Below are 283,386 nucleotides of genomic sequence, written 5' to 3' on the forward strand. Positions count from 1 at the left end.
TAAATGGGGCCAATGCAGTGGTGTAATGGGTTAAGCCCCTGACTGTGGTGCTGGTATCACATATGGGCGCTGGTTTGAGTCCCAGCTGCTCCACTTCCGATCTAGCTCCCTGCTAATGGCCTGGGAAAGCAGTAAAAGATGGCCCAAGTGCTTGGGTCTTTGCCCACAAGTGGGAGACTCAGAAGAAGCTCCTGGCTCCCGGCTTCAGATCGGCCAGCTTCAGCTATTGCAGCCATTTGGGGAGTGAACCTGCCAATGGAAGACCTCTCTAAAACTTTGCTTTTCAAATAAATAAATAAGTCTTTAAAAAAAAAAAGCAATAAAACAAGCCAAAAATGAGAAAGAGAACTTTAAATTTTCTCTATTCTGTCCTTGTCCCTGTCTCTTCTGTATCAGTAGTTTTACCCCTAAAATAATTTAACTGATAGAAGACTTCAGGGAATGTTTTTATTGAGAGTAGAGAAATTCTTAAAGTCTGTGATTTAGAACACAAAGCAGCAGCAGAGGAAAGTGAAGAATGAAGGCGAAAGAGGGACCGGTGGGAGAATCTAGAACAGTCTAGAAAGACAGACTAGTCTTGGAGTTTAGCCTCAGCTCAATTACATGCATGCAAATTTGCAAATTGGAAAAAAATTGCAAATTGGAAAAAAAACAAAAACCACATCCCTCCAACATAAACCAACCAAACAATTAATCATTAAAATTTATCAAGAATCAAGTTACAAACAGTCGCTGTTATGTGGTAATCTCCTGTGTCCACAGATGCAGATGAATGAGCTGTCTTTGGGCTTGAATTTCATCCAGCTACTCAGCAAGAGGAGGACAGACGTGAGAGCCCCGCGGCCTTGCAGCTGCTCAGATGCGCTGGGCTGGCGTGCAAAATGTGCTGCTGCTACCCGCTGCTCCTGCTCCAGTCCAGGGACACACAGATCCTTAGGCTGTCCTGTCTCTTACTCATCAGTAATTCTGTACTCAGGGTGGCTCACAAGGAGTTACCGACTGCTGCAGATTCTGCCTTGGATTGCAACCTTCTGCTTTCCCAAAGAGACGCCATGCCTGGGCCATTTTGCGAAGTTTAGCAAGATTGGGTTTCTTCTATGGGAAGAAAGAGAACCACTCCAGTTAGCAATAGGAAAATCCAGGCAGCATAAGTGCGTTTCAGAGCACGGCTATTTACATCTACGTAGATTTCTAATTTCTGGATTAAGGAAAGACGACAGACTTCCTTGGGATTAGCAGGACTGCAACCTAGATCCTCATCTCTGCAGCAACGGGGGCAAAGCTTTTGCCCATTTCTTTTCCTTATCATGGGAATCCAGAGTTTTTAATAGAGTAAGATCACCTGGGTGAGTCAGAAAGCTTTAGAAGCTGAAAACTCAAAGCAAGAAAAGATGTTGTAGCCCTTAGCAAGAAAGATAAGCACAGAACATTTTGGAAGTCAGCAGCATGGACATTACTATTGTGCTTTCATGTTCTGTTTCATTTAAAATTGTAACAAGGACAGAGAAGGTCCTTAATCGAAACCACTCCGCGCCTTTATTGCATTATCCACATCACTGGGCTGCTGCGTAATCAGGGCCAAAGTGCAACCCGGAGGTCTCCAAAGCTTGGTTTCCTGCCTGCTGGTCCTCAAACCACAACCCTAGGCTCCTTGGAGATGGCTGGCTGCAGCCAAGGGTCACCATTTGTGCTCGCAAGAATATATTTTGCCAGCAGCCAATCTGCTGTGTTTCTATGAGCTAGCTCCAGGAAAAACCTCTGCATCTTACGAAACCTAGAGCCAGCAGGCAACACATGTTCAGGATGCACACGTCTGTACGTGTGTTCAGCTGGAACCCACAAAACCATCATGTGCAGTCTAAGCTCCATGTGGAATCTGAGCTGGAAGATGAAGTGGGGGGGCTTTAAATGAAACTTCTGATGCATACATTTAAAGACTCAGAGTTTGGAAAGGATTAAGACAGATCACACGGGGACCGCGGGGGCTGCAAAAGTAAAGAGCAGACAAACCTTGCCGCCCTTGGTCTTGGCAGTTAGGAGTGTACCTGCTTTTCTTGCTCCAAGTGGTCCATGTCGGCTAATGGCAGCATAGAAGGTCTCCCATGAGCACACTGGAATGGCAGCTGGCAGCAGGACAAGGCTTCAATCAGGCGACGACTCTCCTCTAGGCTCAGTCCATCATTAAACTTAATGGCCCCTGAGTCAGAGAGAGAAACAGGCTATGGTGCATGTGGTGGGAGCCCGGTGCTGACCCTGGGGCAGAGCCAAGCATCTGGAGAAGGGAACGTTTCCTAAGCTCCTGTAATGCTGCTTTAACTCTGCCCGAAGTCGGTGCTTGTGGCCACGCGTGTAACAAAGGCTTTGGAACTGACCTTCAGTCTCTCAGCTTTTCCTTTTGGGCTTTTTTTTTTTTTCTTAAAGATTTATTTATTTATTTGAAAGGCAGAGTTACAGAGAAGCAGAGAGAGGGAGAGGAAGAGGGAGAGGGAGAGAGAGAGAACCACTGGTTCACTCTTCAAATGGCTGCAATGGCCAGAGCTGGGGGGATCTGAAGCCAGGAGCCAGGAGCTTTTTCGGGTCTCCCACGTAGGTGCAGGGGCCTGAGCACTTGGGTCATCCTCCACTGCTTTCCCAGGCTGTAGCAGAGAGCTGGATTGGAAGTAGAGCAGCTGGGACTTGAACTGGAGCCCACGTGGGATGCCGGCACTGCGGCGGTGGCTTTATTTGCTATGCCACAGCGCCGCCCCTGGGGCTCTCTCTTTCTAATCTCTGTAGGAGACATTCCTTAACTTGTTAGGATCTTGCTTTCAGATTTTTTCTAAAAAAGGTAAGAGCAGTATTTTGCCAATTCCTGATGGGTTTGTGAAGTTGAGGTTATGGTCTGTGGATTATCTAATAGCAATCTCTGACTGTGTCCTTACAACAGTCATTTTTTAAAAAGATTTATTTTATTTATTTGAAAAGCAGAGTTATAGAGCAAAAGAGAAGGAGGAAGAGAAAGAGATCTTCCATCTGCTGGTTCACTTCCCAATGACCACAACAGCCAGAGTTGATCCAGGCTGAAGCCAGGAACCAAGAACTCCACCCTGTCTCCCACGTGGGTGACGGAGCCCAATAACTTGGGCCATCTTCCACTGTTTTCCCAGGTGCATTAACAGGGAGCTGGATGGGACCAGAGCAGCCAGGAATTGGACTGGCACTCCGAGATGGGATGCTGGCACGCACCATGACACTGGTCCCTACAACATTAATTTTATTTACTTCTTTTTTCTAATTTCCAAAATACTCTTCCTAATCTATACTCTCACATTGCTTGAACCTGCCTTTACGCATACATGATTTTGCTCTAACAGCAAATACTTATTAAACACTAACTCTGCATTAGGAGCTTTGCAGGCAGTGAAGAAGACAGAGAATTTCCATTCTCATGGAGCATTCAGTCTAACAGGTGACAAACATTAAATAATTACATGATGGTTTCAATAACACATGTAAGTATTATAAATTATAGGACCAAACTCAATTTACAAGGTCAGGGAAGGCTTTCTTGGTAAAACGGCATTTAATCTAAGTCCTTAGGCTAAGAAAGATGCAGCTAATTCAAGAAGGAGAAGAAAGGCTCTTCAAGGCAGAAGGAAAGCAAGTGAAGAGGCCCTGAGACTTGCAGGGTTTAACACACAGCAAGAATAAGACCAAAGGAGGGGCAGACACGTGGCCTGGACACAGTTAAAGGCCCGGTCTGCAGTGCTGGCATCCCATATGGGCGCCGCTTTGAGTCCCGGCTACTCCACTTCCGATCCGGCTCTCTGCTGTGGCCTGGCGAGCAGCGGAAGATGGCCCAGGTCCTTGGGCTCCTGCAGCCACGTGGGAGACCTGGAGGAGGCTCCTGGCTTCAGATCAGCACAGCTCCGGCCGTTGTGGCCGGTTGCAGAGTGAGCCATCGGATGGAAGGCTTCTCTCTCTCTCTGCCTTTCCTTCTCTCTCTGTGTAACCATGACTTTCAAATAAATAAATATTAAAAAAAAAAAAAAGACCAAAGGACTATGTCGAGTGCAAGCTGGAGCATGGTGTGAGGTGACACTGGAGAGGCAGGAAGGGGCCCTGGAGGCCATGACGAACCAACGGGTGGTGGTTGACACATTTAAATTAGAACAACAGACTCAGAGGGATGCTTCAAAAAGATTCCTCTGGGTGCGGAAGGAAGCCAGATTGGAAATAGGGAACTGAATAAGAGGCCATCAGTGGCAAGGGTGAGGGAGGTGCCGGTGGAGACAGACAAAGGTGGAATAAAAGGGATTTTAGGATGTTTGTAGGAGACAGACTTAGGATGGACCGTGGTTACCACGCAGGGGAAGACTGAGAACGAGGAGAGAACAGTGGAGGGGCTAAGAGGCAGGACTGTCACGGACTGGAGACCCCACCGTGGCCCTGTGACAGATGCGACAGGTTCTGTAGCTGTCATGATCCCTAAAGTGAATTCCTCCAGATCTGCTTTCTATGTTTTATCACAGCACCCTGCTCTGGAGCCCTCTGCTTCCAAAGCCTTCTGTATCACATCTAAATGTTCCACTGCGGCCTTCCAGGCTCCTGCTCTTTCTTACCAGCCAAACTTCCTGACTCTTTGCTGCTCCCCAATAACTAGTTTGTCTCTGTCTCTGGGTGCGTGCACAGGCTTCTGCAGGTGAACCCCGATCCAAGCTATAAATCCATTTACAGTCTAATGTGTGTGCTGGTATTTTGCTTTGTAGAAGTGATTTTTTCAGGCTTCATGTACATGTGTATTCGGTTTCTTGGTCTAAACTGTACTTTCCATGAGGTAAGCCGTCGACGTCCCTTCTGCTCCTCCCACACCCACTGCTCCCGCCTGTGCTCATGGCGCAGAGCAGTCCATGGCCAGCGTGTTGAGGGTCTCACCATGGCAGGCCTGGGAGGCCAGCACCTTCTGTACCGTCAGCGGCAGCGTCCCCTGGATGCTTCCAGTGGTCTGGAGCAGCTGATGCAGAAAGACATTAACAGGAAAAGGAACAATGGAGCCTGTTACGTGTGTCCCTCTGCACGAAGCCCCAAGTAGGAGGAAAGCTTACCTCTACTTGTTCTCGAAGGAATTCCTACAAGCAAAAAGGAAAACAGGCATTTATATTCTATTTGTCCTTTGGTAATTTGTAACATATTCTACTCTTCTTTAAAGCTTTGTTTGTTTATTTATTTATCTGAAAGGCAGAGTGACAGAGAAAGAGAAGGGAGAGAGAGAGAGAGAGAGAGAGAGAATCTCTGCTGTTCACTTCCCAGATGACCACAGCCAGGAGCCAGGAACTCCCCCTGGGTCTCCCACATGGGTGGCAAGTCCCTGACCCCAGGCACTTGGGCCATATTCTGCTGCCTTCCCAGGCACTTGGGCCATATTCTGCTGCCTTCCCAGGCACATCAGTAGGAAGCTGGACCAGAAGTGGAGCAGCTGGGACTTGGAACTGGTATTCCGATATGGCATGTTGGCACTGCAGCTGCAGGCTTAACCCACAATGCTGGCCCCCCCGTTTTCATCTTTAAAATATGCTTCCCGAAGGAGAGGGTTCCAGCAATACAGCACTGAGGTGGAAATGCATGTGGTGTTAGGTACTTTGGATAGGGACTACCAGGTGGACTGAGTAGACCGCTCCCTGGATGCAGAATACAGTTAGTTACTGGGACTCCCCCCTGAGACAGTGAAGCAGCTCAGGAGGCTACATAACCAGGACAGGGGCCTTCATGATTCCGCTGACTCAACACATGAGGAACGTTTCTCACCAAGAGGCTGTCTATCTGTGTTTATAATCTAAGCCAAACCAGTGTAATATTACACATAAACTGGGAATAAATACACAAAAGTCATAACACAACTGTGTACTCCCAAACATACTTGTGTAATTATCATAAACATAAGCCCACCAGCTTTTGGGGACAATTTCCTTTGAGTCAAAAACTTATTTTCGGAGACATTTTGTTGAGAAGTTTCTCCTCCCCTGTAGATCTGTCCCTGGGGTAGCCCTTTCAATATTATAGCCCTTGGGGCCGGCACTGCGACTTAGCAGGTAAAGCTGCTGCCTGCGGTGCCTACATCCCATGTAAGCACCGGTTCGAGACCCGGCTGCTCCACTTTGAATCCAGCTCTCTGCTATGGCCTGGGAAAGCAGTAGAAGATGGCCCAAGTGCTTGGGCCCCTGCACCCACGTGGGAGACCCAGAAGAAGCTCCTGGCTCCTGGCTTTGGATCAGTGTAGCTCTGGCCATTGTGGCCATTTGGAGAGTGAACCAGTGGATGGAAGACCTCTCTCTCTCTATCTCTGCCTCTCTGTAACTCTGCACTTCAAATAAAAATCTTTAGAAAAAAATAGTTATAGCACTATCGGTAGTATCTTTTTTAAAGATTTATTTATTAATCTGAAAGTCAGAGTTACACAGAAGAGGGGCAGAGAGAGAAAGTCTTCCATCCGCTGGTTTACTCCCCAGATGGCCGCAACAGCTGGAGCTGCACTGATCTGAAGCCAGGAGCCAGGAGCTTCTTCCAGGTCTCCCACTTGGGTACAGCGACCCAAGGACTTGGACCATCTTCTACTGCTTTCCCAGGCCACAGCAGAGAGCTGGATGGGAAGTGGAGCAGCCAGACTCGAACCAGCACCCATATGGGATGCTGGCACTTCAGACCAGGGCGTTAACCTGCTGCGCCACAGTACCAGCCCCTGGGTAGTAATATTTGTAAAAGAACTCTGAAGAAGTTTACAGCAGATACTATTTCATACTACTAATTTGTTTAACTTCTGGAAGCAAAAAAAAAAAAAAAAGGTGTTTTGAGATATGGTACATTTAATGATTTCTTCATAAGAAAAAAATTCACAGGATTTCCTCACTCCTGGGAATGACCACAAATAAAATAGCTTCCCAAGATGACAGCAGTGTACATTTTCTTTTTAAACCAGACTTGGAGCAGTCCCTCCCCCCTCATACACACTCGGGTCTGCCAGGCTTGTTACCGAGAGTGAGGTGGTAGACACTGCATCACACACACTTTCGAGGCTGGATAACATGTGAGAAGTGAACGTGAGCAGAGCGGCTCATAGCGCCTGGCCCTCTGACAAACGCTCACAGCGCAGGGACGGCACACCTAGCTTCTTTGCTCTTATCCCATGCTTGTATATTTGCACCCATGAAGTCCAGTGTGGGGAAGGAGATGGGTCTCCTTCTCGGTTCACTTCATATTTCAGTGGTTTAATCAACACTGGATAGTTTAAGCAATATTTAAAAGGCCCATGAGGCAGGCTAGAAAACAGAATTTTATGGAACCATGTATTAACCATCTTTCAACTGCCAGGCTTCAAGTAGCTACCTTAAAACACCAAAACTGTTCCAACTTTTTTTTATAGAAAACTTTTATTTTATAAATATAAATTTCGAGAGTACAACTTTGGGGCTGGTGCTGCGGCTTAGTGGGTAAAGCCGCCGCCTGCAGTGCCGGCATCCCATATGGGTGCCAGTTTGAGTCCTGGATGCTCCACTTACAATCCGGCCCTCTCCTATGGCCTGGGAAAGCAGCAGAAGATGGCTCAAGTCCTTTGGCCCCTGCACCCACGTGGGAGACCCAGAGGAAGCTCCTGGCTTCGGATCAGCACAGGTCTGGCTGTTGCAGCCAACTGGGGAGTGAACCAGCAGATGGAAGACCCTTCTCTCTCTCTCTCATTCTCTCTCTCTCTCTCTCTGCCTCTCCCTCTCTCTCTGTGTAACTCTGACTTTCAAGTAAATAAATAAATCTTAAAAAAAGGAGAAAGAAAGTACAATTTTTGGATTATAGTGGGGTTTTTTCTTTTTTATAGAAAACTTTTATTTAATAAATACAAATTTCGAAAGTACAACTTTTGGATTTTAGCAGTCCAACTTCTTTAGAATCAACAAAATCTCTCCTGATCAGCCTGACTTAACATAATCAAGATTTTCTGAGAACATAAGCTTTGTTTCAATTTGAAGTAAACTGCTTAACAGTAGTCTTTGAAGTCACTTCAGGAGAAGTTTTCATTATAATTTTCTGGTTAAATATTTAGGGATTGAATTGCAATAGAAGATCCTAACAGATTCTATCTTTTGGACTTAAGACAATTTGGAGCAGGAGACATAGAGAACAGAGCTCTGCTGAAAGCAACCCAAAGGCTTCTGATCAAAAGGCGCTTTCTGGAAGGGGCAGGCCCAGGGTAACTGAAAAGCTGGCACTGCTGACCGCCCTCGGCCTACAGACATGCTCGTGTCTCTGCCGTCCTAAACAAGAGTCCTCCCTCCGCCTGGTGTCCTGCCGCACACTCCCCAGCCACCCTGACCTCCGGTTCGCACCCTCTCTTCATGGAGCCACATTCCTGAGCGGCTGATTCAGCCTCCTTCCCTCTCTCTGCACTCGCTTCCCACCCACTGCTGCTTCACCTCATCCCCAGGCAGTGACTTCTCCAGGGCGCCAGTGTCCTCAGTGCCACTACCCACCTCTCAGCTTTACTTTAGGCCACTGTTGACCACTCCCTTCTTGATTAAAACCCCCGTTGGTTTTGCCAACGCGGCTTCTCCTGACCAAATGTTTCCAATCTTGCTTGCAGTTTCTTCTTTTTAGCAGTCGCTTTCCAGACCTCTTCCAAAACACACACAGCCCGACGCTGGCATCCTGAGGGCTCTATGCCTTGCACTCTTGCTTCTTCACTCTTCGTAGTCTCCCTGAACAATCACTTCCTCTAGGCCCTTCTGCGCCTTGTGATACATGAAAACACACATCCTAACTGTCCAACAGAGGCATATAGCCCGGATCTTTCTCCACATCTACTGACCCACCGGACATCCCCACCTGCAGGCATGCAACGCTCCTGAGGCCGGACTCCTGACCCCACTCCCAAGCTGGACGTGCGCCTCCTCCTGCTTCCTTTCTCTGTCAATGGCACCACCATTCTTCTAAGCTGCCTAGGCTAGAGCCCCTAGAATCAGAGTAACATCGTTCTTCCCTCATTTTCTTTACTTTTTAAATTAAAAAATATTTTTTTAAAATATTTTATTTATTTATTTATTTGAGAGGCAGAGTTACAGACAGAAGGAGAGACAGAGAGAAAGTCTTCCATCTGCTGGAATGATCATTCACTCCCCAAATGGCTGGAATAGCTGGAGCTGGGCCCATCTGAAGCCAGGAGCTTCTTCCTGGTCTCCCACGCAATGCAGGGGTCCAAGGACTTGGGTCATCTTCCACTGCTTTCCCAGGCCACAGCAGAGAGCTGGATCAGAAGAGGGGCATCTGGGACATGAACTGGTGCCCACATGGGATGGGCACTATACAGACCACTACAGCACCGGGCCCAGGTCCTTCAGACCTGACCTCCTACACTGTGTCTCAAAGCTGCCCCTCTTCTCCAGCCCCACTACTGTCGACTGAGTCACACCCTCATCCTCCGTTATCTCAACCAGGGCAACAGCCTCTCAACGGTTCTCCCTGCCACAAATTTTTCCCATATCAGTTTATCCCCCAATTTATCTACTAAATCTATCGTCTAGTTTTTCTTTTAGATATTACTAAGATAATTCAGATTCCTAGAGAAATGGCAGACAAAATGGATGTGCGTTTGCCTGTGCTTCAAATAGAGAACTACAGATAAAGGAACAGGAAGCATAATAAACAAAGGTCACCAGTGAGAAAAGAACAGGCAGATTTGAAAAAGAACCAAATAAGACTTCCAGAAATAAAAAATGTGGTCACTGAAATAAAAGATTCAGTGGATAAGTTAAATATATTTTTAAACAGCAGAGGAAGACAGCCCTTTAATTCACTGGAAGATAAGCAAGGAAATTTCCCAGAATGTATCACAGAATGATAGAATAATGGAAAATAGGAAAAAAGTTTGAGACAGGGAGAACAGAAAGAAAATCCAATAAACATCTTACAGGATTCCAGGAGACAAGAGAGAGAATGGGCAAGCAGCACTGTTTGAAGTGATAATGATTATACACTTTCCAAGTGGAAGAGTGAGGACTCTAAAGAAGGAAATAAAAATAAATCCCCACAAAGACACATCATGAGGAAATTGCATAACATCAAGGTCAAAGAGAAAATCTTAAGACTAAAAGTACCCAGAGGGCAAAAACAATCGGATTACCCACAAAGTAACAATAATTAGGTTGACAAAGAACCAAAGTTCATTGTGAGAAGTAGATGAATATTTTCAAAATGTTGGGCGTAATTGGCAATGTGGAATTCTATTTTTAGCTAGACAATGCAGCAAATGTGAAGGCGCAATAAAGGTATTTTTAAAGGCAGCTTATCATTCGTGGGCTTTAAAAAGATTTACTTTTGTAAAAAAAGAAAACAGCACACAAGGAATAAGCAGGACGCAACAGGCAGCCATGAACAAAGACTCTGGTAAACATTTTAGTTAATCTAAATAAACACTGATTATACTATTAATGACTACTGAAGGATTAAAAAACATAGTGGGATTAAAATACGAGAGGCATGGCAGAGCAGGTTAAGCCACTGCCTGCAATGCCAGCATTCCATCTGGGCATCAGTTCAAGTCTGACTTGCTCCACTTCCAATTCAGCGCCTTGCTAATGCCCCTAGGAAGGCCCAAGCACTTGGGTCCCTGCCACCCACGTGGGAGACCCGATAGAGTTCCAGGCTTCTGCCTTCAGCCTGGACCAGCCCCAGCCATTGTGGCCATTTGGGGAGTGAATTAGCAGATGGAAGCTCCCTCTCTTTCTCTGTAACTCTGCCTTGCAAATAAATCTTTAAAAATAAATAAATAAAATACTAGACAACAACAAGAGAAATGGGAGAGTGATGGGAGATTAAAATTTTTTTTTTATAGTTTAGGAAAAGGACAGTGAAACTAGTTACCTTTAAACTTTACTAACTACGCATGCTAAAACTCAAGGTTAATATTTTAAAAGACAGAAGAAAGATTATATAGCTTCTAAACCATTATCGGAAAAAAAGAGTAAATAAGAAAGACTATTATAAGAATCAGGAAAGGGGGGAAGGCAATAAGGAAAATAAATTGTATTTGTTGTAAAAAAAAAATAAAAGAGGGCTGGCTCTGTGGTGGCATCCCATCTGGGCACCGGTTCAAGTCCCAGCTGCTTCACTTCCGATCCAGCTCTCTGCTATGGCCTGGGAAAACAGAAGAGGATGACCCACGTGCTTGGGCCCCTGCACCCACGTGGGAAACCCAGAAGAAGCTCCTGGCTCCTGATCAGCGCAGCTCTGGCCATTGCAGCCAGTTCGTAAGTGAGCCAGTGAAGGGAAGACCTGTTTCTCTGCCTCTCCTCTCTCTGTGTAACTCTGACTTTCAAATAAATAAATTAATCTTAAAAAAAAAAAAAAAAAAGTCAAGAATTAAAGACATTGGTCCTTCAAACACCTCAATGCTGCCTCCCAGTTTTTGAAACCTTTACCAAAATATCATATACAGCCTGTAGTCTAGGAGCTGGTACTGAGTGCCGTGGGCTACGCACTGGCTGATACACCTACATCCCACCCTGCAGGGCCTGGTACAGTCCCGAGCACTCTGCGATAATGGTCCACCTCCCTGTCAATGTGCACCCTGGGAGGCGTCAGGTGATGGCTCAAGGACTCGGACCTGTGCCATCATGTGGGAGAGCCAGCTGGAGTTCCAGCTCCTGGCTCTGGTCTGGGCCAGCCCTAGCTGTTGTGGCCATTTGGGGAATGAACCAGAGGACAGACTCATTCTCTCATCATTCTACCTTTCAAGTAAATCAAAATCGTAAACATGCAGTTTAACAGGGCCAGCACTATGGCATAGTGGGTTAACCTGCTGCCTGTGCCGGTACGAGTACCGCTGTTCCACTTCCGATCCAGCTTCCTCCTAATGTGCCTGGGAAAGCAGAGGAAGATGGCCCAAGTCTTTGGGCCCCTGCACCCATGTGGGAGACCCAGAAGAAGCTCCTGGCTCCTGGCTTCAGCCTGGCCCAGCCCAGCTCAGCCCTGGTCACTGTGGCCATTTGGGAAATGAATCAGTGGATGGAAGATCTCTCTGTTTCTCCCTCTCTCTGTAACTCTTTCAAATAAATAAATAAACTGTTTTTAAAAACACAGTTTAAAATATATCTTGCTCTCCTGTTTGAAATTCTCCATGAGTTTCCTGTAGGAAGAAATGCAAACTGCTTAGCAGACTGTGCTGAATTCCCTTATGATTTGGCCTTGCCAACTTCACTCGCCTCAGCCAGTCCCACCACTGCCCTGTAAACAAAGGGCCTGCTCCAAGTCTGCTCTGTCTGTTCCTCTGCCTACAGTGCCCTCCTCCCTGCTCTGTACTTGGCAGTTTCCCACCATCCGGTGAGACTTTTCTTAAGAAAAGCTTTTCTGTGACACTTTTCCTTGATCTACACCTCCCTGGGCACAGTAATCAGTCTGCGATTCTTTTTTTTTTTTTTAAAGATTTATTTTACTTATTTGAAAGAGTTACAGAGAGAGGTAGAGACAGAGAGAGAGGCCTTCCATCTGCTGGTTCACTCCCCAGTGGCTGCAACAGTTGGAGCTGAACTGATCCGAAGCCAGGAGCTTCTTCCGGGTCTCCCACATGGGTGCAGAGGCCCAAGGACTTGGGCCATCTTCTACTGCTTTCCCAGGCCATAGCAGAGAGCTGGATCGGAAAAGGAGCAGCCGGGACTAGAACTGGTGCCCATATGGAATGTTGGTGCTTCAGGCCAGGGCGTTAACCGCTGTGCCACAGTGCCGGTCCCTATACTGTAATTATTTAAATGGTCTCTTCCTCACCTGGAGCTGATGCCTAACACTCAGCAAGTAAACACCATGAATGCTTGTTGAATACAGGAGGAAGACAAAGAGTATCTAAACAAAGTATAAAGTTCCTATCACTCAGCAGTTCCCCCTGACATCTTGAGCTACGTGTTACCTCCACGATACTCTTGGTCACAGTAGATCTTCCTCTGCGAAGTTCATTGGCTTCTCTTTCCACAAAGCACAGTGGTACTTTTCCCACCAGGATCAGAGAATCGCTAGTGTCTGGAAATATAAATTCAAGGCCCAGATCTTCCAGCCTCTTGTGGTAACACCTAGAGAGAGAAGCTGAAATGTGACAGCTTACTTCATTCACGCTAGAGACTGATTCCAAGAACCTCTTTCTCAACAGCTAACATGAGCTTTAAAGGCTGATTTCCTCACTTACACGTGTGTGTCCAGGGTTCTATGATAAAACCTTTCTGAATAACAGTGGTCCCTCCTGACCTGCAGCTGTGCTTTCCTCAGTTCCGGTTACCTGTGGTTCAACAGCAGTGCAAACATATTAAATGGAAAGTTGCACAACTAGCCAATTCCTAAGTGTTAAGTTGTGTGCCGTGCTGCTGTGCGTGCTGCAACGTCGCAGTCTTGCTCTGTCCTGCCCGGGACATGAGCCGCCCCATTGTTCAGGGCGCCCACACTGCTCAGTTGCTTCACACCCATCTCTGTTGTCACATCAACTGCCTACTGCAGTGCTGTGTTCAAGGAAAACTTATTTTATTTAATAACGGCCCGCCCCAAAGGGCATGAGTGGTGAGGGAAAGGAGACACTACAGCATAAAATGCTGGACAGATTCACTCCTGTACCATGTGCAGTGGGGCCCTGAACGTATCTGCTGCAGGTAAGGGGGTATTACCTTGTATTGACCTTCATTTTTTTTCTGTTTTCCATAGAGAGAAACAATCTGTTTCTAAGTCTTGTTCCCAGGTTTTTATTTGTCACTGAGGAACGGCTAACTTCTTGCAGCACTTGAGTGGAGTTGGCACAAGGAAAAGGACTGAGAATGTTTTGAATCAGCATTAGAGCGGGGAAGTAATTAACAGCCCCAGGAACTGAGGGGTCCTAATTAACAGGATGTAAATAAATGGATCTGTCTCTAATATAAATTATGCCCCAGAGAAGAAGATTTATTGGCAGTAGTGTATTCCCAAACTGAAATAAACTGGGAGATGAGTCTTTTTCATTTTCAGTAACGAGTGCTGCCCAGAAGTGGGAAAACATCCCATCTTGTGACCCAATACACGATTCGCCCCCTCTGGCATCGCAGCGCTCACCTTCTTCCCAAAAGGAGTATGGTAATGAAAACTAAGAATCTAGAACACACCGAGACAACGGAGAACGGAAGCAATTACTGCAGTAACTTTGCTTTCAGAAAGAGCACAGCATAAATACTGACTGTTCCAAGAAATGGGAAGAGTTCTATGCCAGCTGCTGGAAAACATTATCAGGGAAAGCTATGCCATACTCAACAGCTGGGACACAGTGCAAAGAACAGCTTCTGCAGTCCAAAGACCTGCCTTTGAGTGCCTGCCCCAGCACTCACTGTGATGACCCTGGACCAGTCAGGTCACCTGTCGTGGTCTCTTTCCTCACTGAAATAGTGGAACAACAGCTGTGCTAACACCTCAAGGAAGCACTGTGGGCACTTTCTACTTTAAACGTCACACCCCCATGGTGGAACTAACCGTAGGAGTCTCCTTTGCTCCTCCGTCACCGTTATCTCCAGTGGAGGAATTATGGTGGAAGACAGCAATTTTTTCCGACCAGACCCTTGTGGTTGTTGCTTCTCATACGATTCTGCCGGAAGGAAGACGAATGGGTTAGGAGTAGGCAGGGAAGTCTAGACTCAAACAAAAATGGAATACGGTGAGGCGCAGGCATGACACAATTATTCTAGCGTTTGCTAGAGTGTTCAATGTTCAGTTTTAGATTTTGAATTTCCATTATTAAAGTCAGACTGGTAAATGTCCAGCCTGTCAACTCAGTTTATCAGTATTTTCCAAATAAGCCTTAAACCTTACATGGAAATGAGCAATGCGATGTTCCTGCGGTTCAGTAACAGAGGCGAATAATGCAGATTAATGGGGAAATGACACGGGCTCACCACACACTGCTACGGCTCAAGGAGGCTTCCCCGTTCCTTCAGGAAAGGCTCCCGGGTTTTGAAGAGTTAGTACCATCTGCAAGCGGCACAGGGCCTGTATCGAGCCAGTGTTTCTATCATTGCTTCCATTCCATCCTTCCCAATTCTTGGGCTTTCACTTTATAAGGAGAAGTGAAAATGGCAGCAGCAGCACTGCCCGTGAAGTAGCTCCCTGGGGCCTCACCTAACTCTGACATCCAAGGTTTTCATTATTTGACCTCAGGAGGTTTCCTGGAATTTTGTATCACTTGAACAAACTGCTTCAGGATGAAAAGACTGAACAGCAACACTTAAAAATCATGTATTAAATCTGGAAAGTTACACAGACAAGCAGTGACACTGTTGCTCCTGGAGAGAGAAGCCAAGCGGGCTGGGGACCCGGCAGACTTCAACACACTCCCTTCTATGCCATTCAGAGGCGCAGCAATTTGATTACACCGCCTGACCCGGAGCAAATTAAATCCGAAAGTCAAAACGGTGGATGTACAGAGTTGCTGGGGGTCTCATGTACCCGAGGGTGCGGCGCTACCTCTGTGCCGATGTCATATGAAGTAGCCCCGTCCTTAGGAAGCAAATAAGGCTTTGATGTGTAAAAGAGGCTTCACGTGTTTGAAGTAGGAACGTGAACTCTATATCCTTTCAGTTATAAGAGGCCAGACCAAGGACCTCGCCTCAAAATTTTTAAACATACAATGCATCATTCTTCAAAACAGTCGCAGTTGGAGAAACTCTTCCTGGTGCACTAAATCTGCGGGGGAGGCTCAAATCTTTCCTGGTCACAAGCGGGTCCTCACCAGTAAGAAGCTGCTCCAGACGGATGCGCTCGTGCGCGGCGTGCTGGTCCACCAGGACGAGCAGGTTTCCACCTGGAGGGTCGGCAAGCATTACCTGGGGCTCAGGCGCACAGGAGGCAGGCAGGAGGGGCCTCATTCAGACTACTCAAGGACATGAGCATACGCAGCAAGATACTAAGAAATACAACTGTAGCTTTTATTTCCTGAGAAACTCAAACTATGGGAGAAACACTAACAAACATATATCCCTGACGAAAAGCTTTTTAGTTTATCAGTATTTCATTTATAAAATTAGGTTAAAATCCTTCATTCCTAATGTTTAAATACTAGTTTTATTAATGAAATTTCAATACAGTGAAGGATCATTAAACACATTATTATGACCAGCTGACCCTCAACTATAAGCTACTCTGAAACCCATGAAGAATGCATATACTTTAGATCAGAGGCCAGTAAATTTTTTCTGTCAAGAGCCAGATGGTGACCGTACAGTTTTAGACCATACAGTTTCTGTCATCACTACTAACCTATTCATTTTGAGCCAAAGCAGCCACAGACAAGACGTGTCCAATAAAACTTTATTTACAAACACTGAAATAAGAATCTCATATTATTCTAAACGATTTATTTGAAAGATAAAGAGTTACAGAGAGAGAGAGGGAGAGAGAAATCTTCCATCCACCAGTTCACTCACCAAATGGCCACAACGGCCAGGGCTGGACCAGACTGAAGCCAAGATCCAGGAATTCCATCTGGGTCTCCCACAAGGCTGGCAGGAGCCCAAGCACTTGGATCATCAACCACTGGCTTCCTGGGCACAAAAGCAAGAAGCTGGATCAGGAGCAGAGTGGTTGGGACTTGATCCAGCACTTTGATACAGGATGCTGGTGATGTAAGCAGTAGCTTAACCCACTCGCTCTGAAATGGATGTTCAAAAATAAATTTAAAAGGGGCTGGCCGGCGCTGCGGCTCACTAAGCTAATCCTCTGCCTGCGGCGCCAGCACTCTGGGTTCTAGTCCTGGTTGGGGCGCCGGTTCTGTCCTGGTTGCTCCTCTTCAAGTCCAGCTCTGCTGTGGCCCGGGAAGGCAGTGCAGGGTGGCCCAGGTGATTGGGCGCCTGCACCCGCATGGGAGACCAGGAGGAAGCACCTGGCTCCTGGCTTCGGACAGGTGCAGTGCACCAGCCGTAGCGGCCATTTTGGGGGTGAACCAATAGAAGGAAGACCTTTCTCTCTGTCTCTCTCTCTCTCACTAACTCTGTCAAAAAAATAAAAAAATAAAAATAAAAAAAAATAAAAAAGGGGCTGGCATTGTGGCACAGTGGGTTAGGTAACCGCCTGCAACTCTAGCATCTCATACTGGAGTGCCAGTTTGAGCCCCGGCTGCTCCACTTCTGATCCAGCTCTCTGGTAAATGCACCTGGGAAAGCGCGGAAGATGGCCCAGGTTTCTCAGGCCACCCATGTAGAAGAGCAAGACAAAGTTCCTGGATCCTTGCTTCGGCCTGTTGTGCCTTTTTGAGGAGTGAACCAGCAGTTGGAAGATACCTCTCTGTCATTCTGCCTTTCAAATAAGTAAAACAATCTTTAATTAAACCATTAAAAAAATTTAAAACATGTTTTTCAAAAACAAAAATAAACAAAAAATACTACCTGTAGCTGGGTTTCCCACTGGTCAAAGTCTGCCCTGCTTTAGACTGAGTTGCTCAGATTTTGATATGCAAACACATCACCTAGGTGTCTTATTAAAATGCAGATTGATTCAGAAAGCCAGCACTGGGACACAAGCTTAAGCAATTCCAACTGACTCCCAGGCACGTCCACGTGCAGCAAGGCCTGGGACTCTCAAGAACAAGGCAGCATGTCCTGACCCCAAAAAGCCAATCCTAGAGGAAGTCCCTTCCGCATGGGTAGAACCGCGTCTCAGTGACAGGGCTCAGACATTTTCCCAACTTACATTTGGTTACTCTTGGCCGAAAGGTTAAGATTTATTGCTACTGATTATATTGAAATAAGAGTCTTCCTCTTAAATCTGATAAAAATAGACACTTTTAAAATTTCTATTAAAAGATTAAAAGATTGTTCCTGTGACACCACCAAATTCATAGTGTAAAAACTCAGAACTTAAAGAATAAAAAGGAAATGCATGCCAGCGTGTTCAACCACAGAAAGGCTCCCCACATGCTGAATTTTAAACTCCTTTGAGGATAGGCGGAGCTGCAGCTGCCTGTGATGAATACGGAACATCCTGTATTGGGCAAAACAATGGAATAAATAGAAAACTGTAAGGGAGTGACCTCAACCTTGAAACCAGAACTGATGTTAATTACTGAGATTCAGGACACTATGAAATCCACCCTGCAACCTGGCTGGAGGAATGATTCACCTTTTTATTGTTTACATAGTGTTCATGATATTTTTCCTTCCTTAAATGAAGCAGAGTACATCAAAGTAATTTACTCATCCAGATGTTGCATTTCAAAACAATTTTTTTTTTTTTGTATTTTAACACAGCAGCATAGAAGCTTCATGAAGGCAGGAATTTCTGCCTGCCGTACTCCCAGTAAGTGTAGCAGTACCTGACATATGACAGGCACTCAATAAATACAGAATGAAACTGGAGGACATTATGTTCTGTGAAATAAGCCAGGTACAGAAAAACAAATGATGTTCCCACTCATACATGGAAGCTAAAAGTGCTGAGTTAGTAGATGTAAACAGTGGTCACCAGAGGTTCAGCGGGATAGAGGGGAGGGGGACAGAAAAGGTGAGGGGCAGGTGCTATGCCAAGGTGGTTAACCTACTGCCTGTGTTGCGACATCCTGTATGGGCCCTGCTTCTTGTCCCGGCTGCTCCACTGCCAATCTAGCTCCCTGCAAACGGCCTAGGAAAGCAACGGAAGATGGCCAAAGTGCATGGGCCCCTGCCACCCACACGGGAAATAGGAAAGAAGCTCCTGGATCCTAGCTTCGGGCTGGCCCAGCCCTGGCCAATGCAGCCACTTGGGGAGTGAACCAGCGAATGGAAGATTGATCTTTCTCTCTCTCTCAACCCATTCCCATCTCTCCCCCTTTCTCCCTGTAACTGCCTTTCAAATAAATGAATAAATCTTAAAAAAAAAAAAAAAAAAAAAAGGAGGTCAGGTAACAAATACCAAAGTGCAGTTGGATAGCAGGAACAAGTTCTGATGTCTAACATCATAGAAGGGTGACTATGGTTTACAACCATCTTTTACACGCTTTCTAAAGAACTAGAAGAGAAGAATTTGAAGGCTCCGAACTCAAAGAACTGATCAATGCTTAAGGAGATGGAAGTGTTATCACCCTGACTGTTCACTACACACTGTATGCATCACCACACTGTATTCCATGAGTCATTTTCATATGTCGATACAAAATTTCTTGACAAAAAGAAATATACTATGGTTTTAACAGGCAGAGCGATACAAAAAGATTCAGAGGTATTGTTATCTTTTAAAACTTAGTGCTTAATATAGAGCTTGGTAATTCAATTAATATTTATTAAAGAATGGACTGCTTACCTGGCATTTACTAAGACTATAGATCCTAAGTGTCCTCAACCCCCAACACACACAAAACAGTAACTGTGCAGTGCTGGGGAACATCTGGCCTGTGACATCACTGAGTCTGGCCCTGCCAAGGCAACTAAAGGCAGCAAGCACTCACATTTCAATAAATCTATAGCAGGCTAATTTTTAAGTTGGTAATCTTGTATAGCATGTGCATAATGTTATAAATATCCAAATAGCCCTTGCCAGAAAAAAGGCTCCCCACCCCTATTAATGGATGTGTTGATTAATTTTAGTCATCATTACACAATACACCCATATATCAAATCATCACTCTACAACTTAACTTTATAAAATTTCCTTTGTCAACTATACCACAATGAAACTGGAAAAAATAAAACTAGTGCTACCATAAATAAATAAGTAAACAAATATAAACATGAATGAGTGAATCTTTATTCTTTACGGTCATACTGTACTACTGTATTTTATAGTAAATAGACACATACAACATAAAATGCTAATATATGGTATTAGCATCACTGTAATTTAAAATAATAATACTAATATTTTTATCCACTAAAATAGGCAAATACCAAAATTAGGATAAGTCAATTAAAGGAAGAAGTTGCAGTTGGTATTTATGAATGACAGTTAAAATACTTGTACTGTGATTTAGGAAAATGTATTTATCTAAGAGTATTCTTTGGTAGTATCAAACTAATGCAATGATAAGGGGCAGGCGCTGTGGCACAGCGGGTTAAAGCCCTGGCCTGAAGTGCCAGTATCCCATACGGATGCCGGTTCTAGTACCGGCTGCTCCACTTCCGATCCAGCTCTCTGCTATGGCATGGGATAGCAGTACAAGATGGCCCAAGTCCTTGGGCCCCTGTACTTGCGTGGGAGACTGGGAAGAAGCTCCTGGATCCTGGCTTCAGATTGGTGCAGCTCTGGCCGTTGTGGCCATCTGGGGAGTGAACCATCAGATGGAAGACCTCTCTCTCTGTCTCTACGTCTCTCTGTAACTCTGTCTTTCAAATAAATAAAACAAATCTTCCAAAAAATGCAATGATAACATAAAATACTGAGGGGGGAAAAATGCAAAGAGATGAGGGGAGGGCACCTGGCCTAGCAGGTAAGATGCTGGGTAAGACACCCACATCCCCTGCTGGAGTGCCTAAGCGCAATACCAGGTCCAGCTCCTGACTCCAGCATCCTGCCAGTGCAGACCCTGGGAGGCAGCAGCAACAGTTCAAGTAACTGGGTTCCTCTTTTTTTTTTTTTTTTTTTTTTTTTTAATTTGACAGATAGAGTTAGACAGTGAGAGAGAGACAGAGAGAAAGGTCTTCCCTCCATTGGTTCACCCCACAAACGGCCGCTACGGCCGGAGCTGTGCCAATCTGAAGTCAGGAGCCAGGTGCTTCCTCCTGGTCTCCCATGGGAGTGCAGGAGCCCAAGCACTTGGGCCATCCTACACTGCCCTCTGGGCCACAGCAGAGAGCTGGACTGGAAGAAGAGCAACCTGGACTAGAACCCGGCGCCCATATGGGATACCGGTGCCGCAGGATTAACCAAGAGAATCATGGCGCTGGCCCCCAGGTAACTGGGTTCCTGCCACTCACGTGGGAGACCTGGATTGCATTCCTGACTTCTGGTGGCATTTGGGGAGTAAACCAGCACCAGCAGCTGAATACACACACACACTCTCTCTCTCTCTCTCTCTCCAAAAAACAAACAGAAAACACTCAAGAGAAATTTAAGTCCCTTTTGCTTTCTTGGACATCTGCAGATTTTGTGGATATAGCCATTATGAGTGCCAATAGTAGAGATTTCAGTATTTCAAAAACAAGAAAAAAAATTCCAAGCAATCAAATTTCAAAACAAACAAACAAAAAAAACTATGAATTTTCTAGAAACAGTAAAATTATAGGAATTTGATCTAATTCCATATTCCTGATCATTCTGAGAGAATTTTAGGTTAATGTGCCCTTGATCTATCCTTCACTAAACAAGGTAAAAAGGAACATTTTGGCTACAAAGAGAATGAACTGCTCTTAGACCTCAGCAGCACTTTCCTGCAGTCGATCCATCTGCAGCCAACCCTGCCTGGTGCCCCGGCTCTCAGCGACTCCTGCCTTTTTCAGGAGGCTTCCCTATCAGACAGGCTGTGTCAGTGCCCCCCTTATCTGTGGGTATATGTCCCATGATCCCCAGCAGAGGTGGTACTGAACCCTAAATATATTGTTTTTGTTTAATTTTTAAATTGGACACATGAAGAGATCAGCAATAACTATCAATAAACAATATATTATAATATACTAGATTATATATATAATATAATAATAGTGGCAGCACCACTACTCTTGTGCTTTGGGGGCACCGAGTGAAATAAGGGTTACTTGAACACAAGCACTGTGATACCTTCGGAGCTGATCCAATAGCCTCACAGCGTGCACACACTGGACCTACATCACTGGCAGGACAAAGGATGGCTTGGGGCCGGCACTGTGGCGTAGCAGGTAAAGCTGCTGCCTGCAGTGCTGGCATCCCACACTGTCTGGGTCCCGTACTGTTTGCACCAGTTTGGATCCCAGCTGCTCCACTTCCTGTCCAGCTCTCTGCTGCGGCCTAGGAAAGCAGTGGAAGATGGCCCAAGTGCTGGGCTCATGCACCCACGTGGGAGACCCAGAAAAAGTTCCTGGCTCCTGGCTTTGGATTGGCCCAGCTCTGGCCATTGCAGCCATCTGGGAAGTGAACCAGAGGATGAAAGATTCTCTCTCTCTCTCTCTCTCTCTCTCTCTCTCTCTCTGCCTCTCTGTAACTCAGTCTTTCAAACAAATAAATAAATCTTAAAAAAAAAAAAAAAAAGGATGGCTTGAGATTTTATCATGTTGCCCAATTTAAAATGTATGGTTTTATTTCTAAAATTTTCCATTTAACATATTCAGACCACAGTTGACTATGGATAACTAAAACTGCAGAAATCAAACCAAAGATACGGAGAGGCTCCTGCAAATATCCTCAAGATTCTTCTCCCATTAAAAACATCTCCTCTGCCCTCCCTCCCCCTCCTCCAGCCCCTCCCTTCCGCATCACATTTTTCTGAGTCTTCTCTGGTGGCCTCCAAGAGCACCGTCTGCATTCTGTCTCCTCTCTCCCTCAAACAGCTCTCTTCTGCTACCGTCCCGGATCTCTGTCTGAAAACCACAGGCCTCACCTCGCTTACTGTCTCAGCAGCATGGAGCACGAAGTCTTGGCTTTGCAACACAACATTCTTCTGTTTTCCTCCTGTTTCTCTAGCAATTCCTTCACAACCTCTTTTGCTGGCTCACCCTTTTCTACCCAGCCATCACATGTTGAATTACTCTAGATTCAGGGCCTCTCCTCACTACTCATTCTTTTTTCTAGATGATAAAAGTTTATGCTAGGCGTTCAATGACAAATTTTATGCTGAAAACTTAAACTTGTATCCCTAGATCAGAACAGCACTTTTCCAGTCCAGAGCTGCAGGATCCGCTCCGTTCCTGGCATCTCTTATCTCACGATGTTCCCCTTCCCAGTCTGCTCTACCTCCAACGTCACCCTGCAACATCATCCACTGAGCTATGGAAGGAAGAAAACCAGGGTCACCTTTGAGACACCCTCCCCATATCCAGTGCATCACCAAGCCCTGCTGAGTCTATTCCCTAAATATGTTTTCATTTATTTCTCACTAGTCTGTCCTGGTCTCAGCTAACCATTGTTTCTTAAAGACTGTGATATCTTTCCACATCACTTGCTCTGCAGTTACTGGAATTCCACTCCCACTGCCAACCCATTCTCCATACTACAATCAGAACATTCTTTCCAAACAGCAAATGTGATGTGGTACATACCACCCCCAAAATGACACCAAATAAATAAATAAATAAATAGCTTTTGATTGTTTCCCCTCGGTGTTGGGACAAAGAAAAGTTTATAACTGTTATTCAAGGTCTGGCTCCTCTGACTGCTCTCCAGCCTCATGTCCAGCTACACTTGCTCTGCTTCTGCATATGTCACTCCCTCCCTTCTGCACCCAGTTAACTCATGCTCATGCTTCAGATCTTCAGATCTCACTTTACCAAGAAACTTTTTCTTGGCCCCTCCGACAAAATCAAATCTCCCAATACAGGTTCATATAGCATCTTGCATTTTTTACAACATAAGCTAGCGTTACAATTTTACGTTTGTTATTTATCTGTTTCTCATGAGTATAGCTTTTCCCATCATCGTATCCTTAGGCCTGGTATATTCCCCAGTATACAACAGGAATTCAATCAATATTCGTTCAATGAGGGGCAGGCATTGTAGCACAGGGAGTTAAGGCAATGCTTGGGATGTCCACATTCCATTTCAAAGTGCTGGTTCAAGTCCCAGCTGCTGCTTCCAATCAAGCACCTTGCTAATGTACCTAGGAAGCAGCAGGTGATGGCTCAAGAGCTTGAGTCTGCCACCCAAGTTAAAGACCCAAATAGAGTTCTTGGCCCTGGCTTTGGCCTGGCTCAGCCTTGGCTATTGTGGCCATTTGAAGAGTAAACCAGTGGGTAAAAGATCTCTCTCTCTCTCTCTCTCTTTCTCTCTCTCTGTCTCTCCCCATTACTCTGCTTTTCAGATAAATAATATTTAAAAAAATATTTGTTGAATCAGTCAATGTAACATACTATTAGTGTTTCACTAGGGCAGGTCACCAGGCAGTTCTAAGTAACTCTCGATAAACCTAACAGAGTTCATCACATAGATTTTCTATCATTATGAAGAGAAAACATGAAAATATTTACAAGTCAAATAATATAAAATATTTTGCAGAATAAAAGATGAAATTCCCCCTTTGCACACCATTTTTACTCACATGGGAACTGCTGCTAATATTTTACTATGTATTTTATGCATATGTAAGTATATCTACATACAGAAATTAAATTGTAATTTAAAATTGTTGATTCATGATATTATTAATTTAGACTAGTTTTCCTTCATCTATAAAAATCACTGAAACTGTATGGTATATCAAAAATAACCTTAAAAAGGTTATCAGAAGACTTGCTGGTTATTAAATTGAGGCTAAAACCCCATTCTTACCTGCTTTGCCATTCTCTTCAGTTTTAGTGCTCATTAAACAGGCAATAAACTTGTTATCCACTTGCTGGAGAACCTGCAATACATTCAAATATGTGACACAACACTACACAAAAATGAACAAAGGCTTATTTACACAGAAAACGATAAAACCGTACTGTGAGTTGTCTTCATTATAACACTCATAATCTAGGGCTGATGGAGCTGAGGGAGTCATTAGGAAGACAAAGAACGGGCAGGGAGAGAGATCAGACACAGAATGAGAGACCACAAAGGAAGACTGACAGACACCTGAGAGGGACACTCTAACAAAGCTTCCGAGTAGATATGAAATGCTCCCAAGAGAGTGACTCTTAATGGGTAATATGACCACAGGACCGTCTATGTAAGTACAGCCTGCTAGTAAATAGGCTGAAACAAATTTTAAAACTTCATGCAGAAACAAGACAAACCATTGTGGAGGAGCCAGTCCATTACAGCAACAAAGGCCACTGGCGGGGCAGGTGTTTGGCACTGTGCTAAGGATACCACTTGGGAAGTCACCCCCACATCAGGCTGCCTGGGTTCAAGTCCTGGCTCCACTTCTAATCCAGCTTCCTGATAATGCACACCTGGTGGCAGCAGGCGCTGGCTCAAGTACCTGGATCCCTGCCTCCCATGCAGGAGACATGGACTGAGTTCCTGCCTCCTGACTCTAGCCTGGCCCAGCCCTGGCTGTTGCAGGCATCTGGGGCGTGAACCAGTGAACGGAAGTGCTTTCTTGACTTATCTATGTGTCTCTGCCTTTGAAATAAACAAACATATAAAGTTTTGTTTTTTTTCTTTTAAAGCCACCAGGGCTTTAGACCTTGTGGATTAACACCCACTTTTTCTGGTAAACTCAATGCCAGGTTAGGAGGTTAACTACATCTGTCTACCCTTCTAATTTGCTTCCAAAATGAAAACAAGGTAGGTACTGGTACCGTGGCACAGAAGGTTAGGCCGTGGCTTGCAGCGCCAGCATACCAATTCCCAGCTGCTCCACTTCTGAGCCAGCTCCCTGCTAGCACAGCTGGGAAAGCAGCAAAGGAATGGCCCGAGTGCTTGGGCCCCTGCACCCACGTGGGAGACCTGGAAGAAGCTCCTGACTTTGGTCTGGCCCAGCCCTGGCTGTTGCAGCCATTTGGGGAGTGAACCAGCAGATGGAAGTAACTCTCTCTCTCTCTCTCTCACTGTAGCTCTGCCTTTCAAATAAAATAAAGAAATCGTTAAAAAATTCATTAAAAAACCTAAAAACAAGGTGAGTACAACAGCCACAGTGATGAACAGAGGGCAAAGTAGAAAAGCAAATGAGCCCAGGAATCCCTTTGCTCACGGAGCGCCTCAACCTGGGGCTTCTGAAGCTTTTGTAGTCTCACGGCAAATACAGTCATTTTCTTTTTCTTTTTTAAGGTTTATTTATCTATTTAAAAGGCAAAGTTACAGAGAGTAAGGGAGAGATAGAAAGAGTGAGGGCTGGCCAGCGCCGCGGCTCACTAGGCTAATCCTCCACCTAGCAGCGCTGGCACACCGGGTTCTAGTCCCGGTCGGGGCGCCGGATTCTGTCCCGGTTGCCCCTCTTCCAGGCCAGCTCTCTGCTGTGGCCAGGGAGTGCAGTGGAGGATGGCCCAAGTGCTTGGGCCCTGCACCCCATGGGAGACCAGGAGAAGCACCTGGCTCCTGGCTTTGGATCAGCGCAGCGCGCCGGTGTAGCAGCCATTTGCGGGGTGAACCAACGGAAGGAAGACCTTTCTCTCTGTCTCTCTCTCTCTGTCTAACTCTGCTTGTAAGAAAGAGAAAAGGAAAAGGAAAGAAAGAGTGAGGGCTTCCATTCACTGTTCACTCCTCAAATGGCCGCAACAGCCAGCACTGGGCCAGGCCATCAGTAGGGAGACGGATCAGAAGTGGAGCAGCCAGGACACAAACCGGTTAGGGTTAGGGGTTAGGGGCTAGGGTTAGGGATTCCAGCGTCACAGGAGGTGGCATTACTCACCAGGCCACAACACCAGGCCCTGTGGTCATTTTCTAAAGGGCACTGCTGTACATTTAAGGACAAAGTCTCCAATGCTATTTTGCTGATTTAAAAATTACTGTCAAATACAAATACATATAATCTGCAGAAATACGTTAACAATCACTGAAACTGAGAGTCTAATTCATAACTGAGTCTCCCCAAACCTGCTCTCACCACTGAGGACATTTCTTTCTTTGCAATTATAATTAATCCTATGCTTTTCTTCCAACAGTCAAGTTCCGGTGAGATAAAAACAAAAACAAAAACAAGCATGTGCCAAGACCAAGGTGGTCTATATCACTAAATAAATTCAATGTCGTGAGAGTTAATCCAGCTTAGGCCTTATATATATTTTCATGAGATTTCAAAGTCAATCTTTTACCTGCATTGAATGAATCATTTCTTTGGTGAAACGATACGGATACAAAATGTTGTGAATTTTAACCGCTAAGCTCTCAGCCTGGCCACTGCTTACATCAACAGCAACCTAGAAAGACCCAGCACAAATGTCATTTAAATGTTAATTGTTGTGTCTGCAGAAATGTTTTACCAAAGATTTCAAAGTGCTTTAAAAATATTCACTCTCATATAATCTATTAAAGATGGCTTGAATTCAGGGAACTTACAGAAATTCAAAAAGCTCTATGAATAATCATCTTAAGTAAGTTTGTTTAAACAAAATGACAAAAACCAATACTGCTTCAGATCAACAATCTGTCTACGCTCCAAAGACCTTAAAGATCCTGACTAAACAAATCAGTGATGGAGAGCTCACTTGTTATGCACACCCTGCAGTGTAGGAGGTACGTTCTGTGCATTCACACTGCGGACAGACGCCCACGTTCTGTGCATTCACACTGCGGACAGACGCCCACGTCTACGGACAAGCCGGTCCTCCAGAAGAGGCTTCACCGCTTTATCTAATGATGGCAGTTTTCTCATCACCAGCCTGAACACTGCACCACCGCTATGTCAGGGTTTCCAACAGCGATAAACACATTCACTATTCACACTCTGAGTATACAGGTTTAATCCTTCCAAAATGCTATGAATTCTCATTTTTCCTCTCCACATTAAGCATTAATTTCCAAATAAATTACCTGGAAACATACTCAGTTTCTATTCACAATTATACATTTGTGTCCGTACTCAGCTTAAATGAAGTTCAAATTTTAACATAACAGGCAAATAAAAACTGCTGCACGCCCACCTCTGGGTAGCGGGTAAATACTGGGTTGTCCCATTCTGAGAGCAAAGACTTCAGGGATTCACTGCCAACAGCATCCTCCACAGTATCTAGGGCAAATGGGAAAGATTCAGCTGGCACCCAGAGCCCAGGAAAAAGGGTGAACCCCACTTCCCTTGGCTGTAGCCTCAAGACCCAAGATCAGATACACTGCCCCACATTCTACAGATGTTCAGTGTTTGCTTTAACTCCAAGCTGTTCTGCTCTGCTACTTTTTAAACTAGAGTTGATGGCTGTATCTTCTATTATAGCTTTTCTCCCAACTGTTTACAAAAGGTACTTCAAAATACAAGTCCCGAAAAAGCAATGGCTCAAATTAAATTTGTTGCCTCACTGCCTATAGGTTAAAAAAAAAACACAAAAACATGTATTTTTAGTAAAAATTTAAAAAATAGATGTCTAGGTCAGCGCCGCGGTTCAACAGGCTAATCCTCCACCTTGTAGCGCTGGCACACCGGGTTCTAGTCCCGGTCGGGGCGCCAGATTCTGTCCCGGTTGCCCCTCTTCGAGGCCAGCTCTCTGCTGTGGCCAGGGAGTGCAGTGGAGGATGGCCCAAGTACTTGGGCCCTGCACCCCATGGGAGACCAGGAGAAGCACCTGGCTCCTGCCATCGGATCAGCGCGGTGCGCCAGCCGCAGCGCGCTAGCAGCGGCGGCCATTGGAGGGTGAACCAACAGCAAAGGAAGACCTTTCTCTCTGTCTCTCTCTCTCACTGTCCACTCTGCCTGTCAAAAAAAAAAAAAAAAAAAAAAAAAGATGTCTGTCGCTTTTTTCAGTTTTACTTAGATAAAGCTCTTGCAGCATGCAATGTGACCCCCATCGTTAAAAATCAGAAACATCTCCCTGATCACAAAGCACCACAGACTGCATAATCACCCAGTATTAACCTCAAGTCTGGAAAAGTAATTTCTGATCTAAATGCATACACTGAGTTACTTAGTTCTGCTGTGAAATAGGGCCATGGGGAATTCCTGGTTCCAATAAGGCACAGCTGGCACTGATCAAGCTTACTAATGCAGCCCTGTTTTGTTCTGTGCGTGAGGTGGCACGGCGTGTACAAGGTGTCCAGGCAATGTTATTGCCCCTACCTCTGTCACTCTGTCTCGCCACAGTCCTCTCCTGAACTCTTGGAAGGAAAGGAAGAACAAGGTCACTTCTAAAAGGATGACATCTGTACTGAGACCCTAAACATAAAAAGGAAAAACCTAGAAACTTAAGCTCAAAATATAAAGTAGTAAAAAGTTAAATTACATAAAATCTCTTTCTGCACCAAATGAATTAAGACACAAGGCAATCTGCCAAACACTGGACTGAGAATCCTAAATTCTTTAATGAAATTATTCTAATTTAGAAATTTACATTTTTAAAAGAGATTTATTTATTTGAAAGGCCAGTTGACAAGGAGGGAGAAAGACAGATATGGATGAGAGAGAGGGAGAGAGAACAGAATATCAATCTTCCATCCAAAATAAGTCCCACAGTTGGGGCTGGATCAGGCCATAGTCAGAGCCACGAACTCAATTCCAGTCTCCCACATGGATGGCAGGGGCCCAAGAACACTGGCCATCTTCAGCTGACTTCTCAGGTGCATTAGCAGAGAGCTGGATTGCAAGTGGAGCAGATGGGACCCTAACCAGCGCTCTGACACGCGGTGCTGGTGCCACGACGCCAGCCCTCAGGAGTCCACATGAATGCTAGTTCCATTGTCCATCTGTATGGAAGCTCTGACATGCAATGCTGGTGCCACAATGCCAGCCCTTAGGAGTCTAATGAATGCTAGTCCCATTGTCCATCTCTATGGAACAGAATGACAACCTGCGTCACAGGGTTCTCAATAGGGGCAACTTATCATAGGGAGACATCTGGCAACGTCTTGGGATATTGTTCATTGAAAACAACTCGGGTGAAGAATGCTACTGGTACCTAGCAGATAAACGCCAGGGTTGCTGTTAAACACCCTACAATAAAGAGAACAACCTCTTCAAAAAAGGATTATCTAGAAAAACCCAGTGTAAGACAGAGTGTACTGTCACCAACAACTTGGAACAACATTTATATATTTCACTATGAGAACATTTACATCATTCTAATTATGTTTAGACAGCTGTCTTCCCTAACAGACTGTGAACTCCTGAAAGTCAATTAATTTTCAATGTCAATATAACCTAAATCAGTTTCAGAAATTCAAAAACTCTACGAATTTAGGAGCCTGTTGTAATAGGACTCTCGATTTTATTATAAGAAAACAAACGTTGGAATTCAGACATTTCTTTCGGTACTTTACTCCTCAGTAACTGTTATTGTGTGATCATGACACTTCCTACAAGGACTCTACAGGTGGATATATTGTCTATATATGTTCATGTGAACATGCAAGATACAGGCAGTAGAAATAAGTAATCCAAAAGAGGACTCCATTAATTCATTAAAATATCTTCCTTTTGAAATTTGGATTTATAAGATTATAGTGCAGTAACTCTAAGTGGAGATAGTGCAAACATTCTTAGCACCTCAATCTAGTCTGTTTAATTAAAATTTGTCCAAGTGTAAATTAGTGTAAGAGAATACAGTAATATCTAATCAAGTTATTTTTCAAAAGATTGCAATAAGTTTTTGGTCTAAACCTAAACTTTGTTCATTTTGTACATACTCTATGTTAATTCTAATTGCCCTGTTGTGATGTGTATTTATATACAGTGTGCAGAAAGTGTTCGTGGAGTATCAATTCCAGTTGTAGATTGCATTGCTTGAGAATGTTTTGCTTATAAAAATTTGAAGGAGCGGCCGGCGCCGCGGCTCACTAGGCTAATCCTCCACCTTGTAGCGCCCGCACACTGGGTTCTAGTCCCAGTCGGGGCGCCAGATTCTGTCCCGGTTGCCCCTCTTCCAGGCCAGCTCTCTGCTGTGGCCAGGGAGTGCAGTGGAGGATGGCCCAAGTGCTTGGGCCCTGCACCCCATGGGAGACCAGGAAAAGTACCTGGCTCCTGGCTCCTGCCATCGGATCAGCGTGGTGCGCCGGCCGCAGCGCGCCGGCCGTGGCGGCCATTGGAGGGTGAACCAACGGCAAAGGAAGACCTTTCTCTCTGTCTCTCTCTCTCTCTCTCTCTCACTGTCCACTCTGCCTGTCAAAAAAATAAATAAATAAATAAATAAAAATTTGAAGGTGCAATCAAATGCTACTAGTTTTTCTGATTTTTAAGAAGCTATCTTAAGTATTAAGCCTTCCTGGGTAGTACTTACTAAATGACTTTTTGTATTTAGGCATTTGCATCAAATTGCTGAACAAGATTAATAGTCATATTAACTCAACAATTTTAAAAGATTTTTTGGGGCGGGATGGGTATATAATTTTTTAGCTCTATTTATACCCCAAAGTAGAAAAATTTATACCCCAAAGTGGAAAAATTAAATTTATATTTACTAGAGCTATTCAAAGAACAGAGTTTTCTATATTGTAAAAACAGGACAGTGAAAAAAAATCATACAGAAAAATAAACATTCATACTATTCCATACAAAAAAAACTTCAATGTGACAACTCCTTGCACAGTGTGAATGATCAACAAATGTTGAAAGAACAGAGGTGAGCATTTGGCACAGCCGTTGTCACTTGGGACACATCCCATATTGGAGTGCCTGATTTGAGTCCCAGTTTCTATGCTTCTGGTCCCGTTTGCTGCTAATGTGCACCCTGGGTGGCAGCAGATGATGGTTCAAGTACTTGGGTTCCTGCCACTCATGTGGGAGACAAGAATCGAGTCCCTGGCACCTGCCTTCAGCCCATCTCAGCCACAGACGTTGTAAGCATCTGGAGACTGAGCAAGCAGAGATCTTCCTCTTGTCTCCGCCTTTCAAATAAAATGAAAATAAATGAAACAAAAAAAAACCCCAAATGTTGAATGAATACATAAATAAATAGATGAATGAATGATAAGTTATCAAGTCAAACTCCAAAGTCTGGTAAGATATGATCCAAATTCTACTTATCTCTCAGGAGGACAATTAGATTTGAGTTTCAGAAATAATGCAGATGACAATTTTTAAAAAGGAGAAAAACATGATGAAATGATTGCTTCAAAAAATAAATCTGCAGGACTAGAACTGGAAAGAGAGATAGTAACTAAGAATGATAAAACTAAAGTACAAGGAGAAACAAAGTATTCTATAACTGGTATTGGAAAGAATGGAGTTAGGGGCCAGCATTATGCCATGCTGGCATCTCATATGGGTGCCAGTTTGAGTTCTGGCTCCTTTATTTCCAATCCAGCCCACTGCTAATCCACCTGGGAAAGCAGCGGAAGACAGCCTAAGCACTTGGGCCCCTAAACCCACATGGGAGACCTGGATGGAGTTCCAGGCTCCTGGCTTTGGCCTGGCCCAGCGCCAGCCATTGTGGTTATTTGGGAAGTGAACCAGCAGATGAAAGATCTCAATCTCTCTTCTCTCCCTCCCTGTCACTCTGCCTTTCAAATACATATAAAAACCATTAAAAAATTGTAATGCAAAAAATGGAGTTAAAGATTTTTTTAAATCACTATGGCTTAGAGTTTTGACACTACTATTTTTTTTTAATTACTTATTTATTTGAAAGTCAAAATCACAGAGAGGGAGAGACAGAGAGATCTCCATCCATGGTTCACTCCCCAGATGGGTGCAACAGCCAAAGCCAGGAGCCAGGAGTTTCTTCCAGGTCGCCCATGTGGCTACTATCGGCCCAAGCACCTGTGCCATCTTCCATTGCTTTTGCCAGGCCATTAGCAGGGAGCTGGATGGGAAGTGGAGCAGCTGAGACACAAACCAGCACCCATATGGGATGCTGGCATTGCAGGAAGCAGCTTTCTCTGGCAGGCCACAACACCAGCCCTGACACTACTTCCTAAAATTACCTTTACAGATCCTCTTACATACAATAAAATATATCCCTTCACAATGCATCTCACGTAACATTTCTGTTGTACAACAGCCTTTTCCAGAAAGGCAGCATTCCACCTGAGAGAATGGGGCCGAGAGGCTACCTTTTCACGCAACTTGCTTCCATACCAAATATAGTTTTCAAGGCCGGCACCGCGGCTCACTAGGCTAATCCTCCACCTTGAGGCACCGGCACACCGGGTTCTAGTCCCCGTCGGGGTGCCGGATTCTGTCCCGGTTGCCCCTCTTCCAGGCCAGCTCTCTGCTGTGGCCAGGGGGTGCAGTGGAGGATGGCCCAAGTCCTTGGGCCCTGCCCCCGCATGGGAGACCAGGAGAAGTACCTGGCTCCTGCCTTCGGATCAGCGCGGTGTGCCAGCCGCAGTGTGGGCCACAGCGCGCCGGCCACAGCGGCCATTGGAGGGTGAACCAACGGCAAAGGAAGACCTTTCTCTCTGTCTCTCTCTCTCACTGTCCACTCTGCCTGTCAAAAAAAAAAAATAAAGATAAATAAAAATTTAAGAAAAAAAAATAGTTTTCAGTAGGAAATGAGGAGTTCACCTGCCCTCAAACATTCACGCCGCACGCTGGTCCAGACAGTGAAGGCTGACATGCTTCATGCACCTAGGTTCATTTAACAGCACATGTTTGAGTTTGGCAGTGAAGATTCCTCCCTTTGTTCTAGCAAGAGCCACCTCACAATTTAAGGTAACCCAGTTATTTTCTGGCACTGCATCAGAAGCAGTCACATATAGGGAAGATGAGGTGCAGGTGTTTAAGAGTTCTCTCTGATAAACATTCAGTCTAAACCAGGACATGAAACTACACGCTTCACAAGCAACTTGGTAGTCTCTGCAGCAATACTGACAGAAAAGGGTTTTCTCCTCCCGCTTAATACTCTCAAGTCACTAGAGTGATTATGTTTTGTCCCCACAAGGGGGGAAGACGTGGAGAACACTGAAAAGCAAAGCTCTTATTCATCCTTAAAGAAATCAAAGCCTCTTGCTAGAGCTATTCATCCTAAGGAGAAACTGAGTTGATCTGCAATTACATTCACACAATTTACATTCTTTTGCAGCATTTAAGACTTTTAATGTGGATGCAGATTTAATGTTTACCCTCCTAGTGCAAAGCCAAGATTACAGCCAGATGGAAATCAGCTTTACCATCTCCCAACATCTGGTTCTCAACATACTGCCAGAACAATGTCACTTCTAATGTTGACTGAGAGCTAAGCCCAGAGTCCTAGGCTAGCCTACAATGTATCCTTGTAGGATCCAAGGTCACGTGGTTCTCTTCCTGAATAACAGTTACTTATACCAGGAATAGATCAAGTGGATTACCATACGCATTGTTAACAAAGCACATCTGGAAAGTACAGTTACATAAATATATACTTAACCTATCTTTTGAGAATTTTATGGTGAAGTCCTACTTTCTGGGAAAAAGTCCATAAATATAGTACTGTACTGAACAATGAATTTTACTGAGAACTCTACGATGAATTACAGAATTGTCCAGGCCCTCAACTTAGGAGCCAGAGAAACTTCCAGAAGGATATTACACTGGCACTGCAAATTTCTAGGAGGGGAAAGCGAGGTCAGGAAGCACTGTGGATCTTCCCAGACTCCATTAAAATGTGGCTGTCTTGCCCCTTTCTTAGACATGTTCTACATACACTTATATCCTCAATCAGTTTTTCACTGAGTTTTTATAGCTAACAGTGTTGGACCTAAAATCTTCATATATGACAAAACACAAACACAGGTTTCACAAATAGCCTTCAAATGTTCTATCGGCTGTCACCGTCTCCTTGAACACGGGTTTCCTTACTCTTTGGCCACTATTCCACAGCTTCAAAAGCATTTCAAGCTACACTTACCATTCCCAAGCACGACATCCACAGGCACGGTTGTCAGGTCCTTCGTACAAGGGGTCTGAATGTCCTGAGCAGGAGCAATGAACGTGCTGAGCCCTGTCATTTTGTTGATGTAAACCATCCTTCCCAGGGCGACATCAAAGTGCTGCTGCCAATCCAAGGAGGATGTGGTTGACTCTTCTTTTCCAGAACAAGCCCTTGCTTTAGATCCGCTACTCTGAAAACCAATTTCATTTTGTTTGGCTGGGGAATCTTCTACCTGACTCATTAACGTTTTACTGGGAGAGGCGGGACTTCCTGTCTGTCGTTCTGAAGCTCCGATAAGAATGTCTGAACTTTTATTGATAACTTCAGAATTACTGTAAGGTAAAACCAAAAGAGTTTCCGGTATCACAGAATTCTCTGTCGTATTGCTGTCAGAATGTGTTTCGTTACCTTTATTGAAGGAATTACCCTGTGTAACAGAATTTGATCTTGAGCTGGTGTCAGTCTCTGTTTTTTTATGCTCACTTTCAAGTAACTTACAAAAACCTAGGGTTAGGCCACTGCACAAATTACTGTCTTCTGTATTGGAATTTGAATCTGGAAGTTCATTAAAATGACTCACTTCCATTGCTTCTGTCTCTTTTTCAGAACCCTTCAGTTTGGATAATTTAGAGGCTAGTGATTCAGGCGACTTCTCAACATCCAAAGGCCTTCTGTTAAAGTCCGACAACTCCTTGAAAGGTATAGGACTTTCTCTCAAATGAGCCATCTGTTGTTCCAAACCACCTTCTTCCTCAGACAACGGAAACTTCTCTGAGTACAGGATGCGACTCAGCGGCTGACAACCACCGCTGGACGCATTATACTTCATGGCCGCACTTTCACAAATATCAGAGTTGTCTGAGCAATTCTGATCTTTCAGTGGAATGTCAGATTCAGACACAACTTGAGGACTGAGACCGTTAGTGACGTCAGCATTACTTTCCTTCACTTCTGTAGCCAGAGAACTAACCTTCCCATACTGCCTCTTAAACTTCTCTAAAGACCCCAGCGGTGAACGCAAGCATAGCTTCTTACGGGCTATGGGTTTGGATGAACTAATCAACGTATTTGTTTTCTTACAACCACTTGAAATATGTCCTTGCAAAGGGAAAGATGTATCAGGTAATAAACAGTCTGTGTGTGCTTTTCGACCACTTTCCTCAAAAATGGCAAAATCTCTGTAAATTGCTATGGGTCTTTTCTCGAGCCCATTACCTACATTTGTTCTGCAAAATTTTTTGTTGGGCAGTTGAGCAGGTTCTTTACTTAAAATGCTGGTTAAATCTCTGACATCTGGAGTCTCAACTGAATGACGTGTTCCACTTCCAAACATCTCTTGGGCACTTGCAGGACCAGGTCGAACGTAATTTTTAAAGGTAGGTTCTGCTCCAGTGGGCTGAGTCACCTCACTTTGTACCACATGAGTGATAAAGCCAGTGGAACATAATTTAACTTGTCCATAACTAAAGTTGCTTCTTCCTCCACAATCCCCAGGCTCTGCTTTTCTTTTCTCTTTCTCTCCCTGAGCACTATGTACGTTCAATAATGTTGTCTCAAAAGACAGAGGCTGGCATCCCATTGCAGTAGCATCTCCCAGTCTCTCTAGTTGATTCTGCATGGTATTATTTTTCAGAATGTTGGCAGCCACGCCATTGACAGTCATACTCTCTTTCTGTACTTCTAGATCTTCCTCATTCTTCTCTAAATGATATGTTTGAAAAGCATTTGAAAACTCTTCTGAAGTGGCTCTATGTGGATCTTCTAAAGAGTTAGGTTCAAGGCAAGTTTTATGTTCTATGTTTTCTCTTGTGTCTGATGCTTCAACTGTCTCTTGTTCTAACATCCTTGAATCTGGGCAAGAGTTATCATTGAGTAAAGATGACTCTGCCATTTTATTACGCAATGGGCCATCTGATTCATGAATGGACAAAAATGAATCATGTGTCTTTTTTCTGATAGCTTCTGAACCCTTAGAATTCTCTGTGTTTATGTTTTCTATAGTAACTTTTCTTTTCACAGCTTTTGATTGTAAGTTAAACATTTCATAGGAATCCAAAATATTATTGCATGCTTCCTGGAAACTGCCCTGGCCACACTTCTCATCAGAGGTTACGTGCTTCTGAAGAGTAGTACCAAATAAATTAAAATCATTATCTTCATTAAATTCCTTAATGTCTTCACCTGATAATTCCACAAATAATTTTTCTTGCTTTAAAAACAGTTTCACTCCTTCCTGAATGCAAACCAAGGGAGTATCCCAGTTCTGAAACTCAATCAGTGTTTTTGCTGGCTCCATGCACACATCATACTCACAGAACGGGCACTGCACATTCATCACGTATATCCCATAGAGCTCCGGGGTTGATCGATGCCGAGGACTTGAATTCATTTGTCTACTGGCAGAACCACTTTTTGGCTTACATATAATACTTTCTTTCCTTAATAAAAAGTCAATGAGTTTATGCAACTTTGTCCTTAAAACTAATCTTTTGTTCACAAACAAAAACTGCATATTCTTATTGTAGTGTGCTTCAGAGCTGATATAGCCATTAAGCTCAAACTCCTTATATTTAAAATGTATTTCTCTTAACTTCTGGGACTTCCTCAATCCATAAATTTGACAAAATCGGGAACACATGTCTTTGGTTTTAGGGAGCTGAAGAACCATGGAACCAGAAACATCATTTCTTAAAGAGAAAGAAATGGAAGGGTGCATGAGTGAGAGAGCTTCTATCCTCTGCCTAACTTTCTCAAACTCCAGTCTAGGATCCATACATTTCCTCCTTACAGGCAACTGGTAGAATAAGTTATAGACTGTTACTGTTGTCCCAGCACTTGGTCTAGTCAAATCAGCTTCATAAGCTTTCAGAGCTTTTCCATTCTGAAACAGTTTCACAAACGTTTTCATTGTTCTGTTTTTCTTAGATGAAATTTCCATGGTACTGGCCATGTCAGCTATACTTGCCAAGGCCTCCCCTCGGAAACCATAAAACCTTGGGTTCTCCAGGTCCTGTACCGAGGTGCATTTACTGGTGAAATAACGATTCCCCACCTTGTCTACATCAACACTGCCCATTCCACATCCATTGTCTATCACTTGAACTTGGTAGGTTTCCATGTTCACCCTGACCGCCACACATGTTGCTTCGGCATCGATGCTGTTGAGGACAAGTTCTTCAACACATTGGCCTAAGGAGCTTATGGCCAAACCAGAACGCAATTTGGCTTGCACTTCAACCGACAAGCACTTGATCATGGCAGGCAGACAGCTGGTGGGAATGCCAGGCACTGGTTTCCTCCTCTGGCCTATGGGAGGGAAAGAACAGAACAAAACCACACACACTATCAAAGCTTCAGAGTTACAGAGCGTTACCCATTTCTCCCAGGCATTATGAAGAAATATCACTTGGTAAATGAAAACTTTTATTAAACCAAATTGTGAAACCAAAAAAATTATACCTCTGATTTCTAGGCAGATCACAAAACTCACGCTTGGTGCAACAGATTTAACATCCAAAGAAACATTCATAATTTCATAATTTTCATTGCTCCTTTCTAAAGTCCACATGCCCTAAAGTGAAATCATAATTACACTTAAAGTTGACCCATAAAGACAGTACTCGAAATTCTAACCACTTCACGAAAAACAGATGCCTAAATTAAATTCAGCTAAGAAACATTAACTAGAAATTATTCATGAAAAAAAGCCTGTTAGTTTCATAACATTTATACATTACACAATAACCATGACTTTTAGAGAGAAAAAAAAAAAAAGCTTAGAATGAAGTGCTAAGATCTTGTAACAGGAAAGGCGAAGCAACAATTGTAAATAAAAACATCAAACTGTATCACGCAGAGCGCGACATCCAGAGATCATTATTATTATTGGATAAATGTTGTCCCCTCGGGGGAAAGAGGTTTGGAACTGGAACAGACCGGTCGCCAAGTAAGCCTTCCTTTACCATCTGAATTTTAAAACTTGTTCGTGTATTTGCTCTGATAGGAAGCTTTTAGAAGGTCCTGTCTTTACACACGGCACGCACGACCCTGGCCACACTCATGATGGGATGGGGCTAAGGCGACGTTAAGTTTGCTTGCAGGTATAGAACCGTATGAGGACTGTGCGGCCATTACGTCTGCGGTCGTCTTCGCACCGGAGAGGACGGCGCGGCGGGCCCCCTCACAGGTGCTAGGGCTGGATCTCCAAACCAGGAGCTTCGGAAGCTTTCCGAGATACCCAGGCTCGCAGCCGGCGGCAACCGAGGAGTAAACGTTTCGTAAATATTCCGATGAAAGCAAACCCAGCGCCACGACTTCCTGATTCCACCCCGGGCTCAGGCCCGCCCCGCCCCGCGCCCCGCGCCGCAACCAACCGGAGCCTGGCGCGCCCGGCTCGGCACGGCGCCCACGGCGCTCGCCAGGCCCTGCGGCCGTTAGCACAACTCCCGAACCATCCTTTGGTCGCGCGCTCTCCCCCAAGTCACCTCGAATCGCGCTTCACCCACTCTCGGTAACCAACCGCCTCGGACGCCGCGCGCTCGGCTCGCCGGGCTCGTGCACGCGCCAGCCCGCGGGCATGCGCTTCCGAAGGGACGCGCCAACCTCACGCTTCCTGCGCGACACCGCGGTGCGCGTGCGCACCAGGTGTGCCCCGCCGCCACCGCCACCACCCCCAGCCTGGAACCTCTTTAGGTTCTCTTCCGAGGGGCACCCCCAATTCTCATTCTTGGCCACTTTGGCCCGGCGTGAAAGGCTGTTTGTGCATTTTTCCTGTTTTCCAACACCTAGTAAATTGCCATTCAATTCAACATGTAGATTACCCAGGGTCTTCTCTCCAGAATGTAAGCTCTATGAGGGTAGGATTTGGTTTACTGCGGTACCCCCAAGGATGACAACAGTGCCTGGCCTAATGGTGGGCGCTCCATGAATAAATCCAGGGCCTTCCATCATAGAATCATAACATTTCGGAGCTGGAAAAGCCAGAAAAATTGGCTTAACTCTGTTAACTTGCAAAGGGCGCCAAGCCCCCTGCTTTGACTTTTGGTCTCTTTCCAACTGAAGGAGCAGAACTCTAACACTACGAGAATACATGTGTTGGGAATGGTTACGCAATCCTGCCCTTGCTTTGCCTCGCTTCCATTGAAACGTTTAACAAAATGGAATTGATGATAAATGTGTCGGAACCAGTGTTTAATATGTGCTTGTTTAATGATTAAACAAACCACTTCTAGGGCTTATGAAGCACAATTCTGATCATTGCTTATGTAAATTTACTAGGACCGCCGTAACAAAATACCGCAAGACTTAAACAGTGGACCTTTATTTTCTCCCGGTTCTGCAGGCTAGAATTCAGATCGCGCTGGCGGCAGGGACGCTGTCGTCTGTGGCCTCTCCTGGGCATGCGCACGGCCATCTGCATCAGTGGTCTTTCACTTGTGCACACAGATGTCCATATCCGAATTTCTTCTTACAGGGCACCAGTCACATTGGATTAGGACCCACCTTAACAGCCTCATTTAATCCTAATTGCTTCCTTAAAAGCCCTATTTCCAAATACAGTCACTTTCTGAGGCCGTAGGAATTAGGAATTCAACCTATGAATTTCCGGGGTTGAGGGGTGGGGTACAATTCAGCCCATAACTTGTGAATTTCTGACCCAGAGGAAAGGAATGATAGCAGAAGTTTCAGAAAACCAAAAGTTCAAAGACATAATTTGAACAGCTAACAAACTGAACTGTGGTATTTGTTCTTATTAGGCATGCAATTTCAAGAAGAAAATTTCAGGGATGCCACTTAAAGAAATGATTCCCAAGTGACTGCTTTTTCTCTCAGACCTGTTTAAATACCTCAACATTTTCCCACAAATGTTTTCTGAACACATACTTCTTACTTTGCCCAAAATGAAGTTCACCAAAGATGAAAAAAAGTACCCCAAGCATAAGGTTCTAATGTGTTTTTATTGATTACAATTGTGTACAGCTGGAATCCTTCTGTCACATGTAATACACAGTAACATTCAAATACCTGATACTAAAATAACTTACTGACAACTTCTAATATTGAATACAGAATAGTAGTTCTATCTCTATTAACAATAACAACCCAAACCACTGAGTTTATCTTAGAAAATTTAGATTCAGGATATTATTTCACAATTTGGAAATCTGAATAATCCAACTTTGAGATGACTTTCTCATTGTCGAAGTTTGCTCTGTCAATGTGCGATTTGGGACTTCCTCTTGTCTCAAGCCATTGCTGCATAAGATGCACCTTGGAGATGGGACCTTGCAATTGTCCTTGCACTGTGCCCCGGTCAGTGTTCTGGACCCAGCCTACCAATCCTAGCTTTTTACCCTCAGCCTAAGGGGGGAAAAAGAGAGAGAAGAGAGATCCATTGAGATTGAGCAAAACAAAGTGAGACTACACTCTGCTGCCAGAACCCTGGCCTAGAATCAAGCCACTGAAACTAATTTGACATTGTCCAGAACAGTCAAAACAGAAAGACAGCAAGGAGGATCTCACTGCTGATCTTAACATCAAATGCTGGCCACTTGACTCCATACCCTTCTTCTACCCTATAAAATCCAGGCACTAGAAGTTTTCACTACATTGGCAGCATGGTTAAGTATAAAAGACTAAGTCCAAAACAGATGCTTTCAAAATGATTCCCTAAGGCTGGTTGTTGTTAGGATACTGGGCTGTATCTTGCTTATTTTCCCTTCTCTTAGTCAAGAATCTATTGGGTATATTAAATGGAAAAAGCATGAAGTTATCTGATCCTTCCCCTTTGCCTTTAACCAGGACCACACCTAAACAAATCCAGATGAATTAGTGTTCATTATATCTTTAGAGATCATTAGAGAGTCTTTCACAATTTCCTTAGCAACTCACCCCATTGTTCTCACTCTAGAGAAACTGTCTAATGAACATGTTTATATTGCATCCAAAGCCCACTTTCTGTCAGCTTCTTAGAGAAGGAAAGCAGCTGGTGACCGGCCTCTGAACACGAAACATTTATGAGACTCCACGGCCATTAGGTTTTCACTTGACTTTCTTCTATTCTGTCTAAATAATCACAGTGCCTTTAAAGTTGAATACGCTTATGAAGACCATCTGATCACTGTACTGACTCTTACCGTAGTCTTTCCTCTAAGGCATTACGCTATGGCAAGACTGACCATTTAGGAGATGTAATACTGTTTTAGAGGTAATTTTATTTTTGTATAAACATATCATTGGAGTATTATAAAAGTCACTGATTATTAATCTATCTAAATAGAAGGGGTTGCATTACAAAAGAAAATGGGAGTTAACATGATTGCATGTCCAAATGCCAGAGTACTGACCTAGTAAATGTGGGAAATTGCTAGAGTTTGCCAAAGAAAATGTTATGTACAGCAAAAAAAATGTTTGATGAGGAACTGAAGTATCCATCAAATCAGTTATGTTTAAAGCAAAGACATGTTTGCATAATGAACAAAAAAGACTCCAGTCAAATAAATAACAGTTTAAGTGACAGGGAAATTAAGGAATGAAAAAAAATAGGAGATACCTACAGCATGCACTTCTTAGTGCCAAGTTAGAAAACATAAAAGAATGCTAAGCATGGATTTTGAGGAATATTCCAGATCCAAATGACTTTGTATAACAACTGTATTCTTCTGCTTTGAATTAACCTAGGGGAGTTGACTTTCTCACCATATACGGAAAACAGCCGCAAGAGTGACTGTGCAGCTTTCAGCAAGAGGTTACAGCAGTCAAATACATCTTTAGGTTGCAGTGTGATTTATCTGAACAAAACACTAAAATTTTGACTAGTGTCACGAATGGGAATTTTTCACCAGTTTTGTGTACTTGATTCTGTTCTCATTTCTAAGTTATGTTTTAATGTTACTGATTCATGTTCAGTTTTTGAATAGCAACCTGAACAAGTAAACAGTGTTTTTTTTCCCAAGAAAGTTCCGAAAAGCTCATTCTACCTCATAACCATCTAAATAACAGTCATCTGAAAGCATTTTAAGGAATATAATCATCACCTCTAGTTACACTCTAAACATAAATTTCTTTCAAATCAATAAACTTAGAATTCTACCTAGGACACTAGAAATAGAACAGCAAAGTAAACCCAAAACAAGCAGAAAGAAGGAAATACTAAAGACTATACAAAATGTAATAAATAGAAAAATTTTAAAAAAGACAATAAAACTTAAATTTAGTTCTTTGGAAGCAGGTGTTTGGCCTGGTAGTCAAACATGGGTTAGGATACTCACATCTCATATCCAATAGAGGGCCTGGGTTTGATAACTGCTTCTGGCTCCTGATTCCAGTTTCCTGCTAATACAGCATTGGGAGGGCAGAGGGGATGGCTCAAGGGATTGGGTTCCAGCCACTCAAGTGGGAGACCTGGATTGAGTTCCTGGCTACCAGCTGCAGCCTGGCTCAGCTTTGGCCCAGCTCAATGCCAGCCATTGTGGAAATCTGGGAAGTGAACCAGTGAGTGGGAGCTCTCTCTCTCTCGCACACTAGCTCTCTCAAATAAATAAAGAAATAAATTTTTAAAAGTTAGCTCTTGGGCATGCATTGCAGTACAGTGGGTAAAGGTTTACTTGGGATGCCCACAGTCTGTATCAGGCTGCTGGTTCAAGTCCTGGCTACTCCACTTCTAATCCAGCTTCTTGCTAATGCATGTGGGAGGCAGCAGATGATGCTCCAAGTCCTTGGGTTCCTGCCACACATATAGGAGACCTCAGCGGAATTCCTGGCTCCTGGCTTCAGTCTGGCCCAGCCCTACCTTTTTGTGAGCATTTGGGGAGTGAATCAGTACACAGAAGTTCTCTCTCTGACTCTCCTCTCTCTCTAACTCTGCCATTCAAATAAGTAAATAAATCTTTTTTTAAAAAAGGAAACTGGGGCCTGCGCCATTGCTCACTTGGCTAATCCTCCGCCTGCGGCGCCGGCACCCTGGGGTGTCCCAGTTGGGGCGCCGGGTACTAGTCCTGGTTGTTCCTCTTCCAGTCCAGCTCTCTGCTGTGGCCCGGGAGGGCAGCGGAGGATGGCCAAGTGCTTGGGCCCTGCACCCACATGGGAGACCGGGAGGAAGTACCCGGCTCCTGGCTTCAGATCGGCGCAGCGCTGGCCGTAGCGGCCATTAGCAGAGTGAACCAACGGAAAGAAGACCTTTCTCTCTGTCTCTCTCTCACTGTCTATAACTCTCTCTCTATCTCTCACTGTCTAACTCTGCCTGGCAAAAAATTAAAAAAAAAAAAAAAAAAAAAAAAAGGAAACTGGGGCCAGCACTGTGGCATAGAAAGTTAAGCCTCTGCCTGCAGTGTCGGCATCCTATATGGGCACCAATTCAAGTCCCGATTGTTCCACATCTGATCCAGCTCCCTGCTGGTGCATCTGGAAGAGCAGTGGAAGATGGCCCAAGAACTTGGGGCCCTGTATCCACAGGGAAGACCTGGTGGAAGCTCCTGGCTTCAGCTTGGCCCAGCCCTGGCTGTTGTAGCCATTTGGGGAGTGAACCAGTGGATGAAAGATCTCTCTCTGTCTCCCCTTCTCTCTCTGTATCTCTGCCTTTCAAATAAATAAATAAATCTTTAAAAAAAAAAAAAAAGGAAATCATGGAGGCCAGTGTTGTGGCACAGCAGGTTAAGCCTCTGCCTCTCTGCTGGCATCCTATGTGGATACAAGCTGGAGACCCAGCTGCTCTACTTTCAATCCAGCTCCTTGCTGATGGGCCTGGGAAAGCAGTGGAAGGTGGCCCAAGTGCTTGGGCTCCTGCATCCACATGGGAGACCCAGAAGAAGCTCTGGGCTCCTGGCTTTGGCCTGGCCCAGCCCTGGCTATTGTAGTCAACCAGAGGATAGAAGATCTCTCTCTCTCTCCCTCCCTCTCTCTCCTCTTGCTGTAATTCTTTCAAATAAAAAATAATCTTTAAAAAAAAGGAAATCATAAAATGTTTAAGACTTATATAACATTGTTGAAAATAATTGATGACCTAAATAATGGAAAGATATCTCATGTTCATGGATTGGAAGAACAAATATTGTTAAGATAACAATACTCTAGGCCGGCGCCGCGGCTCACTAGGCTAATCCTCCGCCTTGCGGCGCCAGCACACCGGGTTCTAGTCCCAGTCGGGGCGCCAGATTCTGTCCCGGTTGCCCCTCTTCCAGGCCAGCTCTCTGCTGTGGCCAGGGAGTGCAGTGGAGGATGGCCCAAGTGCTTGGGCCCTGCACCCCATGGGAGACCAGGAGAAGCACCTGGCTCCTGCCATCGGATCAGCACGGTGCGCCAGCCACAGCGCACCGGCCATGGCGGCCATTGAAGGGTGAACCAACGGCAATGGAAGACCTTTCTCTCTGTCTGTCTTTCTCACTGTCCACTCTGCCTGTCAAAAAAAAATAAAAAAATAAATTAAAAAAAAAAAAGATAACAATACTCTTCACATTGATCTACATATTCAATGCAATCTCTATCAAAATCCCAGCTCCCTTTTTTCAGAAATTGATAAACTGACCTTAAACTCATATGAAAACATAAGGGACTCATAATAGCTAAAAATAATTTGGAAAAGAAAGAACACTATTGGATGACTCACAGTTTGATTTCAAAATCTCTACACAAAACTAAAGAAACTGAAGGCAGGGTAGTATTGGCATAAGGATAGACATATAGGTCAATGGAATAGAACTGAGAGTCCAGAAATAAACCTTACATTGATGGTCAACTGATTTTTGACAAGATTGCCATGACAAATCTACAGAGGAAATATTTTTGACAAATGCTGCCTGGACAACTGGATATGCACATGCAAAAGAATAAAGCTGGATTTCTTACCAAATACCATATAAAAATTAACTCAAACTGAATCAAAGACCTAAATTTAAGAGGTGAAACTATGAAACTCTTAGAAGAAACTTTATGAGAAAACATAGCTTGCCCTTAGATTAAGCAAGGTTTTTAGATAAAACATTAAAAGCACAAGCAAAAAAAAAAAAAAAAAAGCTAAATCAGATTTCGTCAAAATTAAAAAATTAAAATTAAATTCAATTTATTAAATTTTAAATTAAATTTAAATTTTAAATTAAATTTAAAAATTAAAACCTTTTGTACTTCAAAGGACATTATTACAAAAGTGAAAAGACAACACACAGGATGGGAGAAATATCTGCCAATCATATATCAGATAATGGACTAGTATCCAGAATATATAAAAAAGTTCTTACAACAATAAAAAGTTAAAAACTGAGAAGTGGGTGTTTGTGTAGTGGTTAAGTTGCTTCTTATACATCCCATATCAGAGAGCCTGTTTCAAGAATAGCTTGTCCACTTCTGATCTCGCTTCCTGCTAATGCATACCCCGGGAGGCTGCAGATGATGGCCCAAGTACTTGAGTCCCTGCTACCCACGTGGGAGACTCAGATTGAGTTCTAGGTTCCTGGCTTCAACCTGGCCCAGTCCTGGCCGTTGCAGGCAGTTAGGGAGTGAACCAGGGATGGTGGGTATTTAGCCTAGCACTAAGCTGTAAACTGAGATGCCTAATCCCACATCAGAGTGCCTGGATTTGAGTCCAAGCTCCACTCTTGATTCCAGCTTCCTGCTAATGGGAACCCTGGGAGGGAGCAGATGATGGCTCAAATGCTTGGGTCACTGCCAACCTTGCAGAAGACCTGAATTGAGTTCCTAGCTCCTGGTTGTGGCATAATCCAGTCCTGACTTCTGCCAGCATTTAGGGAGTGGACCAGCTGACGGGAGCTCTATCGCCTCTGTCTCTCTCTCTCTCTCTCTCTCTCTCTCTCGCAAATAAATTACTTTGTTAAAAATGAGCTCTGAGTTTGAATGGAACTTTCGCCAAAGAAGGTATACAGTATCTTCTCTCATGTGCCAATAAGCACATGAAAAGATGCTGAGCTTCATTAGTCATTAGAAGGTAAATGGAAACCATTCTGAGAGTACACAGAGTATTATTTAGGAAGGAGATTCTGACACATGATACAACATGGATGGACCTTGAGGACATTTTGCTAAGAAAAATAAGCAAGTCATATCAGGACAAACACTGTGTGATTCCACTTATGAATTTCCTGGAAGAGCTGAATTCATAAGGACAGCAAAGTCAAGACTGCCAGGAGCTGGGGGGAGGAGAGAATGGGGAGTTAGTGTTTAATGGGTATGGAGTTTTGGTGTCACAAGATAAAGCATTCCGTGGATGGGTGGTGAAGATGGCTGTGCAACAATGTGTGAATGTACTTAACATCACTGACTTGTGTACTTAAAAATAGTCAAAAGAGTACACTTTAACTTTGTGTTTTCTACCACAATTTTAGAAAAATGTATGTTACAAAATTTCCAAATATCTTGGGATTTTCCAGTTATCTTTTTGTTACTGATTTGTATTTTAGTTTCACTATCATTGCAGAATATTCCTTGTCTGACTTAAATCTTTTAAATTCATTGATACTTGAAAATAAAATAAACACACAACAAAAAAATCTAACTGCGATATTATTTCATAGCCACTAAGAAGGCTATAATAAAAAAGACACTAATAACTCTTGGCAAAGATTAGGAAATTAACTGGAATTCTCATACACTACTGGTGGGAATATAAAATGGTATAACTGCTTTGGAAAAGTCAGGCAGCTCCTCAAAAAGGTTAAGCATACAGTAATGAAATCACCCAGCAACCTACTCCTAGGTATCTACAGCCAAGGGAATAGAAAACATCATCTACATGTACATGGGGGCTGGTGCTGTGGCATAATGAGTTAAGCTGCTGCCTGCAGTGCCAGCATCCCATTTGAGTCCTGGCTGCTCCACTTCTGATCCAGCTCCCTGCTAATGTGCCTGAGAAAGCAGTAAAGGATGGTGATGGCCCAACTCCTGGGGCCCCTGCACCTATGTGGGAGACCCAGAAGAAGCTCCTGGCTGGCTCCTAGCTTCAGCCTGGCCCAGCCCTGGCTGTTGCAGCCATTTGGAGAGTGAACCACAGGATGGAAGACTTCTCTCTGTCTCTCCCTCTGTAACTCCGCCTTTCAAATAAATAAATCTTTAAAAAAGTGTACATGAATGATCACAGCATCATTATTCATAAAAGTCAAAAGTTGGAAACAACCCAAAAGTCCATCAATTGGATGAATGGATAAATAAAACACAATATATCCATACAATGGAATTTTATTCAGCCATAAAAAGGAATAAAGTGCTGATATGTGCCACAATCCTGATTAACCTTGAAAACATTTTCTGAAAGGAGTCAGTCACAAAAGGTCACATTTGTATGATTCCATTTATATTAAATGACTAGAAATGGAAAAATCACAGACAGAAAATAGGCCAGTAGTTGCCAGGGGCTGCAGGGATGAGGATTGAATGTTAACAGGTAGGAGGTTTCTTTTGGGGGATGAAAATGTCCTGGAAGGAGTGCACAACTGTATGAGTATACTAAAAACCACTGACTACACGCTTTACAAGGGCGAGTTTTATAGAATGTGGTTTATTCCAACTCACAAAGTCCTCTCGTATTCTCACTCACTACTTTAGGAGTGAAAGAATTTAAGTAATAGGCTACTTGATATGGACACGTAAACAGATTGTAATAAAACAAAACACTTGTTAAGATGAACATATACATGTAAATGATCACAAATAATAAAGGATACAAGTATGATTAACAAAAAACAGATGGTATATTCTTTGCGGTTTTGAAAATCAGTTTTCTCCCTTGCATTCCTTTATTCTCTCTCTAAACTGGAGTGGGGGACAGGTGGGTAGAGAAAGACAGGCTATACCACCATCTGGGCCTTGTCCCTGAACTCTGACTCATCTCTGAAGCTCTCATCAGTGCTCAATCACAGGAACTTACCCTGCATAACTGACAGCAAAACTGACTGGCACATACCTCCAGCAACGACCTTCACGATTCTTTTCTCAGTAAGTGCTTCCCAGGTGAGTATACGAAGCAGGAAGAAATGATTTGTAAATTGGAGAAAAAGGGGGTTGACTAATTCACATTCATACTTCAAAGGTTCAGGTTTGAAATCTAAGTACCACAGACCCAGGAATGTGACACCTGGAAAGTCCTACAGTCCTCCCTCAAGCTGCTGAGGCTGGCGGTACAAGCACACCCCTCCAGAAGGCAGAAGGGGAAATGAGAGTGCATTTGCCGTGTGCATGGTAAAGGAAGATGGGTGAGGACACTGGGAGCAGAGGCAGAGACTGCCATATGTTTATTCACTCCTTCAAATACCCCCTATTACTATAGTAGGAATGCCAAACTCCACACTCAGTGTCACCATTACCTATTCTGGAATGGATCAAGTATTTTTTTTAAAGATTTATTTACTTATTTGAAAGTCAGAGTTACACAGAGAAAGGAGGAGAGGCAGAGAGAGGGGTCTTCCATTTGATGGTTCACTCCCCAGATGGCCTCAATAGCCGGAGCTGCACCAAACCGAAGCCAGGAGCCAGGAGCTTCTTCCGGGTCTCCCACGTGGGTGCAGGGGCCCAAGGACTTGGGCCATCTTGTACTGCTTCCCAGGCCATAGCAGAAAGTTGGATTGGAAGAGGAGCAGCTGGGTCTCGAACCAGCGCCCATATGGGATGCTGGCACTGCAGGCAGCGGCTTTACCCACTACAGCACAGCACCGGCCCCAGGATCAAGTATTTTTAACTAGAAAATCTTAAGCTACAAAAGGGAAATGTTCTTTCAAAGCCAAAAATAATAAAAAGGAATTAAGTGGGAGGTTGAGAGAAGGTTCAAGCCTAGGGGTTCAAGACAGCACTGTTGTATAGCCACCGCTTGCACTGCTGGCATCCCATATGGGCGCTGGTTCGAGTCCTGGCTGCTCCACTTCCAATCCAGCTCTCTGTTTATGTCCTGGGAAAGCAGTGGAAGATGGCCCAAGTGCTTGGGGCCCTGTACCCATGTGGGAGACCTGGAAGAAGCTCCTGGCTCCTGGTTTCAATTGGCCCAGCTCTGGCCGTTGAGGACAACTGGGGAGGGAACCAGGGGATGGAAGACTTTTCGCTCTCTCTGCCTCTTTGTAACTCTGTTTTTCAAATAAATAAATCCTTTTAAAAAATAAAGAAATGAGATATGAAGAAAATGAAGCAATTATGAGAGGAAGCCATTATATAACTTACACTGATGCCATCACTTCATCTCAATGTCATATCTCAGATCGCTGTTAGCTTTCCTGCAAGTGTGACTTGGTTTGATGTCATGACAGTTAGCCCTGGGGAAGCCCTCTATTTCCCTTTAGAAGAAGAAAGATCATTAACACGTGTGTCTCGATGCCCAAGTACCCGTTAGAAAAGCTCATTAACAGAATGTTCTGTTTACATCTTTTTTTTTTTTTTTACCAACTGCAAGCCATTTTCACACTCGTTGCTCTACAAACTACCTCTGCCATGCAGTTACCAGATCTCCAGCTTCTTCCAATTCCCATTTGCCAGCTACATGTCTCATAACCTAGGTATCTCCCCAAAGCCTGAAGACCACATACCTGGGTGTACTTGCGGAAAAACACCCCTTGCACCTTCCCAAAAATTTCATAATCCACCGATACCAAGGTGTCCCCTTCCGCCATGCTCAAACCTGTCAGAGATCGGGAAAGCAGAAACATGATTTATTCCAGCACCCCAGCCCCAAGGCAGAAAGGGCCACAGTCACCCTTCTCCATCCACAACCACTGCGACTTCTCCCCGATCTCAAGGTCTCTGACCCCGGAAGCGTTAAGGGAGCGGCCGAGTGTGTGGAGTAACAGGAAGTCACCTGGGTGTGGGATCTTCGGGTCCGGACGATCCACCCAGGCCTCTTTTGGGTCAATTTCCTGCTTACCTAATTAGCTCCTTACACCCATGCCGGTCCCTCTCCCTCCCCACGTGGCTGCCAGAATCCCCTTCCATGAACATTTCAGGGCGAATCAAATTGACGGGAACCGCTCCTGGGCTCACCCTCCTGACCGTCCCCTCAGGGCGCAGACCACACGCGCGACCACCTCGCCCAACGGCTCCCCTTGCAAGCGCTAACTGTCGCGCCCGGAAGTGTAAAGGTGGGCTCCGCCTTCGCAGTCTCTCTTGCCCATCACCTAGGCTAAGTCGGCCAATCATAAATGGCGATCCGGCCCCGAGCCCGCCCAGAAGGCGGGACTTCATGACGCAGTTATCCGGCAGCCCAATGAGCCTCGCGTTGGGGATCTGTCCAGGGTCCGGGCTCGGCCCCTGCGCACCGAGCCCTCATCACACCTCTGTCGCTAAGTGCACCCTTTTCCTCCTGGGGAGAAAAGCAGATGGGAAGAAGTACATGGGACACATGCATTCCATCAATCCATCCGTCCGTCCAGACGGACGGCCTACTGTGTGCCCGGCACTGTTCTAGGTGGTTGGTATACATTAGTTTATTGCCCTGGAATTTAAACTGTGTAGGTGCCAGACAACAAACATTAAATATCACTCAGAAAATTAATTGATGAGGACACAGTCTTTCTGTCCTTTTTCTTCCAATTCTCCTCACATTTTGGGTCATGCCTAATCTGGAATTTCTAGCCAGGAGTTACTAGTGGAAGTTATTTCTCCTAGGCTTCTGGAAGTTGCCAACAGAGTCTAACTTACTAAGAAAACACCAGACAATGCTTGAATAACTAAACCAAAGCGAAAGCACTAGCAGGCATGGATCCTTAGTCGTAGCAGAATCAGCCAAGCTAAGCCAAATAACCAAATTTGCATGAATTTAATTTTGGGAGAAGAGAATTCTCAAGGGAGAAGGGTTGTGGCACGAGAATGATTAAAATTAGAGTTGACCTGGAAACATTTGAATCCAACTCCTCTAACGACTGAGAATGTCTGCAGGGCAGGCAGGTTAAGTCCAGGCTTATGGTGCAGGCATCTGGTATTGGAGTGCAGGTTCCAGTCCCAGGTGCTCTGCTTCTGCTCCAGCTCCCTGCTAATGAGCCTGGGAAGACAGCGGAGGAGAGTCCAAGTGCTTGGGCCCCTGCTACTTGTGCGGGAGACTAGGATGGAGATCCTGGCTCCTGGCTTTGGCCATTTGAGGAGTGAACTGGCAGATGGAAAATTTCTGTGTCTCCTTCCCTCTGTGTTGCTCTTCCATTCAAATAAATAAATCTTTTTTTTTTTTAAAAGACTGTGTGTGAAAAAAAAAAGTGGTATTTAGGTTCCTCTTTGGTTTGTCTGTATACATTATATCCCATCATAACCTAAGACTCCATACGTGACTATTCCAGGTTGGCAGACTTGGCATAGTGGGATGTGTTTGCTATGGTAGTCATAGAAACTCATCATTCCCCTAGTTCCTCAATACAGAGAGGATCCAGATCCCAGAGAATAATAAACCCTTAGTGCTGGGTGTAGAGGGGGATAGATTGAATGTTTTTCTTGGCAATATTTAGAAATAACACTAAACAGTGTGCCTGGCTGATGTTATTTCTTTCTATAGACTTTGTTCTTTAAAATATTTATTTATATGAAAGGCAGACTGACAGAGAGAGACAGATGTCTTCCATCCCTTGGTTCACAACCCAGATGGCTGCCATGGTCAGGGTGGACCAAGCCGAAGTCAGGAGCTAGGAACTCCATCTGTACTTGTGCCACCTTCCGCTGCCTTTCCAGGCACATTAGCAGGGAGCTGGATGGAAAGTGGAGCAGCTGGGATGTGAACAACTCGATATGGGAATCCAGCACTGCAGGCTGTGGTTTAACCCACCGTGCCACAATGCTAGTCTCTATACAATTCATTTTAAAAAGGCTTCTTTATAGAATCCAAAACCTATTGATACCATTAGATAGTATGTAGGCATTAAAACGATGAGTAATAATCTTTGCACACTGTAGGCATTACAACGATGAATAACTTTGCATGAATAATTTACTATGAGACATGTGAATGCAAATACTGACAATACAATTACAATATGGTAATTCAGTTCCATGAATATCCATGGAGAGTTCATCAGGAAACAGCCCTGTGTTTTCACAAGGACAGAAAAGGATACAGAGCAGAGATTAATCCTGGCTGAGAAGGTTGGGAAAGGGCTCTTGGAGGAAACAGTGTTTTATCCAAAGTTACAAACCATAGTCAGTAAGCCAGGGAGTCGGGATTTAGTTCCAAGCAGTCAGTCAAAAATCCACGCCTATAAATGTCATTTTCCACCACCTCCCAATACAGGGAGCCGGGGGTAAGATGGTATCATGGAGGTGAGAAAGGAATGAATAGTCAGTTGTGGCCAGACCAGGAGTTCTCAACTCTGGCTGTACCCTCGGAGAAGCGTTAAAAATATTGATGCCCAGGCCACATCCAGATGCTGCTTTCCAGATAGCCTTAATGCATAGCCAGCCTCTGGGGCTGAACTGAAGGCAGGTGGAATGGTAGGCTGGATCTAATCTAGGAGGTTGAAATCCCATGATAAGTGGTGCATTGCGACTTTACTCTGTAGGAAAGAAGGTACTGGGGAAGAAAATAGTAAGATCAGATGTGTTTACTAATCACTTTGATTCCAACCATTTCATACTGTATACACAAACCAAAACATCACTTTGTACACTGTATTTATACCATTTTTATTTATCAGTTATACCTTTCTGTTTTTAGTAATTATTTATTTGAAAGGCAAAGAAATAGAGAGAGAGGGAGAAAGATGTTCCATCTATTGGTTCACTCCCCAAATGGCCACCACAGCCAAGACCAGGAGCCTGGAACTCCACCTAGGTCTCCCATGTGGGTGGCAAGGACTCAAGCATTTGGGCCATTTTCCACTGCTTTCCCAAGAGCATTCGAAGGCTCAGAAGTGAAGCAGCTGGGTCTCAAACCTGTGCCCATGTGCGATGCTGACTTCACAGGCAGCTGCTTAACCCATCACAACACCACCAGGGGAGGTAAGAGATTTAAGTCTGTAACTAAGGGGAGCGTCTATGCTGAGCTGGGTATCATCTATACAGGTGAAATCTGCAATTTCAGAATTTGGTTGAGATCGTTTAAAGATGAGAATATCTGGAAGTGCATATATATGACAAATAAGAGGGGGTAGGAGAACACATAAATGCAAGGAGCAGTTGGGGAGATGTAAGTGCCAAAGATCAAGAAGAAGACAGAGCAAGGACGTGGAAGAAGAAACCAAGAGGGGGCAGGAGAAAATAAAAAGAAAGTCCTTAAAGGGTGACTAATCAGTACTGTCAAACAAGTAGCCTGAAGAGATAGCTTAAAAAAAAAAAAAAAGGATTTTAATAATTTATTTGAGAGGCAGAGTTACAGAGAGAGAGAGGGAGAGACAGAGAAAGATCTTCATCTGCTGGTTCACTCCCCAAATGGCTGCAATGGCCAGAGCTGGGCCGATCTGAAGCCAGGAGCCCCTTCTGGGCCTCCGTGCTGGTGCAGGGGCCCAAGCACTTGGGTCATCTTCCACTGCCCTCCCAGGCCATCAGTCAGGAGCTGGGTCGGGAGAGGGGCAGCCAGTTCTCAAATGGGTGCCTGTATGAGATGCTGGTGCTGCAGCCTACCACGCCACAGAGCGGCCCTGATAGCTTTTTGCCTTTGGTCACTAGAGGGTCACTGCTAGCTTTGCAGTTAAAGTGTAGGTGGTCAAAGCCATACCACGATGGATTAGACACAGACAGGGAGATGAGCAAATGAGCAGCAAATGTAGAGTTTTTTTTTTTTTTTTTTTTTTTTTAGTCTTGGAGAAAAGAAGAGAAATGAATGAGGGGCGGATACCAGAGGCAGCAGATCAGGAGAAATGAGGTTTGTTTTGCAGGGGAAGGTCAGGCGTTTTTCAGAGTAGGGAGATGCACAAGTTGAAGTTATGAAGACAGAAGTGGGAACAATGACCGAGTCAGCTCCTGGAGGGTACTGAAAGGCACCAATTCAAGAAAGAGAGAGACCCTTCTTCCTGCGGAACAAAAGGAAGGAAGTCAGGAGAGAGGGAGGCGCCCTGGGAAAGTCAGCCAGGCTGGAGAGAAACTGTGGGAGTTGATTAAGGCGAGGTCAGAGGCTGACCTAACTGCGAAATGTCTGGAGCTGCGGAACTTTAACAAGTTTGTGGAAAAACGGAATTAAAAAAGATTGTTTGTTTTGGTCCAAAATATACATGCATAGTTTTTTCATAATACACCTTTCCTAGAACTTTTTGAAGGCCTCTGGTATGCACAGATCTCAGTTATTTTTTGCAGTGGAATAAACTTCTCTTTTAAATCTATTTCCCATAAACTTTTGGAAGTCCCCTTGTATACTAAGGCAGTCTAGTCCACTAGGAATGAAAACAAGGAATAAAAGACTGCCCTGGAGGGGCCCACCAAAGAGTTTCTTTGTGCCGTGTACAAGCTGTAATAGGATCTGTGGAAGCGTTAACGCTGACTACTGCTGTCTACATTATTTTCCATGTGCATGAATCCTTTGAGTAGTTACAGGGAAAAAAACGAGCTGCCTGTTCCAAACAGCTTACACAAATGAACTGAAGCACGAAGAAGACAAATAAACTGTCTTCTGATGTCAACAAGTCACAGACCATCATTCAGTGTTGAAACTAGGTTATACTGATTATTTTCAATCTGTTATGCTAACTTTATTATCATCACATTTGGCTGAGTCATTCCCAGGTCCTAAGCAGAGATGGTCCGGGTCACCACGTGACAGCAAAACATCACAATATCAAAATAATTAGGTTGGCCACGAAATCTACCCCGGAAAGATACTGCGTAGCAAAAAAAAAAAAAAAAAAAAAAAAAAGGCAAGCTCCAGTTTGGCAAGGCAAAGCACGGAAAGATAGCAGCCATACCTGGGGCCCGTACAGAGCTGCCGAGCGTGCTAACAAGGGCTATCAGCAGGCCCACTCCCGCTAACCGGGCGGACGCCGGGATCTTGCGGTGGGATGACTCCGGGGCACATGGCGGGGCTCCACCCTTTGCCAGGGACGGGCACACCCCGGGGCCTGGGAGCATGCTTCTCAGAAAAATACAAGTTCTCCTTTGATGGCGCCCCAGAAAAGCCTCTCCCACCTCCTCCCCCGTTCCCCAAGGGCAGGGCTGAACTGAGCTGCAGAGTTGGCTGGACACTGGGTCAAGTGACAACAACTCGGGCTGACCGCACCCCGCCTCCCACTCTCAACACCCTCCCCCCGCCATCCGCCCGCCCAGGAAGACGCGCGGACTGCGCCTGCGCGTGCCTCTGCGGCGGCGATCTGCGAGAGGCGGGGCTCGGCGCGCGAGGCGCTTTCGTCTCCAGGCAACGGGAATCGCCGAGGCCCGCGGAGAGCGCCTGCGCTGACGTCGGTTGGGGGCGGCCGGGTCTGGAAAGCCAGGTCCTGGGGTTTCCCCTGAGCCGCCGCGGTGCCCCCAGAGCCGGAGGTACGCAGAAGGGCGGGGAGACGTGGGGTGAACACCTCGACCTCCCGAGGGCCCGAGGAGCAGGAGAGCGAGGGCTTGTCCCCAGAAACCCCCGCCTTAGTGGGGGCGCCCGGGTTGACTGGCACCGGACGGAACTTCCGGGTTCCAGATCTGAAAGGGGCTCAGGTAGCCCCTTTCTTCGCAGGTTAGCGGCCTCCGGCGTCTGCGCCACGGTGACTCTTTGAACGGGGTTGGCTTGGTTTTGTCACCTGTAAGATGGTGGGCCTGGAGTGAACCCTTCAGTTCACAGGTGGAGAGACTGTGTTCCCCAAGCCTAACACCTCTCCCTCCATCCAGCGCTGGCTTCGCCTGCTGGCGGGCGAGTAGAGTGCAGATGGCGGGGGCTGGTACCGGGTCACTGTGTCTTTCCACCCTCGGGACCTAACAGAGCGGGTGGTCACCACTCACTGCGAATGCGCATTGGAGAGCTCTGGCACACCCAGCGCCATGTCCCTAGCGAAGCTGGAGGGAAATGTGAGTAGGGCAGATGTAGCAACAGTTTACTTTAGCAGCCGGGGGTGAGCCTCAGACAAACTCAGCACATGGATCTGGTTTGACTCTCCCCGTAGGCTTCCATCCAGGCCCTGAATGGCTGACCTCCAGTTGGCTCCATATCTGCCTGTGGGCGTTATGTTCCCACATAATAAAACAGAGGCTGCGGGGCTCCACTCCGCCCGGCGAGACCCTTATGAACAAGGTGACACCGCGCAGCCGTCCTCTGTGGGGCATCGGAGGAACAATGTCCGGGAGAGGCTTTTGAGCAGCAGAGAGCTGACGCGGGAGAACGTCTACACCCCGCCCAACCAGAACACGCGCTCCAAAGCCGGGGGCAGCTCCCCTAGCTGTGCTGATGCTGAGTCAGGCAGCGGGCCCCAGGGCCAAGGACAAGGTTGGTTCGCTGCATCGGGCCCTCCGTCCTGGCATCCCAAAGCAAATAACCCATACTTAGGTCCCTTCACAAAGAAGGGAGTTGGGGTGGATCGGGCGTACCCGCTGAAACCCATGGTCCACCGGAAGTCTCGCAGTACAGGGCAGGCTGGCCCCGCTGGGAACCAGAGTGTCTACGTGAGCGCCTCTGAGCCGAGAGAGCTTCCACACAGCAACTTCACGCCAAGGAGCACGGTGAACCCCTCTGTGGTTGGTGCCGTCCTTGCCGCCATGCAGGGCGAGAGGGCCGTGGCAAACCTCACCAGGTCTGAGTGGGTGCAGATCCAGAGACTGGAAGCCCTGGGGGAGAGCTTAGAGGAGGAAATCCGGAGAAAGGAGATCGTCCTGCGGAACAAGCTGAAGAGGACGGAGGAGGAGCTCAGGAGGATCCAGAGGGGCAAGGAGGAGGCCGAGGGGAACGCACACAGAGCGCTCCGGAGAATGGCTCTCTCCCGGGGGAGAGCGGACGGTGGTGCCAGCCACCCCGCGTGCAAGCCCGTCTTCCCCCCAGGATTTAGGTCCAAGGAGGCGCCCAGGAGTGACAGAAGAGAGGATGGAACTTGGAGGCGGTCTCGAGAAAATGCTGGTCTATGCCAGTTCTCTGATCATGGAGTCCAGGAGCTGGAAAGGGAGAGGCTGGCGGCAAACAGTAACAAAATCAAAGATGGGGTCTCGGGGCCATCCACGGAGAAGGTCTCTCAGTCTTCGGAAGCGCCGGACGGTGCTTTCCAGGGGCTCGGTACGGATTCCGGCCTGTGCAGGGCACCGGGCTCTTCGGGTTCCAGCTGTTCTGAAGAGCCGGAACTGGGCCAGTGCAGCCACTGTGGACGCACGTTTCTCCTGCTGAGGCTGGAGCGACACTCCAACGTCTGCAGCAGGGTGCAGGGCTCCAGGAGGAAGGTGTTTGACTCCTCCAGGGCCCGGGCCAAGGGCACAGAACTGGAGCAGTACTTGAACTGGAAGGGGCCAGCCTCGGTCAAGGTAACAAGGGCCGTGTGGATTTGACTTTGTGTGGAGAATGTTGTAAGGGCCTCTGGTGTCCTCACCAGCTTTCTTTAGGGAACATGGGTTATGTAAAAAAAAAAAAAAAAAAAAAGATGAAAAAGAACATTGGTTTTTATAAAGATTTGATTTCTTATTTACTTGAAGGTCAGAGTTACACAGAGAGGAGGAGAGGCAGAGAGAGAGAGAGAGGTCTTCCATCCGCTGGTTCACTCCCCAGTTGGCTGCAACGGCCGGAGCTGTGCCAATCCGAAGCTCGGAGCCAGGAGCTTCTTCCCGGTTTCCCACATGGGTGCAGGTGCCCAAGGACTTGGGCCATCTTCTACTGCTTTCCCAGGCCATAGCAGAGAGTTGGATCGGAAGTGGAGCAGCCGGGACTTGAACCAGCGCCCATATGGGATGCCAGCACTGCAGGTGGTGGCTTTACCTGCTACGCCACGGTGCCAGGCCCATGAACATTTTTTTTTTAAAGATTTATTTATTTATTCAAAAGAGTTACACAGAGAGAGAGAGAGGTCTTCCATCTGATGGTTCACTCCCCAATTGGCCCCAATGGCCGGAGCTGTGCTGATCCAAAGCCAGGAGCCAGGAGCTTCTTCCAGGTCTGCCACATGGTTGCAGGGGCCCAAGCACTTGTGCCGTCTTCTGCTTTCCTAGGCATAATAGCAGGGAGCTGGATCAGAAGTAGAGCAGCCGGGACACGAACCAGTGCCTACATGGAATTGTGGTGTTATAGGTGGCAGCTTCACCCACTGTGCCGCAACACCAGCCCCAAGAATGAGCATTTCTTGACTCCAGCTGTGCGCCAGTCACTATGACCAGAGCTGCTTAGGTGACCCTCAGAATTCCGTGAGAATTTCATTCTCTCCCATTTTTTCCATCCAAAAATGAAGGCTTGGACAGGTTAAGTAACTTTCTTGAAGTCAGTCTTCAGTAGCAGGGCCAGCCAATAAATCTTGGTTGGAATGATTCCAAAATCTAGACTTGAAAAACACTTTTTTTCCCAATTATAGAAATAATAAATGTTTACTGTAAAAAATGGAAGATAAGAAAAACCTAGACAAACTATGCTGAATTTATCACCCAGAGAGGACTCCTTGCTCTTTGCAGTAGACCCTGCTCTGGGCTGGTGCCGCGGCTCAGCGGCTCACTTGGTTAATCCTCTGCCTGCGGCACTGGCACACCAGGTTCTAGTCCTGGTTGGAGCGCCGGATTCTGTCCCGGTTGCCCCTCTTCCAGTCCAGCTCTCTGCTGTGGCCAGGGAGTGCAGTGGAGGATGGCCCAAGTGCTTGGGCCCTGCACCCGCATGGGAGACCAGGAGGAAGCACCTGGCTCCTGGCTTCGGATCGGCGCAGTGCTGGCCGCAGCGGCCATTTGCCATTTTGGGGCTGAACTAACGGCAAAGGAAGACTTTTCTCTCTGTCTGTCTCTCTCACTGTCTAACTCTGCCTGTAAAAAAAAAAAAAAAAGACCCTGTTCCCTCGTGTCAGGGATCCGTTACCATCCTGTAACCATTCCTGTTTTCTTAAGAGGAGCTCAGTTTTGATATAATTTCTTGGTAAATGCTTGAAACACAGTACATTTGGAATTATTCTTCTCATTTAGAGTGTAAACACCTTGAAGGTAAGGGATTTTTGGGTTATCTTTCAATAATTTTCTCAGTTTAGAAAAACCAAGTGGTAAAAAGGAAGCCCTGGGGCTGGTGCTGTGGCACAGGGGTTAAAGCCCTGGCCTGCAGTGCCGGCATCCCACATGGGTGCCAGTTCTAGTCCCGGCTGCTCCACTCCTGGCCCAGCTCTCTGCTATGGCCTGGGAAAGCAGTAGAAGATGGCCCAAGTGCTTGGGACCCTGCACCCACGTGGGAGACCGGAAGAAGCTCCTGGCTCCTGGCTTCGGATCGGCTCAGCTCTGGCTGAGTGAACCAGAGGATGGAAGACCTCTCTCTCTCTCTCTCTACCTCTCTCTGTAACTGTCTTTCAAATAAAATTGAAAATAAATAAATAAAAAAGAAATAAAAGTAAGCCCTTAAGGACATTGACATGGTAAGTTTAGGAAAACGTCATAGGCCATCTGTTTAGACAGATCTAGAGATGGTATCCTAAATAACCTGCCCGTCAAGGCCATGCTACTTAGTTTGTAAAGTGAGTGTTTCTCAAAGTGTGGCACACTGACAAATACTTTTCTTCATTTTAGTAGTTTTAATGCATATTTTAAAAATATAACAACTTATTAAGCTCTTGATTTCCAGGATCATGAATTTAAAGGAAAATAATGAAGTAATTAACAGTAAGGAGAATAAAGTAAACGAAGTATGCAAATGACCAAAGCTGGGGAAAGCCTAGGCTGTGTGATGTCAAAGGCTCAATCTAGCTCTGTTATTCTAGAAAAATGAGAGCGATGCTCTTCTTGCATTTCTTCCTTATCCTCTCTCTGCTATACCAGCGCCTCTTGTCCATTGGGACTTGACAGTTTATGTATTTGCTGAGGTCTTTTAAAACTCCCATTTATGTGATTTTAGGATGAGTGATTTGTAATTAGAGTTCTTTCTTTGGGTACAGTTTGGGAGATCACAAGAAAGTCCCTTCTGTGCTCATGGGTGATCTCCCTGGAATCTAGTTTCCAACGAGAAGTCAACATTTTGCTCTTACAGATAATGATACGGTGGGCAGTTACTGTTCTTTCCTGTTTTCTTTCTGGTCAACCCAGTAATCCATTGGGGATTCCCTCTGTCCCACCACAGTGATTTATATTTGGCCAGAATCTAAAAGAAGCAGTGGAGAAGAAAAACCAGTTGAGTGTCTGGGCTCAGACGCTCTGTGGAACGAGTGAGGGGGACGGTGCTGCACAGAGGTGCGGGAGGGGCGTGACTGCGGCGCAGACACTCCCGCCCCGGACCGTCCCACGCTTTATTGCAGAGATCTGAGCTCTGGAAGCGGAGTGGTGCTGTCTCCCCGTCGTTCCTCCAGTGTAGTCAGCGAGAACACAGCTGACCTTCCAGGTGTCCTTTAATCTTCTGTGACTCCCAGCAGTCTTGGACCTCATGTCTCCCCAAATGACTGCAACAGCTAGGGTAGGCCAGGCTGAGGTCAAGAGCCAGGAATTCCATCCTGGTCTCCCACACGGGAGACAGGGACCCGAGCACTTGAACTGTCTTCTGCTGCCTTCCTGGGACTCCAACCAGTAGTCTGATGTGGGATGCAGGAATCCCAAGTTGTGGCTGACCCGCTGCGCCACAATGCTGACCCCGCCCATGTTTTTGTGAATGCTCAAACAACTCTTACGTTGTATCAGTTGGGTTTTTTTTTTTTTTAATTCTGGAAAATTTACTTGCACCCCTCTTTTTCCTCCAGATTGGGGTCTGGGTTTTTATTCTTTTGATCTGGTGCAGACCTGTTGTCTGGGGACTTCTTGCTTCTGTGTCGGGTTCCGTTTCCAGCATCCTGTTTCTTCCTTTTTCTTGTTTTACTTCTTGCTTTGCTGAAGTTTACTAAGGTGCACAGGAGGCATATTTTTGGTTTTGGAGTGAATGGAAATATCTGTATAATAGCCTCTTACTGGACGACTGTATGAGTGTAGAATTCTAGGTGGGAAATTATTTTTAAGAACTTTTAAGGCATTTCCTGCTGGCTTCTAGCTCCTAGTGTTCCTGTTAAGAAATCTGATGCCATTTTGATTCCTTCCGTTACATGAGACCTATTTTGCTGCTTTTTCTGAAAAGTGCAGCATGCTCTTTATTCTGAATTCTGAAACGTCACAGTGACTGTGCTGGCTGGACACCTGGTATGTCATTTCAGACTCAAGACTTGCGACCTTTGGTTCTAGGAATGTCAATTATATATATATATATATATATTTTTAAACATATCTAGGGGCAGGATTGGCGCTGTGGCGTAGTGGGTAATGCTGCTGCCTGCAGTGCCAGCATCCCATATGAGCGCTGGTTCGAGTCCTGGCTGCTCCACTTCCAATCCAGCTTCCTGCTAATGGCCTGGGAAAGCAGCAGAAGATGGCCCAAGGGCTTGGGCCCTTGCACCCTGGTGGGAGACCTGTAAAAAGCTCCAGGCTCTTGGCTTTGGATCAGCCCAGCTCCAGTGTGCAGCCATTTGGGGAGTGAATCAGAGGATGGAAGACCTCTCTCTCTCTCACTCTCTCTGTCCCTGCTTCTGCTTCTGTAACTCTGCCTTTCAAGTAAATAAATAAATCTTTAAAGAAAAAAATTAGGGGCGAGCATGTGGCACAGGTTTAGTCTCTGTTTGTGATATCTGCATCCCATATAGGAGCACTGGTTTCAGTCCCAGCTGCTCTGCTTCCAATCCAGCTTCCAGCTAGTGTGCCTGGGAAAACAGCTGATGGGTCCCTGCCACCCCCATGGGAGACCAGGATGGAGTTCCTGGCTCCTGGCCCAGCTCTGGCTGTTGCAGGCATCTGGGGAGTAAACCAGTAGATGGAAGACCTCTCTGTGTCTCTCCCCCCGCCCCTCTCTCTCTGCCTATTCAAATAAATAACACTTTAGAAGATGAATAGGAAAGTAAAATTTTATTTATTTGAGAGGAAGCGAGCGAGCGAGCATGCCGGCTTTCCCATCTGCACCTGCTGGCTCACAACCTAAAAATGCCTGCAATGGTTGGGGCTGGGCCAGGTTGAAGCCAGGACTGGGAACTCAACCCGTGGCTGCTCCGGGGCCGACAGGGCCCAACGACTTGGGCCGCCCCTGCTGCCTTCCAGAGCGCACGCTGGCAGGACGCCGGAATCTGGGGCAGAGCTGGGCCGTGCCCTCGGCCCTTCGTTCCGGATGCAGGTGTTCCAGGCAGCATCCTCACTGCTAAGGCAGATGCCTGCCCTGTTCCTTCAGCGATTTCCTCCTCATTTTTCTCCATTCTCCTGGAACTCCTGCTAGTCACTTGTTGGACTTCTTAAGTTTCCATTTTTTTTATTCCATTATTTTCCCCCATTCTAAGAAATTTACTTCATTTTTTTTTTTTTGACAGGCAGAGTTAGACAGTGAGAGAGAGACAGAGAGAAAGGTCTTCCTTCTGTTGGTTCACCCCCTTAATGGCCGCTAGCCGGCACTCTGCGCTGATCCGAACCAGGAGCCAGGTGCTTCCTCCTGGTCTCCCATGGGGTGCAGGGCCCAAGCACTTGGGCCATCCTCCACTGCCTTCCCAGGCCACAGCTGGCCTGGAAGAGGAGCAACCGGGACAGAATCCAGCGCCCCAACCGGGACTAGAACCCAGGGTGCTGGCGCTGCAGGCGGAGGATTAGCCTGTTGAGCAGTGGTGTCGGCCAGAAATTTACTTCATTTTATAGCATTTCTATTTTTCTTTTTATCTATCAAAGTTTTAATTTATAATAAGTCTTTCTGGTTCTCTGGTCTTTTTTCACAGAAACTCATTTCATGGAAAATGTTTTTTAAAATATAGTATGTTCTTTTCGATTTTTTTTTTTAAGATTTATTTATTTATTTGAAAGGCAGAGTTACAGAGAGGCAGAGAGAGAGAGTGGTCTTCCATCCGTTGTTCACTCCCTAAATGGCCACAACACCCGAAGCTGGGCTGATCTGAAACCAGGAGCCTGGAGCTTCCTCCAGGTCTCCCACGTGGGTGCAGGGGCCCAAGCACTTGGGCCATTCTCCACTGCTTTCCCAGGCCATAGCAGAGAGCTGGATTGGAATTGGAGCAGCTGGGACTCAAACCAGCACCTATATGGGATGCCTGCACTGCAGGTGGCAGCTTTACCTGCTACACCACAGCACCGGCCCCAAGGAAAATCTAATAGTTATTTTGTTGATATGCTGGTCTTTTCTGTGTTACTTGCCTATTGCATTCTGAGTTGTTATTTGTGGCTCTTTTCTTTTGAGAGCTTTTGTCAAATAGCTGCTAGTCCTTGGCTGTCCACTGACATTTAAGCTTAAATGGGGCTTGCTGACTCAGAGCCTTCTCCACCTTGGTGTCTGAAGGCTGATGTCTGGGATGGTTGCCCCCTTCCCTTTCCTAAGAGGCTTCCTGTGTACTTGGGGCTGAGTGGGGGAAGGAGTCCAGCAATCTGGGATGTGCACTTGTATTTAATCCCCACTTTCAGCCCAAGATGAGCCCTGTCCACTTAGGATTTCCTGAGTCTGCAAGCCGTGCAGTTGTCTCTCCAGAGGATAAGCCCCGGTTCTCCTGTGTGCGTGCGGCTGTAGGACACCTGGACACGACAGGGAGGCTACTTTGCAGCCCTGCCCCTCCCCCCTTCCCACGAGCTGGTACTCCCCAGCACCGACTCTCCCAGCAGCTCTGCGGGCCTCTCACTACCTCGCTGGCAGGCAGGTGTCACCACTGCTGCTTTCTTGTTGGGGCCTTGGGAGCAGCACCCTTCCTTCCTCCCTTCCTGTCACTCTGAGGGAGACTCGGGGAGACACGGCCAGTCGAGTGATGCGTCTCCCCTTTCCCTTGCAGCCTGAGCCTCCGCGGAAGAGCAACTGGAGACAGAAGCACGAGTCTTTCATCCGTACCCTCCGCCAGGCTCGGGAGGTCCAGCAGGCCATTGCCAAAGGCGGAAACCCCTCCGACTTGCCTCCCATCCTGCCTGCCGAAAACCCGGACTACATTCAGTGTCCTCACTGTAGCCGCCACTTTGCTCCCAAGGTGGCTGAGCGACACGTTCCCAAGTGTAAGACCATCAAGAACCGCCCCCCGCCGCCAAGGAAGCATTACGGGTGAGCAGCCAACACCGCACCGGTGCCGCCTCCGTGGTGGTGCAGGAGGCTCTGCTGTGAACGGGAGTGGACTAATCTGATGCGAAGCAAAAAGAAACAAAACCTTTGCATCTCCCAGATCTGCCTGCAGAGAGAAAGTCGGTGAGGAGAGATCCACTGTGGAGCAGGGGCGGCAGGGGATGCGCTAGCTTCCCACCGAATCACCGCCGTGGACTGCTGTGCCTTCTGGCGTCGCCCTGAGAACGGCGGGCTGAAGACAGAAGACGGGGGAGCAGGGTATAGTAAAGCTGTCTTCCTGCAAGGCTGACTTGTGGTTTGTGCCAGCAAAGTGCCTGCATCTGGTGGTGCCTTGTGGCCACTGCGTGTGTGTGGCTCCTGTTAACTCTTCTTACTCTTACAAGTTGGAGTGCTAGGCTGAGTTGGTGTTAGAGGATCACGGTCCCCCAGATGGTACCTCTTACAAGACAGTAAGATTTTGCCGTAAGGCATTAAGTCTGTCCCTGGCCTCCCTGGTGCGTGGTCCTGGCCAAAAGCCAATGAAAGTCTGTAAGGCTAGGGCACTCGCACATCCTCAGCCTTCCCCTTGGCGTCTCGTATAATAAAGGAAACACACTCATGTAACTTAGAAGGTAGGCATCGGGGGAAACACGTTAAACTTTTCTCTACCTGTTCTTTTCTAATGGGTTTCATGTCGGAGGAAAGAACGGGAGGGAGACCTGTTTTCAGCCGTTACAGGCAGTCTGCTTCAAATCAGGTTGGCTGAACGACTTCTTAAATGAGGCAAAACCTTCCATGAAAGCAAGCTGGACACTGCATAGTGTTACACGTCCCTGCTGATCGCTCAGCTTCTATGTTAGAGTAAACTCGGAAGGAGAAAGGGCCAGATCCTTCTACACAGAAGAGTGCCTGTGCGTTAGGCCTTCCATTCATGGGTTCTGAGTAAATGAAAAGGGGAGGGGGAGGGGAGGTTCCAAGATGGCAGAATAGGGGGGGCGCTTACTGATAGTCCAGGAGAAGGTAGTTTAATAAAAGTGGAGGTAGTGTAGTCTCAGGGAAGAGTTAGGGAAAAAATGGCAGAGGAAACTCTTCTTAATTAGAGGGACATGGTGGACCTACGTGGAGGGCACGGGCGCCTACGGCTCGGGACTCCAGCTGCCGAGAGCCTCCGTACCAGCGCTGGAACGTGAGCTCTCTGCTGTGGCCTGGGACAGCAGTGGAGGATGGCCCAAGTCCTTGGGCCCCTGCACCCGCATGGGAGACCCTGGAAGAAATTCCTGGTTCCTGGCTTCGGATTGGTGCAGCTCTGGCTGTTGCGCCAATTGGGGAGTGAACCACGAATGGAAGACCGCTCTCTCTCTCTGTAATTCTTTCAAGTAAAATAAATAAATCTTAAAAAACAAAAAACATAAAAACAAAACCACAAGTGAGGGGGCCAGTGTTGTAGCATGGTACGTTAAGCCACTGCCAGCAACGCCAGCATCTCACATGGGTGCTGGTTCCTGTCCCAGCTGTTCCACTTCTGATCCAGCTCCCTGCTAATGCCACCTGGGAAAGGAGCGGAAGATGGCCCAAGTGCTTTGGCTCCTGCCACCCACATGGGAAACTGGGACAGAATTCTTGGCTCTGGGCTTTGGCCTGGCCTGGCCCTGTCTGTTGCAGCCATTTAGGGAATGAATCAGTGGATGGAAGATCTGTCCCTCTCTCACTGTAATTCTGCCTTCCAAATAAATAAATACATAATTTTTAAAAAAGATTTATTCATTTGAAAGGCAGTTACAGAGACGCAGAAGCAGAAGGAGTTCTTCCATCCGCTGGTTCACTCCCCAAATGGCCACAACGGCTAGCTGGTCCGATATGAAGGTAGGAGCCAGGAGCTTCTTCCATGTCTCTCACGCAGATGCAGGGGCCCCAGCACTTGGGCCATCTTCTACTGCTTTCTCAGATCATAGCAGAGAGCTGGATCAGAAGTGGAGTAGCTGGGACACGAACCGGTGCCCATATGGGATGCCGGCGGCTTTACCGATTAAGCCACAGTGCTGGCCCCAATACATAAATCTTAAAAAACCATAAATACTCAGTCCTAGGTTTATGCAGTGGGAGAACTGGCAAGTTAATGTGAGGTGGGATTACCAGTTCAGAGAGGAGAAGCTGGCACTGCAGATCTGAGGTACTAGTGGGATTACTGTGCCAGGGGCATCACCAAAATCGTTAAATACTGGAGAAAAGCTGCCCAGTTTGAACTGAGCACGTAGCAAAAGGGCACTCACGCTTGTCCCATCCCCCTCTAGCTTGTGCCGAGGGCTGGGCTTCCACTGAACTGGAAGCGCGAATGCATGGCTCTAGCAGCAAAGCCGCAGGACACCAGGCTCAAGAGCGTGCATTGAGTGCTTTGTGCTTCCTCCTCTCGGGAAAAGCATCAAACCCTGGGTGTGTAACCCACCGTGCACGTGCTCAGTCAGTCTGGTGAGGTACCCTCGAGCGTCACTCTGGTTAAAACCTGCGGAAGAGAAGCAGCAGTGGCCAAGGTCGCACAGAGGCAGCCAGGGGACTGCTCGGCCCCGCAGATGTGTCTTATTTGGCTAGCACTGCGTTCCGACTGTGATCTGACATCTGAAAAATTGAGATAAGAATTTCTTGGGAAACTTGGAGTTCTGGAAACACTGGGTCAGGGACCTGCATAGGACACATTGGGTGGGGTCAGAATTAGTTGCTCCCTCAGAGGAGGGCAGCGCGGCGTCACCGCAGCCCCACCTGCCTGCTTCACGTCCCTCATCTACTTGGGACCCTAGATGATGCCAGAGGGTCGCAGGCCTCGTAGGCCTCGTAGACCTCGGCCCCTAGAGAGCAGGTCTGTATGTGCTGGGGGGAGTGCTTTTTTTGGAAGCAGTGGTCTATCCTTATCTCGCTAAGGAAATAAAACAATAGTCGGTATCTTAGTGTTTGCTTTGATCTCTCTCTGTTTGGGCCATGATTATATTAGGAGGATCTGTTAGTTTTTACAATGGAGCTTGATCTGATACTTGGGAAGAGAGAAGAACCTTATCCTATCTAAGTCTCTTCCTGGAAAGCTCAGAGGATGACAGTGGACAAATAATACTGCTTATTAACATGCATATTTTATATTTCTTTATCCAAGAAACTTTAGTGCAAGTAAACATTATAAATTTTAAAGTTCAAAAGGTTAAGCCATGGGAAAAGTCTTATGGCGAAACTCACATGGAAACTCATTTCACTTCGAAGTGTCTGCAGCCTTGTTGAGATCCTGTTACTTAAGGGCAGTGTAGCCAGCACAGCACCTTCTGGCCAGCGTGTGCCTTCAGTCATCAATGGCATGCTCCATAACCACACAGGAGGCAGCGGAGATGTGGCATGGAGACATTTCTTCCTAATGTCTGTGATTCTGGAGGTTTAGTGATCGGCATGTTTATTTCCAGTTAATCACTGAAACAGTAACTGGTGTCTGGCTTTGCAGCAGGAAGGAACAGGTTGTATAGTCCTGACTGCGCTCTCTCCAGCCTGCCCTGTACTGTGATGAACACTTCTTTGGAGGCCCAGGGATCTCATTTGGAAAAACTTCTGTTTTAGGCTGCTTTTTCTGTAAATTTTAGTGACATGCTCAGCCTCTCTGTGCCACGCCAAGGAGACCACATACAGTTGAACCTTTGAGGGGAATGCTTCAGAGACATAAACTGAGTCTGGGGAGGGCGGTGTGGGGGCGACCCTCCTGGTAATGGTGCACCTTCTCCTCCCTGACACTGACACTGTCTTCTGTAAACTTGTAGCAGCAGTAATGATTCTGCTGGCAAGAATAGGAAACTGGAGAAACAACGATGAGTTCTGTGCACTTGACCCTCGTGGTGTTTGTGTTACAAGAACATTTATTTATTTATACAAAGATTTGCTAAATCAAGATTCACGCAGGCCGAGAGGTCGGGAATTTTATCTCCGAGGACCTAGGCCCAGGGCAGGCTTACTGAGGCACAGCACTGACTGAAGAGTTTAAATGTTTATTTAACACAGAAATGCCAAACCACTGCACCTCAACCTTTCAAGCATCTGGCTAGGTAAGCTAGGTCTTCGACAAGCGTCAGAGCCGAGGAGTCTCAGGTTATACGAGAACTCAGAAGCAACACTACTAGAAAACTTCAAACACCTAGTGCTGCGTACGGAAAAGCAAGACACAGTTCGAGGAGAATTAGCCACAGAAAACCATTCCAAGGCACTTCCGCTGCCTCGCCTTCCCTCCATGACGCGTGTGCTGCTACCTTTGAACTGGTTTCTGTTTGCATAGTTGTTAGGTGGGCAAAGTCATGTGGCTGTCCCAGGCACAATTCAGGAAAGTGCAAACTGTCTCTAAGGCACAGAACTTGGATTCTCAGCCAGATGAATAGCACACCACGACTTGCGAAGGGAACATGCTAGAGAAAATAACCCCCACACCCGCCTGGAACAAGAGCAGGGCTGGCTCTTACCCCCTTCAGTGCTCACTGTCCCCCCAGTCTGAGCAACGTGCCCACGTCGCTCCGCTCCAGAGCAGAAAATCCTCATGACAAACACCCAAGCCGGCGCTGCCTCTCAGGCCTGCTGAGACGGTGAGCATGAGGATACGGGGGCGTGAGAGGCCAGGCAGCCCTTAAGATAATCAAAGCTGCATGTGCACGATGAACTAAACCCACTGTAAGGTTTTACAGCAAACCCCAGACCCCCAGAACTTGTATCTGTAATTCAGGGTTGGCCCTTCCTCATTCAAGAAAAGGCTTCAGTGATTACGTTAGTACTACTGTACCAGGCTTCCCAGAATCGAGAAAACAACGGGAACAGCAACCCAGACGATCCCATTGAACAGAGTTGCCCATCCCCAGCCATTGGGGTTTTCCCCGACCATCAGCCTTGACACCATTTTAAGGAAAATGGCAAAATTTCCATCACCCAGGTCCTCCTACAATAATGAACAGATTACCAAATATTTTTTGGTTTAGGGAAAATGAGACAAAATTTCATTGTTTGTAGGAAGAAAGGATGTGAAACTCATCTAGACAGCCACTGTGACCCAGCATGCTGAAGGCACATTTCCCAAGGCTGGGGAGGAAGACAAAGTTCACATCCTTCAGTGAGGCCATGAGAGCGCTCCCAGAACTGTCTGAAGTGTGTTCCAGGGCATTCGTTCTCTTTGGGAAAGCCAGCTTGCTCCTGTCTGCGCAGACACAAGGAGGACGGGATCAGAAGTGAGCTCTCAGCCAGATCCCTGTCTCTGGGCAGGGCTGACCTGTTCTCTCAGGCTTCAGGGAGTCCCAGCGTTTGGTGCTGGCTTTGGGCCACTCAAGTAGGCACGATGATGCTCATTTGCCAGTTAAATATGGCTTCAAAAGACACCAAAAGGGGGAAAAATACTGACTAGACATAGCGAGGGAATGACGGGCTGATGGCATGATCAGGACCCTAAAAGCCATGAAGACAGGCTCAAAAAGCCTTCCCCTGGCTGGAAGACAGTCCCTCTAAGACCCTAAGCAGCCAAGCAGGGAGCCAAAGGCAGGCCGCCTCTCCCTCAGGACTTTCTCCTGAGGCCGCTCCTCCCGCCCCACTGACTCAGTTCTCTGAGAGCGTCATTTCAGAGGTATCTTCCGAAGTGAGGACATCCGCCCTGCACTGGCCACAGCTGGAACGTGCACTGTGTGACGAGGAGGGCCCTGCCCTTTCTCTACTCCTCACTGAAGGAATTTCAATCAACCCTCAGAGGAAAAGCAATCGAAGCCCCTTTTCCTCCTAAAGCATTTAGCTGCACGAAGTAACTGAACTTTCTGAAAACAAGCCCGAGCCGGACTCCACCAGACGTACTTTCCTGGGCTCAGAAGACCGCTCCATGCTCCAGGGGAACCCGGGCGCCTCGCCTGGCTCCAGCCCACTTCGGCGTCACACGTTCCCTCCCCCACCCAGAGGGCAATGCCTGGTGCTGAATTCCCAAGGTGGCTTCCACTTAATGGTGAAAACGGTAAATGAGATATAAGCTGCTACCAGCGCAATGAAGGTGAGCATTGTGTCTCCTCTTCAAAGGTGGGATCAACGGATGAGCTATGAGCTGCTGTTGCTGTGGCAGGCACTGATGACAAAGCCAGGGCCACGGGGCCCTTCCATTCTCCAAAACAGTGAAGTCACTCCTAGATCCTATCTACAAGGCAACGCCACTCTCCCAATGTACAAGGAAAGTGCTTCAGAGCCCCGCCTTGCGCTCCTTGTCTGCACGTGAACGAAGCCAGGGAAGCTGCTCTCTGCATTCAGTAAGTGTGCGGTGAAGTTCTTTGCATCCCAGTTTCCCGGGACGACACAGGCTCAGGAGACTAGAGGCTGGGTCGACAGGAGTCTGTTCCCAGAAGGCACCAGGAATCTGAATCTAAGTCAGGCTTTGGATCCATTTCCATCTCTTCTTTTGCTGTCTGAGTCCCTTTGGAATGCATCCCCACCTGTCCAGGTAAAACACAGTTCCACATGAGCACCACTGCTGCCTGGTTACTGCAGTTCAATGTCTACCCCCAAGGAACTGTAGCCACAGTCTTGTGAGAAGCTCACAGAACCACCAGAGCAAAGTCCACACCTCCCCATGTGCTGCGAGGGGAATCAACCGTCCTGGGTTGTCCAGGCTGCAAGGTTTTCTGGGATGCAGAATTCTTACTTTAAAAAAATTATTTATTTAATTTAATGTGAAAGGGAGAAGGAGATAGAGATCTTCTATCTGCTGGTTCACTCCCCAAATGCCTGCAATAGCCAGGGTTTGGCCAGGTCGAAGCCAGTAGCCCAGAATTCAGTCCAAGCCTCCTATGTGAGTGGCAGAGACCCAAGTAGTTGTGCCGTCATTTTCTGCTTCCCCAGGGCACATTAGCAGGAAGCTGGATGGGGAGTGGAAGAGCCAGGACTAGCACCTAACCCTGCGAGGATGCAGGTGTCACCTGTGGCACCTTAATCACTGTGTGATGCTCACCCTTCACCCTTCACTTAAACTGTCCTGGGTGGAACAGTCCTCCTGCCTGCTACAGCACCAACCTAAGTAACCTCACCCCACAGTACTTTCATTGACATCACTTCACCTCATCCTTAAAGCAATCACATGACGTGGGCAGGACTTTCTCCTGTAGGTGAGAAACCAAGGCTCAGAGAAACAAAGTTAATTGGTTCAAAATGGCAAAGCCAAGGCTTGAATGTCCCTATTCCTAGTATACTCTGTAGGGCAACACTGTGGCTCTTTGCAAACAATGCAACTTGTGAAGTATTTTCCCCCAAAATGTTTACCCTGAGTCTAATCAAGCCTGAAGTCTATAACTTTCAGTTTTCAGAAAAGACAGGGTGGGGGCCGGCGCTGTGGTGCAGTAGGTTAATCCTCCACCTGCAGTGCTGGCATCCCATATGGGCGCTGGGTTCTAGTCCCGGCTGCTCCTCTTCCTGTCCATCCAGCTCTCTGCTGTGGCCTGGCAAAGCAGTGGAGGATGGCTCAAGTCCTTGGGCCCCTGCACCTGCGTGGGAGACCTGGAAGAAGCTCCTGGCTCCTGCCTTTGGATTGGCACAGTTCCGGCTGTTGCGGCCATTTGGGGAATGAACCAAGGACGGGAAACCTTTCTGTTTCTCCCTCTCACTGTCTATAACTCTACCTCTCAAATAAATAAATAAATAAATAAAATCTTAAAAAAAGACAGGGTGACAGAACAAGTTAAACAATACCCCAAGGAAACATAACAAATTCAGAATGCAAGTCATTCTTGTTAAACAACTAGCCTGCTCTCTTCAACAAGTCAATGTCATTGACACACACACAGAGGTAATGGTGGTAGAGGCAATTTTTCTAGATTAAAATGAGACATAGCCAGAATGCAATGTGAAGTTCTTGATCAAAATCTGGCTTGATAAAAAATAGTAGTAAAGAACATTATTGTGGGAAAACTGCACAAATTCTAATATTACTGGGTACTAGATGAGAACTGAGAGTATCAGTGCTAATTTTGTAAGGTGTGATAAAAAGCATTCTTGTCCAGCAGAATGAATGCCTATTTTTGGAAATGTAGAATCAAGTATTTAGGGGGGCTATGTTACAATTTTTATGATTTACTTTAAAATGTACAATTGATATTTGAGCAACATAGGTTTGGAATCTCTAGGTCTACTTATATGTAGACTGAAAAAAATTTGTTTATTTGAAAGGCAGGAGAGAGAGAGGGGAAGAGAAAGATATCTTCCACCTGCAATTGAAAACACTGAAAAAATAAGAAAAAAGTTTGTCATGAATATATAAACTATTTGTAGTTAATGTTCTATTTTATCAACTACTACTATAAAACATACACCAATCTGTTATAAAAATTCCAAATTTAGAGGCCGGTGTTGTGGTGTAGTGGCTAACGCTGCTGTCTGCAGTATCAGCATCCCATACAGGTGCCGGTTTGTGTCCCAGCTGCTCCACTTCTGATCCAGCTCTCTGCTAATGCACTGGGAAAAGCAGCAGAAGATGGCCCAAGTCCCTGCCACCCACATGGGACACTGTAATGAAGCTCCTGGCTCCTAGCTTTGGCCTGGCCTAGCCGTGGCCATTCTGGCCTTCTGGGGAGTAGACCAGTGAATGGAAGATCTCTCTCTCTCTCTCTTTGAAATAAATAAATCAGTAAATCTTAAAGAAAAAAATTTTAAATTTATCAAAACTCAATGCCAACAAAAGTTATAGACCATACGTGGTGCCATTTGTAGAGAGAAATATGAACATGTGCAGAGACGCAGTAGCACACAGCTGCATAAACTTAACTGCAGCACCTACTCTTCTACTGTACAGATTCTGTAGTCACCTCCTGTAGGTGCTGGGGGGCTCAAGTACTGCATCTGCTTAGCTGCTGATGACAGCCTCTGCGTTAGTCCTTAGTCTCTAAAGGGAAATGCCTATTGCAGTAAAAAGTAATCTCTCTCAGTTCTAGAGTACATAGCATGGTAACAACTGTTGAATCTAGATGGTGGGCATGTGGGTATTCACTGCACTGTCATGTTTACATTTTTTCATAATAAAAGGTACAGGAAAAGACAAACAGGAACCACATATGGTCAAAAAAACAGTGGGAGGTACGTGATGAAAATGATCCAGTCCGGGTGCTTGCACAAGGCCCAGGGCTTCTGGGATTAACTTCATTAAAAGGTAAGGACTTGGGGCAGGTGCTGTGGTGTAGTGGGTACGGCTGTCACCTGCAGTGTCGGCGTCCCATATGGGTGCCAATTCCAGTCCTGGCTGTTCCATTTCTGATCCAGCTCTCTGCATGGCCTGGGAAGGCCGCAGAGGATGGCCCAAGTCCTTGGGTTCCTGCACCTGTGTCAGAGACCCAGAAGAAGCTTCGGGCTCCTGACTTCAGATCAACCCAGCTCCAGCCATTACGGCCATTTGGAGAGTGAACTAGTGTATGGAAGACCTCTGCCTTTCAAATAAATAAATAAATCTTTAAAAAAAAAAAAACAGGTAAGGACTTGCGAAGAATAGCCCATTTCAGTACTTGGTGGTGTGGTTCTTCCAAACAGATTAAGAAACTGAATTATTCTAAAAAAAAAAAAAAAAAAAAAAAAAAAAAAAAAGAAAGAAACTGAATTATTCTTTTAATATTCTTACCTGCTGCCCTCCTTCTAATTTCTTATTCAGCTTCTGTAGTTGGGTAAAAATCTGGAGGTTTTCTTGCTGTAGTTTCTGTTGTTCAGCCAGACACTTCAACACCAGACCCTGTAATCGCTCAACCTCCCCCTGCAGAGTGCTGCACACACAGGCAGGGGTCAGTGGTGCGCCCATCCCGGCATGCTGTGCGGCAGGATTCAGCCGCGGTGGCTAGAGAGAGAGAGAAGGAGAGAGTGCAGAGGTCTCAGGTGCCACGGTCCCCCAACCCAGACTTCCTTCAGATTTTACTTTTAAATGAACAAGATACATACATCAACACATGCAAGAGAAACCACAATGTCAAGATTCTAACAGTACCGTGGCACTAACACAAAAGGGGCAAGGCAGCTCTCGGTGTCTTGGTCCCCACTGGGCTAAGAACAAGAACAGCCGTGTGTGTGTGAGGACTTGGTGAAGTGTCCAAGTGCACTGGTGTCCTCCCAGGAGAAACACGGAAGTGGGGACAAGCACATCTTGTTTGGAACAGGTCGTGACAGCAGTGAGCACACCGTGATCCAGTCAGTGTCAGGAAATACAGTGGCTCACACTCCGGAAGAGCCCGAGGTGTTAGGGGAGAGGACAGCCAGCATGATTCAAGAAGGCTGATTAACAGAGCGATGGTAGTGTTCACCTTCAGATTTCAAAGGTTCTATTACCTCTTCTGGGAAGCTTTAGAATTATTCTACCCTGGCCTTTTCTCCCTTCTACTGTGCTTTGTTTATGGCTAGAGTCAGCAAATGACAGCTCATGGGCCCACTCCAGCCTACTACCCGTTTTTGTAAATCAAGCTTTACTGGAACATAGGCATGCTCACTCATTATGTGCTATCTGTGGCTGTTTTTATGTTATGGTGTCAGAGCTGAGTAGCTGCAAAACAGACTATTTAGCCTGCAAAGTCTAAAATTATTACTCTGTGGCCCTTCACTGAAACAGTTTGATGACTCCTGGTTTATAGTTTTATCGAGGTGCTTCCCATAATTACATGTGCTGCTCCCTCACCGGGCTCTCAGTGTTACTTGTACTTACAGCCCCCAACCCACACCAGCAGTGTCATGGAAAACTGCACATGCATTTTATATTTTTCAATTTCAGAATTTCTGAGGCAGAGAGAAAAGAAAGAATCCTCTGGTGCAGAAAGGTGTTCGCCTTTCACACAGAAATGTGAAAGGGTAAACACCTTTCCAAGGTAACTCCGGTGAGCCTTGGGTGGTGCTCAGTGTACTGAGCACACAGAACAATGAATGAATGCGGGAGCCTGAAGACCAGCGGAGCCAGAGACGGAGACTGCAAGACCGGAGAACCGGGCAGGGCGCACACTCACTGTCCACCTGGCTGTGACTCAAAGGCAAAAGCTCAGTTACCCAGGCTCCCACTGGGGGCTTGTGTCCTGAGGGGGTTTCCGAGGCCACTTTGAGACCTTGCAGCTCCTCATACGGCAGGGTATCTTTCTCAGATTCTGAAAATGCTGCACTCAGAGGAGATGGGCTGTCGGGCATGGGGATGAATTCTGCATTTTCCAGCTCCTGTGGGTATCAGAAGAACCTCGTTAGTCTGTTTCCAGCAATCTTCCTCCCAAAATTCTTACAGCCTTCACTCTATCTTGACATTTAGCACCCTCTAGTGGGGCAGCTGTGGTTGCATCTCAGCCTACCTGGGAACAAACTGCCATCCCTTCCTCAGAGTGGCAGCAGCAGTACAATTCAAATTCAAGACCAGTCTGGAGTGCCTGGTGTGTCTCCCCAACACGCTTACACTCCACAGACTTTTCCATCAGCTGGGACGCCCTGAGGCGATGGCTGCTAAAGGCCCAGGCCGTAGGTGTAGAACAATGTGCTGCCTTCCTCCCCTGCTCATACTACTCAAATAACGACCAAGTCTGATTGGATAAGGAGCTTTATAGCTTTATTTCCTACCCGCACGCCCCCCTCTTTGGGTAAATTTAAGATTTCACCAACTATAATGTTCACTGTAGAAAGTAAGAAAATACAGATGGGCAAAGAAGTTAATAAAGGCCACCAGTGACTTCATCACTCAGATAAGCACTGTTAAAATGATAAGTAGGTATGTAAACTTGCTTTTCAAGTAAATAAAAAATAAATCACTAAATCATCAGTAGGTACACTTGTATACATTATTCAGTACATTATGTATTTTAAAAAAAAAGATTTATTTATTTACTTGAGAGGCAGAGTTAGAGAAAGAGAGAGAGAGAATGGTCTTCCATCTGTTGGTTCACTCCTGAGATGGCTGCAACGGCCACAGCTAGGCTGATCTGAAGCCAGGAGCCTCTTTTGGGTCTCCCACATGGGTGCAGGGGCCCAAGCACTTGGGCCATCTTCTACTGCTTTCCTGGGCCATCAGCAGGGAGCTGGATTGGAAGAGGAGCAGCTGGCACTGCAGGCATATGCTTAACCTACTGCACCACAGTGCCTGCCCCATATTATGTATTTCCTAAAAGGATGAAGTCATACTGACAGATTCATCAGCTTCTGTGCAGCCATATTTTGTAACCAACTTTCCATGTAAATAAATAGAATACAACATTTTTACTGCTTGCACCTCAACTTTCATAAATTATTTTCTAGTAAGTAAACCATTAAAACTGCCCCAATACTCCACTTATATAACAACAGTACCAAATCTGTAAGCTTAATCTTTGCACACATGTACTGCAAAAGCTGCCTTCAAGATAGGTTATATGAATTTATATTCATTTAAGTAATACAGGTATGAAAACATTTTCTCTCTCTTGTTGCAAAGAAAAAAAGGATTAGTGAGTTGGTAGCATCATTTCAGACAGAGATAAGAAACCTAGATTCTTGTGGCAAGAGTTTAACAGTGGGACTAGCACTGTGGCATAACTGGTAGGGCTGTCACCTGCAGTGCCAGCAACACATTTGGTGCCAGTTTGAGTCCTGGCTGCTCCACTTTCCATCCAGCTCCCTGCTAATGTGTCTAGCAGGGGAGCAGAGGATGACTCAAGTGCTTGGGCCCCAGCACCCATGTGGGAGATCCAGAGGGAGCTCTTGGCTCCTAGCTTTGGACTGCACTGTGCTGTTGAACTTTTTTTTTTATTGATTGTTTATTTGAAAGGCAAAGTTACAGACAGAGGCAGAGAGAGAGAGAGAGAGGTCTGGCTGTTGTGGCCATTTTGGGAGTCAACCAATGGATGGAAGATCTCTCTCTCTCTCCTGTCAGTGTCACTCTGCCTTTCAAATAGATAAAATAAATAATAATAAAAAAAAGAGACTGGCGTTGTGGTGTAGTGGGTAAAGCCACCACCAGCATTGCCAGCATCCCATATGGGTGCCAGTTGAGTTCCAGCTGTTTCACTTCCAATCCAGCTGCCTGCAAATGTGCTTGGGAAAGCAGCAGCAGATGGCCCAAGTCTACATGGGAGACCAGAAAAGAAGCACCTGGCTCCTGGCTTCGGACTGGCCCAGCTCTAGCTGTTGCAGTCATTTGGGGAGTGAACCAGTGGATGTTAGACCTCTCTCTCTCTGCCTCTGTCTGTAACTTTGCCTTTCAAATAAACAATCAATAAAAAAAAAGTTAAACAGCACAGTGCAAACTACAAGATCCTGATAGTTCTTTTCTGGTTCTCGCAGAGGACCTCATATTTTATCAGAGGTCTCTCTTCCAATGGAATTACCTTTCGAAGCCACCCAGGACAGGAGCTGCTGGCCCCACTATTGTTGCCCATGGCCTCCGTGGGACTGATTAAACCTTCCATTCCTCGGTCTGCTTCCATGGTTCCTCGGAAGCCTCCACTTGGGTCAGGAGTTTCAGATTCTTGCTGACTGTCCTCCTCTTCGCCACTGCCGCCGCCACCACCAACCCCTGGGCTTGAGCTCTGAACCACTGAGACACACAGCATACAAGTAGAGAGTTCTGCCATACAGCACGCAAGATTTACCATCTGACAGCCCCACGTATGCCTGGAAAGGTTCTTGAGTTGCATGAAGTGGGATGGTAACAGTAGTCAGATATTTGGGACTGTAGTTTTAATTTTCACACAAGGCATTTGTAGATCAGGACCCTTGTCATGATAATCTATTTCCATTTTCCAAACTTGCTATTTCTGTACCTGCAAATTATCAATATTCTGAAGCACTGAACGATCCCCTAGCCAGCCCTCTACTTCTCGAACAAGTGTGTTCAGACTCCAGCATCCTTCCCGCACGTGCACTGTACAGAAAACCTCTGACCTCTGAGTCAGTACCCTTAAAGTAGCCACATAAACTTCCCAGTGACTCCCTGGCTCGGAAAACACGTTACTGGTGGATTCTTCAACACTCAGGTGAGCATTAAATTCCTTATGACTGTATGAATTTTAAAAATAGGACGGCCGCTTCTTCTGTATTGTGCAGCACATTCCAAGTTGCTTCAATTTAGACCAGCTGATGTGTATGGTCAGGAGATGAAAGTGAATTTTAATATGGGCCAAAGAAACTTGCCAAAGTTTAAAAAACAAACTGCATGATATATTCTAAGGTTAAATCTGAGGGCTGTTTATCATGCCTTGCTGTGCTGGCTTAACGCCTGTGCCACCTTGTGACCCTACTGAAGCAGCCTAATGGCAGACACGAGAACCAGCCCTGAAGCTTTTTTGTTTTAAATGGCTTTTAAGAATTCTGTTACATTCGAGGTACACATAAGACCATTTTTTAGTATATGTGCTGCCTAAGTGAGCAGACCCAAGACCATTTTTAAGAAATGTGTGTGCAAGTTTTGATGCCTAACAATAAAATGCACACGTGTTCGTCTACCACCATAAGAAAAAGAATTGTACTAGGCCATATGGCAGCCACCAGCTAAATGTGGCCATTTAAAACTGAAATAAAACTAGAAGTTCAGTCCTCAATCACACTAACCACTTTTTGAATGCTCAACAGCACACACTGCTAGCGGCTGCTCTTCTGGGCAGCACAGGCACAGAGCATCCCCCGTCACAGAAACCCCCCTGCACACTGCGGACCGGGAGCACTGCCCACAACGAGGCGTCTGCCCCGGGAGTCCCTTCCTGCTCTGGCCTCCTACCCAGATGAAACCACTCTATGTTTATCATTTCTTCTTAAAAACCACTTTACCACATATTTCTGTATCCTTAAACAATGCATCACTTATTTTGATTGTTTTTAAACTTTGGAAGAAGGCATGGAATCTGCTGCAACTTGCTTGTTTACATTTCACGTTGTGGGAATATTCAGAGAAACTCATTTTCACTCCTATGTATTAAGAGTCTAATGGATGGGCGTGACACAATCAGTTATTTAGGGAGCATTTACCATCTGCTGGACACCATTCTGAGCAATGTGGATAAAAATTAATGAATAAAATAGACAAAAATTCCTGTCTTACTGGAATTTATATTTTCTGGATAATGAACATTTGCTTTCAATCTTACGTTTTTGCTTTAAATACTTTTCCAGTATTTATTTCCACTGTTTGCAAAGCTGTACTTAGCAAAAAGCTATTTATTTATTTGTGACAGATAATAATATGCAGAGATAGCTGTGCTGAGCAGTGGATTACTTAAGGAAACTAATAAGAGATATAACAGGGTGTGTGTGTGTAAATTAAAGCAAAAAACAAGTCTAGACTATTTTCAGTGGCTTCTTTTGGGGGGAATTAATCTGCTTTTATTATGGGTGTTTATCTGTTTTGATTCCACAAAACGTCAGAATTCAAGTTCTGAGACATCAAAATCTATAGGGACTGTAGCAGGTGGAAAACCAAAAAGGAACAACTTCCCAGCATGGTCCCATTACTAACAGAACCATGAAGAAAGCCATTACAAGAAAGCTATCAGGTGTTCCTAACCGTCCTGAAAGTTTAGCTGGCTTTTACTTCTGAGGGTCTGACTGGAAGGACTCTTCTATAGACTGGGAAACCAAGGAAGCCAAGGGCAGAGAAAGCCCGTGGCTCCTGGGATGGTGAGGGCGGGAATAATACATGGCTACAGTCACTTCATTACTTCCACAGGCAGTAGCAGAAAATCTCTCCCTCTAAACACAATATGAAAATCCTACCTTCTGTGAAACCCATGAGAACACAATTGTCACTCTGAATCACTGCATTCCTCTTTCCCCAAAGAAATTTCCGTTTGAGAAGACCCGCCCTCCACAAAACCACAAGTCCCTGAGGCATTGCTACTTACCAGTTCCAATGGATAAGCCACTGCTATTGGAACGGATGGTCTTAGAATTCAACACCTTCTCTGAGGAAAAATATTCAGTAAATAAGCACTGTGTACAGATACAGACAGGAAAAGTGAGAGAAGACTAGAATAGGAAGGTAATTGCTATCTTTGATTCCAGATAATTTTGTAGTTATTATTATCTTAGAAGTTAGTATCCTAAACCAAACCCCACTAGTTACTCAAATCGGATTCACTAAAGTAGCAATTCTCCCGCTTCACTGTTCATTGGAATCACTTGGGTAGCTTTAGAAAGTAACGATGCCTACGTCCCACCCAGAGTCTGCTTTAATTGGTCAGGGGTAGAATCAGCACCAGGATTAACAGAAGCTCCTCAAGGGATACTGGTGTGCAGCCACGGTGGCAAACCACTGATCCAAAAGAACGCATCTGTAAACCCTTACACAGACTTTTATAGTTTAGTTCATAACAAAGTAATCTTTATGGAAAAAGCATGATGATTTTGTTTCTTCTAAAAGATATACTGAATGTTTCTCAAGAAAGCACAAACAGAAGATGGGTGGAGTACTAGAGATAACTTGTAAGATGAGGGCAATGCTCAAAATTGTATTAAAAAATGGTCAAGATATTAACAGATGGCAGATGAAAAAGCTCAGGAAATGAGAATATTTGGTTCCTGTTAGGCAGGGTCTCCCTAGCCAGTACAAGAATGTGACCATCAGTCCCTTAGATATGGGTCTGTCCTCTGTCAAAGCCATCCCAACCGCCAACAGATACAGCTCTTACCAACAATGAGAATGGTGTGCCAGCCACGGCAAGACAGGTCCGGGACATGATGCAGAGATCCAAAAATAGGCCGAGGCCATGAGGTACAGATATCAGAACCGTGTGGTCTCTCTGTGGGGGTCATTGCCAGGCGGCCATTACCACCATTGCCCCAGGCAAAAATGTGATTATCTAGAAAACAAAATGTAATGGTGCAATCTTTCACAAAACAGGGCTTCTCAACTCTGAGTGCCCCAGCTTTATGCCCTGCAGCTGGGGAGGCGTCCCAGTAGGTACCACATGAGGGAAAGCTGCCTGTTCCTAACATAAAGCATAAAATGTTCCTGATCCTAGATAAAAATGACCACTGCTCCAATGTCCTGCCATTCTTGCTCATTTGCATAGTCAATGACTTTATTTTGTTATTCACTCAAACACTTATTGAGCATCTCCTGCATGACAGGCACTGCTGTAGGTGACAGAGCAGTGCACCAGACAAAGTTCCTGCCCTCCTGGAACTGACACTCTAGTGGGGGGTTGGGGGAGAATGGAAACATGTAAGTGAGTATTGAATATTTCAGGCAGTGGTAAGTACTAGGAAAGAAGAGTAATAGTGATAAAAATAAGCAGAAATAAAGAATCACAGTGGGACAGAGTTTTGGCATTTTAGGTAGGGTAGTCCAGAGAAGTCTTTCTTTTTTCTTTTCTTTTTCTTTCTTTTTTTTTTTTTTTTTTTGACAGGCAGAGTTAGTGAGAGAGAGAGACAGAGACAAAGGTCTTCCAGAGTTAGTGAGAGAGAGAGACAGAGACAAAGGTCTTCCTTCCGTTGGTTCACCCCTCAAATGGCCGCTACGGCGCCGGCCAGCGCACTGCACCGATCTGAAGCCAGGAGCCAGGTGCTTCTCCTGGTCTCCCATGGGGTGCAGGGCCCAAGCACTTTTGCCATCCTTCACTGCCTTCCTGGGCCACAGCAGAGAGCTGGCCTGGAAGAGGAGCAACTGGGACAGAATCCGGCGCCCCAACCGGGACTAGAACCCAAAGTGCCGGCGCCGCAGGCGGAGGACCAGCCAAGTGAGCCGTGGCGCTGGCCAAGAGAAGTATTTTCTGACACTTGAGCAGAGATCTGGGTGAAGCGAGGGAGATGCAGGCAGAGAGGGAACAGCCAAGTGCCAGGTCCTGCACGGGCAATGTCAGTATTGGGAACAAGGAACACAGCGGCCCCTGCAGCAGGAGAAACAGCATGTCGGGAGTGGCTGCGGTCCTGGGCACGCAGCACCACACAGCCATCGTGATGATCTAGGTTCTGACTGATACAGGAGCCCGTCAGAGGTTCTGAGCAGTAGGTATTTAAAAGGATCCCTCCAGCTACCTTGAGGAAAACCTACTTCAGGGATTCGAGGGTGAAAGCAGAGACGAGCTATGGTAGTGAAGACTGGTGAGAGCGCTTGGACACACGATGCATTCTGAGGAGCAGTGAGGGCTGGGCTGGGGTGTGGGTGTAGGAGGAGCTGCCAGTTACTGAGGCAAAAAAGCCATGGGAGGGACAGGTCTGGGCTGAACAACCAGAAGAAACTGAGATACCCGTAACTTCTTATCCAAACGAGGCCCTCCTTTTAAATGAAAAAGGGTGATAGTAATGATTATGTCGGGACAACACTCATGAATCAGGGCTCACCTCTGTCAATTGTTTTATACAGTCACTCTTTTTTAAAATTTTTATTTATTTATGTATTTATATTTATTTGACAGGCAGAGCTATAGCAAAGAGACAAATCTTGTACCTGCTGGTTCACTCCCCAAATGCCTGCATGTACTGGGGTTGGGCACACTGAAGCTAGGAGCCCAGAACTCCCAGGAGGGTAGCAGGGAGCCAGTATGTGAATAATCATCCGCCACTTCCCATGGCGAGCAGCTGGAATGGGAAGCAGAGCAGCAGGGACTCAAACCCAAACCCAGTTACTCTAAATAGCCAAGTTGAAGGACTGTTGAATAAATGGATCCAGGATGTTAGGGGCAGTGACAGAGCTGGCAGTATTTAGGGGTGACTGAAAGGAATGAGCAGGGCCGGCGCTATGGCATGGCAAGTGAGGCCGCCACCTGCAGCGCCGGCATCCCATCTGGACGCCGGTTTGTGTCCCGGCTGCTCCACTTCCCATCCAGCTCTCTGCTATGGCCTGGGAAAGCAGTAGAAGATGGCCCAAGGCCTTGGCCCCTGCACCCATGTGGGAGACCCGGAGGAAGCTCCTGGCTTCGGATTGGCATAGCTGTGGCCGTTGTGGCCGACTGGGGAGTGAACCAGTGGATGGAAGACCTCTTTTTCTCTCTCTCCTTCTCTTTGTAACTCTTTCAAATAAATAAATAAATATTAAAAAAAAAAAAAAAGAAAGAAAGAAAGAAATGAATGCGCTCACTTTGGAGAAAGGATCAAGCCTGGGCACTCCAGGGCCTAGGGAAACTGTGCGCTCCTAGCACAGCACTTGACAGCTGGCCGCCCAGTCCCTGTCCTCCCAGACTCTAGCTCCTTGAGGGCAGGCACCTTCTGAGACTCACTCCTGAGACTTCCCAGGCCTACATGAGAACGTGGACACAACTGAGGCTGTCAAACACAGTGCAGAGGAATATGGGAACATTTATCAAGAGGTGACCAGGCCCAGCCACGGAACCCAACTCTTTATTCCTCCTTCTGAAGTTAACTCATGAAATACTCAGGTGTGTTTCAGAAACATCACCTCTCCGAAGTCCTGTGAGAAACAGCTACTGGGGTGGGCACCTGGCGCACAGCTGTCAAGCTCAGGCGTCGAGCGACATTTGATGCTGGAACACCTGAGTTTGTGTCCCGGCTTTGCTCCTGATTCCAGCTTCCTGCTAATGTGCACCCTGGGAGGCAGCAGGTGATGGCTCAAGTGCTTGAACCCCTGCCACCCTCCCACTTGGGAGAGCCAAAAGAGGTTTCCTGGCTTCTGACTCAGCCCTGGCTGTTGTGGTCATTTGGGGAATGAACCAGTCATGGGGCCAGGGTGGGGTGAGGTGGGTGATCTTTTTGTCTGCCTTTCAAATAAAATTTAGTTAATTAAACAATTTTTAAATTGAAAAAGAAAAAGAAGCTACTAGTGAACCTGTGGCGCCACATTTACCTGCAGTAAACCCCGCCTCTGCCCTTTCAGGCACTGCCTCATTCACCCAAGTCTGACCCAAACTGTTCCCTGAGACAAGCAGAGGCTCAGCGTGCTGCTCTGAGACTCAACATGTTAACCGACTACTTAGCTGACACCACCCCGGGACCATTCACAAGGACACAACAAGCACAGACCACAGAAAACAAGGCTATCTCAAAATACAAGCAGCAACGAAGCCCATGAGTCCAAAGATAAGAAGATGAAATGTGATATATTGTTTCCCAGTCACAAGAAATGGCTACAAAAACTTAAAAAGCAATAAAAACCGGGGGGGTGGGGGTGGGGTGGGGGTTGGGGGAATGGAGCAGACAGGCACTGCGGCATGGCTGCTGCTTGGGACGCTTGCGTCCCCTATGGGAGTGCCTGGGATGGAGTCCCACCTCAGCCTCTGATCCAGCTTCCTGCTAAGGTGGCTCAGAGGCAGCAGGTGATGGCTCAAGTCCTTAGGCTCCTCCCACCCTTGTGGGAAATCCAGATTTAGTCCCAAGTTCCTGACTTTGGCCCAGTCCAGCCCTGGCTGTTGTGGGAATTAGGGGAGTGAACCAGTGCATGAAAAATTCCTCTCTCCCACCTCCACCCCATCACTTTGCCTTTCAAATAAATCAAATAAATAAATCTTTTAAAAAATTGTTAAATAAATGGCAAATTTCAGAAGAAGGAAAAGAAAAAAGGGGAAAAAGCAGAAACAAAGAGGAAGGGGATGAGGAGTAGCAAAAGTGGCAGTAAAGAAGGGAAGCAGTGACAGGAGTAAGAAGATGCTGCAAACAGCTGGAAGAGAAGAGGAAAACCCGTTAGACCAACACAGAAACCCGACAGACACACAGTACAGGGAACAAACAGCCCAGCCAAGCCCCAGCCGTCCCGAAGGACATGGCTGCAGCACAGCTGACCCCAGGTAAGCAGCCGCCCAAGTTCTGCTGTTTTCTCTAGCTGCCCAGCCTGCGTTTACAGAAACCAGCATGGGGCTGGGTAAGGTTCCCACGAAAGTGCTTAACTCCGGATACAGTTGACCAAAAAGCTGAATTTAAAAGAAGAGGATCTTAGACTATTAGCTTGCCATTATCTACAAATCTAACCTTTAAAAGAAAAAAGTTACTAGGTTGGTCATACAAAAAGTTCATGAAGGGGAAGGCACTGTGTGATATATCGGGTGAAGCTGCCACCTGCAGTGCTGGTATCCCACATGGGCGCCAGCTCAAGACCTGGCTGCTCCTCTTCCGATCCAGCTCTCTGCTATGGCCTGGGAAAGCAGCAGAAGATGGCCCAAGTCCTTGGGCCCCTGCACCCACGTGGGAGACCCAGAAGAAGCTCCTGGCTCCTGGCTTTGGACAGGCGCAGCTCCGGCCGTTGTGGCCATTTGGGGAGTGAACCAGCAGATGGAAGACCTTTCTCTCTGTCTCTAACTCTGCCTCTCAAATAAATAAATAAATCTTTTTTTTTTAAGTTAATGAAACCCAATCTGTGTAACACCAATTTAACACTAGAGAGCAAATGCATTATCAAGCTGTATAAATAACCAACAGCCATCGCAGCAGAAAACTTGCGATGACACACGCGGACTCACCGTCAGTGGCAGCAATGGTGAACTCATCACCGCAGGAGACCCTGATCACCTGCTTCCCACCTAAGGGTCCTCCCAGCAAGTTGATTCCCAGACGCTTCTTATAATTCCCAACGCCCAACTGACCACACTTGTTGCAGCCGAAGGTCAGCAGCCGGCCTCGTTCTGAGAAAGAAGCAAAAACAACCAACCAGGAACAAATGGGCACAGAACAGAGGGAGGCAGCAGCCAACACACAATCCCGTGGTCCAGCTCCTGGTCACATAATGCTAGCCATGGGAGTCTAGACCTATGGCAACTAACATATCCAGGTCCATGGCCAATCAGAGCAGTAAGTGACTTAATATGATATTTTCTCTCTGATGATATTGTACTTTTATTGTGGAAAATGAGTACTACCTAACTTAGCATACTTATAGAAGGTGGTAATTAGAAACAACAGATGTCTGGATTCACAGGTGCAGTGTTCTCCTTAAGAGAGGTATTTATCATACATTTAAAATGGTTATCAACAAAAATGGGTACCTGAATGCCTAATTTGTTAAAGACATAATACTGGATGCTAGAGGGGAACTCAGGCGGATGTATCCACTCTTCAGAAAAGCTAATACTTGGAACAGTAGAAGGGCCTGCTCTGCTGAGGCACGAGACATGGCTAAGTCAACTCACCATCAATAGCAGCTGTGTGCGTCTTGCCTGGGGCAATGGTACGGATTTTGTAAAAGGACAACTGTTTGGCCAAGGTAAAGGAGGTTGTGTAGGGAACTTCATGGTATGCCTGAAACAAGCCAGAACACAAAGCAGAGCTTCATGAGTGAAAAATGGAGAAACCAGCAGGCTGAGGAGAGAAAAAGGCCACGCTAACCAAAAGGTCTTTTCAACCAATCTCATCACTAGCTGGGTGCCAGGTAGCTCTCCCTCTACACAGAGTACAAGCAGCAGCTCAATACGCAATCAGAAAATTTAGCATGTGAGGTAGGACTTTCTGACCACAAAAGTTATAGATTCTGAATGAAGGGATACAAAATACAAACTCTCCACCCCCAAAGGTATAGATACAAGGACAGAATAATTGCTATGTGTCTTGCTATATACTCCGCATACCAACAAGCCAGGGGCAAAGAATTACAATCCTGAAGAACTTTGCCAGCCCATAAAACAGTCAGTTTACTGTGACCGAATTCTATCTGTACTGTTCCCCAACTAGTTAAACTCACGTTCCCTTGGAATTAGTTAAAAAAAAACACACACAAAAACCTTATGTAAATTTAAATTTTCACAACAAATCTAAAGTTACAACAAAACACAAATCAGGTAACGGTAATTCTTTTTTTAAGGTTTATTTATTTATTTGTTTGAAAGGCAGAATTACAGAGCGAGAGGAGGATACAGATAGAGAGAGAGGTCTTCCATCTGCTGGTTCACTTCCCAGATGGCTGCAACAACCAGATCTGGGATGATCTGAAGCCAAGAGCCAGGAGCTTCTTCTGGGTCTCCCACATGGGTTTAGGGGTCCAAGGACTTGAGCCATCCTCTGCTGCTTTCCCAGGCGCATTAGCAGGAGCTGCGTCGGAAGAGTAGCAGCCGGGACAGGAACCTCCGGTGCCCAGAGGGGATGCCAGCACCACAGGCGTAGGCTTAACCTACTAATCCCACAGCACTGGCCCAAGGTAATAGTAATTCTGAAAATGCCTTTTCAGATAATTTCGCTTGCTTTATCTGTACAGATAATCTCTCTAGCCTTTCCCTGAACTTGCACTCTCCCGAGACTCTCTACTTCAGCAACTGCTTAAAAATCACCTCTAAGACCAGTGTCGTGCCACAGTGGGTTAAGTACCTATCCGTGCCACTGACATCCTGTATGAGTGCTCGTTCAAGTCCTGGCTGCTCCACCTCTAATCCAATAACCTGCTAATGTGCCTGGGAAAGCAACAGAAAATGACCCAAGTACTTGGGTCCCTGTCACCCACATGGGAGACCAGGATGGAGTTCCAGGCTCCTGACTTAGGCCTGGCCCAGCCCTGGCTGTTGCAGCTACTGGGGAGTGAACTAGTGGATGGAAGATCTCTCCCTAATTCTGCATTTCAAATAGATAAATAAATCTTTTAAAAAAAAATCAGCTCTTACCCTTTTTGTCACTGAGCCAGGATACTTCTGTCTCTTAACTTCATTCTTTAGAAAACGAAAAAACTCATCCTACTACTATAAAGAGGAAACTAAAACTTGATATCAGTGGTGAATTTCAGGATACCCTTGAAAGGGACAATGTGATTACACTTCATAAGCCTACACACATTTGGTGATTTGGGAGCAATAACTCTGAAAATCTCTGAGGGGAAAGATTCATGAAAATGTTTCTGTTCAAAATGTTAAATTTCTTGTTCCTATGCCAATGATAAGAACCTGATTCTATCATTGTTTTCTTTGTAACTGATTTATTTATTGAGGTATAACTAACATATTGCAAAATACTGCAGTCTAATTTCTGTATGCGCATACCTGTGAAACCAGACTGTCAGTACCATCCTAGGATCCCTCCCTCTCCCACCTCTTCTGCTAATACCCACACCCCTCCTCTTCGAGTAGCCACTCTTTTGACTTCTGTTATCATAAGGTAATTTTGCTCGTTCTTGAACTTCACATCACTGGAATCACATAGTATATACTGTGGTTGGCTTCTGTTGCAGAACACAATGTCTATGAAATCACCACATTATTCTAAAGTTAATTCCATGGTCACTAACCTGTACACATCACAAAGAACTTCCAACCTAGAGAAGTTCGACAGTATGGTTAGGACACCAAAGCGGGCACTCACTTCATGGTTGATGATGCCAGACATGCACTGATTCAGACCCAGCTTGTTGAACTCATTAAGTCCACAGGCTAGCACCTTGCCTGACTGGGTCAGCAGAAATGTCCCATCACAGCCACACTGAACTGCGACAATGATCAAGGCCTTGGGAACATCCACCTGCAAGAAAACAATTAAGTCAGAGGGAAAAAAAAAAAAAAAAAAAAAAAACACAACACAATTTGTATTAGGAAAAGACCCTCCTGTTCTTTCAAAATGCTGATTTAGTGGGATGCTGGCATGGAAGCAAGGGTTGCTCCGGTCTGTCCAGACTGGCCTAGCAGGAACTTAGAGCTCCAGTTTTATAACAGAAAGGAAAAGGTGGCAATGCCAGGTCATGAAACAGATAACCCCGGTGGGTTTGCTTTAGCACCAGGTCCTCCCTGGGGAAGGGAGAAGCTTCAAGCCATTGCTGATTTTGTCCTCTAAGAAGGAGGCTCCCTGACAGTAACAGCTGTGTGGGGGCCCAGTCTGGTCACTTTATGAGAGGTGACAGAGTACTGAAGTAGCAGCCAGGGCTTCCAAATGCTCCCACCAGTCAACAGCTACCTAGAAATGGCTGGACAGAGGGGCAACAATGGCTGTGTGTAAAACCCGAAACCTTGAACCTCCGTTTCTGCTGCAGCCTTTTCAAGGATGGCCCTACAAACACAATGCATAAAATGTAAGTAAAAATGGTAACCGTACATGGAAGAGGTGGCCTCCCAGCAGGAAACCCTGAGCCTAGGGAGGCTGGGAGCTAGGTGTGATGGTGCTTTTCTCTTAGTGGGCTGCAGCCCTGAGGAGCTTCTCACAGGGCCAGCCCTGGCAGTGCTGAGTAATTAGATATGTCTCATACCACATGGCCCCTAGACAAAACCAACATTTCATCTGGTGTTCAACTGTAGGAGGAGAAACTGGCTGTGCTAAGGGAACAGCAGACTGCTTTCCAGTATCTTCGGCAGGAGTTTTTTAGGATATATTTAGCTCTATGTGACTTTTCGGCTGAACCTGCTGATGGTAGCACTTATCTCTGAGTAAGATGTGGTAGCTGTATCTGCTTTCTCAACTTCCTAAGATTGAGTCGGATGACAAGAACACATAGTGCTAAACCAGGAATCCTAGGCCGGCAGTCTCCCGGATAGGAAATATTTCAGAAATAAACACCTTGATATGAGCAGTCAGGGATGGAGAACATATCATTGGAGTCTGTGTGACTTAGGGCATTGCTTTAGGAAGACAGTGCTGCTGGTGTACCTTTTGAGGTGTATAATAATCCTCTTCTGAATCCAAACCAAGTCGTCCTGAAACACACAAAGAAAGAACATCATTATAACAAGGGCCTTTTCCTAACGCAGACCTTGTATGAGATTTCCTTATGAATGAACACTTCTCCGTGTTCACTGTGTGATGCCCATGGGCCTGACGCGAGGCTGGGCACTGGGGAGCAAGCACAGAGACAAGGCCACACCTACCGTACTCCCCACAGCCCCAGGAATAGACTTCCTTGTTTCGAGTCAGAACCACCACATGGTTATCGCCACAGGAGACCTGCTCCACTGGATTGCCGAGGAAGAAGTTCAGCTGCATAGGCTCCAGCACTTCAGGGCCAGCAATCTTGTCCATTCCCATGCAGCCGTAATAGTCTGAGCCAAAGGCATAGAGCTGCCCTTCATCTGCAAAAGGAAGAAAAGCGATCCATCACAGGACTGACTGACTGCCAGAGAGCTAGGCAGGGCTGGAGTGAGGTCTGCCCAGGCCGATAATCTCACACGGGAAGATTCCACCACAGAAATCCAAAGGCTAGACTGCGCAAAGTCTAGAGCTGTATATAGGGGAGCATGCATAGTATTACCATCATAAATAACTTTAAAAGTGGTAGTATTATCATGTTAAAAGGGCTTAAAATTTTACAGGGGTCATCTCTACCATGTAGATAAAAAAGAGAAGTACCAAGGAATCATACAGAGTAATGACAAGACCAAAACTAAACTTAGCTGTCACTCCTGATTTCATGTTACCCACAGCCTGATGATGTGGTCAAGATTACTTCCTCCCTCTCCTCCCACTCCCTGACCCCAAATGGGATACATGTGACATTTCTCCTAATCCCACCCCTTTGTCACCCCCTACATTCTTGCTCATCATTCCCTCACACACAGCAAATGGGACATGTTGTTATTAATGATGAGTATACTTGCTCCAGGTCCTTGGTTCTTTGAATACTGTCTTTTGCTGCGAAGTCCCGCCCAGAACATGTAAATCCCCAGATCAGCTGCACTTACATGGTCTTGCTGACGGCTTACCTGTCACACAGATGGTGAAATCGTCGCCACATGACACCTGACGGATGGCTTTGCCTTGCAACTTTTCCACATGCTTTGGCTGTCGATAGGAGGCTTTGTCTCCATGGCCTAGCTGACCGTGAAGTTTAGTACCCCCTTGCATGTTCTGTGAAATAAAGAGGTCTGATGGAGTTTTAATTTTTCACTCTAAAAGCTAATCTTCCACATAACTTTTTTTTTAGTTTAATTTTATTTTTTTTTGACAGACAGAGTTAGACAGTGAGAGAGAGAGACAGAGAGAAAGGTTTTCCTTTTCCGTTAGTTCAGCCCCGAAATGGCTGCTACAGCCGGTGCACTGCACTGATCTGAAGCCAGGAGCCAGGTGCTTCCTCCTGGTCTCCCATGCAGGTGCAGGGCCCAAGCACTTGGGCCATCCTCCACTGCCTTCCTGGGCCACAGCATAGAGCTAGACTGGAAGAGGAGCAACCGGGACAGAATCTGGCACCCCAACCAGGACTAGAACCCGGGGTGCCGGCGCCACAGGTGGAGGATTAGCCTAGTGAGCCGCGGCGCCAGCGCGGCATAACTTTTTATGAGGAAAAACAACAGGGAAACAGCCAGAAATTTAGAAATTAGGAAAAAATGGGTAAAGGAATTAAACCCTTTAACTTCTGCCAATAAGCAAAGACTTTAAAAGTATCCAGATTAATACCCACCAGGTCAAAAAGACACATCCTTCAAGGCTAAGGTGAACTATATATTTAATCATGAGTAAGAGTGAAGGTGGAAAGCCTTTAAAGTCTAACTTGATTGCTTTCTACAGGAATAAACAGCCTCTCAGAAATCATATCTAGCAGGTTTTTTTTTTTTTTAATGTTTGTTTATTTGTTTGAGAAGCAGAGAGAAAGACAGAGAGAGAGACAGAGAATTCCTGTTCCCCACTCACTGCACAAATGCCTGCAAAGCTGAGGCCACGCTGAATCTGGGAGCAAAGAATTCAGTCCAGATCTCATGTGGGTGGCAGGGACCCAATTACTTGAGCCATCACAGCTGCCTCCCAGGTCCACAGGAGCAGGTGGTTAGGCAGAAGCCAGAGCCAAGATTCAAACCTGGATGTGGGTTATGAGCACCTTAACCAGAATCTTAAGCCCCTGGGCTGAACACTTACCTCATATTAGAGGTTTTATAAATTTTTTTGTTTCCCTGAAACATGGAACAGCTATAAAGAATCTGGCTATGTCAAAGAAGCTGCTATACAGCACAGAGAATAGTCCTCTATGACTTTTCAACAGTTTTATAAAGGTAAGTAATTATTTCCATTCAATGACACAACCCCCAATCCTTATTTAAATGTTTTTTAAGGCACTAATTTCACTCCGCTTCTGGTAGCCCCTAGTTCTTTATGGCATAAGGGCTTCAGGAAGTAACAGCAAGTCGAGAACACTGTAGTGAAGCCAAACCATTCCTTCTTTCTTTCAATCAGTGAAAGTGAGTGTCTACTCTCAGACACAGGGGATAAAGCAGTGAATAAGGCAAATGCAGTCTCTGTCCTCATGGATAACGTATCTGAAAACCCTGGAAAAAATGAACTCCCCTAGTAAAGGTTAGGTAAAGGAAGAGCAGCCCAAATGAGCCTGAGAAGTCCGAGAGACAGGCTAAAGAACGTGCTGTCATGGAAGCCGAGTGAGGACAAAGCCTCAAGGAGGAGTGGCCAACCAGGGCCCATGCTGCTGAGAGCTCAGGCCGGGGAGGACTAAAGAGCATGTCTTATTTTAGCAACTTAGAGGTCATTTTGTCAAGACCAGTTTCAACTGCATGGCAGGGTGGCAGCGGCACTGCTGGTGAATGGGGCGGGTGGAGATCAGCAAACAGGAGATACAGTTTGCTACGGCGTGGAGAGAGGGTGGAACCCAGAGGGCAGCAAAAGAAATTCGGCACAAGCTACATCTCGCTCCTTCAATCCCTGGTCTCCGAGATTTCCCGACACCTTCAAGTACTTCCCTTGTTTACAAAGCTCCCTAGACGCTAGGTGCTCTGAACCTCCCGGGAACACAACAGAGTATTTAAGTGACCTGTCTGACATCATCCAGTTTCCTGAGTCCAAATTTAGGGCTCTTTTAATTGTCCTACCTCCTCTCATCCATCCATTCAAAAAACATTTACAGGTGACTGGTATGTACCAGGCACTGGGGATACATTAGTCAACAAAACCGACAAAGTCACCAGGCTCCCAAGAGCTTCCGTCCAAATCACCCATGATGCTACTCGTACAGCTCATGTTCAACACCATGATGCTTAGAGGGCCTAGGCCCAGTAACAGGGAGAACTGTTCCAAGGTTCTTCCCTTTCACTTACCACCCAGGTGTACAGTTCCTTCTCCACTGTGACCACAGCAAAGTGAGTGTTCCCTGCGCACACCTGTCGGGCACTACAGCCACTCTTGATGACATCAAGCTTCTGGGGGGTAGATTTCCCACCCCCCCAAACGTAGACTTCACTGGTTCGTGATGTTACCACAGCTATGGGTGCTTCGGTCACAGTGCTTGACCTGCCAACAACCCCAGGACAAACATAAAAACAGTATCAAAGAAAAATGCTTCCAGTCTGTTCCCTGAGAAGAACTGCCAATTGTGGTATGAGAAAGTATGTTCTTTCTCGACAACTTATTTCAACCCTCTATCATAGCAGGCTTCGCCAGTCCTCCCTCAGGGCTTCGTCACAGCTCTGCCAGACCAGATTCCAGTCTGATCCCTAACACCTACACTTTACAACATTCACCATGGGAATGATGTCCACTTGAGGGTCAAATTATAGCTTTCTTCTTCTCAGAAATGACTCTCCAACATTTAGGCAGATGTGGGTTCCTGCAAGGATGCCATGGCTACTGGGATCAAACAGTGCACAGACCCAAGAAGACTCCCCTGTTAGGGGACACACAGTATGAATTTTCAAGAGTCTCTTGAGCATTACCTTGGTCTCTTCGTAGGTGCATTAAGCAGAGTGACTTTTTCCTCCATCTCCCTGCCAAAAGAAAAGGTACATGAGCAACATAATAGGTTCTTGCATTGCGATGGTGTTTCTTTAGTCCATGTCACAGATTTAATACTTCTTAACTGTTTGCATCCTACAACATAACATGACTCTCAGGAAAAGTACCTTGATATAACTCAGCTATACGGGGATGGCATTAGACAATTCATTACATCCAAGAGGGCCAGCAGTTTGGGGCCGTCTGTTCTTTTTTTCTAAGAAGTGATCCAGGCTGGAACAGGGGGCCTTGAGGACCTCTGATGCACATGTTTAAGCACCTGTGGACACCTCCATGTAGTCTGCCCGCAACACTGCCAAATCTGAACTTGCTGCCTTTCTCCTGAATCAGCTTTTCTTCCTGACTCTATTTCTGTCACTGGCAATACTCTGCCCCTATTCTCCTAATCAACTAGGCTTAAGCTCTGACTTCTCTCTCCCTTTCTTCAATATTCAAATTGAACAGATTCTATTTGTATAGTACCTGTTACACTCCACACCCCCCGGCGCCTTTCACTTTAGTCACGGGCATCTTTAGGTGGGAACTTCAAAAAGTTTGCATAAAAATATTGATTATGAAAAAACCATGCATGGATTGATTTCAAGGTTTTTGGTTTTGGGCACCAAAATAGACTTACCTTTCAATGCCATTTCTCCACGAGCTCTTTGAAATACCCTCATAGTGGGGCCAGTGCAGAGGCACAGGAGGTTGAAGTCCCAGCCTACAGCACCAGCATCCCATTTGGGTGCTGGTTCCTATCTCAGCTGTTCCGCTTCCAATCCACCTCCCTGCTAATGCACCTGGAAAGGCAGCGGAAGGCCCCTGAACCCGCATGGGAGACCTGGAGGAAGCTCCTGGCTCCTTGCTTCCGATCAGCCCAGTTCCAACCACTGCAGTCATTTGGGGAGTGCGACTTTGCATTGAGAGTTCAGGTCTAGAACCATGAATCCAGCTGAATAAGACTTTTTGTTTGCTCTATATTTGCCATAATTTCCTGTTTCTGCTTATACTATTTTCTCTGGAAAACTCTTATACTTTTCATCAAGATACGAAATTTCAACAAAACACTATGTAAAACCTACAATTATCCCAATAAAAATGTCAATTAAAAATTATCAGATTATTTCAATAAAAAATTGAAACAGTGATAATATTGTTGAGAAATAAGCCAGATAAAAATGCTAAACATGTCTCAGTCCCAAAGGCTGATATTACCTGGATATGCACAGAACATAAATAGAAGGTCACAGTGCTGTATCTGAAACATTATACATAATTCTAGGCCCCAAAACCCAGCTAGAAACAAACTACAGAAAACCAGAAAGGAATAATGAAATGACACAACAGAACAAACTAACACTGACCAAACAGCAGAGGTTATGTAACCAGGTATGCCCTTCATATATTTAAGGACGAGACTTGAAAAGAGCATGGATGTTTGAGTATTTGGAGGATCTAGAAACAAAGTACTGGTATCAGAAAAAAAGGGTAATAAAGCAAAAATAACATAAAAGGATGAAATGCAGACTACAAAATTTAAGAAAGAGAACTTCTGCCTTTCAGTTGAGGTTTGCAGCCTCCTGCAGGAAGTGAAGAGGAAGCACATCCTGCCTACCTCCAGAGAGCTCTGACCCAAAATCAACTTCAGGAACAAACTGCCAGAAGTCAACAAAACTCAACCTCAAGAAACGGGCAAAAGGTATCTGAAGAAGGCTCTTCCAACTCCAAGCCACTGTAAACCAACGCACTAAAAGCAAGGCCCAGTTCAAGTTCACCCTACTTTCTAGTAATTGTTGAGCACCACCTATAGGCCCTGGGCCGAGCATTTCACATGCATTACCTGCTGTAACCATCACCTTATCTCTCTCCACAGAGGAGAAAGCTAAGAAATGACATGTTAAATAACTTGACAAAGATAATGACAGAACTCAGACACAAACCTAAAGAACTGTAGAAACCAAAACCCCACAACTGGAGGAGCAGAGGGCTCTTGGGCCTCATTTACAAATGTTTAACAAAATAGCACAGCTAAGGAAATGAAAATCAAGCAGAAAATACACTAGAGTGGCCGAGTCAGGAAACACCGCCCTTTCTTGCGGTCCTCTGCTCAGGCTCTAACCGGGCACCACCGTGGGGAGAACAATGAGGGACTTCTGGGTACTTCACCTCCTGCGTTTCCTGAGAAGGGGACGATCGAGCAGCTCATCTGCAGTGGGTCTCTGCTCAGGATCCTGAGAAATAAAAACAGGGCTCACTTTCACTTAAAAGAAATGGACAACAGGGGATCCAAAGAGGCATTTATTTACTTTTAGAAAGCTACAGGTGAATTAGTCAAAGAGCACTGCACTCCGAAAGTCAGGACTTCTCAGGTCACACTCCGTGTGCCATGCTCATCACCCCACTATCACCAACACCTGGACACGAATGAGGCCTTTACAGCGCACCTTCCCCATATGCTTACATAGGGCAGTGGCTTTCACAGGAGAAACCTGGGGTGCCAGTTACAAATAAAGATTTCTAGGCTGTACTCACAGAGACTCCAATCCAGTTGGTCTGGGGTGAGGCCCAGGAATTTCCTTTTTTACTTATAAAGCTCCCCCACTCTCTCTGATTCTGATGCCAGTGGTTCAGGGGCCATACTTTGGAAAATACTAGAACTACACAGTAAGGGCACTGTGAGATATCAGGACTACATGATCTTTGACTACAATTTTATAAAATTATTTTATAGAAATGAATCTTGATTTACAAAGTGGAGCATAATTTAACTGAAAAAATAATTTCACAAGTTAATACTTACAAAGCAGAATACAGAAAGTACCATGAATTGCCAACACCTTTTCTCGGTATAGCCACAAATACATCCTGCGCTGGAAGAGGTAGATGTGGTTTTGTGCGGCTTCTACCTATGCCCAAACCCTAAACACTGGGGCTGGAAGGGAAAACATGACTGAATCAACACGGAAATCACATTTACCTGGTCAAGGCACGCATGGACCATCTGAATCAATTCCAAAGAGTACTGGCTAGAATCAACTTCCATTGCCCGAATTCCTTGTACAATCTTCACACATAAGTTGAGCGGATTCTATGAGAAAATGATGACTGCATTGTTCCTGGTTATATAAAGATGATGTTAAAATCTACCAGTAGGGGCTCAGAGATGTCTGTGACCACTATTTAAACTGCCAACAGTTCTGGAACAGGTAGGACTTATTGTTGCAACTATTAGTACACATCAGCAAAAAATGGACAGGATGAGCTGCTGCTACTGGATGGAGTGCAGCCAGCTGGTCTCCACGGAGACTGAACTACGACTATCTGGCCAACAGAGTAAAAGGGTATACGATAATCTGACCCTTCAATGAATCTCAAAAAAACGGAAAGTAGGATTAGCTACACTTCTTGGCTTTCAAGTCCCCCTCTTGCCAACTAGTCTGCTTCTTGGTTTATCCCAGGCCATAGCAGAGAGCTGCATTGGAAGTGGAGCAGCCGGGACTAGAACTGGCGCCATATGGGATGCTGACACTGCAGGCCAGGGCATTAACCCACTGCGCCACAGTGCCGGCCCCCTGCTCCACTTCTGATCCAGCTCTCTGCTATGGCCTGGGAAAGCAGTAGAAGATGGCCCAAGTCCTTGGGCCCCTGCACACATGTGGGAGACCCGGAAGAAGCTCCAGGCTCCTGGCTTCAGATTGGTGCAGCTCCGGTCATTGAAGCCATCTAGGGAGTAAACCAGCAGATGGAAGACTTCTCTTTCTCTCTCTCTCTTCCTCTGCCTCTCTAACTCTACATTTCAAATAAAGAAAGAAATTAAAAAAAAAAAAAAAAAAAAAAAAAGGGAATGAGAGGGGCCAGCACTGTGGCGCAGCGGGTTAAAGCCCTGGCCTGCAGCGCCGGCATCCCATATGGGCACCAGTTTGAATCCTGGTTGCTACACTTCTGATGCAGCTCTCTGCTGTGGCATGGGAAAGCAGTGGAAGATGGCCCAAATCCTTGGGCCTCTGTACCCATATGGGAGACCCAGATGAAACTCGTGGCTCCTGGTTTTGTATTGGCTCAGCTCTGGCCATTGCGGTCAGTGAACGAGTGGATGGAAGACCTCTCTATCTCTCTGGCTCTGCCACTCTATGTAACTCTTTCAAATAAATAAAATAAATATTTAAAAAAATAATAACTAAAGACTGAGAAGTACTGCTTTATACCAGGCTTTACTGGAAAAAGAAAAGACTTAAAGGGCTTTGTCCATAAAACAACAATGATCTTTAATGTGAGTTAGTGTGTAAACTTTCATAAAAAAAAGACCAGAACACTTTAAAAGGTATCATAATTTTCCTTAGCTTTCAAGACATGATGCAGCAGAAGCATAAGAAATGAAGTAAGTGTGGCGCAGCAGGTTAATGCCCTGGTCTGAAGTGCCGGCACCCCATATGGGCACCAGTTCTAGTCCTGGCTGCTCCACTTCTGATCCGGGTCTCTGCTATGGCCTGGGAAAGCAGAAGATGGCCCAAGTCCTTGTGCCCCTGCACCCGCGTGGGAGACCCAGAAGAAACTCCTGGCTCCTGGTTTTGGACCGGCGCAGCTCCGGCTGTTGCGGCCAATTGGGGAGTGAAACATCGGATGGAAGACCCCCCCCGCCCCCCCTCCCCCCGTGTAACTCTGACTTTCAAATAAATAAATAAATCTTTAAAAAAAATGTTTTTTTTTTAAAGAAATGAAATCACCTTTCCAAACTGAAGCATCATGTAGTTGACCTTAGAGACAGTCTTAAAGTCACATTCAAAAAATATATATATATGTACAAGGGACAGTGCAGACACCAGCATCCCATGAGTGCTGGTTCAAGTCCTGATTGCTCTGCTTCCGATCCAGCTTCCTGCTAATGTGCCTGGGAAAGTAGCCATGATAGCCCAGGTACCTGGGTCCCACACACTCATATGGGGGACCAGGATGGAGTCCTAGGCACCTGGCTTCAGCCTGGCCCCGCCCTGGCTGTTGCAGCCATTTGGGCATTAAATCAGTAGATCGAAGATCTTTCTGTCTCTGACTCTCCCTCTCAAATAAATAAATAAATCTTTAAAAAGAAATCCATGTACAGTGCTGGAACTACTTGGTTATGATCATTTCTATGCAAAATTCAATTGGAGATAAATCTGGTCTATGGGACTTTAATAATACACTACTAATCCAGTGCCTGAATATAGGGTATTTTTGCTTACAGTTGATGTCTGTTCAACAAACGAGTGGCTCAGGGATAAGTGGAGTGGACTCGCTTAACCAGGCTGCACTGTTTGCAAAGGCAACGTGAAGATAATACACAACTTACTGTAGCATCAAATGTTCTCTTCAACGTGAGTAGTTCAAAAATGACACAGCCTACTGCCCAGATATCAGACTTGAAGTTGTACTTGACTCCTTGGCAGAGCTCGGGAGACATGTAATACGGAGTTCCCACAAGCTGAATGAACAACAAAGAAAATACAGAATAACTTCTCTTCTGAGGTAACTACATTAACATTTCAACAGCTAAATTAAATTTCCTAGAAACCAGTCCTAACAACAATAAAACATTCATTTAGCAGATCCCCAAATGGCTTTTATGAGATGAAGCCACCGTGGGGAGAAATCTTACTCGTATTCCTACGAAATCTCCTGTGCCGCCTGCGCCAGGGACGACTGTGTGGTACAGGCATCAGACTGTGGGAAGCTCAAGCTTGTGGTTCCTAGGCAGCAGAGGTTTTAGGCACTCAAGGCCTAATAAAGACTTCACACAGACATACTTAGTCAAAGTTCATCATTGAGGAAAAAAACCTAATACTAAATGAAGGAGTTAAGGGTTCAAACTGAAATGCACAGTAGTGAAACTTTTAAAATGGCTCAATTTGGCATTTATTATACTAATTCAACTAATGACTTATGTTTGGCTTTAAAAAAGATTTCTGGCTTCAAGAATAGGTTAATGAGGCTGGCACTGTGGCACAGAGGGTAAGGCCGCTGCCTGCAGTGCCAGCATCCCATATGGGCGCCAATTCAAGTCCCAGCTGCTCCACTTCCAATCCAGCTCTCTGCTATGGCCTGGGAAAGCACTAGAAGATGGCCCAAGTCCTTGGGCTCCTGTACCCATGTAGGAAACGTGGAGGAAGCTCCTGGCTCCAGACTGGCATAGCTGCAGCCAGTGCCGCAATTTGGGGAGTGAACCAGCAGATGGAAGACCTCTTTCTCTCTCTTTGCCTCTGCCTCTGTGTAACTCTGCCTTTCAAATAAATAAATAAATCTTAAAAAAAGAAAGAAAGAAAAAGAATGGGTTAAGAAATGAAAACAACCTGAACAGAAGTCATGCCTCTCAGGGTGGGGCTGTGGTACAGAGGGTTAAGTTCCTGCCTGGAATGCCAGCAGCCCATATGAGAGGCAGTTTGTGTCTTGGCTGCTCCACTTCTGATCCAGTTCCCTGCTGAAGTGCCCGGGGAAAGCATCTGAGGATGGCCCAAGTATTTGGGCCACTGCCAAGCACATAAGAGACTCAAATGAAGCTCCTAGCTCCAGGCTTCAGCCTGGCCCAACCCAGGCAGTTGCAGTCATTTGGGGAGTGAACCAGTGGATGGAAGAGTGCTCTCTGTCACACTGCCTTTTAAATAAATAAATAAAAAAAAAATTTTTTTTTTTTTGACAGGCAGAGTTAGTGAGAGAGAGAGACAGAGAGAAAGGTCTTCCTTCCGTTGGTTCAGCACCCAAATGGCTGCTACGGCCGGCACACTGCACCGCTCCAAAGCCAGAAGCCAGGTGCTTATCCTGGTTTCCCATGGGGTGCAGGGCCCAAGCACTCGGGCCATCCTCCACTGCCTTCCTGGGCCACAGCAGAGAGCTGGACTGGAAGAGCAGTAACTGGGACAGAACCGGCACTCCAACCAGGACTAGAACCCGGGGTGCTGGCACCACAGGTGGAGGATTAGCCAAGTGAGCCGCGGCGCCAGCCAATAAATAAATAAATCTTAAAAAGAAAAAAAGTCATGCCTTTCCCAAAAGTAGATAATGAACTACCCAGTTGTTCTAATAAAACTGATATCCCTCTTTAAACAACGAAACAAAGAAATTTCAGATGGCTTATATGGCAATTCCAATTTTCTTATTATTCCTTATTTGCATTAATTGGTTAAAAACAAAACTCAAGTCTTGATTTTATCAGATTGGTCTTGATATGGAAAATCCACATAAAGATATGATTCCTTTCTTAGAAGCTCAACTTGGCTACCATCACACATACAACTGAGTCCCTGAAGCTGACTCCCAAACATAGAGGTCTAAATCACTTGCAGGTGTATCTGGACATTATCCAAGATTAACATCAGGACAAACTTAATTGTAGTAACTGCCATTTTTAAGTTCTAATAAAGACAGAGTATGAGAAATTTATGAGGTCACTACCCTACAGGTCAAATCCATCCGCTCTTTGCCAATGGTAAATTAGGGGAGCAGGGAGCCCGGGGTTCAGACTGTGTATGATAAAGAACCAAATGTTCTCAGGTCACTGGCCTTCATCTGTAATACAGGACTTCTCTTTGAACCAGAGGCAGCATTCAAAGGAAACACAAGAAGACATGTCCAATACCTTGAGCACAAACATTAAAAAGAAGATAAACTGAAATCTACCCAAGACGCTAGGCTGGAAAAAACAGCAAAGTATCTCGTCAGCTTTTAGAGAAGCCTCTATTAGTCGGTGTTAGAAAGGGCTGTGGGGGGCCGGCGCCGCGGCTCACTAGGCTAATCCTCCGCCTAGCGGCGCCGGCACACCGGGTTCTAGTCCCGGTCGGGGCGCCGGATTCTGTCCCGGTTGCCCCTCTTCCAGGCCAGCCCTCTGCTGTGGCCAGGGAGTGCAGTGGAGGATGGCCCAGGTGCTTGGGCCCTGCACCCCATGGGAGACCAGGAAAAGCACCTGGCTCCTGGCTCCTGCCATCGGATCAGCGCGGTGCGCCGGCCGCAGCGCGCCGACCGCGGCGGCCATTGGAGGGTGAACCAACGGCAAAGGAAGACCCTTCTCTCTGTCTCTCTCTCTCACTGTCCACTCTGCCTGTCAAAAAAAAAAAAAAAAAAAGAAAGGGCTGTGGGGGTGCTAGCCTGTGGCATGGCGAGTAGAGCCGCCACCTGCAGTGCCGGCATCCCATATGGGCGCGGTTCAACTTTCTGCGCTCCACTTCCGATCCTGCTCTATGTTATGGCCTGGGAAAGCAGTGGAAGATGGCCCAAATCTTTGGGCCCTTGCACCCATGTGGGAAGACCTGGAGGAAGCTCCTGGCTTCAGATCAGTGCAGGTCCGGCCGTTGTGGCCATTTGGGGAATGAACCAGCGGATGGAAGACCTCTCTCTCTCTGCCTCTGTGTAACTCTGATTTTCAAATAAATAAATAAATCTTCAAAAAAAAAAAAATAAAGAAAAAAAGAAAGGGTTATGGGGTCAAAGCTGTGATGTGGACAATGACCCTGGAAAGAACATCTGACCCTGCTAATGAACCCCAGAAAGACTTCTGCAGATTTGCATTAAAAATGTGGAGAACTTGCAGGAATATTGGGAAGAGCATGCAAGATTTAAAGGGTACAGTTAAATCTCATGGTGCTAGAAAAGAAAAGCAAAACAAACAAAAACCAAAAAACAAGGGCAACACATACCGTTTCAGCCATGGAATACTCAGAATTAAGTTTCTTTGCTAGGCCATAATCTCCAAGTTTGATCAGGTTTGCCTTGGTCAGAAAAATATTTAATGTCTTTATATCTCTGCAAAAAAGATGCTGCCAATGAAGCCCACATAGACCATTGCTTTCTCTCATCCCCCACCCACCCACCCACCCGGAATCAGTGCAGAACACAAACGAGTGTGCTACCACTGCGCAGGTTCTGCTGTAGAATCCCAAACGGCCCAGGCCGTGATGATCACTTTCAGACACACGTTACAGTGGGGATTCAGGGAGTCGGGGCAGAGAATTAACTTCATCCTCCAGAGCTCCCCAGCACAGCACTGTCTCCCACACCACTGATTCCAGCAGGAAAAGCTGGCGGCGTCAGATGACAAGATGGTGCTCCACGCAACAGTTCCTGTGCAGGGCACTACCTTGTCAACTGCCACGTGGGCTTGAATTAGGTGATATTAAAGCAACTTAATACTTGGGTGGTGTCAGCTTCAAATAATTTGTTGAGGCAGGAGAGGCTGTGTGTCTCCGCAACAACACAACTAGGCTGCTTAGAACACCTAAATACAGCCCCTGTCTTTCTCTACAGATGAACTGATGGCATGTAAAATAACAGAGTCGGCCTGCTCATGCTCTGGCTTCCTCACTGATTGATATGAATCATAACAATATACTTTACTTTTAAAAAGAAAGCAACAACATACGACAGTAACCATTCAGTAAGTATCAAGAAGTAACAGTATGAACAACTCAAAAAGAAAAACCAAACACCTTAGTGTATTAGAATTAATCCTTGGCAATGGTCAATGACTCACTTAAGAAGGGTACAAAATGGGGTGTTTGGCCTAACAGTTAAGCCACTGGATGTCACAGTCCCACCTGGGAGTGCCTGGGTTTGATACCCAGCTTCAGCTCCCAATTCCAGTTTCCTGCTAACCTACACCCTGGGAAGCAGCAGTGACGGCTCAGGTAGCTGGGATCCTGCCACCCATGTGAGAGACCTAGACCGAGCTTTTGGTTCCAAGTTTTGGCTCCTGTGGCCGTTGTAAGCATTCAAGGAGCGAACTATGGGATAGGACCTTGCTCTTTCTCTCGCAAAAAATAGGGGAGGGGGGCAATAGTGTGGAAGTAATCTTATAATGGTTCTCTTCTATACTTAGAAATGAATGGCAACCTGTTTTTTTTTCCTTCAAAGAGCTGGTGAAATCGTACAATTGTACAACATGAATAGGCTTTTATTTAAATTAAAAGAACTCGATTGTAGAATTAAAAACAATTGCCAATGTTTATTGTTCAGAGAAAAACATTTTCTATGAATCCCAATCAAACTAATACAATTTCTCAGGGCACCTTCTAAAAGTCTCAAAGCAGCATTACTTGGCAATCAAGGAAAGACTCTTCCTGGATCAAATACAGCTTAAACTCAGTAAGTGAAGATAGTCTCCTTCATTACTCACTCTTTCCTCTCCTAAGTATATCAATGGAAAAACCTCAGCTGCTTCATCAAGAAAATAAATGTGCCACTAGGAGGGACCTGGGATAGGACTGGCGGCAGGGAACCCATTTCATCAATATTTTCACTCATTACCTATGAAGGATTCCAGCTTTATGGATACAGCTCACTGCCGAAACAATCTGAAATAGGTACCACACTACCATCTGCAGAGACAAATCAATTGCATCTGATCAGAAATAAAAAGCGCCATTTACACACACACACACACACACACACACACACACACAGGACACCACAGCCAGAGGTTATGATCCAACATGACTTGACATTTCTTGCTTGTAGGTTTTGAGTAGGCAAATGAAAGTGGTAGGGGTAGAAAAAGGCACATCACCATAAAATAGTTCCAATGTCATTATAAAATATAGGATGGTGAAGCAGACTTGTGGAAAGAAACCCAGGAAGAACGCAAAGGTATAGAAAACTGGGCATACCAGTATGCAGAAATAGAATCAGGAAAGAAAGCCCACAGAGAATCATGATGTGGAGGTAAAACGCTTAGGAAGCAGCTATAGACAGCTTCCTTGTTAGAGGTTTCCTCTCTCATGAATACCAATCAGAGCCTGCAAGGAGTCTGAACAAAAGGAAAAAAACACTCTTCATTGTTGGAAGAGTAAATACAGAAACAGAATGCAAGAATTGCAACACGACGATTCTAGCTTCCTGCCACAGAAACATGAATTACCTCCTCTTCAAACAGCTTGTCCTTCTGACGAAGGATTTTGTCATACAGGTTCCCTCCTGCAATGAAACGAGACAGGTTGGAACAGCGTACGGAGATGAGAGTGTGCCTCCTCATCTAAGAGGGTTTTAAAGGTGACACAGCCAAGGAGGGACTCTGCTTCCTCTCCAAAGGAAACTACTCCTCTTGGCTTTTCAGGTGGGGACAAAACTTCCTGTCTCTCAAGGACTAGAACAGAAATACTCTTCCAAGATTCTCCCCTCACACAGCAGGCTCAATACAAAGATGGGAAGAATGACATTTTTAAAAGATGAGAATAAGGACTATTCCTGTAGTACCCCAATCAGCGAAGTATCTTCCAAATCAGATGATTTTCTTTCCTAGAACTCTCTCTAGAAGAATCTGCACCGTTTTTGTACAATTTCCCCACTGTGACTGCTACAGTGTCTGGGTTACACCTGTGAGTCAATGTTCTGAACTCACAGGGTGCCTATCAACCATTTTTTTTTCTACTTCACAGTGAAGTTTTCCCCAAATCCAGGGTTCACCCACAGATTATTTCCAATGATTTCTACCTTTGCTAATCTTTCCTCTGGAGGAAAGATTATCAAGTAATATGGGTTGCAAATGATGATGGTTCATCTTACTTTATATCAGCAACTAAATTTACACTTTAGCCCTGGCTCAGTTTTTACAGCTTCTCTTCCCTTGCAATTTAGAAACTCAAGAGTTCTAATAAATGTATCATTTGTTCTAGTTCCTTCTACACATAAAGGAAGTTAACTGTGTAAAGCGTCTGCTATTTCAAAATTTTCTTATATAATTCACATAGTTAGGGCTCACGGGTACCCAAAGCAATCACGATACACAGCTGTCTAGGTAAGCAGTTCAAGTGCAGACTACGCTGGGACCTGTTTAGCATGCAGCTCATGAAAGGGCTCTGTGCATTCTCTTGTGTAACAAAGACAACAGCAAGTACAGCATTGATTGAACACTTGCTACGAACCAAGCACTAGGCTATGAGCTTCACATATTCGTTTAATACAACAGCCCTAGAAGGTAGGTAGTGTCTTCAACACTCATTTTAAGATGGGGCACATAGAAGGTTTTTGCCCAAGGTTATAGCACTAGAAAGTAGCGAAACTTGGGATGCGGGTTCAGTGTCTATTTTCTTAACTAGGCTTCCGTACAAAATGGCCAAAAGAAATCAGAGGCCACAGAAATAAGGCCAAGCTTTACTTTCATTCAGTTATGATCTTTAGACTACTTTTTGGTTGGTTTTAGCTGAAGTCACTATAAATACATGTACATTTAATGAGCTCTGAGAGTTCACTAAATAATGTATCAAATGGTGCCAAGCCACACCATATTCTAATGGCTAACTAATGTCATTTCATGAGGAAGAAACCCTGAAAAATAAATGTAACATCCAACAGCAGAAATAATTTGAAGATGGTGCTGTAATCACAAAGGCCAAGGTAGGTATGAGGGGAAAACCCCTGCCCTCGTTCTGCTATCACTCCTGAGGCCTAGATTACTTCTTTAAAGTGGAGAACTCCACATAAAGGTTGAAATCTTCGTGTGTGCCTTTTCTTCTGCTCTCCCCCTTCAAGGTCAAGTATGAGCCTAACAGTCCTGCCGGAGGAAGTCCCACTGCGTTCTACTTTACCATTACAGTATTCCAGCTCAATCAGCAGGGTGGTGTTGTCCATAAAGTGATTGTAGTAGGCAATAATGTTGTCGTGCTGCAGCAGCGCCAGGATGACAATCTCATTCAAGGCGTCACGACGCTCCTTCTCAGACAGTCGTGTCAAATCCACTTCCTTCCACACAACCAGTGAGTCATCCTACAACACAGGAACAGAGGTGTTGGGCTTTCCTCTTGCCCAACAGTGAATGGCTCCACACCTGGATCTCTCAGCCTAGAAAGAAAACTTCTGAGAGGGGCAGAAACGGATTCCTTCTGTTTTTTCCTTTAAATGCACCTGAAAGATTCTGCATACAATCGAGTCCTGTAATGTACTGCAGGCCCAGGAAAAGTAAAGCATTAAGACATAGTCATGTTGCTGCCACACTTAATTTCATGATGTCACTTTCAGGTAGAATATGGGATGAAGGCAGAACAAAAATCCTATTGAGGAACACAGTGACAGATTGCTAGTCATGACAAGGCACGTGGCAGGGCAGAGGCAGAGACTGGAAAGTGGTTAGCTACAGTTGACCACCACTTCTTGAAAAAATGTTCACTATCTTGCCTCCAGGGCCAGCACTGTGGTGGAACGGGTACAGCTGTGTTGACCGACTCCCGGGGTCTGTGTGGTAACTCTGTGCCTCTTGCCCCCACCACGTTCCTCCTCCCAGAAACAAATCCACAGCAACACAGCTGCTGCCTGCAGTGCCGGCATCCCAAATGGGTGCCGGTTCAAGTCCTGGCTGCTCCACTTCTGATCCAGCTCTCCGCTATGGCATGGGAAAGCAGAATATGGCCCAAGACCTTGGGCCTCTGCACCCATGTGGGAGACCCAGAAGAAGCTCCTGACTTCAGATTGGTTAAGCTCCAGCCATTGTGGCCATTTGGCATTTGGGGAATAAACCAGTGAATGGAAGACCTCTCTCTGCTTCTGCCTCTCAAATAAATAAATTTTAAAACAAACAAACAAACAAAAAACCTTGCCTCTAATTTTGTATTTAGACTTCTTTAGTGATTTTCATTTACCCTACATAGGTAAGAAAGTTATATACCACTTTGCAACTTTCTAATTTATCACATGGGTAATAAGTATCCCACTGTCCTCAACTCTTGCAAACCCACCTGCAGCTCTCAAAGTCTACTTGCTTTTAGAACATCTCCAATTCTTCACTTGACACAGCTCCACAGCCCAGGAGCAAACACCTACACATCTCTCCTCATTCTTCTGAATGCCCCAGCAGGCCTTTAAAACTTTCTTGGCACTGTTCATCGACTCAATGCAACCATTACCTTAATTTTTACCCTTCAGCCTCCACAATGATATCTGTCCATTTTTTTTGCACTTACATACATATGCAACTTAAATGCTATTTGTTTACTAAAACGGCTAACTGGTCTTCTAGAGAGAAATATATGCAACTATATCAAAAAGTTTATGGGAAATGGAATTAAAAGGTAGATTTATTTTGATGCAAAAAAAATTAAAATCCAGGGGCCATCACTGTGGCATTAGTAGGGTAAACTTCTGCTTGTGGTGCTGGCATCCCACAGCTTCTCCACTTCCAATCCAGCTCCTTGCAATGGCCTGGGAAAGCAGTAGGGGATGGCTCAAGTGCTTGGGCTCCTGCACCCACGTGGGAGACCTGGAAGAAGCTCCTGGTTCTTGGCTTCAGCGTGGCCCAGCCCTGGCCATTGTGGCCAACTGGGGAGTGAACCAGCAGACCAAAGATCTGGCTCTCCCTAACTCTGCCTTTCTAATAAAAGAAATAAATCTTAAAAAAATTTGAAATCCACGCATATGAAGTAGCTGCAAAAAGTTAATGCAAATGTGTATTATTAAGACCTATCTTTAGGGGCCAGCGTTGTAATGCAGTGGGTTAAGCCAGTGCTGGCGACACCAGCCTCCCACATCAGAGCACCAGTTTGAGTCCCAGTAATTCTGTTTCAGATCCAGCTTCCTGCTAAGGCATCCAGGAAGGCAGCAGATGATGGGCCAAGCACTTGTGGGAGGCCAGGATGGAGTTCTGGGCTTCTGGCTTTGGTTTAGCCCAGCTCTGGCTGTAGCGGCCATTTGGGGAGTGAAGCCGCACATGGAAGATCTCTCTTTCTGCCACTCTTTCAAATAAACAAATCTTAAAAAAAAAAAAATCTGAAAAAGTCAATCTTTTTGGTACCAAAATAAACTTATTTTTAAATTCTATTTTCCACAAACATTTTGAAGGACCTTCATTTAAGTGTCTTCATATTAACTTGATAAATTCAGATCTAATAAAATATTGGGGATAGGGTAATACTATGCAATTTGGGGGAATAAACAAATTTAAATCAAAGCAAACTTAATCAAGTTTGACAGCATGAAGACTCTAGTTCTAGTCCACGATTCACTTCTGATCAAAGTGGGCAAGTCACTTAAAAATTCTGAGTTTCTCCAGTGAAAAAACAGGAATACCAACACTCATCCCCTCTCTCGAGTGACAAAAAGAAAAGCAATTACTAAGAATAACAATACTAGTAACGCCAACATCATCTATCAATGTGGCATTAGGATAAAAGAACATGTGAGGTGTGGGTGCTTGGCCTTGGCGGTTGAGAAGCTCATATCCCTTATCAGAGCGCCAGGGTTCAACACCTGCCTCTGGCAGGATTCTGGCTTCCTGCTGATGCAGGCCCTGGGAGGCAACAGTCGGCGATGGCAGGGGCCCCTGCCTCTCACAAGGGAGGCTGGGCTGAGCTCCAGGCTCTGGGTTTCCACAGGGCCCAACCCCAGCAATTGCAGGCATTTGGGGAGCTTTCTCTATTTGTCTCTGAAAACTCCCACCCTCTCCCCCCCCCCCCAAAAAAAAAAACACACCACCACACACCCAAAATATTCTCTTAAATCATCTCTCCTCCACCTTTCAGTGTCTGCTGGCGTGGCACACACACCAGAACCGCGGGTGGCTCACCAGCTGATGAATCACCTTCAGCAATCCCAACAAGTCTTCGTTAAATACTTATCCCAAAGCTAGACTTTGAGGACTTGGCAAACTCAATTCGGTTTAGCTTTTGGAGGCAGCATCAGCAATGCAGGGGTGTAGAGAAGTGTACCTTCTCTACTTGGGAGTCAGTGACCCCTGCATTTCTCCCCAGGATCTGCAAGTGTGAAAATGTGGACGGGGAGAGGGGAGAGGGGAGATTATCCAGGTTCTCAAGAGTCCTTGTCTCCCGCAAGAGTAAAGGCCAGCAGCTTAGAATACACCATAAAGTATTTGCCGGGTAGAAGTGTTGCAAAATAAACACTGAAGAAACCAACATATGACCATCTAACCAACGATCAAGAAAAAGCCCAACAGCGTGCACACTTCTGTACTGAAGAATGGCAAAGCCAGTGGAGTGGCTACTGGGGTGGGTGTTTTGAAGCTACGCCCCTCCTCCCCACCTCGGCCTTGGAGAGCTCTACGGAGTGACAGGAAGGAAGTTTTTGCAAAAGCTCACAATCGGAGGTCACTCTGCAAAGCACTTTCGTCTGACTCTCAAAATAATCTTTGGGGGGTGGCGGAAAGAAAGGATTTTTAAAGCAGTTATCGCTGGGTCCATTTTACAGATGGGGAAAAGAAGGTTCAAGGATGATTCACGGACTTGGTCAGCGCCCCGCGTTAAACTAAAAACGCCCAGGCAGGAACAGCAGTGAGCTCGCTAATTCCTAGTGCAGCTGAGTGGAAAGCGGTGGAGACCGAGACGCATGCCCTGCGGGCGCCTGCACACTGAGCGAGGGCGAGGCGCGACGCGGGGGAAGCCGGGGCGGGGAAGCAGGGGCTGGGCGGCCCGGCGGCGGCCGGAGCGCAGGCCGCTACCTCGGTGCGGCGGTACAGCGTGGCCTCCCCGAAGGCGCCGCGGCCCAGGATGCGGATGGGGATGTAGTGCAGCTCCTCCTGCTCCGCCGCGCCGCCGCCGGCTCGCGGCCCCGCACTGGCGCTGGGCCCCGCGCTCGGCTCCCCGCCACCCCCGGACTCGCTCCCAAAGTCCGAGTTGATGGAATCGCAGTGTCGCTCGTACTCGCCCAGAACCGACATGGCGGCGGCCGCGGGCCTCCGGCACCAGCCTGCGTGTCCCCGGCGGCGCTGCCCGCGGTCGCTTCAGACGCCGGCCCGCGGCTCCGTCAGCCTCGCAGCCCCGCAAGGCTCCATGGTGGCTCCTGCCCCCTGACCCGGAAGCAGTTCTCGGTGCTTCCGGCCCCGGCCGGCGGTTTCTCCGCCTTCGTTTGCCCACTCGATGAATCCGGCGGCCGAGGCTTCCCGCCCTCGGGAACAGCGGGAGAAGTGAGGCGCCGCGCGGGGGGCCGCAGGGCAGCGAAGGGCCCACGCGCGGGCAAAGGCGTCAGCGGTGGGACGCCGTGCTGAGCGTGTGGGCCGTTCCCACGGCACCCTGCCACTGGCCAGCCCCCACAGAGGTCGTTGGGGTCCATCTTGGCGGCAGCCCTGTCCCCGGAGTGGTGACTGGGGAGCCGGTTCCTGCAGGGTTGGCAAGGATTAGAAAGCTTGCAGTGAGTACCGAGAGGCGTTATAACAAGCTCAAATATTGGCCCGGTAGCCAGTTTGTGCGCCCGGTTCTTTCTCCCAGAGCTCCCTCTTCCGTTCCAGCTCTCAAACTATTTTAAGTGGAGTCTCCCGACCCTCTTCTTCCCCTCCTCTTTGGCCAGATTCGGCATTCGCCGGTGCGTTTTTGCCCGGCTGCGCACCTGGCCGTCCTGCCCCCGTGGGAAGCTTCCCTCCTGCAAGCCTGGTTTCCACAGTCAGGCTGTGGCCCTGGGACCCACCGCGCAGGGACAGCGGGCAGCATCTGCTGGGTGTTCTGCTCTGGGCATCGTGCCGAGGGTGCTTCTGTGTATGACGCCACCTAATCCTCACTTCTGTTCCCATTTTACAGAAACATGAGGTTACGCGGGGTGACTTCAGTCTGGCTTCGGAGCCGTGGAAGGGAAAGATGTGGGGCCAGGAGAAAGCCACGTGGCGGGAGCAGGGCCTCAGGTTTGAGGTTTTGAGGATCAGGGGAGTGTATGGGGGAAGTTCTAGATGATGTTCACAAAGCTTTTTTTTTTTTTACAGGCAGAGTGGACAGTGAGAGAGAGAGACAGAGAGAAAGGTCTTCCTTTGCCGTTGGTTCACCCTCCAATGGCCGCCACGGCCGGCGCGCTGCGGCCGGCGCATCGCGCTGATCCGAAGCCAGGAGCCAGGTGCTTCTCCTGGTCTCCCATGGGGTGCAGGGCCCAAGCACTTGGGCCATCCTCCACTGCACTCCCGGGCCACAGCAGAGAGCTGGCCTGGAAGAGGGGCAACCGGGACAGAATCCGGCACCCCGACCGGGACTAGAACCTGGTGTGCCGGCCGCAAGGCGGAGGATTAGCCTAGTGAGCCGCGGCGCCGCCCAAAATTCAATGTTACAAAGAACTCTGATGGCCCTGTGGAGGACAAATCCTGGGGGCAATTTATACCCTGAGAAGAGGTGCATGTGTAAGGAACGCACCTGGAGTGAGCTTTGTGGTAGAGCAGGTGAAGCCGCTGCCGGGGACACCCGCATTCTGTATCTGAGTTCTGGTTCAAGTCCCAGCACCTCTGCTTGTGATCCAGATCCCTGCTAATGCATCCTGGGAGGCAGAAGTTCATGGCCCAGGTAGTTGGTTCCCTGCTACCCACACGGGAGACCTGGATGGAGTTCTGCGTTCCCTCCTGCCTCTGGTCTGGCCCTGCCCTGTCTGTTATAAGCATTTAGGGAGTGAACCAGCATATGGGAGATCCCCCCCCACCTTCAGGTAAATGAAAGTGGGGGTTGGGGGGAGCCAACTCAGAAGTATTTAGAACTCCGACCAGTTGCGATTTGGTTGTTGGGGTATGTATAAAACAAGACATGGACAGCAAAATATAGGAAGAAGACAGATTTGGTAGAATGGGGTAAAACACTAAAGGTAAGACTGGGCCGGCGCCGCTGCTCACTAGGCTAATCCTCCGCCTTGCGGCACCGGCACACCGGATTCTAGTCCCGGTTGTTACTCTGTTAACTTTTGATTCTGTTCACCATATAGGTGCACAATAAATGGTGTTTTGGGTTGAAAGAATGGAAAAAAAATCAAAATCAGAAGTGTTGTTTTTTTTTAAAAGATTTTATTTATTTGAAAGACAGAGTTACAGAAAGAGGTAGAGACAGAGAGAGAGGTCTTCCATCCGCTGGTTCACTCACCAGATGGCTGCAATGGCCGGAGCTGTGCTGATCCAAAGCCAGGAGCCAGGAGCTTCCTCCGGGTCTCCCATGTGGGTGCAGGGGCCCAAGGACTTGGGCCATCCTCCACTGCCCTCCCAGGCCATAGCAGAGAGCTGGATCAGAAGAGGAGCAGCTGGGACTAGAACTGGCGCCCATATGGGATGCCGGCGCCTCAGGCCAGGGCATTAACCCGCTGCGCCCCAGTGTTGGCCCCAGAAGTGTTGATTTTCATTCAGAGAAGCTGGATGGGTTTAAGTGAGGCTCAAAAATTCATTTTTCTGGCATCTTTGCAATGAAAAACTGGATATAGATTTAGTTCTACTGTATAGCTCCCATAAACTCAACAGATAAATGTCCATGTGTATCTTGAGAATACAAACCAGAAACACTCATGTCAAATTCTTCTTTATATTAGATATAACTGAAATTAAATTATTGACCTTTGAATATTTATAAGCCCAGAAATATCAAGACATTTATTCTAAAAGATATAACCTATTTTCACAGTACTGTTGTTCAAAAATGGACTATTGGGCTAGCATTGTGTCTTAGTGGGTTAAGCTGCCGCATGTGACACCAGCATCCCTTATGGACGCCGATTCAAGTCCTGGCTGTTCCACTTATGATCCCTGCTAATGTACCTGGGAAAGCAGCAAAGAATAGTTCAAGTACTTGGGCCCCTAACACCCACGTGGGAGACCTGGATGGTTCCAGGCTTCTGGCTTGGGCCTGGCCCAGCCCTGGCGGATGCAGCCATTTGGGGAAGATGGATGGAAGATCTTTCTCTCAGTAATTCTGCCTTTGAAGTCAATGAGTAAACCTTTAACAACAACAAAAAGACTATTATCTCCACATTTCATTTTTAACAAGTGACTATTAGAATGCTGTATTACAGGCATTCCCAATTGGTGAATGCAGACTCCCAGGAACCAGAGTTACCGTGAAGATTAAAGAATACCAAAGATCAGGCCAAGCTACCTTCCCCATCTGCTACAGTAGCCACTGACTAGATGTAGCCCCTGAACACTTGAACTGTAGCTGGTCTGAATGTCCCCGGGCTGTCCTGTAACATGCGCTGGATTCTTACATGACAAAAAGGGGCCAACTCTGTGGCTCAGTGGGCTGAGCTAATGCCTACAATCCTAGCATCCCATATGAGCCCTGGTTCGAGTCCCAACTATTCCACTTCTGTTTCAACTCCCAGCCAGTGTACCACAAAAGGCATAACAAGTTGGCCCAAATAACTGAGCTGCTTCCACCCACAGGGGAGATCAGGATGGAGCTCCTGGCTCCTGGCTCCTGGCTCCTGCTTGGCCAAGCCCCAGCTGTTGCGGTCATATAGGGAGTAAACCAATGGATGGGGGAAAAAAAAACTCTCTCCCCTCTCTAACTTAGCCTTTCAAATAAATAACATTTTTTTTTAAAGTAAAGGATCTTGTTAATCATTTTACATTGATTATGTTGAAACAATAAATTGATGTATTAAATATATTAAAATTAATTTCATATGGCTTGCCTTATCTGGGACACTACTGTACAGACTGAAAAACTTACAAAACATGTTACCATTTTCACAAGTTTTTCAGGATACCAGTGAGGCTATTCCATTCACCTGTTTTGCTGAATTGATTGTTTTCTAAAAGGAAAACATCAATGAGAAAATGTTTTTGGTGTCAAAACATTTATATTCCGTTCTTGGGAACTGCTACTTTACAGGTGATGGGTTCACTGGCAAGTGGGACTGAAGGTGGAGCACGCACTGCAGGCCAGCCAGTGAACGTGCAGGGCACTTCATGCTGCCTCTTGCAAAGAGGTTTTGCGAAAAATGTTCAACTGTAGGTTAAAGGAAAGGAGAAAATGGTCTCCAAAAAAGCAAGTCTCCAGGGGTTCTAAACTGAGAGGGGGGCTTTAGGAATGGAGAGTAAGACAAGTCTCTTTGGAAAAAAAAACTCTAATAGCAGTTTCCAGTAGAGAGTGCCTAGCTTATGGAGCCCTGTTAGGTTCTCTATAATTAAGGATTCTTAGTTCAAGGACATGTAATTAAGGGCTGGGCAGTGGTTAAGACTGCCACTTGGGATGTCCGCATTCCACATCAAGTGCCAGTCCTAGCTCTGCTTGTGATCCAGGCTCCTCCTACTGCACCCTAGGAAGGGAGCAGATGATGGCTTGAGTACTTGCGTCCCTGCTGACCACATGGCAGACTTGGCTTTGGCTTGGCCAAAACTTGGCTGTTGGGGGTATTTAGGGAGTGAAGCAACAGAGGGAAGATCTTTCTATGTCTGTCTCTGTCCTTGTCTCTCTCTGCTTTTCAAATAAAATAACAAAATTTCAACAAGGTTATAATATAACAAATTCTGTCTCACATAATCATCCATCTGGAGTAAATTAAGGACACATTTTTCCTCTAATTCATCAGGGGTTGTCATACTTTTAATCTAAGGAACGTGGTAGGACTTACTGCCAATCCAGACAAAGGTACTCAAGAGTAACTGAAAAATACACATTAAATGGTTTCTGCTAGCCTTTATTTGAGAAAATTTACACAAAAATCCCCGATCCAACACTTATAAGTCAAGCTGTATAAATCCCACATGCCTCTTTCCATTAAACAAATAGAAAAATGGCTTTATGACAGGGGTTCATGACAATGGTATAACAAAATTGAACTACATCATTCTCATTTATGTTTCACAGACCATTTTGAAAATTATGCTGAGTGATGGAGGAAAGCAGGTAACATCCCTGTCTTTGAAGCCGATTTGCTCTTGGACTAGCCTTTTGCCAAAAGCAAATACTTTTTACTTTCAAGATAACGTCAAGCTATAATATCAACTTTTAAATAAAAAGCACTATGTCTGAGTTGGTAGTTTTGGCATGAGTAAAAGGAAGGGATGTGAAAGGATTTCCACAAAACTTAAAAGAGTCACACTTAGGGACAAAAACATCACACTCTTCTCCTACCTTCTCGGACATTCTGTCAGAGCAGAAGACCATAACCAACAGTGGCTTTCACTACTCATTAAAAAAGGGAAAGGCACCTATCAGAAATAAGTGAGACTGTCTTGTTAAGCTAATGGAACAGAATGGAATTTCACATTTAAAAGTCGAAGGATGGATCTTAACCCATACATGTGTTTTTCTTTTCCCTACTGGGATGCAGGCTCTGTCGTGTAGTATATGTAGTAAGATAGACTTTCTCAGTATCTGCTGCCTCTATGGCAAGGCATCCACTGCCAAGCTCTGCAGCAGTACTGAATCATTCTTAACAGCAGATGGCAATGTTGCACAAGCTGCAGAGAACCACTTTTATGCCGCATAAGAGGAACATACGAAGGAAGAAAAAAAGGCTTCTGGGTTTGTACTAGCTGGAACATTAACAGGATAAATAGCCTGAGATTTTTAACAGCTCACTCCCTGTTCTACCTTTGTACTTTATCCTGATCAACACAACATGTTCTCTGATAACTCCAATTTTCTTCATCTCCGCAGCAAACTACATGGCCTAAATCCTTTCATTCTTGCCCCTGTAATTAGACAAGGCCTGTAACAGCAGTGTTAAAAAGTGATTGTGGGGCGGGCATTTGGTGCAGTGGTTAGGTTGTCCCTTGGGAAGCCCGCATCCCATATCAGAGTGCTTGGTTTGAGTCCAGGCTACTCTGTTACCCATCCAGCTTTCTGCTGGTGTGAACCCCGGGGAGGCAGCAAATGATGGCTCAAGAAGTTGGGTTCCTAACACCCACATGGGAGACCTGGGGTGAGTTCTGGGATCCTGCCCAGCCCTGGTTGTTGCAGGAATTTGGGCAGTGAACCCATGAATGGAAGGGCTCTCTCCATCTGTCTCATCAAATAAGATGAAAATAAACAAAAAATTAAAATGAAAAAAGAAATTACAGAAAGAACAGACTCCTACCTACCTTGCTGGGAGCTATAGGAAAGATTCCAAGTGGCATTTTTCTGAGCTGTTTATGAACATGCTCATTTGTTTTCCTTTATTTACATCACCATTGGCCTTTGGGCACCTCATACCCCCACAATGACTCTTGGCTTTCCTAACATGTATTTTCAAGTGTTTACTCTCTTCATGACCTTCCTAGATGTCTAGTCTACACCTCATATGTCTTAACTCTTTAGGAAGAACACACAGGACAGGAATTGGTGACTGGCCATGTAAAGAGTTAATAAATTTTACTTCTTTTTCCATGGTAGAAATTATACTAAAAACCAAAACAACTACATACCTGATACAGGACATATATATATATATATATATATATCCAGGATATATGAGGAACTCTCAAAACTCAATGATGTAAAAAGAACAAATGATCTAATTAGAAATGGGACAAATATTTTTCAATGAAGAGGATATATGGGTTGCAAAAAAGCACTTGAAAAGATGTTCAGCATCATTAGCCAGTAGGAAAATGCAAGTCAAAACCATGAGAAGACATGAAGACATCGTTTACACAAGCCTATCCAAAAGTTAAAAAAAAAAAAAAAAAAAAGGAAGACTACTAAATGCTAGTGATGATGGTGGACAAAGTGGATCAGTCACTCATTGCATAAAATGATGTTACAACCACTCTGGAAAAAGAGCAGGACAGTTTTCTTATCAAAATAAATGTGTGCTTATCATACAACCTAGCCATTGCCCTTATGGGCATTTTTCCCAGAGAAATGAAAATTATAAAAGGCTGTGCATCAGTGTTCACAGGAACTTTATTAATAAGGGCCAAAACCTGAAAACAATCCATGTCTACAGTGGGTTAAAGTTAAACAAACCACGGTCCATTCACACCAGGGAACATTACTCAGCAAAAAAAGGGAACAAGTTACTGAGACATGGAACAACTCAGATGGATTTTTAGAGAATGTGCTGGGTCAAAGAAAAATCAATCTCAAAAGGATACATTCTGTATGATTTCATTTGTCTGAGAGATGGAGAACAGATGGTAGCCAGAGGCTGGGTCAGGGAGGGAGGTGGCTGCGGCTACAAAGGGGAGGCACAAGGGAACCGTGTGATGGAACTGTTTATCGCAATGTTGGTCACATGAACCGACATGTGTGATAAAGCTGCATAGGACTAAACACACACACACACACGAAAAAAGCTCAAGCAGCTGAACACAAATATTTTAATTGTCTGAAATGAAATTTCCTTTCAGAGTTATCTACAGGTCAAAGCTCTCTTTTATGAGGTGTCACATCCATGTCCCTTTGGAGAGACATAAAATTACGAACGGATATCATGAGAAGCCACGTAAACATTTCAGCTAAGGGCCATAAGAAAGGGAAGGGTATTTTTGCAAAGAAACCTGAGGGGACAATGAGAATGAAACAGGTTTCATGTGGTCATACAAATCTTCATAAAAGAACTGGTGTGGGAGCCCAAGCTGGTGAGTGAGTGGGAAAGGGAAAGAAAATGGTTCGAACAGATCACACGAGGAAACCCAGTGCAAATGCTGGCTTTGGCATCATCTAGGTAACCCCTATTTTTTGTCTTAGGTGACTCTAAGAATAGTCCTATTGTTGCAAAATGAGTCCAAATCCTACCAAGTTAAAAAGAAGTCCCTCATTGACTTGTAGGTTGTAGGTGGTACTCCGACGTGCCTTGGTGGTGCTGGCGGTAGGATGCCTTAGGCCAGGCACGTCCCAGCGATGTTCTGCTGGCTGAGATCCAAGGTGGGAGGAGACTGCACCTCATTATTCAATCAACTTCTTGGCCTTGAAGAAGCGACGCAGATAGAAGACCTGCCAGGTGGCTAGTCCGATGAGGCAGAACATCGAAAAGATGCTGAAGTACAAGACCCGAGTGTTTGTTGACTCTACAGAAAACAAAAGCATTGTGAATGTGAAGGGCTAGTTGCCTGGGCTGCTTCAGCAATTAGGGGAAGAGACAATGAACTTCACCCAGTTCCCAGGCCTAACAGTAGGAGTTCAGAGAATTTAAAAACAAAACAAAAAAAAAACAAAGAACAAACAAAAAACTTCAGGGGTACCCATTTTGGTGCTTGGGAATAGAGTGCCTGGCGAGTCCTGGCTACTCCACTTCCTGCTTATGTGTGTGCAAGCCAGGATTCAGTAGGTGATGGCTCAAGTACGTGTGTCCCTCCTGCCCATGCAGGAGCCTTGGGCTGAGTTCCAGGTTCGGGCTTTGTATTGGCCCAGCCCTGGCTGCTGCGGGTATTTGGGGAATGAGCCAGCGGACAGAAGATCTCTATCTGTGTGTCTCTGCCTTTCAAATACAATGAAAATAAAGTATAAAAATTTAAAAACATTTATTAAAAACGAAGTTAAGGGGACAGCACTGTGGCACAGCAGGTTAAGCTGCCACTTGCAATGCGTCCACTATCAGAGTATTGGTTTGGGTCCCAGATGCTCTGCTTTTTTTTTTCTTTTTTCTTTTTTAAAGATTTATTCATTTATTTGAAAGGCAGAGTTACAGAGAGGCAGAGGCAGAGAGAGAGAGAGAGAGAGACAGACAGACAGACAGACAGAAAAGTCTTCCATCCACTGGTTCACTCCCCAGATGGCCACAATGGCCAAAGCTGGGTGAATCTGAAGTCAGGAGCCAGGAGCTTCTTCTGGGTCTCTCTCATGGGTGCAGGGGCCCAGCACTTGGGCCATTTTCCACTGCTTTCCCAGGCCATAGCACAGAGCTGGATCAGAAGTGGAGCAGTCAGGACTCGACCCAGTGCCCATATAGGATGCCAGCACTGCAGGTGGCAGTTTTACCCGCTATGCCACAGTGCTGGCCCCAGTATATTAATCTTTTGAAAAATGAAAAGTTCACTATCCCATATATGTTAGAGATTGCAAAGATTAGTGCTATCAATTTGAAATGCTCTAAACTGAAGATAAGGTCAAGTGTGTATCATGGTAGAAATTTCTATTCTGAAAATCTACCAAGGCTCCTTTCCCTTTAGCAGCTATATCATCAAAGCAAAAACACTTTTCTTTCCACACATCTCACTTTTGTGAAATGGGCAAAGGGTGCACTGGAATTTGAAGTCTGGGGAAGCCCGGGCCTGTGTGGCTTATTGGCAAACAAGACCTGCCCCTCCTCACCGTTGGTGTCCCGCATCTCCTCCTCTCGCTTCTTCATGTAAGCGAAGTCATTAACGATGGATTCGGAAAGGTCTTCTAGCCGCCGCAGCTCCACCTCCAGCGGCTTCAGCTTCTCAACTTTTGCAATCTGGAAAACAAAGAAATGAGAAACTCAATCCCTGGAAAAACCCTCTGGCCAGCACAGGCAGCACAGGAGTCTTTTTAAAGCTTTGCCAGATTTAACTTGTCTGTGTCGCTAATTCCAACATACACTAAAATTTGGTTGTCCTTTTTGCCCTACAAACTATTTCCATGTGAGCTTTTTTCCACTGTAATTTTCATTAAAGCCTCTTGAGAAGTACTGTAGCAGGCTGGAAAGTAAGCTGCACTACGTTCTGAAGATTTTCTTTCTTTTTCTTTTTTTTTTTTTTTGACAGGCAGAGTGGACAGTGGGAGAGAGAGAGAGACAGAGAGAAAGGTCTTCCTTTTGCCGTTGGTTCACTCTCCAATGGCCGCTGTGGCCGGCGCGCTGCGGCCAGCGCACCACACTGATCTGTAGCCAGGAGCCAGGTGCTTCTCCCGGTCTCCCATGTGGGTGCAGGGCCCAAGCACTTGGGCCATCCTCCACTGAACTCCCGGGCCACAGCAGAGAGCTGGACAGGAAGAGGAGCAACCGGGACAGAATCCGGCGCCCCGACTGGGACTAGAACCTGGAGTGCCGGCGCCGCAGGCGGAGGATTAGCCTAGTGAGCTGTGGCACAGGCCTACACTTAAAATTTTGTCCTTTGTTTTTACTTCTCCAAATGACGCAGTCAGCTATCAAAAGAAGACTCCACGGATTTCCTTATATGCTAAAGAATGACAGGTGCAAGAGAAATCAACTGTCTTCCTTTCGTTGATCTTGACCAACAGTTTCTATTAACTAGAGACGCACATCACACTTGCGAGGATTTCATTATTCTGGTGTTCAGTATCACTCTTAGACCATGACTGCTTTAAGATGGGCTAAACCACCAGAGCCTTCCAAATCTCCAAACATCTACATATTCATGCTCTTTTTCACACATAAGGAATTCTTAAATAATTCTCTTTCTGCAACTGCCCCGTCTCCCTATGTACACTACTATGTCTTCACAACTCTACACTTCTCTTCAATTCACCATTCCTTTTCTTCCTCTCTGGTGAATAGCAACAGTAACAAAGGATAAACAGGAAGACTGGAAGGGGGATTTTCATGTTCTCTTTGCTTATGCATACTCTTGGCTAAATGTGTGAAAGCAAGATAAGTTATTCAAAATAAAACTAGGGGCCAGCGCTGTGGCGCAGCAGGTAAAGCCACTGCCTGCAGTGCTGGCATCCCATTTGGGCGCCAGTTTGAGTCTTGGCTGCTTCACTTCTGATCCAGCTCTCTTCTGTGGCCTGGAAAAGCAGTAGAAGGTGGCCCAAGTCCTTGGGCCCCTGCATCCATGTGGGAGACCCGGAGGAAGCTCCTGGCTTTGGATCATCACAGCTCTGGCCACTGCAGCCAACTGGGGAGTGAACCTGCAGATGGAAGACCTCTCTCCCTCTCTCTCTTTCTGCCTCTGCCTCTCTAAATAAATAAATAAAAACTAGAGACTGCTATTAAAATAGGGATATAAAAATTAAGTGTATATTTAAAGTACATAAAAATTGGTGATAGATTTGTGACGGTACTCCTGGATTTTCGTTCACCATGTGTATATTTTCTTACATTTCTAAAATGTTGGCAGGAGCTAATGGTGTGACTGGCAGTTACAAAACAGTTTATCTGGGGCTGGCACTGTGTGTAGCAGGTAAAGCCTCTACCTGCGGTGCTGGTATCCATATGGGCACCAGTTCCGGTCCTGGCTGCTCCACTTCTGATCCAGCTCCTGCTAATGTGCCTGGGAAGGCAGCAGAAGATGGCCCAAGTGCTTGGACTCCTGCACCCATGTGGGAGACCCGGAAGAAGCTCCTGGCTCCTGGCTTTGGATTGGCCCAGCTCTGGCCATTGCAGCCATTTAGGTAGTAAACCAGTGGATGGAAGACCTTGCTCTCTCTCTGTCTCTTTCCTCTCTCTCTATAACTCTGCCTTTCAAATAAATAAGTAAACCTTAAAAAAAATTTTATTTGGATATAAGATTTAATCAGGGGCTAACACATCCAGCTGACTTTCCCCGCTGAGTGCCCTGCACTTTGCTGTTAACTCGGACTGTATCTGTTAACTGATTTCAGAGCTGCAGAACAAATAGATTCCCCAGGGAAAAAGAATACCAGAGACACATAACAAGCTGAACTGTGGTCTCTTTAACGTCTTCCCTCCTGCTCTCAACTTCCCCTCCTAAGCTTCCTGAATGAGAGAGTATACAGGCAACGGCAGGAAACTTCTAAGAGGCAAATGACTTAAGACTCCCTACACAGAGGCTTGCAAAAGGCACTGGAAGTGAAACTCTGGCTGAGCCTCTGTCAGCTCAAAGTAATATTAAAAAAAAAAATTACTTTGAAGACTCTAACTGCCCCTGCCCTGCCATGGCAGGGGTGTTACACAACAGCCCAAGGGTCTAAAGTGCCAAAAGATGGTGGGATCTAACCCATCCCCAATCCTTTTTCAGTATTCTTTTAATTGCACAAGCAACACATAAGTATGTTCTGCTCAAAAGTTGTACTACTCAGATAAAAACCCAAAGCCCAGGGGCTGGCACTGTGTAGTGGGGTAAACCATGGCCTACAAATACGAGAGTCGAGTTCCAAGATCAGGTTGCCTTTATGGTCAGGATCTGGTGAGGGCTTCTTCTGGATCCCTGGAGCTGCTGTGAGCGTATCCGAGCTCCAGGTCAAGTCCTTGCTGCTCTGCTTCTGATCCAGCTCCCTGCTAATGCACCTGGGAGAGCAGTGGGTGATGGCTCAAGTTCTTGGCCCCCCCACCCACCCATTTGGGAGATCTGGATGGGGTTCCAGACTCCTGATTTCGGCCTGGTCTAGCCCCAGCCATTTGGGGAGTGAACCAGCAGATGGAGGATATCTCATTCACTCTCTCTCCCTCCATTTCTGTACTCTGCCTTTCAAATAAGTGGCGCTCACATGGGATGCTGGTATGGGAGGCGGCAGCTTAACCTGCTGTGCCTCAATACCGGGTCCTTTTTCATTTAATGAGCTCTTTCCACAAAGACCAGTGCCTGGGATTCATTTCATTCTTCCTAACAACACTGCACAAGGCTAGGATTCCAGATCATTTACTTCCGTAATCACTAACTCCTCAGTCCCCCTCCCCCCTTAAAAAAAAAATCACACTTTTTCTCCTGTCTGCTGGTTCACTCCCCAGACTGAAGCCAGGAGACAGGAGTTTCTTCCAGGTCTCCCACATGGGTGCAGGGGCCCAAGGACTTGGACCATTTTCCGCTGCTTTCCCAGGCCATTAGGGAGCTGAATCAAAAGTGGAACAGCCGGGACTCGAACTGGCACCCATATGGGATGCAGACACTGCAGGCAGCAGCTTAAGCAGCTATGCTACAGTTCCGACCCCTAATCCTTTTTCTTATGCAGATGCTAGTCTAGGCTCTATACACAACCATCGTTCCAATTCTTATCTTTCAAGTAGATTTTATCTCAATAAAATCTGCTGAATTCAAGTTGATTTTATCTCAATAAAATCTGCTGAATTCAAGTCGATTTTATCTCAATAAAATCTGCTGAATTCAAGTCGATTTTATCTCAATAAAATCTGCTGAATTCAAGTCGATTTTATCTCAATAAAATCTGCTGAATTCCACCCTTCATTCAGGAAATTATTAGTGGGATAAAAAAATCTCTTGAGATACCTTTCAGACTTTCACTAGTGAGATGTAGATCTCATTTCCAAAAAAAAAAAAAAAACCTTTGCCTAATAACTACCTTTAATTCTGATATTAATAACTACCTTTAATTCTGATATTAATTTAAAATCTATAAGACTTAAAAAAATAGTCCCAAGAGATGAAAACAATATTGAAAATCAGCTTGCCATTCAACCACGCAATATACCACGATACTCAATGGGGAATAACAATCGTGACTACTACATTTCATCTAAACCTAGGAATTAAAATAATACTTGAAGGGACTCAAGGAACACCACCCGCTGAGCAGGCTCTGAGTGACTGAGGAATGAACTGGTATGGAGAAAGAGAATTCTCTGTTCTCACAGCAGCTCCTACAATCCAGAAGAGGCCGTCACCAGAACCCGGCTGTGATGGCGACGCGAGCTTGGAACTGGACCCCCTATCTGAGAGAAATTAATTCCTGTTATCTAATTAAAAAAGAAAAGTTGTGTTAGGTGTTGCGGGGGGTGGGGGAGGAGGTAATTTTGTGCAGAAAACAAATGGTCGAGGGGAGGCAGAGGAGGGACCCATAACTGCAGAACCGCTTGGTTATAAAAGGAAACTGCCACAACGAGTCCAAAACTGACAATGCATCAAGAAGACACAGAGGACAGTGACTGACACGTGAGGATGGAGGGGGAGAAGGGCACGTGGGCACCATGCATATGGAGAACTCGGGGCCAAGCAGCGTCCAGGAAGAACTCAGAGTTGGTCAGACTGCACGACCGTATCGTTCCCAACAAATGTGGACGGCTTTTGTTTCATTAAAAAAAAAAAAATTAAGACTCTAAGTTTTTTTTTTGTTGTTTTTTTGTTTTTTTGAGCATTTATATCTGCAAGGCACCAGAATAGGTCAGGCTAAGTTCGTCTGGTGGAGAGGCTCCCGTATAAAGCGATGACCATAAGGTAAGGCACATGTATTACCCTTCACCACAAAGATACACATTAAAGGCAGGAATGCAGGCAAGGAGTGAGAGACTAAGCCTCGCTGGAGGGTAACAGAAAGCGTCACAAGAAGTGGGCAAGGTGTCTCCTAGGGCAGCAGGACTGCAGGAGGTGGTGGAGAAGGACATGCAAGGCTGACTGGTTCCAACCCAAAACAAGGAGGGAGGAAGGGGCAGGCCGTGCGCAGTACGGACAGCAGTGGGCAGGGATGCCAGCAGCTAGTGCAGAGGGTGTGTATGCTTACGCACACAGAGGGAGATGGAAGATAAACAAATGAACACATAAAAGGGTCCAAATCAGGCTGAAGGGAAACTGGGGAGAGGACAGAAAAGGTAGTAGAATACGACCCAGACCTATTAGCCTCTGCTCAGAATATGGTGCTTTGCATCATAATCCCATTTAATCCTTATAACCAAATAGCGTGTATGTTATTAACACGAAGTTTTCTGGATGAGAAAATAAGGCTTGGAGATAATTTAACAACTTGCCCAAAGTCTCATAGCTTGCTGGAACTAGAACTGGAATCCAGTCTGAGTGTACACTTCTGTGGCTACGACAAAAAGATGAAGAAAACCAGATAACTACAGCAAGATTTTCCTTAATCAGAGGTAAGCGAACAAGCTATGTTAGGCCACGAGGAACTGGCTAAGTTGTCTAGTTTGTCAGACCAATAAACTTCGTAGACTTTCCATTGCTATTACTACAACTTTTGGAGGCAACAGAGTAAAATCTTAAAATAAAGTGAAGATCCGGCCGGCACTGCAGCTCACTGGGCTAATCCTCTGCCTGTGGCGCCAGCACCCTGGGTTCTAGTCCTGGTTGCTCCTCTTCCAGTCCAGCTCTCTGCTGTGGCCCGGGAGGGCAGTGGAGGATGGCCCAAGTGCTTGGGCCCTGCACCAGCACGGGAGACCAGAAGGAAGCACCTGGCTCCTGGCTTTGGATTGGCGCAGTGCACCACTATGTCATTTGGGGGGTGAACCAACAGAAGGAAGACCTTTCTCTCACTGTCAGGGGCCCAAGGACTTGGGCCATCTTCCGCTGCTTTCCCAGGCCATAGCAGAGAGCTGTCCAAAAAAAAAAAAAAAAAAAAGCAAAGATCCTTGGGGCTGGCGCTGTGGCACAGTGGGTTAACACCCTGGCTTGAGGAGCTGGCATCCCATATGAGTGCTGGTTCAAGACCCGGCTGCTCCATTTCCAATCCAGCTCTCTGCAGCGGTCTGGGAAAGCAGTAGAAGATGGCCCAAGTCCTTGGGCCCCTGCACTCATGTGGGAGACCCAGAAGATGCTCCTGGCTCCTGGCTTTGGATTGGTGCAGCGCCGGCTGTTGTGACCAGCACCTTTCTCTCTCTGCCTCTCTGTAACTCTGCCTTTCAAATAAATAAATCTTTTTTTTTTTTTTTTTGGACAGGCAGAGTGGACAGTCAGAGAGAGAGACAGAGAGAAAGGTCTTCCTTTTGCCGTTGGTTCAGCCTCCAATAGCTGCCGCGGCCAGCACGCTGCGGCCGGTGCATCGCGCTGATCTGAAGGCAGGAGCCAGGTGCTTCTCCTGGTCTCCCATGCGGGGGCAGGGCCCAAGCACTTGGGCCATCCTCCACTGCACTCCCTGGCCACAGCAGAGAGCTGGCCTGGAAGAGGGGCAACCGGGACAGAATCCGGCGCCCCGACCGGGACTAGAACCTGGTGTGCCGGCGCTGCAAGGCGGAGGATTAGCCTATTGAGCCACAGCGCCAGCCTCAAATAAATAAATCTTTAAAAATAAAAAAAAAAAAAAAGGATCCTTTCCACTGGCTATCCTTTCCACAAGCATCCAATGGCTATCAGAATCAAGACTTCCTACCACAAAACAAAAAGCTAACAAGAACACTTTGGTATCAAAATTCCTACAGGCCATCCCTGTCCTCTAAACAACTGATTTAGTGCTCAAAGTATCTGTTAAAAGAGGTAAATTACACACAGATTATGAAGAATGACCAGAATTTGTCTAGCTTATTACTGCATAGCATGAGGTGTGCTTTGCCAACAGTTTGAGGAATGAGTACCACAGGCTCTCCACTAGGGGGCGCCATGCCCCCAATATGTTACAGGCAGCTGTTAAATAACAAAGGATGTTTGAGCTACAAGGCCTTCATTTTACAATGAGCCCCTCCTTTTACAAATGAGGAAACTAAAGATTTCATAAGGTGACTCAGCCCTTAGGGTGGCAGATCAATATTAGCAGCTTTCTACATTAGGGTCATCAAAGTATGTACTCAACATTGAAACTAGTAGCTACCGCCTGCCACAGCTCAGTCCCGGCTGCTCCTCTTCCGATCCTGCTCCCTGCTAATGCACCTGGGAAAGCAGAAGAGGATGGCCCAAGTGCTTGGGCCCTGCACCCACGTGGGAGACCTAGATGGACTTCTTGGTTCTTGGCTTCAGCCTGGGCAAGCGTTGACTGTTGTGGCCATTTGAGGAGTGAGTGACCCAGCAGATGGAGGATCTCTGCTTTTCAAATAAATAAATAAATAAATCATTAAAAACAAAACAAAACTAGAAAGCCCAGCTCTAAAATCAGTGTGGATGGAACCTCTGACTTCCAAAGCACACATGCCCTGTCCCACAATCCTACCTTAACGACGAGGCCTCCTCTCCACCACTGGTGTCTACACCGACCCCTTCTTCCCTAAAGATCTGTAGGAGGCACCCCCTCCCCCTGACAGCACAGCTCTCAATCATACACTGTCACATTCACAAACTGTTTGGACTTCTATCCTTTTTCTGCACATTAACTTGGCCGCTGAGGAAATTCAAACTATATTTTGTATAGTTCTAACTCCTGATGCATAGTGAACACTTGTAACATTCTATGCCTTGTTCAAAAGAGCCAAATTTCTGAGTCTTCAAAAAGTTCATGGAAAACACTTACTATGAAAAAATTAAACACAGATGTCAATTTTTTTGGTACCAAAATAAATTTAGTTTTTAATTCCATTTTTCCATGAACTTTCTGAAATCCCCTGGTATGTAACCACACCAGGGAAAGGTGTCAACTAAAATACCGTTTCTTAAGCCACAGGTGAGGATCCAGCCTCTGGAGAATCTCTAGATGCTTTTCTGAGTGGCGTATCAAGCCCCCGGTGAGAAGCTTCTACAGCGAAGCCAAACTCACGCAGGTTAGTGTGCCGTTCTGTGCCCTCCTCCACTGCCCTGCAAACACCAGGAGCGCAGCGGTCAGTGCGAAGACCATCTAGACTAACACAGGCAAGGTAGACACAGACCTGCATCCAGGACAAAGCCACGTGCCCCGGGGGTGGGAGATGTCTGAGTCACAGGCCTCTTCCCAAAGGTGCAAAAGGATGAACCGGGTGCCAAAACAAGTGCAGATGCCACTGGTACTCTAAGGGCTAAGTGCAGTTTAGGATGATCCACAGCCATCTGGCGCTTCCAGAACAGAGGGAGAAAGGAGCTGAAACCTACTGAACTCCCCAACTTTGTGTCAGGTGCTCTACCTGTCATGTCACTCAGTCGGTGTTAAGAAAGGGACTTGGGGGGTCTGGCGCTGTGGTATAGGGGGTAAAGCAGCTGCCTGCAGTGCCGGCATCCCATATGAGTACCGGTTCTAGTGCTGGCTGCTCCACTTCCCATCTAGCTCTCTGCTATGGCCTGGGAAAGCAGCGGAAGATGGCCCAAGTCCTTGGGCCCCTGCACCCGCGTGGAGGGGAGGAAGCTCCTGGCTTCAGATCGGCACAGCTCTGGCCATTGTGGCCATCTGTGGAGTGAACCAGCGGGTGGAAGATCTCTCTCTCTCTCTCTCTTTCTCTGTCTCTGCCTCTTTAACTCTGTCTTTCAAATAAATAAATAAATCTTAAAAAAAAAAAAAAAAAGGGGCTGTAGGATCCAGTATATGGAACCAAGAGTTTCTCCTTCCTGATGGCATTCTGAGAAAGAGATCTTTTAGAAAGTGTTTCGTTGGCTGGCGCCGCGGCTCAATAGGCTAATCCTCCACCTAGTGGCACCGGCACACCGGGTTCTAGTCCCGGTCGGGGCGCCAGATTCTGTCCCGGTTGCCCCTCTTCCAGGCCAGCTCTCTGCTGTGGCCAGGGAGTGCAGTGGAGGATGGCCCAAGTACTTGGGCCCTGCACCCCATGGGAGACCAGGAAAAGCACCTGGCTCCTGGCTCCTGGCTCCTGGCTCCTGCCATCGGATCAGCGCGGTGCGCCGGCCACGGCGGCCATTGGAGGGTGAACCAAAGGCAAAGGAAGACCTTTCTCTCTGTCTCTCTCTCTCACTGTCCACTCTGCCTGTAAAAAAAAAAAAAGTGTTTTGTTGTTGCTTCAACCAGGACAACCGTGTTTTTAGTGTATGTCTAACGACCAACTAAGAAACTCTAGCCTAAACAGGGTTGCACCCATGTTGAAAATGCTGACATCCACAGCAAGAACGGACACACACAGGTCAGGTGTCAGAGGACGCGTCAGACGGCTCCTCCTCTGTGGCACAGCACCTGCCTTCACTCCCCCAACTGCAATCAGCCGCTCTAGTTCACAGAGCAGAGCCTGAGAAGGGCGGGCTCACTTCCCGTGGGGAATCTAGAAACGCGACTCGCTCTGAAAAGCCAAAGAAAGACAGGGGTCGCGGGTCTCTCAAATACAACACAGGAAATCCGCAGTGCTTTATTTCTAAAGCAACAAGCGTTCTTTAAGGAATTCAAGCTGTAAGACTTTACGCTGCTGTGCGATCTGGCAGGTGTTCTGTCTACACAGCAATGCCCCAGTGCATGAATTAAGTCAAGCCTCCATAACAGCTCAGGTGGGTGGAGTGGTACTCTGCCTGGCTACGATGACCCTGACTGCCTTTGAATTTTGTAAGGCCATATGGGATTTCAGAAATAAAAAGTCCACATAATCGGGGGAGCAATGTACTGGAAGAGAAGGGAATTGAAGGAACGCACTACTTCTTGAATTGTAATACTGACGCCAGAGGGTCCAGACCCCCTGGAGATAGAGGTTCTCTGTCATTGTCAGGGCCAGAGAGCCAAATGCTTCAAAAGCTCGACACAGGCTCTGGTCATTAACTAGGGAACAAAGTGCTTCTGGTATCCGTGTTCTTGTCACAGATATGAGTCCAGGGACACCAACAGCCATTCTAAGCAAGGTTCCAGGGAGACACAGACTGCTCTTCTACTTGTGTCATGACCACTCCTCCTCTGCCTCTGTCTGGCCTGCTGTCTGGGGCCCGGAGGAAAGTGGCGGGGGAGTTTCTCAGGGAAGGAACAGAAGCTCAGAGCTGTGTGGTAACCATGTGCGTAAAGAAAGGCTCAGGACGTGCCAGACGCGGAAGCAGGAAGCAGGCAGAGGAAGCCCTGTGGTTTCCTTTCTGCTAGGGATTCCCTTCTTGGGTTAAGGAAGAGGTCAAGAAGATAAAGCCCCTTTCCCAAGGCCGACGCAGTCCAAGAATGGTGGCAATTCCAGGAAGCGCAGCAGCTCCAAAACGTCACAGCACAGTGGTGTCCAGGTGGTTCTTTGTGTAAACCCCTGGAATGGCACATTTTCAAAGGTAGCAAGCTCGGCCTGATGGCTCGTAAGGCAGCAGGTGTCCTGTTATTCAACATAAACCCCTTAGTGCTAGCCATTGCGTTAGAGAAAAGGTTCCAACAGGTAGAATTCCGTAGAGCAGGAATTTAGAGATTGGACTGTGGCGGGGAATGGCAGCAGGAAACACAAACTAGAAACCCTGCTACTCATTCTTCCACCTCTGACTGTAACGACCCTCCTCTTACTGTTCTATACGTTAGAATAGCCTTCACATACATTATACTATATCAATACAATTTCATTCTTCTGAATCAGAAAAGTTTCAAAAGATTGCTTAGGCGCAGGCTAGTAGCATGGTGGTTATGATGCTGTCTGGGACTCCTGCATCCCCTGTCGGAGGGCCTGGGTTCAAGTCTCGCTCTGCTCCCAATTCCAGCTTCCTGCTAAAGCGCATGGTCAGAGGCAGCAGGTGATGGCTCAGGTAACTGGGTCCCACCACTGCCACCCACATGGGAGACTTAGACTGAGTTCTGGGCTCCTGGTCTTGGCCTGGTCCAGTCCTGTGTTATTGCAGGCATTTAGAGAGTGAACCAGCAAATGAGAGAGCTATCTCTCTCGAAGTGAAAAATAAACAAATGAAAATGTTAAAAAATTTTCAATTTACTCTTCAGTTGATCAAATAAAGAGGCTCTCTTGCTTTATTTCTTGTAATTAAACGACCCTAAAGACAGAAACAAGCAATTCACACAGTTCCTACCCGGAACTCTCTTTTGATCATTACTGTCTCACTTGCTCATACTTACTGCTTCCAAATAACTCTATCCAGTTTCACTCAATTGAACACTTGAACAAGGGAGAAAAAGAAAAGACCCAAAGAACTGCCATTGTTGGACTCTTTCCCGTTGGGAATGAACCGGTCACTTCCAGCCTTCTTCCATTTCAAGATCCTTCCCTTCCGAAGCCCTGACCAGAGCGACTGCTCCTGTTTCACTATTCCTGGAAAATTCTCCCAGATCACCGATGCAACTTTCATTTATTTCACTGATATTCTTCAAAAGTCATACATTTCCTGCACCCACTTCTCCCTGCCCTCAGGTACCGTTCTGCTGGGTAAAAAATATTCTTATCTTGTGTAAAGATCAATTCTCTGGGCTTAAACAGTGCTGTGGTTTTTCAAACGTGCTCTTCATTTGAAGAACCAACATTCTGTGCTGCCCCCAGGGTCCCTCCAACAGCTATGACAAAGGCGGCTCCTCATTTGAACCACACCCCCCTCCAGCCGCCAGGACCGAAATGCCAGCTCTCCTTACTCTACAGACCCCCCTGCTGTGGGCGCCAGGCGCGTGCTGTGGCGTCACTCACTCTCACTACCCCTGGTCTCCTGAAGCTTCTTCCTCCTCCTTGCCCTCTGAAATTTAACTGAAAGCTGTTTTTGACTATTATTTCTTTTTTTTTTTTTTTTTTTTTTTGACAGGCAGAGTGGACAGTGAGAGAGAGAGACAGAGAGAAAGGTCTTCCTTTGCCGTTGGTTCACCCTCCAATGGCCGCCGCGGCCGGCGCGCTGCGGCCGGCGCACCGTGCTGATCCGATGGCAGGAGCCAGGAGCCAGGTGCTTTTCCTGGTCTCCCATGGGGTGCAGGGCCCAAGCACCTGGGCCATCCTCCACTGCACTCCCTGGCCACAGCAGAGGGCTGGCCTGGAAGAGGGGCAACCAGGACAGAATCCGGCGCCCCGACCGGGACTAGAACCCGGTGTGCCGGCGCCGCTAGGCGGAGGATTAGCCTAGTGAGCCGCGGCGCCGGCCTTTGACTATTATTTCTTACAGACAGCACAGTTGTTCAAGATAAAAATGCTCTGACCTGCCCCCCCCCCCCCGCCCCGCCCTCTTATACGTATCTGTCCTTCCTGGAGAATGTCTTAGGAATGACAAAACAATCCCTTTTCTTGGCCTCGGATGTTGCCACACAAGTGAGCTCCAGCTTTTACAAAGTCTAATGCTACAGATCCGGCGTCTGCCTCGAGAGCTGGCGCGTGTGCGTGAGTGTTTTATCACACTAATATTTCTACGGGACAGTTGGCTCAATCCTCCGGCCGACAGACCAGCCAGGACTGCTCAGGCTGGCTGTCACGTGCCTGCCGAGAAACCGCTGCGTTCTGGGCAGCCCGTGGCCGGGCTGGGTCACAGGCACCCCGCGGCGCTGCCGCCCCGCCCCCGCACCGGGGCCAGCTGCACATACCTCTTCGTAATTTTTTGCCTCCACTCCGTGCTTCATGTCTAGGATCACGAGTTGGTCAGGTATCCGCCCTGTTCCTGAGAAAGAAATCAAAGGATTCATTGTGCGGAATATTTTAAATTCCGGGAAATCACCCGCCCACCCTCCTTCTCCCTAACCCCCACCCTCTCAATAGAGGGAAAACAGCCGCAACCCCTCCCCCTACTCAGCGGCAGAAAATTCCTGGCTCTGGCTAAGATCACAAACATTCCAGACAAAGCCTGGATCTGTGTGTGGGGCCGGGAAGCCGCGAGAACGTGCTGCTGGCAGAACACAGGGACTTGCCACCGGTGCTCCAGGGCAGTCGGAGAGGAGAGAGGAGAGGACACACAGGCATCTGGGGTGGAAAGAAAAGTCACAAGCCAGGCCAGCGTAAGACCACGAGGTGCGGAGACGGAGAACCACAGGCTGGGGGGACCAGCTTAGGCAAAAATGCCCATTTCTACATCTGACAAGATTGCTCTGTCAGATTCTGAGGGAGGTCAGGCTCAATTAGGAGCATATGCCAAGCTTGCATTTCCTTAATGCAAGCCTGAGTATTGAAAGGAGCAGAGCTTCTATCGAATATTCCACTTTACTACAAAAGCATAAGGTCCATTTCAACAGGAGAAGAAAACCTTATGGAGCTATTCCCACTAAACCTTTAGACAGAGAGCAAGGTGTTCCTTCTGCTGGTTCACTCCCCAAATGGCCGCAACAGCCAGAGCTGCGACGATCCAAAGCCAGGAGCCAGGAGCTTCTTCTGGGTCTCCCACGCGAGTGTAGAACCCAAGCACCTGCTTTCCCAGGCCACAGCAGAGAGCTGGATTGGAAGAGGAGCAGCCGGGACTTGAACCAGCGCCCACTGGGATGCTGGCGCTGCAGGTGGAGGATTAACCTACTACACCACAGCGCAGGTCCCTCCTTCCTCATTTAAAAAGTTGTGAAACTCAAGTAGCTCATGTCCCACTTGGCCCAACTGATCAAGATAAATCACTTCCCAGCAGAGTCTTCCACTATCTCCCTGCTTGTCACGTCACACTGCTAGCATCATTCACACCCGACTGAAACCACAGAAGAACCGTAAGCCTATCCCTCTAGCTGACATGGTCCTAAAGGGTCTCCTTTGTGGAAAAAAGACCCTTTAGGAGTTCTGCTCTCTGAATTTGCCTGGTAAATAATTTTTTTCTTTTTAAAAAAGATTTAATTTGTCGGAGGAAAACTCCAAGGAAGATGCAGAGGTCCGCACGTCCCTCCCCACTCGTGCACTCTGTCTCCCCACTGCCCTCTCTCCCTAGAATGATGCATCTGTTACAAACAGTGAACCTGCAGCGCCCGGTCACTATCTCACTAAGCCCAGAGTTCACAGTCAGGTTCCCTCCTGCCAGAGACTCCAGCTGAAACGTCAGGACACAGGTACAGTAACAACATATCCACCAATATTTACTCCACCTAGAAAATCTCTTAAAACTACAAGGTGGCCGGCGCCGCGGCTCACCAGGCTAATCCTCCGCCTTGCGGCGCTGGCACACGGGGTTCTAGTCCTGGTCAGGGCGCCAGATTCTGTCCTGGTTGCCCCTCTTCCAGGCCAGCTCTTTGCTGTGGCCCGGGAGTGCAGTGGAGGATGGCTCTAGTACTTGGGCCCTGCACCCCATGGCAGACCAGGAGAAGCACCTGGCTCCTGCCATCAGATCAGTGTGCTGCGCCAGCTGCAGCGCACCGGCCGCGGCAGCCGTTGGAGGGTGAACCAACGGCAAAGGAAGACCTTTCTCTCTGTCTCTCTCTCTCACTATCCACTGCCTGTCAAAAAATAAAAAAATAAATAAAAAAAAAATTAAAAAAAAAAAAAAAAAAACGAAACACAAGGTATCAGGTTTCCACCTGACAATAAACACCGCAAGGGCAACTAGGAATCAAGTGTTGGCCACAGCAGGGGGTGATTCGAGTTGGAGGCCATGCCTAGTCCAGGCAAACACGCTGATTACTTACCCTTGCTCTCAAAACACACTTCAAACATGTCATAGTCTTCCGTGGTAAAGGCAAATTTCCCCTTGGATGCATCCTCCTTGGAGTACAGGATGTGGCCAGCAGAGTCTGTGATCTAAAATGGAAAAGAACAGGCAGCAGGTAACTCTCAGGCAGGGCTCTCAGAGAACTGGGGAGGGCCGGCGCTGGAGATGCCTGCAGCCCATATCTGAGTGTTGGCTGGAGTCCCGGCTCCTCTGCTTCTGACCCAGTTTCCTGCTAACACGCCTGGGAAGGCAGCAAATGATGGCCCAAGTACTTGGATTCCTGCCACCCATGTGGGAGACCAAATGGAATTTCTGGTTGGTGGCTTCAGCCTAGCCCAGCCCTGGTTGTTGCAGGCATTTGGGGAGTGAATGAGTGCATGGATGATCTTTCTCTGTGTGTCACTCTGCCTTTCAAGTAAATCTTTAAACCCAACCATACCACAGGCTAACATCTGTTCTCACCAGGGGATGTCCTACCACACCAAAACGTGGACCCAGCCAGTGTTCCAAATTACATAAATAGGGTTTATTGGCAAAAAGTTACTTTATATAGACATAACCTATACATATCACAAAAGTGAAGGTGGACAATTACCAGAAGAATCTACAAGAAGGAAAACTCTAAAAACACATTTCTTTAAAAAAAAAAAGGTTTATTTATGTATTTGAAAGGCAGAGTTACAGAGAGGCAGAGGCAGAGAGAAAGGGGTGCGGGGAGAGGTCTTCCCTCTGCTTGTTCACTCCCCAGTTGACCGCAACTGCCGGAGCTACACAGATCCGAAGCCAGGAGCTTCCTCCGAGTCTCCCACGTGGGTGCAGGGGCCCAAGGACTTGGGCCATCTTCTACTGCTTTCCCAGGCCACAGCAGAGAGCTGGATCAGAAGTGGAGCAGCTGAGGCTCGAACCGGTGCCCATATGGGATGCCAGCAATTGCAGGCCGCAGCTTCACCCACTACGCCACAGTGCCGGTCCCCCAAAACACATTTCTTTTACAATGAATCCTGCTGACACAGGGGTGGGGATGGAGAATGGAATTCAGGTACGTGATCTGAGAACAGAAGGACAAGGAGGCACGCACACAGAGGAAAATCCGGGCAAGCTGGTCCTGCAAACTGCATGTTAGTTGTGTCACTGGCTACAAAGGGCGGGAGCAGGACCTGGGGGATAAACAAGAAGTTTCTCCTAGAAAGGGCAGCACTGCCTTCCACAAATGATTACTCCTTTCTTGTAGGTTCTTATCTTTAATTTTCCATATTTAACTGCTCCCTAGAGAATGCGGATAAGCATATGCTGTTAAGTGAAGGGCCACGTATGAAGCAAGGGAAAGACTTGCTAATACAACAGTTTAGATCCCAGGCTTCTTTTATAAAGCACATGGCAAAAGGCACATTTCATCACCTAAGAGAGGAAGCTACTTTGCAACGTGAAATCCAAAAGAAGTGGCTTCATTACATTAAACAAGATGTCCTACTATTATCTGCTAAAATGGAGCTCCCGGAGCTGCTGGCGCTGTGTGGGATGCCCGCATCCCATGTTGGAGGGCCTGGGTTTGACTACACTTCCCATTACAGCTCCCAGAGAATGCAGAAAGGCAGTAGGTGATGGCCCAAGTACTTGAGTCTCTGCCACCCATGAGGGAGACCTGGATTGAGTTCCCAACTGTGACTTTGTCCTGGCCCAGCCCTGGCTATGGGGGACATCTGGAGTGAGCCAGTGAATGGGAGATATCTCTCTTTCCATTTCCGTCTTCCAAATAAAAATGAATGTAAATAAATAACAGAATTATGGGGCCGGCGCTGTGGCGCAGGGGGTAAAGCCACTGCCTGCAGCGGCAGCATCCCATATGGGCGCTGGTTCGAGTCCCGGCTGCTCCACTTCCAATCCAGCTCTCTGCTATGGCCTGGGAAAAGCAGCAGAAGATGGCCCAAGTCCTTGGGCCCCTGCAACCCACATGGGAGACCCGGAAGAAGGTCCAGGCTCCGGGTTTTGGCCTGGCTCGGCCCTGGCCATTGTGGACATCTGGAGAGTAAACCAGCAGATGGAAGCTCTCTTTCTCCCTCTCTCTCTGTAACTCTTTCAAATAAATAAATAAATAAATAAATAAATAAATAAAAATAAATAACAGAATTATAGGTGAAATTTTAAATAGGAAAACTGAACAGCACATATTTAGCTTATATATTTAAAAGCATTTAATAACAGTAGTTATTTTGAGATTTCTTTATATTTTTCCCCCTTATTTTTTAAAAAATTTACTTATTTATTTGAGAAGGAGAGCTACAGACAGTGAGAAGGGGAGACAGAGAGAAAGGTCTTCCTTCCGTTGGTTCACTCCCCAAATGGCTGCAACGGCCGGAGCTGCGCCAATCTGAAGTCAGGAGCCAGGAGCTTCTTCCTGGTCTCCCACGCAGGTGCAGGGGCCAAAGGACTTGGGCCACCTTCCACCGCTTTCCCAGGCCATAGCAGAGAGGTGGATTGGAAGAGGAGCAGCCGGGACTAGAACCTGCGCCCATATGGGATGCTGGCACGACAGGCGGCAGATTAACCTACTGCGCCATGGCGCTGGCACCTCCCCCATATTTTTACATAGGCATATATCACTTTGGGTCAAAAATAATAACAAAGCTAATCCATTTTAGGAAAAAATAATAAGTAGAGAAAAATGATCGCTAGATACAAAACATTTGAAACAATAAGTCAATAAAAAGGGTTATGGCATGTTTTCTAAATTCCCTAGTAATAACAGTATTTGGTATTAATGAAGTGTTTTCTGCCACCTAACAGCATCCATTAACTCATCAAGCATTTAAGATACTTAAATCTGTCTGGTCACTAGGGAAACAAAGATAAGTAAGAGTTTCTGTCGTCAAAAAGCTAAAGGGTCTAAATGAGGAGAGGGATAAGAAGCAAGACTGCTGGGGCTGGGGCTCTGGTGTAGTGGGCTGAGCCTCCGCCTGCAGTGCTGGCATCCGACATGGGCGCCAGTTCACGTCCCGGCTGCTGCTCTTCTGATCCCGCTCTCTGCTGTGGCCTGGGAAAACAGTCGAAGATGGCCCAAGTGCTTGGGCCCCTGCACCTGCGTGGGAGACCTAGAAACTCCTGGCTCCTGATCGGCCCAGCCCCTACTGTTGCAGTCATTTATGGAATGAACCAGTGGAGAGAAGACCTCTTTCTCTGTAACACTACCTCAAAAATAAATAAATAAAAATCTTAAAAAAAGACAGCTTCATTGTGGTTCTGATTTGCATTTCTCTGATTAATGATGTTGAGCACCTTTTCATGTATCTATTGGCCATTTGTGTGAGGTGACAGAATGTACAATCAAGTTAAGATTTATTTACTTATTTGAAAGTCAGAGTTACAGGGAGGGTGAGGCAGAGGGAGAGGTCTTCCATCTACTGCAACAGCCAGGGCTGGGCCAGGCTGAAGCCAGGAGCCAGGAGCTTCTTCAGGATCCTCCACTGTTTTTCCAGGAGCATTAGCAGGAAGCTGGATGAGAAGTGGAACAACCTAGCTGGGACTTGAACTGGTACTCACAGGATGCCGGCACTACAGACGGCAGCTTTACCTGCTTTGCCACAGCGCCAGCCCTTTGCTGGTTCGAGTCCTGACTGCTCTACTTCTGGTAAAGCTCTCTGCTGTGGCCTGGGAAAACAGTAGAGGATGACCCGGCAGAAGCTCCTGGTTCCTGGCTTCAGATGGGCACAGCTCCAGCAATTGCGGCCATCTGGGGAGTGAACCAGCGGATGGAAGACCTCTCTCTGTAACTCTGCCTTTCAAATAAATAAGGAAGGAAGGGAGGGAGGAAAGGGGAATAGCTTTAATTGCGATGTGAGAAGTACAGGGCTGGAAGTACGCACGGGTGCCAGAGAGGGCGTTCTGCAGGCTCACAGAGCAGAGTCCTGAAGGATGACTTTCAGCGAGGAAGAATGGGTAGACGAGATGGCAGATATGCAAGCACGGGGTGGGAACGTGCAAAAGCCAAGAAACACGAACGGCAGCTTTGGATTTCCTGGATGAGTGCAAACCACAGCTCAGAGTCCTTCCACGCAGGGCCCAGCACTCCCCACCTCAGACATCAACAGGCCTCCACAGGTGACTCCCCACCTCAGACATCAGCAGGCCTCCACAGGTGAAGACCTGGAAGGCAGTAACTCCTAAACAATCTGCAGGGCAAAATTCGGGCCTGAAGATTCCCAGTGGATTCTTGTTTATGTGATATGTTTCCTGAACCAGCTGGTAGAAAAAGCGCAAAAAAGACCCCTTTCGGATCTTGCATTCACAACTATTATAGGACAAGGGTCGGGGAGCAAATCCCAGAGTCACGAGTGGGCCCCAGTGCGCCCGCCACTGCTTTCTCCGCCCGCCCAGACCCCAAAAGCACAGTGACGATTCTATTTATTTTTTATTTGACAGATAGTTAGGGAGGGAGAGAGACAGACAGAAAGGTCTTTCTTCCGTTGGTTCAGCCCCCAAATGGCCGCTACGGCCGGCGTGCTGCGCTGATCCGAAGCCAGGAGCTTCTTCCTGGTCTCCCATGTGGGTGCAGGTGCCCAAGCACTTGGGCCATCCTCCACTGCCTTCCCAGGCCAAGCAGAGAGCTAGACTAGAAGAGGAGCAACCAGGACTAGAACCCGGCGCCCACATGGGATGCCTGCGCCATAGGCAGAGGATTAATCAAGTGAGCCACGGCTCCGGCCCAACAATGACAATTCTCAAGGGCAAAGAGGAGGCCGGCGCAGCGGCTCACTAGGCCAATCCTCCGCCTTGCGGCGCTGGCACACCGGGTTCTAGTCCCGCTCGGGGCGCCGGATTCTGTCCCAGTTGCTCCTCTTCCAGGCCAGCTCTATGCTGTGGCCTGGGAGTGCAGTAGAGGATGGCCCAAGTGCTTGGGCCCTGCACCCCATGGGAGACCAGGAGAAGCACCTGGCTCCTGCCTTGGGATCAGCGCGGTGCGCTGGCCACGGCGGCCATTTGAGGATGAACCAATGGCAAAGGAAGACCTTTCTCTCTGTCTCTCTCTCACTGTCCACTCTGCCTGTCAAAAAGGGGGGGGGGGCAAAGAAGAAGCTCAAAAAATTAAAAAGCAGCAGGAATACAGACTTACACTCCAACCTGATCTACAAACTCTGATTTGGGTTTGGTTTCTTCGAATAAAGTTGTAGACTATACAGAACTTCTCCAAGATGAATCTGTGTAAAGTAAGTCCAAGATTTGCTCACTGTGCTGCTATAATTCTTAAGAGAGAAGGTAAGATTTATAGGTTGTTAGAAATGTTTATAAGTGAAACTGGCAGAAGACAACAGTAAGTGAGTACCAAGGTTGTAGCAGGGGACAAATCATCAGATTTTCTGTCATGTACACACTCAGGCAAAGAAAGAGATCAGTCACTAGCCTAGGACAAACCACCAATGAAACTGGGCTTATCAGATTTAGCACACATTTGCCCAACTGCCTTATTTCCTGGAAGAATAGATTATAATCTTTTTGTTTTCTCCTAAGATGTTAAAAGTGTCCTTAAAAATTTTTTTAATTTAAGGAGAGGAGTCTCTCTAGATCATAGAGACTTAAATGTAGGTTGTAAAACTTCTATTAAGTCATTGGTAAAAAAAATAAAAATTCTTCATGGAGTACCTTGCAAAATGAATTAAAAAGTCTGCCATAGGGCCGACGCCACGGCTCACTAGGCTAATCCTCCGCCTTGCGGCGCCGGCACACCAGGTTCTAGTCCCGGTCGGGGCGCTGGATTCTGTCCCAGTTGCCCCTCTTCCAGGCCAGCTCTCTGCTGTGGCCTGGGAGTGCAGTGGAGGATGGCCCAAGTGCTTGGGCCCTGCACCCCATGGGAGACCAGGAGAAGTACCTGGCTCCCGCCTTTGGATCAGTGCGGTGTGCCGGCCGCAGCGCGCCGGCTGCGGCGGCCACTGGAGGGTGAACCAATGGCAAAGGAAGACCTTTCTCTCTGTCTCTCTCTCTCTCTCACTGTCCACTCTTTCAAAAAAAAAATTAAAAAGTCTGCCATGTTTCTCTGAAAGAGTCCACAACAATCCACACTTCCAATTCACACTCAAAAGGGGCAAAAACTGTTTAAATTGCCCATTTCCATGTAATACTGAGAAATGCAATCATGAAGAAGCATTTGCTTTGTTCTCTACAATATCTGAAACATTTTGAGAGATTTCTTCTATGGCAGACTCAAATGCACACAAGAGGCTGAACGGAAAAGACCCAGCACTCCAGTCTGGTGACCTTTCATCAGCATGACACTTACCTCCAGAACTGTGTGTGACGATGTGCACACGGTCCCTTGGGGCCTCCACCTTTCTGAACTCTCCTAAACCTTCCGCAGACACAGCCACAGGAGGGTGTTTATCTGGATATTTGGAAATCCAGGCAGATAACGTGACAACTGAACTTTCAAGTTGGGCTAACTCATATGGGCTCTTTTAACAGATCCTATGGTTTCTCTAAACCATTAGGTTTCCTATCTAGTTTATGTAACTGCAGTTATTTAGAAACCGATCCACTATTATGAAACAAACAAACAAACAGAAAATCAAGTCCCCTAACACCAACATCATTACATAAACCAGCAAGTAGGGGCTGGCACTGTGGCATAGAAGGTTAAGCTTGGCCTGCGGTTTGAGTTCTAGTTGCTCCACTGTTAATGCGCCTGGGAAAGCAGCAGAGGATGGCCCAAGTGCTTGGGCCCCTGCACCCACATGGGAGACTCAGAAGCTCCTGGCTCTTTGCTTTGGCCTGTCCCAGCCCTGGCTGCCATTGCAGCCATTTGGGGAGTGAACCAGTGGATGGAAGATCTCTGTCTCTCTCCTTCTCTCTGTATTTCTGCCTTTCAAATAAATAAATAAACCTTTAAAATGCATACACACACACATACACACACCCCAGCAGGTAGCTAAAATTAGGGAATAGGAAATTGGGCCAAGCTCAGTGACTAACCAGAGCTGGCAAAGTCTAACACGGTGAAATGATGGTTTTTAATTTCTTTTAATTAAAATGTTCTGATTACAGATCACCTTAAAAGATGATCTGGTTTCTCAAGAATTGAGAGGTTTTATTTTTCAACTTGGTTATATGTGAAACATTGCTCCTTTTACCTCCTATAACAGCAAGCCAGTATTCTTTTCTTCCCTTTTAAAAATAAAATATTTATCATAAATTTCTCTAATTAAACAAAGGCAATAACAAGCTTTACAACTTGCCTACATGATATCAAGGAATAGGAAGTAATAAAGATTTGTTTCTAGATAACACCTTCTGAAGAAAAGCAAACCAAAGTTCACAACTCCAAAAGTAGAGAAAAAAAGTGTTAACTGCACGCGGAGTAGCTGGTCTCGAGAATATGGAGTGCTCACACTGAGACTGTTAGGCGAGTGAGAAGACAGGGCGCCGGAAAAGGGACTCATTTGGAACTGGATTTTCTTGGCAGAAAAGGGTTCTTGATCAGGTGCTGCTCCGGAAGCCTGCCCCCATGCCTTTACCAAACCTTCCAGATAATACCCTGCCTACTTCAGAGGGATCTGCATGTAGCTTAGGCCAATAAAGCAATCATGAACAAACCAGAACAGAGTTCACCTGGAGGAAGAAACATTTAGGCATTATCAACGGCCTGAATTGAGCAAACAATATCTGGACAATAAATTTGGCTCCAAGTTTTCTGGGAACCAAGATTAAAAGACTAGAAGAGAAACAAGTTGGGTCGCATATCATTTGTTTTCTCATGAAAGCTCACAGATTTGTCTCAGGGACAATTTTCCGGGAACTAAACACAAACAACAATTTGTCAGGAATATCCTTGTAGAAGAGCTGTGACCCACATTACACTCCTCCTTTTCAACCATGGCCTTGCTGAAGACCCAAGTACAGTTCAAATACACTCATCCGTAAGGGTGAACGGCCTGATGGAGCGCTGAGGTGGGACCTGTCAGGACCAGAAGAATGTCCCCGTGCCCTGCTTCTCTGCCGGGCTCCTTGGCGCCACCACGGTTCCCCCTACCCTAACCCACCCCTGCAACTCACAGCATTCCTGCCTTAGCCTAAAGCTGCAAAAAGGAAGGGACCACCCCTGGCTCCTTGCCACCACCACAATTCTTTTTTTTTTTTTTTTTTTTTTTTTTTTTTGACAGGCAGAGTGGACAGTGAGAGAGAGAGACAGAGAGAAAGGTCTTCCTTTGCCGTTGGTTCACCCTCCAATGGCCGCCGCGGCCGGCGCGCTGCGGCCGGCGCACCGCACCGATCCGATGGCAGGAGCCAGGAGCCAGGTACTTCTCCTGGTCTCCCATGGGGTGCAGGGCCCAAGCACCTGGGCCATCCTCCACTGCACTCCCTGGCCACAGCAGAGGGCTGGCCTGGAAGAGGGGCAACTGGGACAGAATCCGGCGCCCCGACCGGGACTAGAACCCGGTGTGCCGGCGCCGCTAGGCGGAGGATTAGCCTAGTGAGCCGCGGCGCCGGCCTTGCCACCACCACAATTCTACTAAAAAGAAAGGGGGGGTGGCACCATACAAAAAGATGTCTTAAAAATAGTCCCTTCCACTCTGGTCTCAGTTACTCGTCTGTTCTTCAAAACGAGGCCAAGGACTCCTGGGAGAAATGGCCGATCCTAGGGCTGGGGCAGGCCAGAGAGTCTTGCGGTGCTGGGAAGAAAGCAAGTGCTCAAAAACAAAGGGACAAGAATGAGGGCAAAGGAACAGAGAAGCCAACTGAAAGAGCTCCCAAATTGGAGCAATGAAACAGTCACGGGGGTGGACATTTGTCCTGGTGGTTGAGAAGTCCACATCCCACTCCAGAGTGCCGGGTTCCACACCTGGTTCAAGCTCCTGATCCCAGCTTCCTGCTAATACAGATCCTGCGAGGCAGCAGCAATGCGCGGGAGTTGGGGTCCTGCTACCACAAGGGCGACCTGGATCGAGTTCCCAGCTCCGAGCTCCGGCTGGGGCTGCTGAGGGCTTTTGGGAAGTGAACCAGCGGATGAGAGTGCTCTCCCCCTCTTCCTCTTTCTCTGCCTCTCAAATAAATAAAGTAGTAGTACTGGATTAAGATCCAAAGTACATAATATCCATGGATTGATACTGATATAAATGATGGATGAACAGAGAGAAGAGACTAATCTCCCGTGCGAAGCTGTGCCCAGGAGGAGACACGGCCTAACCCTGCACTCCTTCAGGGCAGGCTCCTTCCAAACAACACAGCAGAGAGAGAAAGCGGGAAAAGGAGTAACTTTCCAGTGGAGTATCCTGACAAACAGTAACTCAGCCTGACGCCCTAGGTCAATTGTTTTTATTTATTTATTTATTTATTTATTTGAAAGGGAGGGAGGGGGGTGAGAGAGACAGAGAGACAGAAATCTTTCATCTGCTGGTTTGCTCACCAAATGGCAGCAAAGGCCAGGCAGCAGCAGACTGAAGGCAGGAGCCGGGAACTCCTATCCCAGTCTCTACATGGGTGGCAGGGCCCAAGCACTTGAGCTCTCTTTTGCTGCCTTCCCAGGAGCATTAGTGGGGAGCTGGATTGGAAGAGCAACTGGGACTTGAACTGGTGCTCTGATAAGGGACACCAGCATCGTAAATGGTGGCTTAATCCACAGTGCTGGCCCCACGCCTAGGGCAATATTAACAGTGATAAACCATGCTGATATGGGATGTGGTCTTCCTCCCCAAAGCCCTAACCCAAGTCTTATCATTAAGAAAAACGTCAGCTAGTGCAGGGCAGCTTACCAAACCCTTGACTAGTAAGTACTCTCACAACTGAGAGCCATCCAGAACAAAGGGAGTGCGAGCAGCTGTCACCAAGTGGAGGAGCCCAAGGATGAAATAAAACACCACACATCCAGAAAAAGGACATTAGTGAAAAGCGATGGAGCTCCGAATTAGGTGTGGACTTGGGTCAGTTAACTACAATAGCAACACTGGTTCCTTCACTGGGACAACATGAATAAAGATGCTAGCAAGAGGGGGACGTGGGTGTGAGGTGTATGGGAACTATCTTCACTACTTTTCCCACAAGTCTCAAACTGTCCTAAAAGTGCGTGTCTGTGTGTATGTGTGTAAATTATCCTGAAGGAGGAAGCCAAACATAGAGACAGGTACCCACCTCTAGATTCTCGAAGAATGTAGTCTACTCAGAGCCAGGCAAACAACTATTTTCATACACTTTTTATGAGGTACATGCACACAGTTCACCTGGACAAGTCTACACTTACTCATGTGAGATGACTTACGGCTCATGGGGGAAGTGACAAGAACACTGACACAGGTCACACACAGCTTTCATTTGCTGAGTCAGCTCCATACCCCACCATCCAAGAATATCTTCCCCTTGATTCTATTAAACAAAATGGGGCGGGGGGACGAGGTTGCACTAGTGTTGTGCTCCGCTCTCGATCCAGATCCTGCTGATGGCCTGGGAAGAGCAAAGGAAGCTGGCCCAAGTATTTGGGCCCCTGCCACCCACACGGGAGACCTGGGTAAGGCTCCTGTATTCGGCCTGGCCCAGCCCCAGTTGTTACAGCCATCTGAGGAGAGAACCAATGGATGGCAAATCTGTCTCTCCCTCACTCTCTCTCTCTCTGTAACTCTGCCTTTCAAAACAAATAAATCTTTAAAACATAAACATAGGCGCACACACACACACACACACAAAACCTCTTTGCTGGAAACAGCAAAAAGTTAATCAACTTGGGAGTCTGGTGTAGCTGGTGAAAATCTTTTTTTTTTTTTAATAATTATTTTATTTATTTGAAATTCAGACTTCAGAGAGAAAGGTAGAGCCAGAGAGAGGTCTTCCATTCGCTGGTTTACTCCCCAAATGACCGCAATGGCCAGAGCTGAGCTGATCCGAAGCCAGGAACCAGAAGCCTACTCAAGGTCTCCCATGCAGGTGTAGAGGCCCAAGGAGTTGGGCCATCCTCCACTGCCCTCCCAGGCCACAGCAGAGAGCTGGATCACAAGTGGAACAGCCAGGACTCAAACCAGCACCCATATGGGACACCAGCACTGCAGGAGGCGGCTCCAACCCACCGCACCACAGCGGCTCCTACTGGTATTCTGTCTTCTTCAGGTTTATGATCATCCGTTCTGGTATGATACTGAGTATATAATTATCTCACGGATAACCACTAGCCTCTCAGTTCCTGACTAACTAGAATATCTATATATTGATTAAGAATAATCTGGCATAGAACTGCCTAGCCTTTTCTCTCTGCAAAACAGGATAGCATAAGAGTTACTAGAGAAGGTTTCTAGAGTCTGACAAGTCACAGTTGCGATACTTACTACAAAGCCTAGGGCATGCCCCTTAACCTCTCTGTGTCTCATTTGTAGAATAAGGACAGCTTCAGCTTGCTGTGAGGTCTACATGTAGTACAGGTGAAATGCCTAGATCAGTGTCACATTGCAAGCACTCAAAAAAGTTACTATTATTGTTGTCATTGTTTTTATTATTATATTAAAACGTTTAGTTAGTGGTACACAGGATTCCCCGGACATTTAAGTCATTAGCTATAGTTCTAACCTACCAATACCCATGTCTGGCAAACTAAATAAACTACGTTGACCAAACCTAGGAATGATTAGGGCCTAGGTGGTTATGGCATGGAAACAAACAGAAAAGGACAGACAAGGTCTATCTGGGTCTCTCATGTGAGTAGCAGGAGCCTAAGCAACTGAGTCATCACCTGCTGCCTCCCAGGACGCATTAGCAGGAAGCCGGACTGGAAGCAGAGTGGCCGGGACTCACACCAGGTGCTCCAGTACGGCATCCCAAGCAGCAGCCTAACCTGCCGTGCCACGTCTGCCCCACAAGCGAATCTTGAGCCAACGGCTCTACTGGCACCGGTTCTAGTTCTGCCCACTCCACTTCCAATGCAGCTCCCTGCTAATGCCTCTGGAAAAACAGCAGAAGATGGCCCAGCCCTGGCCACTGCAGCCATTCGGGGAGTGAACCAGTGGATAAAAACTCGCTCCCGCTCTCTCTCTGTAACTCTGCCTTTCAAATGAACAAACAAATCTTTAAGAAAAAAAATTGCAGTTTTAGCCCAGAAAAAACAGTATCGGAAACATTTAAGAGACTACTACAAGTTACCACCATGTCTAAAAAATGAAGGGCAATGGGCAACTGATAACCTAGAAGCCATATTTAATGAGCATAAAATGAATTTACCCTATCTTTCAAACAAGAATAAGTACCCAGTCAATCAATTCTATTCCTATAATCAAGGGATCACATCTAGGTTTTACCCAGAGCAAAGAAAGGCCACCACAAGCTACTTTTGAAATTCTTTCAAATTTCCAACACAATTCAGTGATAATAAAGCACAGTACAGAACTACTGTTTAAGCTAAAATATGACCATCGAGGCCAGGAGGCTTTTTGTGAAAGTGTTGAAACCAGAAATGGAAAATTTCCAGGCACTGGTGTGATAATGGATAGCTGCTCTCTTCCTGCTTCTCTCAGCATTCGCTACATTAACTTAACACAAGCAATACGTCATGCTTGACTGGGGCACGGTGGGTGGGGGCAGAAAAAGGGAGGGGGGAGGGAAGGGAGGGGAGGGGGAACGGGAGGCCAGTGGCTGCCCTAGCAAGCCTGCTGCGGGGGTGAAGCCAGAGCCAGTGTTTTTTTTCATACTGTTTCAAAGTTATTTATGGTAAAAACCTCCAGCATGACCCTTTGAAGCACAAACAAAGCCTTGTTCTTTCTTAACAACTAGTCCCTTGATTTCCCACACGTTATGCTGAACAATGAGGTTGGGGGCACAGGATAAAGCAGATGACATCAACCTCCCTCAAGTCAGAGGCTTGTTTGGGAGCCCAAATTCTGGTCTGCGGCCAGCTGACGGATTTCACAGAGGGCTCCACTGTCCAGGGTGCCAGCCTGCGTATGCACATGGGGGAAGTGGCGCAGGATCAACCGCCAGTCAGCAATTCATACAAGAAAAAGCACTGAGGCCACTGTGTCCGACTAGGTTACCTTCTAAAGTTGCTCCACTTTCCTAGAAACGAGATTCAGTCTTCAGAAGCCACCCGAGAGAGATGGTGCAGCAATTTCAGACTCTATACAGACAGCCCCTCCTCTGTATCAGCTCCAAACGGGGAAGGCTGTGCACAAGTGTTTACTAAATACACATCTAAATGAAGAAACACACTCTTTACCTTATAAGGAGAAGGAAACACTAGACAAGGTTTTAATTAAAAGCTAGAAATCTTGTATATTATACAAAAAGAAACTAGATTTTAACATTACTGGCTGTTAATATACCAATTAGCCTTCTGTACTGAGCCATCCAGTTATTAGTTTGCTTATAACGCACTGGACATAAAATTATAAATTTGACTGGTTGCTCCTCTTCCAGGCCAGCTCTCTGCTGTGGCCCGAGAGTGCAGTGGAGGATGGCCCAAGTCCTTCGGTCCTGCACCCGCATGGGAGACCAGGAGAAGCACCTGGCTCCTGGCTTCGGATCAGCGCGGTGTGCCGGCTGCAGCAGCCATTGGAGGGTGAACCAATGGTAAAGGAAGACCTTTCTCTCTGTCTCTCTCTCTCTCACTGTTCACTCTGCCTGTCAATAAATAAATTATAAATTTGAAAAGATCTTATTTTCCCCAGTAGAAAAAGATCAGCCTGAGGAAGGGTCCACAGAGTTGTGTGTGTGTGTGTATTCGAAACACAGAGATACACGTACCTGCACTAGCCAGCGCTGGGAGGCAGGAACTCAATCCTTGTCTCCCATGTGGGTGAAAGGGACCCAAGTACTTGAGCGTTCATCTGCTGTCTCCCAGGGTCTGCATTAGCAGGAAGCTGGAATTGGGAATGGAGCCAGCCACTCCCATACAGGATGAGTGTCCCAACCAGCAGCTGAACCGCAGGTCTAAATGCCTGTGGAGGGCAGTTAGTCACAAAACAGGGGCTGCTTTCAGGGAATGAGCACCGAGCATCCACCTCATTTCTTTCCTCTCTAACTCAGAGCAGCTCTCAGTACAGAAGCCTGTAATAATAAGCTGAAATATTATCATTCCAAATAACATAATCTGAAAACTATCACATATATACTACCTTTTCATACAACTGTTGGTGAGGGAGGAAAAAAGGTATAAGCCAATGGTTTCCCAACTGCCAAGTTGCTTCTTCAAAAATTTCAGGCTTAAATAGATGGTAGACCTACGACTTGAGGTGAACTCTTCAAATGCTATCTGGCTTTCTAATCTATAAGCTAGTTGGGAAGGGTTAAGACTGTACCATCCAAACTTTAAAATTTCATTTCGCAACACGAGTTGTTAATTAGCATTAGCACTCTTGAAAAGCGACCATGAAAAAAGGTTAGACCAATTATACTCTTTGGAGAAGCTGAAAATGTTTAAGAATAACTGAAATGATTACCACTAGGCTTTTCCTTCCCTTCTGGTTATAATTATGACAACTCCTCACAATTTAGGCAACAACCTGCCATTCTCCTAAAAAAAAAAATCCATCCTCTAATTTTCACTATTAACAAACACTCTAATAAATGGCACTGGAGCCTATTAAATCACGTGGTATCATCTAGTCTTAATGAAATGTGGGTTTCAATTCAAAAATCAATAGAACTAAGATTTTAAGTCCCTACAATAGAATTTTATTATGGTTTTGAAGTAATGGGAAAACATCTATATTCACAACAGTAAGTTGATACTTCCTGCTTCAATTCTGTACAGCAGTCTTGGTATCTAATAATACATAGCCTAATGTAGCCTCATTTTGTGAAATGATTGGGAAAGGGGCTTGAAGGATACTCAAGTAGAATTCTCAACAAGGTGCATCTCAGTATAGCCCTGAAGCCACAATCTTTGCAGCGGAGTCCCACACACGCTTTCAACCCATTTCTCTCTCTGCTCAGAGACCTCCCTTGACCACTCAAACACTCTACCCCATCAATCCCTACCGTCTCCTATGCTTGACTTTTTGTCACAGTACTTCTCACTACCAGAAAAAATTTTTAACTTTATTATTTATTTATCTGAGAGGTAGCGAAAAAAAAAAGGGGGGTGGTTCTCATCCAGTGGTTCACTCCCCTAATGCCTGTAACAGCTGAACCTGGGTTGGAGCCAAAGCTGGAAGCTGGGAATGGATGGCAGGAGCTCAATTACTTGAGCCAGCACTGCTGCCTCCCAGGGTCTGCACTGGCAGGAATCTCGAGTCAGGAAGCAGAGCTGGGAGTCAAACCCAGGCATTCTGAGGTGGGACACAGATGCCAAGAATTTTTTTTTTAATTTACCTGAAAGTCAGAGTTACACAGAGAGAAGAAAGGCAGAGAGAGAGAGAGAGAGAGAGGGAGAGAGATAGGTCTTCCATCCAATGGTTCACTCCCCAATTGGCCTCAATGGCCGGAGCTGTGACGATCTGAAGCCAGGAGCCAGGAGCTTCCTCTGGGTCTCCCACGCAGGTGCAGGGGCCGAAGGACTTGGGCCACCTTCCACTGCTTTCCAGGCCACAGCAGAGAGCTGGACAAGAAGTGGAGCAGAGCCGGCGCCGCGGCTCACTAGGCTAATCCTCCACCTAGCGGCGCCGGCACACCGGGTTCTAGTCCCGGTTGGGGTGCCGGATTCTGTCCCAGTTGCCCCTCTTCCAGGCCAGCTCTCTGCTGTGGCCAGGGAGTGCAGTGGAGGATGGCCCAGGTGCTTGGGCCCTGCACCCCATGGGAGACCAGGAAAAGCACCTGGCTCCTGGCTCCTGCCATCGGATCAGCGCGGTGCGCCGGCCGCAGCGCGCCAGCCGCGGCGGCCATTGGAGGGTGAACCAACGGCAAAGGAAGACCTTTCTCTCTGTCTCTCTCTCTCACTGTCCACTCTGCCTGTCAAAAAATAAATTAATTAATTAAAAAAAAAAAAAAAAAGAAGTGGAGCAGCCGGGTCTTGAACTGGCGCGCATATGGGATGCGCCGGCGCATCAGGCTAGGGCGCTAACCCACTGTGCCAAAGCGCCAGCCCCAAGGAATTTAACTTGCTTTTTGTTCTGTTCCCCCAGAGAACTCAAGGACTTTGTTCTCTGTTCATCCTCATGTTCACAGCCACGTCTGGCACATACCAAATATTTAAAAAATACTCACTGAATGACCGACCGGACAATCACAAATACTCAAGAACTCCTCTCATTAAAATATTCTGTATCTGGTCACTTCAGTGACATAGAGGACGGGGGAATCAGATGAGCAATTCAGTTTTCACTCAGCAGAGAGGAAAGAAGAGAGTGCTAAAACCCATGCAGGATGAAGACCCCACCCATCTCAATTAGTTCTCCAACAATTCTATGAGAGCCAGCATCGCCACCACACAGATGCGGGCCAGGAGAAGGGCTAAGTGATTCCTCAGCACCACTCGTCCTCTGAGTGGCGGAGCTGCTGGGATTCCCACTCAACTGACTCCAGATCAGGCTCCTCCCACCAGACCTTCTTTCCACAGCTTCTCAAGAGCGTCTCCAGAAGGCTAAGGTACTTAGCTCAGTTGTACAACACTGTGTACATGAAACTGGAGACAGAAGATGAGTGAGATTAAGGAGTTCACAAATTAAGCACCACTGTACACGAAAAATGCCATGTCAAACAGGAAGCATTGGAAGGCACAGACTGATCCAGGTAAGAGAACACAGTATTCAGAAGCAAAAACTGTAAGGCGTTCACTATGGTAGAGTCAGGAAGTAAAGAGGAAGGAAGGGCGAGAGATCACAGTTTAGGCAAGGACAGCGCCTGCTCCTTAGGTGGGCGGAAGTCCTGCAGGCCAGGCACGATACAAACATTAGACACAGGCACTGCAATGGTGAAGGAGACAGTCTGCTCAAGTCTATCAGAGAAGCTGGGCGCAGAATTGCGATGATTTAACTCAGGTGTGCTCACTGGACATGAAGATGACAGTATGACAGGAAGACATGAACCAGGTTAATCCAGGCACTACATTTAGGAGATCCTTTGGAGAGACTGCCTTACCCAGAGCAGCCACCAAAGGCCAAGCCCCGCTGGCCATGCTGTGCAGTACAGAAGGTCTCTGGTTCCCCTCCTATCTCAACTCAAACTGTAGCCACTCGGAGCCCCGGAATGCAGCTTGGTGTGTAAAAAGGAGCCCTTGCACTTCAGAAGCTGAAATGAGGCACAGTCTGAGCCACAAGCGGTCAAAATGTAACAAAAAGAGGAATTAAGAGAACAGACACCCGAAAAAGATTACGAACTGTACTAAGGGGTTGGATCTGGCCCACAGATGCTTCTGCGGCCTGCGCGTACATTACCTTTTGTAACGTGATACCCAGCTTGTGCTCTCTAAAAACCATTCCCCACAAAAAGGAACTAGAAGCTCTTGGAGGAATAGATGCTGAGGTCAGGGAATGGCCATATACAAGATAAGCCAAGGATACCTTGTTGTGCCACAAGACAAGGAAATGACAAAAGCCTAATGAAATCCTGTCAGAAAGAACAGGAGCCAACGTGGCTCCCAAAAGGGATAATTTGATCATAAGGAGTGGACGCAACCAACTAAAACACAATGACTCTAAAAACCAAGCAACCTTTAAATAAACTTAGTATAACATTAAAAAAAAAAAAAACCACACACCTCTCATTGGATCAATTCCTTATTCTGAAGAAGGAATAAATCCTGCATTTACTTGCTTACATTAATTTATGTCAATTTTAGGGTAATCAAATGGTCTTAACTTATCAATTCCTTACGAAGAATTCCAGTTAATAAAGAATGAACGAATTAGAAAATCATCAGGACAAAACCTTAATGAAACAATAAAATCACACAACAGTCACCAGTGGTTTCATAAGTGACAGATTATGGGAAGCTGTTACCATCTGGGAAACCAAGGTGCCCACATCCTAATCCCTAGAACCAGTCAGTGAACGTTGCGTGGCAAAAGGAGTGGGCAGTGTGATTAAATTAAGGGTCTTGCGATGGGGGGATCTCTTTCCTTCTCTGTAACTCTTTTAAATGAAAATAAATAAATAAAAAAGAGGCTTGAAAGACAACTAGTTTATTTATTTATTTGAAGGTCAGAGTTACAGAGACAGAGTGAGAGAAGAGAGAGAGATCTTCCATCTGTTAGTTCATTCCCCTGATGGCCACAATGCCAGAGGTAGGCCAGGCCAAAGGCAGGTGCTAAGAACTTCTTCTGGGTCTCTCACGTGGGTGCAGAAGCCCAAGCACTTGGGTCATCTTCCCCTGCTTTCCCGGGCACATTAACAGGGAGCTGGATTTGAAGTGGAGCAGCCAGCTCATGAACTGGTGCCCATGTAAGACGCCGGCATTGCAGGTGGCGGCTTAACCTATTATGCCACAGCGCCAAACCCTAAATAGATATTTTGAGACAAGATATTTTGGACTATGAACTGGGTGTTAGATGGTCTTAAAGAATCACTGTTAATTTTATGAGGCATAATTAAGCTATGCTAAAACACTGTGGTTATATTCATATTTTTAAAGAGATTCACGCTGAAGTATGCTGCACTCAAACATGACATCTGGGGTTTACTTAAGACAATTTAGTGGGGCTGGCATTGTGGTAAAGCCTCCACCTACTAAGCCAGCATTCCATATGGGTACCGGTTAAGTCCCAACTGCTCCACTTCTGATCTAGCTCCCTGCTAATGGCCTGGAAAAAGATGGCCTAAGTGCTTGGGCCCCTGCCACCTGTGTGGGAGACCCAAATGAAGTTCCTGGCTACTGGCTTTGGCCTGGCTCAGCCCTGGCTGTTATGGGAGTGAACCAACAGATGGAAGACCTCTCTCTGTCTCTCTCTGTGCCTTTCAAATAAATAAATCTTTACAGAATAAAAATAAATAAATAAAACAATTTAGCAGGGCAGGCACTACAGTACAGCAGGTTATGGCCCCACTTGGGATGCCCAAATCCTATCCTGGACTGTCAGCTCAAGTCCCAGCTTACTGGATTTCTGATCTGGTTTCCTGCTAATGGGGCTGGAAAGGCAGCACATTATGGCCCAAGAATGTGAGCCCCTGCCACCCACGTGGGAAACCCAGATGGAGTTCCTGGCTCCTAGTTTCAGCCTGGCCCAGGATGCATTTGGGGAATGAACCAGTGGATGAAAAGATATTTCTTTTTGTCGCTCTGCCTTTCAAACAAATAAATCTTAAGCAACAACAACGGACAATTTAGCATACAATGTAAGGAGGAACAGTTAGGATGAAACAAGTTTGGCAGGACCCTGATTAATTACTGCACCTGGATAATGGGCATGAAGAGACTCACTATACTATTCTCTGTAACACTGAAAATAAACCAATGCCCAAAGTAATTTGAATTGCCTGGTGACATCTAAAAATCAGAACCTTTCACATAAAAATTCTGGATTTCTTATTTCACTTGAAAAATCAGGTCCCACAGGCCTGCACAGCAGGTATCATCAAGAGGTAAAGTAATGTTCACTCCAAATGAAGTCTCCATTACTCCCGATTAGAATTCATTTATCATCACTGTTGCTTTTTTCTTCTTCTTCTTTTTTTTTTTTTTTTGGTGGCCAGGCAGAGTTAGAGAGAGAGGTCTTCCATCTGTTGGTTCACTCCCCAAACAGCTACAACAGCTGGGGCAGGGCCAGGCCCAAACAAGGAGCCTAGAACTCCATCTGGGTCTCTCCCATGTGGGTGCAGGGGCCAAATTACTTGGGCCATCATCCACTGCTTTCCCAGGTGTATTAGCAGGGAGCTAGATCAGATGTGGAGCAGCCAGGATTCCAACAGTCTGCTCTCATGGGATGCAGTGTCATGGTGGCTGCATAAAATGCTGGCCCCTGCTTTTGTCTTTGTAATACTCGGCCCATTTTATTCATTTATGTCACTCACTTGGCATCTGGGTTTAGGAGCCTAAGAGTCCGATTCCGTTGGTTAGCAGCAAGAGGACAGATCAAATGCAGAACTGGGTGACAATGAAATGCTAGCTCCTGGATGCACAAGTCCCAGCTGCTGTTGAGAAGCCTTCAGCAGCCTTGGATCCAGATGTCCTTCCCACAAAGACATGCTACGCTATGGTCTCTATTTATTGTTTACTAAAAGCAAAGCTGTATGCTTGACACTCTGACAAATACAAACATGAGAATTACCCCTGCCTTCAGGATACAAACAATCTAATAAGCAAGATGAGGTATAAACAGAAGTAGATCCAAGATGAGAGAAAATAAGTAAGTTAGGGCACTATTCAGGGTAGCTCTATGGAAGTGACAACATACATAGCTTCAAGAACAGATCATTAAGAGCACTACAGGGGGCCGGTGCTGTGGCATAGTGGGTAAAGCCACTGCCTGCAATGCTGGCATCCCATATGGGTGCTGGTTCAAGTCCCAGCTGCTCCACTTTTGATCTTGCTCTGTGATGGCCTGGGAAAGCAGTAGAAGATGGCCCAAGTCCTTGAGCCCCTGCACCTGCATGGAAGATTTGGAAGAAGCTGCTGGCTCCTGGCTTCGGATCAGCATAGCTCTGGCTGTTGTGGCCATCTGGGGAGTGAACCAGCGGATGGAAGACCTCTCTCTCTCTCTCTCTGCGTAACTCTGACTTTCAAATAAATAAATAAATCTTAAAAAAAAAAAAAAAAAAAGGAGCACTACAGAGGCCTGCCGCACTGGCATCCCATATGTCCCGGCTGCTCCACTTCCGATCCAGCTCCCTGCTAACGCGCCTGGGAAAGCAGTGGAGGATGGCCCACATGCTTGGGCCCTTGCACCCATGTGGGAGACTAGGAAGAAGCTCCTGACTCCTGGTTCTCTGATGTCTCACTCACATCAGAGAGCCCAGTTTTGACACCTTGCTCCAGCTCCTGACCCCAGCTTCCTGCTAATGCAGACCCTGGGTGGCAGCAGTGATGGCTGGGTGACCTAGACTGAGTTTGTGGCTCCAGCCCTGTGCAAGCCAAAACCCCACACTGTCTCCATCGTGGGTATTTGGGGGAGTGAACCACTGCACAGGAGTTGTCTAATAAAAGATTAAAATATAAAAAGAACAAATCAGAGATGGCAACATTGGAGATGGAAGTCTCTTTCGTTGCTCAGATCCTCTGATTCCAAACACTTACACGGTAGATCCAGAAACAAGACCCTCCCAAAGCCTTCTATCCAAGTCTGCAAAATGATGACATCACTGGTTTCTTGAGTAGATAAAAGTTTGGTACCCAAAGAGAATAGTAAAAGGATGGGTCCCAGAAAATAGTTCCTGTCTCCCAAACACAGTGGAAATAAATTACATTCCTACTGCTGTGTGCCAATACCCTAAACATAAATTACGGCTTTACTATATGTGAAGCTCTTTTAAGAAGAAAAAGGTTTCTTTGTACTTAGCCTAAGGAAAGTCCCATTCCGTTAAAAAAAATAAAAATAAAAAAACTCTGAAACCAAAGCGCCCCTGTGCTTGTTCTGAATGAATAAAACTGCCTAAAAATCAAATCTTAACTGATACCAATTATATTAATGAGTCAAACAGCAAGCTAGGCCACTCAGCTGCAAAATGGGAGCAATCATGGAAGCAGCTGTTAACATCCAAGAGTGCAGCTGAGACTTAGCCAAGTCCTGCCTCTGACTGCCGAGACCACTTTGCGTCCAAAAATCGATTTTAATCAATTCCAGGAACTACAAATTAAAAGCAAGGCGAGAATAAGATGGCAGCATTTCCCCCTCCACATAGCCACGGGACTAAAGAACCTCAGTTTTCTCGTCCGTAACCTGGAGCCAGCGGCACCTAACCTACTTCACAGCGTGGAATACAAACGGAACAATGATGAGCATACAGCAGCAGGGGAACTGACACGCAAGACGCTCCATCCACAGCAAGCTTTATTCTCTCCGTTCCGTCCCTGCGAGTACCCGGCTTTTAGGATGCCAATCCACGCACATCCTCCATCTCCAGACTTGTTTAGAAAACCCAGTCCCCGTTCAAGGGCTCTGAGACCCAGAACAAGAAAAGGAGGCTGACAGCGACCCAAAGCCCAGGCCGCCCCAGTTCCGATGTCACCACATCCTCCCAGGCCCCGGGGCCCCGCTCAGGGTTCCCGGGCGCGGCGTCCAGCCCCGCCCCGCGGCCGCCGACCTGCGCGGGGAGGGGGCGGGGAGGTCGGCCTGCCCGCCGCTCCCGAAACTCGGCCTCCCGCGCCGCCGCCTCCCGCCCAGCCCGCTGCGCCCGGTGCCGCACCTTGAGGTGGGTGCGCAGGCCGCCCGCGCCCCCGGACTGGTCGGTGATCTCGTACGCGCCCGTCACTAGCAGGTCCTTGTGGATCTCCTCGCGCAGACACTTGCGAGAGTTAACGGGCAGATGGAAGGAGATGGCGAGGACTGAGCTGGGGCCGAGCAGGAACAGAAACAGCAATGCCAGCGGGCCAGGGCCACGCCGGGCCAGTGGGCCAGACCAACCAGACATGGTGCCGGAGACTCTCGCTACTCCGGGCCTCTACAGCGCCGGAACCGGGAGGGCCCACGTGACTCACCTCTGACCTGCTGTTGCCGCCAGCGCCATTTTGAGGAATGGCAAATACAAAATGCACATATAGAGAACCTTTTGGAAAGGAAGAAATTTTGTGGTATATTTTACAACTGCAGGTCAAGTTGTTAAATATTTCCTAGGCGCTTATAGAAGAAGCCTTCTTTTTTGTTAATTTAGCGACAACTGAGTCGGCCATTGCAAGTGTGGGCAGCCCTGGAAGTAATTCTCCTTTAACCACCGGAAGCTGTACCCTTGAGTAGTAAGGTCAGTGACACTACAGCAACCAAACCCCAATAGGGAACAGCCACAAGGCCCTTTGTTGGGCCCGCCCACCCGTTGCCAAGGCGCGCGGGGCGGAGTCCGAGGATGTGGCTCCGACTCCAAGCACCGTGACTCCTCGGTGACAGCTGAGACATGGGGCACTGGAGAGAATTTCGAATCAAGAGTTTAATTCGACTGTTAAGGTGTGTCGGCCAGCACTTCAGAGAAGACTGCGAGGAGAGCGCCCGGGGACTGGGAGCCGGCGGGCGGCCAGTCCACGCCCCTGAGCTGGGTGTCTGGGCTGGACTGTTTGCAATTTATTTAGCAAACAGCCAGCGTTTACTATGCTGGGTTATGTTCAAAATACGCTTTTTAAAAATATTTTTATTTTATTTTATTTATTTGAAAGGCAGAGTTACAGAGAGAACGAGAGAGAGAGAGATTTCCACCTACTGGTTCACTCCCCAAATAGCCGCAATAGCCAGGGCTGGGCCAGGCCGAAGCCAGGAGCCAGGAGCTTCTTCCGGGTCTCCACGTGGGTGCAGGGACCCAAGTTTGGGCCATCTTCTGCTGCTTTCCCAGGCGCCTTAGCAGGGAACTGAATTGGAAGTGGAGCAGCCTGGGCTCCACCCTGCACCCATGTGGGATGCCAGCGCTGTGGCAGGCAGAGGTTTAACTCACTATGCTACAGCGCCGGGCCCAATAGGCTTTTTTTTTTTTTTTTTTTTTTTTTAAGATTTATTTATTTATTTGAAAGAGTTACACAGAGAGAGGAGAGGCAGAGAGAGAGAGAGGTCTTCCATGCGATGGTTCATTCCCCAGATGGCCGCAACGGCCGGAGCTATGCTGATCTGAAGCCAGGAGCTTCCTCCAGGTCTCCCAAGCGGGTGCAGGGGCCCAAGGACCTGGGCCATCCTCCACTGCCCTCCCAGGCCATAGCAGAGAGCTGGATCAGAAGAGGAGCAGCTGGGACCAGAACCAGCGCCTATATGGGATGCCGGCATCTCAGGCCAGGGCGTTAACCCGCTGAGCCACAGTGCCGGCCCCCCCAATAGACTATTTCTGCCTTTCAATTTAATAAAACAGCACTGGGTAGGGCATTTGGCACAGTACTTCCCACCTCCACTTCTGATTGCAGCTTCCTGCTAACTTGCACTCTGGTAGACAGCAGGTGGTGGCCCAAGTAGTTGGGCTCCTGCTGCCAGAGACCTGGATTGAGCCAGGGCCTGACTGTTGCCAGCATTTGAGGAGAGAACCCATGGATGGAAGATCTCTGTCTGCCTTTCAAATAAAATGTAAACAAAAAAATTAACACAAATCACCAGTTTTGGTCCAGTCTGAGACATGCTCATGATACAGGTTTACCAGGTGAGTGTTTTCAGGAAAGGCGAGCATTTATGTGTTTTAAATACACAAATACCATTCAGTAGTCAATTGTAAGCAGATTCACAGGGTAATCATTCACGTATTCATTCACAAATACTGAGTTCCCTACTGTGTGCCAGATATCATACTATGTATATATATTTATCAAGATTATTGATTTAACAAATTACCATTGGAATGGTATAAAAATGTGCAGAGCTGAAAAATATATGAGGTTAACCAAGGAATAACATACGTTTGGAATTCCTGTCTACTCTGATGAATGCTTATTGAACGTCTAAGAAATACCTAGGAGATGGGCTGTTTGCCCTTGTAACTTAAGGACTACTGTTGGGGTTTTTTTTTTATAACACTTTTTAGTCCATCTAATTCTTTTCCTGGAACTGAAGTCCCACAAACAAAACAAGAAACAACATTTAAACATTTAAAATTGTGACAGAGGCCATACAATAATTATTTTATGAGATGTCCACTTAGGAACATTTAGTTTGCTTTTTTACCCCTGACCTGTGATAAGAGCGCTGGTCTACTCAGGACATCCCAAGCATTTGCACTGGCCTTTCTCCTGCCAGTGCAGGGCATCAGTTCAAACAGTTACCCCCTTCACAGTGTACTTGGAGTTCTGATGCTCTGCCCACCATTACCAACCAAGACATTTGTAACCCATAAAATACCCGCGTTTGTGTTTTCTTTAAATTCCCACCTTACCTTTATCTACAGATTTGTGTGCTTTGACCCAGTAGTTAAGGTGCCACTGGGGACTCCTGCATCCTGTGTCAGTGCTTTCTCCTGCTCCCGAGTCCAGCCTCCTGCCGCTGTGCACCTGGGAGGCACCCGGTGATGACTCAAGTGTTTGGGTCCAGACACCTGACTGAGTTCCTGGCTTTGGCCTGGCCCGGTCCCAGCTCCATCTATTACCTTCATTTGAGGAGTGAACCAGCAGATTGGAAACCTTTTTCTGTCCTTCTGTCTCTCTTAACTTTCCACCTCTGCCATTCAGATTTAAAAAAGTATATTTTCACATACTTTAACGATCTCATTTGACATTTTCACAAAGCCCATGAAATCATCTGGACAAATCTGCTCATTTTACAGATGAGCAAACTGAAGAGCCGGAGGGCCTTCTGTACTGAGGAAGAAGAACAATATCCGTAATACTCGTTAGAAATCAATAAAACAGGGCCGGCGCCGCGGCTCACTAGGCTAATCCTCCGCCTAGCGGCGCCGACACACCGGGTTCTAGTCCCGGTTGGGGCGCCGGATTCTGTCCTGGTTGCCCCTCTTCCAGGCCAGCTCTCTGCTGTGGCCCGGGAGTGCAGTGGAGGATGGCCCAGGTGCTTGGGCCCTGCACCCCATGGGAGACCAGGAAAAAGCACCTGGCTCCTGGCTCCTGCCATCGGATCAGCGCGGTGCACCGGCTGCAGCGCGCTGGCCGCGGCGGCCATTGGAGGGTGAACCAACGGCAAAGGAAGACTTTTCTCTCTGTCTCTCTCTCTCACTGTCCACTCTGCCTGTCAAAAAAAAAAAAAAAAAAAAATCAATAAAACAGGCCGGCACCACGGCTCACTTGGCTAATCCTCCGCCTGCGGCGGCAGCACCCTGGGTTCTAGTCCCGGTTAGGGCACCGGATTCTGTCTCGGTTGCTCCTCTTCCAGTTCAGCTCTCTGCTGTGGCCCGGGAAGGCAGTGGAGGATGGCCCAGGTCCTTGGGCCCTGCACCCGCATGGGAGACCAGAGGAAGCACCTGGCTCCTGGCTTCGGATCGGCGTAGCTCCGGCCGTAGCAGCCATTTGGGGGGTGAGCCAATGGAAGGAAGATCTTTCTCTCTGTCTCTCTCTTACTGTCTAACTCTGCCTGTCAAAAAAAAAAAAAATCAATGAAACATATTTTCTCTATTCAAAAGAGACTGTGGAGATAGGTCTCCTGGGACTGCCACAACCCAGAGAGAATAGGGGAGAGAGATCAGGCTCAGCTCCACATTCATGGAAAAGTAGGAAACTATAGCAAGGATCAGGGTGTGGTCAGTGGATGGAAAATTACTAAGAAGAAATATCGGGTGGGGCTTACATTGTGGGAGTAGCAGGTTAAGCTGTTGCTGACACAGAATCCTGTATCTGGGTGCTGGTTCAAGGCCCAACTGTTCTGCTCCCTACTAATGACCTGAGAGAGCAGTGGAAGATGGCTCAAGTACTTGGGCCCCTGCCACCCACATGGAAGACCTGGTTGAAGTTCCAGGCTTCTGGCTTCAGCTTGGCCCAGTGCCAGCTGTTGTCATTTGAGGAGAGAACCAGTGGATGGAAATATTTCTCTGTGACTTCCTGAGTTCATACTAAAATGGGACAATGCCAAGACACAGAAATTCCAAAGTCGGGATCTGGAGCCGGCATTTGGTGCGGTGGTTATGGTTATTTGGTGCAAGTGCATATGTGAGTCCCTGGCTGGAGTCTCGGCTCTGCTTCTCATCTGCCTTCCTGCTAATGTGCACCCTGGAAAGGCTCGGGTACTTGTGTCCCTCCTACCCAGTGGGAAACCTGGCTTGAGTTCTTGGCTCCTGGCTTCAGTCTAGCCTGGCCTTGGCTGTTGCAGGCATTTGCAGAGTGAACCAGTAGATGGAAGATCTTTATCTCTGCCTTTCATATAAAATGAAAATAAATAAAAACTTGAAAGTTTGGAGCTGGCCTTGTGGCGCAGTGGGTTGAAGCCCTGGCCTGAAGCACTAGCATCCCAAATAGGTGCCGGTTCTAGTCCCAGCTGCTCCTCTTCCCATCCAGCTCTCTGCTATGGCCTGGGAAAGCAGTGGAAGATGGCCCAAGTCCTTGGGCCCTTGCACCTGCGTGGGAGACCCAGAAGTAGCTCCTGGCTCCTGGCTCCTGGCTCCTGGCTTCGGCTCAGCGCAGCTCTGGCCATTGTAACCATCAGGAGTGAACCAGCAGATGGAAGATCTCTCTCTCTCTCTCTCTCTCTCTCTGTGTGTGTGTGTGTGTAACTCTGTCTTTCAAATAAATAAAATAAATCTTTAAAAAAAAACTTAAAAAGTCAAGGTTGAGTTGACAAGTGCTCCATTCAGCCTGAGTAGAGTTTGGTCAATCAGAGAATCTTTTTCTTTTCTTTTTTTTTTTTATTTTTTTTAATTTTTTTTTATTTTTTATTTTTTTTTTTATTTTTTGACAGGCAGAGTGGATAGTGAGAGAGAGAGACAGAGAGAAAGGTCTTCCTTTGCCGTTGGTTCACCCTCCAATGGCCGCCGCGGCCGGCGCGCTGCGGCCGGTGCACCGCGCTGATCCGATGGCAGGAGCCAGGAGCCAGGTGCTTTTCCTGGTCTCCCATGGGGTGCAGGGCCCAAGCACCTGGGCCATCCTCCACTGCACTCCCTGGCCACAGCAGAGGGCTGGCCTGGAAGAGGGGCAACCGGGACAGAATCCGGCGCCCCGACCGGGACTAGAACCCGGTGTGCCGGCGCCGCTAGGCGGAGGATTAGCCTATTGAGCCGCGGCGCCGGCCCCAGAGAATCTTTTTCAATACCTAAAAATCCTATAGCTTGAGACTGGCACTGTGGAGTCAAAGGTTAAGCCTCTGCCAGCAGTACTGGCATCCCATATGGGCGCTGGTTCCAGTCCCAGCTGCTCCACTTCTGATGCAGCTCTCTGCTGTGGCCTGGGAAATCAGTAGAAGATCGTCCAAGTGCTTGGGCCCCTGCACCCACGTGGGAGACCCAGAAGGAAGTTCCTGGCTCCTGGCTTCTGATAGGCACAGTTCACATTGGGAGTGAACTAGCAGATGAAAGATCTCTCTCCCCTTCTCTCTCTATATCTCTGTCTTTCAAATAAATATTTACAAAAAAAAAAAAAAAAAAAAAAAAAAAAAAAACAAAACCCGGTGGCTTACAGTGGATGGTCAGAGGGCCTGAGCCTTCCCGGAGAAGGTACTGTGCTTTCTGATTTTAGATGAAGAGGCCGAGACTCAGAGAAGTTGAGTAACTTGCCTGAGCCACAACTTCCTTGTTCTTACATTCTTACCCTCACCTGCGAAACCTCCCGTCTTCCTCCCCGCCTTCCGTAGTTCCCCTGTTAGCACTCACCACTACCTCACGTAGTGTACGCCTGACTTGCTAGTCTACCTCTGAGGAGTGTCTGCTTTGTGAGAATGGAGATTTTTGTCTGTTTTGTTCACTGCTTTATCTTCTGACCCTAGATAGTGCCTGGCACTGAGGTTCCATAAATAACAGCTCAGTGAATGCAAGACTGGTTTCTTGGCTCCTAGCAGCAGGCTCAGCAGCAAATCCCTTCCATTGTTGCTTAGCTGTTTCGCACAAACGTACTTCATCCAAATGTGTGTAGAGCTTAGGTACAGTTTCAGCAACAATGCATATATTTTTATTTCTTTATTTTTACCTATTTATTTTATTTACTTGAAAGAGAACTGAGAGAGAGAGAGAGAGAGAGAGAGAGAGACTCTTTCATTCACTGGTTCATTCCCCAAATGGCTACAACAACTAGTGCTGGGCCAAGCTGAAGCCAGGAGCCTGGAACTCCATCCAGGTCTCCCACGTGGGTGGCAGCGGACCCAAGCATTTGAGCCTTCTGCTGCTGCTTTCCCAGGCGCATTAGCAGGGAGCTGGATCAGAAGCAGAGCAGCCAGAACTACAATCAGTGTTCCAATATGGGACACAGGCATCACAGGTCGCAGCTTGACCCACTGTGCCGCAATGCCAATCTCATTTTTCTTTTTTTAAAGATTAATAAATTTATGGCCGGCGCTGCGGCTCAATAGGCTAATCCTCCACCTAGCGGCGCCGGCACACCGGGTTCTAGTCCTGGTCGGGGTGCCGGATTCTGTCCCGGTTGCCCCTCTTCCAGGCCAGCTCTCTGCTGTGGCCCAGGAAGGCAGTGGAGGATGGCCCAAGTGCTTGGGCCCTGCACCCCATGGGAGACCAGGAGAAGCACCTGGCTCCTGCCTTCGGATCAGCGCGGTGCACCGGCCACAGCACGCCAGCTGTAGCGGCCATTCGAGGGTGAACCAACGGCGAAAGGAAGACCTTTCTCTGTCTCTCTCTCTCACTATCCACTCTGCCTGTCAAAAAATAAATAAATAAATTTAAAAATTCAAAAAAAAGATTAATTAATTTATTTGAAAGTCAGAGTAACAGAGAGAAGGAGAGACGATGAGATCTTCCATCTGCTGGTTCACTCCCCAGATGGCCACAATGACTGGGGCAGGGCCGATCCAAAGCTTGGAGCCAGGGGCCTGTTCCAGGACTTCCTGGAAGCACTTAGGCCATCCTTTGCTGCTTTCCCAGGCCATTAGTAAGGAGCTGGATTGGAAGTGGAGCAAATGGGACTCAAACCCGTGTTCATATATGGGATGCTGGTGTCGTAGGTGGTGGCTTTAGCTCTTATGCCACAATGCCAGCCCCAGTCTCACTTTTTATTAATTGAAAAATGCATTCTTGTTTCCACTGGAGGACACAGTAAAGCAACAAACAGTTCCTCCCTGTCTGCTGGGGAATTGGAGAGCAGGATGGAAACCTCGTCCACTCGTGTGAGCATTTACATGGCTCAGACAAGACGGGGTCTGGGAAGATGCAGAGACCCCTTTGGAAAGCAGTTTCACAGTTGTCATGTGTCCCACTCTGACCCAGAGTGTGGGTCCAAGGGTCTCTTCAGTGGGACCCTAAATGTTGCAGTCTCCCAGGATCAGGGACCTATGTGCTGCCCATCAGCTCATGTCATCCAATCTCAGGACTTGAAATGCAGCCGTAGGCAAAAACTCCCAGAGATGATCCCAGCCCTGACCTGTCCTCGAGCTCTGGAGTCTATGATGAGCCCCCTAGTACACATCTCCACTTTTTTATTATTTATTTATTTGAAAGTTAGAGTTTCACAGAGAGAGAAGGAGAGGCAGAAAAAGAGAAAGAGGTCTCCATCTGCTGCTTCACTCCCCAGCTGGCTGCAACAGCCAGAGCTGCACCCATCCAAAGCCAGGAGCCAGGAGCTTCTTCCAGGTCTCCCACGTGGGTGCAGGGACCCAAGGACTTGGGCCATCTTCTGCTGCTTTCCCAGGTCATAGCAAAGAGCTGGATCAGAAGTGGAGCAGCCAGGACTTGAACTGGCACCCATATGGGATGGCGGCGCCACAGGCGGCGGCTTTACCCACTACGCCACAGCACCGGCCCCAACGTCTCCACTTTTAAGATTTCTTTTATTTATTTGAAAGGCAGAGCTTCAGAGAGACAGGGAGAGACAGAGATCTGTCCACTGGTTTACTCCCCAATAGCCACAACAGCCAGGTCTGGGTCAGGCCAAAGCCAGGAGCCCAGAACTCCATCTGGGTCTCCCAAATGGGTGGCAGGATGTGGGCCAACTTCTGCTGCTTTCCAAGGCACTTTAGCAGGGAGCTGGATCAGAAGTGTAACAGCTGAGACTCGAACCAGCTTGTATGGAATGCCAATGTCACAGGCGATGGCTTAATGTACTGTGCCACAATGCAGGCCCCTCTCCACTTTGATGACTAATCGGCAACTCATACTTAACTCTTGATTTCCCTTCTCCCCATTCCCAAATCTGCTTTTTCCCCTTCTCAGCGAATGGTGCCACCTTCCACCCAGTCACCGAGACCATCCTTGTTCCCTCTTTCTCTTCCCCCTCTCTGCTCAGAGCCAGTTCATCAGCCAGTCCTGTCTGTTCTGTGTCCTGAATATATGCTGACCCATTCTACTTCTCTCTATTTTAAAGGCTTTTTTTAAAGAAAGATTTATTTATTTATTTGAAAGTCAGAGTTATGCAGAGAGAGAGAGAGAGAGAGGTCTTCCATTCACTGGTTGACTCCCTAATTGGCCACAACAGCCGGAGCTGCACTGATCCAAAGCCAGGAGCCAGGATCTTCCAGGTCTCCCATGTAGGTGCAGGGGCCCAAGGACTTGGGCCATCTTCCACTGCTTTCCTAGGCCATAGCATAGAGCTGGAATGGAAGTGGAGCAGTCAGGACTCGAACCAGTGCCCATATGGGAGGCTGGCACTGTAGGCAGCGACTTTACCCACTATGCCACAACACTGGCCCCAAAATTGTTTTTTATTTTTGTTTTTTTGGAAGGTAGAGTTACAGAGAGGCAGAGGCAGATACAGAGAGGTCTTCATTCTGCTGGTTCACTCCCCAAATGCCCTCAACAGCCAGCCAGGGCTGAACCAGGCTGAAGCTAGGAGACCAGAACTTGATGTGGGTCTCCCACAAGTTGGCAGGAACCCGGGTTCTTGAGCTATTGCCACTGCCTCCCAGGGTACGCATTAGCAGGATCTTGGAATCTGAAGCAGGGCCAGGCCTTGAACCCAGGGGCATCCCAAGTGGTGTCTTAACTGCTGTACCAAAATGCCTGCCCCAGTTTCTACTTCTCTCCAAACCTGGGGTCCATAGATAGTCTCCAGCCAGGCAGGTCAAATCCACCATGCAGCCTCTTGTTTTTGTATTGCCCAGGAGCGAAGAATGTCTTTACAGAGTTGTCTGCAAAGGAGGAAGGGGTGGAGGAGCAGGAGTAAGAGAATTCGTGACAGCCTACGTGACCCAAGAAGCCTGAACTATTTCCTACCAGACCCTTCTCAGATAAGCTTGCTTCTCTCACCCAACAAGCCAACAGCCTCTTACTGTTATCTCTGTTTTCACTGTTGAGTATTAATCATACTTATTAAAATGCTCAGATTATTTTTTTATAAACTGTAAATCAGAGCAGTTAGAATAAAATCCAGACTCCTTGCCTCAGCCCAGAGGGCCCTGTGGCCGGGCTCCTGCCTAGTCTCCAGCGACGTACACTCTGATGACTTCCTGCAGCTCCCCACTCCTGCCGTCCTTTGCAGCCTCCTGACCTTCCAAACAGTTCCGACCTGCCTCAGGGCCTTTGCACTAATGATAAGCCTTCCTCATCTTGTCTGGGGGACTCTGGACTCTGCAGTGTGCTCCCCGTCATCCACGTTCTGACTCCAGTGTCGCCTCCTAGAGAGCCCGCCCTTCATAAGTAACCCGTCCTCAGCTTGCTTTCTGTCACATCGCCATCGCCTGGTTTTGTGGTCCACATAGCACTTGTCACTGTCTGAGAATGGCTCAGATATTTCTTTCCTTGTTTGTTATCACCTTGCCTCTCTGGAATTTAAGCTCCGGGAGAACAAGGCTTTTTTTTTTTTTTTTTTTTTTTTTTTGCCTGAGACCAGGTAGAACATCCTGTACATAATGGGTACTCCACAAATATTTGTTGAATGATTGAATGAAATCCAACAATGTAATACAAAGTGCCTAGCATGGGACGAACACATAGTAGTGGCTCACATGCTAGTTCCTCAATCCCACAAGTATTTTAATTGCCATTTTTTGTATGGAGAAGCTGAGGTCCAAGTGTTAAGTGACTTGCCTCAAGCCACACAGTGACTCAGTATTAGAGCTGAAAATAGACACGGGAGCTCCTGACTGCAGACCGGTTTTCAGATATAATTGTCATTGCATTTGATAAAGCGTGGTGTGTATTTTTTAGTTCCTACTCTAAAAAAGCACCCTCTCTTATAGTCATAACACAGCACTTGTGGTTAATACATGAATTTACTTATTCCTACTTTAAAGGTTTATTTATTGGGGCCAGTGCTGTGGTACAGCAGGTTAAGCCACTGCCTACAACACTGGCATCCCAAACGGGCCCTTGTTCAAGTCCAGGCTACTCCACTTCTGATCCAAATCCCTGCTAATGTGTTTGGGAAAGCAGTGGAAGGGCCTGAGTATTTGAGCCCCTGCACCCATATGGGGGACCAAGATGAAGCTCCGGGCTATGGCCTGGCCCAGCCCTGGTCATTGCGGCCACTTAGGGAACAAACCAGTGGATGGATGGTATCTCTCTCTCTCTGTTGTTCTGCTTTTCAAATAATAAATAATTTTTTAAGTTTTCTCCTTTTTTGAAAGATTTTATTTATTTATTTGAGAGGTAGAATTACAGACAGTGAGAGGGAAAGACAGAGAGAAAGGTCTTCCATCTGCTGGTTCACTCCCCAAATGGCCACAACGGTCGCAGCTGCACCGATCTGAAGCCAGGAGCCAGGAGCTTCCTCCGGGTCTCCCACGTGGGTGCAGGGGCCCAATCACCTGTGCCATCTTCTACTGCTTTCCCCAGGCCATACATAGCAGAGAGCTGAATTGGAAGAGGAGCAGCCAAGACTAGAACCTGCGTGCATATGTGATGCCAGCGCCTCAGGTGCAGGATTAGCTTACTGTGCCACAGCGCCGGCCCCAGTAAATAAATATTTTTAAGAAGTACTATGAGACCCTAACTCCTGCTTGCCTAGAGGGCACAACAACACAATGATAAGCATTCCTGCACTCCTGAGGGTGTCGGATTTCCTGTTCAACGTGTTTTCCTTGCCTGGCCATCCAGTGGTCAGTAACTGGTGGCCACCATTACTGGCCCTCTCTGAAATCCATCAAGGTTCATTCTCCTGCGACAGAAGCTTCCTCGTGTGAGAGATGGACCATACAGTAGGAACAGAGCCCCAGCTGCAGGCACCTTGACGTTGCCTGCAGGGCTGTTTTCCCATCACCTACTGGGACAGCGCCTGCGTGCTGGAGTCCCCTGAGCAGCTTTTTAAAATCTCCCATGCCTACGGCCCAGCCCAGAAGAATGAAAGCAGAATACCTGATCGTGGTGGTATCTAGGAATAGCAGGTTTCTGTGGGTCCCTAATTTTGCTGCACATTGAAAATCATCAGAGGATCATTAAAAAAAAAAAAAAACAAACCACAAGGGCAACATTATGGCCTCGCAGGTTAAGTTGCAGATTAGGATGCCCACATTGTGTATCAGAGCGCTACTCTGCTTTGGCCCAGTCCTGGCTGTGGTGGGCGCTGGGGGAGTGAATGAACAGAATGGAAGGTCTCTGTCTGTCTCCCTCTCACTCTGCCTTTCAAATAAATAAATGAATGAATAAATGTTTGAAAGATTTTTAAGAAAATGACATCTGACTTGTATTACCAGCCATTCTGATGTAACTGGCATGGGATACAACCTGGGCATTGGGGACTATTTTATCATTCAATGTATTTATTTGAGAGGTAGAGAGAGAGAGAGCTCTCATCCCCAAATTCCTGCCGCAGCAGGGTTAGGCCAGAGCCAAGGACAGAAGCTGGGAATTCAATCCAGGTCTCCCATGTGGTCAGTAGGAATTCAGTTACTTGTGTCACCACCACTGCCTCCTGGGGTTGGCATTGGCAGGAAGCTGGAGGCACAACCAGAGCTGGTTGTCAAACTCCGGTACTGTGATATGGGAAGTAGATGTCATATCTGAAAGTCAGAGTTACACAGAGAGAGGAGAGGCAAAGAGAAAGAGAGGTCGTCCATGCGATGGTTCACTCCCCAGTTGGCCACAACGGCTGGAGCTGCACTGATCTGAAGTCAGCGGTGGCTTTACCCACTATGCCGCAGCGCTGGCCCCAGTAGATGTCTTTTTTTTTTTTTTACAGGCAGAGTGGACAGTGAGAGAGACAGACAGAGAGAAAGGTCTTCCTTTTGCCGTTGATTCACCCTCCAATGGTCGCCACGGCTGGTGCGCTGCGGCCGGCGCACCGCGCTGATCCGAAGGCAGGAGCCAGGTGCTTCTCCTGGTCTCCCATGGGGTGTAGGGCCCAAGCACTTGGGCCATCCTCCACTGCACTCCCTGGCCACAGCAGAGAGCTGGCCTGGAAGAGGGGCAACCGGGACTAGAACCCGGTGTGCCGGCGCCACAAGGCAGAGGATTAGCCTATTGAGCCGTGGCGCCGGCCAGCAGATGTCTTAAATGCTAGGCTAAACACCCACCCTCATTGGGACTTTTTTTTTAACTCCCTGTGATCAGTCTGCATCCAGGGTTGGAACACAATGCTCCAGCCTAACGCTTCCTCATTCCTGTTTCAGATTCTAACCTTTCCCTGCCTTTCAAGCGGCATGCTCTTGATAAGCCTCTCAGTTTGACTTCCATCCCATTTCTCCTGCTGCAGCCCTGCCACGCGTGCACCTAGAACACAACCCAAAATCTGTCATCTGGCAGTGCAGTCCCTGCGGTAAGGCTCAGTCCTGCCCTGGCCACATGCTGCCAACTCAAGTGTTAGCAAAGAGGAAGGAATGGGAAGCCAGGGCTTAGCGGAGGAGGAAGCCCTCTCCACAGGCACACGGGGGAGCCTTTTCCTTCTCCCTTGCAGAAAATCATGGTGGCACGTGGATGAAGGAAGTATTAATAACCTTCCTAAAGACACACTTCTCCAACATGTGGTGTTTCACAAACCACAACCAGTGCTGTCACTTCTACAGATGGCCAACTTCTGCATTTTGGATGACAGCTTCCGAAGATAGCTCATCTTGCATCCCTAAAGCAGAAGGTAGAGCCATGGGGAAGGAAACTCTCCGAGCACTAAGCCAGAGGTCAAAGGCTTCTCACTTCTCCCACATGCTGATCAGGGACAAGAAGACCAACACCAGGCAAAGCCATCAGAGTCAACCAACTCCAAGTTAAAATAAAGCCACATTGCAGCAGCATCACAACCAGGGCTTTAGTGGCACAGAGCAGGTAAGGACAGGAGCTTGTGCCCTAGATGGGAGTCCTGGCTCTGTCCTGCCGCCACTCCTTGGATGGCCTTGGGCTGATATTTAAGCTGTCTAGGTGTTGACTTCCGTCTATGTACAATGTGAAGGCAGAGACCGAGGACAGAGACTCTGACTCAAGCCTGCCTTACAAGAGTCACAGTGGAGGGGCAAGTTCCCAAGAGGGACGACACTCTCTCAGCAACAGTTGCGCCTCCCCATCTTCCTCCGAGGCTCTGCGTCCTGGATGTCTGCAGGCTGTGACCTCCACAGCTCGGAGTCAAGTTGCAAAGTCCTCCCCAGGGCGGCCTAGGTGGTGAGGATGAAAGCCTCTGTATTAATTCCCTAAGGCTCCCATAACAAATAACCACCAACCAGGCACTCCGTGGCTTATGGCTGCATCACTTGGATCCCTGCCTCTGCTTTCACCTGGTCTTCTCTCTTCTCATCGCTCTTGCCTCCATGTCCTTTATAAGCACATAATCTACTGGACCTGGGACCCACCCAGATCATCCAGGATGATCTCAAGATCCTCAAGTGAGTTACATCTGCAAAGATTTTTTCTCAAATGTCACCTTCACAGCCTCCAGGAATTTGAACTCAATGTGTCTTTCTGGGAAGACATAATTCAACCCAATACAGCCTCCAAATGGAGAAGTGTCCAGGGCTGTACAAAATCCTACCCCTCCTTAAGGCCCAGGATGAGGGCTTCCTGGTCCCAAAGGCCTTGTCCCTTCACAGCATCCAGACATGACCCCCCACCTCCACCTCAGGCCATCTGGTTACTCCTGTCCTGTGTCTCCTCCCTCTCCCTCTAGACCACCTCTAGAGTCACCCAAGGCATTAAAAATACCAGTTTCTGTGCTTCCTGCCCCTGCCTCCGCCATCACTGCTGCCAGAGCATCAGGCTTTCTGGGGACAGGGCCCAGGAGCATGCATTTTAAGTCATCGCCCTGGGAGATTCTCATGCGCCTGCAACGTGAAGGACCAGGGGCATGCTGTGAGCATTACAACTGTTCTCTATCTCCAGCTGTCACACGTGTATGTGAGCTGACGGGAAGTAGGATTTAAGTGTGTGGTTCTGAAGCTAGGATGCCTGAGTTCTGTTACCAATCAAATCCAAGCTCTGCCATCCACTAACTGTGACTTCAGGCTACTACCTGAACCCTCTGAGCTGCTGCTTCCTTGTGTTAGGATCATTGGAGGCCGGCGCTGCGGCTCACTAGGCTAATCCTTCACCTGCGGCACCAGCACATTGGGTTCTAGTCCCGGTCGGGGCGCTGGATTTTGTCCCGGTTGCCTCTTCCAGGCCAGCTCTCTGCTGTGGCCCGGGGGTGCAGTGGAGGATGGCCCAAGTACTTGGGCCCTGCACCCCATGGGAGACCAGGAGGAAACACCTGGCTCCTGCCTTCAGATCAGCGCGGTGTGCCGGCCACAGCGCGCCGGCCATTGGAGGGTGAACCAACGGCAAAAGGAAGACCTTTCTCTCTGTCTCTCTCTCTCATTGCCCACTCTGCCTGTCCAAAAAAAAAAAAAAAAAAAAAGGATCATTGGAGCACTTCTTTCCTAAGGTTGTGTGAGGATCAAATGCAGTAATGACTGTAAAATGCTTAGAACAGTACCTGGTACATGGTATGCACCCAGTAAATTTAGGCTGCCATGAAACAGAGCAGTTGGGCAGTGGCTTATCTTTTCACTATATGAGAGTACTTCAAAACGTTTGTGGAAAATGAACTCAAAGGTAAGCTTAGGGCTGGCTGCTTTGCCCAGCGGTTAAAATACTTGCAGCCCACACTCTACTGCCTGGGTTCAATCCCCGCTTCACCTTCCAATTCCAGCTTCCTGTCAATGCATCCTGGGAGGCAGCAGTTTGGCTCTTGTAAATGGGTCACTGCCACCCGCATGGGAGGCCTGGACTGAGTTCCCAGCTCCCAGTATCTGGAGCCTTTTCTCTCCCTATTTCGCAGTGTCTCTGTCTTCTGTCCTCTCAAATTAAAAAAAACAGAAAAAAAGATTACAAGATAAGTTTATTTGGGTACAAGGAAAATGAAAACCTATGCATTTTTTTTTTTTTATAACACACATCTTCCTTGACCTTTTGGAAGGCTCCTTGTACTCTTCGATCTTTCCTTCCCGGGAGCATGCCCTGAGCTTCACACCATCATCAATTATTACCGACAGTGGTTGGGTCTTCTTCTCCTCCAGGCTCCCTGTGCTAAGCTCAGTACACACTTCGTCTCATTTTCTCTCTACCTCCATGGATTCAGGCATCTGGTATTGTTGGCTCTCATTTTATGCATAGGGAAGCTGAGAGTCAGACAGGTTAAGTACCTTGTCCAAAGTCCTACTGCCAGGGAATGGCAAGCAGGATGTGGAGTGTCACTTGTGTCACCTTGTGCCCTGCCTCCATTGCTACCCTGCCCCTCTGCATCACCCCAGAAGCATTCCTGAACCCCTCATCAGCCCTAGCAGTCTCTCCAAAGCAATCCCTGAACCTCGTCTCTCAGCTTCCTCACCTCCATCCATCTTTTCCAATGCCTTCCGACTGTGTTCTTCCATTGCCATCTTGGTTTGAGTCCTCCAAGAAAATTTCCTTTTCTCAGAGGAGCTGAATCAGACCAGGTTTCCCTCCATCTGCTTGAGTGCCTTTAAGTCCTACACCTGTCCGAGGGTCTCTCAAACCCAGTCCTCCCGGTCAGCTTCTCCCACTGCCTCTAGTGACCCCTGTATCCATTAGGAGCCTCTGCCCCTCTTCCTTGCCTGTCTCTGTAGCTCCTTCTGGTGGGGGAAACGTGTAGGCCAAGCCAGGGCATCAACCACGATCAGCCCTTGGGATGCCACCCCCACCCTCCAGGAGAGCACAGGTCTCCTGCCACTCTTAATCCTTTCCTTGGCCCCTGGCAGGGCAGGGCATCTCATGCTGCTCCACTCCTGGTCACTGCCCAGGACATGGGGCACCCCATCAGGCACCCAGGCCTTATCACTGTGCAAACACCTCCCCTTTCCCCAGCACTGGTTCTCACCCAATTGGTAATCAGGGTAAACTTCCTCTGACAATTTAGTGAGCAAACATTTACTATGCAACTGCCCTATACGAGGTTCTGTGCTAAGGACTGTGGGGAACGCAAACCCGATCTCCACCTTGAGGAGCCTCAAGACTGGTTGAGGTGAAGCACATGAATAAATGCCACCATGTGCCAGGACGCCTGGTGGCCAGGCACGCCTGTGTCTAATCCCAATCACATTCTTTACTCACTGTCTTACTTGGAGCAACTTACTGGCCCTTTCTGACCTTGAACTTCCAGGGCTATGAGATGAGAATAAGGCTGTCTAGGTTTTCTGTGGGAATTAACTGAGGAAAGAGCACCTGAGACAGAGACGTCAGCGCCAAGCGTAGACGTGGGGATGTTATAGATGAGCAGGGGTTGACTCCCCAGACTCGTGCAGATGTTTAAACCCCAAAGTCTTATGTTAACTGTTAATGGATTAATGCTAGTGTTTGATGGTTTAGGGTGGAGGCTTGATCCAATTATGGAGTCTGAAAGTGGGGACTTTGGGAAGGAATTGGATTGGATGAAAGTACCAGGGCGGAACCCCATGGTCAGATCATGATGGCATTATAAGGAGAGACCACACGAGTGTAGAAGAGCTTGCTTCCTGTCTCTGTCTCCACCATCTTCCCATCTCGCCAGATGCATGAACCAATGTCTGAGCGTGGACTGTGAACCTCCACACTGTAGCCAAATAAACCACCTTCCCTCCTAAGTTGCTCCTCTCAGCCATTTGAGATGTAGAAACAAAGAACTGAGCAATATGGAGCCAATTTTCAGGGATAAATTTGGTGGTCCTTGCATACCGCAGGGTCAGCCAATCAGTAAACAAGGATGCATGAACAACCATGTTTTGTGTTCTGTATTGGATAGTGAAGAACACTAATGAAGTATGAAACATAGACCCTTAGTTTAATTGGGGTGAGTTGGTAGCGGTGGTGGTTAGTCAGACAATATCCTTGTATCTCTCAACAGCAAGAGAATATTACAGGATAGGTTTGTTTCCCAAGTCCCCACTAATTCTGTGCTTGTAAAGGGGGGATCACCGTGGGCCTGGGGTGCTTGGGAAATTTCTCACTGTTAAGAAATCAGCATGCAAAGTCACAGCAACCTGGATAAAGACATCATCAGCCTTTCGAGACCAGCAACCCTAATGGACAACCTGTCAGCCTATGAGTGTGACCTTAGAGTTGCTCTGGGCTATGGCCTGAGTTTGTGGGGAACATGGGAAGGAAGAGGAGAGAAGGAGCTGGGCCATGGTAGAAGGCACTTGGGGGTGTCTGTGGGTGGGGGGAGGCATCATAAGGTGATGGGCAAGGGGTGGCAGGGATCAGCCAGGACAGAAACCTCCTGGTCTCACATGGGCGTCGGGGGAGAGAGGTGATGCTGATGTTCCCTCTGCTCAAACATTCCAGAGAAGGACACTGAGAGGGAATGCAGCGCCATGACGGCCGCGTGTGAACTCCGTCTCATGCGAGGCCCATGGACCTTGGTGCATCAGGCCCTCAGCACTGACTGGCTGTGACCTTGGTCAAGTTCTTTGACCTCTTGGAGCCTCAGTTCCCCAGTCTTTAAATGAGAACAAGACATCTGTTTTACGGCGCTTTTAGGAGGATTGTAAATTATGTAACACAGAGCCTGTGGAATGTAGGTGATTGGGCTCCCTGGCCCCCTCTTGAGCTTCTAAGAATGCTCCAGAAATACAGGGATGACTATACTTAGTGTCTGGCTCCCTCCTCCGCCAACCCATGGCTAAATTAGAATGAGACTATTTATGCTCAAGTCCCTAAAGTTCTGAAATTCCCTGGTCATGCAGAGAGTATAGGCTGTCATCATTTACCTCCCTGACCTCTGCTAGTCACTGTCCCTGCACACTGAGTGCCACGTGCCAGTGCCTCTGGATACTGGAACCTGAGAGACAGGCCCTGCATGAGGGTGGAGGGATGCCCAGAGCCTGGCAACTCCTCCCTTCCCCACCCAGGGTTCCTTCACCAGGATTTGCCTTGGGTGCTGGTGGGTGAGGGAGAGGTGACATCAGCAGAATGGGGGAGCTGGTGGGACCCACAAGGGTGGGTGTGCAGGGGAACTCCCTGAATGCTGTTTGGAACAGGATGGCACAGTGATAGGATGGCCCACATGGGCAAAGTGTGGCAGCAGAGAGAGGGATCACCCAGACACTAGGGTTTCCCACTCTGGATACACATAAAATACCCAAGCTGTTTTGTAAGGACACCAGTAGCCTGGTCCCTGCCTGTGAGATTCTGATTCTGTTGTCCCTGGTGGCTGCGGGTCCTGGGCCCCAGATGACCACACGATGCAGGTGTTCCCGAGGCTGGTGACTCTCGGACATTCACGTGCCTCTGGGCCAGAGCTCCTTTACTGCTCCAGAGTGCCATGGTCTGAGTGTGTCCCCAAAAATCACGCGTTGGAAACTTAATCCCCAGGGCATCCTGGAGAAGCGATCCCTGTAAGAGGGACTAATGCCGTTATCTGGGGAGTGCATTCCTGGCACAATGAGAGGCCCTCACTGGACATGGACACTCGGCCTTGGACTCCTTGATATTCAGAACCATAAGAAATTATCCAGTGTCAGGTAGCAGCACAAACTGGACTAAGACGACATGTGCAGACATGTGTCTGGTGCTACGTGTGCATTGTGATCACATGGACTTGTTTCCATCCTGGCCTCTGGCAATCCAAAGTGCTGCTCTCTCTCTCTCTCTCTCTTTTTTTTTTTTTTTTTTTTTTAGGATTTACTTATTTATTTGAAAGTCATATTTACACAGAGAGAGGAGAGCCAGAGAGAGAGAGAGAGAGAGGGAGGTCTTCAAACCAATGGTTCACTCCCCAGCTGGCTGCAACGGCTGGAGCTGTGCCGATCCAAAGCCAGGAGCCAGGAGCTTCTTCCAGGTCTCCCACGTGGGTGCAAGAGCCCAAGGACTTGCACCATTTTCCGCTGCTTTCCCAGGCCATAGCAGAGAGCTGGATGGGAAGCGGAGCAGCCAGGTCTCAAACTGGCACCCATATGGGATGCCGGTGCTTCAGGCCAGGGCATTAACTCGCTGCGCCACAGCATCGGCCCCTAAAGTGCTGCTCTTAAACTGAAGTTGGACTCCATACCTTCCCTGCTTCCACATCTCTGGCTCAACTTCTCACCACAGGCAGCAGGGCTGCCGTGTGATCTGGCTTTACCCCTCCCACCCTCTCGCTCTCACTCTTGGCCACCAGACTCTTCTGCTCCTCGAATGCACTCTGTTCTTGCTCTAGGGCTTTGGACCGTGCTGTGCCCTCTCAGAGGCCCCTTTACAGAGATGCTTCCTCTCACCTGCTGGTCCCGGGCACCTGTCCCTCCCTCTCACATCTCCCCTGCTAGAAAGGAAGTTCCAGGAGAACAGAGAACTGGTCTGACTGGTTTGTCGCTGTGCCTGGCACAAATGGATTCTCAGTAAGTATCCATTGATCGAAGGAGTGACTAGGCACACGGAACACGCTTATGTATTAACACTGTGTGTCTGATGTACACAGACATCCACATAAGCCTGTATACAATGTGATTGGAGGCCTGGAGTGGAGAATGGACACGTGGTGCTAGGGAAGAGGTGAAGAGAAGGGAAAGAAATGTTTATGGGACACCTGCCAGCACCAAGCACTACTCTAAAGCTTTTCCATAGGCTTGGCCCTCACAACAACCCACTGGGTGCTGTTAGCACCATGGCAAGGGTCCAAGCCACCAACGGCCAACAGATTCAACACCCAGGGGCTGGGGGCCAGCATCGCTGTCCTTGTTCTACAGGTGAAGAAACCAAGTCTGAGAGAGAGATAGCTTGCCCGAAGTGAGCTGCTAGCAGGTACCAGAGCAGGACGGAAACCCAGGATCAGGGCCAGTACTGGGACCCAGCAGGTTAAATCACACTGCTTGCAATGCCAGATCCCACATCAGCGCGCGGGTTTCAGTCCTGACTGCTCCACTTCCAATCCAGCTCCGTGCTCCTGCACCCAGGGAAGGCAGCAGAAGATGACCCAAGTGCATGGGCCCCTGTTTCTCCTGTGGGACACTTGGATGGAGTTCCAGGCTCCTGGCTTTGTCCTGGCCCAGGCCTGGTCCAGCCCCGGCTGTTGCAATCATTTGGGGGAGTGAACCAGTGGATGGAAGATCACTTTCTCTCTCTTTTCTCTCCCCTCTTGTCCCCCCTCCATCACTCTGCCTTTCAAATAAATAAATCTTACAAAAAGAAACAAAGAAACCAGAGTTCATTGGACTCCAAGGCAGACTGGTTCATTGTATCATTCTTGAAGGAAAAATTATATTAATCATTACCTTTCTCCACTATCAGGGAATAAAAAACCTGGTGAATGCAGCCCCAGATAGCAATGGCTCAGTAACTAATAACAGTGGCAGAAGGAGAAGTGCAGATAAGAAAGGGGAAGCAGGGGAAGCAAATTCAATACTAATAGTTTTCCCATAGATACACACACACACGCACACACACACAGAGTCACACACACACAGTCACACACACACACAGACCCCACCTGATTTAAGTTCCCAGACCATGGGGCTGGTGTTATGGCCTCATGAGTAAGCTGTCACCTGCAGCCCTGGCATCCCATATGGGCACTGGTTCATGTCCCAGTTGCTCATCTTCAGATCCAGCTCCCTGCTAATACACCTGAGAAAGCAGCAGAGATGGCCCAAGTGCTTGGGATCCCACACCCACATGGGATAAAAAGTTCCCAGACCATAACACTTATGAGTGAGGTTTCCTAGTCATCAGGATGTCCTAAGAGTACAAACAACCTATTGACCACCCTGACATAACCCAGAGGGGTTGAGCTGCCTGAGAGGCAGTGGGTCCTTTATCTTTTTTTTTTTTTTTTTTTTTTTGACAGGCAGAGTTAGACAGTGAGAGAGAGGAGACAGAGAGAAAGGTCTTCCTTCCGTTGGTTCACCCCCAAATGGCTACCATGGCCGGCACTGCGCCGATCCGAAGCCAGGAGCCAGATGCTTCCTCTTGATCCTGATCTCCCATGTGGGTGCAGGGGCCCAAGCACTTGGGCCATCCTCCACTGCACTCCCGGGCCACAGCAGAGAGCTGGACTGGAAGAGGAGCAATAGGACTAGAACCCGGCGCCCATATGGGATGCCGGTGCTTCAGGCAGAGGATTAACCTAGTGAGCCACAGCGCCAGCCCCAGGTAGAGTTATTTATTTGAAAGGTAGAGTGACAGAGAGACAGAAAGATCTTAACACCTGCTGGTTTACTCCCCAGGTGACTGCAACATCCAGGTCTGGGGCCAAGGGCTCCATCGGGCCTCCCATAGGATTCAGCAGTCTGAATACTTGGGTCATCTTCCGCTTCTTTCCCAGGGAGCCGGATCGGAAGTGGAGCAGCCAGGACTCCACCCGGTGCCCATATGGGATGCTGGTGTCTCAGGTGGTAACTTCACCTACTGCACCGCAGTGCCAGCCTCTCCCAGAACCATTTCTAAATGGCTAAGTAAGAAATGTCATCTTAAAAACAAAAGCAAAGAAACAAAAAAGAAATCATTTTTAAACATCAGAGCCAGTTGTCAATTAAATCCAGTTAAAATGTATTAAATCCAGTCTACACTAGATTTTGAGGGCTTACAGAGATGACAACAAAGACAGCCCGCTTGCTCAACAAATGCGAAAAGTCTGATCACCCACATGTAGGAGACTCTTACCAAAGAGCATTAAACTGCTGGGGCCACTGAGATGCAAACAGGGTGTGGGGGATCTGTAAGGCTGAGAACGCCACGTTTAATTCTGCGGGCAGTGGGCTTACAGCTTCTTGGCCTCAGGAGTCGAGAACCAACTCTAGGTTTACTGAAACAAGAGCAATCAGTTGGAGGGATGCCGGGGAGTTTCTAGGAGTGAAGGGGAAACGGACCAGTGAGCAGGGGTCTGCAGGGGATGAACTTGGGACTTGACTTCAAACCTCTCATCCCCAAATCCCCGCTCAGAATTCAAACTCCCAAAAGAGGGTCTGACTGGCTTAATCTAAGGCAGAGGCCACCCACCCTGACCCTGTGCAACCTGGGACTCATTATCGTCCAGCCTTCTGCAGAACAGCGAAAGAGAAAATTTCCAAAGAGTAGATACAAACATGTCTCTGGTAGCTCCTCGACATCTCTGTGCATGGGAATAATGGGCTCAACTTGAGCATAAGTATAGGCGCCTGAATCAATACTCCTGTCTGATCTTTACCACAGTCCCATGATCTAGGCATACTCATTGACCCTTCTTGTTTTTTTAAGTTAGCTAATTGGTGTGATGAGTAGTTTTATAATTTTTTTTATTTATTTGAAAGGCATGAAGACAGAGAGACAGAGAGAGAAATAGAACAAGAGGAATCTCCCGTCCGTTGACTCATTCCACAAATGTCTGCAACAGCCAAGGCTGGGCCAGGCTGACATCAGGAATCAGGAACTCCATCTGGGTCTCCCATGTGGGTGGCAGGAACCCAAGTGTTTGAGCCATTAGCTGCTGCCTCCCAGGGTGTGTATTCATGAGAAGCTGGAATGAAGAGTGGAGCCAGGGCTTAAACCCATGCACCCCAAATGGGATGTGGGCATCCCAAACAGCATTTTAACTGCTGTGCCAAATGCCTGATCCTAGCCCTTCATTTGGAAGATGAAAAAGAAAGCCTGAGAGGTTAAATGACTTTTCTTAAGAGGTGAAGCTCTTTTTTAACACTAATTCCCATGTCTTTTTACTTGCTGTATGATTTTCCTGTGCATTACAATCACTGACGTGGCTGCAGTATTGAGAGAGAGAGAGAGAGAGAGAGAGAGAGAGAGAGAGAGAGAGAGAGGAGAGAGAGGGAGAGAGATGAGTTTGAGAGTTGTTGGAGGAAACCATTGTGAAGGAACGGGCCAGGCTGGGCTGGTAGGAAAAAGGGAGGAAGCAACTAGATATGAGGCACAGGAGCTCAAAAAATACTTTGCAAACTCAACTGAGCATTGGAACCACATGGGATGTGGGGGCAGTCTGTTAAGACCGCCAATCCCAGGAGTCCGTCTCCAGCCTGAATCAGAATCCTCTCTAGATGGTAACAGGGAATATATAATTTTGCTATTTTTTAAAGGTTTATTTATTTGAGAGAGAGAGAGAGAGAGAGAGAATTGTCAATCTGCTGGTTCACTCCCCAAGTGGCCATAAAGGCCAGAGCTGGGCCATGCCAAAGCCAGGAGCCAGGAGCTTCATCCTGGTCTCCGATGTGGGTACAGGGACTCAAGCACTTGGGCCACCCTCTGCTGCTTTCCCAGGCCACAGCAGAGAGCTGGATCAGAGGTCGAGAGCAGGGACTTTACCCACTGTGCCTCAACGCTGGCCCTGGAGTACATGATTTTAAACCACACACCCCTTCTCCGTGGAAATGATGATTCTGCAGTGAGCCAGACACTGGTCAGTAGACAGGCTCTTGGAGACCACTGACCTGTTAGGTCCTTGTTTTCTAAATGTCCTTTAGTCCGGTTTCTCATCTTATCTCTGCTGTTGCAGTCAAGTGTTATCAAGGCACAGCCTTTGAGTGCTTGCCATTTGTACTCATTCGATTTGGAGTCATCTATCTGCAGATCTCTTCTGAGGTCTCGGGAATGAAAACGGGGACAGAGAGGTGCGGTGGCTCCTAGCCGGCCCCTTATTTTGTTAGTATGTCTGGGGCTGGTGGCTTTTGGCGGGGACTCTTGGGAGATGCCTTTATCAGCTTTTCCTCCGTGGACAATACTCCTGGCTTCTCACCCTCCCTTTCACTCTAGTTAAGTCTCTGGAACAAACACACCCACGTCTGGCATCTCTGAACTTGCGCTGAAGACGTGCTGTTCCAGGAGCCTGGCTCAGCGTGCAGCGTCTCCTGCTCACCCCACCCTCCGGTCCTGTTCACGGGCTCATTGGTCTGGACACGTGAGAGCCCACGGGTGCGGGGCGTTTTCTCCAGGATGTGGCAGGACTGACTTCTCAGTAATTGCTGGAGCTTAAAAGAACAGTGGTCTCTGGGGGCGGGGACCCAGTACGGGCTGGAGAATGGATTTATGATCCCAGCTGCCTCCTCCCCTTCCTGACCGGGAGGGGCCACCTTAGGTTGAGTAAGAGAGGGTTTCCCAAACTTCAGTTGTTTGAATACCTTTCTCATGACTTTTGCCAAATCTGCATATGACCTGTCCGTTATTTAGTTTCTAGTTTTCAGTACACTAATTAACATGTTTTGTCACAGTACTGACTAGCCCCACTCTAGCCTGACCCTAAAACACAATGTTTATGAAGCCCCTGATTCATGAAATGAAGTCTGATATGCCACTTACTTATTTTTATTTTTAAAAAAATATTTTATTTATCTGAAAGAGTGGTAGAGAGAGAAGGAGAGGGAGAGAGAGAGAGAGATGCGTCTTCCATCTGCTGGTTCACTCCCCAAATGTCTGTAATACCCAGGGCTGGGCCAGGTTGAGGCCAGGAGCCAGGAGCCAGGAGCTCCATGCTGGTCTTCCATGTGGGTTGACAGGCACCAAAGCACTTGAGCTGTTATCTGTTGCCTCCCAGGGTGTGCATTAGCATGAAGATGGATCGGAAGCAGAGAGTCGGGGACTTGAACCGGCACTCCAGTAGGCTCAGGGCATCCCAAATGAGGACTTAACTCGCTGCACCACAGCGCATGCTCTTCCCTATGTGTTTTTTCAGGCATGCACGAAAGTCAACACACCCCTCCTGAAACTGTGTGAGCGTCTGCTCACGGACTGTCTAATCCTCCCCTCTGCTACTAAGGGTGGATGTAGCACTCTCTGGAAGCATCCTAGGGACGCCCCTGAGCTAAGAGGCGGCTGACTCTGGGCCCCTCCATTCACCACAGCTTCGTGCCAAGCAGAAGCACATTTTTTGAGAGTCTATTTACCAAAAAGCTCTCCTTGCATATCCTCCTGCTGCAGAAGTCAAGGTTCAGAGCGGGACACAGAAGCTACCCAGGGGCTGGTGGTGTGGCCCAGCGATTACACTATGGCCATGGGAGCACTGGTTCCTGTCCTGGCTGCTGCACTTCAAATCAATAAACGCGTTTTTTAGAAATATATTTTTTATTTGAGAGAGTTACAAAGAGAGAGACACAGAGAGAGAAAGAGATCTTCTATCCACTGGTTCATACCCCAAATGGCCATAACGACCAGGACTGGGCCAGGTAGACACCAGGAGCCAGGAGCTTCTTCCAGGTCTCCCACATGGGTACAGGGCCCCCAGGCACTTGGGCCATCTTCTGCTGCTTTCCCAGGCGCATTAGCAGGGAGCTGAATCAGAAGTGAAACAGCTGGGACTTGAACTAGCACCCATATAGGATGCTGGCATTGTAGGTGTGGCTTTATCTGCTATGCCACAATGCCAGCCCCCAAAATCAATATTTTTTTAAAAAAAGCTACCCATAATATTTCAATAAATAAATAATTATGTAATTGTTAGAAGGGCTGGGAATGGAACACTCTCTTGGCACCCAGAACTGAGCTTCAATTCCTCCCTAATTGGGAGGCTCCTAATGAGATGGCTCAGTTTCAGAATTCACCCCAAGCTTGTCATCTGGGGATCCGGTAGCACCTCTACCTCCTTGGCCACAAGACCCACTGGGTCCTGGTGGATCTGGAGGCAGCACACCTGCCTGCTGCTGCAGGTCCCCGCCCCTCGCTGACCCTGCCTCCCAGCACAGTCCCAACAGCAGCACGGGGCGGGGCGGGGCGGGGGGGGGGGGCTGCCCTGGCTCTCTTCTATCTTTCAAATCTCTCATCAGCGAATCTAATTTGATAGGACGTGTTTACATCTTCCGGAGTCCTAACTGCAGGGGGTGCTGCAAAAGATAGGTTACAGCTCTCGCAAGCCTTTGCAGTAAAGGAAGGCCCAGTCATGGGTGGGAATGGAAGCTGGGAGCCATCAATCACATGCAACACGCTGCCTCCCCGTGACAGTTCTACTGCTGGGAACCGGAAATCACCAAGCCAAGGGGAGCGGAATGCAATCAGTTGCTCTTTTGTGAATTGGAGGTGTGTGTGTATGTGTGTGTGTGTGTGTGGTGTGTGTGTGTAGGTGTGCATGGGTGTAAGACCAGCTTTTGGGTAATCGCAAGACAGACTTACAAACATACAAGTTAAGTTAATAAAAATGACCTTGGAAGCACAAACTGACACACCAAGGTGCTGCCTGTGGAAGCGATAGCCTTGCATTCCATACCTTTTACAAGTTGGCCCTTAGGTCCCTCTGATAGTTAACACCCTCCACCTGGACAGCCCTCCCCTCCAGCCAAAAAGCTCTAGTGATTGGGCAAGAAACAACCAAATAACGCCCACCCTTGCACCTCACTGCATTTCCTGTCAACAGAGTGCAGGAGGCTGGCTCCTCTTCCTTTCCACTAACATAAGTCTTCTGCTCACTTCCTACACTGGCCTTGCTGTCTTCTCCCTTTATTAATAAAACCCTTCCTCTCAACTGGGATCTGGTTCCCACCCTCCTCATCCCTGCCTGGGGAGGTGTCTTTATCCTGTGTCCCCCTTGGACTTGGTACTTCTGCCCATGGCACATGAAGCTACAAGAGGAAAACACCCCCAACCACCACTCCCACCACAAGACAGAGGCTTGGGAAGAGGGATGTTTTGATTTCAGGATTCAATATGGTAAATCCTTGCAGGTGATGACACCAAAGCTTTAGGCAAGGTGTCAGTTGTACAAAAGAAGGTCTGGAAAATGGAATTACCCCACACAAGAAAGGGGAGAGGTGGGCACCAACCATAGCAGCAGTAAAGGCTGGGATGCCCGCAATCCATATTGGAGTGTCTGGTTCCAGTTTCAGCTTGGCTGCTGATTCCAACCTCCTGCTAATGTGCACCTGAGAGGCAGCAGGTGATGGCTCAAGTACCTGGGTCCCTGCCACCCACTTGGGAGACCTACATTGAGTTCTAGGCTCCTGGGTTTGTCCTGGCCCAGCTCTGGCTGTTACATTTGGGATATGTCAATTGTAGAATAGGACTGAGCTCCAGATCATGAGACACAACAGGGACACTTCATGGGGACAGTGAGAAGATTCACAGGTTGATCCAAATCAGGAAAGCAGCTAGCCCTGAAGGAACCGTGGGCCCTGGAATCCCCTAGGAGTTGGCAGAAGTCGAGTGTGGGAAGGAGATCCTCTCTGAATGTGTGCAATCAAAGGGTGCAAAGCCACTCCTTCCAGGAGGCTGTCAGAATGTGTTCTTCCACTCACTGCCCTCTTCAGATGCCGGCCTGATGTAGCTGCCCCATCTTGCACTGTGAACCTCCAAAACTGTGTGCCTAACTAAAACCGTCTTCTTTCCAAAGAAGTATTTTAGTTAAAGCTGACTAACAGAGAAAGTCCCCCAGTGACACCCTAATCCCTGGAACCTCTGAATGTGATGAGAATTCACTCCTGTGATTGTGTTCTGCTTCATGGCACAGTGAACCTTTAGAGTGGGGGACTGTCTAGGTGGACCTGGTCTAACGGGCCTTTGAGAACAGAGAAGCTAGATTCAAAGCTCTAGGGGGCTCCATGCACAGTTGCTGGCTCTGAGGATGGGAGGGATCCCTTGAGAGGGAACTTGGGTGGCATCCAGGTACAGAGCAGGGGCACTGGCTGACAGCAAGGAAACACGCAGCTCAGCCCTTTGGTCACAAGGGGTTAGGTTTTGCCAACACCCTGAATGGGTTGAGAAGTGGGTTCTTCCCAGGACTTCTAGATAAGAGCACAGCCTGGTTGATACACTGACGTTAGCCTTGTGGAAACCCCACGGGGTCTGCTGGACCCTGATCTGCAGGACTATGAGCTAATAGGTAGGTGTTGTTTTCAGCCACTGAGTTTGTCCTGACTTGTTACGCAGCAATAGAAGACTGACATACCTCCATGCTGTGCCAAGTGTTGACCTCAGTAGCACCTCCTGGCTCTAGGGACTTATGTACTAGGCTTGGTTTAGCCAGGATCCCTTTGCTTGGCTCCTCAATATTTGGTGTTCTCTACTGACTCTATCAAAGGCTCAGCCTCCCTAGGAGTGTTGCATGCCAGGAGTCCCTGAACCGCACCTGCGAGGCCTCTTGCACATCTATCACACACTTCTTCCCTCCAGAAGTTTGGATAGTAAAAATGTCTAACACACCTGGAACGTGCCATCTATTGCCCATATCCCAAACACTTATCATGGTTCCTAGCATATAGTTGGTGCTCAATAATATGTGTTGATGAAGGTGATGAATGCAGAGAGAAGAAAATCTCTAGATCCTCCCCCTCAAACAATCCTAACGTTGGCCTTTGATGCTTTGAATACGTTGAACTATGTGCAATTCCCAGGCAACACCACTGTCTCCATTGTCTCTGAGTTCCTCCATACCTAACTTATTTTCCTCCACCTTCACTTCCTGTACCTCCCCATCTCTTTTAAGCAGTTAAATCTTGGTATTCTTCATGACTTGGGTCCAATGTGACATCTTGGAAAAGCCTTCTTGGGTCCCCAAGTTCAAGGTTAGACTCTCCTTTACTCTCCGGCAGTACCCATCATTAACCGCAATGGTCTTCATCATGACCATAATTGTTATTCCAAACCAGAATGTATGTTCTGTGATGGCAAAGATGTTTCTCACTTCTGACACTCCAGCATCTTATGAAGAGAAGTTTCTCAATAAAAACCCAAAACATTATAGCTGAGAATCTTGTTAAGTGTAGATTCTAATTCTTACATCTGGATCCAGCCATTCTGCATTTCTAACATGTTCCAGGTATTAGTCAACTTTTCATTACTACAATGAAATACCTGAAGCAGGCTACATCATAAAGAAAGGAGGTTTACTTAGGCTCAGGTTTTTGGAGGTACAAGGTCCAAATGGCATGGCAGAACTCTGGTGAGGGCCCCCTTGGACTGGCATCACATCACAGCAGGAAGGCATGTTTCTCTGTCTCTGTGGTTTCTCTCTCCTACCTTATAAAGCCACTAGGATTGAATCATGGGGGCTCCGCCCTAATGACTTAATCTAGTCACTTGCCAAAGCTGCCCCCTCTAAATACCATAGGTGGATTCAGTTTCTACTCTGTTAATAATGTTAACCTAAGACCTCGAGGATTAAGCTCCTGCATACGTTCAGTGAGATGGGGGACAAATATTTAAGCCATAGCAATGCAGTTGGTCCATGGGCAACGCTTTAATTAGTGAAGTAAGGGGGGGGGGGTGTCACTTCCACCATTATCTCATTGTGGCAAAAGTTTGCATTTAAGAGAACCTAGACAGGGATTGGAATGCAAATAATGGCCACAGGACAAAATTTCCCCTGTCATTGGTAAGCCAGCTGACTCACTTACAGAGATGAAGCCAATAACCTTGGCCTTATTAGCAACTGAGCTAACTGCCACAAACGAATAAATAACAACATTTGGCTAATTTGCATTTCAAAACTGCTTCCTTCCCTTGCTCACACTCTAGTGGAGGTGCTAATGAACCATGAAATGTCTAGAACATTGGCAGCAAAGAGGAAAAGAAGCAGAATTGACCCATGGCTGAAGAATAACAATCTTCAAAAATCAAGAGCTGTTAAATGCAACATGGCATCCTAGATTGGATCCGGGCATCAAAAAAAAAAAAAAAAAAAGGACATTAGCAGAATAAAACAGGAAGCTACTGATATTGGTTTGGTTTTTTGTCAGGTACCAATATTGGCTTTTTGGTCTTGACAAATGCACCATGTAATGTAAGATGTCAACATTAGGCAACATTAGGGCAGGGGGTGTTCAGGAACTCGCTGTATTATCTTTGCAACTTTTCTATAAATCTAGCATTATTCCAAAATAAAAATTTACTAAACAAAACCAAGAGCCAGACTTCATAGATTTTCTTCACATTGCATAATAGTATTCTGTAAATATAAAACAACTTTCTGTAAGTATTAAACAATTGCCACATACATAAAATTAGAGATGTGTATTCACTGAAGAACTTCGCTAATCAAACCTAAATGGTGATCAAAGAAGGGATTAGAGGGTAGCTGGTCCTGACAGCACACCTGGCAAGGTAACGCATTTCAAGAGTGGCTACCCTCCAGAGGTGCTGGGCCAGGCATCATGCCAGCCAAGGCCTTTGGACTGCCTTTGGCTTCTGATTCCTTTCTTCCTTTTTTGAGCATATAGAAATTTCCTCCATGGGTGGTGTCACAGTCCATCTCCTGCTGTTATAACTGAATACCACACTCTGTTCACAGTTCTGGAGGTCCAAGGTCAAGGGACCACCTCTAACGAGTGTCTTCTTGCTGGTGGGGACTCTCTGCAGAGTTCCCAAGGCAGCACAGAGCATCACACAGCCAGACAGAGCATCCTGGCTCAGGTCTCTCCTCTTCTTATAAAGACAGTCCCATTGGAGCAGGGCCCTGCCCTTGGGGCCGCACTTAATTAACTCCCCAAAGTCCCGCCTCCAAATTTCATAGTCAGATTAAGTTTCCATTCTCTCAATGTCTTACAATGGGAATTACATTTCTTTTGTAAAAATATTTTTGAAATTTATCTGAAGGCCGGTGCTGCAGCTCAATAGGCTAATCCTCCACCTGCCGCGCCGGCACATTGGGTTCTAGCCCCGGTCAGGCCGCCGGATTCTGTCCCAGTTGCTCCTTTTCCAGTCCAGCTCTCTGCTGTGGCCCGGGAGTGCAGTGGAGGATAGCCCAAGTCCTTGGGCCCTGCACCCGTGTGGGAGACCAGGAGAAACACCTGGCTCCTTGCTTTGGATCAGTGTGGTGTGCCAGCCACAGCTGCCATTGAGGGGTGAACCAACAGAAAAGGAAGACCTTTCTCTCTCTCTCTCTTTCTCACTGTCTAACTCTGCCTGTCAAAAAAACAAAAATAAAAAAAGAAATTCATCTGAAAGGCGGGGGTGGGGGGAGAAAGAAGAGAGAGAGAGACAGACAGAGAAAGAGAGAGAGAGCGCTTCACTCCCCAAATGCCTGCAACAGTAGGGACTGAGTCAGACTAAAGCTGGTAGCCAAGAACTCCCTCCAGTCTCCCATGTGGGCGGCAGGAATCCAATTACTTGAGCCATTACCATTGCCTCCCAGGGTCTGCATTGGCGGGAAATGACAGCCTTAGCTGGGAATTGAACTCTGGTACTAGAATGTGGGATGCAGATGCCTTAACCAGTAGGATGAGTGCTCAGTCCGGTTATTCCATTTCAACATGAGCTTTAGTAGGGACATTCAAATCACAGGCCTTGGGAATCCCTGGATTCTATACTTAGGATGCCTTTGTTTGTATAACAACATTATCTCAAACACTTGGTTCTGCTATCCCATTTTGCCTCAGCCAAGTTTCCTTACTAGAAATTCTAAATGTGGTGAGGTTATGGACTTGAACTTACCCATCCTTGTCAGCACTTGACTCCAAACTGGGCCCATTGCCAAAGTTGAAGGATTATTTGTTGGATGCAGGAATGAATAAGATACTTCACTATTTGAAAAAGAACTTTTCAGTGCTATTTCTTTTTATTATTATTATTATTATTATTATTTTTAACAGGCAGAGTGGACAGTGAGAGAGAGAGAGACAGAGAGAAATGTCTTCCTTTGCCATTGGTTCACCCTCAAATGGCCGCCATGGCCGGTGCATCGCACTGATCCAAAGCCAGGAGCCAGATGCTTCTCCTGGTCTCCCATGCGGGTACAGGGCCCAAGGACCTGGGTCATCCTCCACTGCACTCCCAGGCCACAGCAGAGAGCTGGCCTGGAAGAGGGGCAAATGGGACAGAATCCGGTGCCCCAACCAGGACTAGAACCCGGTGTGCCTGCGCCACAGGGGGAGGATTAGCCTATTGAGCCACAGCGCCGGCCCAGTGCTATTTCTTATGTAAATACATCCCTTTAATGGAACTTCTTTAGGCCTTGCATAAAAGCCTTACCTGAAGGCCATTTATGCTTCTAGTAAATTCTTAGACAGTCATGAGAGTCCCATTAATACTTGTAGAAACCACAACTTTAACTCAAGTAGCACCAGTGGGTGTACTCTGATCTCAGGCGGCTTCGGCCCAGGACCTGCGCTGACCCAGTGTCTGGGCTAGCAGGATGGTCTGAGGCTGTGTGGCCAAGGACAGTGCTGTGTCTGGCCTGCAGCACCTACTTCCCCATGGAAGCTGCTCCTCCCCCTTCAATGTGGTGGGAAAGGAACTCATTGTTTTCCACCTCCCTGGTAGACCTGTGACACCTGCCAGGCCAATCAGAACCTTCTCTGATTTTAAAAGCTGAGAGCTGAAGGAAAGAGATTGTTTTATTTTTAATTTTCATTAATTAATTTGATTTCTCTGAAGAAGAGAGAGGAGAGATCTTCCATCTTCTGGTCCACTCCTCAAATGCCTGTAATGGGCTGGTCCAGGCTGAAGTCAGGAGCCAGGAACTCAATCTGGGTCTCCCTAATAGGCGTCAAGGACCCAACTGCTTGAGCCATCACCTGCTGCCTCGCAGGGTGTGCGGTAGCAGGAAAGCTGGAATCACAAGCAGTGCTGGGACTCAAACCCAGGCGCTCTGAGAAAGGATGACAACCACTGCACCTAACACCTGTCTCTGGCAAAGGGGCTTCTTCCTTCCAGAGCATGGAATTAAGAGGATATGACTGCAGGGCAGCTGTCAGCCACTTTCCCTGTCACACGGGGAAAATCTAAACAGGGAAGGGGGAGGACTCAGCCAAGACTGTGAATGGAGAGAGAGGTAAGATCCGGGTTTGAGAACTGGATCCACATGGCTCTCTCTCTTCCTGTCTCCTGACCTCTGTTTCTGTCTCTCTCTCTGATATGCTCTCCTTCTCTCTCTTTTCCTTCTTCGCCTCCTCCCTCCAGTCTGTCGTGTTTCCCCTAATAAACTCTTTCCCTTACTCCAGCGTTTGGTGTGTTTTGTGGTGGCCTTACAACTTGTACTTCAGGCTGCCCCCACCACTTGCATGTCCCAGCTAGGAGAGCCAACATGGGCCCTTTTTCCTTAGCTATTTTGGGTTTCTGTCAGTTGCTGTGGGGCGTTCTGACTAGTTCAGCAATCCTGGAGGAAAATGTTCAATTTCCTATCACACCTATAGGAACCAGTAGCAGCAGCTCAGCCAGAGAAAGAAGCAGGTATGTGGGGCTCTGCTTGTACTGGGTGCCTTGGCAGAGGTAGTCAGCTGTCCACCCAAATCCAGACCCTCCCTTCCATTGCATGGCACTGTCACCGCAGGGCAGCCCTGTACTGCACACTGTTTTGCCTGCCCGCATGCATGTGGGTGGGGGTGCGTGAGAGGCCGTCACTGATAGGATGAGAGTGGAAGTAATGTGTGTCTTGGCCAGGCTGGGAGGCAGCTCAGCAGCAGGAGCCTGTCTGCCTCCTTTCTGCTTCTCTCCAGCTGGGTGAAGAGGGTTCTGCAGAGGCACAGCTAGAAGAGAGAGAGAGAGAGAGAGAGAGAGAGAGAGAGAGAGAGAGAGAAAGGTCTTCTACCTGTTCTATTTGTTGGTTCACTCCCCAGATGCCTACAACAGCTCAGGCTGGGCCAGGCTAAAGCCAGGAGCTGGGAACTCAATCCAGGTCTCACACATAGGTGTCATCACCTGCTCCTCCCAGGGTGTGAATTAGCAGGAAGCTGGAAGTGGGAGCAGAGCTGGGACTGGAATGCAGGCACTTCACTGTGGGATGTGGGCATCGCAAGAGGTTCTGAACTGCTGGGTCAAACACTCACTCTCCTCTTGTTGAAAGTTGACTACCATTGTGGTAGAGCTGGGAGGAGGGCCTTTTTATTATTATTATTTTTGACAGGCAGAGTGGACAGTGAGAGAGAGAGAGAGAGAGAGAAAGAGAGAAAGGTCTTCCTTTTGCCATTGGTTCACCCTCCAATGGCCGGTGCATCGCGCTGATCCGAAGCCAGGAGCCAGGTGCTTCTCCTGGTCTCCCATGCGGGTGCAGGGCCCAAGCGGAGGAGGGCCTTTAAGAGGAGGTTAGGGGCCTGCGCTGTGGTGCACTAGGTTAATCCATGGCCAGTGCCGTGGCTCAATAGGCTAATCCTCCGCCTTGCAGCACCGGCACACCGGGTTCTAGTCCCGGTCGGGGCGCCGGATTCTGTCCCAGTTGCCCCTCTTCCAGGCCAGCTCTCTGCTGTGGCCCGGGAGTGCAGTGGAGGATGGCCCAGGTCCTTGGGCCCTGCACCCGCATGAGAGACCAGGAGAAGCACCTGGCTCCTGGCTTCAGATCAGCGCGATGCGCCGGCCGCGGTGGCCATTAGAGGGTGAACCAACGGCAAAAGGAAGACCTTTCTCTCTCTCTTTCTCTCTCTCTCTCTCTCTCTCTCACTACCCACTCTGCCTGTCAAAAAAAAAAAAAGAAAAAAAAGAAAGAAACATCTAGGTTAATCCACCTGCGGCACTGGCATCCCACATGGGCACCACGTCTAGTCCTGGCTGCTCCTCTTTCGATGCAGCTCTCTGCTATGGCCTGGGAAAGCAGTGGAGGAAGCCTCATGCACTTGGGCCCCTGCAACCTCATGGGAGACCTGGAAAATTCTCCTGGCTTCAGATCTAGCTCTGGCCATTGGGGCCATCTGGGGCGTGAGCCAGTGGATGGAAGACCTTTCTTTCTGTCTCTCCCTCTCTTTGTAACTCTGCCTCTGAAAGAAATAAATGCAATCTTAAAAAAAAAAAAGAGAGAGAGAGAGAGAGAGAGAGAGGCGGTTAGGTTGTGAAAGGTAGCTGAATGCCTTTGTCTGGAGGGCTGGTCCCTGGCTTGGCTCTCCCACTGGCACATGTGTGCCACTGGGCTCTTACTCCATGAGGTCAAACAGCGGGAGTAGCTTGCCAGGAGCTGCCGCCATGCCCTTGGACTTGCCAGCCTCCAGAACCAAGAGCCAAACACACAGCTTTTCTTTATAAATGACCCAGTCTCAGGTATTCTGGTGCAGCCACAGAAAGGGGACTCAGATATCTCTGAAGCAGGACAACTCACACTGGGCTGTTAGGTGAATGAGGAAGACACTTTCACTGTTGACCCTGAAATGTAGGGGGTTTGCTTGTTGCAGTGGCCAGCCTTACTCTGACTGGTGTTATTCCCAAAGGCTGCAGCCAGGCTGAACTGAAGACGCTCTAAGTGGGAAGAGGCACAGGCCAAGTTTCCACAACATCTGAGGGAGGCCAAGAGTCGAGGAGCTGAGATCTCTGGCCAAGTCATCAAGGGATGACTTCAAGAAGGAACTGGGTGTGCCTTGACAGGAGGAGGGGGTGGGACATCAGTTCAGGGAAAGACCCGAAGTGAGAAAACCAAGTGGGGGTGCCTGTGGCCTGGCTTTTGTGGTTGTCAGCCTCATGGAACATGGGTGGGTCTTCCTGCTTCAGAGGGGCCAGGGCAGGGTGGGCAGGAAGCACAGGTAGCCTGGGGGATGCTGCCAGGTGTCCAGCCAAGAGGATGAGTCGAATCCACAAACAGGAAACCAGTCATGGTGTCAGAACCTCCAAGGCTTGGGGACATGTTGGGATGTAGGACAGGAAACGGGTTAAGGCAAGCGGCTCGGGATGAATGACCGAGGTATTCTGGAGACCTCCTTCTCTGTGGAGTCTGTGCAGTGGGCCTGATAGGCAAAGAAAAGGAAAGTCGGGAGCTCGGGGGAGGGGCAGGAAGAGGATGGCGCTGGGGCAGGACACGTGCCCCATCCCAGGGGGCAGCGGCTGCCCAGACCCTGCTCTCCTCTGCCGTGCGGCTGTGTGGCTACGCGGCCCCAGTGCCTCTGGAGCTTCCCATTTTGCGAGAAAAGCAGGAAATCCAGATTTTTATGTTCACTCTCCTGAATTCTAAATGCTGGCAACTAACTCAAAATTTTCGCAAACACCCTGCAGGCCAAACACAACACATTTGCAGGCTGAGCGGGCCCACAAGCTGCCAACTCTTGGCTTCCTGCTTAAAGGAAACCGGCAGAACCCGGAGTGTGTGAAAAACAAAAACAAAGCCCGTGAACGTCGTCCACGGTCCCCCCTGCTTTCCAGCACACACAAGATATTCCTGGAAAAGGCATTTTGCAACTACTGCTAACAAAGACACGTTGGATTTGACCTTCAGAGAAGCTAAGGGCTCTGGGTGCTGGAGCTGCCCCTGGTGGTCCCCCAAACCCACGGCCGTCTCCTCAAAGCGGGGCCTCCAGCTTCATCGACAGGATCTCATTTTCTTGCCTCTCTCCATCAGGTGCGTCCGTTTTGAAATTTCCCTTCTTTTCTTTTCTGAAAGGCCATCAACTATCTCGACAGCTGGGTTTCCAGTAAAAGCCATCGCTTGGTGAAAGCAATTTAGAGAAACTGTGCTCGAGCCAAATGAGAGTTTGCCTAACTAAATTTTATGATAGGAAATGCTCCCAGGCCAAAACCCTCAAAAGCGATCAAAGATGTTCACAGACTGGATCCAACTAGTTCCGTTAATTAACCTTGGCCTGCATCTGGGCCAGGGGCATGGTCAGAGGATGTGGCCAACGTGGAATCTGGGTTTTTAAAAGGCGGTCTCTAACTGGGAATGTACTGACACTACTTGCTCACTTTTGGTGCCCCAACTTAGAACCTCACCTAAGGCTCTGCCCCGCCCCACCCTCCTGGCGGCCCAGGACTGAGATGTTCCAGGGATGTGGGACTGTGGGTGCTGGAACAGAGTTGGTCACTCTATGTCTCAGGTTCTTTTCTCAGTGTTCATGCTATGAGGCTTTGACACTCCTTGACTGTTCATTTAAAAAAAATAATAATAAAATGTGAAACAAAATAAGACAAAAAGCCCTCCAACCTGGATTAGGCCTTGTGGTACAGTGGGTTAACTCCTAGCCTGAGATGCCCATACCCTACATCAGAACGTCAGTTCAAGTCCCTGTTACTCTGCATTCCCACTCCAGTTTCCTGCTAACGCACCTGTCTGGCCCATATATTTGGGAGGGAGACTTCTATAGGGCTCCCGGCTCCTGGCTTCAGCCTGGCCCATCCCTGGTTTTTGCAGGCATTTGGAAGTGAAACAGAAGATGGAAGATACTCTCTCTCTCTCTCTCTCTCTCTCTCTCTCCCGGTCACTCTGCCTTTCAAATAAATTTTAAAAAAATTTTAAGGCTCCCCATCTGAACTGCAATAGTGCTGAGCTCTCCTGGGTTTCTCTCCAGTTATCTAATTGTTCTTTCTCATCTTTGCTACTTTCTGTTCCTCCTCCTCCTCCTCTCTGAATTGTACCTCAAGGTCCAGCCCTTGGAGGACTACTTTCTACCCATCTCAGTGGACTCACCTTGACGTGAAAGGCTTCCACATTTAGTTCTTGAGCTTGCCGTCCCGTCTAAGTTCCAGCCCTCCTGCTCCTACAGCTCTGTGAACATTTTCTACTGGGATATCCTGATCATCTCATGCCCTGAGCCGTTGTCTTCCAAACCAGCCCGGCTCTCACTCACTCTGTGTCCTTGCCCATGAGAGGCAGATCATCTTTTCAAGCCTTTCTCAAAATCCTAGACTAGGTCCGGCGCCACGGCTCACTAGGCTAATCCTCTGCCTTGCGGCGCCGGCACACCGGGTTCTAGTCCTGCTCGGGGCGCCGGATTCTGTCCCGGTTGCCCCTCTTCCAGGCCAGCTCTCTGCTGTGGCCAGGGAGTGCAGTGGAGGATGGCCCAAGTGCTTGGGCCCTGCACCCCATGGGAGACCAGGATAAACACCTGGCTCCTGCCTTCGGATCAACGCGGTGTGCCAGCTGCGCCGGCCATTGGAGGGTGAACCAACGGCAAAGGAAGACCTTTCTCTCTGTCTCTCTCTTACTGTCCACTCTGCCTGTCAAAAAAAAAAAAAAAACAAAACCTAGACTAATCCCAAAATCCCAAATTAGTCTCCACACACTACGTGCATATTCACAGCGGCTACCAAATAGCTGTCACATGGGTCAGGCTCAGCAAATGCTTGTGGAATCAACTCAGATCTCTGGGAAGGATCCAGAGGACAAGGATATCCAAGCGGGAAGTAGGTGTTGTGACTTAACGGTTGGGACGCCTACATCCCATATCTGGAGCACCTGGGTTTGAATCCCAGCTCCACCTCCAACTCCAGCTTCCTGCTGATGTGCTTTGTGAGAGGCAGCTGGGGATGTCTAGGTGGCTGAGTGTCTGACACTCACGTGGGAGAGCTAGATTGAGTTCTGGGCGCCTGGCTTCGGTCTGGTCCAGACCTGGCCGTTGTGGGTCTTTGCGGAGTCAGCCAATGGATGGAAGATCTCCCTCTCTGGCTTTGCATTTCTGTCTGACTTTCAAATAAAGAAAAGTAATAAATTTTAAAAAGATGTCTCAAGGTTTTCAGGGAGAAGCAAAGCAAAAATCTGGCAAATGTTACTACTGCAGGCATAGTTAATTAAAATCTTCACTGATGCAACTTCAACCATAGACATATAACCTTTTGTTAATTAAGTGAACCAGAGCATTGGTGAATTCTTGGTTCACTTGGTATTGTCTCTCTAGTGTGGTCAAAGCTGCTTGCAAGACTCCACACAATTATAAACCTTAACCTGACAAATATAGATTTCCACTCTTTTGCTTTATTTTGCTGGATTCCTGCCAAGAGTCTGTCTCTAGTCACCCAGTGCTCAGAATCGGAATAAAGCTGGTAGCCAGAATCTAGATTTTTCTCCTTCTACCCTCTTGACCTTTATTTATTTATTTATTCAAAAGTCATAGTTACACAGAGAGAGGAGAAGCAGAGAGAGAGAGAGAGAGAGAGAGAGAAAGGTCTTCCATTCACTCCCCAACTGGCCACGATGGATGGAACTGCACTGATCCGAAGCCAGGAGCCAGGAGCTTCTGCTGGGTCTCCCACACAGGTGCAGGGGCCCAAGGACTTGGGCCATCTTCTACTGCATTCCCAGGCCACAGCAGAGAGCTGGATTGGAAGTGGAGCAGCCGGGTCTCAAACCGGTGCCCGTATGGGATGCGAGTGTTTCAGGTCAGGGTGTTAACCCGCTGCGCCACAGCACTGGCCCCACACTTCTCCATATTCCTTTTTATTTTATTTTATTTTTTTCTTAAAAAAAAGAAAGTGGAGCCAGCTCTATGGTGCAGTGTTAAGCAGCTGCTTGTGATGCCAGCATCCCATATTGGAGGGTCAGTTCAGGTCCCAGCTGCTCCACTTCCAGTCTAGCTCCCCGCTCATGCACCTGGGAAGGTAGTGGAAAATGGCTCCAGGCTTGAGCTCCTGCCATCTATGTGGGAGACCCATATGAATTCCTGGCTTCAACCTGGTCCAGTCCTGGCTATTGTGGGCATTTGGGAAGTGAACCAGTAGATGAAGGATCTCTTTCTCTCTGTGTCTCCTCTCTCTCTGTCACTGTGCCTTTCAAATCAATACATAAATCTTTTTTTTCCAGAAAGTACTTATTAGCTGGACCAGCACTGTGGCATAGCAAGGTAAAGCTGTCACTTGCAGTGCCAACATCCCACATGGGCACTGGTTTGAGTCCCAGCTGCTCCAGTTCCAATCTAGCTCCCTGCTAACGGCCTGGAAAAGCCGTGAAGTTTGGCCCAAGTGCTTGGGCCCCTGCCACCCACGTGGGAGAACTGGAAGAAGCTCTTGGCTCCTGGCTTCAGCCTGGCCCAGTGATCGCTGTTGCAGCCATGTGGGGGGTGAACCAAGTGACTGAAATCTCTCTCCCTCTCTGTTTCTCCCTCTCTGTAACTCTGCTTTTCAAGCAAAATAATAATAATAATCTTTTTAAAAATGAGAAATACTTATTAGAGCTTGCTTTAACAGTATTTTTCTAAATAGAGCTAATACCATGTTTTTGGTGGAGCCATCAGTTTGGAGACATTACTCTTGCTCTTTAGGAAAATCCTTCTCCCAGAGGGATCTCCCTTTGCTGAGATCCCCAGGACCCCTCTTATTTGCATCTATAAAGCACAGGGCACACCTTTCACCAGATCTTTTCCAACCTGGGCAGCGCTGGCATTTGGGATTGATGAGAGGCATGGATAGTTCTTTGTCAGGGTGGGGTGAGGTGGGGGGGCTGTGTGCTGTCCTGTGCAGTGCAGTATTTCCACCGCACCCCAGGCCTCCACCCACCGGGCCCCAGTAAGCACACACACACCCCTGGCTGTGACAACCAGCAGGTCAGTAGAGGTTGTCAAACAGATCCTGGGGGATGAACTGCCTGTGGCTGGCTGTCACTGTGTACTTGCTCGTTTACTCAGAAACAAACACGGACCTGGGCGAGTAGATTGCACGTGTTCTTAGAGTCTCCCCAGCCATCACCCCAGAGTATCTCCAGGCACGGCTCAAGGTTACCCCGGACAGGCCTATCAGTCACGGAGGTTCTGATTGGACCCATTATCTTAGCTGAGCAAGCTCTCTTGGGAAGATCACCCTGCACCCAGGAGGGACTGTGTGGAGGGGGTGCTGGAGAGGTCAGGTCTGCTGCGAGCCCAGGAGCCCCTCGCATGGGTGGCCTGAGTCAGCAGGACTGTGCTGAGCCTCGGGGGATTTCCACGGGGAACTGTGTGGACAAAATTCCCCCTGGATGGTGGTCTAGACAGGGCTCACCCTTCCCTCTGCTCACCAGGAGCTTCTGCTTCCCCTTTAGGAAGAGGAAACAGCCTGCCTGTTTATTTTGGGGCTGAGGATCTGTCGTGGACAAGCCCCGGGACGGGCGGCAGGATGCGAGTGTGTGGACTTTGTGGGAAACACACAGCGCTGTGACAGCCTTTCTCCCACCAGCAGCCTGGGGCACAGGTGTGCCCTGAGAGCAATGAGGCCAAGAAAGGAGGGAAGACGCCTGGGATTAGGTCCAGGGAATCAGAAGTTGTGATTTAAAAGCAGATTCGAATTCTTGTTCCTTTTCCCTATCTTAAAAACAACCTGTTTGTTAAAAATATATAATTCAGAAAAACTGCAAAATACAATGAAGCAAAAATAAAGGGGACAGGCACAGACCCCTTGCAGCTGCTGGTAGCTGTCATTGAAGAGCCTTGCCTGCTCAAACCTGCGAAGAGCTGGGCTCTGGGCTCCTTCTAGACGTTCTATCATATCATCTTTTCTACTTAAAAACATTCTTCCTGGGGCAGGTGGTGGGCCGAGCAGTGAGATGACTGTATCCCATAATGGATGGCCTTGGTTTGAGTCTGGGCTCATCCTCAGATACAGAGCTTCCTGTTAACGAAGACCCTGGGAGGCAGAAGGGAACGGCTCAAGTGGTTGGGCTCCAGCTACCCACGTGGGAGACCTGGATGGAGATCTGGGCTCCTGGCTTTGCTCTGGCCCAGCCCTGGCTGTTGCAGGCATCTGGGGAGTGAACCAGCAGATGGAAGATCTCTCTGTCTCTGGATTTGTCTGTCTCTTTGCCTTTCAAATAAAAAAAAAATGCTTTCCCAACCACCATTGCATGTTAATAATTAATATATGGCCTTCGTCATTTTAAGGGCTAAAAAGCTTTTTGATAGTATGAATATGCCAAAATTATTTTAACAAAATCTGTGCTGAAGCACTTTAGTTGCTAACACTCTTGTCACTGTGAATGTTGCCTGCCACAAATCTACACGCATCTTTATGCTCTCGCCGACTGCGCCCCTGGAAACGGCTCATCCATCTTCCTTCTTCTGTCCACCTTCCTGCTCTCGTCCACCCAAACAGATGTGGACCACGTGACATGTGCTTCTCAACTCTGTTGCTCCTCCACAACGCGGTGCAGCCTGCGCGCACACACGGCTCTTCCTTGCTCCGTCCTGGGTTAGCGAGTCACGGGACACTGCTCTGCACTCTCAGGGACTTGGTATTCCCTCTTGAGAAACTATTTATAGCCACAGGTTCTTCCCTAGGTATGCACTCCCACGGACTTAGGAAAGCTGAAACTATTCTCTTTCCATAACTTCCACTTCTACTCAGAGGCCTTGGATAGGAGGCACCATCTCCTCAGACTTGGGTTTCTCCACTTATTAAATAGGAGTACAAGGGGGCCGGCGCTGTGGCATAGCAAGTAAAGCCTCCACCCGTGGCATCGGCATCCCCTATAGGTGTTGGTTTGTGTCCCTGCTGCTCCACTTCCAGTCCAGCTCTCTGCTATGGCCTGGGAAAGTAGTGGAAGATGGCCCAAGTGCTTGGGCCCCTGCACCCATGTGGGAGACCTGGAAGGAGCTCCTGGCTTCTGGCTTTGGATCTGCACAGCTCTGGCCATTGTGGCAATTTGGGGAGTGAACCACAGATAGAAGACCTTTCTCTCTGTCTGTAACTCTGTGTTTCAAATAAATAAATTGAATCTTTAAAAAAAAAATGGGAGTACAGGGCACAGCAGGTTAAGCTGCCACCTGTGTTGTCAGCATCCATATCAGAGTGCCATTTTGAGCCCCAACCACTCTGCTTCTGACTCATTTCCCTGTTAATGCACCTGGGAAGTAGCAGATGATGGCCCAAGTGCTTGAGTTCCTGTGACAAATGTAGGAGACCCTGATCTTCCAATTCTCTGGTTCACTCCCCAAATGCCTGCAACAGCTAGGGCTGGGTCAGGCCAAGGCCAGGGGCCCAGGACTCCATCTGGGTCTGCAGAAAATCACAAATATTAAAAATAAATAAATCAATCACTCATAGTTCTGCCATTCAGATGAAACCCAGCTTTAACATTTTAACGCATCTTTTAGTCCTTCTGTATGCATTACCTACTTACAGGAGAGGACATACATGTGCACACGCACACATGTATGTAACAGAAAAAGATGAGCCCTGTGCTGTGTGGGGAGTGGGGAGGCAGAGGATGGCGGGAGGAACTTGTGGAAGCCCTGGCCCCTGCTCATGGGTTAGTTCTGGAAGGCCCAGAAGTGTTTCCCTAAGTGCAAGTTGGGACAAATTCCTAGGGCCATAGGTGTCCCCTGGGTCACAGGGCCAGCAGGAATCCTGAAGACAGGGCAGCTGCTCTCTGGGGGCCCAGCCTCCCCAGATCAGGCCAAGAACAGCGGCGGCTCCCACTCTTCCAGCCCCTCTCATTCTCCCCTGTTCTGGGAGAAGGCCAAGTGCCCGGGAATCCTGGGTCTCACTCACCGGAAACCCTTTGCCCCGGGACAGCAATTTCCCTGTTGTCCCAGCCCTTCCTATTGGACTTATCAGGAGCCACCCAACAAGAGAGTGAGTGAATCAGGCTCGCCCCGGGGACTGTGACATTCCCAGAGGGAGGGCCGTCCGCCCACTCCCCAGACGGATCCTCAGGCAGGCTGTGGCTGATGGGTGGAGAGGTGTATTTCAGGGTGGGGCAGTGGAGGAAGACACTCACCCATTCATTGTGCATTGGCTCTGTGCCAGACGCCACTGGCCTGGCACATGCTTCACCAGGTCACCTTGGACAGAACCCTTGCTGCCCATTTTACAGATGAGGGGCCAGAACCTCAGAAATAAAACTGTGGGCAAGGCTGACTGTGCTGGGGGTCATGTATGGCCACTGCGCTGGGGGTCATGTATGGCCACTAGGCTGTTCCCTGGCTCGTGCTTCCTGATGGCCACCTCCCTCCTCTCAGCAGTCCTGTCTGTGACCCTTCCCTTGACCTCCACAGTAAGCCATCAGCCAGGCATGTCCACTCTGCTGCCTCCAACCCATCTCCCCTGCTCTTGATCTGGGCCAAGATAGTATCCTTCTCTCCCCAGCTATTGCAATTGCTTCTTTAAAAAAAAAAAATTACTTATTTTGAAAGGCAGAGAGACAGATGGAGAGATTTTCCAACGTCTGGTTCACGCCCCAAATGCCTGCAATTGCCACAGTTGGACCAAGCTGAATCCACAACTCCATCCAGGTCTCCTACACGGATGGCAAGGATCCAGGTACTTGAGCTATCACTTGCTGCCTCCCAGGCTTCAAATGAGCAGAGCTGGATCAGAAGCATGGCGAGGACTCCAACCCAGGCACTGCAAGGCGGGATGGGGGAGTCCCAAGCGGCGACTTAACGGCTGTGCCAAATGCCTGCCCCTGCAGTTGCCTCCTAATTGGTCTTCCTGACGCCTTAAGGTTTATTTTCCATACCTGCCAAAATAACCTTCTAAACAGACTACATCCCTCCCTGCTTAAATGGATTCCCAACAAATCCACTGAGCCCAGACTCCTTGCCTTGCCTTAAGCAGCCCCACAGGATGTGGCTTCCGCTTGCTTCTCGGCCTCACGCCCGCCACTTCCCCAGCCTCTGCGGTCCAGCCATGCCACCCTCCTCTCTCTTCCTCAAACAGCCAAGCAGGCGCCACCCTGGGACCCTGCAGCGGCTGAGTGCTTTTCCCGCTCAGCTGCCTGCGATTGGCCCCCACTGGGTTCCAGGTGAAAGGTTACCTGCTCAGGGCGGTGCTCTCTCCTGTTCTGAGCAGCCATGGAATCACCTGCTGTCATCATCCTGTTTGAATGACCTGCCTTACACTCACCACTACGGGGTGCTTTCCATTCCTTCCTTCCCAGTGATCTCTGGCTAGAATCTGTCCCCAGTGACTGCAGTGGAACCTGGCAGGTAGTGGCTACTCAGCGTTTGTTGAATGAATTTTTGAACAAATGACATTTGTATCTAATTAATTAGGGGCCAGATGCCAAGTTAAGGGTTGTGTGAAAAGTAGAGATGAACAAGACACAGTAACCCTCAAGAAATGCTGGATTTATGATGTTTGAGAGTTTGAGATGTGCTCTGAAATAAACTAGGGACAAAAGAGTGGAGGAACAGATGAGACCAGGCTGGGCAAATGCCATGACTGTCGAGGCAGCGGGATGGAAAAGGGGGTTATTGTATTATTTTAAAATTTTTAAAGATTATTTATTTGAAATGCAGAGTGCCAGAGAGAGACAGGAAGAGAGAGAGAGAAATCTTCCATCCACTGGTTCACCCCCTAAATGGCCACAATGGCTGGCACTGGTCCATGCCAAAGCCCAAGCCTGGAACTCCACCCGGGTCTCCCACTGCTTTCCCAGATGCCTTAGCAGGGAACCTCCTGGATTGGAAACAGAAAAAGACAAGCGCTCCTATATGGGATGCCAGTGTTGCAGGCAGCCGCTTAACCTCTTGCACCAAAATGCTGTCCCTATACCTTTTAAAATATCCATAATAAAAGTTTTTTAATTAAAAATGCAGTTCACCATTATAATGGGGAGAAGTAAATACCAACAGCGTTTTGTTGTGGGTTGCTGAGCAATGCCATCAACGGGGAACTTGTCGGCAAATAACACTCACAGAGTATTCCTCTGCGTGTGCACAGGCACTGAGCTAAGCACGTGAGTATAAGAACAAGATACCTGCAGCCCCTGCTGCGAGGCAGAGTGCAGTCCAGCAGAGCCGACGGGCATGGGGGCAGCGCATAAGGACAGACACAGGGTGCCGGGAGACTGCAACAGAGCCCTCGCCGGGTGTGCGGGTCAGGGAAGAGGGGCGTGGAAGGTGAGCAGGTGCAGGCGCAATCGCTCAGCAGCATGAAAAAGCATGGCACATTCCAGAAACTCAGAGAAGGCCAGCATCACAGTGCAGACAGAGTAAGGAGGAGAGGGGCAAGAGAAGGCTGGACCAGACCCACAGGGAGGGACGGGCTGGTTAAATATCTGAGGCTCCAGACTCCTTCACTATGGCAGCATGCAGGAGGTCTCTGTCTTCCTTTTATACTTATTTTTAAAGATTTATTTTTAATTTTAAAGGCAAGGTTACAGAAAGTCAAAGACACGCAGAGAGAAAAAGATCTTCCATCTGCTGGTTCACTCCTCAAATGGCTGCAATGGCCAGAGTTGGGTCTGTCCAAAGCCAGGAGCCAGGAACTTCTTCTAGGTCTCCCATGAAGATGCAGAGGCCCAAGCACATGGGTCATCCTTGCTTTCCCAGACCATAGCAGAGAGCTGGATTGGAAGCAGAGTAGCCGGGTCTCAAACTGGCACCCACATGGGATGCTGGCACTGCAGGCAGTGGCTTTACTGCCTACACAACAGTGCCGGCCCCCTACATTTTTCTTATTTGTTTATGTTCATTTTGTACGAGAGGCAGAGAGACAGAGACAGAGAGAGAGTACGAGATCTTCCATCTGCTGGTTCACGCCCCAAATGCCCACAACAGCAAGGGCTGGGCCAGGCCAAAGCCAGGAGCCAGGAACTCCATTTGGGACTCCCATGTATGCGGGGAGGGACCTAAGTATTTGAGCATTGCCTGCACATAAGCAGGAAGCTGGATCTGAAGCTGAACCCAGGCGCTCCAATATGGGATGCGGACATCCCAGTGGCATTGTACTACGGCATCGAACACCCTCCCCGCAGGAAGGTGTTTGGAAGTAGCTGGCCTTGAAGTTTAGGGAGACCTGCAACAGGCAAAGGTAGCCCCCAAAGCCCTTCCTAATGAAGGCAACAGAGTGAACTCTGATCCGAGGTGTTCAGGAAGTAGTGAGTATGGCATGGGAGGAGCCCGTGTATGTGCAGGGGCAATAACCCTCGATAGGGAGGTCAGAAGCAAGCGTCAGACAGAGCATGCTACTGAGTTTGGACTTTAGTCCACAGACAATGGGGAGCCATGGAAGATTTGTCAATCGTTGGAGAGCTGTGATCAGAGCTGGCCCTTAGCCAGTAAGAATTGATGGAGAAATCAGGCAGGAGAATATGCATTTATGTCAGGGGTGGTGTGGGTCTGATCTTTTTTTTTTTTTTTTTTTTTTAGTTTTATTTTATTTGTTGAAAAGCAGAGTTACAGAGAGAGAAGAGACAGGGAGAGAGGTCTTCCATCCATTGATTTATTGCCCAGATGGCTGCAACAGCCCAGAGCTGGGCCAAGCTGAAGCCAGGAGCCAGGAGCTTCTTCCAGGTCTCCCATGTGGGTGCAGGGGCCCAAGAACCTGGGTCATCTTCCACTGCTTTCCCAGACACATTAGCAGGGAGCTGCATCAGAAGTGGAGCAGCTGGGACTTGAATCAGCGCCCATACAGGATGCTGGTGCTGCTAGGTGGCAGCTTAACCCACTATGCCACAATGCTGCCCCCTTGTCTGATCTTTTTAAGTTTATTTATTTGCCTATTTATTTGAGAGGCAGACACTTGGGAAAAGAGAGAGAGCTTTTGTCTGCTAGCTCACTCCCCAAACGCCCACAATGGTCAGGGTTGGACCAGACTGAAGCTGAGAGCCAGGAATGCAATCTAGGTCTCCCACAAAGAGACAGGACTCAGCTACTTGCGCTACCACCTGCTGCCTCTCGGGGTGCGCGTTAGCAGGAAGCTGCAGTTGGGAGCAGAGCCAGAACTCATCTCCTGACGCTCTGATGTGGGATGCAGCCATCCCGAGGGAGCGGCATTTTAACTGCAGCACCAAACACCCACCCCGTGGGTCTGATTTGAACACCCAACAACTTATTGAGGATATACTATGTGCCAGGAAATGTCCTGGAAGCTGGAGAGGCGAAGGAGAAAGGTCTGCCCTGCTGTGCTGAGCGAGGCTCAGAGACAAGTAAACAACCATGACAACACAGTGTGCTACACAGAGGGGCTGTGAGTGCCCCCTGAATGGGGGCTGTGGCCAGGATAGGCTTCCGGGCTGCATTACCAGGAACAACGGCGGGGAGCAGGCCGGGGAGCGGCATCAGGCCAGGGGCAGCCTCCGTGGAAAAGCAGGAATGGCTCAGCTGGGGCTGCAAGGAAGGCAGGCAGATAAGCGGCAGACTCATCCTTCTCCTAATCCCCACTCCTTCCCTTTGTCTCTGCAGCCCGTGTGGGGAGGGGGAGCTTTTTACGTTGCAACCTTCATGGTTTGTCTTTTCACTCTTCTGCTTTACAACTTAAGGCCTCCTGAACAGCTCTTTATCTTAAACCATATTTGTTACAGTATCTCCTGTGATTTCAGTCTCCTTTCTGACAGAGAGAGAAAGAGAACTTGAGGGATTTTAAGTAAGAGTATGGAAACAGATTCCCTTCCAGAAAGTTCTCTCGGGGAGCAGTTCTGGAGAATGAGGACTGGACGCCGTGGAGGGGTGGTCCATTTGGGCAGTGGTGCAAGATTCCAGGGACACACAACACGGCCCTAACGGGGATGGCCCACTCCACAGGGGACAGACGGATACTGCCTAAACATACTTAGGAGATAGAATTAACCTATAAGGCTATTGTTTCTGAAGTTTCTTGATGCACCATTTCTTGGGGCACAAAACAGTAGAAGAGTTGGGCAGGGGTTGTGGAGATCAACGGTTTTGTGTGTAGAGGGCAATACTTCTAGATGAGGAGGTCAGAGACCAGCGCCAGAGCCGGTATGTCAAGGAGATTGGAGTTCTGTACCTAGACACTGGGGAGCCACTGAAGATTTTTTGATCATTGGAGAGGTACGACCAGAGACGGCCCTTAGGAAGGATGTGCGTGTGGGGAAACCAGCAAGAGAACATTGTGAGAGGCAATGAGGGTCCAGTTTTAACACCCAGCAACTCACTGGGGAGAGGGTGTTTGCAAAGCAGTTAGGTTGCTGCTTGGGACGGCTGCATTCCACATCAGAGTGCCTGATTCGCGTCCCAGCTCTTCAGCTTCCACTCCCAGCTTGCTGCTAATGTGCATCCTGAAACACAGCAGTGCTGGCTCAAGTGCTTGGGTCCCTGCCACCCAAGTGACCTAGATTGAGTCCAGGCTTCAGTCTGGCCCCAGCCCTGGCTGTTGTGGGTATCTGGGGAGTGAACCAGTGGATAGGGGATCTCTGTCTGTCTGTCTTTCTGCTTCTCTCTCCGCTTTCCAAGTGAAAAATGAACATACATTTAAAAATTTAAATTTATTGAGCATATACTACAGGCCTATTGGATCTGAGGAGCTGCAGAACCTCCAGGTAGAAGTGTTCTGGAGGCAGCTGGGCATGCTGACCTGTGGGCAGAGGAGAGGTCTGAGCCAGACGCCTGGACCTGGAAATCCACGGGGGAGGGTTGTGGTTGAGGTCACTCCGAGAGCATGTGGAGGGTGGAACCCCAGCACCTCGGAGATGGGTCAAGGAAGAGAAGCCCAGAGATAAGCATGGAAGTGGTCAGAAGTAAACCAGGCAGAGGGTTCAAAGAAAGGGCTGTGACCTGGGCACCCTAAGGAGGCAGGCTTGCCAAGGGAAGCGTGTCACAGACACGTGGACACACAGGCATTTTTCAAGCAATCCCTTCCTCTAAGTTTGGAATAGTAAGCAGAACCCTCTCACATCAGTGCTGGTGCCGCCTGGCCCAACCCTTCCCCCGCTGTCCAAGTGCGTCAGGAGAAGCCACCCGGCAGGAAGGAGCCAGGTGGAGCAGAGAGCAGCCAGTCTCAGAGTCAATAACCAGTGATAAGGGCAGATGTGGGGCAATAGGAAGCAATCAGGAGCTGGCGTCAGCCCCGGGAGCCTGGGCCACCGTCTTCGGCGGGGAGACAAGGAAGGGGTGGAGGGGTGTCCCAGACGCCGCCGGGGAGGGGAAGTGGGAGGGAGCGCACAGGTATGAAACGGGCCAGGCACTATGCTAGGCTCTCCACGTGTTATCACCATGAACTCTCCCAACCTCCCTGCCCCTTTCAGAGATAAGAGAGTTGCAACACGGAGAGGTTGAACCCTGTGTCCAACGCAGTCATCTGGTGGCCCAGGATGGGAACCTCCAAGGCCAAGCCTGTGTGGGCTCAGCCAGGCCCTTGGTTGCCGCTTCAGCCCCTTCCCCTGGTGAGCTGTAGCTCCAGATTCTCTCATTTTTGGCCATTGACACAAATCTCCCCATTGGAGCCTGAGCTGAGTGATGGCTCAGGGCCCGATCAGCAGCCCAAGTTAGGTGTTCTCCAGGGGTGGCTCACTGCAGGCGCTGCTTGCAACTCAGACTTCCTGTTTCATCATTCACACCTATTGTCTCACTCCTGGGGTTCTTGCCAAACGCCTTCCTTGCCACTCCCGGCCTGGAGGTGAGGTAGCCACCGAGCCTGTCTGCTTGGTCCAGAGCTGCTCCTGGCACCTGGTGAGCAACCGGCAGCTCTGGTTTCTGAGGTTCTGAAATATCTCCTTTGAGCTTGATTATGGGTCAAATAAAGGGATAGAGAAAGGATACCCATGGTTTTCTGTGTGCCAAGCCCAGAGCTGTGTGTCTTAAACACATGGTTCTATAAAATCCTTCAAACAATCCCCTGAGGTGGGTAGGATCCTGATGCCCATTTGGCGTGCAGGAAGCGGGCTCTGAGAACGGTGCCTACTCCAGGAAGCACCTGATGTGCCTGAACCGGTGGCACAGAAAGGTCACTGCCATGTCTCTCTTCCTCTTGTCCCTACCCCTAAGGTGCTGGGCTTAACTTCCCAGATCCACAAGAAATCCCCCTTCTCTTTCCCAAGGCCAAGGTAATGTCCAACCAGGGTTGCAGGAATTGTGTACCTTGGGTGTACCCCCAGGTCCCATGCAGGAGCTTCCACCCTATAAATCTTTTTGCCTGAAAAGGCCTGTCTCCTGTTATGGATTTTTATTTCATCAGTGGCGCCAATAAAGAAGGGTGTGTGTGTGTGTGTGTGTGTGTGCATACTTGTGTGTGCTTGTGTCTGTGTACACACACATGTGTATGGAGATGGGGTGGGGATCAGGTAAATCAACCTCTGACCTATTGCCTGCTTCTGGGGTCATCTGTGACTGCAGTAGCTGCATTCCTGGACCAGAAGCCCGGATGCACATACTGGCGAGTGCACTTGTCTTGGAGAGGACAGCATAACCACAATAAACTGAAGTCACCCACATGAGGTACAGAGACAGCCGGCAAAAAGTTTGGCAGATGTGCCTGGGGGAGCATTTTAGAGGACAGTCTTGAGACTGAGAGAGATGATGTTTTGCCAAGAGTTGAGGCCTGGATATGTAATCACAGACCCGGAGTTAGCCGCAGCTGACTAAGGCTCAGTGTTATTACATGCAATTTAAAAGATGTTGTCATGGAGGATCTGATACTCCCAGCACATTCGAGGAAAATGTTATAGCCTAAAGCCAGAAGGAAGATCTGAAACAATAACTTATTTAGGGGGCTATTACGGAATGTATTACATGCATGAGCAAATCTATTTATGCCCATACAAAATGTCATGGAGAGCTGAGCCACTCCACAAACCCAAGAGGTTAAAGAGATGACCTCTGGGGTGGGCGTTTTGGCACAGTGGGTTAAGCCACCACTTAAGATGGTGGCATCTCATACTGGAGTACTAGTTTGAGTCCCAGCTATCCCACTTCCAATCCAGCTCCCTGGTAGTGATGGCTCAAATACTGGAGCTGGGAGTGGGGAAGAGAAGGGTAGAAAGGACATACAGGAGGGAGAGAGGCCAAGAGCAGAGGTGTTCACAAAGGAAGGGCCTGGAGAAACCTGTCCAACAGCAGCAGACTTGTCCTGAGGGGCCAGTGTCCAGTGGGGCTGAAGGCTCATAGGAAGAAGGGGACAGTACTGAAAAGAGAGAATACTAAGTCTCCAAAATTTCTTCCTTAAAAATTTTTTTTGGGGAAGGTGCTGTGGTGTAGTGGGTAAAAGCCACTGCCTGCAGTGCCAGCATCCCATTTGGGCAGCGGTTCAAGTCTCAGCTACTCCACTTCTGATCCAGCTCTCTGCTATGGCCTGGGAAAGCAGTAGAAGATGGCCCAAGTCCTTGACCTCCTTCACCGGTGTGGGAAATCTGGAAGAAGTCCCTGGCTCCTTGCTTTGAATCGCCACAGCTCTGGCCCTTGTGGCCATCTGGGGAGTGAACCAGTGGATGGAAAACTCTCTTTCTCTGTCTTTGCCTCTCTGTAACTCTGCCTCTCAAATAAATAAATACATCTTTAAAAAATGATTTATTGCTGTTTACTTAAATGAGAGAGGGAGATAGAGATCTTCCATCCACTGGTTCACTCCCCAAATGCCTGCCAACAGCTGCACCTGGGCCAGGTTGAAGCCAGGACCCCTGAACTCAATCTGGGTCTCTCAGACGGGTGGCAGGAACCCAGGTGTTTCAGCCGTAACCTGCTGCCTGCCATGCTATGCATTAGCAGGAAGCTGGAACCAGAAGCAGGGCTGGGCCTTGAGCTGAGGCAGTTGGAATGGGATGTGGGCCTCCCAAGCCGGGTCTTAACCGTGGAGCCCAACAGCTGCCCGCCCTGCTGTATTCTGTCAGTCAGCTCGTGTCTTTCACTCTTTGTGACTATGCAATGTAGGCTTAAACAAAAAGTGTCCGGCAGCAGGAATTTCACTTGGAAGTTCCCTTCCCTCTATTTCTCCTTCCCACCTCTAGAAAGGTCCTTTCCTCAGAGGTCTCTCTCCAAGGCTCCTGGTCTCACCCACGGGGCATCACAGCTGTGCTGGTGGAGCGAGATGCATACCCACACCCCCCCCCGCACGGTACGGAAGAGGATCAGCTCCTGGCTTCTGAGGCAGCTTCTGGATGCTCCTTTTGTGTGTGTGTGTGTGTGGAGAAGAGCCAGACATGGGCAGCTTGGAGAGGACTGAGAGGAGCCAGAGATGTTGGCTGATGTGCACAAAAACCCGGGGCTGAGATAGACGTGGGGAAGTGAGGGTGCCGTCCTGGGGCAGCAAGCTGGAGGGGCCTCAGGGCAGCTCAACACTTGGAGAAGAAAACAAAGTGGAGGCTGAAGAAAAGTGGCTATGCTGACTGATTAGATCCTCTGTTGTGCTCTTCTCAGTTTGCAACTAGACAGGAGAATTACTTCAAAGATTAGTGTAGGGGAGGCACAAGATGCTGTTTGGGACAGCCTCATCCTGTATGGAAACAGCTCGATTCAAGTCCTGGCTCCACTTCCAGTACAGTGTCCTGTTACTACGCACCCTGGGAGGCAGCAGGTGATGGCTGAAGCCCTTGGGTCCCTGCCACCCATATGAGAGACCCAGATTGAGTTCCTGGCTCCTGGCTTCAGCCTGGTCTAGCCTTGGCTGATGTGGGGAGTGAACCAGTGAATGGAAGAGTCCTCTCCCTCTCCCCCTCTCTCTGTTGCTCTGCCTTTCAAATAAATAAACATTTTTAAAAGATTATTTATTTATTTATTTTAGAGATAGAGTTACAGACAGAGAGAGGAAGAGACAGAGAGAAAGTCTTCCATCTGCTGGTTCACTCCCAAGATGGCCATAGTGACTGGGGCTGGGCCAGGTTGAAGCCAGCTTCTTTCGGATCTCCTATGTGGGTACAGGGGCCCAAGCACTTGGGCCATCTTCTACTGCTTTCCCAAGTCATAACAGAGAGCCGGATCAGAAGAGGAGCAGCTGGGACACAAATTGGCACCCCTATGGGATGTTGATGCTATAGGCAGAGACTTAGCCCTCTAGGCCACAACACCAGCCCCAATAAACATTTTTTTTATTTAAAAAAGTCTTCAAATGAATAGTCCTCAAAATGACAAACCATTTTTTAATTAAAAGAATTGTTTGAGTGGCAATGAGATGGAGGAGAGAGAAGAAAGGGGGGCGGGGAGACAGACACACACACAGGGAGAAAGAGAGAGAGAGAGAGAGAATCTCCCATCTGCTGGCTTATTCTCCAAATGTCTGCAACAACCAGGACTGGGTGAGGCCAAAGCCAGGAGCCAGGAACTCCATGCAGGTCTCCCATGTGGTTGGCAGGGACTCAACTCTTTGAGTCTTACCTGCTGACTCCCAGGGTCTGCATTAGCAGGAAGCTGGAATCAGGAGCAGAGCCAGATCCTGAGCCCAGTATTCCAAGGTGGGACTTGGCATCATACCTGCATCTTAACCACGAGGCCAAACGCCTGTCCCGATAACCCTTTTCTCTGGGAAAACAGTAGGTCTGGGCTGCCTTCCCTCAAGCAGAAAAAGAACAAGTGCCCTGCTGCTCAGCGGGACAGCGTTTCTGCCCACCGCACCTGTGAGCTGCGTCCTTGGCTCCCAGACAAGGTCAAAGCCCCGAGGCCCACACAACAGCCAGCTCTGTGTCTCTGCCTGACTTCTTGGCACCACTTTTCAGCTCCAGATTGTGAGTGTTTGGTTGGACTGAAATAAACACAGTAGAATTTTGGTTCTGTTTGTCGTTTGTTTGTTTGTTGTGCAGAATGAGGTTTTAAAGGGGCCCACCTTGACCTTAGCTAGGCCAGAGAGAAGTGATGTCGAGGGCAGTGAAAAGCAAACCCCGAGTGGTGTGGGAACTGACTTCTTCCTGAAAACCTGGAGCATCCTTCCCAAAGCCCCAGGAAGTCAAGCTCTCTGCCCCCAGCTCCTTAGCTGGTCCCTTGAAATGTTCTCAGAGCGGGGCTCCACATGGCATGCACGTACACCCATGTACACACACGCACTCACACACACACATTCACGGCTCTGTCTGGTGACAGATTGGGTCTGAAAAATCTGGCAGGCTGCGTGGCCGATGGCAGAGTTTCGAGCCTGTTCTCGCTGTCTCCCTGGAGTCCCTCCGCAGACGCAGGTGCGCGTCAGTGCCTGCTCTAATTTTATCCCTGGTTGATGGAGGAGACTAACTGAGCAGCAGGGAGCTGCTATTTTGGGTCCCTCCGTGGCTCTGGGTTATATAAAGCCTACTGCCGTGACCTGCATTGCTTTGAGGCTGTGCCTCACTCTCTTGCGTGCTCTGTCACAATATGTCATCAGTTCAGACATTCACACACACCCCCAGTTTCTTGGGGAATGAGAAGGGAGGTGTGTGTTGGAGGAGGGTGTGTGTGTGTGTGTGTGTGCGTATGTGTGTTCCTGCCAGCTCACTGAGGGAGGAGGCCTGCATCCACTACAGGGAAGGGACATTGTACGTGAAGGAGGTTTGTTCTGGAAGGGAATGGAAAGATCTTTTTTGATGGAGGAGCGACGTGAGAGTATGTGCTTTGGGCTTTGGGACAGAGTGTGTTTGTGAGCTGATGTTGTGGGCCTGCTGTTGGCATGACGATCAGAACAACTTCTCTTTCAGCAACTCTTTTCATTTCGAAGGAACCCAAGGGCTTCATAAATTATACACAAACCGCTCTGGCTTTGAATGGCAGAGATTTTTCATCTGGAATTAGGAGCAGCAGCCAGACAGGCAAACACGGTAGTCTGATTTTAGGGGCGAGTTGATGGCCTAAGATAATGCACTTCCTACATTACCAGGAGCAAATCTCCCCAGGAGAATTTTTTTCCTTACAGTTCAAAGACCCCCTAAGATGCTGCTGTTGAGTCTCTGGTGGGAAGACCGGTGCTCGCTTGACTTAATCACCTATGACATCTTGCTTAGCTTTGTATCTCCCAAGCAGTATTATTTTTGGATATATTATTGAGTCTTAATATGTTTAGAGACACTGACTTAACTAGATGAGCAATCAACAGAATCCTGACATAACATGGTTCGTTATTCCATGAACTTGAAAGTGCTAGGTGCCTCAAACTGGGAACTCTTCACCCGGACCCAGCCTCACAGGGCTCTGGGAGCTTGTTGCACAGGTGTCTGGCCTGAGCCCCGAGTACAGGGAGGAGAAAGGAGCCGGCCTGGGTTCCCATACACACTCAGCCCGGGTACGTTCTGGTGGACTTGGCGGAGCTGTCAGGGGGACAAGGGGTTGGCCTGTGCACATTTTGGCTCTTGGAGCCTGGCAGCACGTGAGACCTGGGGCTGGAGCTCAGGTTGCCGTGTTGGCTCTCCCCTCCCTGGCAGCCACCGCAGCAGTGGGGTTCCCATAACTAGGAACTTGACTCAGACTCTCCTATTCCATTGGCCCAAGCAATTCTGAGGGATTTGGGAAGGAAAAACTGGGGCACTGTCCATGCAAAAAAAAAAAAAAAAACTAAACTAAAAAAGGCCAATCAGAGGAACCTGGCAGCCGGGTACACAGGGCTGAAGAGAAATAGCACCTTGGAGAATTCAGGAAAGGGAGCTGCGGAGGCACAAGGAAACGGAAAAGAACCAGAATCAAAGCCAGGGCTTGCAGGGGCCGGACGGGGTAGTGAGGCTCGGATTGGGGAGGTAGATGAATCACAGTGTGCCGTTTATTAATAATCGACTGCAGCGGAAGCTTGTGTTCCTGCCCCTCCCCCCACTCCTGGCCGGGGGCAGGTGCTCTCCATGCTGGCTCTTGGTGGTCTGCTTGCTGTCTGCTGACCGACCTCTGCCCAGCTATCAGTGGGTCCTTTTGAGAACACGAATCTGATGGTCCCCCTGCGGAAACCCCCTCATGTCTTTCCCTGGATGAAGCCCAAATGCTTCAGCAGGCAGGCAGGGCCCACTGTGACCAGGGCTTAGCTCTCACACGGACCTTCTCGGCACTTCCCTAAGACTGTCTCCCATCCCCCTGCCCGCCCCCGCTCCCCTGCACCGCCATTCTGCTCTTTTATACCTTAAAGCTGAGTGTGTTGACCTCTCCTGTCCTTTATATGTTAGCTTGGGCCATTCCACCTGCCTGGAATGTCCTTCCCATCACCCACCCACCCACCCCCACGCTGGAAAATTCCTAAACTTCCTTCAGGTCTCACCTCCAGTGAGCTGTATTTGTGCCTCCATATCTGGATCAGGGCCCTCGCCCAGGGTTCCTGGCTGACTTCCGCCAGGGAGCATCGATGCTTTGTTTTCCAACCCTGGGCTTCCAGAGGACAAGGGCTGTGCGGTTCCTCACTCGGTTGCCTGCTCAGGCTGCCCACAAATGTTTGCTGAATGACTGACTGACTGATGGGGCAGAAGCTACACCTCAGAACTAATGATTCCCCCATGTCATGGGAGGGACAGACATCTGGTGTGGTGGTTAAGATGCAGCCTGGGACCCCACATTCTACCTCAGAACACCTGACGGGAGTCCTAGCTCCATTCTCAATTCCAGCGTCCTGCTAATGTATCCTGGGAGGCAGTAGGTGATGACTCAAGTAGTTGGTCCCTGGCACTCATGTGGGAAACCTGAGTTAAGTCCCTGGCTCCTGCCTTCAGCCTGGCCCAGCCCTAGCTCTTGCAAGCATTTGGGCAGTGGATGGGCAATCTCTCTCTCTCTCTCTTTTTTTTTTTTTTTTGACAGGCAGAGTGGACAGTGAGAGAGAGAGACAGAGAGAAAGGTCTTCCTTTGCCGTTGGTTCACCCTCCAATGGCCGCCGCGGCCAGCGCACTGCGGCCGGCGCACCACGCTGATCCGATGGCAGGAGCCAGGTGCTTCTCCTGGTCTCCCATGGGGTGCAGGGCCCAAGCACTTGGGCCATCCTCCACTGCACTCCCTGGCCACAGCAGAGAGCTGGCCTGAAAGAGGGGCAACCGGGACAGAATCCGGCGCCCCGACCGGGACTAGAACCCGGTGTGCTGGCGCCGCAGGCGGAGGATTAGTCTAGTGAGCCGCAGCGCCGGCCAAGCAAGCTCTCTCTCTCTCTCCCTCCCTATCTCTCTTGTCTAAATAAAATAAATAAATAAATAAAAATTTAAAGAAAAAACGTCATGGAGTAGAAGTTTGGTGCAGCTTAGGATGCCCACACCCCATATCAGGGTGTGGGTTTGAGTCCTGGCTCTGTGTCTGATTCCAGCTTCCCTCTAATGCACAAACTGGGAGGCAGCAGGTGATGGCTGAAGTTCTTGTGTCCCTGCCACCCATATAGGAGACCTGGAGTGAGTTCTGGGTCCTGGCTTTGGTCTGGCCCAGCGCTGTCTGTTGTGGGCATTTGGGGAGTGAACCAGTGAATGGAAATGCTCTCTCTTTGCTTTTCAAATAAAATGAAAAATAAAAAAAAAATTGGTTGAAAAGACATCCTGAGGGAATGATAGGGTTGTGGGGAATGTCAGTGGAGCTGAAGCAGGAGCACCAGGTCCAGGGAAACCAGAACTTGAGTGCAGCCAGGGGGCCTGCACACGTCTGTCTCCAAAGCCTAAAGCAGAGGGTGCAGAAGGGACCTGGCCGGCTGCCCCACTGCTGCGTCACACAGGCATGAGTGGTTGGTTTTGTTTTGTTTTCTTTAAGATTTATTTATTTATTTGAAAGTCAGAGTTACAGTGGGGGGGGGGCGGGGACACCTTCCACCTGCTGGTTCATTTCATCAGAACCACAATGGCTGTGGCTGGGCCAGGCCAAAGCCAGGAGCCAGAGGCTTCATCCAGGTTTCCCACTTAGGTTGCAGGGGCCTAAGCACTTGGGCCATCTTCCACTGCTTTCCCAGGCCATAGCAGAGAGCTGGATCAGAAGTGGAGCAGCTGGAACTTGAACTGGTCAAGCCGGAATGTTGAGTGGGTAGGGCAGTATATGTGGTGCCCGTGCCTCCATGGTGACAGCCACCAGTGGTCAGCATCTTTCCTGCCATCTGTGGCAGGGTCCACCTTTCCTGCATTCCATCCACGCAAGTGTGGATAGGAGGGGAGAACCTGCCTAGGGACCTCATGGTCCTGCCTGGGGCCCCACAAAGAACTGCCCAGCCAGATGTGACCTCACTGGGACTGCTAGAACACCAAGCCTCTGCCTGCTGGGCTGCTGTCCCTGGTGTCCCACCCTGGTGAGGCTGCCTCAAGGGGCTTAGGCCCAGGAGAGAATCTAGGACCCAATACCTGACCAAATTAGATTAGGCCACTATGGGTCAGGGAGTTCAGGTCAGCAGCGACAACGGTATTTTTGAGGAAATAGGGTTTGAGAAGGCCCCATACTATTGACCAGGTTCAAGTGGACTGAGGAGCTATTTAACTAAATCCTTGAGGATGCAGCCTTCACAGAGGAAATATTTTTTTAAAAGATGGCTAGTCATTTAATTCATTTTTTTAAGAGGCAGAATGAGAAAAAGAGAAACGAGAGAGGTCTCCTAGCTACTGACTCTCCGAATGGCTGCAGCATCCAGTGCTGGGCCAGTTGAAAGCCTGGAGCCTGGAATTCAACCTGAGTGTGCCACATGGGTGGCAGAGACCAGGTACTTGAGCCATCACCTGCTGCTTCCCAGGTGCTCATTAGCAAGAAGCTGAAATAAGAAGAGGGGCTGGGACTCAAACCCAGGCCCTCCGATGTGCAGTGTGGGCATCCCAAGTTGTGTCTTAACCCCTGCATCAAATTCCTGCTCCACATTCATCTGTTTTACTATGCAGACTTTCACTTACTGTGCTTGATTGCAGCAGGGCTTAGCAGGGCCAAAGTTGTGGTACAGCAAGTTAAGACTCTGTCTGGCATCCCATATGGGTACCTGTTTGAGACCCAACTGCTCCACTTCTAATCCAGCTCCCTGATAATCCACCTAGGAAAGCAGCAGAGGATGGCCCAAGTGATGAACCCACGTGGGAGACCCGGAAGAAGCTTTGTGCTCCTGGTTTAGGCCCCAGTTGTGTGGCCATTTTGGGTGGGAACCAGCAGATGGAAGAACTCTCTCTGTCTCTCTGTCTCTGTCTCTCCATCTCTCTCTGTAACTGCCTTCCAAATAAAAAAAATTCAAATTTTTTTTATTTTTAAAGATTTATTTATTTGGAAGGCAGAGATACAGAGAGAGAGAAGGCGAGAGATATCTTCCATCTGCTGGTTCACTTCCAAAATGGCCGCAATGGCCAGGACTGGGTTGATCCAAAGCCAGAAGCCAGGAGCTTCTTCTAGTCTCCTATGTGGGTACATGGGCCCAAGCACTTGGGTCATCTTCTGCTGCTTTCCCAGGTCATCAGCAAGGAGCTGGCTCTGAAGTGGAGCAGCTGGGACTTGAACTGGTGCCCCTATGGGATGCCGGCACTGCAGGTGAAGGCTTAACCTGCTCTGCCACAGTGCCAGCCCCCCCCCCCCAATCTTTAAGCAGAACTTACCTTCCCTGTGCTCTCAAGTCATCATTGCCCCACATATTTTAATTCAAAGGCAAATCTGTGTGACACACTGGTGATATCTGTCCCGAGTCTTGTGTCTCTTGTTGTCAGAGTTGCCCCATGATAATAGGATAATAACGATGTTAACACAGGAATAAACTGGCTCTGGAGGAGGTGGGAACATAACTGGCATTTTTCCGGGAGAATTTTCAGAATTTTGCCTTTTTAGGCTCGTGAATCCCGACATACACTCAGCCCCCTGTGACAGCAGAGGGGACAGGCGGGAGCCTGCGTGATGGGAGCCTGGGGGAGTATGGAGGGAAGGAAGGCAGCTGTTGGTGCGTTCACAATTTTAGAACAGCTGCAGTGGTTAGAGTAGCTCCCCCTGAATGCGATGACGCTGCGCCACTTAGGGGAACGGGAGAGAAGATTCCGTAGCCCATGACCGGGAGGAGGGGCCTCGGTGCACACAGTGGGTGGGTATTAAAGGGATTATGTGTATTAAGCAGTCTTACCATCACCCGGAAAGGCATGCGATTTGACTGCCAGGAAACGAATAATGAATTGGAACGCCATCCAGGGACGAGAGCAAGTTAAGACAATATATTCTGTGCCCAACACAGATGCTATTTCAAAATCAGTAGCACATTTGGCTTTGCAGAGTGTGATGATGAGGGAGAGGTTGCACAGGATCTCATATTGTCATTCAATTTGTCTCTTGTTAAGTCCCATAGCAGGGCTCTTCATAGTAAGGCGACCAGCCAATATCCACTGAGTGCTAACCACATGCTGATTGCTCCAGGAAACATTCTACATCCACCAGCTCAGGTAATCCTCACAACCCTATAAGGTAGGTACTCAGTATTCCCATTTTACGGATGGGCAAGTGAAGCCACAGAGACATTAAGTGGCATGCTTGAGTCTACATAGCAAGTGGATGTTAGAGCCAGGGATTTGGCCCAGCAGTAAAGATGCTGCTTGGGACACCCGTATCTTATATCAGAGTGCCTGGGTTTGAATCCCAACTTTGCTTCCAATTCCAGCTTCCTGCTAATGCACACCCTGGGAGGCAGCAGATGATGGCTGAACTGCTTGGGCACCTGCCATCCATGTGGGAGACCCAGGTTGAGTTTATGGTTCCTGACTTCAGCCTGGCTCCACCTTGGCTGTTGCAAGCATTTTGGGAGTAAACCTGTAGACAGAATATCTTTATCTGTCTCTCTGCCTTTCAAATAAGGATGAACGTAAATAATAAAAAATTTTTTTTTAAATGTTGGGGCTAAAATTTAGAACTAGGCAGATTAGCTCCAGATCCCAAATTGGTAACCAGCATTCCGTGTCACTTTATGGTAATCCATGTGCTCTCTTAACAGGGCCTGTGGATGGTATGCAAGGTTGTTCTAGCTCAATGCCTAAGAATGGGAGGAACTATGAGGAAATCCCACGTGAACGTCAGCATGACATTGCTATTAATAAATGCTTATGAATCCAGGTCAGTGGTGTCACTTTCAGGGCTTAGCAGCATCTCCACTGAGAACCGGGAGTAAGTCTGGTTTCTGGATGCTGTGTCCCAAGTACGCAACAAGTGATCCCTTCACGTGTTCATTCAATCAGTTGGTTTACTGAGCACTTACTCTGCACCGACCACATCAGGCACACTGTCCTCGCCTCTGGAAATAAACCTGAGGCTAAGCCACAGTCCCAACCCTCAAGGAGTATGCAGAATGTGAGCACCTATCTCTCAACCAGTGACCAACAGGCTGGAAGACCAACCTATGCAAAGGCCGATATCTACCTGTTGTCCACTTAGCCTTGCCCCAGAGGTGAGGGCTGTTACAATGCGCTGGAGGCCCCATGGGCTGGTCACTCACCAGCTGAATGGGCTGCCATCTCTGAAAGTCACCTGGGTCCAGAAATGTTCTCCCAAGGAAACCATAGGTTAAAATATCTGGGACCAGAGGCTGGCACTGTGGTGTAATGGGTGAGGCCTCCACCTGCAGTGCCAGCATCCAATATGAGCACTGGTTTGAGTCCCAGCACTCCACTTCAGATCCAGCTCCGCTATGGATGGGAAAGTAGTAGAGGACGGCCCAAGTCCTTGGGCCCCTGAACCCGTGTGGGAGACCAGGAAGAAGCTCCTGGGTTTGGATCAGCACAGCTCCAGCTGTTGAGGCCATTTGGGGAAGTGAACCAATGGTGGAAGACTTTTCTCTCTCTCTCTCTCACTCACTCTCTCACTCTCTCACTCTCTAACTCTGCCTTTTTAATAAAACAAAACAAAGCAAAGCAAAACAAAAACACCAGAGACTGACCAAATGGGAGATAAGAAGGCAGTATGAAATCACAGCAGGATGAAAAGATAGAATGTTTCTTAAAGGACCCTGTGCAAACTTATCAAAAGGTATAAAACCCTCAGATCACCTCTGCCAATAGCTTCTTCTTCAGAAAAACCCCTATCCCTGCACTGTGGGAGTTTTCTCCGTACTCCTTTCAATAAACATTACTTATTCTTCATTCAAGAAAAGGAAGGAAAGAAGGAAGAAGAAAGAAAAAGACAGGGAGAGAGAAAGAAGATGTTTCCCAGCCAACACTCTGGCGTTGTTATCAGGAAACTGACATGGAGTGATGTCAAAGATGATGGCCAGTGGGGGCAGGTGTCGCGATGCCACGGGTGAAGCCACTGCTTGTGACACCTGCATGCCTGGTTCAAGCATCAGCTTTCCCGCTTCTGATCTAGTTTCCTGCTAATGCACTGTGGGAGGCAGCAGGTGATGACTCAAGTGCTTGGGCCCCTGTCACCCATGTGGGAGACCAGATGGAGCTCCTGGCTCCTGGCTTCAGCCTGGCCCAGCCTTGGCTGTTGTGGCTATTTGGAGGGTGAAAGAGCAAATAGGGAGGTCTTTTTCCATCTGTTTCTCTGTCTTTCTGTCTTTGTATCTCTCTGCCTTTCAAATAAAATTAAAATAAATCAATAAAAATTAAAAATAAAAGTGTGCAGTGCATATTCATGGTTAAACTTGTAAGTGTTGGCAGTGTAACCCTGCAGTTAGGAATCGGGGCTCTGCAGCCAGATTAACTGGATCGTATCAGCTCCCCAACTTTAACCTTTCAACGCCACACATTCTTTCCCTGTGAAGCTCAAATGATCATCGCGGGCTGTGGTGGAGACGAAATGAGAAAAGTTGTACGGAGAACGGAGCCTGGCACACAGTAAGCCTTCTATAAACATTAGTGATTATTTTTATCAATATTGTTGGTAGCCATGGTTACCTCGGGAGCAGCTTGAGGGGAGAGAGAGGGAGGGAGCACACCTTTTCATTTCCATGATTTTACTTCTTGGTTTTCGGAATGAAAACAAAACAACAAAAATCACGTGTAACTTTCATCATTTAAAAAAATATCAAACAAATGAAGCATTTCTTTTGGCTGACCATAATGGCTCACCTGTGAGATACACAAAAAGTGTACCCTTTCCACTTTCTCCTGCCAAGGACTTAGAAAGATACGGGTACTTTGGAAATTTATATTCATTAAATAAAAGTTAAAAAAAAAAAAAGAAAGATATGGGGACAGGGCCTGCGCTGTGGCATAGCGGGTAAAGCTGTGACTCCAGCATCCCATATGGGCGCCAGTTCGAGTTCCAGCTGCTCCACTTCTGATCTATCTGCCTGGCTGCGGAAGATGGCCCAAGTGTTGGGCCCCCTGCCACCCACATGGGAGACCTGGATGGAGCTCATGGCTCCTGGCTTCAGTAGAACCCAACCCTGGCTGTTGTGGCCATCTGGGGAGTGAACCAGTGGATGGAACAGATCTCTCTCTCTCTCTCGATCTCTCTCTCTCTCCCTCTCTGTGCCTGTCTGTCTGTCTTTCTGTCCCCTAGCTGTTTCACTTCCGATTCAGATCCCTGCTAATGTGCCTGGGAAAGCAGTGGAAGACGACCCAAGTGCTTGGGCAACTGCACCCATGTGGGAGACCTGGATGAAGCTCCTGGCTCCTGGTTTCAGCTTGGCCCAGTCCCATCCATTCCAGCCATTTGAGGAGTGAACCAGTAGATGGAAGACTTTTCTGCCTCTCCTTCTCTGTAACTCTGCCTTTAAAATAAATAAATACATAGTAGGAAAAGAAAAAAGAAGCCTGGGACCTCACGGGCCTCTGGAGACTGGTAGGTAAAGTACTCAGGTGCAGTGGGCACTGCATCAAACCTGAGACCTTTGCCTACTTCAAGGAGGCAGCTGCAAATCCAGACTGGTTGTGTGTGCAAACTCTCCATTTTTCTTTCCAATTTTTACTTACTTACTTATGTATTTACTTTACCTCAAAGGCAAAGGGACAGACAAGAGACATCTCCTAGGAACCAGTTCACTCCCCAAATGCCCACAACTGAGCTGGGCCAGGCTGAAGCCAGGATCCTGGAACTCCATCCTGGTCTGCCATGTGGGGGCAGGGACCTAACTACTTGAACCATAATGATTTGGTGCATTAGCAGGAAGTTGGATTTGGAAGCAGAGTCAGGATTCGAACCCAGGTACTCCAATATGAAATGTGAACACCCGAAGTGGATAAATGCCCACTCAACTTCTCTATTTTTAAATGCTGGCCACTCTATGTGGGGCAAAACAAACGTTAGTGGGTCAGAATCTGCCTGCAGACCCCTCCCCGGTCATAGCTTGTGACCTGTAATAGAACCCTATCGACAGCACACAAAAACCACTTCTCCATTTGCGCAGTATTAAATCTGCATGCTAATCTTCACTGAAATCAACAAGTACCCAATGACAGCCCACTGCCCAAAGTTCAGCCCTTTCATCTCTGAAAAACACCGTGTGGGCCATGCAAGGTGAGGGAACTTCACTGTGAGAACTGTACTCTCGTTTCCTGGCGGGGGTGTGGTTACACTCACAACTTTGGTGTAGCGCTAACCGTCGGAGGGTTTTGCACTGGGTTTCCTGTTTCCTTTTCTTAATAAAGAAAGGAAAAGTGGGCCCCCGCAGCAATCATCGCTGAGTTCCATAGGAAGACACCACGGGGGTTCCGATGAGGCCACAAGCGAAAACAAAACGTGACGCCGTACCTGGCAATCCCTGTGGGCCCTGCAGTTGCTCCGGGTTGTTTTGATCCCCTCTTGCGGCAATTTTTCCGCCTTGTGCTCATTAGATGGGTGGCCATGCCCTCTGTTTTTTGGCTTGCTGGAACCACTGCCACAAACGGTTTAGATAGTGATGGTTACAGCAGCCACCTGGGCCAGGGATGGCGGGCAGTGCCTCCCACGTCTCTAGCCCAAACAGAAGCTCTCCAGGAATTATTCCCATGTTACCGATGAGGAAATGGAGGCTTGGAGAACCTACGATAACTGTCCCAAGTCACCCATAAGTGATGGAGCTGGGGTTTCATCCATTCTTTCCCTCATTGAATAAATTATCAGGCACCACTCACTGGGGCAAGGCACAACAACAGGATTCACAGGTGAAGGCTGCACTCAACATGAATCCCACTTGCTGAAGAGGACCTCTGAGTAGAGAGCATATTTACCTTCAGTTTTCTTTCATTTGGTCAGCTTGGACTCAGCACCTACTGCGTGAGGTTTAAACCGAGCACTGTGGAGGACGCAAGGCAGTGTGAGACGCTCACTGAACTTCCAGGGGCTTGCGACTCATTGGGGAGACAGAGCCTGGGCAACAAACTGTTGAATAATACAAGAGGATGAACAGCTATGGGAAAAAGGCGGGAGGGAGGACAGGTTCCTCCAGGCTGGAGTGACCACGCAGCACAACAGGGGTCTTGGAGCGATGACCTGCTGGGTGGGTGGGCAGTAGAAAGGGGGCTCAGCAGAAACAGGAATTGAGAAGAAGGAAAGAACTTGGAGAGGCAGCATGATTTGCTGCAGGGTCCTCAGTGTCATCAGACCCACGGTCTCTGGCGTGAACCCAGACTCCGCACCTCTCCACCTGGATGGCCCGGAGCAATGTTTTTACTTTTGTTTTTTTACTTATATCAAGTCTCAGCTTGCTAATCCAAGATGTGGCCATAATGAACGAGATGGTATAGGCAAAGGAGCAGGTGGCACGGGAGCCCTGGCAACAGCCTCCATGACTACGAGCATCCCGTCCCTTTGTGGGGTCCCCCCTGCAGCTGTTCCACCTGAGGAGTGGAGAGAGACGCGGCGCCACGCAGCAACCATCACGTAAGAGACTGAGGGAGGACTGGAAACTCTGCAGCCGTGAACTCAGGGCAGCATGTGTCAGCCCCAGGATCAGATAACACAAGCCAACCACAAATGTGCCGCTCAGGTTTTCAAAGTTCAGCAGCAGCAGGCGGGACTCAGGCTAGCTCGCTTTGTGTGATGGAGGGAGTCCAACCACATCTTTTTTTCTCATCAGACTTCACAGGAAATGCACTCTCTTGTTCGGATTTGAGATAAGGTGCCCTTCACCCTGGCTCTCCCTGGCACCACCAAGTCATTTGTGAAGGTGCTCACTTTCTATCCTAGGCCTGTATCGTCATCAGCTTCTATTAAGTGCTGCCTTTACGTTAGAAGTTGAATAGAAGTGAAGCCTATGAAGACACACTCTGTCGTCACACTGAGATGACAATCTAAGAAAAGAAGGTGAGAGTCTCCACGAGGAGCCAGCCAGAGGAGCTGGGTTTGTGAAAGCCTGCTTATTTTGCCCTCAGTAACCCCTGACAGTGCCGTTGCTCCATACTTATTTTGGGTTTCATGACTTTCAACCTAACCTCTGCGTCCAGCGGAGAGATCTATACTGAGGTGCTGACATGATTTCTCAGCAGCTGTTGCAAATTAAAAGCTTTGGCTGCCTTCCCAAGTTGACCCATGAAAATTTTCAAGAATATTGGCTTTAAGGAGTTTCCCAAAGACTCCTTCATCATTTTAAGAATTATTTATTTCTGTATGTTATGTATTTGAAAGGCATGGAGAGAGAGAGAGAAAGCAAGAGCGAGAGTGAAAAGAGAGAGAGAGAGGGAGGGAGGGAAAGAGGGAGAGAGAGAGAGAAATATCTCCCATCAGCTGGTTTACTTTCCAAATACCCGAAACAGCTAGGGTTGAGCCAGGCTGAAGCCAGGAGCCAACAATTCAATCCAGGTCTCCTATGTTGGTGGCAGGGACTCAACTATTCAAAGCCATCACTTGCCACCTGGAACTGGAATTGGAAGCAGAGTTGGGTCTTTTCAAAGCCTGGCGCTCTGATACGGGATGTGGGATGTCCCAAGCAGTGCCCTCCTCATTTGCCCGATGCCCACTCCCCTAATTCCCATCCTAAGAGTGCCTCTTCCTGGATCTCTGGGAAGGACTAACACCAGAATTGATGATAGAAGGAGGAGTACCAACAGCAGTCTAGTACGTCCCAGCATGTAGCCAGTGTTCAACATTCATCTCAGTATCCGGAGAAAGGAGAATCAATAGAATTTATCACCATCGCCGGTGCCGCGGCTCACTAGGCTAATCCTCCACCTTGCAGCACCGGCACACCGGGTTCTAGTCCCGCTCAGGGCGCCGGATTCTGTCCCGGTTGCCCCTCTTCCAGGCCAGCTCTCTGCTGTGGCCAGGGAGTGCAGTGGAGGATGGCCCAAGTGCTTGGGCCCTGCACCCCATGAGAGACCAGGATAAGTACCTGGCTCCTGCCTTCGGATCAGCGCGGTGCGCCGGCCGCAGCGTGCCGGCCACAGCGGCCATTGGAGGGTGAACCAACAGCAAAGGAAGACCTTTCTCTCTGTCTCTCTCTCTCTCACTGTCCACTCTGCCTGTCAAAAAAATAAAAAATATATATTAAAAAAAAAAGAATTCATCACCATCACCACAATAGAAATGCCTAACATTTAGGAAGCACTTGCCATACACAGGAGGGACTTCCAAAAGTTTGTGGAAAATGGAATTAAAAGATAGGGGCCAGCGTTGTGGTACAGTGGGTTAAGCTGCTGCCTACAATTCCCGCATCCCATATTAGAGTGCTGGTTTGAGTCCCGGCTACTCCTCTTCCCATCCAGCTCCCTGCTAATGCACCTGGGAAAGCAGCGAAGATAGCCCAAGTCCTTGGGCCCCTGCCACCCAGGTGGGAGACCCGGATGGGGTTCTTGGTTCCTCCTTTGGTCTTGCCCAGCCCCAGCTATTGCAGCCATTTGAGGAGTGAACCAGCAGACAGCAAATGTCTTTCTCTGGCTCTTTCTGTCACAATAATAAATGAACCTTTTTTTAAAAAATTATTTTTGAGCAAAAGATTTTGAAATCCAAAAAAAAAAAGTTTTGAAATCCATGCATGTGACACAGTCTTCAAAAAGTTCAAGGAAAGTGTGTGTTATGAAAAGAAACTACGTATGCATTTCAAAGTCTTTTGGCACCAAAATGAGCTTATCCTTTAATTCTATTTTCCCACAAACTTTTTTTTTTCCAAATTTATTTTATTTACCTGAAAGGTGGAGTTACAGAGACAGGTAGACAGAGAGAGAGAGAGAGAGATCTTCTATCCACTGGCTCACTCTCAAAACGGCCACGACTGGGGCTGAGCCAGGCCCAAGCCAGGAGCCAGGAGCCAGGAGATTCTTCTGGGTCTCCCACGTGGGTGCAGGGGCTCAAGCACTTGGGCCATCTTCTAGTGCTTTCCCAGACCATAGCAGAGAGCAGGATGGGAAATGGAGCAGCCAGGACTTAAACCAGTGCCCATATGGAATGCCAGAGCTGCAATCCAGGGCTTTAACTCACTGAGCCACAGCGCTGCCGCCCCCATACAAACTTTTTGAAATACCCCTGTAGATTACCTCACTGTTTTCTCAACACACTTTAAGAAAGGTGCTACTGTTATCCCCATCTTAAAACAGATTAGGAAACTGAGGCACAGAAAGGTTAAATAATTTGGAAGACAAATAGTGGCCAAACTAGGATTTGGAACCAGACAGTCTGATTCCGGGCGATGTTGCTAAATACTACCAAGGTACTTGTGTTTTATTGGGAGGAGACAGAGGGAGAGAGAGGCACTGTGAGGGGCCAGAAATAGAAAGGTTTCTTGAGAGCATTGGCCTGGGTCTTGCATCACGTCACCTGGTCACAGGACAGATCCCAAGGCCAGACGGACAAGGGCACATCCACACAAATGCTCTGAGACAAGACAGTCACGGTCTGTACCACTCTCTGTCTCCACTCTTTTCTGTCCTGGTGAGATCAATCAGGGTCTAGCCATTGTAGACTTTAGCATGGGTCTCGCGAGCCTAAGGGATGACGGGAACTATCCCTAAGGGATGACGGGAACTATCTCTGGCTCATGGGGCTCTGGAGTGGCCACTGAGAGCTTGGGTGACAGAACCAGATGACACTTCCAGAGGCATGGGTCCGTGGTCCCAAGAATTCCCAGTCAACTGGGCTCTGGGCTCTCGAGCCCCACCCCTACCCTGCCCCAGTCCCGATATAAAACTATCTCAAAATTTCTCTCTGCTGCCACATTGTCCCTGACTTTGGGGGAGGGCTGCCATTTTGCTTTGGACAGTCAGGGCCTGGGTTTGAATCTCACTGCCTGTGATGATTTGGGGGAGTTCTCTTGGTGCCTCCATTTCTTCCTCTGTCAAAGGGGATAATAACAGAACCTACCTCCTCCAGTTGTTGTTGTTAAGATTTATTTTATTTATTTGAAAGGCAGAGATACAGAGAGAGAAGGAGAGATGTTCTATCCACTGGTTCACTCTCCAAATGGCCACAATGGTGGAGCTGGGCCAGGCCAAAGCCGGGAGTCAGGAGCCAGAGGCTTCTTCTGGGTTTCCCATGTGGGTGCAGGGACCCAACCACTTGGGCCACCTTCTGCTGCTTTCCCAGGTCATTAGCAGGGAGTATGATCAGAAGTGGAACAACTAGGACTAGAACCAGTGCCCATAGGGGATGCCGGTGCTGCAGACAAAGGCTTAGCCTTCTATACCACAGCACCGGGTCCTCCTCACTCCAGTTGTTCTAAGGATTAAATAAATGAATCCATATCAGCCATCATATAAAGCACTTTAAGCACTCAATAAATGTGGGCAATGGTAATTATCCACATCTTTCCTGCATTTGAGAAGTGATTCTGTCTTAAGCCTCATGCATTGTCACGTCCGGTAGGGAGTGGCCTCAGGAACAAAGCCTGTGGCCTTGCCAGGCCCCACAGGCGTGTGCTCAGGCCTCTCTTAGAAAGGAAATGGTTTCATCACCTAGCTGCCTAAGTCGGGGCCACTTTCTTCAGGGCAGGGCTCTCTGTGGCTTTGACTGCACCCAGACCCCAGCGTCCACGGTGCACACAGAGACATAAGCCATAATGGTCCTTCACTGCAGGCCCAGAGTCTCATCAAGCTGGGCCTTGTTCTCGCCCACGGACAAGTGAGGAACCCTTGGAAACTGTGCACTTCTGAAGGTCCATTGGTTGACCTGGCTGGAAGACTATGACTGTCAACCTTCAGCAAGGAAACCTTTGCATTCAAAGAAAGGCCAGCTCAGGCTCTAGGGCGAGGATGCTTTGTGGGCTGGCAGAAAGGCCCTTTTCACATGGGTTCCAGAGCCAGGTTACCTTCTGTTGGATCCTGGCACCGTCACTTATCAGCTGGGTGATCTGGCAATTTCTTCAATCCCAGTTTCTAACTGGTAGGAAGGGATGATGATAATGGTACTCACCTCTTCAGTTGTTTTGAGGTTTAAATGAGATTGTACTAAAACACCCAAAACAGTGCATGGCAACAGAAGTGCATGTGCTAGCCATTATTTCTCACTTGCTAGGGATGCTTCTGTTCTGGACGGAGGCTCTTATCAATAAAGGGACCACACAGAGTTCTAGAGTAAGTCAACTTGACCCCATGCCTGTTGTCTTTGAGTGCTACAAGCTTGTGGTGGTGGTGGGGGGGAGGGGGAGAGGTATCCCTGCTTTGTGCCTTTTAGGAAAGCTCATATTTCAACTTGGGAAATACAAGACTCCCCCAAAGTAGAGCACGATTGTCAATTAGCTTGACCACTAACTGACAGAGAAGTAGAAATCCTCATTGTTTCCCTGAAAATGCCCAAATTAGTACCCCGCCGCCTCGTCTACAGTCCTGTAATAAGCAGACTTTGTATTGGGTTTGGATACAGCTCATGAATCTCAACTGTGACCTGGGGAGATTGTTAACGTGCAGGTGCTGCCGACGATGGTTTTGTTCTGCTCCCTGTGCCATTCCTCCTCTGCCTGAAACCGGACACAGGAGGACTTTTGGTTCAGGAGCAGAATTTAAGGTGTTCAGGAGTAGTCAAGACTCAGGATAACCCAACCCCAAGGGACTCGACCAACTGGCTCCTGATCCCAGATCTTGGGGTGAGGGGAGTCTGGCAAGCCTGCCCTTTGACCTGAATCTGGGTGACGTTAGTAGTGCAGGTATAGGTGAAATGGCAGCCACACCTGGCTGGTCCGTAAAAAGGAAATACTTCCCACACCTCACTTTCTCACAACAAGGGCTCCAGGTGAAGGCATCCCCAGTGTGAGCCGCTGGCTTTAACGTCTGGGTGTGGCTGCAGGAACCACCCAGTACAAACCGGAGTGAACCTGCTGCCCTTTCCCTCCCCTGCTGCCAAGTCAAACAGAACACAGGGAACACAAATAGAATCATCACAATAAACCGGTTGTTGGAGCCAGACGCAGGAGGACCCACTCCCTGGCTCTGCCACCCCCTCCACCAGCCCAGACACGACGAGCTGCTCCGAGGGCTGTGGAAGGCGTGGCCCGTGGGCATTCCTGCCCATCTAGCAACCCTCCGGCTTGTCTGTACTCATCACCACCCACATGGACCTCTCCAGGAGCTGCCAAAGGCGGGAGGGAGGAGGGTCTCCCCTTCCTCCAAGCCCTGGATGGCGGGGAAGTGCCCGCCCCACCCACTCAGCTTGACTAACTCTGCTTGTCGAGGAGGGAACTCTTCAAACACATTAAACCCCTGAAGGCATCTGAGGGCTGCAGGAATCCGTGCTGGACGTGCTTCCCAGCAGGGTCACACATGGGGGGAGGGGGAGCGAGGAGCAGCAGAGGGAGGGGCCAGGCCTGAGCGCCAGCTTCAGACAGATCTGGTTAGAGCTCTCCAGGCAGCCTGAGAAGTCGCGCAGTGCCCAGCCTCGCCCTGGGCAGGTCACAGGCTCCCAGCAGCCGCCCAGACCTCTCTGCTGTGTGTGCTCTGGGGCCTGTCTCTCTCTGCCTCCCTGGGTCTTGGGCCAATGAGGAAGTAGGTTAGTCCCAGGCGGCAAGGCTCCACAGTCTGACTTTGTGGTGTCAGCACCTTTTCATGAAGTTCTTGCAGATCTCACAAGAGATCAAAGTGTCCCCGTGCAAAGGAAAGCTTGTGGAACGACCCAGGCAGAGCTGTGCTGTGTGTTCCACTGCCTCCTGGGGTTGTGGGGATCGCAAGAGCTCCGACAACAGAGACCAGGGCCAGAAGCCCGCTCTGTTGTGCGTCTTTGGACAGGTTCCTTAACTGCGTGAGCCTCAGTCTCTTCGGCTATCAAGATGAGCATAAGCAGCCCCGGTCATCAGGCGTGTTTAGAGGAAAAATGAGATGACATTGAGGAGGGGCCTCTATACAGCCCTGTCACATGGAAAATTCGAGATACATCTTGCCTGCCATTTCCTTCTCCCACACCCTCTCTCAGTGGCTTGCTGGGGCCTTGGGTGTCCTGAAGAATAGAAAGAGAGATCTTGAGAGAGACAGAATCTACAGTCAACAAACCATGTTAGTTCAACTTACCCCTGAGTTGAAATAGGAGAGATAAGGAGGACTGCCAGGCCACTTTTCCAGGTGGCAAGATGGGTTACTTCTGCGCCCGGGGTAAGTCGCATCGGCGCTTTCCCATCTGAAACAAAACACAAACCACTTCGTCCCTCTGCCAGAATCTGATTTCATCTTCCCTACCCACAAGTCAGCCTGTCCCATTAGCCTGACCTTGAGGTTTCCCTCTTCTCCATCTGCCTCCCACTCAAGGTGGAGCTGGAGTGGGGGAGGACACTCTCAGACAGGTATAGCTTGACCACGAATTGATGGAAGAAGTAGACATTCTCATGCTTCCCCGAAAATGTCCAAACTGGTACATTGCTGCCTTGTCCTAAGTCCTGTGATAAGCAGATTTTGAGCTGGGTTTCAATACAGGGCCTGAATCTCAACTATTATTATTATTATTATTGTTATTGTTAAATATGCAGATGATAGTCTTGTTCCATTCCCTGTGCCCTTCCTCTTGTGTTTAGAACTGGACAGCAGTTTACATAAGGTCAGTGTCTTCTACCTGGTGAGGACCAGACATAAGAAACCCCATGGTGCAGATGAGTGGACGGGGCAAGGGGTTGGGACGTGCCAGTCAGCTGGGTAGGAGCCCAGGGAGTGGCCACAGAGCGGGAAGGGAGCTACAGGGGAGCCGTCTAGGGACCGGTGCCGGGGAAGTGAGTAATGAGTGGATCAGAGGATGGAGCAAGACGGTGTTGAAAGGGCATGGCCATGCTCTGTGGGCAGGTGGGAATGCTGCTGGGCCCTCAGAGGGGAGCCTGGAGGTGCGCACTTGGCAGAGACGGAAAGGGGGCAGGGTTTGTGTTGCCGGAGAAAGGGCGGGAGCTCTGGCCAGCTCCCCAACGCCATTCACTTCCACCAACTCCTTCTTTCACGTTCCTACCATAGGGAACAGACCCTGCGTGCTCACTTTTTAAAATTCCAGCAGATTAATACACAAGGCTTAAATTCAGACTGTGACCCTGGAACTCCACACGCTGCCCAGGGCGGCCGTCTCCACAGGGTCCCGCCTCGGTTCCTTGATTCGGTGTCCAGAGTCGTGTGAAGGCACGGCTGGCGCACGCGGAGACTTCTCACGCTGCGAGGGCTTGCAGTGCCAAGACGGGCCCCAGCACAGCCCAGCGACAGCTGCGGCCCAGCTTCCCCGGCCCTCCCGTTTCTCAGTGCCACACTTCCCAGGGCTGTCTCGGTTTTCCTCTGACAGGACTGTACTTAAACGCAGTTCCCAGGCACGGCTCTCTCAAGTCTTCCACTACGCGCCAACTCCTTTCTGCTCCTCCTGGGTTCTGGGGTTTCCTGCGACAGTGGGAAAGGTCTCCGAGCTGGGTTTTGCGCCCGTCTCGCGGGCAAGGCAAGTTTGGTCAGCGGTTTGCTCTGTGGGCTGCCGTCTGGAGCAGACGCGGTTAGGGAGGTCACCCTGACAGTCGTGGCCGACCGAGGGCGGAGGGAGTGGTCTAGGCTTGGCCCTCAGTCTGGGAGTCCCGGGCAGCACAGAGCGGTCTTGGCTCAGGACCCGAGGCTGAGGCGTGCTGGGACAGCCTAGGGGGTGTCCTGGCTTTCCAGGGGCGGGGGAACCCTCTCTGGCCCGGGGGCGGGAGACGCCGTTCCACAATCGGTTCTGTCTCCACTGCCGCCTCAGCACTTTCTAATTGCAGTCCCAAACAACAACAGCCGCCGCCGCAGTCATAGCAACAGGCCCCGCCCCCGGCCGCCCGCGCGGCCCGCAGCACGTGACGGCGACGCCTGCGTCGCTCCCCCCGCCCCTGGCGCTCTGGGAGGGCGGGGAGGCGCTGGCGGCGGGGTGGAGGGGAGGGATGACGTTTGCTCTGTCGTCTCCATGGATATAATGCATAGACGTCAACGTCGCCAGTGTTTAGTGTGTAACGTTCTTCGGTCTCCATGGGAACGTCAGGCGGCCAAACACCGGGCCCCAGCAACAGGCCTGTGATTGGCCCGAGGCTTCCGAAGGCGGTGCTTGGTGTCCCGCGCCCGCTCTGCCGCGTTGCTGTTATGGTTGTTGTCTCCCGCTTGTTTATTTCGCTAACAGATCTTGGAGGCTGAGGTCTGGGGCCGTCGCCAGGGAGGGGATCCAGGAGCGAACGTGCTTCACGTGCAGCCTGCTCCTGCCCCTAACAGCACGGCAGATGCCACCGTGCCGGGGCCGGCTCGGGACCCTCGCGCCCGGCCTGTGGCGGCGGCGCACCCCTGCCCCCGCCCCGAGTCGCGTTACCGCGGTGCGGTTACCCCTTAGCCACAACCAGAGACCGTGGAGTCTGCACAGTCAGGCCTGTCTGTGCTCCCCTCCGCAGACCCAGCGCCCCCGCCTCTAACCCAACACGGGCCCGGCTGCATTGTCCCAGCTGGTCCTGATTCTGTTGCATGACATCATTTATCCGCAGTCCCGCCCCGAGATGTCCAGATTTTTTTTTTTTTTTTTTTTTTGGTAGCCTAAGTGTATTTCAAAGAATCCCAAAGGACTTGGGTGGATACTTCTATTTACAGATTTATTGAATCATACTCTTTTCTCTGCCTATTTTAGTTCAAGTGGGGGGGGGGGCATTTTCCTTCTCCGAAAGAAATAGAATAAGTTGAGGACAGAGACGGAGTACTACACAGTGAGTTCCCAGATTTCTTGCTATGCAATACGGTATACTACACATTCCAAGGAATATCTCCAGACACACTTTTCACCTTACCCTGAGCTCACATCAGTGAAACCGAGTTAACATCTGGCGAGAGATAGTGATCTAGCCTCAGGGGTTTCAATCCAGTCCTGCATAAAAGAATGCATTAGCATCTTTGGTTATGGTGTCAAATATAATAAATCTTCATCAGCTCATGCGCACACAAGTCTGAAATGTTTCATAAAAGGTTTAGATGACCCGATAACATGTTTTCAAAGCCGGGGGAGAGAGAAAGGGAGGGAAGGAGGGAGAGAGAGAGAGACTGATACAAACCTCAGGTTAAAAAACAAGAAAAAAAATTACTCTCTAGATTGGGGTCAATAGGGAAGGTATCCCGCTCTCTCTGTTGGGATCTCAGCCACTACCTCCTTTCCCTTTATCTGCTCCTGTGAATTTCCTTGCTAATTCCTCTGCCCACCCCCCTTTCCATCCTTGGCCAGCCTCATGGCCTGTGATTTCCTTCGGAGATGTGAGTGAAATTGAATGAAATTGGGAGCCTGCTTAATGCAAATAGGACCAAAGGGCACAGCTCTTTATCATAATGAACTTCATTCTGATTAAGTCAGGCACTGCAAGTGCTTACTATTTACACAGTAAATATATTAAATTGCCAGGCAAGTCTCCTGTCCTGACACTGCCAGGGAATATTTGAAAGTCTGAATAAGATCATTTGTAGACCATCAAACATCCCTTTCTAATTCTATCATCTCTCTTTATGTTTCCAGGAATCCAGAGTGTCCTGGTCTCTGAGAGCCGATCTATCTAGGTTACTCGAAAGGAAGAAGAATGAGGCAGTGTTGACAGTGTCCACTGAGGGTGAGCTGGAGGCTGGAAGAGGTGCCGGAGGGCATCTCCTCCGTGTGGAGGAAGAAGAGGGGAGGTGTGGGATGAGGGAGCCTCTCCGGGCCTGGATTTGACTCTAGCATCTAACCAGATTTTACGACACTGTCCAACGGCATTGGTTCTAACCCCCAAGCTTCGTCCTTTCCTTTCGCTGGATACCCAAACGTAGTAGCAGGCCAGGGAATTTTTAATCCAGGAAATACAAAATAGATTATAGCTTTGGTGGTACCATCAGAAGCAATTTGCTTCATGTGTGTTTGCACATGAATGTGTGTGTGCGCACGCACACACCCTCTTCCATCCTGTGTTTCAGCCAAGAGGCTCTAGTTTGCTGACCGAATTCAACGTCAAGACCACGATATCCTTCTGTGCTGCTGACTTCCTCAAACCGCAAGACGATTAACCTCCCAACTTACTTCCTCTTTTGTAGAAAGCGATCTGCAGGATGCCCGGCCCTCCCGTGCTCACTGTGACTCCGGGGCACTGTCGTGGGGCCGATGCTCGCGAGCTGGCACTCGGAGACACCGAATGCTGGACAAGTGCTGGAGGGCCGCTCACGACCCCTTTCCCTCCAGCACCTCCCCACCGCGTGCTCGGTGGAGCCTCTGCCACACGTCCTCCGCGTGTCTGTCAAACAGGCCTTGGCCCATGTCAGGATGTGTAGGAAGGGTGACGAGCCACCGGCTTTCCAAAGCACACGTGCACTCTGTACCTCTTTTTAATCCTGGCCGTGATAGAGGGCAGATCCTCAAGTCTGGCTTTTTTTTTTTTTTTTTTTTTTGGATATAAACATGGAGACATTGTCACCTGCCCTACCCACCTTCCAAGACTGTTATGAAGGTCAGACGTGGTCAATGGAGCAGGGTCAAGGTGGACAGGAGGAGAGAACCCCCATAGATAGGCTGGAGGAATGCCCACCTGTGTGATTTGACCTGTCCTGGGCCAAGGAGTGCTTCTTCATTGCCCCTAAAGTTCCGTTATCAGCAATAACTTCCTCTGGATAAGCGTGCGCCACTTCCTTCAGATCTTAGCTTTAAAATACGAATTCTGGGGTGGGCATTTGGCCTAGCAGTTAAGACGCTGTTAGTGCATGCACATCCCACATCAGAAGACGGGAGTTCAAGCCTGGGTTCCTGACTCCAGCTTCCTATTAATGCAGACTCGGGGAGGCAGTGGTGGTGGCTCAGTGGAGTCAGGAAGACCTGGATTGAGCCCCTGATCCAGCACAGCCCTGGTTCTTGTGGGCATTTGTAAAGTGAACCAACTGATGAAATCACTCTCTCTCACTCCCTCTAAAACACATAAACATTAGAATAAAAATTCTCTTGGGGCAGCGAGCTCCTGAAATCTAATGTAAATGCGGTTACCAGACGTGTTTTGCCCCGGCAGGTGAGACGGCATCACGTGAGGTCTCTGGGCTCTTGAGTAAGTCTGAGAACTGTGATTCTGGAAGCCTGGAGGAGATGATTGATTTTAATCAGTCAGCCCTCACAGTTGTGCTGCGGCTGAGAGAAGATACTTGTAGCCAAACTGTAGACCCCCTAGCTCCACTCACACGTGAGATGGGAGACTGTCCTCACCCAAAGCTTCTGATAGCATACTGCACCATAATCCAGAGGTTTCCATGCCACCAAGCTTTTTTTTTTTTTTTAAGATTGATTGATTGATTTGAAAGGCAGGGTTACAGAGAGGGAGAGAGACAGAGGCAGAGAGAGAGAGAGAGAGAGAGAGAGAGAGAGAGAGAAGTCTTCCTTCTGTTGGTTCACTCCCCAAATGGCCTCAGTGGCCAGGACTGGGCCAGACTGAAGCCAGGAGCCAGAAGCCAGGAGCTTCCTCTAAGTCTCCCACATGGATGCAGGGGCCCAAGCACTTGGGCCATCCTCCGCTGCTTTCCCAGGCGCATTAGCATGGAGCGGGATCAGAAGTGGAGCAGTCGGGACTCAAACCAATGCCCACATGGGATGCGAGCACTGCAGGCAGTAGCTTCACCCTCTGAGCCACAGCCCCAGTCCCACCAGTCAACTTTTAATTTGCCTCTTACTATCACCAGCATTTCATGACTTGGAGGACATTTTAGTATTCAAAGAAGCCAAAGGACAAAAGACTAAGACTAAAGGACAGTCCTTTTAAATAAAACAGAGTTTTATGAAAGCTCCCTGCCTTGTCTTTATTGTTCCTAGCTTTCTAAGGCAGTACAGTTTCTCCATCTCTCTCCATAGGGTGGTGTGGGGAGCAACTCGGACTAGACTAAGTTACTGGAATTAAGACTTATTCTATGCATCTGCTCTCCCACAATATGGCGCTGAGAAGGGAGTAACAGCTTCTACACAGCTGCCTCCAGTTCAACCAATAAACTGTAGGACCTGCTCCTGATTGGAGGAGAGCAGCGTGTACTCGGCGTGTGGGTAGCAGAGTTGGGATTGGTGGAAGAGGACTATAAAGGAGGAGAGAGACAACATGCACCAGGAACATCTAAGGGGAACATCTATCTGAAGGAACACCTGTGCAGCCCCCGAGAGAGCCAGCTGGTGGTGTGCCACTCCCCTGCGGAAGTGGGGAAAGTGGCTAGGGGGAACCGCCCTTCCATGGAGGTGGAAGGGACGGCAGCCAACCCGGGAAGAACCAGCAGCAAACCCGGGGAGGGCCGAGCAGACAAAAGAACAGCGCAGGGTCCTGTGTCGTTCCTCCACGAAGAGGGGGAGCGACAGGGTGGTGCTGACAGTGACGAAGAACAGAGAATCAAGGAGAGACAAAGAGTTCACTGAACATTTACTTGGTTTTCCTAATCATACTCCCCGCTTCTCCCCTATCCATCTCCGGGTCACCCGTTCTTTGGTAAAGGACCTTGGCATACTCACGAGGATGAGTCCCAGGGTGTGTGTGTGTGGGGGGGGGTTAATGCTGTGAGCGACTCTCTGGGTATCACTTCTGTTCTGGGACACATCAATTTGTTTTCAGCAAAGCCCTTGCTCAGCCCATGCCCCACCCACCCGAACACTTCTGGTTTTGCTTGGGGAGGCGGGATTATTGACTTGCCCCAAGCTCAGCTCAGCAGGATCAGATGGGACCGGGTGCTGGAGGCTGGCATGGTTCTCAGAGGAGGGAGCAGGCCTGCCTTGCAGCTGGTGTCTAGGCAGGTGCAGGAGACACTGGCAGAGCCCGTTCCACTGGCAGCTTGGGCAAGAGCTGGCCCACATTTTTTCCTGCTTGCAGTTGCCTCTGGCAGAAGTGGACGTATTCTGCACGTCCTGTGGCAGCACCGAGCCCAGTGCAGCCAGCCTGGCATCCCATCCGTATGCAAGAATATTTATTCATTTCTCCCCGATGCCCAAGGCATCTAGAAGCTGAGGCTATAATTGAATTCCAAGCACCATAAGCGTAATTAAGGCCCATGAGACTGGAGTTTCTCTCTTGTCACTCCCTGGTAGGTACCTAGGGGACACACAGTCACTTATTCAGGTCACCAGAGCACATCCACTGAGCTGGGTAGAGCAGTTAGCACAGTTCTCCACTGTGGATTGGAAACTTTTCAGGGCATTGTTTTCAAAAAATGTTATTGAACCTGTTTAGCAAAAATGGCATCAGAATGCGTATGCCTGTGTCGTCGAATATTAAATACCAGTCTATCTGCAAAGCACTCAGCATAATTCCTGAGCAAGCACTCAATAAATGTTAGCTGCGATTGTTCCATTTGTTCAAGTATTTTCTGAGTAGCTCTCATGGGCCAGAAAGTATGTTAGGGGATAGACAGTCAGTGAAGAGGGAAACAGGCAAAGTAAGGTGTCTGCTGTCCTGGAGTGGGGACAGAGATACTAAAGAGATGAAATTGAGCCATTCATGGCTCCTGAGAATCAAGCCTTCGCTAGGTGCTTGGGGATGCATCGGTGAGCAAATCAAAGCTACCTACCTTTGCTTATCTTGTAGATAGTAGCCCAGTTGCTTTCTAAGTAAATACATATTTTTTATTTATTTTTAATTTTTTTATTTTTATTTTTTTGACAGGCAGAGTGGACAGTGAGAGAGAGAGACAGAGAGAAAGGTCTTCCTTTGCCGTTGGTTCACCCTCCAATGGCCACTGCGGCAGGCGCACAGCGCTGATCCGATGGCAGGAGCCAGGTGCTTCTCCTGGTCTCCCATGGGGTGCAGGGCCCAAGTACTTGGGCCATCCTCCACTGCACTCCCTGGCCACAGCAGAGAGCTGGCCTGGAAGAGGGGCAACCAGGACAGAATCCAGTGCCCCGAGCGGGACTAGAACCTGGTGTGCCGGCGCCACAAGGCGGAGGATTAGCCTAGTGAGCCACGACACCGGCCAGTAAATACATATTATTAAAAGTGGCCTTTCTGCTAAGAAAGAAGAGCCCGGGGTGGGATGAAGGCATCTAAGAGGTTCCGGATGTAGCCTGGGTGCTCAGGGGAAGGCCTTTCTGTGGATGTGACATTTTAAGTGTGAGATCTGGAGAGAGAGTAGGCTGAATTGAGAAGAGTGGGAGGTGAGGGCCCAGAACATATGTACCACGCTAGCATGTCATGGTGCCTTTTCACACGTGTTCTAGAGGCTGGGTCTGCCTAAGAGAGGAGCGGGTCCCTGCCTCGGAGACCGCATTGGATTGGATTCAGACTGGGGACCAGGGGCGCATGGCAGGAGCTGCCTATCTCCTCCCCACTCCTAGGAATCCTTGAGAGTGGACAGTCGCTGGCTCAGCTTCCTGTGGGCTCCACTGCCTGCAACAATCAGTACGGACTGCGACTGCGGCCCGGCGACCCCTCTGGGAACTGAATTCAGCTTCTTGCACTCGCTGTGATGGAAGCCACCCTCGCGCCCCCAGGGACGCGTCAGCAGCCTACGTTTGCTCCTGGATTTGAATTAAAGACGCGCAGGCTGACCGATCAGTGGAGCGTTCCTCGGCCCCCAACGCGCACATAATCCTGTAGCCCACTTTCCCCTTGCTGCTGACCGTACTCTCCTGCGAGTTTTCAAGCTCTTCTTCTGTTATTCCCATTAGCAAGTTTTCACAGCCTGCTTCAGATTCCAGCTACGAAATAGTTCACATAGTTCTGTGTAGACATAATATTTACAGGAACTCAAGATGGGTGGGTTCTGATAGTGGCTTGTGGAGCAGTCCCAGTACAGTCAAAATAGCAAAGCATTCGAGAAAATGAGTGCTTTGAGACTTCAGTCCCCCAGAAACTCCCCAAATGTACTTGAAAGTTCCTTGAGTCCTCTGTAAGGATCAGCAGAAGTGCGGGGAGTGGGGCCCTGCGTGGTGAGAAAGCTTGGCTTGTTCAGTGTTCTGTTGTTTTACAGCATGAATTCTAAGCTGAACTCTGCTTATTGTCAATAGCTCTCTAACAAAGGGCAAAATGGAATGCGCCTGTTTTCAAATTCCTGCGAAAAAAGGGCCCTGGAAGATCTCAAAGCCTGGCTTAGGGCGGTTTACTTGGCTGTTTCCCAGTGCTTTCGTCTAAGACTCCCTAAGCTCCAGAGAGAGAACCTTCCAGCCATCTGCACTAGCATGGAGCCAGGTACAAGCTGGATCCACACGGATTGCGTGGCGTGAGAATGAAATACAACTGTCCATATCCTGTTTCAAGTGTAGCGGCGGCTTTGAGGAAACAGAGCTGGGAGTAGCTGGGAAATTTCCAAATTTAGTCTCAAAGTTGGCGTTCAGGGTCTGGAGCAGGAGGACATGGTTGCTGGTGAGTCAGGTGGTAGACTTTGAGGTGCACCGTACAAGCTCAGCTTGGGTTCAGAGTGTGAACGAATCAGCACTTAGGGTTGCCAGTACTTCAGCTGGAAGTTTCCTCCGCCTAGAATGCTCCCTACTCTTCCATGGCTAGTTCTTCCTCCTCCCCCCACTTCTTCTTCTTCTTTTTTAATTAATTAATTAATTAGAAAAGCAGAGTTACAGAGAGACAGAGAGAGAGAGAGAGAGAGAGAGAGAGAAAGTCTTCCATCTACCGGTTCACTCCCCAAATGGCTTCAATGACCGGAGCTGGGCCCATCTGAAGCCAGGAGCCAGAAACTTTTTCTGGGTCTCCCCCATGAGTGCAGGGGCCCAAGGACATGGGCCATCTTCCACGGCTTTCCCAGGCCATAGCAGAGAGCTGGATCCGAAATGGAGCAGCCGGGACTTTACCTGCTACGCCACAGTGCTGGCCCCAAGGCTAGTTCCTTCTTATCACTCACTTCTCATGGAAAATGTCCCTGCCTTCCACTCAATCTAAATGAGCAACATGCTCATGACATATCATTTCATTAACCGTTTTTGTTTTTGGAATTTTATTTCTTCATTTTTCCTTATTTGAAAGGCAGAGAGAGAGACAGCTCTCATCCATGGGTTCACTCCCCAAATACCTACAACAGCTGAGCCTGTACCAGGCTGAATGTGGGAGCCTGGAACTCAATTCAGGTCTCTCATGTGAGTGGCTGGGACCCAAGTACCTGCTGCCTCCCAGGGTGCATGTTAGCAGGAAGCTGGAATTGGGAGCAGAGTCAGGGATATAGGATGGGGGTGTCGCAAGCTAAGTCTTAACCGCTAGGGCAAGCACCTGCTCCAGCAGTCTTTCATTTTAATCACCTGGCCAGACCTTAACTTTTATCTGACATTGTTTATTTTCTTGTTAATTCATAACTAGACCAAGCTTCACAGAAGTAGGAAGCTTGGCTGTTGCCTAGGGATTCCAGTGACTGGTGCATAGTAGGTGCTCAAAAAAGGTGTTGAAAGAAGAATAAAGAACAGGGTACTTGCCTGGACTATTGGAGTTCAGAAAGGATTAACTTTGTTAGGCCCTGCCCCAGAACCTGTTCGTGAGTGTTTTTTCTGGCTCATACAAGGTAATAATATTTTGAGGTATGTGAAATCACTTTCTTCCCTGGAGGGAATTCTGAAACCAATGGAAAAACAGAAAGCAGGCTAGAGATGTCTGATAAGAATACAACTAAATTAATCTCAACTGGATGTGTGCTATAAACACCTCAGGGCTGCTCTTATCTCAACATACAATCGAAAACCACTTAATTCGAAACCCTTTGGCTGTCTGTAGTATTCTCCAGTCATTTTACCATAGGGACCAGAGATGGGGAAGAACCGTGGCAATTATTCACCATGCCTCGCCGCTGTCCCTCGGTGAGCCTGATCTGGTGGCCAGTAAAGACAGCGCCAGTGGAAGACCATCTCTCCAGCTATTTCTTTCCTTCTTTGCTGTTTTCCAGTGCTTTCGTCAAAGACTCCCAGCAGAGTTACAGAGAGGCAGAGAGAAAGAGAGAGAGAAAGTCTTCCATTCGCTGGTTCACTTCCCAAACGGCTGCCATGGCTGGAGCTGTGCCGATCCGAAGCCAAGAGCCAGGAGCTCTTCTGGGTCTCCTACACAGGTGCAGGGGTCCAAGGACTTGGGCCATCTTCTACTGCTTTCCCAGGCCATAGCAGAGAGCTGGATTGGAAGTGGAGCAGCCGGGACTTGAACCTGTGCCCATATGGGATGCTGGCACTGCAGGTTGGGGCTTTACCTGCTACATCACAGTGCTGGCCCCTCTCCAGCTGTTCACAACTCCTTCCTGCCCTCCTCTCCAAGTTCAAAGCTTAGGCAGACATCAGCCAGAGCAAACCTCAGTGCAAAGAAACTGGCCTTGCCTGGGGAGGTATTAGTCCCCAGCACAGTCCAAGAGCAAGCACAGAATTTTTCCTCATAGACACCTGCTGGGTAAGGAACCAAGCCATCAGATAGAATGGGAGGAAGGAGTAGAACAGCCCTGCTGAACGAGTAGAATGGAGAATCCTGCGGGCCCATCTCACCCTCTATGCTAGCCAATGAGAAACAGGCAGGTGCACACGCAGCACCCTGTGGACAGCTGCTGAGGCCAGCTCCAGCCCAGACGCAGCTTGATGTAGGTGCTGCATCCCGACCTCAGGTCATCCTGTGGTTTGGGATACTCCAGTCCACCTGCTCTGGACAACTCAGGCAACTGGCAAGTACTGACCCAGCCCCAGCTGTGTGCTCAACCCCAGCTGGATTGTCCAAGAAGCCGAGTAAGCGTGGGCTGGGGCAGAGCTGGGGCACACGAAGGGAGGAGATAGGAGAGCCGCATCTGTTGCCCTGCTTATTGAGGGCTTAGTACTGTGCCCAGGCTCCCCATCAACAGTTTTCCCTCCCTCATGGAATGTACACCCTGATATTGTTTCAGCATACTGGTTTTCCCCTTTTTAAAATAAAAAATCATTTTACAACTCAACATTGTTTTTTCTTGGAAGTACCTTGGGGCAGGGGAGATACTGAAATTGTGTTGGTGTTAGGACCATAAAAGGTTTATGTGGAGCTCTGTTGTGGCCTAGCAGGTTAAGCTGCTGCCTGCAATGCCAGCGTCCCATATGGGCGATGGTTCAAACCCAGCTGCTCCACTTCCGATCAAACTCCCTGATAATGCACCTGAGAAAGCAGCATAAGATGAAAAAGTGCTGGGGCCCCTGCACCCATGTGGGAGACCCAGAAGAAGCTCCTGGCTCCTGGCTTTCTGTCTGGTCCATTCACAGCTGTTGTGGCCATTTAGGGAGTGAACCAGTGGATGGAAGATCTATCTCTTCTCTCTCTCTCTCTGTAACCCTGCCTTTCAAATAAAAATAAAATAAATCTTAAAAAAGCCTTTTTTTCACATTGTGGCAATTTGGGGAGTCAACAAGTGGATGGAAGCCCCCTACCCCGTAACTCTGCTCTTGAAAAAAAAAATAAAAAGACCCATTATCCAAAAGAGGGAATCCATTCTGCCTTCTCACCCACAAGGACAACAGTAGATAAGCCATCTCTTTAAAATTCACTCATTCCTTCCACAAACATTTATTATGTGCCTGCTAGAGTCAGGAAGATGGGCGCTGAGGATAGATAGAAATCAGGCAGAGAAGGGACCAGCGTTGTGCACAGTGGAATAAGATGGCACTTGTGGCATGGCAACCCATAGGAGCGCCAATGTATGTCCTCAGCTACCCTGGTTCTGACCCAGCTCCCTGCTAATGTGCTTGGGAAGGCAGTGGAAGATAGTCTGAGTGCCTGGGCTCCTGCCGCCCATGTAGGAGACCAGGATGGAGCGCCTGGCTCCTGCCTTTGGCTCTTGTGGCCATTTGGGGAATGAGTCAACAGATGGAAGCGATCTCTCTCTCTCTTCTGTCTCTATCTTTTTTTTTTTTTGACAGGCAGAGTGGACAGTGAGAGAGACAGACAGAAAGGTCTTCCTTTGCCATTGGTTCACCTTCCAATGGCCGCTGCAGCCACGGCCGGCGTACCACGCTGATCGGAAGGCAGGAGCCAGGTGCTTTTCCTGGTCTCCCATGAGGTACAGGGCTCAAGCACTTGGGCCATCCTTCATTGCCTTCCCGGGCCATAGCAGAGAGCTGGCCTGGAAGAGGGGCAATCGGGACAGAATCCGGCACCCTGACCGGGACTAGAACCCGGTGTGCTGGCGCCGCAGGTGGAGGATTAGCCTATTGAGCCGCGGTGCCGGCCCTGCCTCTATCTTTATCTCTCTTTATCTCTTTTTCTCCCTCCTTCCTCTCTCGGTTGTTCTGCCTGTCAAATAAATAAATCTTGAAAAGATAAGTAAGGTCCCTGCTCTTGCATCCCTCATGACCTAGTTAAGGAAGAGACAAAGAAAAAGCACATAAATAAGTAGCATCACAGTGATGTGTGTAATGTGACAGAGTGACCAGTGGGCAAGGAGGGTGGCTGCAACGCTGCACAGGGCAGGGAGTGGGCAGCGCAGGCTTCCTGGCAAAGCTGATACTTGAGCAGTTGTTGATCATGCGGAAGACTCAGTGCATTGATGCAACAGATGGGGGAACAGTCAGTGCAAAGGGCCAGGGGCAGGAACGTTTGAGGAAGCAAGATGGCGAGATGGTGGGGGCAGAGTGAGGAGAAGTGGTTCAAGATGCTTGGAAGGTTAGGCAGGGCCTGGATCCCACATCTTTGGAGACCCCTGGAAAGAGTGTAGGTATTTTCTCAGTGTTGTTCTGCAAATTGGCCTCTCAACAGGTCTGTTGAGGGTTATGACTCAATTCGGAGCCCCATAAGTGGGGGGAGCGGGCCCTGGCAGCACACAATCCTTGCTTGTGCTGGCTGATCACCTCAGTCTGGGGCGGGCTGGAGTCCGAGTGTGGAATTCTTCAACAGAGTCATTTGGGGAATTTCACCAGTGATCTTGAACTCATTAACACTCCCAGGAAAGCATCACTGGAGACACTCAGACCTCAGCCGAGGGTTGCGACTGGACGTTTTCTTGTAGAGCACACAGACGAGGATTAAGACCAGGCATCGTCCTAGGGATGATGTGTCGGTGATCTGTAAGCTCAGAACACAGCGAAACTCCAAATCCCTACACACTGGTCAGGATGCTTCTGATTGGGACAGGGAAACCTTTTTGGCATGACAACGATCAATGGCTCTTGAAACATCTGTCTTACTGAGTGGCTAAAGTGACGTAAACCACACTCAAGATGTCTTAACAGCTTGGCACACAGAGCGCGCCAGCCCATCCCAGCACCTCCGTCCCCTGCCCCCAGCCCTGTGCCCCATGCCGACTGCGAGAATTTCCCACTGGATAGAAGCCCTGCCGTTGAGGTTTCTCACCCAGGGCGTGTTGTTATCCTATAGGCTTAGTGACGTAGATGGGGCTCCTGCGGAATCCCAGCAGCGGAGGCCCCAGAGCCACAGAGGTCAGCTCAGGACATCGGAGGAGCCGACAGCCCGGAGGAGACTCGCTTTTCTGCCCGTGGGGAGTTTTGTAGGGTTCTCTAGCACATTCAGCACGCCTGCCGGCCAGCCGCGTATCCCATACTGCCTGTGGCCGTGAGAGCGACCGCGTGCTGTGTTCCCCGGATCCCCAGCTCCAGATGGAGTGTGTTCCAGGGACCACACAGAGCTTTGTTTAAATGCTCACATTAGCAGAAGGACGGGGATCCCATTGAATCATCATCTCCTGTCAAAAAGCCAAGAACTGCTCAGAATGAAAACAGAGTTCTTCCCCAAGAGGCTAAATCCCCGGCACTAATTGGTCGCTGTGTGTATGTGTGGGCGCAGGGGGTGCTCACCCCGTGCCTGCGCTATTCTAAATAGGGGCACCCTGTCTGCTCACAGTCTGAGCCAGGGTGAGTGACCTTGCCCTTCAGGACCCCTCACTGGGCTCACGTGTGTGTGGCACCCCCAGGAAGAGCAGAGCCCTTCTCCTGCTTGTGGGGCCCAGACATTTACAATGAACAAGTTCAAGGGTGGTGCCGACTGGGTCTTTGGTGCACACACAATGTGGCATTTATGTATGGGTACTGGCTGTCCTCATGGGACTCAAAAACGGGGCTAAGTGTGATCTTTCGTCATGAGCCACTGGGAGCTACCCATAGGCGGCATCAACTGGAAACAGCTCAAACATCTTGCTATTTTCTCTTCCCCAATTTTCGCCTATTCATACCCAAGAATAAAAGAGTCAGTCTATCAGCCTTCCTAAAAGAATATCATCTGTCTGCTTACTAAGTACCCACAAATAACAATCATTTATGCCCACCTTGCCCGGACGAAAGCATTCCTTCCTTCCTTCATCCATTCATCTATTCAGCATTTATTGAACACCGACTGTGTGCCAGGCACAGCGCTAGGCACCAACTGAATGCCAGTACATGAAAAGCACAAAAGCCCCACGTTGCCACACGAGTCTCAGAGGCGACTTCCCTAAGTCCCTGAAGGAGTGATTTTGATGTGCGCATCTTCCTGACTTCTGGTCCCGTGCTCTGACCACAACGCCTCACCACCAGACCACACTTCCCCAAATAAATAACTACTTCTGCATGCTAGGGACAGGCCGTGTGCGGCAGCATTTACGTAGGCGGCACACACGGCAACCTTTCACTGAATGTGGCAATCACACCCGGCTAGACAACGTGCACTGACTTCAGAAGTTCTCCAACAGTCTGAAGTGGCTCAAGTCTCCTCATTCAGGTTCTAGAGAGGGGTGCACACCAGGAGAAGGTTGTATGTGATTGGAGGAGGGGACTGCTGAGGACCAAATGGGTTTGTTTCCAGTCCGGGTTAAAATCAAACGTGGAATCCATGCTCGCCACATGTGACTCCCCAGGGAGGAGGAACTCAGCACACAGCTCATCACACTGCAAGTTTGCTGTTATGTGCTCAGACATGTCCAGGACACGGGATCCCTGCCCTGCTGGAAAGGTGTACTGGGCTCACAGGGGGGTGCGCACCTGTCTTCCAGTCACCCTGACCCTGACCTCTGCAAACGGCCAAGGCGATTTCACACGTTGGTTCTGCTTTGCTTTTCTTGCATGAGCTCCACTTTTAAAAATGTGATGTTGCGGTCCTAAAACGGATGCGGGAATCTGTTTGCACACGCTCAGGTTCAGATGCTGGGCGGGCAGGAGAGGAGCCCTGGGATTGTATCATCCTACACAAAGGCCTGGGGTTGAGCACTTGCTTCTTCAGATGCTGTTTGCAAGGGTCATCATTTCAATACCCAGAGGCCAGAGGACCCGGGCCCCAACCCTGCAGTGCAGCCCCTTCCTCTGAACGTCTTCTGGGGTATCCTGCTCTTATCTCCGTCCAGTCACTGCGTGCTGTGGTGGAACCCTCTGTTGACTTGTCACTCTCCCCCATGCACTGACTGAGATGGGACCAGGTGCACCCTGCTCATCACAGTAAGCACCAGCCTCTAGCCCAGGTGTGGGGCCACAGAGGGTTCTCAGCAGGTCTCGGCTCAATGAATAAAAGACAGAATGAATGCATGACCTGGTCTTCTGAAAGTATGGATTTTGTAAGTCTCCAGCTCCGGGAAGGGGTTAAGCAATCTGGAGTAGGGAGGATCTTCTACAGAAAAGATCTCTTTCCTCCTTTATTGGCAAAGCAGGGATGTGATCTATGGGATAAATCCTGGGTATAAAATCTTGACACATCTTTTAGGTGTTGGCCTGAGCTGCTTCAGACTCGAAGGGGAAGTAAATCAAACAACTGGAGGTTTGCTTTTAAGTGACTCTCAGATCCAGTGGAGAATGGCCCGGGAATTCAAAGCTTGACCTACTTTGTCCGAAAGCTAATAATAAAAGGAGAGATGGATTTGCCGTCATAATTTCTCTCTCTCTCTCTCTCTCTCTCTCTCTCTCTCTCTCTCTGCCTGTCTCAATCAAGGGCAGTGAAACGGCCTTAAAGATGATGGGATCAAAACTGGAGGCCGCAGACCGGCTCCGGGACGCACAGCAGCTCCAAGAAGTCTGTGTTTGTGTCTTGCGTGTTTTGCCTTTTCCTCCCCCTTCCCCTTTTGAGTGAGGATGGGAAGAAAAAAAGGCGCCCAAATTCCCACCAACACACACCAATGACATACAACGATGAAATTCTGTTTTCACCTCTGCCTGTGACAGCGAAGGCAAAAATAGCAAGTGGCCCAGTTCCACGAGTCCCCGCCTCCCCGCCCTCCCCGCTCGCGCCGGGCTCGGATCTCGAAGAACCGAGGGCAACGCACGGCCCCGCGCGAGCCGCGCTCCGCCCGGGACGGCGGATGATGTCAGGCGGCGGCGGGCCGCGGCCGCAGCCTGCCCGGGGAGGCCGCGGCCCCTGGGGAGCGCGGAGGGCGGGCGGCCGCGCGGCGTCGCCTGGAGACGGCCCCGGCGGCGCACTGTTGCTGTAAACAGCCGCTTCCCTGTTACTATCTATAGCCGGATCGCCCGGCTCCCGGGCGCGGCGGCGGGAGGCAGGTCCGTGGTTCCGCTCCCCGCACGCCACCCACGACCCGCCCGCTGTCCTGACCCTGCCTCGCCCCTCCCCGGGAGCGGGTCCTCGGCTGGCCGCGACCCCTAGGCCCCCAGAGTGGGTCAGAGGACTCAGGGGTCCTGCAGAGGGACCTGCGCCGTTGCACTCCAGGGGTGTCCGGCGCGCCGGGGCCCAGCTGGGACAGTGTGACCCCGGCGGTCCTTTGCAGCCCAGCGGGAGGCTGGGGGCGTTGGGGGGGCGTGGCGCGTTCTGCAGCACCTGCTCGGCCCCCAAGACCTCCAGGTTTCCAGGGCCCGGGCCTCGAGGCCTCCCGCCTGGATACTGCTGGGCACCATTCTTCCATTCCCCTTGCTGCCCGCCTCCCATCCGAGCTGGAAAATCACCCGCTGCGGGCTCCTTGGGAGCCCAGTTTCCTGGCGGAACCGACCCGGCCCCCACCGCACCCCCAGCTCTGACTTGCGTTCCCTGGCGGCTCAGTCCACCTTGGGGCCCCGCACAGGCCACCCACCCCCAGGACGCCGCTCGGAACGCGGCTGACGACCCCTTGGCATCCTGGCGCGGGGGTCTGTATGACGTATATGGACGGGCGTCCCAGGGATTGGACAGTAACACTAACACCCCCACGTTCGGCCCAGAAGAAAAAAACAAGTGCGCTGCCTTCCTCCAAACACGAAAACGAATCAGTAAAAATCAAAGTACCCCCGCCTCGCAAATCAAGCCGGGCTACCGTATTTCATTTTAGACCCATCACGTTCTGCTTCCAAACGTAGTAATGATCCTGGGACCCTGGGGGCTCGGGGGCTCAGGGGCTCGGGTCTGGGGCCACATTTTGCACCCAGCTAGGGCGAGGGTCGGGAATGGGGGCTGCGTGCGTTCCTCTGCGAGCCGCGCTTGCGCCCTCGGGGCCGTGTACCTGTTCCTCCAGTACTTGAGCCTCAGAACCAACCCTAGTCCCTGCACCGGGGTGAGAGGCCGGCCTCCGTCCCATCCCCCACGACCCCAGGAACAAGGGTCCGCAGCGTGCCCAGTGGGAATGTTCGCTCGCCTTCTCCGCCTCTCCCGCCTCCCCTCCCCCGCCCCGGCGCGGCCCCCGCTTCCCCCCCGCGCTGCACCCTCAATGTTGGCTGCAGCCCGCGAGCAGTTCCCGTCAATCCCTCCCCCCTCTACACAGGATGTCCATATTAGGACATCTGCGTCAGCAGGTTTCCACGGCCGTCCCGTGTCGCCGTGGGGGGAGCCACCCCCGAAGACCCTCTTCTCGGGGGTCTGAGACCCCTCCGGGACCCTCATCTCGCCACGCCCGCAGAGTAAGGACTCACAGGCATACCGGGGCGGGGGCTGCGCGCGGCTGGGGGTGGCCGGGTCGCAGCGGCGCCACCCCAGCCGGCGCGCCACCCCTCCAGCGCCACATGGTTGCGCCCGGTGACGCCGTTGGGCTCATTCACAAAATGCTGTTATAAAAGCGGTGGCTGCGGCGCCTCGTACTCCAAGCGCCTCTGCAGCGAGCAGCCAAGAACCTGAGACAGAGCCGGCGGCCGCTGCATAGCGAGCGAGCAGTGACCGCGCTCCGACCCAGCTCTGCCCCAGCCAGCGCTCCGCCGGCCTCGGTGCCCAGGCCCCTCGCCCAGCTTGCCCTCCCTGCGACCATGATGTTCTCGGGCTTCAACGCCGACTACGAGGCAGCGTCTTCCCGCTGCAGCAGCGCCTCGCCAGCCGGGGACAGCCTCTCCTACTACCACTCCCCAGCCGACTCCTTCTCCAGCATGGGCTCCCCGGTCAATGCGCAGGTGAGGGCGCACTGGCGCCTCCGTGGGGCCCGGGACCCGGGGGGTCGCCAGGGTGGGAGGCTGCCGCGGCCGGAGCAGCCCCAGTCTGGGAGCGCGGGGCTTGTTGTGAGCGCACGCTCGCCAGTCGTCATAGTAAGCCATGCCTGCCCCTCTGCCCGGCGGGTCCGCGCCGGGCAGCCCCCTGCCCGCCCTCTGCGACCGGGGCGGACGTGAGCCCAGGGAGAGACTCGCCAGGTGGAGGTCCGGCTCCTTTGGGGCAGGCGGCAGAGGGCGGCCCGGAGCCGGGAGGAGGGGCGCGGGAGGAGGGTGCGTAAGGCAGTTTCATTGATAAAAAGCGAGTTCATTCTGGAGACTCCGGAGCGGCGCCTGCGTCAGCGCGGACGTCAGGGATATTTATAACAAACCCCCTTTCCAGCGAGTGATGCTGCTGGAGAAATAACGGGAACACGGCCGCGGGCTGGAGACAGGAGGCGCCGCGTTGCGGAGACCTTGCGGGCAGAGGGCAGAGCTTCCAGCCGGGATGGGAACTAACAGACCCCGCAGGCGCCGTTCCCCGGCTGCTGCATGCGGCAGGCGCTGGGAACCCGGCGCGCCCCACCTGTGAACGCAACCCGCGCGCTCACGGCGGCTTCTCCTTCTGTTTTCTTCCAGGACTTCTGTTCGGATCTGGCCGTCTCCACTGCCAACTTCATCCCCACCGTGACTGCCATCTCGACCAGCCCGGACCTGCAGTGGCTGGTGCAGCCCACCCTGGTCTCTTCCGTGGCTCCGTCGCAGACCAGAGCCCCCCACCCTTACGGAGTCCCCGCCCCCTCGGCTGGGGCTTACCCCCGGGCTGGAAACGTGAAGACCCTGACCGGAGGCAGAGCTCAGAGCATCGGCCGAAGGGGCAAGGTGGAGCAGGTGAGGGGCGCCTCTGCACCTTGGGGGGTGGGGGAGGCGGGTCACGGGGACAGCAGCGGAGATTGGGGGAACCCAGCAGCGAGGATGAAGCCAGAGTGGGAATTGTCTGTGCATCCCATCCCGAGCCAGGAAGCCTGGCTCCAGGCCAGACTCCGATAGTCCCGCCCCCAAGAAGTCCGTCTGTAGTTTTCTTCCCTGATAGTTTCCTGTCGCTGGCGCCCTCAGCCTGGGCTCATCTTTGTTCTTGGGCTGAGGATCTGATTTTAAATGCAAGTCACACCCCGCCTGCGACTGCAGGTTAGAAATACTCGTCAGAGGAGGTGCCAGGGAGCTGGGAGGCGGCAGGAGCCAGCTTCCCCGAAGTGGTGGCTGTCACTGTTACTGAAGCGCTCTCTGCTTGGTGTCGTTGTAGTTGTCACCCGAGGAAGAGGAGAAGAGGCGAATCCGAAGGGAAAGGAATAAGATGGCTGCAGCCAAGTGCCGAAACCGGAGGCGGGAGCTCACCGATACCCTGCAGGCGGTAAGTAGACCCCAGGGGTCACACCTTTCGAAGTTCGAGGCTGGGCCCTGGAGTGTGACCGAGTCTCATGCTGTCTCCATCCTTCCCCAACACAGGAGACAGATCAGCTAGAAGACGAGAAGTCTGCGCTGCAGACGGAGATCGCCAACCTGCTCAAGGAGAAGGAGAAGCTGGAGTTCATCCTGGCAGCCCACCGGCCCGCCTGCAAGATCCCCGATGACCTGGGCTTCCCCGAGGAGATGTCCGTGGGATCCCTGGATCTGAGCGGGGGCCTGCCCGAGGCTGCCACCCCGGAGTCCGAGGAGCCTTTCAGTCTGCCCCTCCTCAACGACCCGGAGCCTAAGCCCGCAGTGGAGCCCGGCAAGAACCTGAGCGGCATGGAGCTGAAGGCCGAGCCCTTCGATGACTTCCTGTTCCCAGCGTCATCCAGGCCCAGCGGCTCGGAGACGGCACGCTCTGTGCCGGACGTGGACCTGTCCGGTTCCTTCTATGCCGCAGACTGGGAGCCCCTGCACAGTGGCGCCCTGGGGATGGGGCCGATGGCTGCGGAGCTGGAGCCCCTGTGCACCCCGGTGGTCACCTGTACCCCAAGCTGCACCACTTACACGTCTTCCTTCGTCTTCACCTACCCCGAGGCTGACTCCTTCCCCAGCTGCGCCGCGGCCCACCGCAAGGGCAGCAGCAGCAACGAGCCCTCCTCTGACTCGCTCAGCTCCCCGACACTGCTCGCCCTGTGAGCCGGCCGGGCTGGGGAGGCAGCCGGCGCGGCGCCCTGCCTCTGTCCGGAGTTGGTGCATTACAGAAAGAACCACGTCTTCCCTCGAGGGTTCCGGTAGACTAGGGAGGACGCGATCTGTGCGTGAAACACACCAGGCTGTGGGCCGCAAGGACTGGAACGCACCCGCGTGTGGACCCGAGTCCTTACCTCTTCCGGAGATGTAGCAAAACGCATGGAGTGTGTGTTGTTCCCAGTGGCACTTCTGAGAGCTGGTAGTTAGTAGCATGTTGAGCCAGGCCTGGGTCTGTGTCTCTTTTCTCTTTCTCCTTAGTCTTCTCATCGCATTAACTAATCTATTGGGTTCATTATTGGAATTAACCTGGTGCTGGATATTTTCAAATTGTATCTAGTGCAGCTGATTTTAACAATAACTACTGTGTTCCTGGCAATAGTGTGTTCTGATTAGAAATGACCAATATTCAACTAAGAAAAGATAATGACTTTATTTTCTAGTAGATAGAAATAAATAGCTATATCCATGTACTGTAGTTTTTCTTCGACATCGATGTTCATTGTAACGTTACTGATCATGCATTGTTGAGGTGGTCTGAATGTTTTGACATTAACAGTTTTCCATGAAAACGTTTTATTGTGTTTTTAATTTATTTATTAAGATGGATTCTCAGATATTTATATTTTTATTTTATTTTTTTCTACCTTGAGGTCTTTTGACATGTGGAAAGTGAATCTGAATGAAAAATTTAAGCATTGTTTGCTTATTGTTCCAAGACACTGTCAATAAAAGCATTTAAGTTGAATGCGACCACTTCTGCTCCTTCCTTGGGGCCCTTTCCTGCGATTCTGAAAGGCATGCCTGGGGGACCAGCTGGTCCAGAGGGTAGCACCTGGAGGGGCACACGCCCCTCTGGCTGATCCCGTATCAGAGAGAAGGAAGCTCCAGAGCCAATTTGGAATATTTTGCAAATGCATCTTCGTGTTGGGCTGGGAAGCCTCTCCACCTGCTGATTCTGAGGGTGGGAACCTGCTGGGTGAGGCTGCTGTCTCCCTGCTTCTGGGCATGTCTGGGCGCCCAAGATGAAGCTTGGCATAGCTACTGTCATGTCTTATTTCCACAAAATCACGTGAAGTTACTCTCACCTAAAAGGCAAGGCACACTGAAGAAGAGTCCAGAAAGAATGAGTTTCTCAATATTCCACCGTTGGGATGAGAATCTGAGCTGACCTCCATGCTAGCCATCGGCTGAACCGCCTGTTACTATTTGGTTCAAAAGAAGTTTGCACTCGGTTGAGGACGCCTCCCCAGTCCTTAACTCTGACCTATACACATTGAGTTGGACTATTTTATTCCCCAAAGGAAGAGAGGGCTCTGTCCCTTAGTCCTTAGTGACAGATGTACAATAGACCCTGAAGTTTCTTTAGCACCATGTGCCTGTCATTCAGTTTAAACTGGGGGAAGAAAACACTGACTCTGAGAATTCAAAAGGGATCTCAAACAGCGCACATAATGCTTGATGGCTGGGAAAATAAAGTTACATAATAGCTCAATAAGGAGAAGTCAACAGGACTCTGAATGAGCTTTGACTTTGCAACTTTATCATCATAAAGAAGAACATGACCTTTGTCTGGGACAGCTCTGCTGATGGGGCACTTACATGCACACACGTACAAACCACAGAGAAAGAAGACTGTGCCCTTCAACCTTGGTTCCCGCGGCTTCCGCACAAGCTGGGTGGAGGTGGAAGGGAGCTCCAAGGCCAGGTTTTCAATGCGTTGGTGATAATGAAAATCACTGGGTGGTTACGGGGTGTCAGCCTCAGTCAAGGTCAAAGTTTTAATTGAAAGTGAGAGTTCCATGAAGCTTGATCTCATCTGTGATCTTGGGGCTCCTTCCATGCTCACTGACATGTGAAAGCAACTACCAGCTCGTGAGAATGGACCTCTGTCACGCACCACTCAGAGAGTTCTTGCCCGTCTTGCAATAGCAGTAGGAGCCTTGGGCTCCTCGTTTGCTGCTCAAAGGGCAAATATTCTATGCCCTTTACATACAATCTAAACTAAATACAGAATTTAACATGGCTAGCAGGGTGATATGTAGCATGCCAGGCACCTGGCTGGCTCTCTCTCCCTCTCTCTTTCTATTTATTATTTGAAAATCAGAGTTACAGAGAGAGAGATTTTTTATCAACTGGTTTGCTCCCCCGATGACCGCAATGGCTAGGGCTGGGCCAGGCCAAAGTCAGGAATGAGGAGCTTCATCTGACACTCCCATGTGGGTGCAGGGGCCCAAGCATTTGCACCATCTTCTGTTGCTTTCCCAGGCCCGTTAGCAGGGAGCTGGATTGGAAGTGGATCAGCTGGAACTCGAACCAGCATCCACATGGGATGGTGAGGCTGCAGGTGGCAGCTTAACCCACTACACCACAGCACAGACCCTCTGGCTGGCGCTCTTGAGAGGAATATGATCTGAGAAAAGAGATGTCCCACATGGAGAGGGCAGCTGGACCTCCAGCCCTAGACATGAGCCTGCTCCTGGGGACCTCACAAATGACCCCTGGCAGTCCCTTGCTGGCCACAGAGGGACAGCGTTGCTTTCCCTTTGAAAGCCCTGGCTGAAGCTTCCTCTAGCTCTCCACATCTCAGCGGAGACTGGCTGCTCCATCAAGACTGCATAAGTGTCCAGGGAGAGGGGATCTCCTGACAGGCTTCCCTGAGGGTCCCCCCAGGGCTGCTAGCCCACCTCACCCCCTGCCGACCACTTTCATGGGACTGAGAAGAAAGGAATCCCTCTGCTCCCCAGCCGAAGGACTCCTTTCATATCCTCCCTTCCTGACTCAGGATCCAACGATCCCTGTGGATGTCAACTTTCTTTTGGGAAAGACTTTGACCCCTACCCACAAGCTGTGTCTCTGGGAACAAGTTTTAGTGAGTCACTATGGCAGGACAACACCGTTCAACATCGAGGCAAGACAAGCAGATTTAACAGAATGCCGTGGGGCAGAGGTCATTGCCTTACTGGGACCATGTCTGGTTTGGCTCATCAGTGAATCCTCAGATTCAGCTCAGGGCCTGGCACTGTGTCCAGGGCTGTTGACGATTACGCTCCGCAGGTGAATGGATGGATTCCACAAGCAGCAATGCAAGTCTATCCTACACATGTTCTCTAACTCTTTCCCTTCTGGGTCCCGTCAGGACGGTAAGCAAGGCATGGCTCATGTTTTATGTCTGGCTGTAACACACACCCCACTTCTACCCTGGGCTCCTGGAATTCCTCCACTGAGCCCCCTGGGTTAACTTTGCCAATTCTACCTCAAAGTGAACACCTTGCCACCGCGCTGCAGGCTCCAAATCAATGACAGGTGGAAAAGAGGTGGCAGGAGAAAACATGTGGCTGTACATTCTGCTTCGTCTTTGCACACCACTGTGTTTTGTGTAATTATCAAAATTAAAGGGGAGCCTTTACTAATTTATTCTGATGACAGTCATTGCGTGGCAACAGCAGTTCGCACATGTCAGAGAAAGTGAATCCATGATGCCATCTTTAATTAATGTACAAAGAAGAAACTGAGGCACAGATGATTGCTCTAAGGAACTCGTCTGAACTTTCCATGTTTTTCAAGTTAAAAGAACTAAAACAAAAATAATTTTTAAACTTATCTTTTAATTGCATTTTTTTAAGTTTTATTTATTTATTTGAAATTCAGAGTTACACAGAGAGAGAAGGAGAGGCAGAGAGAGAGAGAGAGAGAGAGAGAGAGAGAGGTCTTTCATCTGCTGGTTCACTTCCCAGTTGGCCACAATGGCTGGAACTGTGCCGATCAGGAGCCAGGAGCTTCTTTTGGGTCTCCCATGTGGGTGCAGGAGCCCAAGGAGTAGGGCCTTCTTCTACTGTTTTCCCAGACCATAGTAGAGAGCCGGATCAGAAGTGGAGCAGCCGGGTCTCGAACAGGCGCCCATATGGGATGCCAGCACGGCAGGCGGCAGCTTTTACCTGCTATGCCACAGCGCCGGCCCCAACAATTTTTAAAACTTCATTGGAGACTTCCTCCAAACACTGAATAATCAAATTCCTCAAAATAAATAAATAAATAAATAAATAAAGGAGGTATGAGAACCACTTGAATGCTGAATTGCTACAGAATGCTTTCAATGATGCTGCTTTGCTATGATTTTCAGAAAGGTCATGGAAATGCACATCATGAAAAAACTGCATGGATTTCAAAGATACTTTGCACCAAAATAAGCTTAGCTTCTCATTTCATTTTTCCACGAACCTGTGGAAGTACTCTTGTATTACACGGATGAACTGACCCGCGATTCTTCTCCAGTTCTGTCTCATTCCCCCCTAGGAGCACTTAGCTCACAGCACTTCTTTCCATTCCTGAACCTGCTCCTGCAGCAGGACCTTTGCACATGCTGTCCCTCTGCGCCACTTTTTCCAGGTTGACTCCTTCCTCTCATTCAGGGCTCAACTCAGAGGAGACTTCCTCCAGGAGGCCTTCCCTGGTCAGCCTGACCGGCGCCTCTGCACACGCTCCCTCCTGGTGATTACCTGGGGACCTTGCCTCGCTTCTGCGGCATGCATCAGTCTCTGCGACATCTAACCTGTGTCCTTTTCCTTCTGAAAGCTGTCCTACCCCTCACCGCTGGCCTGTAAGTTCCCCACTACTGCATGCTCAGAGTCTGTGACACAGCAGACGCTTACGGCGTGGATGAAGATGGATGGATGAAGACGGGAATGTCTACAGGAACAGGGTGGAACTTAGAGTGAAGATGACCATGCACTTCGTAGATTTTTTTCCACGGTGGAGGAGCATGCCCCTTTGCTTTAAACAATCCCTCTCAAGTGTTTTTTAGATATTAAGGGGAGAAACCAGCTAGTTTGGGAAGGAATTTTAATGGGGGTACAAATGAAACAAGTAAACTACAGGTCAGTGACACTTCTAGTCTAATTACGGACTGAGAAATTGTCTCAACATCAACGTAGAATGCATGCACATATAAATCCAGATGCAATCACTTTCAAAGAAAACATGTCTTTCACTCTTAGTGACATAAAAATATCAGAGTATCCACTTGAGTTCGTTGGTTTCTAGCAATCAGTGTGCTAAATGATAAAACCTATAATTTAGTCTGCAGTAGAATAGAAGAATAATGGTTGACTGCTGTCACTATCACTATGAACTTCAGTGTCGTGAGCACAGTCTTCATTTGTCAGGAGGATGCCCAAACCCGAGGGGAAGCAGGTGGGACTCCTGACGAATGAGCTGTAGGTCTCTGAAGGTGGGGCTCTAGGACAGATTTCCATTTCCTTGCACACAAGAGAAATCAGCAGAACATAAGCAGGTTCCATGGCAACATCATGCATTTCAATGGTTCCCCACACCCAGTTATGGACTAAACTAAGCCGCCTTTCCTTCGCCCGAGAAGCACTGCCCAGTTGCTCAAGAGGCCACAGAACAGAGTGGACTCTGGCTGTCGTCCCGAGGAGCCTGCCTGGCCTGGCGGCCGTCAGCTCTTCCAAGCTGAGAAGCCTCTTTGCTTCCAGCGCATGGTGCTTGGGTTTGCTTCAGTCAGGTGGCCAGGAAGTCTGACAACCCGTGTTGTCATCTGCCTAGAGGTCGACCCCTATGAAGGGGCCCACCTTCATCCGGGTTCCCGCGCTTGCTTGGGGAACAGTTAGCAGTCAGATCCCAGGAAACGATAATCTACTTTCAGGCGTTTAGTTCATTGAGTGACTATCGCCATAGTTCAACTCATCCAAACAAGATGATTCCATTAATAGGGATTTGAGTGGGAGCCGGCGCTGTGGTGTAGCGGGTAAAGCCGCTGCCTGCAGCACTGGTATCCCATATGGGCGCCGGTTCGAGTCCGGGTTGTCCCTCTTCCAATCCAGCTCTCTGCTATGGCCTGGGAAAGCAGTAGAAGATGGCCTAAGTCCTTGGACCCCTCACCTGCGTGGGAGACCCAGAAGAAGCTCCTGGCTCCTGGCTTTGGATTGGCGCAGCCATGGCGGCCATTTGGGAAGTAAACCAGCGGATGGAAGACCTTTCCCTCCACCTCTCTCTCCCTCTCTCTCTAACTCTGCCTCTCCAATACATAAATACATTAAAAAAAAAAAAATAGGGATTTGAGGAATGGGATTCAGTACAGCACAGTGGTCCACAGTGTAGACTCAGCTTTGAAGTCAGCTCATGACCTTGGGCAAACTCTTACCCTCTCTGCGCTTTAGTTTTCCCATCTGTAGGGTGGAGATGGTAACTACAGTCACCTCTTGGAATTGTTGTGAGCATCAGATAAGTTCACAGGCACAGAGTGCTTATCACAGGCCCTGGGCACACAGAAGTAGGATGGACGGGTTAGGAATAGTTATGTTTATCATGCAGGGAGATGAGGACCTGGGGCGCAAACAGGGGCTGCGTTTCATTGAATTAAAGGTCTGGGGTCCACTAGGTGTCAGCTGTTGGTTTCTGATGTGAGCCAGACAGTCCTGTCCTCACAGAGCTCATGGTTTAGACACAGGAACACCTATGTCACATACGCCGTAACAAGGGAAGCCAGCCCCAGGTGCAAGAGTTGAGTGGAAGGGGCTGGCGCTGTGGTGTAGCCAGTTAACGCCCGGGCCTGAAGTGCCCGCCCGCATCCCACATGGGCGCCAGTTCAAGTCCTGGCTGCTCCTCTTCCGATCCAGCTCTCTGCTGTGGCCTGAGAAAGCAGTAGAAGATGGCCCAAGTCCTTGGTCCCCTGCACCCACGTGGGAGACCCGGAGGAAGCTCCTGGCTCCTGGCTCCTGGCTCAGGCCCCTGCGGTCAGTTGGGGAGTGAACCAGCGGATGGAAGACCTCTCTGACTCTACTTCTCTCTGTAACTCTTTCAAATAAATAAAATACATCTTTTTTTTTTTTTTTAAAGAGTTGAATGGAAGAGGGAGTCTTTGGGGAGATGGCCACTGAGCTCAGCTATGAAAGTACAGGGACTTTGCAAACCACAGGGAGGAGAGAGTGCAGGCAGAGCCCACAGCACCCCAAGGCACAGAGCCTGCAGCAGCTCTATGTGGGGGTGGGGTTCAGAGCAGGAGGAGAGAGTGGAGAGGGCACAGGACAAAACATCCGTAAGTACCTTGGATTTCAGTTACATCAATGTTGTGGCATCAAGGGGAGGGGCTGAGGTGGGTCAAGAAGAGGCAAACTGTGGGCAGATCCTGAGGGGCCCAGTGTTTACTTAGCTGGGTTGTGTGTAGGCTGACCCAAGGCAGTGGTGCTGGGAATGCAGGGAGAACAAGCGGTAATTAGGGGGTAGGACTGTCGGCCTCCGTGATTGAGTGGATGTGGGAGGGGAGGCAGAGCGAGGAATCCAGTGCACTCCCAGGTGTACCAGGAAGGCCAGAGGCTCCCCCAGCCACCTCATGACTATAGGAAGAGCAGGCTTCCAGGGTAACAACAGATCCATTGCATGTCGGAGGAGCCGGGTTAGTGACGTCTGCGGAATCTCTGGGGGAGAAGGGGACATCTGAGGTTGCACAGGAGAAGTTCTGTGATCTCAGATCCTGCAGCTGGTCGGGAGGCAGGTGGCTGGGTGGGCACCTGCAGGCCCAGGGTCTAAGGTGGGTAACAGCTAAAGTGTCCCGCGTGCTTGCTGCAGACCCTGTGTGCCGTGCACCTCACAGGCGCGTGCTTGGCTCCTGTATCACACGCTTGGAGGATGCTCTCACTGAGCCCACAGAACAGTCCTAGGAGGCAGACAGCACTACCCGCTGAGAATTTAAAAGGCACACGACATCAATCAAGTTGGTTTGCTTTTTTACGATCACCACCACGGGCTCTACATGTTGTCTGACAAAATACTCCCTCCAGAAAAAGTGGCTGTTTTCAGCTTTCAGCAGTCTCGGGATTCCTGCCGAGTTCGAATCCCATGTATGTGCAGCTTCATTTAAAAGTTACACATCCTTTAATAAACACTGTACTCCACACGGACCTGAACTCCCAGCGACTGTGACAGCCGGCGCCTGACATCCAGACGCTGCTGCAAGCCTCCACCTTACCGGGAAGCTTAATGGTTCAGAATAAACTGGGATTATTCTGGATGCATAGCGCATTCTTTTAAAACAGATTAAAAAAAAAACAGAAATAACACAGCGGCTGTGAAGACGAACTGATTTTGAGTGTCTCCAGTTGTCTGGGAAGATTTTTGTGCTTTAAAACTTTAAAACCGAAGAAGCACAATGTACTATTTCGTGAGTTTTTTTTTTTCTGTAAAAGCACGCCTGAGTGAACACACAGAAGTTTTAGAACATTTGCCCATTATCCTCGAAGTGGAAAATTCCTTTTACATCGTCCCTTAACCAAGAACACGAGAACAGCGCGGCTGCACGCTTCCGCAGGCGCTTCCACCGCCGCGCACGCTCGAGGCCCGCGGGCTTTCATTCAAAACCCTCACAGCTACTAAGACAGCGCCCGCTTTTGTGCGTCTGCTCCGGGGGGCGCACGCACACGGGAGACCCGTGGTGCTCACCCCGCCGAGTGGCAGGGCTGGGGTACCAGCCACGCGCACCACGCGACACCAACACCCTCGCGGGCTGGCGCGTTCCGGGGTGCGCCGCCAGCGCCCCCTCCGCACCCTCGCCGCACCCCAGTCCGCGTCGGTCCGACCGAGGCCTCTCCCGGCCCTTCCCAGCTTCCGGCCCTCCGCGCCAGGCCAGGTCGCGCGCGCAGGCGCTGCCGGGAGCTCGCGGGCCCTCTGTTTACTGTTTGGTTTCCAGGGCGACACGTAGGCGCCGTCAGCGCCGCCCGTCAGCGGCCCCGCGGCGCTGCCCCCACCGGCGCCGTGACGTCGGCGGCCGCTTCCGCTCTGCCCATATTCGGCGCGGCGGCGGAGGCGCGGGGCGGGAGGAGGCCGGGAGCGGGAGTCCCGCCGCGCGGCGCCGCGCCCCCTTCCCCGGGACCCGCGCGGAGACGGGCCGGGGCGGGGCGGGGGGCTCAGGGGACCCCGGGAAAGGTGCGGGGAGCTGGCGCTCGGCCGTGTCGCCGAGCTCTGCATTCGAGACCTTGGAAATCGGGGCTTCTGGGGTCCGGCCGGCTCCCCGCGGGGTGAATGACCTTGCGGTTGCGGGCCGCGTCCCGGGCTGCGGCGTCCCCTGCGGACGACCCCTCCCCAGGGTGCGGGGCCGTGCCGGGAGGACCCTGCAGGCCCAGGATGCGGGGTCTCTGGTTAGGCGCCTGCCCTTCGCTGGCCGGTGGCCGGATGCACTCCTGGCAGGTGACCTGCGCGTGTCGCCTACGCAGCCCGGACCCCCGCAGCCCCTGTTAGGGGCGGAGGGCACAGCGCGCTGGTGGAGAATCGCGCGGCGGGCGCTGGGAGGCGGCTGGCGAGGGTGCGGCAGTCTCCCCGGAGCCGGGGGCCCGCCCTCCGGCCGACCGGGCGCGCCTTTTCTAGAATTCCAGTGTTGGCAGGCGCATCGGAGACCGCTACCCACGTAACCTCTCTGAGCGACCTGCTGGGAGCAGCCGGTTCACGCATTTAAGTTAGCACCGTTAGAGTCAGGGTCCCGGGCTTCGAGCAGTGTCCCTGCGCCTCCTGCGGGCCATACGGCCCGGCTGGCCCTCTGGACACCTGAGCTCCCTAGGAAACGATGCACCTGGCGCGCACAGCCCCCGCCAGGGCCCGGGTGCGTGGCCAAAGGGTGTGTGCTCGCCGAGGCCGCTAGCGTCCCTCCCAGCGCAGGCCGGAGGGACCGGCTCCGCCCGGGGAGCCAGAGCCGGTCGTTGGTCACTTGGCACGGAGCGCTTCCCGGCGGGGACCGCGAGTGGCTCCAGCTCGCTCGGAGCCTTTCCTGCCGCTGCACCGGCTTTTCCTGGTTCGCAGGGGTCCCCGGCTGAGAGGACCGGTCTGTTTCATGCTGCTCTCTTCTCCCTCCCTTCCTCTGACACTCGCTTCTCCCCTGACTTCCAGGTTGGCTGCGCAGGTGGCCCCAAGCAGTGGACGCGCGCCCGCCCCGGGGCCGGCGGGAGCTGGGGCCTGAGCTCCCGCGCCGCAGCTCTGCCACCTGGCGGGCGTGCGAGGCACTGCGCCCTTCTCCCGCTCCGGAAGACTTGGTCCTTTTTCACGCTAATGGAAGTTGGGGGATTTGCAAGCAGAGAAAGCAGCAGCAGCAGAAAAACAAAACAGACACCCCCAAAACAAAACACACGAACCATCCCAGCCCTGTTCCTCTCCAGTGTGTTCCCGAGGAGCTGGTAGAGGCTGATGCAGAAAACATTGCTGTCGTTTTTCTTGCTGGGACTGCTACCCACCCCCAAACCCTGCCCCTTCGTTCACACCCTATTTCATGTTCCACCTCCTTCCTGGCAGCTTTTCTTTTTCTTTTTCTTTTTTTTAAAGGATTTATTTGAAAGGCAGAGTTGCAGAGAAGGAGGGAGGGCGAGAGAGAGAGTGAGAGCGAGTTTCCATCCACTGGTTCACTCCCCAAATGGCCATTCATAAACAGGGCTAGGCCAGGCTGAAGCCAGGAACTTGGAACTCCATCCGCGTCTCCCACGTGGGTGCAGGGTCCCAGCACTTGGGCCATCCTCTGCTGCTTTCCCAGGTGCATTAGCAGGGAGCTGGGCTGTAAGTGGCACCCATACCGAGTGCTGGCAGTGCCACAGGTAGTGGCTCAATTGCTGCTTTGAGAGCGTTTCTGATGCCCCCATCCTGTTCGTGTTTTGAAACGCGGCTGGTCACACGCAGCGTGCACTTGCCTGCTGTCTGCACTGCTGCTGTTGCTTTGAGGGTGGGGGCATGCCTGTGTGGTGTGCGTAGACCCCCATAATGCCCGACACAGGGCTGGGCACAAAAATAGACACTCAATAACTGATTAACTCATTAACTGATGGATGCAGAGACAACCCTACACCTTGGCTGAAGTCAACTTTCTAGAACGCTTAGTTCTTGGGAGGGGGGGATGGAGGAGCCAGGTAGTGATCTAATCGAGTGTCCCTTGCACAATAAGTAGTTTCACAAAGCGATTTCACCAGGGAGCGCCAACACTGCCCTGCACTGGGAGATGAGGAAGTGGAGGTATGAGGAGGGGGAGGGGGAGGGGGAGGAGGGGGGAGGAGGAGGGGGAGGAGGAGGGGGAGGAGGGGGACCAGGAAGGGTTGAGGCCAGAGACTTTGGAGGGGGCGCCTCTGCTCTGGGGTCAGAGATGCCCTACAGGCTCTAGAGGTGCTCCGTGTCCAGACCCAGTCACTCGCTGTGTGGCCGCCTTCCGGCTCCCGCCCGTCTCCGTGCCTCTGTTTTCTCATTCGTAGAAATGAGTGTCTGTCTGGAAGCAGCCCAGGTTAGAGGGTGGGGGAGCTGCTGCCTGCACAGAGCAGGGGCAGCACCCAGCGCAGAGCAAGCACGATGGGGTTTTTTCAGCTTAATGTCTTGATTCCCTTCTGCACCAATGTTTTTGGAGCAATGCGTATGCTTCGGGGTCAGGAGAGACTGAGGGGCCTCCTGTCTGTGTCAGCAGTCTTGGGACCCCGGGGCCTCATGCAGGAAGAGGACTGTGGTGTGGGCAGTCACTAAGGCCCAGAGGCTAGACTGCCGCTCTGGCTGCCCGCACTGCGCATCTGAGTGCCGCCTGCTCCACTCCCCATCCAGCTCCCTGCTGATGCGCCCCGGAAGACAGCGGATGACGGTCCAAGGACTTGGGTCCCTGCCACCCATGTGGGAGATCCGGATGGAGTTCCTAGCTCCTGGCTTTGGCCTGGCCCAGCTCCTACTGTCATGGGCATTTGGGAGTGAACCAACGACAGAAGATGTGTTTGTCTCTCTCTGTCAAATAGATAAATCTTAGAAAAGAAAGGCTGCTGTGAGTGTGGCCAGTGTGTGAAATGCCAGGCGCGTGTAGGGAGCTCAATGAGCAGAGGCTGTGGCTGCACTCAGGGAGGAGAGAGCCACACACACAGAACAGAGTTGCTAAACCCTTGGAGGTTTCATGAAGGATCAGGTGCATGAGCCCACCTGTACTATGGACAGGTGTACTTACAGGGGGCGCAGTGGTCCAGGCCGGGAGCGGCGGCCACAGCATCTGAAGAAGCTGGGAGTGGTCTGACTTGCACGGCAGTTCCAGGAACATTTTCTGCTCCAGGGCTGTGCTGAGGGTGTGGACCCAGCGGGGCTGGGTGCCAGCAGCTGCAGGCCCCTCCTGCCCTCCTTCTCGGGAGGGGAGACTCTAGGGGATGGTGGGGGCTGGGTGCGTGTGCATGGAGCCAGGGCAGTGTGGGAATGACCCAGACAGAGCCTGTGTGGCCGGCCTGGTGTGGCCTCCCTCACGGCAGCTCCTGCCCACGCAGCTCCTGCCAGCAGCCATCCCATACCCCAGGCTGATGGCCAGCCACTGCTGGAGGGGCCGTGGGGGAGGGGTTAGCATGGTCTTGGGGCCACACTAATCTTCACTCCCTTCAGCTGTGGGTGTGGCAAAGTCCCACAGGTGCCGCTTGGAGCCCCTGCAGCTTGCCAGGCAAGGAGGGGGAGGCAGTAGGATGGCCTGCTGGTGGCTTGCTGGTGGTGCTCACTCTCACAGCTCTGGGCCCCGGGAACCCCGGACCCCGGATACAGGCTGAGGCCTGGACAGGTCCACCTGGGGAACAGTTTGGGGATCGCAGAGGCATCTGAAGCCTCTTTCTAGTTCTGGCTGTGAGTGGGGGCAGGCTTCGGGCCACCTGTAAGGAAAGGTGAGTTGGGATGGGGGAGCTGTCCCTGGCTGGAGGAAGCGAGCGTCTGTTTTCTTTTTGCTTGTCGGTACTTTCGGAGTTCGTTGTTTTTGGCCTGCCCATCTTACTTTTGTAATATAAAAAATGTTCTCAGCAGAGTGTTTTCGTAAAATAGATGGCAGAGCACAATAAACGGGAAGCTGCAGACTTTGCTTTACTTTTTGTGTTTTTGCTTTGCTTCCTCTTCCCAAAGGAAATTGATGTCCCTGGTAGAAACCTTGGAGAACGCAGGTATTCAGAAAATACTTAAAATAAAGATGGACTTCGGTGCCGGCACCGACGCACTCACTGTCAGCCTCTCAAATTCTTCTTCTTCTTCTTCTCCCCCTTCTTCTTCTCCTTCTTCTAAGATTTATTCATTTATTTGAAAGGTAGAGTTACAGGGGCTGGCGCTGTGGCACAGCAGGTTAAAGCCCTGGCCTGAAGCGCTGGCATCCCATATGGGCGCCGGTTCTAATCCTGGTTGCTCCTCTTCCGACCCAGCTCTCTGCTATGGCCTGGGAAAGCAGTAGAGGATGTCCCAAGTCCTTGGGCCCTGCACCCATGTGGGGAACCTGGAAGAAGCTCCTGGCTTCTGACTTCAGATCGGAGAAACTCCTGGCTCCTGGCTTCAGATTGGCGCAGCTCTGGCCATTGTGGCCATCTGGGGAGTGAATCAGCAGATGGAAGACCTCTCTCTCTTTCTCTACCTCTCTCTGTAACTCTTTCAAATAAATAAAATTAATCTTAAAAAAAAAAGAAAAAAAAGAAAGGTAGAGTTACAGAGAGTCACAGGCAGAGAGAGCCAAGAGAGGTCTTCCATCCGCTGGTTCACTCCCCAGTTGGCTGCAACGGTTGGAGCTGCACCAATCTGAAGCCAGAAGCCAGGAACTTCTTCTGGGTCTCCCGCGCGGGTGCAGGGGCCCAAGCACCTGTGTCACCTTCTGCTGCTTTCCCAGGCCACAGCAGAGACCTGGATCGGAAGTGGAGCAGCCGGGACTAGAACTGTGCCCCCTGTAAGTACTAGAACCGGGATGCTGGCACTGCCAGCTGAGGTTTTACCCACTATGCCACAGCGCCGGCCCCCAACCTTCCTTTTTTTTTTTTAAATTAATTTATTTATTTGAAAGTCAAAGTTACACAGAAAGAGAGGAGAGGCAGAGAGAGGGAGAGAGGTCTTCCGTCCGATGGTTCACTCCCCAGTTGACCACAATGGCCAGAGCTGTGCTGATCTGAAGCCAGGAGCCAGGAGCTTCCTCCGGGTCTCCCACACAGGTGTAGGGGCCCAAGGACTTGAGCCATCTGCTACCGCTTTCCCAGACCATAGCAGAGAGCTGGATCGGAAGTGGAGCAGCCAGGTCTAGAACCAGCGCCCATGTGGGATGCCAGCACTGCGGGCCAGGGTGTTAACCCGCTACACCACAGCGTCTCCCCTGGCCCCCAACCTTTGTAATCCTGCCATTCCAATGCACACATTCATTTCCTACTTTAGGTTTCAGATGGTAGTTTTTGCACAAATAGGACCATGTAGTAATATTATTTTGCAATCTGTTTTTTTCTGCTTGGCAGTTCATGGCCACCAAATATTTTTCTATAAATTGCTGTAATGATTAGCCACAGAGGGCTTTAAAAAGATTATTTTAAAGGCAGGATGTGTGTGTGTGTATGTGTGTGTGAGAGAGAGAGAGAGAAAGAGAGAGAGAGTCTTTCATCCATTCATTCACTCCCCAGAGGCTGACACAGCCAGGGCTGGGCCAGGCAGAAGTCAGGCGCCAGGAGCTCCACCTGGTCTCCCATGGGGGTGGCAGGGGTGCAGGCTCTGGGGCCATCCTCTGCTGCCTCGCAGGCACAGCAGCAGCGAGCTGGACTGAAAGCGGAGCAGCTGGGACTGAGACCAACACTGCCCTTCAGGACGCTGGGCGCGAATGGGGCGGCTTCACTGCTGTGCTGTGGTGCCCCCCCCGGGGGGGGCTGATGGGTTGCTCGTCCTAAACGTCTCAACTTTGCGCAGCTGGTGAGTGTCGCTCCCCCATTCGCGGAGGAACGACACAGGACCCTGCGCTGTTCTTTTGTCTGCTCGGCCCTTCCCGGGTTGGCTGCCGACCCCTCCACCTCCATGGAGGGGCGGCTCCCCCTGCCACTTTCCCCACTTCCGCGGGGGAGCGGCACACCGCCGGCCGGCTCTCTCGGGGGCTGCTCAGATGTTATCCGGATGTTCCTGGTGCATATTGTCTCTCTCCTCCTTTATAGTCCTCTTCCACCAATCCCAACTCTGCTACCCACATGCCGAGCACGCTGCTCTCCTCCAATCAGGAGCAGCTCCTGCAGTTTATTGGTCGAACTGGAGGCAGCTGTGTAGAAGCTGTTTACTCCTCTCCCAGCGCCATATTGTGGGAGAGCAGATGCATAGAATAAGTCTTAATTCCAGTAACTTAGTCTAGTCCGAGTTGCTCCCCACAGTGAGAAACTCCTTCACCATTATAAACATGCCGCAAACGTCTTTAAGACTAAATTTGGTGGCCATCCAAGGTTATTTGGTCACGAGGGGGCGATTGGAAGGCTTGCGCTTTAAGGCTTTTGAAATGCAGCCGTGTAGCACAGGGTCGGATGCCACGCGCAGTCCCTGGTGTCCAACCGGAAGCTGGGGTTGGCTCCAGCGCTTTCTAGCTGTGTAACCTTGGGGAAACCACCCTCTTAGTCCGTTTTATGTTGCAAGAACACAATACCTGAGACTGGGTAATTCATTTAAAAAGAGGGAGTGGCTGTCGTGGCACAGCGGGCTAAGGCGTCCCACATCAGAGTGCTGGCTGCTCCACTTTGGCTCCAGCTTCCTGTTAATGCACCCTGGATGGCAGCAGATGATGGCTCAAGGGCTTAGAGAACTGGAGTATCTGGCTCCTGTTTCAGCCGGACCCAGCACCAGCTGTTGCTGCCACCTGGGGAGTGAGCCCATGGCTTCATTCATTCGTTCATTCATTCTCTCTCTGCCTTTCAAATAGATGAAAAATAAATAAGCATTCAAAAAGGTTTATTTTGCCTCATGGCCCTAGAAGTCCAAGAACATGGCTCTAGAACCTTCTCAGCTTCTGGTGAGGTCCTTGCAGCAGAGAGTGGAAGAGCAAGTAGGAGGAGGCGATGGCGGGGCTGGGGAGACCTGACACCATGTAACTCCCACCCGGAGGGGACAAATCCAGTCTCGGGAGAAATGCATTCATCCCTCCTGAAGCACCTGCCTCCTCGCTGCACTGCAGCGGCAATCAAATTCCTTTTTTTGACAGGCAGAGTTAGTGAGAGAGAGAGACAGAGAGAGAGAGAGAGAGAGAGAGAGAGAGACAGTGAGAGAGAGACAGAGAGAAAGGTCTTCCTGTTGGTTCACTCTGTAATGGCCACCACCGCCGGCGCTGTGCTGATCTGAAGCCAGGAGCCAGGTGCTTCTCCTGGTCTCCCATGGGGTGCAGGGCCCAAGGACCTGGGCCGTCCTCCACTGCACTCCCTGGCCACAACAGAGAGCTGGCCTGGAAGAGGGGCAACCGGGACAGAATCTGGCGCCCCAACCGGGACTAGAACCCGGGGTGCCGGCACTGCAGGCGGAGGATTAGCCAAGTGAGCCACAGCGCTGGCCTCAAATTCCTTTTTTTAAAAATATTTTTATTTTATTTGAAAGGCAGAATTATGGAGAGAGGAGGAGAGAGAGAGATTTTCCATTTGATAGTTCACACCCAAAATGGCCACAATGGCTAGAGCTAGGAGCCAGGAGCTTCTTCCAGGTCTCCCACATGGGTGCAGGGGCCCCAGCACTTGCGCCATCTTCTACTGCTTTCCAGGTGCATTAGCAGGGAGCTGCATCGGAAGTGGAACAACCGGGACTCTAAAGGGTGCCCATGTGGGATGCTGGCACTGTAGATGGTGGCTTTAACTGCTACACCAGAATGCTGGCCTCGGCAACCAAATTTAAAACATGAGTCTCAGCAGGGACGACCCATCTCCAACCACAGCAGCCTCTCCACACCGCAGGTTCCTGAACCGTGACACTGGGAAGGTGGTAGCGATCCGACAAGACCGCTGTGACGTTTGTGCAAACTGCAGGGAACGTGCCCGGCCCTGGCACAGCGCAGGTCGTCTTTCAGGGAATGAGGGCGTCTTGGAGGTGGAGGCTGAGTTGCTGGGGCAAGTTGGGAGGAGAAGTTGAGCAGGATTCCCTGGAGAAGGGGAGGGGGAGGGGGATGCAGCGGGGAGAGCTGACAGTGACAAGGGGAGGGCAGCCTGGGCAGAGGAGAAAGCAGGCAGCAAGGGAGGTGGAAACTTGATGGACAGAAGTGACCTGTCCACCTGGGCCCCTGGGAGGAGGAGCTGTGGAAGAGACCTGGGTGCCAGGAGGTGGAGCCTGCGTCCTCCGTCCCTGGTCCCCAGGGGCTGCTGCCGGCCGCCTCCCCCTTGGCCGTGGCCGTGTCTTGCATCACTCCAGGCCGTTCTTTCAGTTCCTTGAGCTGCCACGTTCCTCCCTGTGGTGTGACCTTTGTACATTCTGTCCTCCCTGCCAGCAACGCCTCCTCTGTTCCTGGCTGGCTCCCAGGCGTCCCTCAGCCCCAGGCTTAAAGCTCACTTCTGCAGAGAGGCCATCCCTGAGCGTTTGCCATAAACCAGCCCTCCCCCTCCTCCCTCTCCCCTTCCTCCTCCCTCCCCTCCCCTTCCTTTACTCTCCCACAGGCCTCTCTCTGCACCTGCAGGGCAAGGTCGAGGCCGCTGGCTGCATGTGCTTGCAGGATCAGGCACCCCGAGTCCCCACTAAGCTGAAAGCCTTATGGGGGCACGAATGAACGCTGGTATTTCTGATCATTGTTGGATCCCCAAACCTCAGCACATAGTAGGTGCTCAATAAGCATTGTTAAAAAAGATTTATTTATTTTAAGGTGGAATTATAGACACAAAGAGAAGGTAAGAGGAAAGAGAGAGAGAGAATGTGTGTGTGTGTGTGTGTGAGAGAGAGAGAGAGAGAGAGAGAGAGAGAGAGAATATCTTCCATCTGGTGTTTCGCTCCTCAAATGGCTGCAATGGCCAGAGTTGGGCTGAACCAAAGCCAGGAGCCAGGAGCTTCTTCCAGGTCTCCCACACAGGTGCAGGGGCCCAAAGGCTTGGGCTATCTTCTACTGCTTTCCCAGGCACATTAGCAGGAAGCTGGATCAGAAGTGGAGCAGCCAGGACTTGAACTGGTGTCCATATGGGATGCCGGCCCTGTAGGCAGCAGCTTTGCCTGCTAGGCCACAGCGCCGGCCCCTCAGTGAGTGATTTGAAGTGGGAGAAGGGAAAGCCTGTTCGTCGGTGGCCTGTGAGGTGCTTTGACTTCCCTCTGGTGGCTTCAAGTCCATCTTTTTAAAATTTACTTATTTACTTTTATTTATTTGAAAGGCAGCATGACACACAGACATTGGTTCCTACATTGGATCCCTCTTCAAATGCCACAACAGCCAGGGCTTGGGCCAGGTGGAAGCCGGGAACCCAGAACTCAGTGAGTCTCACATGGTGGCAGGGACCCCAGTACTAAGCCATCGCCACTGCCTCCCAGGGTGCGCATTGGCAGGAACTGGGATGGAGAGCAGAGCTGCACTTGAACCCAGCCACTCTGATAGGGGACACAGGAACCCAGGCTGCAGCCTTAGCACTGCCAAACGCCCCGCCCCTCCAGTCCCACCCTCCCCTCCTCTGCCTCCGCCCAGACACTTCCAACCAGCCCTCCGCGAACTGTAAAGTGCGTATAAATGACTGACGCGTCTTCTTACGAAAATCCCCAGGCAAGAGGTGTGGGGCGTGGTCTGAGATTCTGCATCCCTAGCAAACTCCAGGGTGATGTCAGGGCCCAGGGTCCCCAGGTCACCCAGCGAGCCTGTGTGCTGGCGCCTCTGGAGCGCGCACGCTTAAGGTTAAGTCTCTGTGCGCCCCCTGCCGGCGCCTACAGGTATGACCTACTGCATGTGCACATTTTCAAACAAAATTCTTCGGGACAAGTTTTTTGGCTAAAAACAAATGGGCACACAGATTCTAATAGCATGAAGGAACTTTTAGGAATAAGTCGTGGATGGGCAGTGGGTCAGGCTGCCACTTGGTACACCCCCATTCCCCACGAGAATGCCTGGTCTTGTCTTTTTGGCTTCCATCCAGCTTCCTGCTAATGTATATCTTGGGAGGCAGCAGATGATGGCTCAAGTACTTGGTGGGTGTCAACTTTATGAGAGACACCAGGATAGAATTCCAGGCTCCAGGCTTGGGCCTGGCCCAGCCCTGGCTGTTGCAGGTGGATGGAAGCTTCTCTCTCTTTCAAATCACTAAAAAATAAATTACTTTAAAAACTGTAGGTCTGTGAAAGATCCCTGCCACTCTGAAGTGAAAGGAATTCCCAGAAGCAAAGGGGTGTCATGGTGGGGAACGCCTACACTCACCAAGGAGATCTTCCATCTGCAGGTTCACTCCCCAGGGCTGGGCCAGGTCGAAACCAGGAGGCCATGTGGGTGGCTAGGCACAAGTTCCCGGGGCCATCTTCTGCTGCTTTCCCAGGTGCGGCAGCAGGAAGCTGGACCAGAAGAGGAGCAGCCGGGACCCAAACTGGTGCTTGGTTGTGGGACACTGGCGTCGTAGCCTGCATCGCAATTTCAGCCCCCGGTATTTGGTTTTTCTGTTTGTTTTAAACGGAAGAAGCCTTTCCTCACTAGGCCTGTGTTTTATCTTTCATGGGCCCTGGCACTTCTGCCTTTGATGGCCCTTCCTTTGGTAAGAATTAATTAAACACTGTATGTATTTAACTGACATTAGTTTATTCAGATTTCTTGCATTCTTTTTTCCATCTTTAAGCTATGCTGAAATACACCTAGCCTGTAGCATGCTCACCGTTTTTTAAGCACACAGCTGAGTGGTGTTAAATACTTGTGCAGTGACAATGTTGAAAGTGTCGCCACTCTGTCTCTAGAATCTTTCCACTTTGTTAAACTGAAACTGCACCCTGGCCGGCGCTGCGGCTCACTAGGCTAATCCTCCACCTAGCGGCGCCGGCACACCGGGTTCTAGTCCCGGTCGGGGTGCCAGATTCTGTCCCGGTTGCCCCTTTTCCAGGCCAGCTCTCTGCTGTGGCCAGGGAGTGCAGTGGAGGATGGCCCAGGTGCTTGGGCCCTGCACCCCATGGGAGACCAGGAGAAGCACCTGGCTCCTGGCTTCGGATCAGCGCAGTATGCCGGCCGCAGCGCACCAGCCATCGTGGCCATTGGAGGGTGAACCAACGGCAAAGGAAGACCTTTCTCTCTGTCTCTCTCACTATCCACTCTGCCTGTCCAAAAAAAAAAAAAAAAAAAAAAAAAAAAAAAAAAAAAAAAAAGGAAAGAAAGAAACTGCACCCCTTAAACGCCAACTCCACATTCCCCGTTTCTCCAGTCCCTGGCAACTGCCAGTCTTCGTTTCTATGACTTTGACTATCTGGAGTAGGCGAGAACTCTGGGATTTCTCATTTATGTAAGCAGACGCTGGCAGTATTTGTCTTTGTTGGACTTCTTTCATCAGCATAACCACCTCTGGTCAGGATTTCCTTCCTTTTTAAGCCCAAGTAACATTCCACCGCACCTGTCTACTGCGTTTTGCTTATCAGCCATCTGTTGATGGACACTTGGGTTGCTTGCACGTTGAGTTACAGTGAATGAGGCTGCTGTTAACGTCGTGGTACACATAGCTCCTCAAGACCTGCTTTCAGTTCTTTTGAGGACACACCCAGAAGGGGACTTGCTGAACTCAATGTGACTTTTTAATTTTTTGAGAAACGGCCACATTATTTCTACGGCAGGTGCACCATTTACATTCCCCAAAAGCTCACGGAGTTCTAGTTACTCCCCTTGCTGGGAAACACTTGTTACTTTCTGGTTTCTTTCTTTCTTTTTTTGACAGTAACAGTTTTAATGGACGCGGAAGGTTGTAGTTCTGATTTGCATTTCCCTACTGATGAGTGATGCTGAGAGCATCTTTCATGTCCCGAATGGCCTTTTGTATATATTCTTTGAGGAAATGCCTATTCAAGCCCTTCGCCCGTGTTTGCTGTATTGTTTTGAGTTGTGGGTGTTGTTTATATATTCTGGATATTAATCCCTTATCGGACACATGCTTTACAAATATTTATTGCCTTTGTTGATAATGCCTTTTGCCACACAAAATTTTTATATTTTCATGATGTCTTTTTTTTTCTTTTATGGAAAATGGCTTTGGTGTCCTTTCTAAGAAATCACTGCTAACTCCTGTGTCCAGAAGCATTTGTCCTGTGTCTCCTTCCATAGCTTTGATTTTCACATTGAGGGCCAGACCGATGTTGACTTAGTTCCTGCCTACGGTGTTAGGTGAGGGTCCACTGTGGGTGGGTGTCCAGTTTTCCAACACCATTTGCTTGAAAGGACTTTTTTTTTTTTTTCACTGAATGGCCTTGACACCCTTGTCAAAACTTATTTGGCCATTAGCAAAGCATCTCATGACAACATTGTTATAAAGGCGAATGTATTTATACTATGTTAGGGTGGTTTTTGACCTAAAGATTTTTAATTTTTATTTTTACAGAAATAAAAACATTTCTTTGGGTTCCTTAAAATATCGTGGGTCTTGGGTACCATGCCTTACTCTCTGCAGGGTGGAGAGGCCACAGCCCCCTGTGTGATGTGTCCACAGCTGAGCTAGATGCTTTGAGGGCTGTGCTACTGTTTTTAAAAAATATTTATTTTTCATTTTATTTGAGAGACAGGGGAAGAGACAGGCAGACAGACAGAAAGAGCTCCTCTGTCCACTGGTTCACAACCCAAATGCCCCCATTGGGAAGGCTGAAACCAGAGCCTGGAACTCCACCCAGGTCACCCACGTGGGTGGCAGGAACCCAAGCACTGAGTGGACATCAGTGTGCATTAGCAGGAAGCTGGATCGGAAGCAGAGGAGCCAGAACTTGAGGGGACCCGAGCTCTCAAGTGGTGACATAACCGTGGCACCCACTGCCCACCCTTAGTGGTGCTTTGTAACCAAGTGACCACACTGAGCATGCAATAGACGAGCTGAGGGTTTCCCATGTGCCCAATGCTTCAGACACATTATTCAGTTTCAGAACTGGTCTGATAGCTGGGGACCTGCCACCCATGTTGTGCCGCGGGGACCACGAGACTTCCGTGCTGGGGTGGGGGCACTCAGGCTAGCAGGCAGAGGCCGGCAGGCAGGGTCTGGTTATGGGCCGGATCCAGAGTTCAGAGGGATGTTTTCTGTTCCCTTGACTGATCAGAGAGCGGTTTCACCTGCCTTCTGCGCAGTAGGGGTGCGAAGTCCGCCCAGTAATCTCGCAGATGGCTGTTAGCCCATAGCGGTGGGGAGCCCGGGGCCGACTGAGGCTGTACCTCCAGGGCCTGGGTGCTCAGCAGGGGTCTGAGCGAGGAAGGGACCTTGTCTCCAGCGAATCCCCACGCACGCTGCAGCCACTGGAAGCGGAGCGGCGGGAGACGGCGCGCGCTGCCAGCAGAGGGCGCTCGTCCGCGCAGCAGGGGTTGTGTGCAGGGCTCCGTGCGGGACCTGGCGTCTGGACTTGATAGCAAATTTGCAGGATTTAGGCAGCCAAGCCGTCCCGTTCTTACCTGCCTTAACTCCGGTTTCCCACCGGGAGCAGGGACTGAGATGTAACTTATTCCTATTTCATATGCTCTGGGATGACATATGGGATGCCAGCCCCGCAGGCGGAGGCTTAGCCTACTACACACAGCGCCGGCCCCAAGAGGCACCTTTCATATCTCAAAGCAGAAGATCTGGGGTAGGTTCAGGAGCCCTCAGGATCCAAGCGGTTATTAAATGAATGATTTGGGAGATTAAAACCTGGGGAGAGGTGGGCGCTAGGGCTGGCGGGTAAACTCTGGTTACGGTGTCTGCATCCTGCACCGCGGGGCCTGGGTTCAGCCCCAGATCCCGCTCCCGCCTGCAGTTGCTGCTAACGCAGACCCTGGGAGGCAGCAGTGAGGGCGCGGGCACCGGGGCTCCTGCCACCCACGTGGGAGGCCTGGGGGCTTCCCAGCTCCCAGCTTCTCCGGGCTGCAGCTTCGGCCTGGCCACTGTGGGCATTTGGGGAGTGAGTGAGTGGTGGCATCCCCCCCCCCCCCCCCCCCCGCCCCTCGCTCTCTTTCTCTCTGGCTCTGAAAGAACAAAACAAAACAAAGGCTCATGAAGTTTCAGAAGTCTGGAAGCCCTGCTTTCTTTCTTTTTTTTTTTTAATTAATTTGTTTACTTGAAAGTCAGAGTTACACAGAGAGAGAAGGAGAGGCACACACAGAGAGAGAGAGAGAGAGGTCTTCCATCTGCTGGTTCACTCCCCAGTTGGCCATAAGGGCTGGAGCTGAGCCAATCTGAAGCCAGGAGCCAGGAGCTTCTTCCCAGTTTCCCACATGGATGCAGGAGCCCAAGGATTTGGGCCATCTTCTACTGCTTTTCCAGGCCACAGCAGAGAGCTGGATCAGAAGTGGAGCAGCCGGGACTCGAACCGGTGCCCATATGGGATGCCAGCACTACAGGCAGCAGCTTTACTGGCTACACCACAGCACCGGCCCTAGCCCAGCTTTCTAACTTGGATAATTGCAGTGATCCAAACAGGGGAAGTAAGACCATCCCCAGCTGTGTGGGGGGAAGCTCACATGTGCGTCTCCGCCCATGCACACCTGAACTGTCCCTCAAATCCACATTTTCTTTTCTTCCTTTTTTAATGACCCCAGCATCTGGACTTTCGTTAACATGCTTTGTGGCTCCTTTAGCTTTTTGTTGTTGTTGTTAAACAGTGTGTGTCTTAGCTAAGGGAGCAGAATATTTGTGTTGGAGTAAATTATGGAGTGTTGAGTTGAGCTCTTAATCCCCATGAGCCTGTAGCATTTGCAATCGGGCCCAGGAGTTCACGCTTTCAGTTTTCAGGGACTGATTGAGTCAGAACTTAGGTGTTTTGTCCAGGGCACTGCTTCAGTTATTAAAAGCCATTTCTCTTTGAAGAAAATACCACAGTTGCCAAAGTATACTTCCTTAGGAGTGAAGTTGTTTAAAAATTTATTTATTCATTTGAAAGAAGAGAGAGAGAGAGAGAGAGTCTTCTATCTATTGATTCATTCTCCAAATGCCCAAAGCAGCCAAAACTGGGGCAGGCCAAAGCCAGCAACCTGGAACTCAATCTTGATCTCCCATAGAGCTGGCGGGAACCCAAACCCTTGATCCGTCCCCTGCGACTCCCAGGGTGTGCATTAGCAGGAAGCTGGACTCTGGAGCAGAGCTGAGACTGGCACCCAGACACTCTGGTACGGGATGTTGGTGTCCCAGGTGGCACCTTAAACCCTGTCCCAGATGCTGGCACCATGATTTAGTCTTTCTTTTTTTTTTTTTTTTTTTTTTGACAGGCAGAGTGGACAGTGAGAGAGAGAGAGACAGAGAGAGAAAGGTCTTCCTTTGCCGCTGGTTCACCCTCCAATGGCCGCCGCTGCAGCCGGCGCACCGCGCTGATCCTGGCAGGAGCCAGGAGCCAGGTGCTTTTCCTGGTCTCCCATGGGGTGCAGGGCCCAAGCACCTGGGCCATCCTCCACTGCACTCCCTGGCCATAGCAGAGAGCTGGCCTGGAAGAGGGGCAACCGGGACAGAATCCGGCGCCCCAACCGGGACTAGAACCCGGTGTGCCGGCGCCGCAAGGTGGAGGATTAGCCTATTGAGCCACGGCGCCGGCTTAGTCTTTCTTTTTTTAAGAGATTTATTTATTTGAAAGCCAGAGTTACACAGAGAGGAGAGGCAGAGAGAGGGAGAGAGAGAGAGAAAGGTCTTCCGTCCGATGGTTCACTCCCCAGGTGGCCGCAATGGCTAGAGCTGTGCCAATTTGAAACCGGGAGCCAGGAGCTTCTTCTGGGTCTCCCACGTGGGTGCAGGGGCCCAAGCACTTGGGCCATCCTCCACTGCTTTCCCAGGCCATAGCAGAGAGCTGAACTGGAGGCCTGGCACCTGCGTTGATATTGGGTTGCTGGTGTTGCAAACAGTGATGGAACCTGTCGTTCCACAATGCCAGCCAGACTTCTGATGGTTTCATGGTGGTGTGACGCTGTGTGAGTGAGGCAGGGCACAGAAGAAACGGGAAAAACTCAAAGAACATGGACACCTAGGGACGGGCCTCGTGGCTACTCCCAGCTCCGACCCAGCTTCCTGCGGTGCACCTGGGAGGCGGCGGGTCGTCCCAGTGCTTGGATTTCTGCCCCCTACAAGGGAGACCCACGTGGAGTGCCCAGCCCTGTCTGCTGTGGCCATTTGGGGAGTGAATCAGCAAATGGAAAAATTCTGTCTCTTTCTCCCTCTTTGGCGTTCTTTCAAATAAATAAGCAAATCTTTTAAAAAAACCCCACAAACATTGTACCTATTTAGGGGGTGCCCTGTGTTCGGATATGTGCCTCCCGTCATGCTCCAATCACAGTCGGCGACTCCAGCATTTATCATTGCTCGCTGTGGAAGCCGTTCAGAGCACATGATCGATCGCTGCCTGGGGGGAGCAGGTCCTGCCTCCCCTAGACCGCCACATTGTCCTCCTTACCCCTGCAGGGCTCGCTGCCCCACCAACCTCCCCCCATCTCTCCCCAGCCCCTGGCCGCCTTTCTCCTCTCCCCTTCGGAGGGGGGGCGTCTTTCAATTTACCCTAGTACCAGGCTGGCCCTTAGTGCCTATTGGGGCCACTGGCTGCAGGGAGCAGAGCCCTTGCGCTGATCTGTGGGCTGGGCCTTGCCTGAAGGACCAGGCCCCCAAGGGCTTGTTGCTGTCATGGGGAAATGCCACCGTCCCCCAGTGCCAGGAAACTCCCTGGGAGAGGGAGGCGGGGTGTGGTGCGGGGGAGCGCCTTCCCGGGATCCCAGGGGTTCGGATCTCAGCTCCCCTCCGCAAAGGAGCTGCTTGGAACCGATAAACACAACAAAGCCCAACGCAAAGCAGCTGGAACCCAAACAAACAGACCTGGGTGAGGCCGGGAGGGGAGTCAGGGCTGGCGTCACCCGGCGCCTGGCCAGGCTGTCGCCATGGGGACGGCCAGTGCGTTTACCAGCGGGCAACAGCCCAGTTCTCTGTGGGGGAAGCCCGGGGTGGGGGGGCAGGGTACCCCCGGGGAAGCCTGCACTTCTCCAAGTGACAGACACCCGCAGAGGTGGCTGGGCCACTTCCAGGCTGGGGGGGGGTGGCGGGCAGTGGTTTGGGGGGCAGGGGTGCGCGCAGGGGGTTCAGCCTGGGAGGGATGGCAGTGGCTCCCGGGCCCCTGGAAGGCCTGGAAGCCTTTCCCGGCAGAAGGGATTTGCAGCTGTGTTAGTTTTACGTGAAGTGGATCACAGACTTTTGAAAAACAAAACAAAAAACCGCCCCCCAAAACTGCACACAGAAAGAGGCTGGTGGAGGGGGGGGGCTTGGGAACCGTCCGGCCGTCTCGAGGACTTTTTTTTTGTCTTCTGATGATCACGGTTCAAGGACAGTGGGTTCTGCATTCGCTGACTCAACCAACTGCAGATGGAAAATGTTAAAAAAAAAAAAAAAAGTTCCAGAGAGTTTCATAAAGTAAGGCTTGAATTCGCTACACGCCAAGTAGCAGGCAGGCTCCTGAGAAGGAAGTGACTGTTTTGGGTGTTGGACGCAGCCTGGAGATGATTCGCGGTGTCTGGGGTGTGGGTGGGCTGCGTACAGGTGCTGGGGGGCTTTTTGTAGCAGGGACTTGAGCATCCACGATTTTGGTGGCCTTTGGGGTCTTGAAACCCATTCTTCATGGCTACAGAGAGGCGACTGAAACTACCTGGACACCCAGAGGAGAGCCCAGTGTTCCGTGTGAAACCACATGGTCGGACACACCTGCCTGCAGCACCCCCAGGGCTGGCCACCTGCCTGCAGGGTGCTCACGTCCGTGAGGGGCGTGGCTTCAGGCACCCCTTCCAGCCTGTGGGCGACATCAGCCGAGACACACGCAGTAGGGGAGAGAATCTGGCTACCTGCAAACGGAGTGGTCACGTTCACAGAGTGGGGTTGCCAGTGCCTGGGGGCTGGGAGAACGGGGAGTTCTTGTCTAATGAGTACAGCGTTTCAGTGGGTGAAGATGAGAAGTTCCTGCAGGTGGGTATTAGTGATGGCTGTACAAGAATGAGATCTAGGGGCCAGCGCTATGGTGCAGAGACTATAGCCACCACCTGCCCTGCAGCATCCCACGTGGGCGCTGGTTCAAGTCCTGGCTGCTCCACATCTGATCCAGCTCCCTGCTAATGTGCTTGGGAAAGCAGCATAGATGGCCTAAGTGTTTGGTCCCTGGACCTGCGTGGGAGACCCGGAAGAAGCTCCCTGGCTACTGGTTTCAGTCTGGCCCAGCCCTGCCCATTGTGACCATTTTGGGAGTGAACCAGCAGATAGAAGGTCTCTGTCTCTCCCCGTCTCTCTGTGTACCTCTACCCTTCAAAAAAAAAAAGTGAATCTTAAAAAAATCAAAAAGAAGAATGAGGTTCTGGGGTCGGCATTTGGTGGAGCAGCTAAGTCACCTCTTGGGGCACCTGCGGCCCATTTTGGAGAGCCTGGTTCAAGTCCCAGTTACGCTACTTCCCGTCCAGCTTCTTGTTAATGTGCATTCTGGGAGGTAGCCAGTGATGGCTCAAATACTGGATTCCTGCCACCCACATGGGAGATCCACATGGAGTTCTAAATCCTGGGTTTTGCCCGGCCTAACCCCAGCTATTGTAGGCATTTGGGAAGTGAACCAGTGGATGGGAGATCTCTCTCGCTCTCTTTCTTTCCACGTATCATAAAATAAACTAATTAAAAAAAAAGAATGATGATGTGTTGGATGCCACCTAACAGTGCACTTAAAAATGATTAAACTAGCATAGCACATGGTGTGTTATGCATATTATCCCACAAAGAGAAGAAGAGTGTCATCAGCACAGACAGTCTTCCTTTGGCTCCAGGGGACAGTGGCACCTGCAGAAAGAGGAGGACACCTGGGGCCCACGAGTTCACTGGGGCTGTCAGATAAGCTGCTCCTCACACCAGCACTGAAGAATAATAAGAGCGCTGGGTGGGGCCTGTGTTGTGGCACAGAGAGTTAAGTCATCGCTTGTGATGCCAGCATCCCACGTTGGAGCACTGGTTCAAGTCCTGGCTCTTCTGCTTCCGATCCAGCTCCCTGCTAAAGTACCTGGGAAAGCAGCAGAAGACGGCCCAAGTGCTCCTGCACCCACGTGGGAGACCTGGAGGGAGTTCTGGGCTCCTAGATTCTAGCTGGCCCAGCTCTGGTTGTTGCAGCCATTTGGGGAGCCAACCAGTGGATGGTAGATCTCTCTCTCTCTCTCTGCTTTTCAAATAAATGAATAAATAATAAAAATAATAAAAAAAGCACTCGGTGGACAGAAGTATACCATAAGAATGTGACGCATCATGAAGATATTATTTCAAAATTCATTGCTCAGGTACCCAAATGCAAGGGGCAGGTTGAGAGGAGAAGGGGGCTTTCGGAGAAGACATGGAAGAAACCCCATCTGGCAGTCACAGCACGGGGCAAAGCCCAGCGCCTTCGGAGAGCGGGGGCGCTCGGCTCACTCTCAGGCGGCGACAGGTGGGACCGACTTGGAGCGTCACAGCCACTTGCAATACTTGTCCCTTTTGCTCAGGCCAGGTTGAGAAACAGGGCAAGCCCACCCATCGGGAGGAAATGAAATCGTGTCAAAACTTCGCCTCTCGAATTTCATGAAGGGAAATGGCACAGTTACAACAGCACGCTGGGGGAAGCTCATGGAATCTGGAACTCAGAGGCGCAGCGAAGCCCGTCTCCGTCAGGGCAGACGGTCCCTGTCAACAGTGTACTCCAGGCAACGGTTTTCCCTTTACAGAAATAAAGCACTGACCACTGCCACCACTTCTGTGCTTTTGTTACATCAGCTATGTTGGCATGTGCCGAGCACCCATCTAAATGCACTACACACCTTCATCTTTTCAAATTTTTCTCCTTCCAGAGATCATGCAAGCTGAATCATTCCTCTTTCTTAAAGATTTATTTTATTTATTTGAAAGGCAGAGTCACAGACACACACACACACACACACACACACACACACACGGGGAGAGAGATCTTTCATCCACTGGTTCACTCCCCAAATGGCTGCAATGGCTGGGGCTGGGCCAGGCAGAAGTCAGGAGCCAGGAGCTTCCTCCAGGTCTTCCAAGGAACCCAACTACTTAGGTCATCCTTCGCTGCTTTCCCAAGTGCATTTGCAGGGAGCTGGATTGGAGGCAGAGCAGCTGGGACTCGAATTGGCGCTCCTATGGAATGCTGGTGCCGGGGATGGCCTGCCACAGCGCCGGCCCCAAGATGAATCATTTTTGTAGATAAGAACGTGAGACTCACGTTTACTGGTTTGGTTGATCTTCTTTGTCTTCGATTCATACGATGAGAATAATGTCACGGCTAGTGAAATTGAGCAGCAGGCCCGAGTTCACAGAGCTGGGACATGCTGATGCCAGGATCTGAACCCCTGCACATCTGACCCCAAGCTCTGCTTTCGAATACCATGGTGTTGGGGAAGACACTATTGCCGAGACGTTTATGAAATGAAATTGATAAAGGATAAATATCATGCTCCAAGGGCAATTAGAATGCACAGTTGGTAAACTGCTTTATCATGATATTGCTTGATATCGCTGTGATGTACAGTGGGGACGAGTGGTGAGTGTGTGTGTGTGTGTGTGTGTAAGGATGTGGTTTCAAAGTTGGGTGAAACCACAATGTATACAGAGTCCCGGGTGTGAAACAATGCTTGGCTGTGTCATGTGTGTTGCATATGTTTGGTTGTATGTGTGCTAGCTGCTGCATGTGTTGTGAGGTTGTGTGGGGGTTGTATAAAGAGGGAGACTTGCATGGTGACAGATGTCTCCAGTACTGAAGGCTGGATGGTTCAGTAGTCAGTGCTTCCTGGAAGCCAGGCTCTTGTCAGTGTTCTCTGTAATCTCAAACACGTTTGATCGTCACAACAACCCTGTGCAGTAACTAGGAATAGTACTCACATTTCACAGGTAGGAATATGGAGACACAGAAGGAGCAGGCAACCTGCCCTAGAGCATCCCTGTAGGAAAAGGTGGAGCTAGGATTTGAACTCCACACATGTTGGCTTTAAAATCTGTGGGTTTTTATTCTTTTCTTCGCTCGGGCACCCAGAACACCTTGCGAGCGGGGCTAGAATTGTTCTCCCCCGTGCGTGGCAGGAGAAGTGGAGAATGACGTGAACCTGGGCTGGCAGGGCCCATCAGCACCTCTTAATTAGACATTAGCCAGCCGGTGCCGCGGCTCAACAGGCTAATCCTCCACCTAGCGGCGCCGGCACACCGGGTTCTAGTCCCGGTCGGGGCGTCGGATTCTGTCCCGGTTGCCCCTCTTCCAGGCCAGCTCTCTGCTATGGCCAGGGAGTGCAGTGGAGGATGGCCCAAGTGCTTGGGCCCTGCACCCCATGGGAGACCAGGAGAAGCACCTGGCTCCTGCCTTCGGATTAGCGCGGTGCACTGGCTGCAGTGCGCCGGCCGTGGCGGCCATTGGAGGGTGAACCAAAGGCAAAGGAAGACCTTTCTCTCTGTCTCTCTCTCTCACTGTCCACTCTGCCTGTCAAAAAAAAAAAAAAATTAGACATTAGCCAAGGAGCGCCAGCCAGTGCGGACCTTGCAATTGTTACCAACTTGGGTGATTATTAAGAACTGGAAAGGAGAGGCAGGAATGGTTCGGATGTCCTCTGGAGCACGGGGGTGGTCTGCGACTTCTTTCCCTTCATCTTTCTTCAACTGCCTTCCTGGGGCTTGTCACGTTGAAGTCGAGGACGATGGGAGGAGGTCCTTGGCAATGCTATTCAAGGTGGAAGGGGAGGCTGAGCCTGTTACTATAGCAACCCAAAGGCAAATGACCATCCATCCATCCATCCACCCACAAGTCCAGCAAATGTTTATTGAGTACCTGTTATGCGCTGGGCACTGTTCTTGGTGTCTAAAACTCAGTGATGAATGAGAGAAAATAGTTGCCTTTGTGAGGCAGCTATCGCAGTAGAGAAAAGAGACACAGAACAAGTAGCTTCACGTGAAAACCATATAAAGCCAGATGGAGATACAGGCTATGGAGCAAACAAAGCAGGGGCAGGGCAGAGTGGCCTGGGTGCAAGTGGCGGCTGATCGTGGGTGGTGTGGCCCAAGCGGCTGCCTGAGGCTGAGCAAGGAGGTGTAGGGAACGGCATAAAGAACCCACTTACCTTACGCCTGCTCCAGCCCATGCCACACCCCACGTGTTCTTGTGCCCTGTGTCCTCCCAAGGATCTGAGGGCACCCACTTCTCTGAAACCCCAGCTGTAGAATGGAAGTGAGTGATGCCCGTCTGGGCAGGGGCGGAGGAGGTGAAGCCGGACCCCGGGGAAGGAAGCGGAGGGGTCAAGGGCATGGAGGCCCACGGGGTGGAGAGCGCAGTGCATTCCATGGGTTTCTTCCCCAACGTCCTCTTCTCCCGCTTTCCAAGAGCACCCAGAGTCTCCTGGCTGGGAGCTGGAGAGCACAGACGGTCCTGAGCCAGTCCGCAAGCAGAGTGTGGGCCCTTTGGGTTCTGGCTGTGAAGTGGAAAGGAAGAAGCTTATGTCGTTTTAGGCACACAGAAGCGAACTCCTCTCCCCTCCTGCTGCAGACAGGTGCACATAGCGGCCCTGGTCCATCTCATGACCTTGATGGACGCCATCCTGAGGACAAAGCCAGTGCAAGGAAGAGAGCAGACAGCAGAGCAAAGGAGCCCAAATGCCACCAACCTGCTCCTGAAACCCGTGTCGCTGGATTTTCCTCTTTGTGAGCCAATTCGTTCACTCAAAGCTTATTTTTTATTGATACGGTTTCAGATTACACACTGCAAGATGTCCTTTTGAAAAGTCTCTTTATTTATTTGAAAGGCAGAGAGACACAGAGAGAGAAATAACTTCCATCCAGTGTTCCACTCCCCAAATGCCTGCAATAACAAGGGCTGGGCCAGGCTGAAGCCAGAAACCTGGAACTCAGCTGGATCTCCCATGTAGACGGCAGGGATCCAAGCACTTGAGCCATCAAGGGCTGCCTCCCAGGGTCTGCATTAGCAGGAAGCTGGAACTGGGAGCGGAGCCAGGGCTTGAATCTGGGCCTTCAGGTAGGGGATGCTGGCATCCCAGGGGATGTCTTAGTCACCTGCCCATCAAACCACTTTTAAATGGTTTTTCTGAGCTAGACGCTTGGGTGAAATGGATGGTTACGTGGTTGGCGGGTTTTCTCTTACCAGCATGGGAGCAGTCGGGGGAAGGCGATCATTGGCGTCTGACTGCCTGGTTACATCCTGGCTCCACCACTCAGGCTGTGTGACTTCAGGTAGGTGGCGTGACCTCTCAGTGCATCAGATCCTGTAAGAAAAAGTCCCAGTGCCTCCTGCGCAAGGTTGCTGTGAGGATTCAGTGCAGGGCAGCAGCACAGGCGATGCGGGCACGCAGTGAGTGCTTCTGGGGTGCTGTGGGCTCCACCTTCCAGGAAGAGAGGGCCAGCAGCTTGAGGAGGGCTCGCCCTACACAGGGGTCTCCCCTCTGCACAGACACAGCGCCCACGGTCCTGCGCTCTCTGGGACCCTCTGCGTCCTGTGACTGAGCTAGGAGCGCTGCAATAGCTTGTACTTCTGGCCCCATTCAGGACAATCCTGCGGGCCCATGCCAGTTATAGAGCTTTCTATGGGGTGGACAGAGGCCTTTGTTGGGCTCCATGTCAGCTCAACTTCTCCTACTGCAATTTTATTTCCCCCTCCCTTTCTGTAGGTGTTGATCCTAACAGCACAGTGTACATGCTGATCTCAGAGTCTACTTCCCAGTGATACAAAGTGTGACGTGATACATGCTCACTGCCATCACCACTATCATCACCACCATCACCATCATCACCATCACTAACACTATGAACATCATCCCACATCACCATCACCACT

The 283,386-nt window shown here is 49.0% G+C and overlaps 6 protein-coding genes and 3 long non-coding RNA genes across 35 annotated transcripts; 4 read left to right on the forward strand and 5 right to left on the reverse strand.

Moving 5' to 3' along the window:
- Positions 1-433: 433 nt before the first annotated feature.
- Positions 434-39,075, reverse strand: MLH3 (mutL homolog 3). 20 transcript variants are annotated; one of them, XM_070065278.1, is made up of 15 exons: positions 38,942-39,011; positions 37,917-38,028; positions 34,434-37,763; positions 28,733-28,828; positions 27,609-27,694; positions 26,781-26,885; positions 24,370-24,442; positions 16,437-16,553; positions 15,743-15,814; positions 14,491-14,602; positions 12,920-13,079; positions 5,085-5,108; positions 4,915-4,993; positions 2,046-2,197; positions 434-1,095 (listed from the first exon to the last, which is right to left on the reverse strand). In XM_070065278.1, the coding sequence occupies exons 2-15, from the start codon at positions 38,023-38,025 to the stop codon at positions 973-975; spliced, it is 4,638 nt and encodes a 1,545-aa protein (XP_069921379.1). In that variant the 5' UTR covers positions 38,026-38,028; positions 38,942-39,011; the 3' UTR covers positions 434-972. The 20 variants fall into 20 exon arrangements, with proteins under 20 accessions (XP_069921379.1, XP_051682179.2, XP_051682183.2 ...); XM_051826219.2 differs by lacking the exon at positions 38,942-39,011 and adding an exon at positions 38,420-38,558; XM_051826223.2 differs by lacking the exon at positions 37,917-38,028 and having other exon boundaries at positions 38,942-39,075.
- Positions 39,076-40,395: 1,320 nt separating this feature from the next.
- ACYP1 (acylphosphatase 1) lies at positions 40,396-55,566 on the reverse strand. Of its 3 annotated transcripts, none has more exons than XM_008272032.4 (3): positions 55,250-55,566; positions 49,970-50,061; positions 40,396-40,817 (listed from the first exon to the last, which is right to left on the reverse strand). In XM_008272032.4, the coding sequence occupies exons 1-3, from the start codon at positions 55,410-55,412 to the stop codon at positions 40,602-40,604; spliced, it is 471 nt and encodes a 156-aa protein (XP_008270254.1). In that variant the 5' UTR covers positions 55,413-55,566; the 3' UTR covers positions 40,396-40,601. The 3 variants fall into 3 exon arrangements, with proteins under 3 accessions (XP_008270254.1, XP_008270255.1, XP_008270256.1); XM_008272033.4 differs by lacking the exon at positions 55,250-55,566 and adding an exon at positions 50,421-50,555; XM_008272034.4 differs by lacking the exon at positions 55,250-55,566 and adding an exon at positions 50,239-50,376.
- Positions 55,567-55,628: 62 nt separating this feature from the next.
- ZC2HC1C (zinc finger C2HC-type containing 1C) lies at positions 55,629-64,783 on the forward strand. 3 transcript variants are annotated; one of them, XM_008272031.4, is made up of 4 exons: positions 55,629-55,817; positions 56,426-57,764; positions 64,223-64,482; positions 64,601-64,783. In XM_008272031.4, exons 2-4 carry the CDS (start codon positions 56,445-56,447, stop codon positions 64,668-64,670), a joined length of 1,650 nt encoding a protein of 549 aa, XP_008270253.3. In that variant the 5' UTR covers positions 55,629-55,817; positions 56,426-56,444; the 3' UTR covers positions 64,671-64,783. The 3 variants fall into 3 exon arrangements, with proteins under 3 accessions (XP_008270253.3, XP_017204876.3, XP_002719625.4); XM_017349387.3 differs by lacking the exon at positions 64,601-64,783 and adding an exon at positions 63,864-64,089 and having other exon boundaries at positions 64,223-64,359; XM_002719579.4 differs by lacking the exon at positions 55,629-55,817 and adding an exon at positions 56,193-56,330.
- Positions 64,784-68,342: 3,559 nt separating this feature from the next.
- NEK9 (NIMA related kinase 9) lies at positions 68,343-110,730 on the reverse strand. Of its 2 annotated transcripts, none has more exons than XM_002719640.5 (22): positions 110,348-110,730; positions 106,494-106,671; positions 104,828-104,883; positions 104,218-104,288; positions 102,612-102,717; positions 99,278-99,409; positions 96,929-97,039; positions 96,118-96,182; positions 93,894-93,944; positions 93,279-93,471; positions 90,945-91,089; positions 90,114-90,314; positions 89,896-89,942; positions 88,624-88,779; positions 86,475-86,583; positions 85,809-85,970; positions 81,090-81,260; positions 80,304-80,363; positions 77,796-78,004; positions 75,505-75,666; positions 74,105-74,314; positions 68,343-70,940 (listed from the first exon to the last, which is right to left on the reverse strand). In XM_002719640.5, the coding sequence occupies exons 1-22, from the start codon at positions 110,564-110,566 to the stop codon at positions 70,818-70,820; spliced, it is 2,937 nt and encodes a 978-aa protein (XP_002719686.1). In that variant the 5' UTR covers positions 110,567-110,730; the 3' UTR covers positions 68,343-70,817. The 2 variants fall into 2 exon arrangements, with proteins under 2 accessions (XP_002719686.1, XP_017204875.1); XM_017349386.3 differs by having other exon boundaries at positions 110,550-110,709.
- Positions 110,731-110,918: 188 nt separating this feature from the next.
- LOC138847225 (uncharacterized) lies at positions 110,919-111,572 on the forward strand. The gene is made up of 2 exons (XR_011384932.1): positions 110,919-111,036; positions 111,420-111,572. It is a non-coding gene; the product is annotated as an uncharacterized lncRNA (long non-coding RNA).
- Positions 111,573-115,256: 3,684 nt separating this feature from the next.
- Positions 115,257-159,993, reverse strand: TMED10 (transmembrane p24 trafficking protein 10). 2 transcript variants are annotated; one of them, NM_001082408.1, is made up of 6 exons: positions 159,977-159,993; positions 156,542-156,785; positions 134,352-134,463; positions 132,348-132,421; positions 119,817-119,943; positions 118,408-118,573 (listed from the first exon to the last, which is right to left on the reverse strand). In NM_001082408.1, the coding sequence occupies exons 2-6, from the start codon at positions 156,764-156,766 to the stop codon at positions 118,452-118,454; spliced, it is 660 nt and encodes a 219-aa protein (NP_001075877.1). In that variant the 5' UTR covers positions 156,767-156,785; positions 159,977-159,993; the 3' UTR covers positions 118,408-118,451. The 2 variants fall into 2 exon arrangements, with proteins under 2 accessions (XP_008270117.1, NP_001075877.1); XM_008271895.4 differs by lacking the exon at positions 159,977-159,993 and having other exon boundaries at positions 115,257-118,573; positions 156,542-156,838.
- Positions 159,994-193,009: 33,016 nt separating this feature from the next.
- Positions 193,010-218,177, forward strand: LOC108178627 (uncharacterized). Of its 2 annotated transcripts, none has more exons than XR_001795360.3 (3): positions 193,010-193,292; positions 217,413-217,514; positions 218,060-218,177. It is a non-coding gene; the product is annotated as an uncharacterized lncRNA (long non-coding RNA). The 2 variants fall into 2 exon arrangements; XR_011384930.1 differs by having other exon boundaries at positions 193,045-193,292; positions 217,413-217,536.
- Positions 218,178-225,077: 6,900 nt separating this feature from the next.
- LOC127484627 (uncharacterized) lies at positions 225,078-231,062 on the reverse strand. Its single transcript, XR_011384929.1, has 2 exons — positions 230,353-231,062; positions 225,078-229,515 (listed from the first exon to the last, which is right to left on the reverse strand). It is a non-coding gene; the product is annotated as an uncharacterized lncRNA (long non-coding RNA).
- A 17,102-nt stretch (positions 231,063-248,164) lies between these two features.
- Positions 248,165-251,461, forward strand: FOS (Fos proto-oncogene, AP-1 transcription factor subunit). The gene is made up of 4 exons (XM_002719639.5): positions 248,165-248,502; positions 249,154-249,405; positions 249,818-249,925; positions 250,021-251,461. Exons 1-4 carry the CDS (start codon positions 248,362-248,364, stop codon positions 250,660-250,662), a joined length of 1,143 nt encoding a protein of 380 aa, XP_002719685.1. The 5' UTR covers positions 248,165-248,361; the 3' UTR covers positions 250,663-251,461.
- The last annotated feature ends 31,925 nt before the right edge of the window (positions 251,462-283,386 follow it).

This window comes from Oryctolagus cuniculus, chromosome 20 (genome assembly GCF_964237555.1).
Source record: "Oryctolagus cuniculus chromosome 20, mOryCun1.1, whole genome shotgun sequence".
NCBI lineage: Eukaryota > Metazoa > Chordata > Mammalia > Lagomorpha > Leporidae > Oryctolagus > Oryctolagus cuniculus.

Excerpts from the sequence above, each read along its gene's own strand:
- MLH3 (XM_051826219.2), bottom strand. Across the intron at positions 13,080-14,490 it reads GAGCAAAGGAGACTCCTACG|GTGTTACCACAAGAGGCTGG; the intron begins GTTAGTTCCACC and ends TTCTCTCTCTAG. Across the intron at positions 4,994-5,084 it reads TCCTTCGAGAACAAGTAGAG|CTGCTCCAGACCACTGGAAG; the intron begins GTAAGCTTTCCT and ends TTTCTGCATCAG.
- ACYP1 (XM_008272032.4), bottom strand. The coding sequence starts at position 55,412 with ATGCTCCCAGGCCCCGGGGTGTGCCCGTCCCTGGCAAAGGGTGGAGCC. Across the intron at positions 50,062-55,249 it reads CAGCTCTGTACGGGCCCCAG|GTTTGAGCATGGCGGAAGGG; the intron begins GTATGGCTGCTA and ends GATCTCTGACAG. Across the intron at positions 40,818-49,969 it reads TTTTCCGCAAGTACACCCAG|GCTGAGGGTAAAAAGCTAGG; the intron begins GTATGTGGTCTT and ends TTCCCCCCTTAG.
- FOS (XM_002719639.5), top strand. The coding sequence starts at position 248,362 with ATGATGTTCTCGGGCTTCAACGCCGACTACGAGGCAGCGTCTTCCCGC. Across the intron at positions 248,503-249,153 it reads GCTCCCCGGTCAATGCGCAG|GACTTCTGTTCGGATCTGGC; the intron begins GTGAGGGCGCAC and ends GTTTTCTTCCAG. Across the intron at positions 249,926-250,020 it reads TCACCGATACCCTGCAGGCG|GAGACAGATCAGCTAGAAGA; the intron begins GTAAGTAGACCC and ends TCCCCAACACAG.
- TMED10 (XM_008271895.4), bottom strand. The coding sequence starts at position 156,766 with ATGTCTGGTTGGTCTGGCCCACTGGCCCGGCGTGGCCCTGGCCCGCTG. Across the intron at positions 132,422-134,351 it reads AGTGTGTTTTGAGAGCAAGG|GAACAGGGCGGATACCTGAC; the intron begins GTAAGTAATCAG and ends TTTCTTTCTCAG. Across the intron at positions 118,574-119,816 it reads GGAGATGCGGGACACCAACG|AGTCAACAAACACTCGGGTC; the intron begins GTGAGGAGGGGC and ends TGTTTTCTGTAG.
- NEK9 (XM_002719640.5), bottom strand. The coding sequence starts at position 110,566 with ATGTCGGTTCTGGGCGAGTACGAGCGACACTGCGATTCCATCAACTCG. Across the intron at positions 99,410-102,611 it reads AGTATTCCATGGCTGAAACG|CTTGTGGGAACTCCGTATTA; the intron begins GTATGTGTTGCC and ends TTGTTCATTCAG. Across the intron at positions 80,364-81,089 it reads GCACACCATTCTCATTGTTG|AGAAGGTGTTGAATTCTAAG; the intron begins GTAAGAGCTGTA and ends ATTTTTCCTCAG.
- ZC2HC1C (XM_008272031.4), top strand. The coding sequence starts at position 56,445 with ATGGCTGACCTCCAGTTGGCTCCATATCTGCCTGTGGGCGTTATGTTC. Across the intron at positions 57,765-64,222 it reads AGGGGCCAGCCTCGGTCAAG|CCTGAGCCTCCGCGGAAGAG; the intron begins GTAACAAGGGCC and ends TTTCCCTTGCAG. Across the intron at positions 64,483-64,600 it reads CCGCCAAGGAAGCATTACGG|ATCTGCCTGCAGAGAGAAAG; the intron begins GTGAGCAGCCAA and ends TGCATCTCCCAG.